Source organism: Artemia sp. Qi Xiang Cuo, chromosome 6, assembly GCF_049724085.1.
Source record: "Artemia sp. Qi Xiang Cuo chromosome 6, ASM4972408v1, whole genome shotgun sequence".
Classification (NCBI taxonomy): domain Eukaryota; kingdom Metazoa; phylum Arthropoda; class Branchiopoda; order Anostraca; family Artemiidae; genus Artemia; species Artemia sp. Qi Xiang Cuo.
Genome location: NC_142799.1, coordinates 68,152,489 through 68,440,846, shown reverse-complemented (window position 1 = coordinate 68,440,846; position 288,358 = coordinate 68,152,489). Strand labels below are relative to the sequence as shown.

Sequence of the window (288,358 nt, the reverse complement as noted above, 5' to 3'; positions counted from 1 at the left end):
TAAGAGTTGGAATATATCAGTAATGTATTCTTGTCGTTTACCTTTTAACTGTTACATTCTGAAGATGTTTCAAAGTTCATTTTTTTTTCATTGAACTGTAAGAGTTGGAATATTTCAGTACTGTTTTCTAGTGGTTTACCTTGTCACTGTTACATTCTCTTGATGCTTCAAAGTTCATTTTGGATTTTTTTTTCATTGAACTGCAAGAGTTTGATTATTTCAGTAGTGTCTTAGCGTGCTTTACCATGTCACTGTTACATTCTAAAGATGTTTCAGAGTTCATTTTGGATTTTTTTTTCGTTGAAATGTTGATCTAGGTTCACTTAGAGTGGCGCGCCACTCTAAGTGAACCTGGATCAACCCAACTTTTTGGATATCTCTCTCACTTTGACTGTGTGTTTGAACCAACTCTTGCATTGCAACGAAAGAAATGCAAAATGAACTTTGAAACATCAAGAGAATGTAACTGTGACAAGGTAAACCACGACAAGACACTACTGAAATATTCCAACTCTTACACTTCAATGAAAAAAAAAAGAACTTTGAAACATCAAGAGAATAAAACAGTGACAAGGTAAACCATGACAAAACACCACTGAAGTATTCCAACTCTTACATTTCAATGAAAAACATCCAAAACGAACTTTAAAACATCGTAAGAATGTAACAGAGGCAAGGTAAACCACGACAAAACGCTACTGAAATATTCCAACTCTTACATTTCAAAGAAAAAAAAATCCAACATGAACATTAAAACATTACGAGAATGTAACAGTGACAAGGTAAACCATGACAAAACACTACTGAAATATTCCAACTCTTAGATTTCAGTGAAAAAAAGCCCAAAATGAACTTTGAAACATCATCAGAATGTAACAGTGACAAGGTGAAACACAACAAAACACTACTGAAATATTCCAACTCTTACATTTCAACGAAAAAAGATCAAAATGAACTTTGAAAAATCAAGAGAATATAACATTGACAAGGTAAACCATGACAACATACTACTGAAATATTCCAACTCTTACATTTCAACGAAAAAAAATCCTAAATGAACTTTGAAATATCAATAGAATGTAACAGTGACAAGGTAAATCACGACAAACACTAACGAAATATTCCAACTTACATTTCAACAAAAAAAATCCAAAATGAACTTTGAAACATCAAGAGAATGTAACTGTGACAAGGAAAATCACGGCAAAACACTACTGAAGTATTCCAACTCTTACATTGCAACGAAAAAAAACAAAATGAACTTTGAAACATCAAGAGAATGTAACAGTGACAAGGTGAATCACGACAAAACACTACTGAAATATTCCAACTCTTACATTTCAAGAAAAAAAAATCCAAAATGAACTTAGAAACATCTAGAGAATGTAACAGTGACAAGGTAAACCCCGAAAAAACACTACTGAAATATTCCAACTCTTACATTTGAACGGAAAAATAAATTCAAAATGAACTTTGAAACATCTTCAGAATGTAAGAATGACAAGGTAAACCACGACAGAATACTACTGAAATATTCCAACTCTTACATTAAAAAAAATTAACTTTGAAACATTAAGAGAATGTAACAGTGACAATGTAAACCACGACAAAACAGTACTGAAATATTTCAACTCTTACATTTCAATGAACAAAATCCAAAATGAACTTTGAAACATCAAGAGAATGCAGCAGTGACATGGTTAACCACGACAAAACACTACTGAAATATTCTAACTCTTACAGTTCAACGAAAAAAGAATCCAAAATGAACTTTGAAACATCAAGAGAATGTACCAGTCACAAGGTAAACCACGACGAAACACTACTGAAATGTTAGAACTCTTACATTTCAATGTAAAAAAAAATAATCAAAAATGAACTTTGAAACATCAAGATAATGTAACAGTGACAAGGTAAACCACAACAAAATACTACTGAAATATTCCAACTCTTACATTTCAACGAAAAAAAAATCCAAAATGAACTCTGAAACATCTTCAGACTGTAGCAGTGATATGGTAAAGCACACTAAACACTACTGAGATAATCAAAGTCTTACATTTCAATGAAAAAATCCAAAATGAACTTTGAAGCATCAAGAGAATGTAACAGTGACAAGGTAAAACACTAGAAAACAGTACTGAAATATTCCAACTCTTACAGTTCAATGAAAAAAAAAATCGAAAATCAACTTTGAAACATCTTCAGAATGTAGCAGTGACAAGGTAAACCACAACAAAACACTACTGATATATTCCAACTCTTACATTGCAAGGGGGAAAAAAATCTAAAATGAACTTTGAAACATCAAGAGAATGTAACGGTGAATAGGTAAACCACGACAAAACACTTCCGAAATATTTCAACTCTTACATTTCAACGAATGAAGTCCAAAATAAACTTTGAAACATCAAGAGAATGTAATAGTGAGAAGGTTATCCACGACAAAACACTACTGAAATATTCCAACTCTTACATTTCAACGAAAAAAAATCCGAAATGAACTTTGAAACATCTTCAGAATGTAACAGTGAGATGGTAAAGCACGACAAAGCACTACTGAAATATTCTAACTCTTGCATTTGAACGAAAAAAATCCAAAATGAACTTTGAAACATCAATAGAATGTAACAGTGACATTTCTAACTCTTACATTTCAACAAAAAAAAAATCTAAAATGAACTTTGAAATACTAAGAGAATGTAACAGTTACAAGGTAAACCACGATAAAACACTACTGAAATATTCCAACTCTTACATTTCAACAAATGTAACAGTGACAAGGTAAACCCCGACAAACCACTACTGAAATATTCCAATTCTTACATTTCAACAAAAAAAAATCTAAAATGAACTTTGAAGCATCAAGAGAATGTAACAGTGACAAGATAAATCACGACAAAACACTGCTGAAATATTTCAATTCTTGCATTTCAACGAAAAAAAATCCAAATGAACATCGAAACAAGAAGAGAATGTTACAGTAACAAGGTAAGCCATGACAAAACACTACTGAAATAATCCAACTCTTAAATTTCAACAAAAAAAAAATCCAAAATGAACTTTGAAGCATCAAGAGAATGTAACAGTGACAAGGTAAACAAGGTTACCCCCCAATGTCAAGATTGACATAAAGTTGCAACTAGCCCCATCGAATTTCATTTTGAGAAAAACACTTCCTGCAGCACCCGATGCAAATTTCCTTATCACATCAGCAATTCTTCATGTCCAAAAGCAACAGGTTATGAGCTCTGCTACATTGGCAGTGGAAAATCTAAAAGCCAATGGTATCAACATTAAACTTCTTATCCCCCATAACATCACTATTCCACGTCACATTGCCACTGGCTCTTGTATTTATACTGATTCATCATTTATCAATGGAGGAATCCCATCAAAACTCGCTTTGGCCTTTATGAAGAGTGCCAGTGTCGTTGGATCCTGGACTGCATCCCAACATGATTTCAATTTTTTTGGTCTATCTAGCCTTCTGTGTAAAGTGAATGGTATTCAACTGTACACTCTATAATTTGATAAAAAATTCTATAGAACTCTGCATGAGTTGACCATGCAATCCCTAGATCATGACTCCCTACTATTTGAAAATGGAATAACCGATTCAATGTTTTCAAAAATTCATGGTGTAATTGTTTTGGACATGTCGGGGACCCAGGATATGAGCATAGTACGAACAGGGAATGTACGTTTAGAGTGCACATTTGCCAATGCTTTGACTGAGAGTATCACGCTAATATCATTGAGTGAATTTGAAACCTATTGGGAAATCACACCCGACGGCAGTGTTCTACTAGAGCTAGCACCATGAACACAAGCCAAATAATCAGCGTATTTAGTAGGGATCCATACATGTCCTATTGCATACCGTCGGACTTCATTGAAAAAATTTCAAGTGTTAACAATACCCTAATCATTGTTAATAGCAGTCCATCGACTTTGAAGACAGGCCATTGGCTATGCATCTTTCAAACCGTGAAGAATATTGAATTTTTTGATCCTCTGGGCCTTTCATATACATTCTACACTCCACACATCACCAACTTTATTGATAGCAGTGGGAAAACTATTATTCAAAATCAAAGGAGAGTACAGGATTTAATGACTAAGACATGCGGCTTTCATGCACTACTCTTTTTCATGTTCAGATGTCGTGGCTATACCTACAAGCAGTTTCTCAACATTTACGTTGATTTTCCTCGATTGAACGACTTTCTAGTCGAAAATATACTTACAAGCGTGTTTAATATTGATTTTAGTGCCCTACGAATAAAATATTCTAAAAATGTATGTGAAATTGTTTATTAATAAAAATAATGTATATACATGATAAAAAACGACTTTTCCACTCTTTAGATTTCATCTTCTACTACGTATAGGTACTTGTCGAGAACAACTAATGCAGGTAGATTATCTGAATTCACGGTATACTGATCCTGATGTGCTGCAATGTCAGGGTCACATTTTCTACAGTAGAGTGTAACTTAACACTTATCATATCTTTTTGTATAGTCAATGATACTATTCTCATTCATTTTGTAGAATTCGCATGTTTCAATTTGCTTATTTGAAGCAATGTCAAAACAGTGTCCTCAAGTGACAAATCACATTCCGTCACAGCCAAATAAAAATCAGTGGGCTTATAATCATGGTAGCCATTGTCTTCACAACGATAATTTAGAAACCAAATTCTTTTGTTATTCCAACAGTTGAATCGCTGAACTGGCTCCTCCTCCCAGAACAGTCTAAAGCCACGACGATACCAATGTCCTAGCAATAAACTAAAATCACGCTTAGGATTCTTTCCAATCATACCAGGATATGTATTCTGCCACTGATTACATTTATCATAGTGGCCATTCGAGCATAGGTGCCCTCTAGGATGAGAGTCACACACCCCTTCAAGACAGGAATTACAACCTTTAATTTGTACAGCATATCCTCTATGCAATTTATAAGGGTTGCATAATCTGCACTTTTCATCATACTCATCAATCATTGTACAATTCTCACATGATGACCAACTGCCCAGTGTGTACATGCATAGTGGACATGTATAGAACTTTTTTTTCATGTGTTGACACTCTCATCGCCAAAATGAAACTGAACTACCATCAACAAATTCAGTGGGATAGAGCGATATAGAGGAGTAAATAATCCTTGAACACCGTCTTTCTCATGAAAAAGGTCTAAAATTCTTAGCTAGTGTTTAACAGCATATCCACCATATCATTTTGCTGTGTCGTGATTAATACGTCAATAAATTGTGTAAATGCCTTTGGACCACAACGTAAAAGCTTTATGAAACAGTCTAATGACGGAGAATCAGTTTTTATTATATCGACAAGTATTCCCTGAGAAAATATCTTCCTTTGAATAGATAACTCTAGAAAGAAAATAGAAAGAAAAAATCTTTGAATAGAAATAGAAAGAAATAGAAAGAAAAACATCTTCGATTTAGAAACAGTTTTATTGAGCATAATTACAAGAACAATAGTCACTGATTCAATTTCTTTTCGGCAATATATTTCACTGGTGCATCTAATGCTGCCGGAAATCTATTTATATGCACAATGTTCAGTTTCGCATGAAAACATAATATCTCCTCCATTTTAAATATGCTTAATGATATCCCATATCTAGCAAACATATCGTCCCATTCAAGGCTTAGTCTACATCCTCGTGTTATTTCCACAGCCAACTTTGGTACTCTCGCCCTTGTATCATTGCTGCTACTTGCTCCACCATCAACCTCCAATAGTGTAAATGTTCCACTCATTTTGTTTACTAATATCGTCTCAAATAAACTATTCTCTAGATTCAATTCTCTTACTAATATGAACTACAATGAAAATCACTTCTTTTATTTGAATCCAATTACTAATCAATTTACCGTATATGGAGTACCGTTAGTAGAAACATCTCTGATTGGCCTTAGTCTTAGTCTACCTCCTCGTGTTATTTCCACAGCCACGTTTGGTACTCTCGCCCTTGTATCATTGCAGCTACCTGCTCCACCATCAACCTCCAATATTCTAAATTTTCCACTTATTTTCTTTACTAATATCGTCTCAAATAAACTATTCTCTGAATTCAATTCTCTTACTAATATGAACTACAATGAAAATCACTCCTTTTATTTGAATCTAATTACTAATCAAGTTATCGTATATGGAGTAGCGTTAGTAGAAACATCTCTGATTGGCTCCAAAAAATGGGTGTTGCCTCAGAAACCAGTCTTGTCAGGCATGTACCGTCTGTATCAATAGATGACTGTCCATGGTAAGTCATATTACGCAATCCCTCGTCAGATCAATAGGTGACTGCCCGTGGTAAGCCATGTTCATCCCACTGTAAGTCCCGCGCCTTTAGGATAATTACTATGAATGCCTTTGAAACCAACTCAAGACTTTGAAATCTGCTTGTGATTCCTAAAAACATCTAATAATAACATTTCACTTCTAACTACTGATTTGTATGCATGTATTAAAATACATTAACTAAAAATTACATTCTTTAAAATTTAGTGTTACAAAGGTGATGCTAAGTTTTGCGTTCAAGAGAAATCTGACTTGTCTACCCCAGAAGAAATCGAATGTCGCTTATGTTTATACTTGTTTAAATGTTCTCCGGAGCACTTGCATCTCGGTCCGGCTTTGTATAGTGGTTGAGAAAGGGAATGATCATACTGTATTATATTTATATACAGTGGTTTTGACGCTAGCATTTACCCTCCACTTCGTCTGATTAGATCTGGTAGTCCCTCCTGAAAGATGCCTTAACGACAAAGATTACGGTTTCCCTTCTACTGCTACTACATCTAACAACCAGTGTTGCGATGGTGGGTGCAATTGTACCAGATTCAGTGCATTTCCTTCCAACCCGTACATCTGTACAATTTAGTCTGTAAGTCGGAAATTCAGTACAATTTTGTCGCACTGGTACAAATTCAGTACATTTCCTCCAAAATTTAGCGATTTTTCAATAGCCAGGACTAGGACTCTTGCCGTTCCTTTTCGTAAAACTAATAATGTCACGCGACGGGTCTCTCTTTTGTTTTGCGATCTGGAGGAACTTGGGTTGAATTCCTTAAGATAGGGTTGAGATTGGTTCAAGTCTCTAACAAAGGCATTAGCACATGCTTCAATCTGAGTACCCCTCCTCCCACAAGGACTGTATCTGGGACAAATCACCAAAAGAACTAGGACAATTACTCTGACTTCCCACCAAGCTTTATTAGATCTGGCAACACATTCTGATACGTATTGTAATGGCAAGTATTTAGGAGTCCCCCTCCCCCCATACACAAGACGAAAATGTGTAGAGGCCCCCAAAAACATAGATCCAGCAATTAGTTTCACTTCTGACTCAATTTGGCAGAGAAATGACGATTTCTTCTACTGAGGCTTCTACTGAGGGGAGCCTGAGGCTTCAAATCCTGTTATTTTACGCCCATGTTTCTACACTTTTCATGGGAAGTTCCTTGGATCAGTGTTAAGAGTAGAAACTCGCCTGTCAATCCTCATTCATTTGGAGAAATACATTTTGACCAAGTAAGTAATATGGGTACTGCAGGGTGAAAACTCCTCTCTCATCGCAGAAATGGTGCATTATAAGAAAATATTAACTTTAGTAATCAAGGGAAGAGCTGAACTCGTAAAGAGGAGATGGTTATGAGGGACATTAGCCCATTATACGTAGCTTAGCTTTCCATAATGCCAAAAACGAAGGGATTTTTTTGCAAGAGTAAACTAATCCTATTACTAGGCCTACTAACACCTCACTGCGGGATCAATTCGTCTGAGGAAAAAATCTGAGCACATTCCTTCTCCATCCCATTCTACTCAAAGCCTCCCTCTTTACACCATCCCAAGAAGTTCCCATTTCCTTAAACCCTTCTTACGACCCCTTCCTACTCCATTCTGGGACAACCGGCTTTTCATTTGGCTCTAGATGGATGGCCAAAAACGATAATCTTTGACAATCTGTCATGTTTCATCTGAAAAACATATCTCACCCATTTCAATTTTTCTCCCAATATAGCGCTAAAAAGCAAGATACAACCATGTTTTGTGTACGCCTTGCTGTTTGAAATAATTAGTCAAATGTGTACCAAAAACTATCCATAGACAATTCCTGTGGAAGAATATCAATAAAACATAAAGCAGACACAATTATCCTACTTGTAGAGCTTTTGTAACTAGAGTGCTGTTGTAGAGCTACTACAAGACATAAATAGCAGCTGCTTGTAATAGCTAAATACACCTCATACATAAGCAAGGAAGAGGACTAAATAGTTTTGACTGAAAAGCCCATAATTGCTAAAAGAAAAAGATTATTTTATATTAATATTATATATAGGTACTGCTTATTCTTTTCATTTATTCTAAACAGTTGAATTTTGTCGTTCAAATATTTTTAAAGGAAATCAGTAAATAAAACACAATTAAAACTTACTTTACTTATTGCAGTTTAAAATACTACAAAGGAAATTTTCATCAAAGTTTATCCTAAAGTGGAGCTTCAGTCTAAAGTTGGATGGGTCACCAAGCCCCTCATTAATTAGATAAATCCTGCGTATTTTCAGTTTTAAAGCCTATTTTCAATTTGATTTCAAATGCTCGTTTTTTCTGGTGTATTAAAGAAGCCACATGTTTGTATAACAATCCAACGAGTCTGAGCCTGTATCTGCTAATAAAAAGTAAACTTGATCAGTCTAAGATTCACCCAGTTAAGTCTAGAAGGTAAAAACATGGTAAATTTGTATTATAATTAATTTAGGAGACAAACCGGGTAATAAGATTTAATTTTTTTAACAAGTTTTCAAATGCAATTAAAGAACAAAATAAAAAACTAAAGGAACAGAAACGATTTATACAAGAGGGAGGGCAAATGTCCTAACTCCCTGCTTTTTCCAATGAAATATGGCAATCACTTTACTCTGTAAGCTTTAGAGTGCAGCACATGCGGCCAGATGAAAATTACAAGAGTCTTTTTTAACCAGTTACCTTTCTCAAACTTTGTAACTAAATATTTTACTGTTTAAAGCAAGTCCTAATAAATACCTTCTATTCCTCTTAAGGCATTATGATCAAAGAAAGATGCATTTTTTTTCATATTCCTCTTGTGTTAAAACCGAATAAAAGGAGACTATGAGCATCCAGGTTGTCAAAAGAGCATATTTGCAATACCGTAAGAATGGCTGAGTGTATTAAAATTGTAACTTTCAGGGAGGTTGAACCAAATCAAAATACACTATTTGCATCCAGATTGTTGGAAAATCATATCTGTTATAACTCAGAAGTGTCTAAGTGTATTAAGTTGAAACTGTCAGGGGATGTTGGTACTAAATCAAAAGACACTATGTGCATCCAGGTTGTCAAAAAGACAACCTGGATCTTCTGCCCTTTGCATTTTGCTTCTGAAGGAAATAACTTACATGGAAGACAGCAGACTCACTTTGGCTTTCAGAGGAGGAGGATAGCTCTGGTCCCCTACCTGAGTGCATGCCTAATCTAAATACAAGCTGTATATCTATCAATTTAACATTGTTGCACCATTTCTTGTTTGAAATTTGGTTGTCAAATAGTATCACCTTAGCACTGTGAAGATCTGAAGACTGTATAGCCATGCATTTATTCTAGGGGGAACACTATTTTGAGTGGAGATGAATTTGGAAAACACAAAAATTGACAAAGTACATTAAATATTAACACATTTCTAAAATAACTTGAGATTTAACATCACTTGGGTAGGCGACAAGGAACTATATTGGCTCGACAGACAGGCAATCTAAATGTACACCTTAAATTCCCTTTGTCTGGTATGGACTGCAAATTTAGCGTTGCTAGGAATTAATGCTGGGAACAGGTTCGATGCAATGTTCTGGGTTGCTGTAATCCATTTCAGCTCTGGTTTGTTTTAATGGAAAGCAGTGTTGCAATGCTAACAGTAATACTTATCACCTATGCAAATGGATACCAAGTACTTTAATTTTTCTGAAATGGTCCATAAGTTTGACATATAATTTTTAAATAAGGTTTTATATATTTGAACATAAATAGGGTAAAAGCACCTGTGATTCGACAGTGGAATATTGGAACCACTGTCAAAATTTTCCATCAAAACAGAATAACTCTGCTTAGTCGTGACTTGGAATAACCTTTTTAGAAGACTTCATTGAATTTTGACAATGTAAAATGTGGGAAATGTATCCGATACACATAAATCAGAAAAGAATACCCAATTCAAACAGTTTCCTGCTTTTAACACAAAATGAATTTCTAATAATTTTTTAGCTAAATTATGTTCAAACTGTACTTATTTGGTTACTTTTTGGCAAAAATAAAAAAGTTGGGATCAGAACCAATGCATCAAGATACATCCGACCTTCTCTAAAATGTAGTTATGTTGGTTTTTTCTTGATAAAATTAAGTTAAAATGGCAGCTAATATTATATTGACAAAATTATGTTCCAAGTGTCGAAAATTTTTGTCTGATGAGGTGGAATACCAGACCGATTGAAACTGTTCCTTCAGCCGAATTAAAATGTAGATATTGGCTTCTATTATGACATTCATTTCTTTTGAGAATATCTTGCAGTAACCTTGTCAAAATTTTCGACAGACAGCAACAGGCCCTCTCGAAATATAGGTGACTCAGTCAAAACTTCACTGAATATGTGAGCAGTGAAGATGTTAAAAGTAGAATAGCCAAGGCTCAGGGTGCTTTTTTCACAGTTTAAAAAAGTTTGGAAGAACAGGAAGATAAGTCTGCAAAAATTGCTTACGAGTTGTTCTGGGTACCCAGCTGACAGACCGTATTTCAAACAGTAGGATGTACGAAAAATGTGGTTCAATCCCGCTTTCTAGGGCTATAATAAAAGAAAGGTTGAGGTGGCTAGGGCACGTTGTGTGGTTGAAGGAAGACATACTGTCAAAGATTGTCCTTTTCGGCCAAACGTCTAGGGCTAAACGGAAAGCAGGTCGTCCTCGTCTGGGGTGGGAGGACGTCATAAATAAAGATTTAAAGGAAATGGGAACTTTCTGGGAGGATGTAAAAAGGGTGGCTTTGAATAAATTAGGATGGAGAAGGAGCGCGCGTATCTGTGTTGGTCTCAGGTGTCTTGGTGCTACGGTGACTTGTTAGTAGTAGTAACAGATTTTGACGATTATTATTTGTAATAATATTTCACATGAAAAAACATTAGAAAAAAGTTTTTTTTTAATCGTAGTTTTACCGATTTACCGCTAGATTTTTTCCATCATCTGAGGAACTGCTGCTAGGCCCCATGCTACGTTCGTATTTTTAACCATTCGACTTGGTTGATCACAACACCCTAATTCATTTAACACTGAATAAATTTGAAGTGGGCCCTCTCTTAGTAAATTTTATTCATGTTTTCTTTCAAATAGATCCCAAGCAGTAAAATACAAAATATTCTCTCTGAACCCTTCCCTAATTAGCGTGGAATTCCTATCGCACCCAATCCCACCCAAAATTCTAATGAAACATGTTAAACTCCTCGGCGTCACAAACTTCTAATAATCTTAAGTAGGACATGCATATTTCAAGAATTCTAGACTTTCCAGAGAAAGGATAGTCAAAACTAAAATCGTTTGAAGTAGATTAAACTGGTAGATTAACTATGGAATGGCCAAATATTGACAACACTTTAACTGTGAACAACAAAGAAATCTTTGCTCAACCATTAAAGCTGAGAGAAAGTTGGCCATTACAGATAACATTTATAAAGAGACCTATACCACACTAATGTACCACACATTATATTATGGAGACCAAGGTCACACAATAACACTCCATATGATTATTCAATTTCGTCCCTATGCTTGGGACAATTTTTTTCAGTTTTTTGCTTCCACAATCTGAATAGTATTTTATACATTACACATTTAAAAAAGTTGAAGAGAAACAAAGAAATAAAGTAAAAAAGAATATTTATGTCAAATCCACGAGGATCTGCCAACAAGTATTCCCCATGTATTTTGACACGTGTCAAATTGGGTTCCGACTTACGTCGAAAACAGGTAACTTTTTTGTTCTGTCGAATTTGTTGGTGAAAACGCTCCAATTTAAGAAAATCAGAGTTTTGTACCCTTTTCTGATAAAACTTGAAAATTCTAATCATACAACTAGTTTTTCAAGTAACCTCTCTGCAAAAACTTAATACAATGAAGAACAACAATAAATGCAGAAGCATACTGTCATACCCTTAGAAAGCTATGCAGTTTGATATAAAAAGAAAAAGAAACTTGGCGTGCTGACAAAGGGAATAGTCCTTCTTCATGACAATGCAAGGCCTCACATTGCAGGTCAAACCCACGATTTGTTAGAAAGTTTTGACCATCCACCCAACAGTCCTGATCTTGTGTCGAGTGATTACCACCCATTTCTGCACCTCAAGCAACACCTCAGTGGCAACCATTACAATGATAATGACGATGTAAAAACGGCAGTAAATTCTTCATTACTAATGTAGGCGGCAAGTTTTTATGAAAAGGTTACTTTTAAATTAGTTGAGAGGGATGATAAGTGTTTGAACAAACTTCACAACTATGCCGTTAAATAGAGTAAAGTATGTACTTTCTGAAAATAAACTTTCTTTTTTTCTATTGTTGTGTACTTATCTTCAAACAGATTTTACTTAAGACACCCCATGTATTAATCTTTGGTAGTTAATCTCTTCTATTTTGCTTAAAATTAACAACCAAAACATCCCCAGTTTTACACTAGCCAGCTTTATCAATCAGTTACTTCAAAATGCTAAAGTGTTAATAGGAAAAAAATAGTATCCATTGTTTCTGGCTGGCTAAATTATTGAAATTTTCTTTATAGTCTTATGCCTGATTGATAATAGTAGATATTCTGTCAGTATTAACATCTAATTTCAGCAGTTTTATCGGTACTGTTGCATTATCCGGACACCACTATATACTGTAACAAGGAAACCAATCACAAAACCCGTCAAACAGGCTATTTGCAAGTGACCGGTATAGATAAATGATTGCAAAGCCGTGGTTTCACAATGAGTTACAATATTTAAATGATTGTTTTTTGGAGTTTAGGGGGGAAAGGTACCTAGGTTAGATTAGGTTACAAATTTAATATATGCTATGCTTTACCCCTCCCCCCCTCTAATGTGCAAATATATAGCCCAAATTTGTTTCTAAACTATAATATATTCATCCTATTTTATTTCACTAGCATTAACCAAACTTGACTTCTTTTGTTGTGTCTGCATAATGCACCAGTACCATTTTATCATTTTATTTATGTTATTCCTGATTTAGAAAATGTTTTTACCTGATTACGTTAATTTTACCTGATTTAGAAAATGTTTTTACCTGATATGTTTTTACCTGATTTAGAAAATGAGTTGATAAAATTGCTGCATTTACCAACAGAGAATAAGATTGGTACAGCAAGTCGATATTTAAGTGGCTATCATGTCAGTAATTTCTTCTTATTAATTAAAAAAAATATTCTGAAAGAGAAGCTTTTCAAAGAAAAGTAAAGAGCCATATTAAAACCAAAGCCAAGCATAAAAAGTCATGTAATAATCCAAACCTTAAGTAACTAGAAATTTCTCTAAATGAAACTCAGAGAGGAAAGAAAATAGCAAAATTAAATCAAAAAAGGTGTAAAAACGAGGATTTTGTCAGCCAGTGTAAAACCATGAAGAAGAAGAAATAAGCAAATATTTCGACAAGGACCTCCGCCAAGTCGTCCTCAGTGCCAAACAAAAGAGAAAAAAAAACGAAAATCTAACCTTTTGAAGTTTACCCGACAAAGACAGAACAGAACAGGGTGTCTGTTCCGAAATAAAACAATACAAAATAATACTTCAGATGAATTGAAAGAACTAACTAAAATAAACTAGTTTTTAACATGTAATGATTTTAATTCCAAGAAATTTCACCAATTCAAGTTTTTAATTACCTGGTATTTTTGATGTGTCAATGTTGTCATTGTAAAAGATTGTTTTATATATATATAATTGATTTTCAGAAAAGTGAATAGCACAATAACATTTAGAAAGTTTAGTTTGGCAGCAACTCTACTCCTCTTTTTAGTAATTTCTGTTAGTTTGTAGTCTAACTTGATTTTTTTTTATTTCTGCTTGTTTTATTTATTTATATACATATTAATTCAATGTATAATGTAAATATTTGTTTTAATTTATGTTCATTTTGGGTTTTCATTTATTCATTAACAGTAATTTCTGGTTGTGTAAAGTTTGAATTATTCCATTATTATTATAAAAGGGGATCTACACATTGGATTTGACTGTATTTAATATAACTAATGTATAATAGCAGGGGTCAACCGCAATGATGCTCCCAAAAAAAGTGACTTCAGGTATTTCACAACTAAAAAAAATAAGAACCAAGAGACACACAGAGCATATGTAGATGAACTACACAAGTCCCAGTTACTACCTTATGATCGTCAATTGTCTTCTAAAAGCCCATGAGGTTATGGAAAAGAAGGCTGGAAGTCTTATTTTTTCTTCAATTAATTAAGAAAACTTTTTCCACAAAATAAGTTCTTCAAAGAAAAGTAAAGAACTTCATTAGACAAAAAAAATGAGCAAAAATAAAATCAAATAATCTCCCAAGCGTGAGGCCAGAACATAATTTGCACTTTACTGAAAAAAAAATAATATTTTTACTTTTATAACTTTAATAAATCAAATAATATTAACATTTTGATTACTAAATATCAGTATATGTATATTAAACTGACAATACACATTGGCTTTTTTTGAGTTGGGTGCAAATTTCATTATAATCTTGAGAAGGGAAGGAGGTTTTGAACCCAATTCATGTTAATTTCTGCTTCTTTTGAGTTTGACTCGGTTGTTTGTTGTAATTTCTGTTCGGTTTGGGTTTCATTTATTTATCGATACTGATTTGTGGTAGTCTCACGCTTGGTAGGTTATTTGATTTTACTTTTGCTCATTTTTTGCTTAATGGAGCTATGTACTTTCAATTGAAAAAACGTATTTTGCGGAAAAAGTTTTTTAAATTAATATTTTTCTGTTTTATATTGGCATAAACTTTTCGGGGAAAAGTAAAAAAATAATTTAAATTTTTTCGTTTTTTAAGACCTTATAGTTTGGCTTGCTATTTGTATGCTGGAGAACATTTTTCAGAAATTTTTAACAACATGAAACCTTTTAAAAATCTAGACACAAATAGTAGTGTTTAATTTAGTTTCATACCCCCTCTAGTTGACCTGAAACGGAAAACATGATACAATTCACAAAAAAATCTGTTTACTTTCTTTGATAGCTTAGATACACTTACGCTATTTTGATTTGGTTAAATTTTATGAGCAGAAGAAGCCACGTAAGTTTGAACATAATGCCCTCGGTCGTACTTTGGATACTGCTGAGATGCCTTATTGGGAATTAGCATTAACACTGTGCATTTTGATTTAATCTTATGGTAACATTTAGTTTTTAAACATAAAGTCAAATGGGAGGATGGGCGTGGGAGGGGGATTAGTTTACCTCCAAAAACTTTTTAAAATTAAAAACGGCATCAGCCCTTTCTATTTTCAATCGAATGAGCCCTTTTCATTCAAAGTTCCTACGACAACTCCTTTGATGCAAAGTGCCCTGGTCTAAACAACGGCACCAACAAAAAAATAATACATAATACTTACATCGATCTTTACTATAAAAATGTCAAGCCTTCCAATCACTTTCGACTATTAAAAAGGGCACTAGGCCTTTTGATTTCCAATTGAATGAGTCCTTTTTGAGTTTCTACGACAACAATTCCTATAAACACCTTATATGCCCGCAGGGCATAAATTACAACCCTTGACAGAAGGGCTGTGAGGGTGGTTGTCATCCTTGAAGACACAATTTTCAGAACTTTCAACTACGTTAAACAAAATGGCTATCTCAAAATTTTGATTGGATGTGTCTGGGAAAATATTGGGCGTGCAAGGGACGTTAGTCTTTCTCCAATCCCTTTCAACTATTAAAAAAGGCACTAGCCCTTTCAATTTCCAATCAAATGAGCCCTTTTGAAGTTTCTATGACAACGCTTTCAATAAAAACTATATATGCCCCCAGGGGATAACTTACAACCCTCGCCCTGAGGGCTGGGGGGGTCATCCTCAAAGACCTAATTTCCAGAACTTTTCACTATGTTGAACAAAATGGCTATATGAAAATATTGATTTGATGGGTTTGGGGGAATAGTGGGCATGAGGAGGGGCGGGGGGGGGGGGTAGTTACCCTCCAAACAATTTCAACCATTAAAAAGGGCACTAGCCCTCTCAATTTCAAAAAAAACAATCATTAAAAACCTTATATGCCCCCAGGGCATAACTTTCAACCTTTGCCCTGGGGACTCTGGGGGGTTTGTCATCCTTAAATAGATAATTTCCAGAACTTTCAACTACGTTGAAAAAAATGACTATCTCTAAACTTTGATTTAATGTGTTTGGGAAAATGGTTGGCATGAGAGGGGGGTTAATTACTCTCCACTCACTTTCGACTATTAAAAAGGGCAATTTTAATTTCCAATCAAATGAGCCCCTTTTTAAATGTCTACAACAACATTCTACAAAAACCTTATATGTCCCCAAGGTATAACTTAAAGCCCTTACCCTGATGGCTTTCATGGGGTTTTCACTCTGAAATACCTTACTTCCTGAACTTTCGTCTACCTTAAACAAAATAGCTACCTCAAAAGTTTTATTGCATGTGTTTGGGGGAATGGTGGGGGGGAGAGGGGGATAAGTTGCCGTCCAACACTTTCGACTATTGAAAGGGAACTAGCCCTTTCAATTTTTAATTGAAAGACCCCTTTTTGATGTTTTTAAAACATCACTTTCTATAAAAACCTTACCGGCTCCCAGGGCATAACTTACCACTCTTGCCCTGAGGGTTTTATTTTTTCTGGGGGGGGGGATGGGTTGAGACCTAATTTCCAGAACTTTCAAATACGTTGAACAAAATGGCTATCTAAAAATTTTGATTGGATGTGTTCGGGGAAAAGCCGGGCGTGAGAGGGGATGTTAGTGGCCTTCAAATCACTTTTGACTATTAAAAAGGGCACTAGCCCTTTCAATTTCCAATCGAATGAGCCCTTTTTCGAGTTCCTACAACCAAAATTTCAATCAAAACTCATATAGCCCCGGGGTATTACTTATAACGCTTGTCCTGAAGATTTTAGGTATATTCTCCTGCTCAACGGTATAATTTCCTGAAATATAAACTGTGTGAAACAAAATGGTTGTCTCAAAATTTTGATTGGATATGTTTGGGGAAATAGTGGGCATGGAAGGGATGTTACTTGCCTTCTAAAAAGGGCACAAGCCACTCCAATTTCCAATTGAATGAGCCCTTTACAAAGTTTCTATGACAACTTCTTCAATACGAAGTGCACTGCTCTAAAGGAAACAAAATAATAAATGATACAGTGTGCCAATTTGCTCTTATATGCCCTCAGGGCATAACTTAAAACCCTTGCCCTAAGGGTTGTGGGGGAGAATCCTCCTCAAAAACTTATTTTCTATCTGGAAATCAACTAGGCTGAACAAAATGGCTATCTCAAAATTTTGATTAGATGTGTTTTGAGGAATGATGGGCATGGGGGGGGGGCTAGTTGCCCTCCAATCACTTTTGACTGTTAAAAAGGGCACTAGCCCTTTGAATTTCCAATTGAATAAGCCTTTTTTGAAGTTTCTTTGACAAGGCCTTCTATAAAATCTTATATGCCCCCAGGGCATAACTTAAAACCCTTGCCCTGAGGGTTGTGGGCACAGTTTATAGAATTAGCAGTATGATCATACCCTATCTCACCCATTATAAAAACCCGGACCAAGGTGCGAGTGCTCCAAAGAACGTTTTTGCAGATAGAAACATAAGCGGCATTAGATCTTTTCATGGGTAGACAAGTCAGATTTCTCTTGGACACGAAACAAGTGGAAACCCACTATTACGCATAATGCACTTTGTAACCATTTCTCATTGATTGACAGAAACAGACTAACCCGCTAATGCAGAAAGAAGTGGGAGGAGCTTTTTGTTTGTACCAAGAATGAAGACCGGAAATGATCTGCAATAAACTTACTGGATAATTCTATAAACTGTGGTTGTGGGGGAGTGTCCTCTTCAAAAACATATTTTCTATCTGGAAATCAACTATGCTGAACAAAATGGCTATCTCAAAATTTTATTGGATGTGTTTGGGGGAATGATGGGCGTGGGAGGCGGCTAGTTACCCTTCAATTACTTTTGACTATTAAAAATTGCACTAGCCACTCCAATTTCCAATCGAATGAGCCCTTTTCGAAGTTTCTACGACAACTCCTTCAATACGAAGTGCCTGCGTATGGAGAAAGAAAAAAAAATAATACATTGTGCCCACATTGTTCTTTACTTAGGCAGCGCTATCACGCTGCCTATGATTAGTTTATTTGCTCATACAAAAAGGGAACTTTAAATGAAAGCTAAACTCTGATTGAAGTACACAGAACAAACAACCCTAGTAAAGCAGAACAATTGACTATTTACAAAGAGAAATATCATGTACAATTGGCATCTGGGAGCAAGTGTAACAAATCACTGATAGAATTAAACTCAATATAATTAGCATCATTACTTCTTTGGCTTTTTTAAAAGGCAATCAACCAGTTCTGATTTCCTCTTCAAAACAAGTAGTTCCATAGATTTAGCATCATCTGCCCTTTCCCTTTCTTTGGAACAAGCTTTTAGTGCTACTTCAGCACGATTTGAGCTAGACCAATATTCAAAAAGTCCTTCTCCTCAACTCCTTTCTTCAGATATTCTCCTGTTTCTTTCAGAAGAGTTTCACCAATTTCTTTTGTCTATAAAAAAATTTCTGACCCACACTCAATTATTTTCTGCCTCCTCTAGGCCAGGTTCTGGACTGCAGGTTTAGCATCTTTCTTTTCAGCTTCAAAATTTTCTTTTTCCAATTTATCCTGTTTTAGTACTATAAGGTAAAGTTCATAGCTTGCTCTGGCTTATCTTGCCAGACACAACAGCTTCTTTGTGATCAGCATAAGTTTGGGTCTGTTTTCATAGTTGCACCAAGCATCAGCAATAAAAGCTTTAGTGTTTAGTGTCCACTCCTCTCTATGGGCTTACCTGCAAGTCATCAACTGAACCTAACAGCAAAATAGTTGCTCTGCATCTGCACTTTCAAGGCAGAACAAAAGAGCTGCTTTAACTACTCAATCCAAGGCCTGATATTTCAAATCACCATCTGGTGCCTTTAGTTTAAGGATCTTTTGCCAATAGCTATCAATTTGTGTATGTCTGTAGGTGAAGACACAGGTTCCAGATGTAATAAGTCATTCTTCCTAAGCTTTCTCTATGTTCATTTCAAAAGAAGTTCTCTTGCAATGTAGAAAACATCACTGCAACCCATTGGCTGGGAGTCTGGCTTGGGTAGGCTGAAGCAGGTAAGCCTTTGGAAAAACTTGTTGTTTACAGGACATTTTGCCAGAAAATACTGTACAGCATCTTTGATGTTCTTACCAACTCCTAAAAAAAAATTCCTATCTTTCTGAGTCACTTTAAAAGATGCAAGGACTGTCAGGATCTGCTTATTACACAAAGGATACTCTAGATATACTTCTGCAGAACTACTTACACTTTAAACTCCATGGCAAGGTGAAGGTTGTCATTATTGGCATGTCCAATATGTCTAAGAAGTGCTATAGCTCAATATTCAGCACATGAGTTAATTGTTCTTGTGGTTGAAATACTCCAGTGACTTTACTGAAGGTTTTTGCAGAACTTACAACAAACTTGATTTCAGCTTTCATTGTTGGTTTTCTTAGTCAATTGACAATTTTCAAATACTTTGGATTTGAAATAAGGTACTCTAAGCTCTTTTTCTATAGCACAAATTCCAGATAATATTCAATCAGAGTAGGCTATTGCCTGGTCAAGCACTTTGCAGTTTCTTCTTTGGTAAGCAAGATAATGAAGACATGCTTTATGGACTTGTGTTGTGGAGCCTTAACTCTTAGCCAGTACTGGCTAAGATCATCACAACAAGCAGACTATTCAAAAATGATAATTATAAAAAGAAATTATCATCTCAGAACATCCTCTCTGAGTTCCTGTAGTCCTTTTTGGAATGCATTATGCACTGCATGGATGTTGCAGGTACCAATATTTCAGACTTTTTGAATACTTCTTTTTCTTTTCTGAGTAAACAATAGACCAAACTGGACAATTGCTCACAAGCATCAACAGTCTTTCAAGTGGAAGTCCTTCATCTTCTATACACTGGAAGATCTTCTAACTCAGATCCTCACTAGCAGCATGTCCCAGATAACAATTTATAATATCTCAAGTAATAGCTAGTTTTTTCTCCTTTGATCAGTACCAGACTCTTATTTGGAGCTCTTTCACCCCAGCATGGTTTATGGTCTCATCATGTACCAGTACAAAGTCAGCTGTCTGAATATGTTAAATCAAAAGTTCCCTAAAATAAGAAGAAATTGCCTCTGTCAACAAGTGCACAATTTTTTTGGCATTTAACAAGAAGCATTCCAGGAAGCACCCGCAAATATAGTTTGAAAAACATTGACAAAACCATCAAACAAAGATGCAGTAAAAGAATTGGCTATTCAAGACCCATTTTATTTCTACCTTCAAAGCTGCATTGCTTGCAGAACATCTCAAGCCTTCTTCTCTGGTAAAGCATTCCCAGCTTGTGACTTGTTTTTGATTGAAGTTAATCTGGTGAACCTGAGTTGACATGGGTTTAACATAGTAGAAGCATTCATCTTGTTCTCCTTTTTGGCTGCATGTTGAAGAAGAGCTTGAAACCCTTTTTGGTAGCCAAGTGTCTCTTTGCATTTTGCAGTAAAATGAACTGCCACCATAACTACTCTTGGCACACTACTCTTGCACTATGTATCCAGTCCTTTCTTCCCTACCAAACCAGTTTCCCAAAAATGTTTGTCTTACCCCTCACTTGAAATTTGAAAAGAGCAGGTGTTAGAATGGATTTAGAAAGCCTTCTCACTAACTCATAAATTTATGCAAACAAGTATAAACTCATAAAGCCAATGAACAACACTTATTTCTTCTTATGTTTTGATGCCCCCTAAACTTTTGGGTCTTAGTTTGTATTGTCTACAGGCAACAGCTAAACATAAAAAGAGAAGCAAATACTGGAAATTTAACTTAAGAATCTTAGCCACAATGTCCATCTTCTAAGCAGCCAATTTGGGTGGATGTTCAGTGAACAAAGGCCTATGTGCAGCTATGAGAGGATTATTTATCAAGAGTGAACTTACCTTTTCTAGGAACTTGAATTGTTTTTCTAGGAATCTTAAATTAGTTCACTAAATTGCTGAAAAAAAGAGCTCAAAACATGAACAAAAACTGACTTTAGTGACAAATTTAGTGAAGAAGTGACATGTCTCAATAAGTGATTTTAGTGACTGCAGCTGATCCCTACAATTGCTGTTCACTTTAAAACCAAGGTTTAGGGCAGTTTTTACAATAAACTTTTGATTTAACAGCAGTCTGCACATAATATACTCAAAAGAATGCTCCTGGGAGAATGTTGAAAATATTACATAGAATAACTTAAGACACTATTCTCAACATTATTTAAATCCTTACAAGCCATTACTTAGCCTAGCAAATTTATGAACCCTAAAAAGCTTTTTGAGCCCTATATGTGCTGTTGGTTAGATCTATTTCAGAGGGTTTTATTAATTTTACAGCAAAAAGTTTAAGCAAGTTCATGAAAAGTCAGTCCTCTTAGGTGGAAGGAGGGGTGGGGGGAAATACTTCAGAAGATCTTCCCAGAGCGTAGGCTAGTTTAGGCCCCAAAAACACTCCTGAAAGGTTAATTAGAGCTAAACTAGTTTAAACAAAAGTGATGCTAACAGAGGTATATAAGCTGAATCTATACTAAGGTTAAAAGGTATTATCTTTGAGAGTCTATAAGCAGCTTTAAAACGAATTTGTATACTGTGAATTTGTATTGTGAATGAATTTATACTAAGGTTAAAAGGTATTATCTTTAAGAGTCTATAAACAGCTTGAAAATGAATTTGCAACAAAACAATTTTTATCTTTAGAAAGTGCATAAAAAATGTATCAAGTAGTATGATAATTTAATTTTTAGGCCATTTATGTGACCTGCTCAGTATTTAGCCAACCTAAAATCTACTGAAATGAAAAAAATTGCAATTTAAAAAACTAAAGCCAATAAAAAAGAGATATAAGCCTAGAATTGAAAATTTAAGAAAGAAACATTCTTACTTCAGAAAGCAATTCTTTCTTCATAATAGGGTAAAAAACCAGTATCCAATTGAGTAAAATTATGTAAGACTAAAACCCTTACATTTTGTTACCAAAGAGGAATTGAGAAGAATTGTATATATCAGAGAAAAGCTAATAATCTAAGCTATATATTAATATGGTTTTTATTAAAATTATTTAAGATTAAACACTTGAAATTATTAGTTTATTGACTTACCAACAATGACCTCTTTTTGGAAATACCAATTATCCTATTTTGTTGTATATATCCTTTTAATGTTTCCGTTTTATTCACATATTAACAGAAAGCTGATTTTCTTCTGATTCTAAAAATGTAACTTTTATTGTTTGATGTTTATTCTAACAATCAAAAATATTAAATGTAATTTTTTTGTTTGAATTGCTTGTCAAAACAGAGACCACATATTTAATTTAAGCTGACAAATTATTTCTGAAAATTTGACTAAGAAGGCAGGGTTCTTGTTACTGTCCTCACATTGTATCATGCTGTGGTAAAATAGGGGCAGTGCAAAAACCCATTAATATTTTTCTGGAATGCCAAAGAAATGTGGTCTTTCCCAAAAAGAAAAAAAATTTTGTTGTACTTCATTTAAGCAAAAGATCTATTTTGCAAGGTTTCACTTTTATAACACACAGATTTTTAAAGGTCAGGACCCCCTAGAGGGAGAAGGAGTTGAGGTAGGTACTTCAAAATACCTTCCTGGGACATACTTTAGCCTATAGACTCATCCTTGAAAATTTCATTGGTAAATTTTTTGTTATTCATATTATTGACTTATGAATTAAGTAAACATACCACTCAATGCCTTTTTTATTTGAATTTATTTTTTAAACCCATCATAAATACAGAAATTGATGGAAAAAAAACAACAGAAAAGAGAGAGAGAAAAAAAAAATATACAATTAATGGTACAGACAAAGCAAATACACATACACATCAATCAAAGTGACAAGAGTAGAGGTAGCCAAGGATGGCTGATACCCTCCAACTTAGCACAATACTTATCAAGCAACTGATTAACTGCAGAAAATGGATCAGTTACTGCATATTGCCGGATCAGGTATGAATTACTGGTTCTCAATGGAACTTGCAGCAAAAACTTCAAATATCTGAAGAAAATTCCAAATGTAATAATCATTTTTGTAGGAAATGAATTTTACCCCCACCCCTATATATACCAATTCAGGGTATATATTTGCACATCAGGGGGGGTGGGTGAAAAATTTAAACTTACATTTACATAAGAAATCAAATTTACCCCCACCCCCCTAATGTGCAAATATATACCCTGAATTGGTCGGCTATATTCCAAAACTAGCTAAAGTAGAATCTTACCAGTCTTTGAAGCAATTCTGCTATACTTTATCTCAAACCCCCCATATGGCTTAACTCAAATTGTAGGCTACATTGTCATGTGTTTTTCTGTTTCTTAATTTTGTTAGTGCTGACTCAATTAAGAGTAGGCCTACACATGTTCAAACAAGAGAGTTTCATGGCAAATGCATGGAAACTTTAAAAATTTTCCTTCTCAAAAGCCTCAATTCTAGGCTTATACCAAAAAATGGATCAAAAACTGAAAATTAAGGTAGCCTATGCCTCTTGTGCTGTTTATATAGTTCAGATGGATATCTGTTGAGCATACAATCTTCTAGGCACTAGAAATAAGAGAAGGGTTGACCTCATATCTTGAGAATACTTTCCCAGGGTATATTTTTGGCCCTGTATTCATTCCTGAAAGTTTTATTCACCTAACTTCCCCACTTTTCAAGATAAAAAGAAGGTCCTTGACATAAAATTGTTTTGCTAAAAAAAATATATGAGTAAAATTTTATGGGAATCAGAAGGTTCAACTAAGGTGAAAGTCAATCCACTTGCCATTAGCTAAGTACAAAATTCCCTACATTCAATGCCAAATTTTTCTATGAGTTCTTCATTGAAAATACACCAGCGTTGTGTAAAGTCTGCAGAAACAGTATTTTAATCAAAAAAGCGAAATATACAAAATCGTATAATAACTAACATTTGTTTAATAATGATGTCAATGATGCTACCAAGACTGATTGAACTAACGTTAAAACCTGAGCTAACAGAGCTACAGTTATTTTCTAGCACAAATATCAAATTATCACAAACAATGAATGCAACAAAAACATAAATAACATATAAAAAACATATCTTACAAAGTGAACCCAAGATCTTGCGGTAGGTGATGCTTTGTCATCACCCATGTCTGTCATAAGTGGAGTTCAACAAGGCAAGCTTTCTTGGGCCGATACTCTTCTGCGTTCTTATTAATTATTGGCCACGTGTTGTTAGGAATTCAACCTTAAAAATATTCGCAGATGATGTGAAAGTTTACAGGTCAGTCATGAATGAATATATCATTTCTTTACTTCAAGGGGATTTGGTTGATCTTCACCGGTGGTTTACAGCGCACTCTATGTTCCTTAACGAAACCAATTGCAACGCTGTGCACTATTTCCGTATACTCCTTAAACATTACAATTACTTCGTTAATGGTAAATTAATTTCAAGCGTCGAGTATGTTCGAGACCGTGGGGTTTGTTTTGCTTGGAGCCTCAAATTTGATAAACATGCATCGGATATCACCTATAAGGCAAGTAACCAATTATTACGTCTAAAGCGCATATTTTCTACTTTTAATCTTCGTTCATTGATTTTACTTTATGTATCTATTGTACGTCCAATACTTGAGTATTACTCATCAGAATGGTATCCCCTTATTAAGAGAGGTAGAGAAAGAGTTGAGAAAGTACAACGTAGAGCCACCAGAATCATACCTTATCTGAGACATTTACCATGCCACCAGAATATGAAGAGACTACATTTGCCTAGTCTTCAGTTCCAACATCATAGAGCTGGCCTAATAAATACATTCTGCATTGTTAAGATAATTGATAATATCACTCCAACTCACTGCTTCACTTTTACAGAATACAGTAGTACCCACCAACACTAAAGCAAAATATACCCACCATGTTCACAGGAAAGAATAGGCTAAAACTCTCTATCTAGCAGAGTGTGGAAGACTTCGAACGCACTTCCATCAGAAACAGTCGTGACTATTACGGTCCAGTCTTTCCAAAGTAATTATTGTTGCTGATTTTATTGTTGCGTTTTTTTATTGTTGCGGATCCTGATTGATCAATATCATCCTCTTCACGAGTTGAAAAAGCATCTTTCCCCGAAATTCCCTTAGCTATGTGTTAATCTTGTCGAGTGTTTCTATGAGAAATCTTAGGTTTATAAGAAGGCACATATGAGCAAAAAAAACAAAAAACTTAATAGATTACAAAACGTATGAGAATATATGGAGAGATAAATAAGAGTGGTCAAATAAGAATATATTAGGAACATTAAAAAAAATATTATGGGTTGTAACAAAACTGTTTTTCTAGAGACAGGCTACATCATTGCTTATATTAATTGCAACAAGTCTTCAATCTTTTATTATTTATTTTTAAATTTTTTTACACAGAGAAACCTGATATGGAAGAGGAGATCTTATAAACTTTGGAAGGGGCTTGTTCGATTTGAAATTGGAAGTTCTAGTGCCGTTTTTAAGAATAAAAATGATCAGAGGGAAACTAGCCTCCTTCCTCCAGTTCTTTTTTTTCAAAAGCATCTGATCAAAATTTCGAGTTAGATGTTTTTCAAAATAGTCCAAAAATCATATAACACTGCCTCCGTGATTAATACTAACTCCCAGAGCCTGAGGGTAAGGATTGTAAGTTGCGCCCCGGGAGCATACAAGATTTTGATGAACAAGAGGTCGAAGAAACTTTGGAAGAAGCTTATTTGGTTGAAAATTGAAAGTTCCAGTTTTAATTGTTGGCAATATATACCGGTCTCCTAGTGGGTCTGTTCCCTCTTTCCTTCAGATTCTTGATGAGGTTTTGGAAGCAATCCAACAACATTCATGTGAACTTGTCATTATGGGCGACATTAATATTAATTTATATCATTAAAAGTCTTACTCTTCCTTGGATTTTCTCTCAGCTATGCTTGCTTGTGGCACATTACCTTCAGCATGCATTCCAACTCACACAACTGATACTACTTGATAATATTTTTTCATTGTTGAAATTGGTGCAAAATTTTGTATTGATGAGTTTAAGACCATTTACCTGTTTTTCCGTTATTGATTTTTCTGACTCCTTACCTTGGAAGCTCCAGCAAACTCGTTTTTCGTCTTTAAAATTTAATGATCAGGAGTTGGCTCTTCTTAGATTGCGGTTGGCAGATCATTTATGGGGTATTTTTGAAAATGAATGTGATGTAGATTCACTTTTTAATTCTTTTTATGACTCTTTGAAAGAAATTATATTGGATACTTGTTATGCATTCCAGCTGAATCCGGGATCAAAGAGAACAACTTCTTTGAATTCTTGGATGACTCCTGGGCTCCTTAGGAGCTAGAGGAAACAAATAACCATTCGAAGGCTTACAGGTCCTTTAAGCCATCTTCACGTGTTTATCGGCCTAAAATTCTTTAAGCTTATAGACGAGTTTACAATTCGCTTTGCCGGAAGGCCAAATCGTCATTTTATGATAATCAATTCTATGCGTGCGGTAAAGACATTAAGAAAACAAGGCAAGTAGTCAATTCTGTTATCAGGCCATCTTCTCGGCCCCCATCAAGTGTTTTGATTGATGGTAAAATCGTAGACGGTGAACTGAAAGTGCAAGATGCACTTGTTTTGCTAATATCGGGGAAGCCACAACCTCTTCTGTAAATCCTTCTTCTCTAAATGATTTTAGGTCTTATCTTTGACCTTCCTGTAATTATTCAGTGGCTTTGGAGCCTATCTATGAAGTTGAAAGAGCCAGAATTTTTAATGGTTTAAAGGGCTCTTCATCTTCAGGCCCAAAGCGTATTTCTACTAAGGTTGCCAAGTTCATTCTTCCTGTCATTGCTTCTGCTCTTACGAGACTTGTCAATATGTCTTTTGAAAAGGGTGTCTTCCCAAGTGCTTTAAAGCGTGCTCGTGTTATTATATTTTTAAAGGTGGATCACGGAGTGACCCTGCTAGTTATCGTCCTATATCTCTCTTATCAGTGTTTAGTAAATTTTTTGAAAAAGCCATGCTTTCTCGACTTCTCGATTTCCTTAATTCCTAACATTTTTTTTCATTATTCCCTGGTTTGGCTTTGCCCTCAGTTGAGTGCAAAGCACTCAGCTAAGCATGCATGTGTGATTCTTTTGAATTATATACATACATCTCTCGACTCTGGTCTAATACTTTCTGCTCTTTTTTTCGCTATACGAAAAGCATTTGATACAATAACACACAAGATTCTTCTTTGGAAACTATACCATATTGGAATCATAGGGAGTACCTATTCTTGGTTTCTATCATATTTATCTCTTCGAGTTATTTCGGTTGATCCTCTCTTTTCCAACCCGTCTGAAATAGAGTTTGGTGTTCCACAAGGATCTGTGATTGGGCCGATACTCTTTTTAATTTATGTTAATGACCTTATAAATGCTATTAAAAATCTAAAACCTACCACTTGCTGTCGTATTTGTCAACCTACAACTGTCACTAATTTTGACAAGATTTCGTCCTTCTCTGATATACTTATAGCTTTTGTGGATGACAGTACTCTTGGCACAGCCGGTAGAACCGAGTCCGATCTCCGTTCAAAGACGATTGCTCTTTTTGAAAGAGTTACCGAGTGGGTTGATGTTATTTTATCTTGCCTTAAATGTTATAAAGTCATGTTTTCTTATTTTCTCAAGAGTTTCAAGGGGTTGCTCTGATTTAAAGGAAATACATGTATCGAGAGGTTCCCTTAATAAGCCTAGGGATCGTTGCGTTCAGTTCCTAGGTGTCTTGCTTGATAGAAATCTCTCCTTCAAGTCTCATATTGACTACATTAAAATCAAAGTCTCCAGAAGCCTTGGGACCCTTAAAAAATTGAAACACATTTTTCTAGGGCCAATACTTAGACACCTATTCTACAGCCCCGTTCAGCCTTATGTTTCATGCTGTTCTATTATTTGGATGTTAACTTTTCCTTTATCACTGAATCCACTTACAAAACTATATGATAAAGCAGGTACTCTTATACAGGATACTAACTGTTCCCTACTTAAACCCTTGCTTGACTTGAGATCTCTCTATTTCTCTATTTATATCTCTCTCTTTATACCTGTCTTGTGCTTCTTTTAATTTGCTCAGGTTACATGACAAGCTTCCTGTTGCCCTACGTAACAATATTTTTTTTTCCGAGCAATCGACTTATTTTGTCCGCACTTCCAATACTTTACAAATACCTTATACTCCGTCAATACGGTCTGAGTTTAACCTCATGGTAGCTTTTAATATGATTTGGAACACTCTCTTGGAGTCTTATTTGTGTGGGTGGATTCATGTATTACTCCCTTGCCAAGGTTGGACTTTTTTTTGGGTGGGGGGTATATTGTTTGGTTTGGCGATGTGATTTTATTATTTAAAAAATGTTTGATGAATGTATTTGTTTATTTTTTTTTTCGTTTCGTTTCTCCCCTGTGTTTTCCTGGTCATAGAGCTTTACAGGGGAGAATACGTTGAAGTATTTGTTATTTTTATGTTTAATTTACCGTTAATTTTGGTATTCAGTGATATATTCCTTGTTTTGTCTGATTCAATAAATTCAATTCAATTCAAATTCAGTTCAAATCAAATGCATTCGAAAGAAATTTTGAGAAAGTCATTTTGTTCAAAATAGTAAAAAGATGATAAATAAAAGTTCAAATAAGGATAAAATCCTTTTAATAGACAGTGATGATGATAATAGTGATAGAAATTCACAAAAAATACCAGATATTTCAGTCACATATACAGTGACTGTTATCAGTATTAAAACTAAAATAACACAATTTAAAACAAAAGTGTATATACTAAATCAAATAACACTACATATTGTCTAAATCTCTAATTCTTTTCAAAGCAAAGGCGGAAGCTATTCTCTTTGACCTTCTTGTATTCGGTTCATTAGCGTTCAATGATATAACATTTGGACAAAGATCAACTACATTGGGGGAATTGAACTTTACTCTGTCAGATTTTAATAAATTATCATAGATAGAGTTCAGCCCAAATTCGCCTGTATCCCGATTCAAAGCAATATTCTTGAATCAGGTTTTCTTTATTTCAAGAGTTTCACGAAAATTTTGCTTTAAACCCCGATCCTTAGAAATCAAAGAGACATTCTTGAACAAAATAAAATGGTCTGGAAAATTAAAAATGTGTTCTGAAAGGGCTGAAGTAAAATCTTCAGACTTAGAATCTTGCTTTAAACCCGAAGAAATAGAATTTTTGTGTTGCAATAATCTCATTTCCAAACTCTGGTTAGTACGTCCCACATATGAGCTTCCGCAAGTACATGGGATCTGAAGTACCCCACTTTGTGAATTTCTATCACTGTTATCATCATCACTGTCTATTAAAAGGATTTTATCCCTATTTGAACTTTTATTTATCGTCATGGAAAGGCAGTGTGGTCTCCGAAATTATGTAGTAAAAAGATCAGACAACAAATACTGTGGGGTCCACACACCCCGTCAGAACCCAAGGAAAAGTATTGTAAGTTGTGCCCCGAGGGCAGATAAGGGAAAAGTTTTACTTTCACATAAGGGCTAACATACACTCACACTCACTTCTGATTAGAGATCAGAAGCTCTAGTGCCCAATGACATATTCAAAGTGACCAGTGCAACTTTGGCTATATAAAAGGAACAGAGGTAAATTAAAAAAAAAAACTTTCCGAAAAAGAATTTTCTCATCTTAAGTACAAAAAAAAAAAATATTTCTTCCCAAGGGCACTGTGGGAATAAAATGGATGATGTGAACTTCTACCCCCTAAAATATAAACTATAGTTAACTAAATACCTGACAATCAACAACAGACAGAAATTTATTTAAAAAGAAACTTTTTTAAAAGAATGTTTTTCAAAGAAAAGTCGAGGTCATATTTAACTTATGATCAATGAAAAAACTCAAAACAACTAGAAATTATTATTAAAGAATAATGGAAACGCTAAAACAAACTACTACTACTAACACTACTAACAACTCATTGCAGCACCAGGCCGCCTGAGGCCAAAAAAGCTATGCACGCTCCTCCTCCATCCCAATCTATTCAAAGCCTCCCTTTTTACACCCGCCCACGAAGTTCCCATTTCCTTTAAATCTTTCTTTATGACGTCCGCCCACCCCAAACGGGGACGATCTGCTTTCCGATCAGCCCTAGATGGTTGGCTGAAAAGAACAATCTTCGGCAATCTGTCATCCTTCATCCGCACAACATGCCCTAACCACCTCAACCTTTCTTTCATTATAGACCTAGAAAGCGGTATTGAACCACATTTTTCGTATAGCCTATTATTTGAAATTCGGTCAGTCAGCCGGGTACCCAGAACAATCCTTAAGCAATTCCTCTGGAAAACATTTAGCAAATCTTCATCCGCTTCTCGGAGCGTCCATGCTTCAGATCCATATTTGCCCACTGTCATCACTGTAGCTTCTAATATTCTAATCTTGGCTTGCAGACTTATCTTCCTATTCTTCCAGACTTTTTTTAACTGTGAAAAAAACCCCTGAGCCTTGGCTATTCTACTTTTAACATCTTCACTCCTCCCACCATCTTTACTAATAATACTACCAAGGTAAGTGAAGTTGCCCACCTGATCAATCTTTTCATTACCCAATGTCACCTTTTCATCTTCACTTATTCCTAGCCTTAGTGACTTAGTTCTTCCTAACATTAATTTTCAAACCAATACTAGCACCCTGAACTTGCAAAACCTCAAAAAACTTCATTCATTTTGCTCACACTTTCATCTAGGATGCTTAAATCATCAGCATAACCTAAGTCCAGGAAACTTTTTTCACCCCATTTGATTCCGTGGTCTCCTATTGCCTTTCCTGTGCTCCTTAAAACAAAGTCCATCAAAATAATCCATATAAAGGGGGATAGAACACAACCCTGCTTAACTCCTGATTTAATACAAAACCCGCTGCTAACCTCATTTCTTACCTTAACCGCAGCAGTGTTATTCTCATACATAGCACTAATCACTTTAATGTATTTGTCTGGTATATCATATAAGGATAAAATCTTTACTAAAGCTCTTCTATCAACTGAATCGAACGCTTGCTCATAATCTATAAAACTGAGGACCAAAGGTGTTTGAAAACTTAGGCACTTCTCAGTTATTAGCCTAAGAGTGAAAATTTGATCAACACATCCTCTACCTTTTCTAAAACCGCACTAATAAAATTATAGGCACTAATATGTATGAATAAATAAATCTTGAAGCGAGAAAAACTTAAATTAAGTATGCAAATGAAGCTTAAAATGAACAAAAATGAATACAAACAAGAGTTTGGCTAGTGCCCCTTTCCTTAATTGTAAAAGTATAAATCCTTCTGCATCATTGAAAACAAGCATAAAAATTACAGTGAAACAAAATCTTGAACTTTTGAGCTTTCAGTAATTGATTTCATTATTTATCAAATCATCAGGTTCATTTTATTTCTTCTTCCCAAGGACTGATGAAGACAAATAAAGTCTTCAAACGAATTGTGTTACAAATAATTTCTTTTTCCTTTATTACAAGATAGAAAATAAAATGAAACTGAAATAAGATGTTGACCGTTAGAGCTTTCAGCAAATAATATCATTATATATCAAATAATCAGTTTAATTTTTTTCAGTTCTTTCCAAGACTGTTCTAGGCACAAACAGGTTTCAGTAAAGTGCAATTGACGCAGTAGACTTTAGACTTCTACAGTTACGGAAGCGGGCAGCAGCCAAACCCTCGTTGATACTAACTTTTGTTCGTTTTAAACTTGATTTACATATTCAATCTAAACTCTACTCGTTTTAAGATTGATCTAATCATCTATATTAGTAACTGGTGTATGTTTGTTTGTTATGATAGTTTATTTAATTTCTATTTGTTTTGGGTTTCATGCATTCTTTGAAAGCAATTTTTGGTCGTTTTGAGTTTCAATTATTATAGAAATTTATTTGTGCTAACCTACGGTGAATATGGCCTCGACTTTTCTTTAAAAAATTTGTTTTTCGGAAAGTTTTTTTTATTTAAGACATACAAAATCTACACTTACATGGGTAATTAGCATGGAATCAAACAGTCCGTGGTAACGAACTGTAATTAAAGAGCGACCCGGCTCAATAGTAACCGAAACTCTAAAAAGCAGAATTTTGATACCAATAAATACATCAAAAGAATAAGATTTTAATGCTGATTTCAAATATATAAGTTTCATCAAGTTTAATATTGCCCATCAAAACTTAAAACGAACAATAAATATTACATATATGATTGGGTTCGCTCCCTAGTCAATACCTTGCTCTTTAAGCCAAAGATTTTTTGAACTATTTATTCTGATTAACGGCCTTTGTGATTAAGCGGCCATTCTTACAGAATTGGAACAAAATTCGAACTTATGCGTAAAGAGCGAAGTATTCAGTAGGGAGCGATCCACCTAATATACCTATTAAAAATATATGAATATAGAAGTTCGTTACGTATGTTAGTTCGTAAGTGACGTATATTTATTACTACTAAAAACGTTCGTAAATAAAATTAAACAACCTTTGAGAAAGCCATTTAACCAAATAAAAGTAAAATTAATATGCAAATATTGTTTTAATTATTGATCTAAGGTGAGCCAAAATTAAAACCTGCATGAATTCAAAAACGTTTAAAAATTAAATAAAAAAAAAAAACAAGTTTGTTTAACTGAAAGTAAAGAGTGACATTAAACCTTAAAACAAACAGCAATTATTTCGTATATGAAAGGGGCTGTCCCCTCCTCAACATCTCGCTCTTTACGCTAACGTTTGACTCTTTCTCACAAGTCAATTTTTCTTAAACAATAAAAAACTTTAGCGTTAAGAGCGAGCCATTCATGAGGGGACAGCCCCTTTCTTATACGAAATACTTTCTGTTCGTTTTAAGTTTTAATGTCGCTCCTTACTTTCAGTTAAAAAAACTTGTTTTTTTTTTTATTTAATATAGAGTAGGATCAAAGCTAATCTTCGAAAGGATAACCAATAAAGCGTCTCCCGTTCTTTTTCCCAGATATTGAGGAAAGTCTACAGAAGTTTTTTGACATCCTAACATCTATAAGAGATAACTCTATAGTTTACCGTTTTCTGCTCAAGATTTAGAGAGAGTGAGTGCCACCTATTGCCTTTACAAGGTTTTTCAGATACTCTGTAGATCCCTAAAGCATGTGATATTACCTTCCGAAAAAAGTTTATCCTCTGTTTCTCTGCCTTTAACTTACGTATCTAATCCTTCTCTTTTCTCGGGTAAATTTCTCAGCCCCCAGATAAAATCGAAACTATTTTATCAATAAAAATTCATTATTTCGATTACTATTGTTATTTTATTATTAGCATGTTTTAACCACTCAAAAGATATTAAGAGATACTTGGTGCTTGTCAACTCTAGCTTTAACGTCTTGATGTCGATCTGGAAGAACAAGAATCTGTCAACACTGCTAAAAACAAGTCTCTTCAACACACTGGTTATCCCCATTGCCATTTACGCTTGTGTATCATGGACCCTCAAAACAGATGACCAACGTCGCCTAGCCGCATTCGGAACAAAGTCACTTTGCTGTATTGTGGGCATTACGTACCTGGACAGTATCTCTGAATTTGAAAGCCTCAAGATCAAACACACCATACTTGACAAATAATACTGCAACAACTGAGGTGGTTAGGCCACATCCAGCGTATGGAAAAGTCCCGTCTTCCGACAATAGTCTTCCCTGGTCGCGTGCATGTAACTCGCCCCAGAGGTCGACTCCCGAAGAGATGGAAAGATAACTTCTCTACACTCAACCTGCCGCAACTTCTACGTCTGACTGAAGATAGATGCTCATACAGACGCCACATAAATAACATAGTGAATGAAGAGGCTCCAAACAAACTTCGAGGATGGATGGGACTTAAGTCAAAAGTAAGCCATGTTTTCATAAAAATATTTTTCATATTTTTATAATGATCACAATTAATCTTATAATACATATACACTCATTAGTATATTTGTATAATTGGTATATTATGAGCATTAAGATAGAATTATTTCAAATTGCAGACCATATTCTATCTCCCAAATGTTTCATAAATCCTAGGAAAAGTGGTTAGTCAGAGCCAGTCCTCTTATATTTGCAATCCTAAATCCTAAGCTGATGTTCTGCTTTTGTCTCTCCTTCAGCATGGTCTTTGCTCTTCCTCTTTGACCTTGCAAGCTGTTACAGACAGCACTGAATTTGTATATGATGGTTTCACTAAGGTTTACTTGTTCTTTCTTTCTTAACATCCTTCGACATTAGTGACAACAGGATTGTCTGAATAAATGGCCATTTTTTTAGGTTCAGGGATACTATCTTAACAATGACTCCAAGGATAGAATAGAATAGAATTTATTTACGCTGAAAGCCCTTAATCCATGGCAAAAAACATGAACAAAGAGCCATTACAAAGAAATTGCAAGAATCCTAGAGAACCTTAGTGCATTACACCTAAAATTTTAGACCTGAAAACCTCTTTAACTACTTGGATCTTTTTAATACCCCTAAGTTGACTTCTTAATACCACATTACAACATGCCTTACCTTTTTCGATCCTACTTTCTATATGGCTACTAAATAAATTTCCCTTCACCTTTAACTTAACACCTAAATATGAACATTCCTCCACTAATCTAACCCTTCTACCCTTAAAACTAAGTTTAGCATCCTTGTCAAGTTTACCACATTTACGGAATACCAACACTACGGTTTTATCCACATTAAGTTCTAACTTTTTCCTATCCAAATAATGACCTAAAATATCTAGTAGTTTCTGAAGGTTCCTTTGTGAATCGCAAACCAAAACAATAGCATCTGCGAACAGCATCATGCAAATGGAAACAATATCTAAACTCACCATCGGCGCCTCCTTCTTTTCCATAAACGCCACTACATAATTTATAAACAGGGTGAATAAACAAGGAGACAATGTACAACTCTGTTTAACACCTTTATGTCCTCTAACTACCCTTGAAACTTGTCTACCAACTCCTACAACTACTTTAGTAAACCTATACATTTGAACTAAAACTAACACAAATGGGATCGGGAGACCTATCTCTAACAAACTTTCCATTAATAGAAACCTACAATCATTATCAAAAGCTCCTTTAATATCTATAAATGTCGTGTAAAACCTTTCTTCTTTAGCACTGGTATATTTATTAACTAAAGCCTGCAGACTAAATATATGATCAGTCGTCCCAAAGCCTTCTCTAAAACCCGCCTGAACCTTATCCAAAACAACGCTACTTTCTAGCCACCTCCTTAGTCTAAAGTCTAACACCTTACATAATAGCTTGGATAAACTATTCCCTAAATATATTTCTCGATAATTATTATGACGAGACATATCCCCCTTCTTAAATAATGGTATCATAACTGACAAACTCCACTCTTCAGGCCACTTACACGAACTTATCAAAACTGAAAATAAGCTAATCAGAATTGTAGCAAAATATGATTTTCCCCACTTCCAAATTTTCATCGTGGTCCGATCTATCCCTAGTGTAGACCCCCTCCCCCTTCATAGACTTCAGGGCTTTACCAATCTCCTCATTCGTAGTTGGTGAGATAAGTTTCTAATCGTTATCTCTGAGTGGGTAGAACGCGTGTTGGCTTAAACTCTTTCATAAATCCTCTAGTCCACCATCCTTAGTGTTATCCAGTGATTCAAGGTATTCGGGCCAGGTATCAGCTCCCAGTATTTGCTCTGTAGTAGAAGGGTTAATAGATCTTCGTACTAGTTTTCAGAATTGTTTTTGTTCCTTTTTTAAAAAAAAATTCTCAATTTCGAAGTTCCTGACCTTATCTTAATCCCTTTTCTTACTTCGAAGTTTCTGTTTGTATTCCCTCCGCTTCTGTCAATATACCAGAAGAGCAGATTCCTCGTTATTCTTTTTCAGCTTTCTTAGTGCTTCCACCACTTTTTGTCCTGCATAATCATCATAAAAATATATATTTTCCTTTTTATTTTTTGTTACACCTCTATTTGCTAAACTATAAGTCTCTAATCTCTCTATTATCAGGCATAATTGTCCTGAGCCTTTATCCGCTTGGCCATTCTCTATGATTCTTGTGTTTCCTCCAAATTACTCCCAACTACACTCTGTCCTAGGCATTTAACCACCTTATCCTCCAAATTTTATCTACCTCAATTTTTTCTTAATGAAATTAAATCTATTACTATCAGAAATATTACCGTCATTCCTATTTATAGTCCTTTCAACCCATATGTCCGCTACAATAGGCTGATGGTCAGACCCCACAACTCCTAGAACTCCAAAGTCCCCACATGCTGACCAAAGACATACATCAACTAAAATATAATCAATAACGCTGGGACTTCCAACCCCAAAACACATGAAATTCCCTCTTACTTTATCTTTTCCCATCTCCCATATAAAATTACTAACTTCTCAAATCCACAAAAATCTAAAAGTTTAGTTCCCCAATTATTTTTCCTCCGCGACCGGTCCTTACTTGTCCCTTTTCCATACATCTTCAAATCTCCTTGAATATTCTTATCATTCATCATACCATCATTCTCTTTTTCCGTCTGCAAAGGATCAATCCACTTCTCCAAAATCTCGCTTGTGTATGCATTGAAGTCACCAAAAAATATACACTTGTAATCTTTATACAACCTCTTATACTTAAACGTCTCTGAATACAACATGTCCCACATATCCTCCTGCCAACTATAACTATTTGATTCTGGAGGGATATGCACAGCACAAATCATAAACTCAACTATTCCTATAATAGTCATAGGCAGCGCAATAGCACTGCCTAAGTAAAGAACGATGTTGGCCCAATGTATTATTTTTTTCCGTATCCTGGCACTTCGCATCGAAGGAGTTGTCGTAGAAACTTCGAAAAGGGCTAATTCGAATGGAAATTGGAGTGGTTAGTGCCCTTTTTAATAGTCAAAAGTGATTGGAGGGCAACTAGCCCCCCCCCCTCCTACGCCCATCATTCGCCCAAACCCATCCAATCAAAATTTTGAGATAGCCATTTTGTTCAGGATAGTTGATTTCCAGATAGAAAATATGTTTTTGAGGACGATACTCCCCTACAACCCTCGGGGCAAGGGTTTTATGTTATGCCCTGAGTGCATATCAGAATGATGTTGGCAAAATGCATTATTTATTATTTTTTTCCTTTAGAGCAGGGCACTTCGTATCGAAGAAGTTGTCTTAGAAACTTCAAAAAGGGCTCATTCTATTGGAAATTGGAGTTGCTTGTGCCCTTTTTAATAGTCGAAAGTAATTGGAAGGCAACAAACACCCCTTCTAAGCTCACCATTTCCCGAAACACATCCAATCAAAACTTTGAGATAGCCATTTTGTTCGGCATAGTGTATTTCCCGAAAGAAATTATGTTTTTGAGGAGGACACTCCCCCCCACCACGGCCTTCAGGGCAAGGGTTGTAAGTTATGCCTTGGGGGGATATAAGGTTTTTATAGAAGGTGTTGTCGTAGAAACTTCAAAAAAGGCTCATTCGATTGGAAATTCAAAAGGCTAGTGCCCTTTTGAATAGTCAAAAGTTATTGGAGGGCTACTACCCTCCCCCCCCCCCGACACCCATTATTCCCCCAAACACATTCAATCAAAATTTTGATATAGCCATTTTATTCAGTGTAGTTGATTTCCAGATAGAAAATATATTTTTGAGGAGGACACTCCCCCACAACCCTCGCGGCAAGGGTTTTCAGTTATGCCCTGAGGGCATATAAGAGCGATATTGGCACAATGTATTAGTTATTATTTTTTTCCCCTTAGAGCAGGGCACTTCGTATCGAAGAAGTTGCCGTAGAAACTTCGAAAAGGCTCATTCAATTGGAAATTGGAGTGGCTTGTACCCTTTTAATAGCCGAAAGTGACTGGAAGGTAACTAACACCCCTTCCACGCCATTATTTCCCGAGACACATCCAATCAAAACTTTGAGATAAACATTTTGTTCAGCGTAGTTGATTTCCAGATAGAAATTATGTTTTTGAAGACGAAACTCCCCCACAGTCTTTAGGGCTAGGTTTATATGCCCTGGGGGCATATAAGGTTCTTATAGAAGGCGTTGTCGTAGAAACTTAAAAAAAAATCATTCGATTGGAAATTCAAAGGGCTAGTGCCCTTTTTAATAGTCGAATGGGATTGGAGGGCAGCTAGAGTAGAAATGACCCTATAACTCGTGACGGGAGTCCATATATGGGCATAGCCTCCCTAGGGAGAACACGTGGTTAATTGAAGCGATTGGGAATTTGGAACACCTGTGCTGTCAGTCATTAATCAAATTGTTTCCGGGCAAAGTTTAATAATGTCTGACAGGTACTGTCAATCATTAATCAAATTGTTTCCAGGCGAAGTTTAATAATGTCTGACAGGTGATGTCATGATTGATTGATTGACATTAAAGGGTAATTAATTTGTTGTTTCTAAAGATAATTGATTCACGAGAGGGGAATTAATTTGTTGTTTCTAAAGAGAACTGTCTCCGAGCGAATGTTTCGATCATAGCAATGAAGAGATTGATTTACGAAAGGGTTTCCAAATAATTTGAAATGTGTCAGCGCAGAGATGCCAAAACAAAAGGAACACGCTGAAATTACGTTTAGGGATTATTTGGGCGAAACCGTTTTAACTATTTTAGGGAATTATTTCGGCGAAACAGATAGAGACATTTTAAAAGATGATTTTAGAAGAGAATTTAAGGGTGAAACTCTGTGGTCGTTATAATACACAAGTTGTATTTTAACAGTGTCGTGAGGTCCCCTACCCCAATCCCAAAGGGTTCCAATCCCCCTACCCCAACCCCAAAGGGTTCCAATCCCCTTACCCCAACCCCGAAGGAAGCCCCCGGTCTTCAAAGGTCCCCCAAGCTCCCAAAGGGCCCCCGGATCCCCAAACACCCTCCCCAGGCCCCCAAAGGCCCTCCCCCCGGTCCTCAAAGGTCCCCAAGGCTCCAAAAGGGCCCCCGGATCCCCAAAGGCCCTCTCCGGGCCCCCAAAGGCCCTCCCCCAGCCCCCAAAGGCCCTCACCAGGTCCCCAAAGGACCACCCGGCCCTAAAGCCCCCCCCCCAGACCCCCAAACGACCCCCAGCCCCCCAAAGGCCCCTGTGGCCCCATTTTTTAATACATTTTTTGGCTTTATTATATCTTTTCAGAACAAGTTATTTTCTTAATGTCCATCCTAAACCCATTTTACTAGTTGAAGTACCCATACTTTTCACCCACAACTTTACTTTACAGCTTTTTGAATGCTCCAACACCAAGCAATACTTTTCAAAGCCATTTCAGAACAAGTTCTTTTCTTAATGTCCTTCCTAAACCCATTTTACAAATTGAAGTACCCATCCTTTACACCCACAAGTTTACTATACGGATTTTTGAATACTCCAACATCAAGCAATACTTTTCAAAGGCATTTCAGAACAAGTTCTTTTCTTAATATCCCTCCTAAACCCATTTTACAAGTTAAAGTACCCGTTCATTTCACCCACAACATTACTTTACAGCTCTTGAAGGCCACAACACCAAGCAATACTTTTCAAAAGGCATTTCAGAACAAGTTAGTTTCTTAATGTCCCTTCTAAACCTATTTTACAAGTTGAAGTACCCATCCTTCTCACCCACAACTTTACTTTACATCTTTTGAATGCACCAACACCAAGCAATACTTTTCAAATGGCATTTCAGAACCAGTTCCTCTCTTAATGTCCCTCCTAAACTCATTTTACAAGTTGAAGTTCCCATCCTTTTCACCCACAACTTTACTTTACAGCTTTTTGAATGCCCCAACTCCAAGCAATACTTTTAAAAAGGCATTTCAGAACAAGTTATTTTCTTAATGTCCCTTCTAAACCTATTTTCCAACTTGAAGTTCCCACCCTTTTCACCCACAACTTTACTTTACAGCTTTTGAATGCCCCAACACCAAGAAATACTTTTCAAAAGGCATTTCAGAGCAACTTATTTTCTTAATGTCCCTTCTAAACCCATTTTACAAGTTGAAGTACTCATCCTTTTCGCGTACGTAGGCTAACCTAACCTAACTTAACCTAACCTAACATAACTTAGTCTAGCCTAACCTAACCTAACTTAAACATGGAGACCCGGTTAGCTAGCTAACCTAACCTACCTAACCTGCCTTAACCTAGCCTAATCTAACCTAACTTAATCTAGTCTAACCTAACTTAATCTAGTCTAATCTAATCTAACCTACCCAGACACGCCGGAAAATCCCCCCCGGTCAACTTTGTATTTCTCTCTCACTATGCATGCTTGTTGTAGATTTTTTATTTTCTTTGAAAAAAACTAGGATTGAACTATAACTTTTTTATTTTCTCTAAGAAAATTCAGAAAAGAACTTTAAATTTCTTTGTGTCTTTTTGAAATTAAGAACTGAAGTGGAAGATTTTTATTTTTCTCTGGAGAAATTAGAATTGAACTGTAAGTTCTTTAATATAATTCAGACTTGAGTTAACTTTTTATGATCAATGTTAATCTTTTTCTATCTTCTATGAAAAATTTAGAACAGTAATTTAAAATTTTTCCATCTCTTTGAGAAAAATCTGAACTGAAGTGGAAAATTTTTATTTTTCTTGAAAAATAGAATTGATCTGTAGCTTATTTCTTCTCATATGGATAGTTAGGAAAAGAACTTGAACTTTTCTTCACATCAATGAGAAAATTAGCTCCTTATCTTCGTAGAGAAATATTCACGATCAATGTGTAACTTTTTCTATCTTCTACAAAAAATTTGGAGGAGAATTTAAAATTTATGTCTTTGGGGAAACATCTGAACTGAAGTGGAACCTTTTTATATTATTAGGAAAAATAGAATTGATCAAAAACTAATTTATTTTTCATTGAGAAAATTTAGAAGAGAGCTTGAACTTTTCTTCACTTCATTGAGAAATTTCAAATAGAACTTTAAATATCCTTTTGTCTTTATGAAATTAAGAACTGAAATGGAAAATTTTTATTTTCTTTGGAGAAATTAGAATTGAACTGTAAGTTCTTTAATAAAATTCAGAAGATAACTTGAACCTTCCATCTTCTATGAAAAAATTTGGAACAGTATTTTAAATTTTTTCATATATTTGAGAAAAATGTGAGCTGATGGGTAAACTTGCATGATATTGTCGCGTGCAAAAAAAAAAAATCTGAACTGAAGTGGAAACTTGCATGATATTGTGGTGTGCACAAAAGTTGTAAAGAAAAGTTGTGGTGAAAAGGATAGGTACCTCAACTTGTAAAATGGGTTTAGGAGGAACATTAAAAAAAGAACTTGTTCTGAATTGCCTTTTGAAAAGTATTGCTTGGTGTTGTGGGCATTTAAAAAGCTGTGAAGTATAGTTCTGGGTGAAAAAGTTGGGTACTTCAACTTGTAAAATGGGTTTAGGAGTGACATTAAGAAAAAAGTTGTAAAGTAAAGTTGTGGGGAAAAAGATGGGTACTTCAACTTGTAAAATGGATTTAGGAGGGACATTAAGAAAGGAACTTGTTCTAAATTGTCTTTTGAAAAGTATTGCTAGGTGTTGGGGCATTAAAAAAGCTGTAAAGTAAAGTTGTGGGTGAAAAGGATGGGTACTTCAACTTGTAAAATTGGCTTAGGAAGGACATTAAGAAAAGAACTTGTCCTGAAATGCCTTTGAAAAGTATTGCTTGATGTTTGGGTGTGGAAAAAAGTCGTAAAGTAAAGTCGTGGGGGAAAAGATAAGTACTTCAACTTGTAAAATGGGTTTAGGAGGGACATTAGCAAAGGAACTTACTCTGAAATGTCTTTTGAAAAGTATTGCTTGATCTTGAGGTGTGCAAAAAGTCGTAAAATAAAGTTGTGATGAAAAAGATAACTACTTCAACTTTCAAACTATTTTTTTGAAGGAAATTAAGAAAAAAATTGTTATTAAAATATGTAATAGAGCCCTTTAAAAAGTATTGATTGATGTTTGAGTGCTGAAAAAAGTCGTAAACTAAAGTTGGGGCGAAAAAGACGGGTACTTCAAGTTGGAAAATGGGTTTAGAAGGGACATTAAGAAAGGATATTGCTCTGATATGCCTTTTGAAAGGTATATTTTGGTGTTGCGGTATCCAAAAAGCTGTAAAGTAAAGTTGTGGGTGAAATGGATGGATGCCTCAACTTGTAAAATGGTTTTAGGAGGGACATTAAGAAAAGATGTTGCTCTGAAATGCCTTTTGAAAAGTATTTCTTGGTGTTGAGGTATCCAAAAAGCTGTAAAGTAAAGTTGTGAGTGAAAAGGATGGGTACTTCAAGTTGGAGAATGGGTTTAGAAGTGACATTAAAAAAGAAGTTGCTCTGAAATGCCTTTGAAAGGTATCGCTTGGTGTTGGAGCATTCAAAAAGCTGTAAAGTAAAGTTGTGGGTGAAAAGGACTGGATGCTTCAACCTGGAAAATGGGTTTAGAAAGGACATGAAGAAGGAACTTGCTCTGAAATGTCTTTTGAAAGGTATTTCTTGATGTTGAGGTATCCAAAAAGCTGTAAAGTAAAGTTGTGGGTGAAAAGGAAGGATGCTTCAAGTTGGAAAATGTGTTTAGAATGAACATTAAGAAGAGATGTTGCTCTGAAATGTCTTTTGAAAGGTATTTCTTGGTGTTGAGGTATCCAAAAAGCTGTAAAGTAAAGTTGTGGGTGAAAAGGAAGGATGCTTCAAGTTGGAAAATGTGTTTAGAATGAACATTAAGAAGAGATGTTGCTCTGAAATGTCATTTGAAAGGTATTTCTTGGTGTTGAGGTATCCAAAAAGCTGTAAAGTAAAGTTGTGGGTGAAAAGGAAGGATGCTTCAACCTATAAAATGGGTTTAGAAAGGACATGAAGAAGGAACTTGCTCTGAAATGTCTTTTGAAAAGTATTTCTTGTTGTTGAGGTATCCAAAAAGCTGTAAAGTATAGTTGTGGGTGAAAAGGTTGGGAACTTCAACATGTAAAATGGGTTTAGGAAAGACATTAAGAAAATAACTTGTTCTGAAATGCCTTTTGAAAAGTATTGCTTGGTGTTGTGGGCATTCGAAAAGCTGTGAAGTATAGTTCTGTGTGAAAAAGTTGGGTACTTAAACTTGTAAAATGGGTTTAGGAGGGACATTAAGAAAAGAACTTGTTCTGAAATGCCCTTTGAAAAGTATTGCCTGGTGTTGGAGCATTAAAAAAGCTGTAAAGTAAAATTTTAGGTGAAAAGGATGAGTACTTCAATTTGTAAAATGGGTTTAGGACGGTCACTGAGAAAAGAACTTGTTCTGAAATGTCTTTGAAAAGTATTGTTTGATGTTGGAGCATTCAAAGAGCTGTAGAATAAAGTTGTGGATGAAAAGGATGGTTACTTCAACTTGTAAAATGTGTTTACAATGGAAATTATGAAAAGAACTTGTTCTTAAATGTCTTTGAAAAGTATTGCATGATATTGGCGCATTCAAAAGCTGTAAAGTAAAGTTGTGGGTGAAAAGGATGGATGCCTCAACTTGTAAAATGGGTCTAGGAGGGATTTTAAGAAAGGAACTTGATCTGAAATGCCTTTTGAAAGGTATTTCTTGGTGTTGAGGTATCCAAAAAGCTGTAAAGTAAAGTTGTGGGTGAAAAAGATGGATGCTTCATGTTGGAATAGGGGTTTAGAAGTGACATTAAGAAAAGAACTTGCTCTAAAATGATTTTTGAATTGTATTTCTTTGTGTTAAGGCATTCAAAAAGATGTAAAGTAAAATTGTGAGTGAAAATGATGGATGCTTCAACTTGTAAAATTGGTTTAGGAGGGACATTAAGAAAGGAACTTGCTCTGAAATGCCCTTTGAAAAGTATTGCCTGGTGTTGAGATATCCAAAAAGCTGTAAAGTAAAGTTGTGGGTGAAAAGGACGGGTACTTCAAGTTGGAAAATGGGTTTAGAAGGGAGTTTAAGAAAGGAACTTGCTCTGAAATGCCTTTTGACCTATATTTGGTGTTGAGGCATCCAAAAAGCCATAAAGTAGAGTTGTGGGATAACAGCACGTGTTCTTAATCATGGAAAGTGGGCCTAGAAGGGAAATTAAGAAAAGAACGTGATCTGAAATGGCTTTTGAAAGATATTTCTTTGGGTTGGGACATCCAAAATGATTTGAAGTACAGTCTTAGTTGAAAAGAAATGATGTTTAAACTTGTAAAATGGGCTTAGAAGGGACATTAAGAAAGGAACTTGCTCTGAAATGTCTTTTGAAAAGTATTTCTTGGTGTTGAGATATCCAAAAAGCTGTAAAGTAAAGTTGTGGGGGAAAAGGATGGGTACTTCAACTTGTAAAATTGGTTTAAGAATGACATTAAGAAAAAAACTTGTTCTGAAATGTCTTTTGAAAAGTATTTCTTGGTGTTTTGGTATGCAAAAGACTGTAAAGTAAAGTTGTGTGTGAAAAAGATAAGTGCTTCAAGTTGGAAAATAGGTTTAGAAGGGACATTGAGAAAATAGCTTGTTCTGAAATGCCCTTTGAAAAGTATTGCTTGGTGTTGGGGCATTCAAAAAGCTGTAAAGTAAAGTTGTGGGTGAAAAGTACGGGTACTTCAACTTTTAGAATGGGTTTAGGAGGGAAATTAAGAAAAGAACTTGTTGTGAAGTGCATTGAAAAGTATTGCTTGGTTTTGTGGCCTTCAAGAGCTGTAAAGTAATGTTGTGTGTGAAAAGGATGGGTACTTCAACTTGTAAAATGGGTTTAGGAGGGATATTAAGAAAGGAACTGGTTCTGAAATGCCCTTTGAAAAGTATTGCTAGGTGTTGGGGCATTCAAAACCTGTAATGTAAAGTGGTTTGTGTAGATGAGGGGTATTTCAACTTTTAAAATAGGCTAAGGAGTGACATTAAGAAAAGAACTTGTTTTGAAATGTCATTTGTAAAGTATTGCTTGGTGTTGGAGCATTCAAAAATTGTAAAGTAAAATTGTGGGAGAGAAGGATGGGTACTTCAAGTTGGAAAATAGGTTTAAGAGGGATATTAAGAAAAGAACTTGTTCTGACATACCTTTTGAAAAGTATTGCTTGGTATTGTGGCCTTCAATAGCAGTAAAGTAATGTTGTGGTTGAAAAGTATGGGTACTTCAACTTGTAAAATGGGTTTGGGAGGGACATTAAGAAAAGAACTGGTTCTGAAATGCCTTTTGAAAAGTATTTCTTTGTGTTGGGGCATTCAAAAGCTGTAAAGTAAAGTTGTGGGTGAGAAGGATGGGTACTTCAAGCTGGAAAATAGGTTTAGAAGGGACATTAAGAAAATAACTTGTTCTGAAATGCCTTTTGAAAAGTATTGCTTGGAGTTGGGGCATTCAAAAAGCTGTAAAGTAAAGTTGCGGGTGAAAAGGATGGGAACTTCAACTTGTAAAATGACTCTAGGAGGTACATTAAGAGAGGAACTGGTTCTGAAATGCTATTTGAAAAATATTGCTTGGTGTTGAAGCATTCAAAAGCTGTAAAGTAAAGTTGTGGGTGAGAAGGATGGGTACTTCAACTTGTAAAATAGGTTTAGAAGGGACATTAAGAAACTAACTTGTTCTGAAATGCCTTTTGAAAAGTATTGCTTGGTGTTGTGGCCTTCAAGAGCTGTAAAGTAATGTTGTGGGTGAAATGGATGGGTACTTCAACTTGTAAAATGGGCTTAGGAGGGATATTAAGACAAGAACTGGTTCTAAAACGCCTTTGAAAAGTATTGCATGGTGCTTGAGTATTCAAAAAACAGTATAGTAAAGTCGTGGGTGTAAAGGATTGGTACTTCAAGTTATAAAATGGGTTTAGGATGGACATTAAGAAAAGAAATTGTTCTGAAATGACTTTGAAAAGTATTGCTTGGTGTTGGAGCTTTCAAAAATCAGTATAGTAAAGTTGTGGGTGAAAGGGATGGGTACTTCAACTTGTAAAATGGGTTTAGGATGGACATTAAGAAAATAACTTGTTCTGAAAAGATATAATAAAGCCATAAAAAGTATTAAAAAATGGGGCCTCAGGGGCCTTTGGAGTGCTGGGGGTCTGTTGGGGGTCTGGGGAGGGTCTTTAGGGCCGGGTGGTCCTTTTGGGACCTGGTGAGGGCCTTTGGGGGCTGGGGGAGGGCCTTTGGGGGTCCGGGGGCCCTTTGGGAGCCTGGGGGACCTTTGAGGACCGGGGGGGCCTTTGGGGACCCGGGGAGGGCGTTTGGGGATCCGGGGGCCCTTTGGGAGCTTGGGGGACCTTTGAGGACCGGGGCTTCCTTCGGGGTTGGGGTAGGGGGATTGGAACCCTTTGGGGTTGGGGTAGGGGGATCGGAACCCTTTGGGGTTGGGGTAGGGGACCTCACGACACTGTTAAAATACAACTTGTGTATTATAACGACCACAGAGTTTCACCCTTAAATTCTCTTCGAAAATCATCTTTTAAAATGTCTCTAACTGTTTCGCCGAAATAATTCCCTAAAATGGTTAAATCGGTTTCGCCCAAATCATCCCTAAACATAATTTCAGCGTGTTCCTTTTGTTTTGGCATCTCTGCGCTGACACATTTCAAATTATTTGGAAACCCTTACGTGAATCAATCTCTTCATTGCTAAGATCGAAACATTCGCTCGGAGACAGTTCTCTTTAGAAACAACAAATTAATTCCCCTCTCTTGAATCAATTCTCTTTAGAAACAACAAATTAATTCCCCTTTAATGTCAATCAATCAATCATGACATCACCTGTCAGACATTATTAAACTTCGCCTGGAAACAATTTGATCAATGATTGACAGTACCTGTCAGACATTATTGAACTTTGCCCGGAAACAATTTGATTAATGACTGACAGCACAGGTGTTCCAAATTCCCAATCGCTTTAATTAACCACGTGTTCTCCCTAGGGAGGCTATGCCCATATTTGATGGTAAAAAAAGTTGTAGGTGGCAGCAGGGGTGAGTCCTGGGAGTCGGACCCCCCTTCTACTAGCTAGCCCCCCCCCCCCGCCCATCATTCCCCAAAACACATCCAATCAAAATTTTGAGATAGCCATTTTGTTCAGCGTAGTGATTTCCAGATAGAAAATAGGTTTTTGAGGAGGACACTTGCATACAACCCTCGGGGCAAGGGTTTTAAGTTATGCCCTGAGGGCATATAAGAACGATATTGGCCCAATGTATTAGTTATTATTTTGTTCCTTTAAACCAAGGCACATCGTATCGAAAAAGTTTTCGTAGAAACTTTGAAAAGGGCTCATTCAATCGAAAATTGGAGTGGCTTATGCCCTTTTTAATAATCGAAAGTGATTGGAAGACAACTAACACCCTTTCCACGCTCATCATTTCCCGAAACACATCCAATCAAAATTTTGAGATAGCCATTTTGTTCAGCGTAGTTGATTTCTACATAGGAATTATGTTTTTGAGGATGGCACTCTCCTACAGCCTCCAGGGCAAGGGTTGTAAGTTATGCCCTGGGGGCATATAAGGTTTTTATAAAAGGCGTTGTCGTAGAAACATAAAAAATGGCTCATTCGATTGGAAATTGAAATGGCCAGTGTCCTTTTTAATAGTCGAAAATGATTGGAAGGCAACTAACACCCCTTTCACGCCCAACATATCCCTAAAAACACCCAATCAAAATTTTGAGATATCCATTTTGTTCCACGCAGTTTAAAGTTCAGGAAATTATACCTTTGATTAGATTACTCCCCCCACAGTCTTCAGGGCAAGGGTTATAAGTTATGCCCTGGGGTTATATAAGTTTTTATTGAAATCTTTGTCGTAGAAACTTGAAGAAGGGCTCATTTGATTGGAAATTCAAAGGTCTAGTGCCCTTTTTAATAGTCTCGAAAGTGATTTGTGGGCAGCTAACCCACTTCTCACGCCCACCTTTTCCCCAAACACATCCAATCAAAATTTAATAGATAGCCATTTTATTCAACGTAGTTGAAAGTTTTAGAAATTAGGTCTCTAAGGAAGACAACCCCTCCACCCCCACAGCATTCAGGGCAAGGGTAGTAAGTTATGTCCTGGGGATATATTAGGTTTTTTATAGAAAGCGATAATGTAGAAACTTCAAAAAGGGCTCATTCGATTGGAAATTGAAAGGGCTAGTGCCCTTTTAATAGTCGAAAGTGATTGAAGGGCAACTAACCCCCATCTCACGCCCACCATTTCCCCAAACACAGCCAATCAAAATTTTGAGATATCCATTTCGTTCAACGTAGTTGAAAGTTCTGGAAATTAGGTCTTTTAGGATGATTACCCCATCAGAGCCCTCAAGGCAAGGGTTATAAGTTATGCCCTGGGGGCATATAAGGTTTATATAGAAAGTTGTTGTAGAAATTTCAAAGCTCATTTGATTGGAAATTGAAATTGCCCTTTTTAATGGTCTATTTGTTCAACGTAGCCATTTTGTTCAACGTAGTTGACAGTTCTGGAAATTATGTATTTATGGATGACATAACCCCCAGAGCCCCCAGGGCAAATTTTGTATGCTATGCCCCGGGGGCATATAAGGTTCTTATATAGTTGTCGTAAAAACTTCAAAAGGTGCTCATTCAATTAGAAATTGAGAGGGCTAGTGCCCTTTTTAATAGTTGAAAGTGATTGTAGGGTAACTAACCCCCTCCGCCTCACGCCCACCATTCCCCCAAACACATCCAATCCAAATTTTCAGATAGCCATTTTGTTCAACGTTGCAGAAAGTTCTGGAAATTTGGTCTTTGAGGATGAAACCCCCCCCCCCAGCCCTCAGGGCAAGGGTTGTAAGTTTTCCCCTGGGGGCAAATAAAGTTTTTATTGAAAGCGTTGGCGTAGACACTTCAAAAGGGCTTCGAAAGATCTAGAAACTTCAAAATATCTAGCGCCTTTTTTAATATTTGAAAGTGATTGGAGAGCGACTAACGCCCCTCTCACGCCCATCATTATCGCAGACACATCCAATCAAAATTTTTAGATAGCCATTTTATTTAACGTAGCTGAAAGTTTTGGAAATTAGGTCTTAGAGAATGACAACCACCCTAACAGCCCTTAGGGTAAAGGTTGTAATTTATGCCCTGGGGGCCTATAAGGTGTTTATAGAAAGCGTTGTCGTAGAAACTCAAAAATAATTCATTCGATTGGAAATCTAAAGGCCTATTGCCCTTTTTAATAGTTGAAATTGATTGGAAGGCCTGACATTTATATAGTAAAGATCGATGTGGGTATAATGTATTATTTTTTTGTTGCTGTTGTTGTTTAGACCAGGGCACTTTGTAATGAAGGTGTTGTCGTATGAACTTCGAAAAGGGCTCATTTGATTGAAAATAGAAAGGGCTGATGCCCTTTTTAATAGTCGAAATTGATTGGAGTGAACCTCATCTCGCGACCCAGCCCCACCAACCCTTTGCCAATTATTTTTAAAAAAAAATGTTGCCATAAGATTAAAACAAAATGCACTGTGTAATTGCTAATTCCCAATAAGGCATCTCAGCAGTATCCCAAGAACGACTTAGGGTATTATGTTCATACTTTCGGGGCTGCTTCTGCTCTTAAAATTTTACCAAATCAAAATAGTGTAAGTGTATCCAAGCTATTGAAGAAAGTAAACCGATTTTTTTGCGATTGGTATCAAGTTTTCCATTTCAGGTCAACTAGAGGAGGTATGAAACTAAATTAAACACTACTATTTTGTCGAGATTTTTAAAAGGGTGTATGTTGTTAAAAATCGCTGAAAATTTTTCTCCAGCATACAAATAGCAGGCCAAACTATAAATTCTTAAAGAAACGAAAAGATTTAAAGTTTTATTTTCTTTTTCCCTGAAAAGACTATGTCAATATAAACCGAACAGAAATTAATTAAAAAAACTTTTTCCACAAAATAAGTTTTTCAGAGGAAATTAAAGAACTCCATTAAACAAAAAATGAGCAAAGATAAAATCAAATAATCTACCAATCGTGAAACTACCACAAATCAGCATCGATAAATAAATGAAACCCAAAACGAACAGAAATTATAATAGATAACCGAGTCAAACTCAAAACGAGCAGGAATTAACATAAGTTGGGCTCAAAACCCCTATGCCTTCCCAAGGCCAGAACCTAATTTGCACTTTACTGAAAAAAAATGCAAATGAATGTGCATTGCCAGTTTAATATACATATACTGATGTTTAGTAATCAAAATGTAAGTATTATTTGATTTATTAAAGTTATAAAACTAAAAACATTTAGCTTTACCGCTATTTATATCTGTAAATTAGTCTGCATCTATTTCTTTGCATCTTAATAGACTAGTGGATATGCAACATGGGAAGAGTAACTAACAACATTAATACTTCTATATCCACTACCTATTGTCTTTTGTTGAAAAGCAGCCCATCATGAAGTCTTATTCGGTAATTTCAGTACAAGTCATAATTTTCAAACACAGTTGAACTCACGAAAAATTCGTATCACACTCGCTGTACGTGAAAATCGCTTGAAGGGATGTTGTCTTGAAGAAAAAAAAAACAGTTATTGGAAAGGAGCAATTTCGTTATTATGACTACAAGTCGGATGGAGTGGTTTCGGCTTTAAAATTGAAATATAGCACAGCTGCATCTTAACACTTGCAATATTTATACAACCTCTTATACTTAAACGCCTCTCAATACAAAATTTCCCACGTATCCTCCTGCCAACTATAACTACTTGATCCTGGAGGGATATACACCGCACAAATAACAAACTTAACAATTCCTATAATAATCTTCAACCAAATCACATTCTCTGATTGCGATTTTAACCTATCACATGCACTAAGTATATTTTTCATAATCAACAATGTAACACCACCATAAATTCGATTATTCTTACTTGTCTTTCTTGAAACATGGAAACATAATACACCTTTTATAAATACTGATACATTCTGCCATGTCTCAACTAAGCTGATAACATCATAACTGCTAGCCTAAACAAATCATTCATTTTATATTGACTATTTTTAGCACTGAGATTACCCTCAAAATGTCCAACAGAGACTTCGATCAACAAAATACCGTCTAAGATCAGGGCCGCAGTCTCTAAACTGCTGCACATGACGGCCGCCCGTCCGCCCCCTGTCATCATAACCCCCAAGAATACAAACTCTCCTGTCATCTCTTCAAATATTTTGTCGAATATATGCTGCCCTAGGTTGAATTTCCTGGTCATTTGGACTCACCACCATCTCACAGCGTCTTTTCATTGTGGTTTTAGGTTTGATAGTGGAATCTGATTACTGGGATGATATTAGTAGGGAGGCCATAACGAATACAGAACGAGATGGCTGCTGCCATCTATAATTGAGTCTAACGCTGTACGTACATACTTTATTCAAGGATTGTTGATCCACGAAGGGGGACAGATTTCTGAGAAATTGATTACATAATCGACTAGGACAAGAGGGGAACTAGATTTCTGAGAAATTGATTTGCATAATCGGCGAGGAATTATTGATCCATAAAAGGGGAATTAAGAAACATTATGGCTTCTTTGATCTTTAGGTCTGAGGGTGAATGGTCTTGAATGGTGAATGATAAATGGTCTTTAGTGACAGAGATAAGTTGATATTCTATTTTTAAATATGGCTTCTCAGGTCCTTAGGCTTAGCGATAAATTAATATTCTATCGAAGCCTTGATAGAGTAACCAAGAAAACCTTAGAGATGAAGAGATTAACGAGGGAATTATTTCCTTGGAATTTCAAATGTGAAAGCGCAGGGATGCCAAAACAAAAGGAACACTCAGAAATTACGTTTAGGGATTCTTTGGGCGAAACCGTTTGAGACATTTTAGAAGATGATTTAGGCGAAACAGTTTGAGACATTTTAGAATATGATTTGGGCGAAACAGTTTGAGATATTTTAGAAGACGATTTCAGAAGATGATTTAGAAGATGATTTGGGGTGAAACTCTGTGGTCGTTATAATACACAAGCTCCATTTGAACAGTGTTGTGAGGTCCCCTTCCAAACCCCAGAGGACCCCCATCCCTCCAGGCCCCCAAAGGCTCCGGACCCCCAAAGGCCCCCCGGGCCCCCAAAGAGCCCCCCTCCCCATTTTTTAAAAATACTTTTTTGTACACTTGAGACACAAAAGGGCCCCCACATTTCAAAAGGCTTTATTTTATCTTTTCAGAACAAGTTCCTTTCTTAATACCCCTCTTAAACCCATTTTAAAAGTTGAAGTACTCATCCTTTTCACCCACAACTTTACTTTACAGCTTTTTGAATGCCACGACACCAGACAATACTTTTCAAAGGCTTTATTATATCTTTTCAGAGCAAGTCCTTTTCTTAATGTCCCCCCTAAACCAAATTTACAACTTGAAGTACTCATTCTTTTCACCCACAGCTCTACTTTATGGCTTTTTGAATACCCAACACCAAGCAATACTTTCAAAAGGCTTTTTTATATCTTTTCATAACAAGTTCTTTTCTTAATGCCCCCCCCTAAACCAATTTTACAACTGGAAGTAGTCATCCTTTTCACCCACAACTTTACTTTATGGCTTTTTGAATACCCAAACACCAAGCAATACTTTCAAAAGGCTTTTTATACCTTTTCAGAACAAGTTCTTTTCTTAATGCCCCCCCCCCAAACCAATTTTACAACTTGAAGTACTCATATCCTTTTCACCCACAACTCTACATAATGGCTTTTTGAATACCCCAACACCAAGCAATACTTTCAAAAGGCTTTTTTATATCTTTTCAGAACAAGTTCTTTTCTTAATACTCCCCCCTAAACCAATTTTACAACTTGAAGTACTCATCCTTTTCACCCACAACTCTACTTTATGGCTTTTTGAATACCCCAACACCATTCAATAATTTCAAAAGGCTTTTTTATATCTTTTCAGAACAAAAAACAAATATTATTATTAAAATCACATGCATTTTAAATTTGTGCATCAAAGCAACAACATTCTTGTTTAATACCACCAAATGTTTACTGAACACACACAATTTTCTCTTAGAAATAATATTTTACATCAGTGATAACACGTTTTCAGTTCGAACTAGCAAGTTTTCTGACAAAGATACCAATTTTTTTTTTAGAAGTAACATTTTTTTTGTCTGTGATAACAACTTCTCTGTCAGAAGTAGCAAGATTTGAGTAGCACTAACAAACCTTCTCATCAAAGTAACAACCTTCTTCTTTAATACCACCAAATGTTTACTGAACACAGACACAGTTTTATATTTGAAATAACATTTTTCATCAGTGATAACACTTTTTCTGTTCGAACTAGCAAGTTTTCTGACAAAGATACAAAATTTTTTTTAGAAGTAACAATTGTTTGATTGTGCTAACAACTTTTCTGTCAGAAGTAGCAAGTTTTGCTTAACACTAACAAACCTTCTCATCTAAGAAACAACATTTTACCTTAAAACTAACATACTTTTACTGAACACACACAATTTTCTCTTAGAAATAATATTTTTCATCAGTAATAACACATTTTCTGTTCAAACTAGCAAGTTTTTTACCAAAGATACCAAATTTTTTCTTAGAAGTAACAATTTCTTCATTGTGATAACAACGTTTCTGTCAGAAGTAGCAAGTTTTGCTTAACACTACCAAATTTTCTCATTAAAGTAACAACATTTTACCTTAAAACTAACATACTTTTACTAAACACACACAAATTTCTCTTAGAAATGATATTTTTCATTAGTGATAACAAATTTTCTGCTCGAACTAGCAAGTTTTCTGTCAAAGTATTTTTTTGATTGTGATAACAACTTTCCTGTCAGAAGTAGCAAGTTTTGCTTAAAACTAACAAACCTTCTCATCAAAGTAACAACATTTTACCTTGAAACTGATATACTTTTACTGAACACACACAATTTTATCTTAGAAATAATATTTTTTTATCAGTGATAACACATTTTCAGTTCGAACTAGCAAGTTTTCTACCAAAGATACAAAATTGTTTTTAGAAGCAACATTTTTTTGGTTGTGATAACAAGTTTTCTGTCAGAAGTAGCAAGTTTTGCTTAACACTAACAAACCTTCTCATCAAAGTAATAAGATTTTACCGTAAAACTAACAAAGTTTTACTGAACACACACAAATATCTCTTGGAAATAATATTTTTCAACAGTGATAACACCTTTTCTGTTCGAACTATCAAGTTATCTACCAAAGATACCAAATTTTTTCTTAGAAGTAACTTTTCTCTGATTATGATAACAACTTTTCTGTCAGAAGTAGCAAGTTTTGAGTAACACTAACAAATTTTTTCATCAAAGTAACAACATTCTTCCTTAATACTACCAAACGTTTACTTAACACTAACAGATTTTCTATTCGAATCATCAACTTTACCTTAATACTAACATAATATTACATAAAACAAACAAATTTCTCTTAGAAATAATATTTTTCATCAGTGATAACAAATTTTCTGCTAGAACTAACAAGTTTTCTATCAAAGATACCAAAATTTTTTCTCAGAAGTAGCAATTTTTTGATTGTGATAACAACTTTTCTTTCAAAAGTAGCAAGTTTCCTTTCACACTAACAAATTTTCTCTTCGAAGTAACAACTTTTTCCTCAATACTAACAAACTTTTACTTAAAACTATCAAATTTTTCTACGAAGTAACAATTTTTTCGTTTATGATAACACGTTTACTGTCAAAAGTACCAAGTTAACAACTTTTTCGTCTATGATGATAAGTTTTCTGTCAAAGATACCATTTTTTTCTTAAAGTAACACTAACAAATTTTCTCATCGAAGTAACAATTTTTCGTCAGTGATAACAAGTTTTCTGCAAGAAGTAGCAAGTGTTCTGTAAGAATTAACAAGTTTTTTGTAAGAAGTAGCAAGTTTTATGTCAAAGATACCAAATAATTCTAAGAACAAGCAAATCTTTGTCTATGACAGTAAGTTTTCTGTCAAAGATACGAAAATTTTGTTAGAAGTAAGAAAAAAAAACTTTCTATTTGAAGTAACAATTTTTACGACACTTATACCAAGTTTTCTGTTAGAAGTATCAAGTTTTCTGTCAAAGATGCCAAATTTTTCTTAGAAGTAACGAATTCTTCGTTTATGATGACAAGTTTTCTGTCAGAAGTAGCAAGTTTTTTTTAACACTAAAAAATGTTCTTCTTGAAGTATCAACTTTTACCTTAATACCACCAAACTTTTACTTGACGCTATCAAATTTCTATTAGAAATAACAATTTTTTATCAGGGACAATAAGTTTTCTATAAATAGGAGCTAATTGTCTGCCAAAGATACCAACTTTTTCATAGAAGTAACAACTTTTTTGTTTATGATCAAAAGTAGCAAGTTTTCTGCCAAAGAGACGAGATTTTTCTTAGAAGTAACAATTTCTTCGTTTATGAAAACAAGTTTTCTGTCAGAAGAATCAAGTTTTCCTTAACACTAAAAAATATTCTTCTCGAAGTAACAACTCTTTCCTCAATGCCAGCAAACTTCTACTTAAAACTATCAAATTTCTCTTAGAAGAAAAAATTTTTCATCTGTGATAATAAGTTTTCTATAAAAAGTAGCAAGTTTTCTACCAAAAAGACCAATTTTTTCTCAGAAGTAACAACTTTTTCGTTTATGATAACAAGTTTTCTGTCAGAAGTATCAAGTTTTCCTTCACTATAACAATTTTACTCTTCGAATTAACAACTTTTTCCTCAATACCAACAAACTTCTACTTAAAACTATCAAATATCTCTTAGAAGTAAAAACTTTTTCGTCGGTGATAACAAGTTTTTTGTAAGAAGTATCAAGTTTCCTGTCAAAGATAACAAATTTTTCTTAGAAATAACAATTTCTTCGTGTATGATAACAAGTTTTCTGTTAGAAGTAACAATTTTTCCTTAACACTAAAAAATTTTCTCCTCGAAGTAACAATTTTACCTTAATACTAACAAACTTCTACTTAAAACTATCAAATATCTCTTAGAAGTAACAATTTTTTCGTCAGTGCTAACAAGTTTTCTGTAAGAAGTAGCAATTTTTCTACCAAAGATACCAGATTTTTCTTAGAAGTAACAATTTTTTTCGTTTATGATAACAAGTTCTCTGTCAGTAGTAGCAAGTTTTCCTTAACAATAACAAATTTTCTCTTCGAAGTAACAACTTTTTCATTAATACTAACAAACTTTTACTTCAAACTATCAAATTTTTCTTAGAAGTATAATTTTTTTCCGTTCATGATAAAAATTTTTCTGTCAAAAGTAGAAAGTTTTCCTTAACAATAAAGCGCGCGTAACCTAGCCTAAATTAACCTTAAAAAATGAATAAAACCCAACTTTATAAGAAAAATTTGTTATTTTTACTGGACAAGTTTCTAGTTTTTAGCATAAATCATGTTAACTGTGACTACAAATTGTCAGTTTTAAAATAAAATTTGTTATTTTTGACGGATAAGTTGGAGTTATTAAAAAATTCTTACTGTTAAGAAAATACTTGTTATTTCTAGGAGAAATTTAATGTAAAGTAAAATTTTGTCAGTATTAAGGAAGAATGTTGTTACTTCAATGAGAGAATTTGTTAGTGTTAAGGAAAACTTGCTACTTCTGAAAAAAACATTGTTATCGCAGTTAAAAAATTGTTACTTCTAAGAAATATTTTGGTATCTTTGGCAGAAAACTTGCTACTTTTTACAGAAAACGTGTTATCACTGACGAAAAAATTGTTACTTCTAAGAGAAATTTGATAGTGTTAAGAAATTTTTTTTTAGTATTAATGTAAAAGTTGTTACTTCCAGGAGAAAATTTTTTTGTGTTAAGGAAAAATTGGTACTTCTAACAGAAAACTTGTTATCATAAACGAAGAAATTGTTATTTCTAAGAAAAATTTGGTATCTTTGACATGGAACTTACTACATCTTACGGAAAAAATTATCACTGACGAAAAAATTATTACTTCTAAGAGATATTTGATAGTTTTTAATAGAAAACTTGTTATCTCTGACGAAAAATTGTTACTTCTAAGAGAAATTTGATAGATGTAACTAAAACTGTTAGTGTTGAGGAAAAAATTGTTATTTTGATGAGAAAATTTTTTATTGTTAAGGAAAACTACCTACTTTTGACAGAAAACTTTTTATCATGAACGGAAAAAATTATACTTCAAAAATATTTTTTATAGTTTTAAGTAAAAGTTTGATGGTATTGAGAAAAAAGTTGTTACTTCGAAGAGAAAATTTGTTAGTGTTAAGAAAAACTTGCTACTTCTGACAGAAAACTTGTTATCATAAACGAAAAACAATGTTACTTCTAAGAAAAAACCTGGTATCTTTGATAGATAACTTGCTACTTTTAACAGAAAATTTGTTATCACTGACCAAAAATTGTTACTTCTAAGAGAAACTTAATAGCGCTAAGTAGAAGTTTGTTTGTATTGAAGAAAAAGTCGCTACTTCGATGAATAAATTTTTTAGTGTTAAGGAAAAATTGTTACATCTAACAGAAAACCTGTTATCATAAACGAAGAAATTGTTATTTCTAAGAAAAATTTGGTATCTTTGACAGGGTACTTGATACTTCTTACAGAAAATTTGTTATCACTGACGAAAAAATTATTACTTATAAGAGATATTTGATAGTTTTAAGTAGAAGTTTGTTGGTATTGAGGAAAAAATTGTTACTTCAAAGAGAAAATTTGTTATAGTGAAGGAAAATTTGATACTTCTGACAGAAAACTTGTTATCATAAACGAAAAAGTTGTTACTTCTAAGAAAAAAATGGTCTCTTTGGTAGAAAACTTGCTACTTTTTATAGAAAACTTATTATCACAGATGAAAAATTGTTACTTCTAAGAGATATTTGATAGTTTTAAGTAGAAGTTTACTGGCATTGAGAAAGAGTTGTTACCTCGAGAAGAACATTTTTTAGTGGTAAGGAAAACTTGATTCTTCTAACAGAAGACTTGTTATCATAAACGAAAAAGTTGTTACTTCTAAGAAAAAATTGGTATCTTTGGCAGAAAACTTGCTACTTTTTATAGAAAACTTATTATCCCTGATAAAAAATTGTTACTTCTATGAGAAATTTGATAGCGTTAAGTAAAAGTTTGTTAGTATTAAGGTAAAAGTTGCTACTTCGAGAACAACATTTTTTAGTGGTAAAAAAAACTTGCTACTATTGACTGAAAAATTGTTTTCATGAAAGGAAAAATTGTTACTTCTAAGAAAAATTTGGTCTTTTTGGCAGAAAACTTGCTACTTTTGACAGAAAACTTGTTATCACTGTCGAAAAATTGTTAATTCGATGAGAAAATTTGTTAGTGTTACTTCTAAGTAAAATATGGTATCTTTGACAGAAAAATTATTATCATAGACAAAAAAGTTGTTACTTCTAAGAATAATTTGGTATCTTTGACATAAAACTTGCTACTTCTTACAGAAGACTTGCTACTTCTTACAGAAAACTTGTTATCACTACGAAAAATTGTTACTTCGATTAGAGAATTTGTTAGTGCTACTTCAAGAAAAATATGGTATCTTTGACAGAAAACTTATTATCATAGACGAAAAAGTTGTTAACTTGCTACTTTTAACAGTATATTTGTTATTATAAACAAAAATTGTTAGTTCTGAGAAAAAATTTTACATCTGTGACAGATAACTTGTTAGTTCTAGCAGAAAATTTGTTATCACTGATGAAAAATATTATTTTGAAGAGAAATTTGTGTGTGTTCAGTAAAAATATGTTAGTATTAAGGAAGAATGTTGTTACTTTGATGAGAAGGTTTGTTAGTGTTAATCCAAACTTGCTACTTCTGACCGAAAAGTTGTTATCAAAATAAAAAAAAATTGTTACTTCTGCGAAAAAATTTGATATTTTTGACAGAAAACTTGTTAGTTCCAACAGAAAACGTGTTATCACTGACGAAAAATAGTATTTCTAAGAGATTTATTATTATTATTAGTATTAAGGTAAAGTTGACGATTCGAAAAGAAAATCTGTTAGTGTTAAGTAAAAGTTTGGTAGTATTAAGGAAGAATGTTGTTACTTTGATGAGAAAAGTTGTTAGTGTTAATCAAAACTTGCTAATTCTGACAGAAAAGTTGTTATCACAATCAAAGAAAAGTTACTTCTACGATCAAATTTGGTATCTTTGGTAGATAACTTGCTAGTTCGAACAGAAAACTTGTTATCACCGACAAAAAATATTATTTCTAAGAGAAATTTGTGTGTGTTCAGTAAAAGTTTGTTAGTTTTTAGGTAAAATGTTGTTACTTTGATGAGAAGGTTTGTTAGTGCTAAGCAAAACTTGATACTTCTGACAGAAAACTTGTTATCACAAACAAAAAATGTTACTTCTAAAAAAAAATTGGTATCTTTGGTAGAAAACTTGCTAGTTCGAACTGAAAACGTGTTTTCACTGATAAAAATATTATTTCTAAGATAAAATTGTGTGTGTTTAGTAAAACAATGTTAGTTTTGAGGTAAAATGTTGTTACTTTGATGAGAAGGTTTGTTAGTGTTAAGCAAAACTCGCTACTTCTGACAGAAAAATTGTTATCGCAATCAAAAAATTTTTACTTCTAAGAAAAATTTGGTTTCTTTGGTAGAAAACTTACTATTTTAGGCAGAAAAGGTGTTATCATGGACGAAAAATATTATTTGTAAGAGAAATGTGTGTGTGTTCAGTAAAAGTATGTTAGTTTTAAGGTAGAATGTTGTTACTTTAATGAGAAATTTTTTTAGTGTTATGAAAAACTTGCTACTTCTGACAGAAAAGTTGTTATCACAATCAAAAAATTGTTACTTCTAAGAAAAAATTTGGTATCTTTGGTAGTAAACTTGCTAGTTCGAACAGAAAACGTGTTAGCAATGATGAAAAATAGTATTTCTAAGAGAAAATTGTATGTGTTCAGTAAAAGTATGTTAGTTTTAAGGTAAAATGTTGTTACTTTGATGAGAAGGTTTGTTAGTGTTAATCAAAACTTGCTACTTCTGACAGAAAAGTTGTTATCACAATAAAAAAAATTTACTTCTAAAAAAAAATTTGGTATCTTTGACAAAAAACTTGTTAGTTCTAGCAGAAAATTTGTTATCACTGATGAAAAATATTATTTCGAAGAGAAATTTGTGTGTGTTCAGTAAAAGTATGTTAGTATTAAGGAAGAATGCTGTTACTTTGATGAGAAGGTTTGTTAATGTTAATCAAAACTTGCTACTTTTGACAGAAAAGTTGTTATCACAGACAAAAAATGTTACTTTTAAAAAAAATTTGGTATCTTTGTCAGAGAACTTGTTAGTTCGAACAGAAAACGTGTCATCACTGATGAAAAATATTATTTCTAAGAGAAATTTGTTTGTTTTATGTAAGAGTATGTTAGTATTAAGGTAAAGTTGATGATTCGAATAGAAAATCTGTTAGTGTTAAGTAAACGTTTGGTAGTATTAAGGAGGAATGTTGTTACTTTAATGAGAAAATTTGTTAGTGTTAATCAAAACTTGCTAATTCTGACAGAAAAGTTGTTATCACAATCAAAGAAGTTACTTCTAAGAAAAAATTTGGTATCTTTGGTAGAAAACTTGCTAGTTCGAACAGAAAACTTGTTATCACTGACGAAAAATATTATTTCTAAGAGAAAATTGTGTGTGTTCAGTAAAAGTTTGTTAGTTTTAAGGTAAAATGTTGTTACTTTGATGAGAAGGTTTGTTAGTGTTAATCAAAACTTGCTACTTCTGACAGAAAAGTTGTTATCACAATCATAAAATTGTTACTTCTGAGAAAAAATTTGGTATCTTTGACAGAAAACTTGTTAGTTCGAACAGAAAACCTGTTATCTCTGACGAAAAATATTATTTCTAAGAGAAATTTGTGTGTTTTATGTAAGAATATGTTAGTATTAAGGTAAAGTTGATGATTCGAATAGAAAATCTGTTAGTGTTAAGTAAACGTTTGGTAGTATTAAGGAAGATTGTTGTTACTTTGAAGAGAAAATTTTTTAGTGTTAAGCAAAACTTGCTACTTGTGACAGAAAAGTTGTTATCACAATCAAAGAAAAGTTACTTCTAAGATAAAATTTGATATCTTTGGTAGATAACTTGATAGTTCGAACAGAAAAGGTCTTATCACTGAAGAAAAATATTATTTCTAAGAGAAATTTGTGTTTGTTCAGTATAAGTTTGTTAGTTTTAAGGTAAAATATTGTTACTTTGATGAGAAGGTTTGTTAGTGTTAAGCAAAACTTGCTACTTCTGACATAAAACTTGTTATCACAAACAAAAAAATTTTACTTCAAAAAATTGTTATCTTTGGTAGAAAACTTGCTAGTTCGAACTGAAAACGTGTTATCACTGATAAAAATATTATTTCTAAGATAAAATTGTGTGTGTTTAGTAAAATAATGTTAGTTTTGAGGTAAAATGTTGTTACTTTGATGAGAAGGTTTGTTAGTGTTAAGCAAAACTTGCTACTTCTGACAGAAAAATTGTTATCGCAATAAAAAAATTGTTACTTCTAAGAAAAATTTGGTTTCTTTGGTAGAAAACTTGCTATTTCAAGCAGAAAAGTTGTTATCACTGACGAAAAATATTATTTGTAAGAGAAATTTGTGTGTGTTCAGTAAAAGTATGTTAGTTTTAAGGTAGAATGTTGTTACTTTAATGAGAAAATTTTTTAGTGTTAAGAAAAACTTACTACTTCTGACAGAAAAGTTGTTATCACAATCAAAAAATTGTTACTTCTAAGAAAAAATTTGGTATCTTTGGTAGTAAACTTGCTAGTTCGAACAGAAAACGTGTTAGCACTGATGAAAAATAGTATTTCTAAGAGAAAATTGTATGTGTTCGGTAAAAGTATGTTAGTTTTAAGGTAAAATGTTGTTACTTTGATGAGAAGGTTTGTTAGTGTTAATCAAAACTTGCTACTTCTGACAGAAAAGTTGTTATCACAATAAAAAAATGTTACTTCTAAAAAAAAATTTGGTATCTTTGACAAAAAACTTGTTAGTTCTAGCAGAAAATTTGTTATCACTGATGAAAAATATTATTTCGAAGAGAAATTTGTGTGTGTTCAGTAAAAGTATGTTAGTATTAAGGAAGAATGCTGTTACTTTGATGAGAAGGTTTGTTAATGTTAATCAAAACTTGCTACTTTTGACAGAAAAGTTGTTATCACAGACAAAAAATTTTACTTCTAAAAAAAATTTGGTATTTTTGTCAGAGAACTTGTTAGTTCGAACAAAAAACGTGTCATCACTGATGAGAAATATTTTTTCTAAGAGAAATTTGTTTGTTTTATGTAAGAGTATGTTAGTATTAAGGTAAAGTTGATGATTCGAATAGAAAATCTGTTAGTGTTAAGTAAACGTTTGGTAGTATTAAGGAAGAATGTTGTTACTTTAATGAGAAAATTTGTTAGTGTTAATCAAAACTTGCTAATTCTGACAGAAAAGTTGTTATCACAATCAAAGAAGTTACTTCTAAGAAAAAATTTGGTATCTATGGTAGAAAACTTGCTACTTCGAACAGAAAACGTGTTCTCACTGATGAAAAATATTATTTCTAAGAGAAATTTGTGTGTGTTCAGTCAAAGTTTGTTAGTTTTAAGGTAAAATGTTGTTGCTTTGATGAGAAGGTTTGTTACTGTTAATCAAAACTTGCTACTTCTGAAAGAAAAGTTGTTATCACAATCAAAAATTGTTACTTCTAAGAAAAAATTTGGTATCTTTGACAGAAAACTTGTTAGTTCGAACAGAAAACGTGTTATCACTGACGAAAAATATTATTTCTAAGAGAAATTTGTGTGTTTTATGTAAGAATATGTTAGTATTAAGGTAAAGTTGATGATTCGAATAGAAAATCTGTTAGTGTTAAGTAAACGTTTGGTAGTATTAAGGAAGAATGTTGTTACTTTGATGAGAAAATTTGTTAGTGTTAAGCAAAACTTGCTACTTGTGACAGAAAAGTTGTTATCACAATCAAAGAAAAGTTACTTCTAAGATAAAATTTGATATCTTTGGTAGAAAACTTGATAGTTCGAACAGAAAAGGTCTTATCACTGAAGAAAAATATTATTTCTAAGAGAAATTTGTGTTTGTTCAGTATAAGTTTGTTAGTTTTAAGGTAAAATATTGTTACTTTGATGAGAAGTTTTGTTAGTGTTAAGCAAAACTTGCTACTTCTGACATAAAACTTGTTATCACAAACAAAAAAATGTTACTTCTAAAAAAAATTGGTATCTTTGGTAGAAAACTCGCTAGTTCGAACTGAAAACGTGTTATCACTAATGAAAAATATTATTTCTAAGAGAAAATTGTGTGTGTTCAGTAAAAGTATGTTAGTTTTAAGGTAAAATGTTGTTACTTTGATGAGAAGGTTTGTTAGTGTTAAGCAAAACTTGCTACTTTTGACAGAAAAGTTGTTATCGCAATAAAAAAATTGTTACTTCTAAGAAAAATTTGATATCTTTGACCGAAGACTTGCTAGTTCGAGCAGAAAATTTTTTTATCACTGATGAAAAATATTATTTCTAAGAGAAATTTGTGTGTGTTCAGTAAAAGTATGTTATTTTTAAGGTAAAATGTTGTTAATATAATGAGTAAATTTGTTAGTGTTAAGCAAAACTTGTTACTTCTCACAGAAAAGTTGTTATCACAATCAAAAAATCGTTACTTCTAAGAAAAAACTTGGTATCTTTGGTTGAAAACTTGCTAGTTTGAACAGAAAACGTGTTATCACTGATGAGAAATATTATTTCTAAGAGAAAATTGTGTGTGTTGAGTAAAAGTATGTTAATTTTAAGGTAAAATGTTGTTACTTTCATGAGAAGGTTTGTTAGTGTTAAGCAAAACTTGCTACTTCTGACAGAAAAGTTGTTATCACAATAAAAAAATTGTTTCTTCTAAAAAAAAGTTTGGTATCTTTGTCAGAAAACTTTCTAGTTCGAACAGAAAAAGTGTTATCACTGATGAAAAATTTTATTTCGAATAGAAAATTGTGTGTGTTTTCAGTAAACATTTGGTGGTATTAAAGAAGAATGTTGTTACTTTGAAGAGAAGGTTTGTTAGTGTTAATCAAAACTTGCTACTTCTGACAGAGAAGTTGTTATCACAGACAAAAAAATGTTACTTCAAAAAAAAACATTTGGTAGCTTTGTCAGAAAACTTGCTAGTTTGAACTGAAAACGTGTTATCACTGAGGAAAAATATTCAAAAAGAAAATTGTGTGTGTTCAGTAAACATTTGGTGGTATTAAAGAAGAATGTTGTTACTTTGATGCACGCATTTAAAATACAAGTGATTTTATTAATAATATTTGATTTTTGTTCTGAAAAGATATAAAAAAGCCTTTTGAAAGTATTGCATGGTGTTGTGGTATTCAAAAAGCCATAAAGTAGAGTTGTAGGTGAAAATGATGAGTACTTCAAGTTGTAAAATTGGTTTAGGGAGGCATTAAGAAAAGAACTTGTTCTGAAAAGATATAAAAAAGCCTTTTGAAAGTATTGCTTGTTGTAAGGGTATTTAAAATGCCATAAAGTAGAGTTTTGGGTGAAAAGGATGAGTACTTCAAGTTGTAAAATTAGTTTAGGGGGGGGCATTAAGAAAAGAACTTGTTCTGAAAAGATATAAAAATCCTTTTGAAAGAATTGCTTGGTGTTGGGGTATTCAAAAAGCCATAAAGTAGAGTTGTGGGTGAAAAGGATGAGTACTTCAAGTTGTAAAATTGGTTTAGGGGGGGGGGCATTAAGAAAAGAACTTGTTCTGAAAAGATATAAAAAGCCTTTTGAAAGTATTGTTTGGTGTTGGGTATTCAAAAAGCCATAAAGTAGAGTTGTGGGTGAAAAGAATGAGTACTTCAAGTTTTAAAATTAGTTCAGGCGGGATATTAAGAAAAGAACTTGCTCTGAAAAGATATAATAAAGCCTTTGAAAAGTATTGCTTGGTGTCGGGGTGTTCAAAAAGCTGTAAAGTAAAGTTGTGGGTGAAAAGGATGAGTACTTCAACTTGTAAAATGGGTTTAAGAGGGGTATTAAAAAAGGAATTTCTTATGAAAAGATATAATAAAGCCTTTAGAAATATGGGGGCCCTTCTGTGTCTCAAGTGCACAAAAAAAGTATTCAAAAAATGGGGAGGGGGCTCTTTGGCGGTCCGGGGGGCCTTTGGGGGCTCGGGGGGCCTTTGGGGGCCCGGGTTGCCTTTGGGAGCCCGGGGATGGGGGCCCTCTGGGGTTGGCTAGGGGACCTTACAATACTTTTCAAATGGAACTTGTGTATTATAACGACTACAGAGTTTCACCCCAAATCATCTTCTAAATCATCTTCTAAAATCATTATCTAAAATGTCTCAAACTGTTTCGCCCGAATCTTCTTCTAAAATGTCTCAAACTGTTTCGCCTAAATCATCTTCTAAAATGTCTCAAACGATTTCGCCCAAATAATCCCTAAACGTAATTTCTGCGTGTTCCTTTTGTTTTGGCTTCCTTGCGCTGTCAGATTTGAAATTCCCAGGAAAAAATTCCCGCGTTAATCTCTTCATCTGTAAGGTGTTCTTAGTTACTCTATTAAGGCTTCGATAGAATTATAATTTGTCGCTAAGCGTAAAGACCTGAGAAGCCATATTTAAAAATAGAATATCAATTTATCTCTGTCACTAAAGACCATTTATCCCTCAGACCTAAAGATCAAAGAAGCCATAATGTTGTTTAATTCCCCTTTCGTGGATCAATAATTCCCCGCCAATTATGCAAATCAATTTCTCAGAAATCTAGTTCCCCTCTTGTCCTAGTCAATTATGTAATCAATTTCTCAGAAATCTGGTCCCCTTCGTGGATGAATAATCCTTGAATAAATTATGTTCGTACAGTGTTAGACTCAATTATAGATGGCAGCAGCCATCTCGTTCCGTATACGTTATGGCCTCCCTACTGATATTGATTCATTTCTTTCTCTATCCACTATATACTAACATCACTTCTACTCTCTTCCAAATTCCCTGACTCATGGACTATACCTTCCTTAATCTTTTTATTTCTTTCACTTCGTAGTTTATATTATCGTACACAAGTAAAAGTTTCACACCCCTCAACTTAACGTTTGACTAACCTTCTTCTTTCGCTTGTATCATAACTGGTATAAGCTTCCCTCGGGCGAGCCGTATACAAGCTGAATAATCGGGAGCTACAGTAAGGTCATATCTTTGAAAATTCTGAAATGAATTCAGGATCGCGAATTTGAGATCGATAGATTGAAATCTGATCACAACAGGTTGGACACTTTTTGTGATGGTAAGCGAAATGCGTCAATAATATCGTGTTCGGTTAAATTTAAATGGGGCACCACACGGGTAAAACTCATAATAATACCTTCATTTATATATCTTCCTCTTACAGTCGGAGAAAACTTATGTAAGATTACATTGCACCTCTTCTGCTGTTATTCGATTATTTCCATTCTTGCTATGCTAGACGCTAGTTCCCTACTAGTGCTCTTGATTCGTCTTGCATTAACGTCTACTGCAGAACGAACTTCACTAATTTGACCAGAAAGACTAGTCGCCAGACTTTGGAAATCTTTCAATAAATTTCCAAACTTTGAGAGACTTTGAGATGGGATTAAGAGATTTTAACTTTTCGTCCACACTTTCCAATTTCGCCAATATTAATTGGGTTGCATCTAATTGATCGTTCATAATTCTATTTTGGATAGCCTACTAAAATTGCAAAGGCCTACCTTAGAATGTGCCAGCCATATTCTCCGGCACTAGAGTTATCAAATGGGTCCTGTGATTTAGATAAATCAATGCTCAGCACATGGCGTGTTAACACAAGTGGTGATATGAAGTGACCAATCCCTCACAATTAAATCCACTGGATTTTTTTTTGCGAAAAGTTAATTGTCCAATCTAACACAGTCCAAAGGTAATCAGATTAGGCTCAAAAACTTGTTCTTTATAGTATTAAATAAAAAAAAAACAAGTTTTTAAAACTGAAATTAAGGAGCGACATTAAAACTTAAAACGAACAGAAATTATTCAGTATATGAAAGGGGCTGTCCCCTCCTCAACACCTCACTCTTTACGCTAAAGTTTGACTTTCTCATGACTCTATTTTTTTTTAAACAATGAAAAACTTTAGCGTAAAGAGCGAGGCGTTGAGAAGACAGCCCCTTTCATATACGGAATAATTTCTGTTCGTTTTAAGCTTTAATGTCGCTTCTTACTTTCAGTTTAAAAGACTTGTTTTTTGTATTTAATTTCTGATCGTTTTTTAGTTAATGCAGCTTTTATTTTGGCTTTTATTTTAAATCTGGCGCCCCCTTCATAGCAATGTCCCTTCCCCCATGAACACTTCCTCCGTGAAAAGATTCTCCCACATAACCCCAGACCCCCCCCACCCTCCACTACCAGAAAAAATTCCCCCTGAAAACGTCTGTATACTTCCCAATTTCCCAAAGGTTTTCTGATACGCTGAATATGATGGTGTGATTTTCATTAAGGTTCTATAACTTTTAGGGGGTCTTTCCCCCTTTTTTCGAAAATCAGCCAAATTTTCTCAGGCGCGTAACTTTTGATGGTTAAGATTAAACTTGATGAAACTTATATATTTGAAATCAGAATTAAAATCTGATTCGTTTGATGTATCTATTGGTATCAAAATTCCTTTTTTTAGAGTTTCGGTTACCATTGAGCCGGGTCGGTCCTTACTTACAGTTCGTTACCCCGAACTGTTTGAAAGAGACTAAACTCATACTGTACTGATATTAAATAAAAAAAAACAAGTTTTTTAAACTGAAAGTAAGGAGCGATATTAAAACTTAAAACGAACATAAATTATTCCGTATATGAAAGGGACTGTCCCCTCCTCAACGCGTCGCTCTTTACGCTAATAGTTTTTTATTGTTTTAAAAACAAAGTTGTGAGACAGAGTCAAACTTTAGCGTAAAGAGCGAGGCGTTGAGGAGGGGACAGTCCCTTTCATATACGGAATAATTTCTGTTCGTTTTAAGTTTTAATGTCGCTCCTTACTTTCAGTTTAAAAAACTTGTTTTTTTTATTTAATTTTTGAACGTTTTTGAATAAATGCAGGTTTTAATCTTGGCTCACCGTACATGAATAATTAAAACAAAATTTTCATATTAATTTACTTTTATTTAATTAAATGGCCTTCTCGAAACTTGTTTAATTTTGTTGACGAACGTTTTTATTAGTAATTAATTATTATTATTATTATTTATTTATAACCCGTCGTTACAAAAACACAAGACAGAGTACAATAAAGATAAAGAAAAAAAAAAGAAAAAATAAAAGGGACAAATAATACATCAACGGATACAAACGAGAAAAACACTAAACTGACAAGAAATAAGAAACAATTCTACACTTAACTACTGCTTGAGTAAACTATGCCAGGGGTCGTTACCAATTTTACTGTTAAAACGGGAAATCTAATTTTCAATTATGAGAGTGGGATCTGCCAGTTTATACCTATTAATGAGGTATGTGTTACGTGTCCAGGGGGGGAGTCTTAAAAGGTACTTAGCATATTTAAAAAATATTGCTCGAATTTTCTGTTTCGCAGTGCATGGAAATGTTCGCCAAAAAGGGCTCAGGTATAAAAAATGGGGCAATGCTAGTGCAGTATACAGCCGAGCAAGGATAAACCGGTTGAAGCTGAACTTCATTGCAACCAATCTGCTGTATGCAAAACCGGTACGCTTTTCGAGATGCTGAATTAATAGCTGTCGTGTGTGTCTCAGCGTTTTACCAATCGGTAGTCCAAGATAAATGATGTGATCTGCTGGCTTAATACTTGTCTGTCCAAGGTCTATGGTAGGCGGGACTTGGTTTTCGGGCCAATTAAACAGTAATACCTCTGATTTTGCAGCGTTAAATTCTAGGCCTATCGCAGCATATTGCTTTTGAAAAATAGCAAAATTGCATTCAATGCCACCAATATTCCGGCTCATATTTAAAATATCGTCAGCATAACAAAGAAGAGAAAGGTCAATACCATCCAGAACACACGTTATTTGGTAATTTTCCTGTGCTGAAAGAACACTGTTATTAAAAGCCGGGGCAGAAGTAGGAGCACCTTGCCGGGCGCCTTTCCGTACTGGGACGGTTGGGTAAATTTCCCTTATATTCTTCTCAGGTGAAACAACTTTTATTTGTGCCTGGAGGTTTTCATACATGTCCTTTAATGGCATTATGACATCTCGTTGGACGCCTCTCTTTCCCATTTCTAGAAAAATTTGGTCGTGGATAAGGGAATCAAACGTACGCTTGACATCATGAATACCGATCGTGATCGACTCGCCTGAGCTTTCAGCGTCAATAAGGACAGAAGCCACGACGCTTAGCGCATGGCCACAACCAAGACCAGCTTGAAAGCCAAATTGGGAGGGTGGTGCACAACATTTCTCATTTATTTCTTTAATTATAAGTAGCTCAAAAATTTTTCAAAAAGTTGTTGATATAGTAATGGGTCGAAAAGACGTACATTCTTCCAGGGGTTTCCCTTTTTTGGCACAGGGGTAAGGGACCCTATGCAAAAATTACTGGGAACCACACCTTGCACAAAAATCATCTGAAAAAGCAGGGCAAGGTGCTGAATGAGCATTGAAGATGGGTTTTTTAAATGAAGAGCAGAAATTCCATCAGCACCACATGACTTTTTCTTTTTAATGCGACGGAGCACGTTCTGAACCTCGGATACCGACACAGTAACATCAGAACGGTCGGTGCTTGATAGGAAATTATGCAGCTCTGCCTTGTATTTTGCGCTAAGAGTCGGACAGGGGGATTTAAATTCTTGTTCGTAATAAGTTCTCCAAGATTCAAGGGAAATTGAAGATGCAGCAAAATTCGGCTTTCTTTTGGAAAGAGTCTTCCATATAAGGTCAGGATTTCGTAGAGCATCTTCAGAAGACTTAGCAATTACATTAGACCGGTGGAGAGCCAATTGTTTTCCAAACTTTCTTTTTGTAAGGAGTCTAACGGCATTTACAACCCCAATTCTCGGCCGTCCACACTCCTTCCAAACAGAAAGCCAAAATTTTGCCTGGTTGCATGCATTAACTAGGCCAGCATTTTGCGACCAACCTGAAACTTGCGTACCGGTCTTAATTTTCATTATGGGAACAGCAGCTTCCTCAGCTGAGCGAAGAGCGTGTGTAATTTGGGCAGCATATATATCAAGTTCAAGTCGGGCCTCTTTCGGTTCAATTTGTCGTGACTGGATCAGAAGGTTAAATGGGGTTTTAATTTTAGCTAAAATTTCATCCGAAACTTGCATGTAAACCGACGTATTAACATGATTCCAATCCCGTATTTGTGTCCATTTTTTGTAGTTTTTGCTGCGTTATTTTGGTGTGGATGCTCAGATTGTGTAGCGGGAGGTGTGATTTGCAGTTCTATTGAAAAATGGTCAGAAGTAAAAGTGGTGCCAGACACCCGTACTGAAGTAGTGAGTAGGTCTTTAGAGCAAATAACATGGTCTAAATTAGAAGTACTTCCTGTGTTGTGTATGTATGTAAAATTTTGGTTTTTTTCTAAAATGGTAAATGTATCATCTAGGAGACCATGTACCATACTTTCACGATCACCAGTAAAATGCGCGTTAGTTTCAGTAAATTCAGCACTCATAGGACAGTTAAAATCACCTAATATTACACAAGGCAATCTTTCTAATCGGATTTTGCTGAGACATTCAGCTAATTTACGTAAACTTTGCGCAAATTCGGAATGAGATGCGTCATCACGATAGTCGGTTGGCATGTATACGTCCACAACAACAAAATTACACACTTGAACCGCTAGAATATTTTGCGTTGAAAAAAACAACTTTGATTCAACATCGTTACTAATATACGTCACGAGATCCCCGGAGGGCCTTCCTAGGTCCTTTTTTCTGACAGCAGGCACAACATACATGTTATTAGCACGGAAAATGTCCAGTTGACCTACAGAAATAGGAAGAGCAAAGTGCTCTTGGATACACACAATTTGATTGCTTTTTAGCATTTCACAAACTATTGGGTGCCTTTCTGCGAAATTCCCATTCATATTCCAAGATAAAATGTTCATTGAGTAGCACGGGCAAGCCTATTAGCTTTTGAGTCTGCGTTTGCAATTTATTTGCCGAGCAACGGACGCTGTAGCAAGAATGTCCACTAGTGTTGCAGCTTATGCAAAAAAGTGGTTGTTTACAGGGATTGAGACGATCAGATGTATGTTCTACGGATCCACATCTGGAACATTTGGGCTGATTGGTGCACTCGGATGCTAAATGACCGACTGTATGACACGAGTAGCATCGTCTTGGAGTGAACACGAATACTTCGGCGGGTAGTTTTTCGTAGTGCACTTTTATGGAGTTGCGGACGAAGATTTCGAGCTCGTGTCGTGACTCAAAATAAACTTTGAACGCGCGAGAGGATCCACATTGCATAACTTTTGTAGCACGGGGGATAAGTTCGTGCAATGACTGCTCATTCAGGTCTTCAGGGACGCGCTTGAGTACACCAATATAGCTCGGTGAGCGTACGGACGCAGTAGCACCACATTTATCACTTTTCAGTGTTGAGGCAATTGTATCAGCAGTCTTCTTAGATTTCACCACTAGTTTCCAGTCACCCTTCAGTTTAAGAAGCTCACTTATTTCCTCGCTGTTCAGACAGACCTTGTCAATAATTTCCTTTCGCGCACTAGGTGTATTTAAGCTGTCAGGTAAGTTTTTGAGGACAACAGCGTAACTGGGCGGGAGGGGGAGCTCCTCCGCGGGTTCGCTAGGTTTCCAAGTCAGTGGCCGATTTTGTGCCATTTCGTATAGTCCATCGACCTTACGCTTGATTTCGTTGAGCCGACAGATAGCTGTCGCTGAGGTGGATTCCCCGACAGTAGGAACAGAGCATGGCGTTAGGATCACACAGGTAGGAATCAGCTTTTTATCGCAAGTTGCAGCATGGTTAAACCATCTGCACATATATATTACGTTCTCATCCTCCTTCTTACTATGCTTAATCAGCCAGGTCTCGTTTTTTAGCTCCTTATGCAGTACAGCTTTAGCTTCAATAATGTACTCAAGAGTGAAAAAACTCAGGGCAGTTGCCGTGATCACTTCTATTTTCAGTCCATCATTCATGACACGTGTTAAAAAGTTCAGTAACGGATTGATAATAAGCTTTTCATCTTTGTCGCTTTTCTCAGACATTGCAATCGGATGCCAAAGAATAGTCCAAAAATCAGTCCGTGGGCGTGCTAATAAGTGAGGGAAGCGTAGTTTCTTGCTACCTGATCCCCGCAGTTTAAGAGAGTAACACTCCCGGTAGGTACAACGGCCCTTGCGACAAGACACTCCCCTCTTCTGCTCGCTTATTGGTAAAATTTAATTATAAATGATACTATAGATGGCGCGCCAATTTACTCAAGAAAAAGATGGCGCTGGTAAGAAGGCCTAAAGAAAAAGCCCTATTCCAATTGTTCAAGTTTTTACAAACACTACTTAGCAGATAATCTATCATTAGAGGGTAAACAACAATAGGAAGTAAACTTCAAAATAATTTAGACACTTTTTCCAGATAACAACAAGGAAGCAAACTCATCCATAATAGCATTGAAATACTATAGATGGCACTTGATGTTTTTGATATACGTAACTTACGAATTAACTTACGTAACGAACTTCTATATTCATATTTTTTTAATACGTTTATTAGGGGGTTCGCCCCATAGTCAATACATTGCTCTTTAAGCGAAAGTTCGAATTTTGTTCCAATTCTTTAAAAATGACCGCTTAATCACAAAGGCCGGTAATTAGAATAAATAGCTCTTATGAAAGTACTAAAAAATCTTTGGCTTAAAGAGCGAGGCATTACCTACGGGGTGAACCCAATTATATATGTAATATTTTCTGTTCGTTTAAAGTTTCGATGTTGCTGCTTTTGCAGTTGAAATACTTGTTTTTTTTATATTAAATTTCTGATCTTTTTTTAAATAATGCTGGGAAGTCCGGCGTCCCCTTCATAGCAATGCCCCTTCCCCCCGGAAAACTTCCTTCATGGAAAGATCCTCCCACATAACCCTGACCCCCCCCCCACTACCAGGAAAAATCTCCCCTGAAAACGTCTGTATACTTCCAAATAACCAATACTATATATTAACATTGGGTAAAGTTCATAACTTTCAGCCCTCCTCAGTAGAGTAAGAGGTACCATTTTGCTTGGTTTATGTTCCTTCCTGTACTATTTGCTTGGTTTACGTTCCTTGGCACCTTTCCAGAGCATGTACTTATGGATTTGCTTGGTTTAGGTTCCTTCCTATGCTATTCTAGGAGCTTATGTTCCTTGGCGTCTTTCCAGAGCATGTACTTATGGATTCTAGCCGAGTATGTTCCTTACTGTGCTATTAGAATGGCTTATGTTCCCTCCCTTGCAATTTTAAGGGCTTATGTTCCCTCCCATGCTATTCTAGGAGCTGATATTCCTTACTATGCTATTACAAGGCTTATGTTACTTCCAGTGATATTAAAAGGGCTTATGTTCACTCCCATTCTATTATCAATGCTTATGTTCCATCCCATGCTATTATATGTGCTTATTTTCCTTTCTATGCTATTACAAGGCTTATGTTCCCTCCCACGCTATTTTAAGGGCTTATGTTCACTCCCATGCTATTCTAGTTGCTTATGTTCCTTCATATGATATTACAAGGATTATGTTCACTCCCATGATATTTAAAGGGCTTATGTTCCCTCCCATGCTATTTTAGGAGCTTATGTTCCTTCCTATGCTATTACAAGGCTTATGTTCCCTCCCATGCTCTTTTAAGGGCTTATGTTCCCTCCCATGCTATTCTAGGAGCTTATGTTCCTTCCTATGCTTTTAAAAGGGCTTATGTTCCCTCCCATGCTGTTTTAAGGGCTTATGTTCCCTTCCATGCTATTCTATGTTCACTCCCATGTTATTCTAAGGGGCTTATGTTCCCTTCCTTGCTATTATATGTTCCCTCCCATGATATTTTAAGGGCTTATGTTCCCTTCCATGCTATTCTATGTTCCCTCCCATGTTGTTCTAAGGGTTTATGTTCCCGTCCATGCTATTCTATGTTCCTTTCATTGTTATTCTATGGGACCTCTACACGTGATCAAACACGTCATGAAACTACGTGTTATTTGCTTATGTCCTGTTAATACCATTCCAAACGAGTGGGGATTTCCCGCCTGTTCCTAAACATTGCAAAAAAAGGGATTAAACTGATTAACAGTTAAGGTAACCCTGAAGGGGGTGTTAACTCAGGTAATTTGTAATAAATTTGAAACAACATCAGTCTATGAAAATGGCTAACGACGATAGAATGACATTGTGAGTTTACCAAGCTTTACCTCTCCGATGTGGTTTGTATAATACACAAGTGATGTTTGAACAGTATTGTCAATTTAAAATAGGGTGTAACGTTTTAGTATACTAAAAAGTGGATACTAAGAGAGAAGTAGATGGTAAGAAAAGAATTTTAATAATGAAATTCAGAAAAAAACTTAGAAATCCTTGCAAATCAAGTAGTAAGGTGTATGTGAGTACGAACCATCAAGGATCATAAGCACCAACGACTCTAACCAGCAGAGACATCAACTCCCCAATGGTTCCTTATCCCCAAACTCGAAGGGCGCCCCCTCCGTCCAACTTTTTGGCCCCCCCCCCTTTTTTTTTTTTTTTTTTTTTTTTACATGATATATTTTTTTCATTTTTTTTTTTACATGTCTTCGAATCAGATGAAACAAACTTAAATTACTGTTCTAGTTTTTCTCTACCAGTATTGCCTATAACTTAACATATTCAAATATTTTTTGATAACTTGATTGGTGAGAACTATTTCCGTAAAATCTGAGCTAATAAGGGTTTTTGACCTTAAACTCTAGTTTTTTGTAAGAAAATTATGGAAAATACATTTCTCTGGTTCAAATATGAAACTTCGGTCTATTTTTAGATCGAAAAATAAAACTATTTCAGTAAAATCTGAGCTAATAAGGGTTTTTGACCCTAAACTCTAGTTTTTTGTAAGAAAATTATGGAAAATACAATTTTCTGATTCAAATGTGAATCTTAATTCCATTTATGGATCGAAAAATAAAAGTATTTCCGTAAAATCTGAGCTAATTAGGGTTTTTGACCGTAAACAATTTTTTTTTGTAAGAAAATTTATGGAGAATACAATTTTCTGGTTCAAATTTGAAACTTAAGTCCAATTTTGGATCAAAAAAATAAACTATTTCTCTAAAATTTGAGCTAATAAGGGTTTTTGACCGTAAACTCTAGTTTTTGTAAGAAAATTATGGAAAATACAATTCGTTGGTTCAAATGTGAAACTTAAGCCCATATTTGGATCTAAAAATAAAACTATTTCCGTAAAATCTGAGCTAATAAGGGTTTTTGACCGTGAACTCTAGTTTTTTGTAAGAAAATTATGGAAAATACAATTCTCTGGCTAATATTTTAAACTTAAGTCCAGGTATGGATAAAAAAAAACTATTTCCGTAAAATACGAGCTAATAAGTGTTTTTGACACTAAACTCTAGTTTTTTTTAAGAAAATTATGGAAAATACAATTCGTTGGCTCAAATGTGAAACTTAAGTCCATTTATGAATAGAAAAATAAAACTATTTCCTTAAAATCTGAGCTAATTAGGGTTTTTGACCGTAAACTATATTTTTTTTGTAAGAAAATTATGGAAAATACAATTCTCTGGTTCAAATGTGAAACTTAAGTACATTTTTGGATATAAAAAAAATAAACTATTTCAGTAAAATCTGAGTTAATAAGGGTTTTTGACCGTAAACTCTAGTTTTTTGTAAGAAAATTATGGAAAATACAATTCTCTGGTTCAAATTTGAAACTTAAGTCCTTTTTTAGATCGAAAAATAAACACTTTCCGTAAAATCTGAGTTAATAAGGGTTTTTGACTGTAAACTCTAGCTCTTTGTAAGAAAATTATGAAAAATACAATTCGTTGGCTCATAGGTGAAACTTAAATCCATTTTTCGTTAAGTCTCAGAGTGAATAAATTCGTTATCAACATCCTTTGTCAGATACATCAAATAAAATTGACAAAAATCTAAATTCCAGAATGAATAAATGCTTTAACAACATCCTTTATCGGATATGTCGGATAAAATTGGCAAAATCTAAGTATCAGAGTGACTAAATTTTTTTTTATCAACGTCCATTGCCAGATACATAGAATAAAATTGATAAAATATAAGTGTTAGAGTGAATAAATTTTTTTATCAACAACCTTTGGCAAATACATCGGATAAAATTGAAAAAATCTAAATTTCAGAATGAATAAATTCATTATCAACATCCTTTGTCGGATATGTCGGATAAAATTGACAAAATCTAAGTATCAGAGTGAACATTTATTTTTAATAACATCCTTTTGCCAGATACATCAAATAAAATTGACAAAATATAAGTGTCAGAGTGAATAAATTTTTCTATTATCATCCTTTGTCAGATACATCAAATAAAATTGAAAAAATCTAAATTTCAGAATGAATAAATGCTTTACCAACATCCTTTATCAGATATGTCGGATAAAAATGACAATATCTAAGTACCAGAGTGACTAAAATTTTGTATCAACATTCTTTTCTCGGATACATAGGATAAAATTTACAGGATCAAAGTGTCGGTGTGAATAATTTTTTTTTTATCAACATCCTTTGTCAGATACATCAAATAAAATTAACAAAATCTAAATTTTAGAATGAGTAAATGCTTCAACAACATTCTTTATCGGGTATGACGGAAAAAATTGACAAAATCTAAGTATCAGAGTGATTAAAATTTTTTATCAACATCCTTTTATCGGATACATATGATAAAATTGACATAATCTAAGTGTCGATGTGAACAAATTTTTTTTATCAACACACTTTGTCAGATACATCAAATAAAATTGACAAAATCTAAAGTTCAGAATGAATAAATTAATTATCAACATCCTTTGTAAGATATGTCGGATAAAATTTACAAAATCTAAGTATCAGAGTGACTAAATTCTATATCAACATCCTTTTCTGGAATACATAGGATAAAATTGACAGAATCTAAGTGTCAGTGTGAATGATTTTCTTATCAACATCCTTTGTCAGATACATCAAATAAAATTGACAAAATCTAAATTTCAGAATGAATAAATTCATTATCAAAAACCTTTGTCGGATATGTCGGATAAAATTGAAAAAATATAAGTGTCAGAGTGAATTTTTTTTATCAACATCGATTGTCAGATACATCAAATAAAATTGACAAAATCTAAATTTTAGAATGAAAAAATGCTTTAACAACATCCTTTATCGGATATGTCGGATAAAATTGACAAAATTTAAGTATCAGAGTGACTAAATTCTATATCAACATCCTTTTCTCGGATACATAGGATAAAATTGACAAATTCTAAGTGTTGGAGTGAATAATTTTTTTTTATCAATATCCTTTGGCAAATACATCGGATAAAATTGACAAAATCTAAATTTCATAATGAATAAATTCATTATCAACATCCTTTGTCGGATAAGTCGGATAAAATTGACAAAATCTAAGTATCAAAGTTAATATTTTTTTATCAACATCCTTCATCGGATATGTCAGATAAAATTGACAAAATATAAGTGTCAGAGTGAATAAATTCTATATCAACATCCTTTTCTCGGATACATAGTATAAAATTGACAAAATCTGAATTTCAGAATGAATAAATTCATTATCAACATCCTTTGTCGGATATGTCGGATAAAATTGACAAAATCTAAATTTCAGAATGAATAAATGCTATAACAGTATCCTTTATCGGATATGTCGGATAAAATTGACAAAATCTAAGTATCAGAGTAACTATATTCAATATCAACATCCTTTTCTCAGACACATAGGATAAAATTGACAAATTCTAAGTGTCAGTGTGAATACATTTTTTTTATCAACATCCTTTGTCAGATACATCAAATAAAATTGACAAAATCTAAATTTCAGAATGAATAAATGCTTTAACAACCTCCTTTATCGGATATGACGGATAAAATTGACATAATCTAAGTATCAGAGTGACTAAATTCTATATCAACATCCTTTTCTCAGATACATAGGATGAAATTGACAAATTCTAAGTGTTAGAGTCAATAGATTTTTTTATCAACATCCTTTGGCAGATACATCGGATAAAATTGACAAAATCTAAATTTCAGAATGAATAAATTCATTATCAACATCCTTTGTCGGATATGTCGGGTAAAATTGACATAATCTAAATTTCAGAATAAATAAAGGCTTTAACAACATCCTTTATCGGATATGTTGGATAAAATAGACAAAATCTAAGTGACAGAGTGAATAAATTTTTTTTATCAACATCCTTTTCTCGGATACTTTTCGGATATGTCGGATAAAATTGACAAAATCTAAGTATCAAAGTGACTAAATTCTATATCAACATCCTTTTCTCAGATACATAGGATAAAATTGACAAATTCTAAGTGTTAGAGTGAATAAATTTTTTTATCAACATCCTTTGACAGATACATCGGATAAAATTGACAAAATATAAATTTCAGAATGAATAAATTCATTATCAACATCCTTTTTCGGATATGTCGGATAAAATTGACAAAATCTAAGTATCAGAGTGAATATTTTTTTAACAACATCCTTTGCCAGATAAATCGAATAAAATTGATAAAATATAAGTGCCAGAGTGAATAATTTTTTTTAATCAAAATCCTTTGTCAGATACATCAAATAAAATTGAAAAAATCTAAATTTCAGAATAAATAAATGCTTTAACAACATCCTTTATCGGATATGCCAGATAAAATTGACAAAATCTAAGTATCAGAGTGACTAAATTCTATATCAACAACCTTTTCTCGGATACATAGGATAAAATTGACAGAATCTAAGTGTTATAGGGAATAATTTTTTTTATCCACATCCTTTTCTTGGATACATAGGATAAAATTGACGAAATCTGAATTTCAGAATGAATAAATTCATTATCAACATCCTTTGTCGGATATGTCGGATAAAATTGACAAAATCTAAATTTCAGAATGAATAAATGCTATAACAATATCCTTTATCGGGTATGTCTGATAAAATTGACAAAATCTAAGTATCAGAGTGACTAAATTCTATATCAAAATCCATTTCTCGGATAAATAGGATAAAATTGACAAATTCTAAGTGTTAGAGTGAATAATTTTTTTTTTCAAAATCCTTTGCCAGATACATCGGATAAAACTGACAAAATCTAAGTATCAGACTGAATAAATTCATTATCAACATCCTTTGTCGGATATGTCGGATAAAATTGATAAAATCTAATTTTCAGAATGAATAAATGCTATAACAATATACCCATATCGGATATGTCGGATAAAATTGACAAAATCTAAGCATCAGAGTGAATAGTTTTTTTTATCAACAACCTTTGCCAGATACATCAAAAAAAATTGACAGAATCTAAGTGTCAAAGTGAATAAATTTTTTTTTATCAACATTCCTTGTCAGAAACATCAAATGAAAATTGACAAAATTTAAATATCAGAATGAATAAATGCTTTAACAACATCCTTCATCGGATTTGTTGGTTAAAATTAACAAAATCTAAGTATCAGAGAGATTAAATTCTACATCAACATCCTTTTCTCGGATACATAGATTAAAATTAACAAAATCTAAGTTTTAGAGTAAATATTTTTTTTTATCAACATCCTTTTGCCAGTTATATCGGATAAAATTGACAAAATTTAAGTGTCAAAAGGAATAAATTCATTATCAACATCCTTTGTCGGATATGTCGGATTAAATTAATAAAATCTAAGTATCAGAGTGATTAAATTCCATATCAATATCATTTTCTTGGATACATGGGATAAAATTGAAAAAATCTAAGAATCAGAGTAAATAAATGCTGTATCAACATCCTTTAAATGCATTATCAACATCATTTGTCGGCTATATCGGATAAAATTGACAAGAAAGACAAGGAGCGTACACCACGACGGCGCATACATAGTGAGAGAGACTTGCAAAGTCGACATAGCTTTATTTCATTTTTTATGGTTAATTTAGACGAGGTTAAGTGCGCGCACGTAACCGTTAATCTCTCTGATACTTAGATTTTGTCAATTTTAACCAACGTATCCGATGAAGGATGTTGTTAAAGCATTTATTCATTCTGATATTTAAATTTTGTCAATTTTTATTCGATGCATCCGACAAAGGATGTTGATAAAAAAAAATTTATTCACTTTGACACTTAGATTCTGTCATTTTTATTCGATGTATCTGGCAAAGGATGTTGATAAAAAAAACTATTCACTCTGATGCTTAGATTTTGTCAATTTTATCCGACATATCCGATATGGGTATATTGTTATAGCATTTATTCATTCTGAAAATTAGATTTTATCAATTTTATCCGACATATCCGACAAAGAATGTTGATAATGAATTTATTCACTCTGATACTTAGATTTTGTCAGTTTAATCCGATGTATCTGGCAAAGGATTTTGAAAAAAAAATTATTCACTCTAACACTTAGAATTTGTCAATTTTATCCTAAATATCCGAGAAAAGGATGTTGATATAGAATTTAGTCACTCTGATTCTTAGATTTTGTCAATTTTATCCGACATACCCGATAAAGGATATTGTTACAGCATTTATTCATTCTGAAATTTAGATTTTGTCAATTTTATCCGACATATCCGACAAAGGATGTTGATAATGAATTTATTCATTCTGAAATTCAGATTTCGTCAATTTTATCCTATGTATCCGAGAAAAGGATGTTGATAAAAAAAATATTCCCTATAACACTTAGATTCTGTCAATTTTATCCTATATATCCGAGAAAAGGATGTTGATATAGAATTTAGTCACTCTGATACTTAGATTTTGTCAATTTTATCTGGCATATCTGATAAAGGATGATGTTAAAGCATTTATTTATTCTGAAGTTTAAATTTTTTCAATTTTATTTGATATATTTGGCAAAGGATGTTGATAAAAAAAAATATTCACTCTGACACTTCTATTTTATCAATTTCATTCTATGTATCTGGCTAAGGATGTTGGTAAAAAAAATATTCACTCTGATACTTAGATTTTGTTAATTTTATCTGAAATATCCGACAAAGGATATTGATAATGAATTTATTCATTCTGAAATTTATATTTTGTCAATTTTATCCGATGTATCTGCCAAAGGATGTTGATAAAAAAAAATTATTCACTCTAACACTTAGATTTTGTCAATTTTATCCTATGTATCTGAGAAAAGGATGTTGATATAGAATTTAGTCACTTTGATACTTAGATTTTGTCAATTTTATCCGGCATATCCGATAAGTATCCGAGAAAAGGATGTTGATAAAAAAAAATTATTCACTCTGTCACTTAGATTTTGTCTATTTTATCCTACATATCCGATAAAGGATGTTGTTAAAGCATTTATTTATATTGAAATTTAGATTTTGTAAATTTTATTTGATGTATCTGACCAAGGATGTTGATAATAAAAAAAGATTATTAACTCTGGCACTTATATTTTATCAATTTTATTCGATGTATCTGGCAAATGATATTGTTATAGCATTTATTCATTCTGAAATTTAGATTTTGTCAATTTTATCCGACATATCCGATAAAGGATGTTGGTAATGAATTTATTTATTCTGAAATTTAGATTTTGTCAATTTTATCCGAGGTATCTGCCAAAGGAAGTTGATAAAAAAAAATTATTCACTCTGACACTTAGATTTTGTCAATTTTATCCGACATATCCGATAAAGGATGCTTTTAAAGCCTTTATTTATTCTGAAATTTAGATTATGTCAATTTTATCCGACATATCCGACAAAGGATGTTGATAATGAATTTATTCATTCTTAAATTTAGATTTTGTCAATTTTATCCGATGTATCTGCCAAAGGATGTTGATAAGAAAAATTATTCACTCTAACACTTAGAATTTGTCAATTTTATCCTATGTATCTGAGAAAAGGATGTTGATATAGAATTTAGTCACTCTTATACTTAGATTATGTCAATTTTATCCGTCATATCCGATAAAGGATGTTGTTAAAGCATTTATTCATTCTGAAATTTAGCTTTTGTCAATTTTATTTGATGTATCTGACAAAGGATGGTGATAAAAAAAAATTATTCACTCTGACACTTATATTTTGTCAATTTTATCTGACATATCCGATAAAGGATGTTGATAATGAATTTATTCACTCTGAGATTTAGATTTTTTCAATTTTATTTGATGTATCTGACAAAGGATGTTGATAAAAAAAATGTATTCACACTGACACTTAGAATTTGTCAATTTTATCCTATGTGTCTGAGAAAAGAATATTGATATAGAATTTAGTCACTCTGATACTTAGATTTTGTCAATTTTATCCGACATATCCGATAAAGGATATTGTTATAGCATTTATTCATTTTGAAATTTAGATTTTTTCAATTTTATCCGATATATCAGACAAAGGATGTTGATAATGAATTTATTCATTCTGAAATTCAGATTTTGTCAATTTTATCCTATGTATCCAAGAAAAAGATGTTGATATAGAATTAATTCACTCTGACACTTATATTTTGTCAATTTTATCCGACATATCCGACGAAGGATGTTGATAAAAAATATTCACTCTGATACTTAGATTTTGTCAATTTTATCCGACTTATCCGACAAAGGATGTTGATAATGAATTTATTCATTATGAAATTTAGATTTTGTCAATTTTATCCGATGTATTTGCCAAAGGATATTGATAAAAAAAATTTATTCACTCTAACACTTAGAATTTGTCAATTTTATCCTATGTATCCGAGAAAAGGATGTTGATATAGAATTTAGTCACTCTGATACTTAGATTTTGTCAATTTTATCCGACATATCCGATAAAGGATGTTGTTGAAGCATTTATTCATTCTGAAATTTAGATTTTGTCAATTTTATTTGATGTATCTGACAAAGGATGTTGATAAAAAAAAATTTATTCACACCGACACTTAGATCCTGTCAATTTTATCCTATGTATTTTTCATAAGCATTTTTTCATTCTAAAATTTAGATTTTGTCAATTTTATTTGATGTATCTGACAATCGATGCTGATAAAAAAATTCACTCTGACACTTATATTTTATCAATTTTATCCGACATATCTGACAAAGGATTTTGATAATGAATTTATTCATTCTAAAATTTAGATTTTGTCAATTTTATTTGATGTATCTGACAAAAAATGTTGATAAAAAAAATTTATTTACACAGACACTTAGTTTCTGTCAATTTTATCCTATATAATCCAGAAAAGGATGTTGATATAGAATTTAGTCACTCTGATACTTAGATTTTGCCAATTTTATCCGATATATACTACAAAGGATGTTGATAATGAATTTATTCATTATTAAATTTATATTTTTTAAATTTTATTTGATGTATCTGACAAAGGGTGTTGATAAAAAAAATCTATTCACACTGACACTTAGATTCTGTAAATTTTATCCTATGTATTTGATAAAAGGATGTTTATAAAAAAATTTAGTCACTCTGATACTTAGATTTTGTCAATTTTTTCCGTCATATCCGATAAAGAATTTTTTTGAAGTATTTATTCATTCTAAAATTTAGATTTTGTCAATTTTATTTGATGTATCTGACAAAGGATGTTGATAAAAAAATTTATTCACACCGACACTTAGATCCTGTCAATTTTATCCTATGTATACCAGAAAAGGATGTTGATAAAAATTTTTTGTCACTCTGGTACTTAGATTTTGTCAATTTTATCCGAAATATCCGATAAAGGATGTTGTTGAAGCCTTTATTCGTTCTGAATTTTAGATTTTTTAAATTTTATTTGATGTATCTGAAAATGGATGTTAATAGAAATATTTATTCACTCTGACACTTCTATTTTGTCGATTTTATTCGATGTATCTGGCAAAGGATGTTGTTAAAAAAAATATTCACGGTGATATTAAGGTTTTGTCATTTTTATATGACATATCCGATAAAGGATGTTGATAATGAATTTATTCATTCTGAAATTTAGATTTTTTCAATTTTATCCGATGTATTTGCCAAAGGATGTTGATAAAAAAAAATTATTCAACTCAAACACTTATATTTTATCAATTTTATTCGATGTATCTGGCAAAGAATGTTGCTAAAAAAAAGATTTATTCACTCTGATACTTAGATTTTGTCAATTTTATCCGACATATCCAATAAAGGATGTTGTTAAAGCGTTTTTTCGTTCTGAAATTTAGATTTTTGTCAATTTTATTTGATGTATCTGACAAAGGATGTTGATAACGAATTTATTCACTCTGAGACTTAACGAAAAATGGATTTAAGTTTCACCTATGAGCCAACGAATTGTATTTTTCATAATTTTCTTACAAAGAGCTAGAGTTTACAGTCAAAAACCCTTATTAACTCAGATTTTACGGAAATAGTTTATTTTTCGATCCATAAATGGACTTAAGTTTCAACTATGAAACAGAGAATTGTATTTTCTATAATTTTCTTCCAAAGAATAAGAGTTTACGGTCAAAAACCACTTTTAACTCAGATTTTGCGGAGATAGTTTATTTTTTCGATCCAATAAGGGACTTAAGTTTCACATTTGAACCAAAGAAGTTTACTTTCCATAATTTTCTTACAAAAAAAATAGAGTTTACGGTCAAAAACCCTTATTAGCTCAGATTTTACGGAAATAGTTTTATTTTTCGATCCATAAATGGACTTAAGTTTCACCTTTGAGCCAACGAATTGTATTTTCCATAGTTTTCTTACAAAAAAAAATAGTTTACAGTCAAAAACCCTTATTAGCTCAGATTTTACGGAAATAGTTTTATTTTTAGATCCAAAAATGGACTTAAGTTTCACATTTGAGCCAGAGAATTGTATTTTTTATAATTTTCTTACAGAAATAGTTTTTTTTATCCAAAAATGGACTTAAGTTTCACATTTGAGCCAGAGAATTGTATTTTCCATAATTTTCTTGCAAAAAAATATAGTCTACGGTCAAAAACCCTAATTAGCTCAGATTTTACGGAAATAGTTTTATTTTTCGATTCATAAATGGACTTAAGTTTCACACTTGAGCCAAAGAATTGTATTTTTTATAATTTTCTTACAAAAAACTAGAGTTTACGGTCAAAAACCCTTATTAGCTCAGATTTTACAGAAATAGTTTATATTTTCGATCCAAAAATGGACTTAAGTTTCACATTTGAACCAGAGAATTGTATTTTCCATAATTTTCTTACAAAAAAAAATTGTTTACGTTCAAAAACCCTTATTAGATCAGATTTTACGGAAATACTTTTATGTTTCGATCCATAAATGGAATTAAGTTTCACATTTGAACCAGGGAATGGTATTTTCCATAATTTTATTACAAAAAACTAGAGTTTACGGTCAAAAACCCTTATTAGCTCAGATTTTTCGGAAATAGTTCTCACCAATCAAGTTATCAAAAGATATTTGAATATGTTAAGTTATAGGCAATACTGGTTTAGAAAAACTAGAATAGTAATTTAAGTTTGTTTCATCTGATTCGAAGACATGTAATAAAAAAAGTTGAAAAAAATATATCATGTTAGAAAAAAAAAAAGGGGGGGGGGGGCCAAAAAGTTGGAGGGAGGGGGCCCCCTTCCAGTTTGGGGATAAGGGACCTCTGGGGAGTTATATCTCTGCTGGTTAGAGTCGTTGGTGCTTATGATCCTTGATGGTTCGTACTCACATACACCTTACTACTTGATTTGCACGGATTTCTAAGGTTTTTTCTGAATTTCACTATTAAAATTCTTTTCTTACCATCTACATCTCTCTTAGTATCAACTTTTTAGTATACTAAAACGTTAGACCCTATTTTAAATTGACAATACTGTTCAAACATCACTTGTGTATTATACAGACCACATCGGAGAGGTAAAGCTATGTCAAATCACAATTTCATTCTATCGTCGTTAGCCATTTTCATAGACTGATGTTGTTTCAAATTTATAACAAATTAACTGAGTTAACAACCCCTTCGGGGTTACCTTAACTGTTAATCAGTTTAATCCTTTTTTTGCAATGTTTAGGAACAGGCGGGGAATCCCCACTCGTTTGGAATGGTACCAACAGGACATAAGCAAATAGCACGTACTTTCATGACGTGTTTAATCACGTGTAGAGGTCCCATAGAATAACAATGGAAGGAACATAGAATAGCATGGAAGGGGACATAGAACAACATGGGGGGGGGAACATAGAATAGCAAGGAAGGGAACATAAGCCCTTAAAATAGCATGGGAAGGAACATAGACTAGCATGGACGGGAACATAGAATAACATGGGAGGGAACATAGAATAGCATGGTAGGGAATATAAACCCTTAGAATAACATGGGAGGGAACATAAGCATTGTAATAGCATAGGAAGGAACATACGCTCCTAAAATAGCATGGGAGGGAACATAAGCCTTTAAAATAGTATGGGAGGGAACATAAGCCTTGTAATGGCATATGAAGGAACATAAGCTCCTAGAATAGCATGGGAGTGAACATAAGCCTTTAAAATAGCATGGGAGTGAACATAAGCATGGTAATAGCATTGGAAGCAACTTAAGCTCCTATAATAGCATGGAATGGAACATAAGCCCTTAAAATAGCATGGGAGGGAATATAAGCCTTGTAATAGCATAGGAAGGAACATATGCTCCTAAAATAGCATGGGAGGGAACATAAGCCCTTAAAATAGCATGGGAGGGAACATAAGCCCTTTTAATAGCACAGAAAGGAACATAAGCCTTGTAATAGCATAGGAAGGAACATAAGCACCTAGAATAGCATGGGAGGGAACATAAGCCCTTAAAATAGCATGGGAGGGAACATAAGCCCTTGTAATAGCATAGGAAGGAACATAGTCGGCTAGAATCCATAAGTACATGCTCTGGAAAGACGCCAAGGAACATAAGCTCCTAGAATAGCATAGGAAGGAACCTAAACCAAGCAAATCCATAAGTACATGCTCTGGAAAGGTGCCAAGGAACGTAAACCAAGCAAATAGTACAGGAAGGAACATAAACCAAGCAAAATGGCACCTCTTACTCTACTCTCCTCCCGGGAACTTCGGGGGATTAAGTTATCCTAAAAGACATACTTATAATATTTTCGAACATGCTGAACAAAATGGCTATCTAAAAATTTTGATCAGGTGACTTTGGGAAAACAATGAGCGTGGGAGGGGGCCTAGTTGCCCTCCATTTTTTTGTCACTTAAAAAGGGCACTAGAAATTTTAATTTCCATTCCAATGAGCCCTCCCACGATATTCTAGGACCACTGGGTCGATATGATCACCCCTGGGGAAAAAAAAATAAAATAAACACGCACCCGTGATCTTTCTTTTGGCAAAAAATGCAAAATTCCACATTTTTTCAGATAGGAGCTTGAAACCTCTACAGTAGGGTTCTCTGATACGCGGAATATGATGGTGTGATTTTCATTCAGGTTCTATAACTTTTAGGGGTCTTTCCCCTTTTTTCAAAAATCAGCCAAATTTTCTCAGGCGCGTAACTTTTGATGGGTAGAATTAAACTTGATGAACTTATATATTTGAAATCAGCATCAAAATCCAATTCTTTTGATGTATCTATTTGTATCAAAATACCGTTTTCTAGAGTTTTGGTTACCATTGAGCCGGGTCGCAATAACCAATACTATATGTTAACATTGGGTAAAGTTCTTAACTTTTAGCCCTCCTCCTGGGGGCTTCGAGGGATTAAGTCATCCTAAAAGACATAGTTATAATATTTTCAACCATGCTGAACAAAATGACTGTCTCAAAATTTTGATCAGATGACTTTGGGAAAAAAATGAGCGTGGGAGGGGGCCTAGTTGCCCTCCATTTTTTTTGGTCACTTAAAAAGGGCACTAGAAGTTTTAATTTTGGTTCCAATGAGCCCTCCGACGATATTCCAGGACCACTGGATTGATACGATCACCCCTAGGAAAAAAAAACAAAAAAAAACAAAAAAACAAATAAACAAGCATCCGTGATCTTTCTTCTGGCAAAAAATGGAAAATTCCACATTTTTGTAGATAGGAGCTTGAAACCTCTACACTAGGGTTCTCTGTATATGCGGAATATGATGTTGTGAATGTTCATCAACGTACTACAACTTTTAGGGGGTATTTCCCCCTTTTTTCGAAAATCAGCCAAATTTTCTCAGGCGCGTAACTTTTTATAAGTAAGATTAATCTTTATAAAGCTTATATATGTGAAATCAGAAATAAAATCTGATTCTTTTGATGTATCTATTGGTATCAAAATTCCTTTTTTTAGAGTTTCGGTTACCATTGAGCCGGGTCGCTCCTTACTTACAGTTCGTTACCACGAACTGTTTGATACTGATATAATAACGTACAGCTATCGTTCTCAAATTCTGCCCACGTCAAGACTATGCCTTTAGCTTATTGCTTTTTAATATGTTTTTATGACTTGCGGAGTCAGTTGCTAGAGGAGAGTAAAAACTAAGTTGCTAGAGGAAAGTAAATAGTGGAGGAAATTTTCGAATAAGAAAAGCAGAAATAAATTAAAACTTTAAACTCAACGTCCTAGCGCTTCAGTCAATATGACAGAGCAAAGAAAATGAAGTGATTTCACGAATTTAATTGCTATTTTACGAAAAATTAAAAGATGACATTGTTCTTATTTTATTGTGCTTCTGAATTCTCCCTAAGAACTTATAAGATTTACAAAATTAGCATCTTACCTAGTGGCCCGACCAATATGGATCTTTGGGGTCTGATATCAACATATCGGTAGCGTACCGATTTGGTACCGATACAATTTGCCGATAAATTTACCCTCCGAAATAAAACCTTACCTAAAATTTAACCCCCCCTCCCATTCTCTGCCAATATTCATATTCATGTTTCCTTCCTGGTCTATTACACACCAAAGAACAGTTTCAATAATTCACTGTGAATTCCAAAATTAGGCCACTTACAAAAATTTATTAAATTTTTATACTTTTTGTGTTCAACAGTATCTGAGCAACCAAACGAAATGGCAGATATTTACAGAAATAACAAATAAGAAGAATTGAATCAAAGAAGCCGGTTTAGTTATATAAACACGAATACGTAAAAATCTGACAGGAAGAAGCAGGGGCGGATCCAGGATTTTTTTTAGGGGGGAGGGGCGCAAAATAGGTTGATCCGATAAAAAAAAATTTAGAGGGGGGGGGGGCACAAAATAGGTTGATCCGATAAACTTGCGTTAGGAGCAAGTTTAATTAATGCATTCTTGGGTTAATTAAGTACATTACACTACTTTAGACTACGCTAGGGGGGGCACCCTCCGCCACCCCCTGGATCCGCCACTGTGAAGAAGCGTAAGGTATTTTTTGAAATTGATGATTCAAAATCCAAATTTCATTAGTGGGACTTTGAATTTCTTATTATTTACATGTTAAAGTGAAAACTATACTTTACATTTATGTGATATGGTCTCTTACTACTTAATCCATGCTTAGGTATACTGAATGCTTAGGTACACCTTAAGTTTTACGTTTGGAGGAGATATCTATGGAGTGTGTCGACAAAATCGTCCAGTATGCCGACAAATGTGGACAAACTAGCTAAATTTCCAATATAAATTTCCCAATGTGTTGACACGCGGTTGGGACAGCTTGGAATTCCCTCTCTCCGCCTCAAAAAACTCCCTAATCTCATTTGTTGTGCCCCTGACTATATATCATGGTTTTAACCAATTTAATCTTGGATCTTTCACCCACGCAAGTGAACATTTATTTTACAAAAATGTATGATTTATGAGTATGATTTAATCTATTATTTTTATCTGTTTTGATAGAGGATGCACGTTTTAGAAGTTACCATACATTTAGAACATTGCTGCAACAGATTTTTATTGACAACTATTGGCAACAAATATAATTTGACTTCATTTGACTCACCTGTGCTGCTCTCCACCATGGTCATACGTAGCTCGGGGTTCCACCCCAAAGGACTGATCAAGCGAAAATTACCTCATAAAATTTGATGCCATCTTCTGGACAAATTGCGCAAAAAAAAAATCGTTTGATAACCGATATTTTTTTTCCTAATAACCGATAATGACACTGACCCTCGTATCAGCCCGATAACATCGGCCAGACCATATATCGGTCAGGCCCTAATCTTTACAACGATACATTCCAAAATTTGAATGTTTTTCTTATCACTTTATTTCAAGTTTTCTGTAATGTTTGTGAATGGTTGCAAAAAATATTAAATTTTAGAAACAATATGTAGGAGTGATTTGTGCGAACGATATCCCAAATCGTGAAAAAAAGAAGCTTTTAGAATCACAAGTACATCAGAAAAATTATCTTTTTGTAGTTGATCTATGCTCGTATACGTAAAATTCATTAAGTTAAAAGTTGTCCACATCATCAGTAACGAACCTGAACATTTTGTCCACTTTTCAACGATGGGGGAAAATACCCACAAAAAAAAGTGCGGTGTAAATGCAAATTACGCTGTCAGACTCACCATAGCAGAAAATCATTTTAAATGTATCAAGTCTTTATATAAAAAAAAAGGCAAGATTTGTTTTTTTTCGAGATGGCTGGTCACCGCTGCGCTCTTTCCCCAAGGGGCCGACATTTAAAGTTATGGAGTTAATTTGACTTTCTGAGAGAAGTCTTGTAAAATAATTTTTCTTATAATATTTTCACTGCAAAATATTGGTGTGCAAATATACTCAATTGACAACATAGATAGATATACTGTCTTTTTCTTTATGTCTACCCAACTCCCAAAGTAAAAATTCATGGTCCAACTGGTATCTCAATATTCCCTGAAAGCTTAGGATCGATCCCCAGCTTTGCTCTCAACATATTGCTCACTTACTATTTTGATGCCCGGGTAGTTAAACTGTCTTTTAATTTAAATCCCTACTTTACCGCGAATTGATTCTAAGCCCATCTAGGGATAAAATGACCAACAAAAAACAACTTAACCGCATTGGGGACACAATTTTTTTGTCCGTTATATCCCCGTCCCCCCCCCCCCTCCAAAAAAAATAAACATAGAGTGTGGTATCTCCCGTTCTATCTTACTAACACTTCGTTCACGAAGTATCCTCCCAGTCATTCACAAGGTATTACAGATATACCATTTTCATATTCTTAATAGATTTTTTTGTATACCTTTACGCCCTCCCCCGAGTAATAAGTTTAGATCCATGCAGCACCCAAACACCACTTTAAAGCTTCAAAGCAGTACCTCAAGCTTTACATCAGTAGTATAGCTATGGGCACTACTAGCGTGCCCAACATGGGGTGAATGGTTCATTAAAATTGGTCTTAGTAGCCCTTCAAAGTTTCCATAACTACTAATGTGCCTAATACGGGGGGGGCGAGGGTACTTTTATACAAAATTGGTCTTAGTAGCCCATCAAAGTCACAAGGCTTTCTGTGAGACCACTAGGGGAAGTGTTTCCAATCGATTGTCAGTGAGTGATCTTGACAGAATAGATATAAGGATGAATACTTGCAAAACTTTTTTGGACGCTGTTTAATGAATAAGAAACTTTAAAATCCAATTTTATGACCTTGACAGGAGCACAGTAGTTACAAATGTTTATCGATTATTTGCACAGATGTCACCAAATAATTTTTTATGCGAGATGAACATTTATGTCACTATTATTATTTTATTGCAAATATTGGGACCTGATGAAAACTATCTGCGAAACTAATCCTTTGAAGCAAATAATGAAAGGCTTCAAAGAGATAACAGGGAATGCAATTCCTTGCCCATGTCATTCAATATTTCGTTGATCATCATGGTCCGTGGTACCCCTTAGCCTGAGACCTTCATGCTCCTGCCTCTCATTCTCGGCCCATTGCCCTCCTTGAGCCGTCCTGTTCGAGCCTCTCCTAAAATTTTCCTCGGACGAACAAATGCTACATTTCTCTGGTCATCACTTCTGCAAAATGAATATCCAAGGAAAACAGATCTGTTTGGATAAACAGCATGGGTACTAGCTTTTTCTAGTGGATATCCCTGCAAAATCGATGTGCAACATGGGAAGAGTAAGTAACAGTCATTAATACTCCTATATCCACTACCTATTGTCTGTTGTTGAAAAGCAGCCCATCATGAAGTCTTCTTCGGTAATTTCATTACAAATTATAATTTTCACACACAGTTTAACTCACGAAAAATTCGTATCCAACTCGCTCTACGTGAAAATCACTTGAAAGGATGTTGTCTTGAAGAAAAAAACAGTTATTGGAAAGGAGCAATTTCGTTATTATGACTACAAGTCGGATGGAGTGGTTTTGGCTTTAAAATTGAAATATAGCACAGCTGCTTGTTTAGCAGCAAACTACAACTATATAGGGCTGATTCAACAGGGAAAATGTTGTTTTGTTCACCAGAACAAACCTACGGGCCAAGTCGTGGTGGGTGCTCAGTAACACCAGAGATCTACTCTAATAAATCAACCACATCTCTTGGTGACATCAGAGAAGTAGGATCGATACCAAGTTTGCAAAAACTAAATTAATGACTTGAGTACAGAGAGTGTCAGACTTCATTTGCAAATGTGGTTCCACCGTTGGCGTGAAAAATTATTTGACACCACAAATCTTTATGTGAAAAGCCTGTTTCATTGCACTAAGGAAACCCTTGCAAAATTTTACCGCTAACTTGTCTTGAGCGTTAATGGGTCAAGGTGAATATTGAACAGACTGAAAGGTACTAAATGTTTACTACCCTTACTGCTACAATTACTACTAATAACACTTTTAAGAATTAGGGTACAAAAAAAAGAGATTTTCAGAAAATATTGGGGGCATGTCAAATTAAATTAAAACTGTCAAATGACTATATAAGAACGGCTTAGAGTATTAGGTTGAAACTTTCTGAGCATGCTGAGAGGCAGGTTGAGCTAATAACATGCACTATCAGCATACTATTATTACTACTAGTAATAGTACAACAACTGCTGATAGTACTAATATTACTAACGATAATGGTGCTAGTCTGGAAGTTCCAGGGATTGCTGGGCTAAATCAAAACACACTATGTGCATACATGTAATGAGCAGAACATATCAGAAATATCTTAAAAACATCATAAAATTTTAAATTTAAACTATCAGGGTATGAGGATGGGTAATTGTCCTGGAACGAAAAGGCACAAATATGAGCACCATACCTGCTTACTACTAATACTACTACTACAACTAACGCTAATCCTGATATTCCCACTATTATTTCAGCTCGTGTTTAGGGTATAAAGGGTATACCCTATACACGAGAATAGGATATAAAGAAAAAAAAATCATAGAAAGTTTTCCTTAACGCTTTGGGATCACTCTGGTTGCTGCTACTATTGAGCCCGCTACGAAGGCCATGCATATTCCCAGCAGGTGGTTTGAAGAAAGAGTATCCATACTTTCTTTTTTCTTCTTCAACTCGATAAATATTTCTTCTATTTCCTGAAATTGCAACAAAAAATAAAACAATTAGTGTTAAAATGAAATGGCATGTAACTACTACTACTAACAACAACTCACCGCAGCACCAAGCCACCAGCGGCCAACACAGCTACGCACGCTCCTCCTCCATCCCAAATGGCATATAACTTCTAGTTAAAGCCCTATTTAAATTGGTTTTTGGACGTATTAACTAAAAAAAACAAGCTTTTTTAACTGAAAGTAGGGAGCGACATTAAAACTTAAAACGAATAGAAATTATTCCGTATATGAAAGGGGCTGTCTCCTCCTCAACGCCTCGCTCTTTACGCTAAAGTTTTTTATTGTTATGAAAAATAAAGTTGTGAGACAGAGTCAAAATTTAGCGTAAAGAGCGAGGCGTTGAGGAGAGGACAGTCCCTTTCATATAGGGAATAATTTCTGCTCGTTTTAAGTTTTAATGTCGCTCCTTACTTTCAGTTAAAAAAACTTGTTTTTTTAGTTAGTTTTTGAACGTTTTTGAATTAATGCAGCTTTAATTTTGGCTCACCGGACATGAATAATTAAAACCAAATTCGTATATTAATTTTCCTTTTTTTGGCTAATTGGCTTTCTCGACATTATGTTCTGACGTAACTTACGAAATAACTTACGTAACGAATTTCTATATTCGTATGTTTGTATGAAGTATATTAGGTAGTTCGCTCCCTAGTCAATACCTCGCTCTTTACGCTAAAGTATGAATTTTGTTCGAATCACAAACCCCTGAATCACAAAGGCCTGTTAATTGTAATAGATAGATCTTTTGAGAGTACTAAAAAAAACTTTACCGTATAGAGTGAGGTATTGACTAGGGGGCGAACCCTCTCATATACGTAATAATTTCTGTTCGTTTTAAGTTTTAATGTTGCTCCTTACTTTCAGTTGAAAAAAACTTTTTTTTAATTAATTTCTGATTGTTTTTTAAATAATGCTGGGAAATCCGGTGCCCCCTTCATGGACATGTCCCTTCCCACAAGGAAATATCCTCCATGGAAAGATCCTCCCCCGTAACCCCTACTCCAAACCCAACCCCCATTAGAATAAAAATTCCTCCTGAAAACGCCTCTATACTTCCCAATAACCAATGCTATATGTAAACCACAGTTTATATAATTAGCAGTAAGTTTACCGCAGATAATTTCTGGCTCTTCATTCTCGGTGCGAACAAAAAGCTCCTCCCACTTATTTGTGTATTTATTGATTAGTGTGTATGCGTCAATCAATGAGAAATGGTTAGAAAGTACATTATTCGTAATTGCGAAAGCAGAAAAAAACTTGGTGAGCCGGCCAAGTTGTTTGCAACTTTCCCATCTCACAGGTATGACTTAAGACTTATGCTTACCATGCATGTTTTTGGCCGATTTTAAATAGATCGCGTACCGTCTTCAAGTTTCAACGAAAGGTAAAAATTTTGGTATTATTCGATAGCTGAGATTTGACTTTATAAATTCACTGCATTACTTTTTTTTTAAATTTGCTTCAGTTTTTTTTTAAAGAAAAATATTTTTTTTTAAATATGGAATTTTGCGACTAAGCTGAAGCTACTATTTCAACCGAAATGACAAGGTTTGTATACCATATTGTTCATTAGCTTCAGATCTATTTATTCGCCGTGCCAGATTTTTAAAATTGCTTTGAATTTACTGTACAAAATAATGTAAACTTGCTTGAAAAAGCATTAATTGTTACCGCTAGATGGACTCTACTTCGCTATTTCTCATTCAAAGAAATAAAGGCGGATCCGTCATGAAGGGTGAATGTAATGCCTTTAGAGTAGGTGGTTATGGGTGGTTTAACAAAATGCAGTTTTGCCTTACAGTTACGGTCTGACAAAAAGACAAGGCAAAGTTCTTGACTAGACTACTTTGGAATATTCTTCTCTGTAATTTATGGGACTCAGTGATTTAAACAGTTTCATCACGGGAAATAAAAACAGAAGAAGAAAATAAAGCAAACCTCAAGACAATTCTAAAAGTATCTAATTTTGGATGTCCCATTCGATGTATTTGGTTACAGTAAAATGGAAATTATGTCTTTGGATATTGTTTTGTTCAAAGTTGTTTAACAAATCCGATTATAATTTATTTATATACGTTTCATTAATTTATCTATGTGAATTTATTACCAATCCACAAGAAAAGTAATGAAAACGTAGCATGGAAACGATAGAATCTTCTTAATTCATTTATTTTCAAATTATACCGAATCACGGGCGATCTTTTGAAAGTTAGCTTGCAAAAAAATAAATATACTTATACATTTGCCATTCAAGCTTTTTCCAGTATAATAATCACTACTGTTAAAATGGGATCTAATGCCTAGACTGGCTATAGTCCCAGTTGAGAAACTAACTTTGTAGATATTGTTTGTTTGATATTTTTTCCACTTATTTCTCATCAACAGTTTGTTCGTAATGTCAAACCAACAAAAGTGAAATAAATAAAATATTGTCACATTCTTGACCTGATGAAACAATTTCCGCTAAAATTTCAATATAATTACTAGATTAGTATATTAGGTACTTGCGTGTTATAGCGACCACACTTTGCTCTTGATCTGTAATGAAATCGATTCTCTGTCTTCACTCGAAGATAATCAGCTTAGCCTGAGCGAGAGAAACTACTTTGGGCGTATATTTTAATTAAATATTTAATATATAGAGGCGGCTAATCTAATTATTAAATATAATGTGTTCTGGCCGTCCTGCTTCCCATAATTCTGTGTTGTATTTTCCATAATTTTTTTTTTTTTACTAAAGTATAATATTTTCATTAACATTTTGGTATATTTCAAAATGATTAACCTAACTTCACTTCTTTGGTGTGGTCGCTATAACATGTAAGCACCAAATATTATTTGAATATATTCCAATGTAGCCTATGTGGGTAACAATGGAAGGAAGCATGAAACTCTGATTAATAGAAAATTACTGCAAATATGAATTAATAATTACCTTGTTCCATTTTTTTTTTTTTTTGTATATCCTAGAATTATACCGGCAACCATCTCAGGGTTGGTGGATTGCTAAAAAAAAGCTTCCATATTATTTGGAAAAATACAGTTTGTAGTACTACTGTTATTTTATTAAGATGTTTCTATGAGATTTGATCAACAACACTGACAGCAGCCCCCCCCACTCCATCACAAAGTCGTTCCTGGGGTTGGCGATTCGGGGAAAAATTTATTACAGCACCCCTCCCGACTCAATATAAGCGAAAAAAGCTAAATCAAAATCAGATCAAACTAATGTTTGCTCTGTTACTATGGTACTTGTGTCTTATAGCCACCACACTTAAGAAGTGAAGATGGGCTAGTCATAATGAAATGTACCAAAATAAGATGTAAATATAATAGTTTAGTAACAAAATTATGGAGACTACAACAATTAATTATGGGAGGGGGGCGCCCAGACCGCATTACATAAAATACGACCTAAATTAACAAAAAAAACAACTAAATATTTAATTAAAATATAGCTACAATGGCGTTTCCCACCGAGCTGAAGCTAATATTGTCAAACAGTTCGTAGTAACAAACTGCAAGTGTGGAGCGACCCAGATCAATAGTAACTGAAACTCGGAAAAACGGAATTTTGACACCAATAGATACATCAAAACAATAAGATTTTAATGCTGATTTCAAATATATAAGTTTCATCAAGTTTAGTCCAACACATCAAAAGTCACGGGCCTCATAAAATTTCCCTCGTTTTCGAAAACGGGGAGAAGCACCCCAAGGAAGTTATAGAACCTTAATGGAAGTCCCACCATCAGATGCAGCGTATCCAAAAAACCTACCTAATAGGTTTGAAGCTCCTACCTGCAAAAACGTGGACTTTTGCACTTTTTGCAATAAGAAAGATCACGGATGCGTGTTTGTTTTTTGTTTCTTTTCCCCGTGGGTGATCGTTCCGACCCAGTGGTCCTAGAATATCGTGGAAGGGCTCATTGAAACGAAAATTAAAAGTTCTAGTGCCCTTTTCATGTGACCAAAAGAAATGGAGGGCAACTAGGCCCCCTCGGACGCTCATTTTTTCCCATGGTCACCCAATCAAAATTTTGAGACAGCCATTTTGTTCCGCATGGTCAAAAATATAGTACCTATGTCTTTTAGGATAACTTAATCCCCCAAAGTTCCTGGGGGAGGGCTGAAAGTTATCAACTTTACCCATTGTTTACATATAGTATTGTTTATTGGGAAATATACAGATGTTTTCAGGGGGATTTTTTTCTGGTAGTGGGGGGGATCGGGGGTTATGTGGGAGGATCTTTCCATGGGGTAAAGGAAATTGCTATGAAGGGGGTGCTGGATTTTACAGCATTGTTTAAAAAAACAATCAGAAATTAAGTTTAAAAAGAAGTTTTTCAACTGAAAATAAGGAGCAACAGAAAGTTACCTAGTATCACAGCTGGACAATCTGATAACTCAAATTTTTTTTTTATACTAGATTATTATTGGTCTTAAGTATCTAGTATGGACTTTCGATTCCAACCCCTTTAATAGCCAGTGCCGTCCTTTGGGGGTGGCAAGTGGTGCTACCGCACCGGGCCTCGCGCTGACAGGGCCAAATATGTTATGAATTACAATCACATGAGTGATTTTGTGACTTCATGAGGGGACTCACAGAAAAAACCGTGGAATGTACGACTTGAGTTCCCAAATTTGCGCTCCCCCTTTATATTAAGCAGGGCCAACGATTTTAAAACTGTCAAAACCCCCGTTTGTTAGACACCTTTTTGGCCCTAAACCACAACAGTCTTGCTGAACCCTAGGAATCACATTGTTACCGGTCCCGCTGGAGGTTATATTATTATTGCTCCCGCTATATTACGACCATAACGTCAGGCCCCGCGTAGTGCCGACTGCACAAGGCCTTGCGCACCAGTAAGGCCGCGTCTCCCAATACCCCAGTTGTATATCTGATTTCAGTGAACTTTATTAAAAAAAATGAGTGATTTTGTAGAAACAAATCTTTAAGTTTGAATCCTGTTTAAATCTTCTACATGTTATCCTTCAGTCTAGTATCAGGTTATTTGATAATGCTATCGGAATCGAGTCAGACTTCAAATTTAAATTTATTTAGCTTTTGTATTTAGTTCTGAAAATGCTGAGTTTAGTGACTGCGATTCCCATAGCTTTACGACACAATTTTACACATTATATTATCAATTTTTGATACTTTTTTAAAGGTAATTTTTTAATCCCCCTCTCTCTTTCTCTCTCTCTCCCATAGAGAGGCTAGATACCTTGGGTCTAACAATAATATTACTGTCTACGCTTAGTGTCTCCAAAGGGGGTAATCTTGTGTGGAAACTTCTCAACGTTAGGAATCATTTTATGTTTTTTCTTCTGAAATATGATTTAGAAGCTAAAATTACAAAAAACCACGGTAATTGTATATTATATAAAACACACTCGAGAATTGAAATTTGGTGACTGCTTGAAATAAAACAAAGTATGATGAAAATACAATGCTTTAGTAACAAAACATAACAAAACCTAACCTAACAAAACCTAACCTAACCAAAATACCAACTAAATATTAAACTAAAATAACAGCTATTATTTGGTTTCTCAACAAGCCGAAGGTTATTGTCTGGTATAGACAGCGTGAAAAACCGGGTAATCGCAACACAAGTTCTCGAGTGTGTTTTATATTTTAGACAAGTACCAAAACCATATATAATTGACTAGGGCGCATTCAAGATTGTTGTTTGGGGGGCTGAAATAGTTTTTGGAGGAGGGGAGTTACAAAAAACTTTCAAATTGATTTTGTAAAAATTGTTGTTACATTTTTGCGAGTAAGCCAAAACAAATTGGCCGAAGGAGGGGTAAAAACCCGGTAAATCTCCCCACTTGGATGCGGCCTCGATCATTAATAAAACTTCGCTTTTTAGTCAACAAACGTGACTTTGATGCAGCCCTGGCATAAAATGTCGCAATATCGTCTATGCTTGTCTCCTTAGGAAGTAAACAAGTTTTTACGATACAAAGGTGGATTTTGCCTTTTCAAAAATAATTTCAGATTGAAAAAAAATATTCTGCCACTGAAATACGTGTGGTCAATCCCTCTTTACCACATTGCTTGGGATCAGTACTTCTAAATCTAGATATTAGGTTTCTGCTTCTGAAATACGAGTTTGACGCTAAAATAAAGAAAAACCACATACGATTTACAATGGTGCATCCAGGATTGTTGTTAGGGGGGGGGGGGTGAGAGTATTTTTCGGGGGGGGGGGAGGAGTGACAAAAAAATGAGTATATAAAATTTTTGTTACTTTTTTGCGAGTAGGACAAAAATTTAATGGGGGCAGAGATTCAAACGCTGTAATTCCCCCCGCTTGGATACGGCCTTGGTCATTAATGAAATTCGGCTTTTTTGTTGACAAACGTGACTTTGATGCGTCCCATGCATAACATGTCGCAATATCGTCTATGCTTGTCTTCTTATGAAGTTAACAAGTTTTTACGATACAAAGGTGATTTTTGCATTTTCGAAAATGATTTGAGATGAATAAAAAAATTCTCCCACTGAAACGACATGCGGTCAATCCCTCTTTGACACATTGTTTGAGGTCAGCACTTCTAAATCTAGATATTTCTAAAAAGCAATAATCTGTTTCTGGCGTACTGGTACGAATGTTACAACAAATACTTTTTTTTTGCAATAAGAAACCTATCACCCCCAAAAAAGCTAGTCAACAATATGGTACAAGCTTAACTGACGGAAAAAACAACCTAGTGGTTAATGACTTAAAAATAGCATTACAAATTTCAATTACTTTTGTTCTGGTATGTGTTTAAATAAAATATTTCATTTTACAATCGGAAAAGATTTTCGAATTGCGTAAAAATGTTTTCTTCGGTTAAAAACTCGAGAGAGAAAAAAAGCGTTATTAATTTTCTGTTATAGCAGCCCGACTCAAGAAGTAAAGCTAGGCAATTCCTAAAAAAAAAAAAAACGGGATGAAAATATAATTCTTTAGAAACACATTTGGCTATATGTTTACACACTAGGGGGTGGGGTTAAGATATAGCGGGTCTGCATGCAAAATATATTACCTGCAATTACTCTGCATATTATGAAATAAGACTTGTTTTCTAATTTCAAATTATCCAAATACTTTAGCCCCCCCCCTAATATGCAAATATATAGCCCATATTACATAACTCTCATTTATTCTATCACCTGACACTTTTTTTTTCATTGAGTATAAGCTAATTGTCTTTTAATACAGACACAAGAATAACCGGGTATAGGTTTGTTCTCGAATTTTACACAGCGTAATTCTTGAGTGGGATCAAGCTTTATTTAAATTAAACCCATTTTTATCTTCTTCATTTTTGTAAATTAAAAGGCAGTGTGGTCTAAGAAATAATTTTCTTTCTTTAGAAAGAAATTTTTTGATCACCCCGGAGATGGCTAGCCTACTCGAGTCAACTATATCGCGCAAGAATCTGCGACGGGGAAAAACTGGTAATTTGATTTTAAAATAAGCATTTCATATTTACAGCTAAACAAGTAAAAAATACCAGGCACTAGAAACTCCTGATCCTTCATTTCTTTCTTTTTTTCAATCTTACTTCAAAATATACCTTATCCAAAAGTCGCCGGCTCTTATATCGTAGTCAAATCTCAGCTAATATTTCGTACTTTGGCGAAATGTCAAGTCTAGACGTTAAACGAGAATGAATTTCATTGGTTGGCATGGGTTCGCCCTATATCTTACTTTTGACCAATAAACTGTACCGGGTGAAACCTATAGAACATGATCAAAGTTGCAAATAGCGCCACCATAGCGGAAAAATATGAATGGGCCCGAATCCAAACGTAAACGTTAATTTATATACAAATTATGACAATCTATTATTTTTATACAGTGGACTCAACTGATTAGCCTATGTAGGATTTTATAAAAAGGGGGGCGGGGGTTGATAAAATTTGTGAAAACAAGGAGTTTTTTCTTCTTCTAATAACTGGTGGAATAGACGTGATGGTTTCAGAGGTGGATCCAGGATTTCCTAGGGGGGGCCCAAAATAGGTTGATCCGATAAACTTACATTAGGAGCAAGTTTAATTATGGCAAACTTGCGTTAATTAGGTAAATTACACTACTTTAGACTAATTTAGGAGGTACCCCTCACCCCCCTCTTGATCCACCACTGAATGGTTTATCATTTTTTTTCACGTCGTGATATTTATTTTCTCAGATTTTAGTTGCTGTGATACTTGAAAAGGCTAGTTACCTGTTTTGGCGGAGAGCCCAGATAAGACTAGTTTCGTTTTCAATCAATGTTTTCGTATGAAATGGGCAGACCTTTCCTAAACTTTAAACAATAAACACCTCTGTTTGAAAATCTTTGCACTTTGTGAATTTAGATAGCGATAAGGGTTCTTGATTGAGACCAATTTTAGGACTTGGGTTCTAATTATTGGTTGCTGTGGTAAAAGTTGCCACAATAGCCCTATCCCAGAAAATACCAAACGTCTGTTAAAAAGTGTTTTCGTAAAATTCTTAGGGAATTTTAAGAAAATTGAAGGACATCACACATTTTAGTGGCAGTTCCAAAATTTTACGGGGCTTTACACTAGAAAAGCTCCTATTATAGAATATTCTTCCAGTTTGTTTACCAGAAAATAAATAAAATGCATTTCTTACTGCTGAGTCTGTATAATCTTAGACCTTTTACGGCACAATTTCCAAAATATTTCTAAAACTTTTTTCTAACGGGGAACTATAAGAAATAATACATTTTTAGCTATACATTTCAAAGATTTCAGCCGCTAAATTGTAGGTTTGATTTTCCAGGGCAACAGAATGGCCACTTTTTTCGTAAAGTTTTCGCAGTATATATATATATATATATATATATATATATATATATATATATATATATATATATATATATATATATATATATATATATATATATCGGCGCATACAAACAGCTTCTCTAATTTAATCTGGCATCAGCGGTCCAGTGTATATTACACTGGAACACGTATTTTGGCAGAAACTTTCTCAAAATACCCTTGAAACCAACTTGAGACTTCGAAACCTATTTTTAATTCCTAAAAACATCTAATAATAACATTGCACTACTAATTACCGATTTTCATGTATGTATTGGAATATTTTAATTCAAAATTATTTTCTTCAAAATTAGTGTTCCAACGTTGAAGCCAAGTTTCGCGTTCAAGAGAGATCTGACTGGTCTACCCGTGAAAAGATCTAATGTCGCTTATGTTTATGCGTTCTCTGAAGCACTCGCACCTCTGTCCGGGTTTTTATAATGGGTGAAATAGGGAAAGATCATACTACTAATTATATAAACTGTGATGTAAACATTGGGCAAAGTTTATAACTTGCAGCCCTTCCCCCAGGGAACGGTGGGGGATTAAGTCATCCTCAAAGACATATTAGTTATATTTTCTACTATGCTGAACAAAGTGGCTATCCCAAAATTTTGATTGGGTGACTTCGGGAAAAAAATGAGCGTGGGAGCGGGCCAAGTTGCCCTCCTATATTTTGGTCACTTAAAAAGGGCACTAGAACTTTTAATTTCCGTTCGAATGAACCCTTTCACGATATTTTAGGACTACTGGATCGATACGATCAACCCAGGGAATGAAAAAAAAAAAAAAAAAAAAAAAAAACGCATCCGTGATCTTTCTTCTGGTAAAAATATAAAATGCCACATTTTTGTAGATAGGAGCTTAAAACCTCTATAGTAGGGTTCTATGATACGCTGAGCCTGATGGTGTGATTTTAATTAAAGTTCTATGACTCTTAGGGGCTGTTTCCCCCTTTTTTTTTCGAAAATAAGGCAAATTTTCTCAGGCGCATAACTTTTGATGGGTAGGACTAAACTTGATGAAACTTATATATTTGATATAAGCAATAAAATCTATTTCTTTTTATATATCTATTGGTATCAAAATTCCGTTTTCTGAAGTTTCGGTTACCATTGAGTTGGGTCGCTCCTTACTTACAGTTCGTTACCACGAACTGTTTGAAATATATTTTCCTAGTGGACAAAATTTGAGAACGACAGTTGTACCTAATTATATCAGTATATCAGTACAGTTTGATTTTAGTCTCTGTACTATAAAGAACAAGTTTTTGAGCCGTGTTAGATTGGACAATTAACTTTTCGCAAAAAAATCCAGCGGATTTAATTGTGATGGATTACTCACTCCATATCAACACTTGTGTTAAAACACTATGTGCTGAGCATTGATTTGTCTAAATCAGGACCCGTTTGACAACTCTAGTGCCGGAGCATATGGCTGGCACATTCTAAGCGAGGTATTGACTAGGGAGCGGACCCAATCATATACGTAATATATTTTGTTCGTTTTGAGTTTTGATCAGTAGGACTAAACTTGATGAAACTTATATATTTAAAATCAGCAAAAAAATCTGATTCTTCTGATGTATCTATTGGTATCAATGTTCTGTTTTTCGGAGTTTCGGTTACTATTGAGCTGGGTCGCTCCTTACTTACAGTTCGTTACCACGAACTGTTTGAAACATGAATATTCTAACAGCACTTGTAACAAAAAAGCCGGAAACAGTTTTTTTTCTGCCTACAAATTCAAAAGGAGAGGAAAACGTGGTAGACAAGGTCCTGTCTAAATTAGTGTGTTGGCTGACCTTAATCTGCAAATACTGGGTAATTAGCAATACTACTTTAGTGCCTTTTCATTTACTACAAAAATGCAAATATTTTTAAGACGGTGAAACTTGTAGTAGGACAATGAAAAAAAATTATATAAAAATAATTAAGTCCACATTTGGATTATAAAAGTCCATTTCACATCTCTGTTTGAATTAGTCAATTTCACGTTTGGAAGCGTAATGTTTCTGGCTTCCGGAAGTAAAACTGGGTATTCACAATTATTTTGTATGAAAAAGTTTTTCTATTGTCCTATTAAAAAAACGGTTTTAGTACGTTTTCATTTCAATTGTAATTATGCATATGCTTTCCCTCATTATTCATGTTCCTTTATTAATACTTTATAGAATCCGAAAAAGATTCAATCTTCAACCATTAAAGGTTCCTTCACATTGAATTTCGGCTTTCCGTTCTCCCCTTCACACTGAACTCCGTAAGCCTTCCGTAAGACTCATAACCCTCCGTAAGACCTTACGTTAACGTATCCGTAAGTCAAAACGCAATGCTAGAGGTCTGACGGAAGAAGTTCAAAATATTTCAACTTCTTACGTTTACGTTTGAGCAAAATGGAACTTAAGGTTCCTTCACATTGAAACGTAAGAAATTACGTTATGTCGTTAAGTTACGTTACGTCTCTTAAGTTATGGAGCCCTTTTCACACTATTACGTCCACTTTCACATACAAACCCATAAGCCTCTACATAAAAATCCATAATTTCGTCACTATCAGCAGCAGCGGTTTTTTTTGAACTAGCAATATGTGGAACGGTGAAGACTCAAGCAGCTCTGATGATGAAATTTTGATGCTTTCTGCAGCTCTTTTGTGTGTAAAAGGAAAAAGCCCAAAGAAGAAAAAGAAAAGAGACTATTGGGTGAGACCTATTTTTACATCTGAAAACAGAGATGCATTTGGACAGTTGAACCTTCTACAAGACATGATTCTGTGTGATGATGAAGAAAAGTTTTTTAATTTTACCCGTTTTTCAAGAAGTGAATACCTTGACATATTTGAGCAAGTCAAAGATAAAATTCGGAAGCAGGATACAAACTTTCGAAGAGCTATTTCTCCTGAAGTCAAGCTGGCACTAACTTTGAGGTACCTGGCAACAGGAGCCTCCATGACTTCATTGCATTACGACTTCCGTCTGGGACTCTCTACAGTTAGTGGAATTCTAAGTGAAACTTTAAAGGCTGTTTTTGATAGTCTGTCACCAACTTACCTGCAACCACCCTCAAAAAGTCAAATGGAAAAAATTGCAGACGATTTTCTGAAGAAATACAAAATGCCAAATTGTGTAGGTGCAATAGATGGGAAGCACATAAGGATGCAGTGTCCAAACAAAGGTGGATCTCTGGACTTCAACTACAAAGGTTTCCATAGCCTTGTACTACTGGCTGTCTGTGATGCCAGTTATAAATTCAGCTTTACTGATGTAGGCGCCTATGGCAGTGAAAGCGATGGTGGCATATTTGCAAGATCAGATTTGGGAAAAGCCATTGAAAACGGAAGCATACAGTTTCCTGCAAACAAATTGCTACCAGGCTCAGATATAGCTTTTCCCCACTTCTTGATTGGTGATGAAGCGTTTTCACTGAAACCATACATAATGAGAGCATATCCTGGCAAAAAACTGAATGATCAACAGAGGATATTTAATTATCGATTAAACTCGGTCAGGAGGATAATAGAAAACAGTTTTGGGCTTCTATCACAAAGATTTCGCATATTTAGAACAGAGATAATAGCCCAGAGAGAAAAAGTTTGTCAAATTGTGCAGACAGCAATCTGCCTTCACAATTTCCTTATTGTCAATAGAGGTGTCACTCCTGAAGGTAGCTCTTCAGCATCATCTGATGGCTTGGGAGATAACCGCCTGGCCACTAGCAACCACAGCTCAAGACCTACCCGAAACCTACGAGACAAGTTGGCAGACTATTTCATGACTGAAGCTGGTTCAGTGAGAGGACAAATGCAGAGGGCATTTCAAGGCTCATTTTGATTAGTCCCGATATTTTACTTTTTTTTTCCTTTAATTAATTTTGTAAACTGTTTATGGATGACTGCAACAAAGAATTAAAGCAAAGAATAATCTCAGAAAGGTTATTAACATTATTTCAATCTCGTTTACAAAAATATATATGAAAAAGGTAACTTCAATTACAAAAGAAGCTCATTCTGTATGCAATGTATTTTTCTTTCTATAATTCCTGATGATACTCAGAATCTCAAGTTGACAGTCCAGTTTGTCTTCCTGCGCCACTTGCTTGAAATGGGGTAAGATCGACTGAAGGAACATGAAATCTGGATCTGAAGTGGGACCACTTGTGTCATCTTTCTTTCTCTTTGAAGAAATTTTTTCAACAAGGTAGTTCTTCAGGGTTTCCTCTAGCTCACTGCTGTCTTCCTTCACTTTAGAAGAAGTACTGACTCCTGATCTCTTTCTCTTAACATGATGAACAGGACCAGGTGATACTGTGAATTCCTTTGGTAGGTTCTCCTCTTTCGACAAGTTAGCAGACCCTGGATCGCAACTTTCCTGTAATAAATCTTCTGGGGAATAAATAATGAAAGTACGTTCAATCTCTTTATCAGATTCTATTTCGGTAACTTCTCCTTGAGTATCACTTGAAGCATATGGCTGGATCTCGTCAGTATAATCAGTCATCATTGGCTTAGGTTGATTAACATTGCTGAAGGTTTTTCTATTTCTAGGCACAATCACATCTTTCAAAAAATCCATCGCAATCAGCATTTTTACCTCTCCCGGCTTTATGTCGACATCTGCTAGACCAGATCCACTTGGGGGTTTCAAGTTTTTCTTGATCCTAGAATATCTTTCCCGAAGGCAGGTCCATCTTTTCATCAGGTCCTCAACTGCAATGAAAGAAATATCTGTAAAACAAGTAACAATTCAAACAATGCAGAGGTGTCATTTGCTGAAACCTTGGGAGGGACCAGGACCTGGAGCTTAGCCCTCCTATTTTTGGCCGCGAAGCGGCAGCAATTATAAAAATAGATCACTAAAAAGTGTATTATTCCTACATTTGCCTCTTAGACACCTATTTTAGAGAAGCAAATAACTTATAACAAATATCGTGCCGTGAGGTGTCTGAGTTTTCAAAAGTTCAGTATTAGGAAGTATCATTTTGTCTATTTTCTAATAAATGAACTGGATAAATCGCCTCCCCCTATAATCCTTCTTTAATAGTAATGTTAAATTTAAAACTGAGATCGATTTGGATTTTGTTGTAGTTAAATTGATTTTTCCACAAAAGTTGAGGGAAAACAATCTACTAATTGCTTACTGGGGTTATAGGCTAATAGACTTATTAAATAAACAGCAATAGGAAGCATCTTGCAATGAAAGACAACTTGGCCAGTTAGAGTGCTATGTAAAGTTTAATCCAATGGCAAAGGCCAGTTAGAGTGCTATGTAAAGTTTAGATATAACCACTAATCTTCTAGGAGCTATGGATACAATCTGGATTTGCAATTTGAAAAGCTTTGGCATAGGCTACTAAGTTTATTTATTGCAAAACATTGATCTCCATGTTGATCTACTAAACTTAAAACTTGTCATTTATAGCATCATAAAGAAGTACAGAGCTACTCATTGTCTAAGCATGTTATTACTTTAGGGGCTTGAATTTATGCCACTGATGTTAATACCTATTTGTATTCAGAGTTGCATTATATTATAGTACAATATTGAAATCAGTGGTCACTTACAGAAGTTTAAAAAAATCAATCAAATGGCAGCAATTTACTCTATCTTGAAAAGCCAGGGAGATAAAAGTGGCATTTTCGCATGCAGGTTTGCTTATAAGGTATTTTTGCTCTAGTATCCAATGGTAAAAAGACAAAATCCAAAGACTGAGGGCAAATCTGTGATTTCCATCACAGCTGAAAAAAAACTTTGGTAAAGGTGCAGTGTAGCTCCCCCTGATAAAAACAGCTTATTTCTAAGGGTATATTATTCAATCAATTGGGTTGTAAAGTTGCACAGATAGCAGCAAACATCCAGTAGAAGCAGAATGCACACAACAGACTTCTTACTGTATATTGCAGTTCTTTTTGTAGGGCCTCTGCACCCTATACTACAGGGGGAGCTACACTGCACCATTACCACCATAATAACTTTGGTAAAGGTGCAGTGTAGCTCCCCCTGATAAAAACAGCTTATTTCTAAGGTTATATTATTCAATCAATTGGGTTGTAAAGTTGCACAGATTGCAGCAAACATCCAGTAGAAGCAGAATGCAAACAACAGACTTCTTACTTTGTATTGCAGTTCTATTTGTAGGGCCTCTGCACCCTATACTACAGGGGGAGCTACACTGCACCTTTACCACCATAATAACTTTGGTAAAGGTGGAGTGTTGCTCCCCCGGATAAAAAAAGCATATTTATAAGGGTATATTATTAAATCAATTGGGTTGTAAAGTTGCACAGATTGCAGCAAACATCCAGTAGAAGCAGAATGCAAACAACAGACTTCTTACTGTATATTGCAGTTATATTTGTAGGGCCTCTGCACCCTATACTACAGGGGGAGATACACTGCACCTTTACCACCATAATAACTTTGGTAAAGGTGCAGTGTAGCTCCCCCTGATAAAAACAGCTTATTTCTAAGGGTATATTATTCAATCAATTGGGTTGTAAAGTTGCACAGATTGCAGCAAACATCCAGTAGAAGCAGAATGCAAACAACACACTTCTTACTGTATATTGCAGTTCTATTTGTAGGGCCTCTGCACCCTATACTACAGGGGGAGCTACACTGCACCTTTACCACCATAATAACTGTGAGCTATGATGGAATCACCTTCCAAGGCTCTTTTACTAGGCTTTAAAGGTACAAAGAGTACTAGCCTATGTAGATACTGAAACAAAGGAAATGAAAGGAAAACGAACATTATGTAGGTGGCAACCAGTCATAAAACTGGGGTTTCTACCTCCCCCAAAAGCATTTCTTAAACCAGTTTTGCCTATGAAAAGTAGCAAAGAAACTTACCAAGAAAAGTTCTTCCACATTCTTTGTTGATTTTCTCAACAAATGAAGACCAAGCGTTTAGCTTCTTTGCAGAGTCCTTATAGTCCATCTGCTTTTTATCGTACAAAAAAGGAAGTTGTTTGACAAAATCAATTATTTTTTCATCAAGGGAGTCCATTTATCCCACAAAGCTTGAAACTTTTGCGTAACGTAACGTAAAAATAGAGCCCGACTCTATTTTCTATGTTCGTTATGCTATGTAAAAAATCCTACGTTACGTCGAACGTAAGAGAACATAACGACCAAAACATAACGTAACTTCTTGATGTGAAAGGTTACATAAGACGCATAAGGCAGTGTGAAAGGCATGACGTAGCAATGTGAAAGCACCTTTAGATGAAAAAATATTTGAGTTTGCAGAAGCTAGAAAAGGTTATATAGCTCAAAGGACCCTGTTTTCAAGGACAAGCAATTTAAACTAAATTCTTTGGAAAGTCTGAGCCAAGTTTTTCATCAGCAGGAAAGAAAGTAGTAAGTATGGACTGTCTCGATTTGTGGGCCTAGGCTAGGATAGGCTATACTTTGATAAATATTGCTAGTTTTTATTTAATTTTTTTGGGTTTGAGGTTAAAATAAAACCTTTTGTGGTACAGTTAATCATTTAAAATGATATTTAGGAGATTAGTTTTGTAACTTAACTCAGGATTTAAAATGTTCTTTATGAGGTTGAAGCAAGAATAAATTTAGATTAGGATCTAACCTACTTTGGTACATTTAAATGGATAGTTTGATCTAGTTTCTCAACATCCTCTATAAAAAAAGATTTAGGATCATTGAGAAAAAATAAAGACTTTAAGTTAATTTCTTTGGCAATGTAGAAGTTTTATATAGGCTATCTTAGGGATATATCCAGGAACATTAGGGAAGATAAGGTGCACTGTCAGAAACACATGTGATACAGGAAAAGAGCATAAAACAAGAAATCTAATGGTATATTTTTAACTTTATTAAGCAATTTTCTCCTACAAAGCTGCTGATCTGTAATGCTACCTTGTATTGTAATGCCATTCCCCATGATTGGGTTCACTATGGGCTATTTAAGGCTATTTGTTTTTTCTCAAAATGATAAAACTGTACAATATAACCCAAGTTTTTATTGGAAATAAGTACAAAAATATTAAAATCATCATTGATCTGCAAACTTCTGTTTATAAAATAGGCAATAGGCTATATATTTTAAATTATTTTTTTACACCAACACTTTATTTACATTTCCAACATGTAAAAATTATATTTATGGAATTCACAATAGACAGCGTATTCACAGTGGGCTACAGCAATATTTCCTGTGGTGTTGAAATATATTTGTATGGATTTATTGACACAGATAGATATATCAACAACCAAACATTACTAAGAATTTAAATCAAGGATAAAACCATTTAGTAAAAAGAATTGAATGACATAGTTGGAAATAATATTTGGCCATTATATCTATGTAATGTGTGATCTTTAAGAACTTTGTCAGAAAGGAAGGAAAAATGTCATAGGAAAATATAAACTTTGAAATAAAGAAAGAAAAGAGAACAGTAAACAATATGTCCTCATTTCCCAAACACCTGTATGTGGATATTGTTTTCAAGTAAAAGTTGATTTTGACTAACTTTTGTTGCACTCATAGAAACCTTAAAATTTGATAAAAACACAACAAATTGTATTGTATTTTAAAGCTTCAAATCAGGACACTGAATATGCATGGTTTTTTTGGCACATCACCAACATGTTTTAAGTGACACTCAACTTTGATAAGCAAATGGAAATACAGTTGAGACTATTGAGTATTTATGCATTGAGCTATTATATTAGTAAAGAAATGATATTAATTCAGTTAGTACCCTAACAAGTGTTGTATAATTGGGTGTAGGCAAAGCCCTTGTTTCAATAAATTTGATTTAAGGCACAGTAAATTTTACTTCTTTTCTAAGTGATCCTTGACTTTCTGTGGTCCAAAAATTCTTTTTTTGTTGCTCCATAGAATTAATTAGCTATGAAGTTTGTGCTATTGAGGAGAAAAATTAACTAAATCTCCACAATATATTTTATGAATAAGCTACAATAAAAATCGGGCTATAAAATGAGTATGTTTAAAGTTTTAAACCTGCAAAATTTAGTCATCATTGTGGTTTTTTCTAGTTAATGATACTATGAAAAGATGGGGGAGCTTGAGAACCTGAGAGACCACTATGTCCATCTAAAGAAAAAAGGATATCTACAAACGAATCTGGTGCAAATGTAAGCTTAAAGACAGAAGACCAAAAGTTTGTACAAACAATGAACTTACTTTCTGAACATATAATTGAAAGGAACCATAAGACAAAAGGGAACACTGTTCAAGATGAGAATATATCAGTGGACATTTATTCAGAGTGTGCAGGGGGTGCCAACAATATAACTATGCTGAAGTGAATGATGCTGATTTTATTACCCTTAGTGAAAAAACTCTCATTAACAATCCAACAGATATCCAAAGTTCCCAAGCTTCTAGTAGGCAACAAATAAATGCATCAACAAGTCAAAATAAAACTCATAATAGAACAAAGACAGGGTCTAGAGATCAAAAAGACCTGAACGAACAGCAAGCAATTATGACAAAAAAAAACAGCAATGACCAGCATGATCTGGAGTGGTACTTTCTGCAATCACTGTTATCTAATCTGAATAAAGAACCGGATGACTCAAAATTAGAGTTGCAGATGGACATCATGAAGGCAATTTAAAAATACTTTACCCATTCAGTGTATTTTTAGTTTTATATACGAACTTAATAAAGCTTTTTTTTTCTCTCTTTAAGGTAAGCATTAAAATATATGAAAAAAATGTCTACAAAAAATAAATATTCCAGAAATATGAATAATTAATAATAATAACACTAGTACCAGAGTAAAAACATGATATAAGAAAATACTTTTGACATTTCTATGGCTTTGTTTTGAAATGTAGTAACTGGTTATAGATTTCTTTGAAAAAAATCTATTAGCCATAATTAGTTGTCAAAATTCTATGGGATATGGTGAAAAACAATGCAAAGAGACGCTTTTTAACATAAAGCTTTTAAAAATGTGTAAGAAGACATGCCTGCCATGAAACTGAAACCAAAGAAAAAAAATAAACAGATTTAGAGAAATTTGGAAACTGCCATGCAGTGTCCTTTCCCTTTGCCAGTGTTCGCTACAAAAGGTTAAAAAAAGCCTGAAGCCCCTCTAAAATGGCGTCAGATCAAAATGAAAAGTATACTGCTGGAGTCAGTATGGTCAAAAACCTAGAAAAAGGAAATTACAGCCCCCTTCCTTACACAACAAGGAAAACCAATTTTTTGCATGGGTAGCGCTGAAAATTGACGATGCAGTGTGAAGGGAAGACTTTCGATGTGAAGGAACATAAACGTAAGACCCGTAACATGAAAAGTAACAACCTTAGGACTAAACGTAACGTAAAGTCTTACGTTTTCAATGTGAAGGAACTTTTTTACCATTGTTCAAACAACTTCAGATCATGAAACGAGTGAAATTCTCAACAATATTCTTATCTCTCCCTACAGGATGTAATTGAGAATTTTCTTCACGTATTAGATGCAGTTATCTCTAGGGTACATAAACTTTTTTAGACGAACACTTTACAAATAAAATTAATATTGATAATCTTCAATTTATTTTACGTAAATGGAACACAACAGAGCGTGGGGGATTAGCAATTATTGCAACAAATATTTTCAAAAATTGAAAAAGAGATAAATACCGAAACAGTTATTGAAAGCTGTATTGTTTAATGTTCTATGTCCATTAATGATAAACTAGTAATTGTTGTAGCTTATCGACCTCCATCATTAAGTAAGTTATATATCCTAAACAAACAATACAGTATATTAAGTCTACTATCGTATATCCAAATGCCGTTTATGGTTATTGATGACTTCAACCTGGATTTAATGAAGAGACTTCCATCTACCTAGCAAAGAGTTGATAGGCATTTTTCTCATTTCTTAGACTGTAATCTATCATACAGTGTAAACCCTAAATGTCTTATTCCGACTCGAGTATCTAATTCCTGTTCTTCTCTTACTGACAACATTTTTGCACTTGATCTATGTGAAGCCACTTCCTTGGTTATGGAGAGTTCATCTCACAGTTCATAAAAGATTTTATAAGATATTAAATGAAAAGTTTCATCTTTTTGTCCATATAAACTTGGTATCAAAAAAGACCTTTACCCGAAAATTAATGGATAAGCCCCTCAAAAATAGAATAGAGGAGCGTAAGTTAAAATCAAACAGCTTGTGGTAACGAACTGTAAGCAAGGAGTGACCCGGCTCAATAGTACCCGAAACCCTAAAAAATGGAATTTTGAAACCAATAGATGCATCAAAAAAATCAAATTTTCATGGTGATTTCAAATATATAAGTTTCATCTAGTTTAGTCTTACCCATCAAAAGTTAGGCGCCCGAGAAATTTTTCTTTATTTTCGAAAAAAGGAGAAAACAATCTCTGGGAGTCATAGAACTCTAATGAAAATCACATCATCATATTAAGCGTATTAGGGAACCGTACTATAGTAGTTTCTAGCTCCTATCTACAAAAATTTGGAATTTTGTATTTTTTGCCAGGAGAAAGATCACGGATGCGTGTTTATTTTTTTTTTCACAGGGGTGATCGTGTCGACCTGGTGGTCCTAGGAAGGGCTTATTCGAACGGAATTTAGAAGTTCTAGCACTCTTTTTAAGTGACCAAAAAATGGAGGGCAACTAAACCCCCTCCCACGCTCATTTTTTCCCAAAGTCACCCGATCAAAATTTTGAGATAGCCTTTTTGTTCAGCATGGTCAAAAAATACAATAGCTATGTTTTTGAGGATGAATTAATCCCCCAAAATCCCCGGGGAAGGTCTGAAAGTTATTAACTTGCCCAATGTTTACATAAGTAAAAGGGGTCTTGCTACACTAAACTAACAAGAGGGCGCCCTTAACACACTAAACTAAGAAGATGACACCCAATCAGAGGACTAGAATCCGTGTACGAACAGGCCTAAAATACTAAACTAACAAGATCATTAACCTCCAAATCCCATAGCTAGAAATACGACCAGGACATGTGACATCATCAGATAAGGAAATTTCACCTCGTGAACATTCTTATCAGGGAGATAGAGATTCTGACGGGGCAAGATTGCTGATTGACACAACTTCTCCATGAGACATGTTTATAAATTTGGAAGGTTTCATGGGAATTTAAAATGTATCTGTGTACACTTACCAGAACATAGGAAACGCCAGAGATTAATTAACATTTTCGGGGATTTGAAAGTAGAAACGAAAGAGGTATGACATCTCAAGGAATGATAACTCTATTAAGAGATACATATTATTTTTTATTTTGGTGGTTCTCGACTGTGTTCTGTATAATACACAAGTACCATTTAAGCAGTATTGTCAATGTAAAATATGCTTTAACATTCTAGGATATAAACCAAAGTTGATACTAATGAAGATGTAGTTGTCAAGAAAAGAAAAGAGATTAAGAAGCATCCGTAAATCCTTAGAAATCAACTAGTGAGACGATTATGAGTATGAAACATCAAGGACTGCAACCACCAACGACCTCGACCTCCAAGTTCCCCTCTCCCCAACCTCCAAAGGGCCCCCCACTCCAATGTTTTGGGGCCGATCCCCCCATTTTTGTATGTTTTTTGAAGTTTATTTTTTTAACATGATAATTTTATTTCAACTTTTTTTAAATGTGTTAGAATGACATAAAACATACTTAAAGCATAAAAAATTTACTTTTAAGCTAGATTTCTTAACGTATGTAGATTTGTGTTGTCTGAAATCTAAAAATTGGGGTGCAAGGTTTACTATTTTGCACTTTTCTGACCTAGGTTAACCTTTCGTGGATGTGTGTTGCATGAAACTCATGATTTGGGATGTATAGTTTGCTATTTCAGACTTTTCTGAGCTAGATTTCCTAACCTTTTGTAGGTGTATAATGTATTACAGGTAACTACTTGGCTAAAAAAAATAAATAAATAAATGTCCGGTTTTATTAATAATATTTGATTTTCTAATAAAGTTGCGTTTTATTTTCCAGAAATAAGAACAACCATGTTTAAAATACATCTGATTATATTAATAATATTTGATTTCTTTTAATAATTGGGTACATTTTTGCATATTTTTAAATAAAGTTAGGTTTTAGTTTTCAGAAATATGAACATCCCAGTTTAAAATACATCTGATTTTATCAATAACATTTTCTTAGCTAGGTTTCTTAACCTTTCGTAGATGTGTGTTGCATTAAACTCATGATTTGGGATGTTTAGTTTGCTATTTTGGATTTTTCTGAGCTAGATTTCCTAGCCTTTCGTAGGTGTATGTTTGGTTTTATTAATAATATTTGATTTTCTAACAAAGTGGGTTTTAATTTTCAGAAATAAGAACACCCATGTTTAAAATACATCTATTTTTTTAATATTATTTGATTTCTTTTAATAATTGGGTACATTTTTGCATATTTTTTTAATAAAGTCGGGTTTTTTTTTCAGAAAAATGAAAATTCCAGTTTAAAATACATCTGATATTATTAATAGAATTTTCGTAGCTAGGTTTCTTAACCTTTCGTGGATGTGTGTTGCATGAAACTCATGATTTGAGATGTTTAGTTTGCTATTTTAGACTTTTCTGAGCTACATTTCCTAACTTTTCGTAGGTGTATGTCGGGTTTTATTAATAATATTTGATTTTCTAAAAAAGCTGGGTTTTAATTTTCATAAATAACAACATCCATGTTGAAAATACATCTGATTTTACTAATGACATTTGATTTCTTTTAATAATTAGGTAATCTTGATTAGAAAATCAAATATTATTAATAAAACAGGAAATACACCTACGAAATGTTAGAAAACCTAGCTCAGAAAAGTTCAAAATAGTAAACAAGACGACCCCAATCGTGAGTTTCATGCATCACACATCTACGAAAGGTTAAGAAACCTAGCTAAGAATATATTATTAATAAAATCGGATGTATTTGAAACTGGGATGTTCATATTTCTGAAAACTATAACCCAACTTTATTTAAAAAATATGCAAAACTGTACCCAATTATTAAAAGAAATCCAATATTATTAATAAACCCAGACATAGACCTAAAAAAGGTTAGGAAATCTAGCTCAGAAAATTTTATTAATAAAACCAGTTATATTTTAAACGTGAATGTACATATTTTTGAAAACTAAAACCCAACTTTATTCAAAAAGTATGCAAAAATGTACCCAAATAATTAAAAGAAAACAAATATTATTAATAAAATCAGATGTATTTTAAAGATGGATGTTCTTATTTCTGAAAATTAACATCCAACTTGATTATAAAATCAAATATTATTAATAAAACCAGACAAAAACCTACAAAAGGTTAGGAAATCTAGCTCAGAAAAGTCCAAAATAGCAAACTAGACATCCCAAATCATGAGTTTCATGCAACGCACATCTACGAATGGTTAAGAAACCTAGCTAAGAAAATGTTACTAGTAAAATCAGATGTATTTTAAACTGGGATGTTGATATTTCTGAAAACTAAAACCAAACTTTATTAAAAAATATGCATAAGTGTACCCAATTATTAAAGGAAATCAAATATTATTAATAAAATCAGATAAATTTTATGCATGGATGTTCTTATTTCTGAAAATTAAAACCCAACTTTATTAGAAAATCAAATATTATTAATAAAACCAGACATAAACATACGAAAGGCTAAATAACCTTGCTAAGGAAATGTTATTAATAAAATCAGATGTATTTTAAACTGGGATGTTCATATTTCTGAAAACTAAAACCCAACTTTATTTTTAAAAAATATGCAAAAATTTACCCAATTATTAAAGGAAATCAAATATTATTAATAAAATCAGATGTATTTTAAACATGGATGTTCTTATTCCTGAAAATTAAAACCCAACTTTATTAGGAAATCAAATATTATTAATAAAACCAGACATACACATACGAAAGGTTAAGAAACCTAGCTAAGAAAATGTTATTGATGAAATCAGATGTATTTTAAACTGGGATGTTCATATTTCTGAAAACTAAAACCCAACTCTATTAAAAAAAAATGCAAAAATGTACCCGATTATTAAAGGAAGTTACATATTATTAATAAAATCAGATGTATTTTAAACATGGATGTTCTTATTTCTGAAAATTAAAAACCAACTTTATTAGAAAATCAAATATTATTAATAAAACCAGACATACTCCTACGAAAGGTTAAGAAACCTGGCTAAGAAAATGTTATTAATAAAACCAGATGTATTTTAAACTGGGAGGTTCATATTTCTGAAAACTAAAACCCAACTTTATTAAATAAATATGCAAAAATATATCCAATTATTAAAGGAAATCAAATATTATTAATAAAATCAGATGTTTTTCAAACATGGATGTTCTTATTTCCGAAAATTAAAACCCAACTTTATTAAAAAATCAAATATTATTAATAAAAGCAGACATACACCTACGAAAGGTTAAGAAACCTAACTAAAAAATTTTTTTTAATAAAATCAGACGTATTTAAAACTAGGATGTTCATATTTCTGAAAACTATAACACAACTTTATTAAAAAAGTATGCAAAAATGTAACCAATTATAAAAAGAAATAAAATATTATAAATAAAATTAGATGTATTTTAAACATGGATGTTCTTATTTCTGAAAATTAAAACCCAATTTTATTAGAAAATCAAATTTTATTAATAAAACCAGACATACCCCTCCGAAAGGTTAGGGAATCCAGCTCAGAGAAGTCCAAAATAGCAAACTAGTCATCCCAAATCATAAGTTTCATGCAACATACATCTGCGAAAGGTTAAGAAACCTAGCTAAGAAAATTTTATTAATAAAATCAGATGTATTTTAAACTGGGATGTTCATATTTCTGAAAACTAAAACCCAGCTTTATTAAAAAAATATGCAAAAATGTACCCAATTATTGAAAGAAATCAAATATTATTAATAAAATCAGATGTATTTTAAAACATGGACGTTCTTATTTCTGAAATTTAAAACCTAACTTTATTAGAAAATCAAATACTATTGATAAAATAAGACGTACACCTACGTAAGGTTAGGAAATCTAGCTCAGAAAAGTTCAAAATAGAAAACTAGACATCCCATATCATGAGTTTCATGCAACACACATCCACGAAAGGTTAAGAAACCTAGCTAAGAAAATGTTATTAATAAAATCAGATGTATTTTAAACTGGGATGTTTATATTCCTGAAAACTAAAACCCTACTTTATTAAAAAAATACACTAAAATGTACCCAATTATTAAAGAGAAATTAAATGTTAATAATAAAATCAGATGTGTTTTAAACATGGATGTTCTTATTTCTGAAAATTAAAACCCAACTTTATTAGAAAATCAAATATTATTAATAAAACCAGACATACACCTACGAAAGGTTACGAAATCTAGCTCAGAAAAGCCCAAAATAGCAAACTATAAATCCCAAATCATGAGTTTCATGCAACAAACATCCACGAAAGGTTAGGAAATCTAGCTAAGAAAAGTCTAAAATAGTAAACCAAACATCTCAAATCATAGATTTCAGCCAACACACACCTACGACAAGCTAAGAAACCTAGGTCAGAAAAGTGCGAAATAGTAAACCAAGCACCCCAAATCATAGGTTTCAGACAACACACATCTACATACGTTAAGAAATCTAACTTAAAAGTGAATTTTTTATGCTTTAAGTATGTTTTATGTCATTCTAAGACATGTAAAAAAAAGTTCAAAAAGCATAAAAAATGGGGGGATGGGCCCCAAAAAGTCGGAGTTGGGGGCCCTTTGTAGGTTGGGGAGAGGGAACCTTGGAGGTTGAGGTCCTTGGGGGTTGCAGTCCTTGATGGTTCATACTCATAATCATTTCACTAGTTGATTTCTAAGGATTTCTAAGGATTATTCTGAATTTCTTTATTAAAATTCTTTCCTTAGCATCTACATCTTTATTAGTATCAACCTTTCAGTATACTAGAATGTTAAAGCATATTTTATATTGACAACGCTGCTTAAATGGTACTTGTGTATCATACAGACCACAGTTGAAAACCACCAAAATAAAAATAATATGTATCTCTTAATAGAGTTAGTATTCCCTAAGATATCTTACCTTTTTCGTTTCTACTTTCAAATCCCCGAAAATGTTAATTAATCTCTGGCGTTTCCTATGTTCTGGTAAGTGGGTACAGATACATTTTAAATTCCCATGAAACCTTCCAAATTTATAAACATGTCTCATGGAGAAGTTGTGTCAAACAGATATCTTGTCCCGTCAGTATTTTTGACCCTCTGATAAGAATGTTCACGAGGTGAAATCTCCTTATCTGATGATGTCACATGTCTTGGTCATATTTCTAGCTATTTGATTTGGAGGTCAATGATCCTGTTAGTTTAGTATTGTAGGCCTTTTCGAACACGGATTCTAGTCCTCTGATTGGGTCTCATCTTGCTGGTTTAGTATGTTAAGGGCACCCTCTTGTTAGTTTAGTGTAGCAAGACCCCCTCTACTTACATATTGCATTGGTTATTGGGAAGTATACAGAAGTTTTCAGTGGGGATTTTATCTGGTAGTTGGGGGGGGGGGGCATGTATCGGGGGTTACGTGGGAGGATCTTTCCATTGAAGAAGTTTTCATGGGGGACAGAACATTGCTATGGACGGAACGCTGGATTTCCCAGCATTATTAAAAAAATGATCAGAAATTAAGTAAAAAAAACGATTTTTTCAATGGAAAGTAAGGAGGAACATTGAAACTTAAAACCAACAGAAATTATTACGTATATGATTGGATTCACCCCCCTAATAATTACCTCGCTCTTTACGCTAAAGTTTATTTTTTGTACTTTCATCAGAGATATTTATTCTAATTAACGGCATTTGTGATTATGGGATCATTCTTAAAGAAGTTGAAAAAAATTTGAACTGTAGCTTAAACAGCAAGGTATTGACTAGGGGGAGAATCTCCTCATATACGTAACAGAAATTTACGAATAAAGAAGATCGCTACGTAAGTTAATTCGTAAGTTAAGTCAGATCAAAATATTGAGAAAGCCATTTAACCAAAAAAAGCAAAATTGATATGCAAATTAATATGCAAATTTCGCTTTTATTATTTATATATGGTTAGGCCAAATCAAAACCTGCATTAATTTAAAAACGTTCAAAAATTAAATAAATTTTTTTTTAACAGAAAGTAAGGAGCGACATTAAAATTAAAACGAACAGATATTATTCTGTATATAAAAGGGGCTGTCCCCTCCTCAACGCAGTTTGACTTAAGTAGTGGGAGGGGTTGACATCCGGAAGGGACTCCTTATTTGGGAGAAAATTGGAGTCCATCCTGAGCATCTAAAGAAAGGAATCGACCTACAAGAAGCGTCAAAATGCAATTGTCAGATTACAGATACTAATACAAGAGAATTAGATGTAAAAATAGTCTGTGATGCTGGGTGAACATTAACATATTTCTTCAGAAATTTGACACAAGATTCTCGCGTGCAAATGGATATCACAAAGAATAATTATTTAAGGAGAGGAAGGGTTGAAATATTAATTGTTTATCAACTAATGGATAAATCTCAGGGAATGGTAACTCCATTAAGATATACACACTATTTTTTATTTTGGAGGGATGTCTTGAGAATAATTATTTAAATTTCCGAATATATTTAACGCGGGATTTTAAATGCATAAGTTTGGTCGGTATAATACACAAGCAGCAAATGAGGAGAGTAGTTAATATAAAATATTGTACAGTATTGAGAATATACATAAAGTCGAAATTAATAAAGCCGTATACATTTTTAGGCAATGATAAGACAGCCATTAGTCGTTCAACCTCCAAGGGCCCCAAAACAACCCCCCCCCCCCAAACTTTTTAGCCCTTACCCCATTTTTTTCATATTTTTGTTTAAGTTTATTTTTTTACTTTTTTTAACTTTTATTTCTTATAATTTTTTAAACATAGAAATATGTTGGTCGTGACATTTACTATTAGAAAAATAGTGTTTGTAGTAGCACTTTTATTTTTTTGGACTGAATTTTTTTTTTACTTGGAAAACTATGCATTTTTTTATTTATTTATTTTTATTGATGTGAGTACTTTTGAATACCTTTGAATACTTTTGAATACTTTTCAAACGACATTATTCTATCATTTCACTCATAGGGCTGTCAAAAAATCAATTAGAATAGATATTACTTTATTACTTTTCACTTAATGCATACCACAATACTACCCAATACTTTTCAGAAGACATTATTCTATCACCCCCTTCAAAGGGCTATCATGTAATCACTTAGAATAGATATTACTTTATTAATTTCGAATTTTTGCAAACCCCCAATACTAAGCAATACTTTTCAAAACACATTATATTCTATCATTTCACTCATAGGGCGGTCATATCATCACTTAGAATAAATATTATTTTAATAATTTCAACTTTATGCATACCCAATACTTTTCAAAAGATATTGTTCTATCATTTCCCTCATAGGGCTGTCATATCATCTCTTAGATAAAATATTACTTCATTAATTTCGACATTATGCATACCTCAATAATAAGCAATACTTTTCAAAAGACATTATTCTAATATTTCCCTCATAATGCTGTCATATCATCACAGATAAGATGTTACTTTTATTAGTTTTGACTTTATGCATACCCCAAACTAAGAAATACTTTTCAAAAGCCATTATTCTTTCATTTCCCTCATAAGGGTGTAATATCATCACTTAGAATAGATAATCCTTTACTATTTCTGACTTTATACATACCATAATACTAACTAATACTTTTCAAGGATATCATTCTATCATTCCCATCATAGGGCTGACATTTCATCACTTAGAATAGATATTACTTTATTAATTTTGACTTTATGCATATCTCAATACTAAGCAATACTTTCTAAAGACATTATTCTATCAATTCCCTCTTAGGGTTGTCATATCATCACTTGGAATTGATATTAATTTATTAATTTTGACATTATACATACCTCAACACTAAACAATATTTTTCAAAAGACATTATTTTATCATTTCACTCATAGGGCTAATATGTCATCACTTAAAATAGACATTACTTTATTAATTTTGCCTTTATGGGGTGTCATGAATTATTTTGTCAGCGTTATATTCTGTTGATCTTTCAAAAAGCATTTTTGAATTTATTTATTGAAACATATGACTTTGGAATATTTTGTTAGTGTTGTGTCGTGGTTTATCTTGTCAGTGTTACATTCTGTTGATGTTTCAAAGTGTATTTTGGAGTTTTTTCGTTGAAATGTTTGACTCGGAATATTATTGTATTGCTGTGTCGTTGTTTATCTTGTCAGTGTTACATTCTTTTTATGTTTCAAAGTGCATTTTGAAATATCTTCTTTAAAACAGCTGACTTGGAATATTTTTGTAGTGTTGTGTTGTGGTTTATCTTGTTATTGTTATATTTTGTTGATGTTTTTAAGTATATTAATATTTTTGTAGTCTTGTGAAGTCGATTATCTTGTCAGTGTTTTAAAGTGGATTTTGGAATTTTTTCCTTGAGATGTATGACTTGGAATATTTTTTTTAGTGCAGTGTCATGGTTTATCCTGTCAGTGTTACATTCTTTTGATATTTCAAAGTGCATTTGGAATTTTTCTTTTGAAATGTATGACTTGGAATATTTTTTTAGTGTTGTGTCGTGGTTTATCTTGTCAGTGTTACATTCTGTTGATGTTTCAAAGTGCATTTTGGAATTTTTCATTGAAACGTATAACTTGAAATATTTTTGTAGTGTTGTGTCGTGGTTTATCTTGTCAGTGTTACATTTTGTTGATGTTTCAAAGTGTATTTTGGAAAAAAAAACTTTCGTTGGAACGTATGACTTGGAGTATTTTTATAGTGTTTTGGTTTGTCTTGTCAGTCTTGAATTCTGTTAATGTTTAAATGTGTATTTTGAGATTTTTTCGTTGAAACTTATGACTTGGATTTTTTTTTGTGTTGTGGTTTATCTTCTCAGTATCACATTCTGTTGATATTTCAAAGTGCATTTGGGAATATTTTCATTGAAACGTATGACTTGGATTATTTTTAAAGTTTTGTGTTGTGGTTTATCTTGACAGTATTACATTCGTTTATTGTTACAAAGGGCATTTTTGAATTTTTCTGTTGAAACATATGACATAGAAATATGTTTGTACTGTTATATCGTGGTTTATCTTGTCAATTATTGGAGGTGTAACGTACGGGGGTCACCACGTATTGATGCAAAAATGGCACAAAAAGTTGCTAAGCCACTTACTCGAGGGGGAGAACCCTTTGTCGGCCCAAAGTAGTGGGATTCCCGCGGTTACTCCAACGGTTCCGTGTCTATTAATGTCATCGAATGGTCCCAGAGGCCACTTTAAGGCTAAGGATTACCGGTAATATTTCTAACTATCTCTTTAGGCTCGACCTAGGCTAAAAGTCAAAGCTTATACAGTATAAAAATCTTACTGTAATCAAGACACGCTATAAAAAGGAACTGACGAAAATGGTCAACTTGCACAACTGATAAGATAAACCACAACACAACACTACAAACATATTCCAAGTTATACGTTTCAACAAAACAATTCCGAATTGCACTTTGAAACATCAACAAAATGTAACACGGACAAGATAAATCACGACAAAACAATGAAAAAATATTCCAGGTCATACATTTCAACAACAAAAATTCTAAAATGCACTTTGAAACATCAACAGAATGTAAAACAGACAAGATAAACCACGACACAACACTACAAAAATATTCCAAGTCATACGTTTCAATGAAAAAATTCCAAAATACACTTTGAAACATCAACAGAATGTAACATTGACAAGATAAAACACGACATGACCCTTCAAAAAATTCAAAGTCTTAATTTTCAACGAAAATATTTCAAAGTGTACTTTGAAACATCAACAGAGTGTAACACTGACAATATAAACAACAACATAACTCTATATAAAAAAAATCAAGTCATATGTTTCAACGAAAATAATCAAGAGTGAACTTTGAAACATCAACAGAATGTAACATTGACAAGATAAACCACAATATAACAGTACAAAAAAATTTCTAAGTCATATGTTTCAACAAAAAAATTCCAAAATGCACTTTGAAACAATAATAGAAGGTAGGATTGTCAAGATAAACCACGAAATAACACTACAAAAATATTCCAAGGCATACGTTTCAAGGACAAAATTACAAAATACACTTTGAAACATTAACAGAATGTAAAACTGACAAGATAAACCACAACACAACACTTTAAAAATAATCCAAGTTAAATGTTTCAATGAAAAAATTCCAAAATGCACTTTGAAACATCAACAGAATGTAAAACTGATACGATAAACCACAACGGAATATTATAAAAAAATTCAAGTCATACATTTCAACGAAAAAAAAAATTCAAAAATACAATTTGAAACATAAACAGAATGTAAAAATGATAAGATAAACCCCAACACAATATTAAAAAAATATTCCAAGTCATACGTTTCAACGAAATTAATCCAGAGTACACTTTGAAACATCAACATAATTTAATATTGACAAGTTAAACCACGATAAAACAGTACAGAAATATTTCCAAGTCATATTTTTCAACGAAAAAAATCCAAAATGCACTTTGAAACAACAATAGAATGTAACATTGTGAATATAAACCACGACATAATGTTACAAAATTATTTCAAGTCGTACGTTTCAAGGAGAAAACTCCAAAATGCACTTTGAAATATTAACAGAATGTACCACTAACAAGATAAAACACAACACAATCCTCTAAAAATCATCCAAGTCATAGGTTTCAATGAAAATATTCCATAATGGGCTTTGAAACATAAACAGAATGTAACACTGACAAGTTAAACCACAACACAATACTAAAAAATAATACATTTCAACGAAAAAAAAATTTTAAAATGCCTTTTGAAACATTAACAAAATGTAACACTGATAAGAAAAACCTAAGCTAAGACCTAAAACCTAAGCTTTTCTGATAAGAAAATTCTAAGCTAAGACTCTAAACTAAAACTCTGAATTAAAACTAAACTACAGCTCTAAACTGAAACTCTTAACAAAAACTAAACTACAAGTCTAAATTGAAACTCTTAACTAAAACTAAACTAAACTATAACTCTAACTAAAACTCTAAGCTAGCACTCTACACTAGAAATCTATAATCTAAACTAAAACTAAACTATGCTATAACTCTAACTAAAACTCCAAACTTCAAACTAAAACTCTTAACTAAACTATAACTCTAAACTAAAACTCTTAACTAAAACTAAACTAAAACTAAAACTCTAACTAAAACTCTAAGCTAAGACTCTAAACTAAAACTCTAATCTAAAACCCTAAACTAAAACTCTTAACTAAAACTAAACTAAACTATATCTCAAAATAAAACTCTTAGCTAAGACTCCTAACTAAAAATCTAAATTAAAACTCTTATCTAACACTAAACAACAACTCTAAACTAAAACTGTTAACTAAAACTAAACAAAACTATAACTCTAACTAAAAATCTAAGCTAAGATTCTAAGCTAATACTCTAAACTCTAAACTAAAACTCTTAACTAAAACTAAACTATTACTCTAAACTAAAACTTTTAACTAAAACTAAAGTAAACTATAGGTTTAAATAAACTTTAAACTAGAACTTTTAACTAAACTAAAACTCTAACTAAAACTAAACTAAACAGTAACTCTAACTAAAATTCTAAGCTAAAACCCTATACTAAAACTCAAACTCTAAACTAAAGCTCTTATCTAAAACTAAACTACAGCTCTAAACTAAAACTGTTAACTGAAAGTAAACTAAACTATAACTCTAACTAAAACTCTAAGCTAAGACTCTAAACTAATACTCTAAACTCTAAACTAAAACTTTTAACTAAAACTAAACTACAAGCATAAACTAAAACTCATAACTAAAACTAAACTAAACTATAATTCTAACTAAAACTCTAAGCTAACACTCTAAATTAAAACTCTAGACTCTAAACTAAAACTAAAATAAACTATAACTCTAACTAAAACTCTAAACTCGAAACTAAAACTCTTATCTAAAACTAAAACAACAACTCTAAACTAAAATTCTTAACTAAAACTAAACTAAACTATAACTCTAACTAAAAATCTATGCAAAGACTTTAAACTAAAACTCTGAATTGAAAAAAAACTAAACTATAACTCTAACTAAAACTTTAAGCTAAGACTTGAAACTAAAACTCCGATATTTAAAGTAAAACTCTTAACTGAAACTAAACTAAACTATAACTCTAACTAAAACCCTAAACTAAAACTCTAAACTAAAACTAAAAACTGTAAACAAAAAATCTTAACTAAAACTAAACTAGATATCTAAACTAAAGATCCTAACTAAAACTGAACTAAACTATAACTCTAACTAAAACTCTAAGCTAAGGCTCTAAACTAAAACTTTTACCTGCAACTAAACTAAACTATAACTATAACTAAAACTCTAAGCTAAGACTCTAAACTAAAACTCTAAACTCTAAACTAAAACTCTTAACTAAACTACAACTTTAAACTAAACTATAACTAAACTAAACTATAACTCTAACTAAAACTCTAAGCTAAGACTCTAAAGTAAATTCTAAACGAAAACTCTTAACTAAAATCAAACTACAACTCTAAACTAAAACATTTAGCTGAAATTAAACTAAACTATAACTCTAACTAAAACTCTAAGTTATGACTCTAAGCTAATGCTCTAAACTCGAAACTAAAACTCTGAACTAAAACTAAACTATAAGTCTAAACTAAAACTAAACTAAATTATAACTCTAGCTAACACTCTAAGCTAAAACTCTAAACTAAAAATCAAAACTAAAACTCTTAACTAAAACGACACTACAACTCTTAAGTAAAACTAAACTAAACTATAAACTCTAACTAAAACTCTAAGATAAGACTCTAAGCTAAAACTTTAAACTATAAACTAAAACTCTTAACTAAAACTAAACTACAACTCTAAACTAAAACTCTTAACTGAAACTAAACTAAACTATAAGTGTAACTAAAAACTCTAAGCTACGACTCTAGGCTAAACTAAACTAAACTTTAGGTGCAACTAATAACTCTAAGCCAAGACTCTAGGCTAAAACTCTAGGCTAAAACTCTTAACTAAAACTAAAATAAACTATAACTCTAAAGTAAAACTCTTAACTGAAATTAAACTAGAATATAATCGTAGCTAAAAACTCTGAGCAAAGACTCTAAGCTGAAAATTTAAGCTAAAAATTGTGAGCGAAACTAAACTAAACTATAACTCTAAACTAAAACTCTTAACGGAAACTAAGCTGTAATATAGGTGTAACCAAGACCTCTAAGCCAAGACTCTAAGCTAAAACTCGTAGCTGAAACTTAACTAAACAATAACTCTAAACTAAAACTCGTAACTGAAACGAAACTAAACTATAAGTGTAACTAAAAACTCTATGCTAAGACTCTAAGTTACAACTCCTAACTAAAACTAAACTAAACTATAACTCTAAACTAAAACTAAACTATGACTCTAACTAAAACTCCAAGCTAGGACTCTAGGCTAAAACTCTAAACTCTAAACTAAAACTCTTAACTAAAACTAAATTATGACTCTAACTAAAATTCCAAGCTAGGACTCTAAACTAAAACTCTAAACTAAGACTCTAAACTTAAACTTTAAACGCTAAACTAAAATCTTAACTAAACTACAACTCTAAACTAAACTATAACTATACTAAACTATAACTCTAACTAAAACTCTAAGCTAAGACTCTAAACTAAAACTCTAAACTCTAAAATAAAACTCTTAACTAAAACTAAACTACAACTCTAAACTAAACTAAAACTAAACTAAGCTATAACTCTAACTAAATATCTTAGCTAAGACTCTAAAGTAAAACTCTAAACTAAAACTCTTAACTAAAACTAAACTACGACTCTAAACTAAAACTCTTTACTGAAACTAAACTAAACTATAACTGTAACTAAAACTCTAAGCTATGACTCTAAGCTAATACTATAAACTATAAACTAAAACTCTTAACTAAAACCAAACTATAAGTCCAAACTAAAACTATTGACTAAAACTAAACTAGATTATAACTCTAACTGAAACTCTAGGCTAAAACTCTAAACTAAAACTCTTAACTAAAACTAAACTACAACTCTTAAATAAACTAAACTATAAACTCTAACTAAAACTCTAAGATAAGACTCTGAGCTAAAGCTCTAAACCCTAAACTAAAACTCTTAACTAAACTATAAGTCTCAACTAAAACTATTGACTAAAACTAAACTAGATTATAACTCTAACTGAAACTCTAACTAAAACTCTAAACTAAAACTCTAAACTAAAACTCTAAACTAAAACTCTTAATTACAACTAAACTAAACTCTAACTCTAAAATAAAACTCTTAACTTAAACTAAATTAAAATATAAGTGTAACTAAAACTCTAAACTAACGATATATGGTAAAACTCTAAGCTAAAACGTTTAACTAAAACTAAACCAAACTATAACTCTAAACTAAAACTCTTAACTGAAACTAAACTAAACTATAAGTGTAACTAAAAACTCTTAGCTAAGACTCTAGGCTAAATTTCCAAGCTAAAACTCCTAACTAAAACTAAAGTAAACTATAACTCTAAACTAAAACTCTTAACTGAAACTAAACTAAACTATAAGTGTAACTAAAACCTCTAAGCTGAGACTCGAGGTTAAAACTGTAAGCTAAAACTCTCAACTAAAACTAAACTAAACTAAAACTCTAAACTAAAACTCTTAACTGAAACTAAACTGAACTATAAGTGTAACTAAAAATTTCTAAGCTAAGACTCTAAGCTAAAACTCTTAACTAAAACTAAACTAAACTATAACTCTAACATAAAACTCTTAACTGAAACTAAAATAAACTACAAGCGTACCCAAAACCGCTAAGCTAAGACTCTAGGCTAAAACTCTAAGCTAAAACTCTTAACTAAAACTAAAATAAGCTATAAATCTAACTAAAACTCTAAACTAAAACTCTACACTAAAACTATAAACTCTAAACTAAAACTCTTAACTAAAACTAAACTAGAGATCTAAGCTAAAGCTCCTAACTAAAACTAAACTAAACTATAACTGTGACTAAAACTCTAAGCGAAGACTCTAAACTAAAACTAAATTCTGAACTAAAACTAAACTATAACTATAACTAAAACTCTAAGCTAAGACTCTAAACTAAAACTCAAAACTCTAAACTAAAACTCTTAACTAAAACTAAACTATAGCTCTAACTAAAACTTCAAGCTATGACTCTAAACTAAAACTCTAAGCTAAGACTCTAAACTGAAACTCTAAATTCTAAACTAAAACTCTTAACTAAACTACAACTCTAAACTAAACTATAACTAAACTAAACTATAACTCTAACTAAAACTCTAAGCTAAGACTCTAAACTATAAAAAAAGTTGAAAAAAAATTTCATGTTAAAAAAAAATAAAAAAAAGTTGAATAATTTTTAAGTCCAGAAAAAAATTTAGTTAAAAAACAGTGCTACTACAAACAATATTTTTCTAATAGTAAGAGTCACGACTAAGATTTCTACAACCTTCTCATTTTGAATTTAGAAAATATTAAATGTGATTTTTTTATGTTTTAAGTATGTTACATGTCATTCTAAGAGATGTACAAAAAAAGTTGAAAAAAAATGTAAAAAAAGGTCACTACAAATATTATTTTTCTAATAGTAAAAGTCGCGACACACATATCTATATCATTCCCATTTTGAAGTTGGAACACATTAAATGTGATTTTTTTATATTTTAAATATGTTTCATGTCATTTTAAGAGATGTAAAAAAATTTTTTAAAAAAGAACTGTCAAAAAACTGTCAAAAAAAGTTGGGGGGGGGGAGGGGGAGGTTGGTGGGAGGGAGGAGTGGGAAGGGTTAGAGGGAGGGTGGAGGGATAGGGTTGAGTGATAGGGGTAGGACTTGGGGCCCGAGTATCAGAAGAAATTGTCTGTCTAGTATGCATCTCATATCATCGTGGTATGCATATTCTCGCGATGATGCCATAAAACTGCCCCGAAACAGGTCACTTAACACCTATCAAAAATCCAATTGATAAATCGAATGTGCTTGAACTTGTTCCAGTTCAATGAAATGAACTTGTTACGATATTGTGACGCTTAACATCAGTTGGGCAACGTCCCAGAAACAATACATTGGATGTATTTCTAAAATCATAATATGTTCAATGGCTTGTTCGTTCAGTCGATTAACGTGTAGTTCTTTTACCTTAGGATATCACGGGTCTCATGTTCGGTTTCTATATCAACCACAAATTTCATAAAAATCAATGGGAAGATACTTAGAATGTAAAAAAACGCATCATTGGAAAGGAAAAATATCATAATTAGAGTACAATAAAATGACATCAATAAAAAAACTATTAAAATAAAAAATCCATATATCCATACAATAAAACATCCATACAAAAAAAACATTAAATAAAACACCAACCATACTGCCCCGTTGGAATGCAAGAGGAAAGCCCCGTTGGAATGATGATTGAAAAAATCATATATCCATACAATAAAACATCCATACAAAAAAAAAACATTAAATGAAACACCAACCATATAACAATACCAGGAAAAAAAACCATCAATGCATTAAAACAGCCATGACTTTTAACAGAAAACATGATATTTAACACGAAATGTATTGTTTCGTGAACAGCAGGAATTTTCATAGTATGCTTATTCTAATCACAAAATAAAAAATACAACTAAAAATATGACTTTTTAAGGCATGGTGATTTCTATCTGTCTGATACTTTAGATTAACACAGTAATGGCCCACCTGCCCGCTCTTCTATCATTATAGCTACAGTAATGCCCTATTACCCCTCTCTCTATCATTGTAGCTACACTACTTTTAGCCAAACTTTATCAAGCGAATGCTGGGTGTTGCCCTAATCTAAGTAAAGCACTCATTGGACATAGCGTTTTTATTGGAGTCAACTGTAAAATCAAACCACCAAAAAACTTCACTTTAATCCTGAGTTTCTAAGGGAAAAATTGACCAATCTTGCCAGACAAAGTATTCCCCTCCGCTCCTAAACCCAAGTGCCATTCCTTTTGTAGACATTTCTAACAATGCAGGTAAATGGAGTAAAACACTACAAAATGTGCTCAAAACACCCTCCCTTTCCAGACAGAGCATTATCAAAACGCATCCGTTCTAATATACAGCCTCGTTGCCCTAAATAAATCTCTTATACCACAGTCTACCTAAAATTTTAAAACTGTACATTAAAATAGGTAAGTTTTTTCCTATTATAAAACACCAAATAATACAAACCTTTTCAAGTTTCAGCCTATATTTTTCGGAAAATTCAGCATCTCCCATCTTCCTTGCATTCGTAAAAAGTTTCATAGCACTGTCCTTATGTTTCAGATGCTCCCTCTCAAGAAAATCCGAAGACCTAAGGGCCCCAAGAGTGCTATAAGTTAAACTGTGCAGAAGTGAATCTAACGGATTGGAAATGGCCTCAGATGAAGGAATAAGGGTTGCACATAAGTTCTTCATTTCATTGTTGTACAAATTCCTCGCATCTTCTGCAGCACTAAGATTATTAGCCTCCGCAGTTGCTTCGAAGATGGTCTTTGGATCAGGGAGTTCACCCTCTCTGTAAATCTTCATATAAGATTTGAAATAGTGAAAAACGTCTTTGGTACATATTCTCACGCCACTAATTTCTTTCACTACTATGTTCGATGGAGTGAGAAGGGTTTCCATTAAGCTGTCTAGTTGCTCTTTAAAGTCTCGCTCAATTTCTGAAAAAAAAGAGATTAGGGAATAAAAAAAAAAAAAATTAATTCGTTTTTACGGCGTTACACAGTTGTTATATAGAGAATGAAGAGATTGTTCAAAATGAATCACCTATAAGAAAAAAACGAAGAAGAAAAGAGTACAAACAAACAGAAGAGAAAACAAACTTTAGAGCTGAAAACAAACATCAATTATAAATTCCTTAACAGTACAAAAACAGGAAGTAATAGGCAAATCATCAGACTTTTGTTTGGTCAGAATTATCAATAGACTATATTTGTTGCATTCATTTAAATCTTTAGGGAAACTAAAATTGAATTCTGCTGTGGGGTGCCTCTGCCTTCTCAGCTTTTGTGCAGTGTTCACTGATACGCTTGCATATATACGAATCTGTGTATAAAAAAAAAAAATCTTGTTAGCCAGCAGTCCCTCCACTTTCCATAATCCCAGAATGACAACGGTAGAATGGAGCCATACAACAATTTGTATTTCCTTTACAACATAGGGGTATCAGTAAAACTTGAAACGATAATCTTTTTTTCTTTTTGTACATAAAACCTGAACTTAAAATTTATTTAAGTGATCTAAGAAAATAAAAAATAGGTAATTATCAAGATGTTATATATATCATCTTCTAGTAAGCTTTCAGTGAATGCAAAGTTAAATTTTATTATGAAGTGCCTTCCCTTCTTAGCTTTCATTTATTTTAAATTAAAACCTGAAATATATACGAATTTACATAGCGAAAAGAAATGTGGGTAACCACTTATCTAGATTTCTCAAATGTAGAATGTAGCAACACATTTGCTGCATTTGTGTCATTTGAAACACAAGGGTTCCTGTAGTTCTTGAAGCAGAAAAATTTTTAATTGTTATTTTTTTTTGAATGGAAATAGGTAGATAAGACAATGTTTACCTATATATGCGGGTTCCCCTTGGACCCACTACTCCTATAATTAGAAAAATCAGCATTGCCGACCCCATTATAGCTGTGGAAAAGCAAATTCGTGCTTACAATTCCCTTTTAATGAAGTTGAACCATCCTTGGTCGTCAGTAGCCTAATGGTCCAATATTTAAGATGTATTTGTTGTGTTTCTTATGGGATCGTTTTCGCACTTAGTGTAATTGTTTGCAATTTTAAACTGATTGATGAATTAGCCTCTTTTCGTACGAGTCTAATATAAGTGACGCTGGTTATTCTCAATCTTAGTAACAATTTTCTCTGATATTATATAGCGTATTTTACTACTAATTTAGCTGTTTATTAATTATCCATTCTTTTAAGCATTTTGTTTTAAGTAAAGATCTAAACAAATTTGTGATTTAATAATTTGCTTATTTCTGATAGTTATGCATATTGGAGTAAATGAATCATTTGTTGAAAGTGATCTGATTTCAAGACCAAAGGACGAAAGTGTCATTTAATTTGTTTTACCGTTTCTTGTCATATTTAGACTAGTTAATATGATTATCTACTGTATATCTTTAATTCACTGATGATTAATTGTTGTTTCTTTTTTTTACCGGTTGTTGCTTGATGCAATGATGCTCATATTGCTTATTTTTGTTAAGTATTTGGGAGTTTAAAAACAAAAACATATCAAGTACCTGCAGTGCAGTGTATAATTGAGTTTTTCGTTCTCGTCTTTGTAATTTGTTCTAAGAGCTGATTTAGATCTTAGCTCCAGCTTTTGTCACTAAGAACCGTCATGTATAACTGCTAAGTTTGTGTGTATTTCTTCTTTTTTTTCGTTTATTGCTCCGTCTTTCCATTTTTTTTTTGTATGATTGGTTTTCCAATATATAATAATAATTATAATAATAATAATATTAATAAATAACAATAATGATAGTAATTATAAAAAGATTAGATCTATTATAATCTAGCATGTTTTCAGTGAAACCTTGATTAAACTTCACCATTGCGAACTTCCTTGTTCTTTGCTTGGGTGCGTTTTCACTTTTACACATCATCTGTCCACCGAAATAAAATTTCAGTAACTCTGTGCCCCCTTCGCTCATTCCACTCTGGATCTAAATCTTTAAAATAGAGCAGCACAGATACTCTTCATTTGCTATTTCCATTCATTTTTTAATTTCTTGTTTCAAGAGTCATTTAGCTACCACTAAATTATCACGGCCAATTTACGTATATAGAACGGTAAACATATATTAATATATGGTAGGTATATATAATATATACCTATACCTAAGATATACCTATAATAATATATAAAACGGCAAAACAAAAATAAATTAGTCTACCTGTAAGTTTTCCACTGAAATGGGGGTCTCTTGCTGCCTTCAGCCCAGGATGAGGCATCAAAAAGCACTCGATACTTGTAAACCAGGCCTTTATATGCTCACGTAGAGCATATTGCTGTGACGTCTGCTTTTCGGACACTTCAAGCCATCGGTTTATATTTTTCTTTCCTCCATCAATTCCATAAGAGGATTCGTAAGGATAACTCCAGTCCCTTACAAGAAATAAAAGCTTCTGGAAAGGCTTTTCCCCAGTGTCTTCCAGAGCTATTCTGCCGTACTCAGTGAACAACTGGAAGAAATGCAAATTCTGAAAATTTTAAAAAAGTAAAAAATATTGTAAGAGGGACCAAGATTTACCTAAAAAAAATTTTAGGAGTCCTTATTGTACTTATCAGAGTTTCATATCTGATCCAAACTCTTTGGAGGGAAAGGTCCCTAGGTTCTTTTAATCTGAAAATCCATAAAAAGGGGTTAATGGATCTCAATAAATTTTAGTGAGAGGTAAAATTAATTACCCAAGAGGGCTTTCTAAGCATATCTGTGCAATCCATCCACTGCAGGAAGGGCGAAGAGCTCTGACATTGATGGGTTACGGACAGCTTCAAGCAAAGATGGTCAGATATCCACCGAATTTTGCGTCCTATTTATTCCTTTTCGGGATCCAGAGCCTATCTGAAGGTTCATATATTTTTGTAATAACAAATTCTAGGGGAAAATACATTATTTTAAGTAAACTTAGCAGAAAATATCAGCTAGTTGTATTTTTTTTTGGGGGGGGGAGTTCGTACACACTCCAATTGATGTGAATTGGAGAGGTTCCCTAAATTCTTGATATTTAGACATTTACCAGAAAAGGTTGTCAAATCTTGACAAAACTTAGTGGGATGTGAGAGCCATTAAACTAACTACAATTTTCAGAGATCATGATCCAAACTAACCTTTGCAGGGAAGGGAAACGGGAAGGCCATTAAACTTTTCTCAACAAACGTCTAACAGAATTGGTTATTGGACCTCGAGAAAAATTAAAAGGAAGTAAATGTAAGTGTCCTAGTTGTACAAATCTGACTTATGTGGGGAAGAGTCCCTAAATTCTTGTCATCATGAAATCTCACAGAATAATTTTGGTACCTGGACAGCCTATATGGAGTGAAGATGTTTCTAAAAATCTGTCAACAGGACATTTGCCAAAAGAAGTTCGGATCTTAACAAAAGTTAATGGGAGGCAATACCTAGTGGGGTAATCTGCTACTTATTGGTTAGGAACCATTCTGATCTTTCAAGGGAAGAGGTCACAAAATCATCACTATAAGGACATATAGCAAAATAGGTTGTTGGATTACAGCCAGATTTGTCGGAAGTAAGATGCGTGTGATAGTTGTGTTGGTTTTAGGTCCTTAACGATTTTTAATTATGTAGAGGGAGGAGGTTTCTAAGATCTAGTAGTTAGGGTACGTCCCCAAAGAGGCAATCATCATTTTATCTAAGTGAAAGTTGATCAGAAATGAAACCAAATGTATTAGTTGTTTCTTTTGGAGGTTATGTCTCTGTTTGTGTTCAAGACCGGCACAGCGAGAGTCAAAGCGGTGCGGGTAGGAATGGACATCAACCGTGTGCCTACCATCTTGGTGGTTTTTCCACAATACATGAAGGCATTGGATAAGTAGTAGGTACTGGCATCAGTCAGACACCGTATTTTCGGCCCATACTTGGCTGGATTCGAAGGGATGTACATTTAGAACACACAATGACCCCTGAAGGAAGCGAGCATTTCGTTGATTGTCAAATACTCAGACGGGGAGGAGTTCCTGCTGCATTCTGTAATCTAATCCCTTTCTAGAAAAGTAAGACTTCCTAGAAAAGTAAGGAATAAAGTAAATTAAGGAAGTCTTCTTCAAAGACCTCCTAGTATAGTAAGAAATGAAAGGGTAAGTAAAAGGCAAAGGAAGGTGAAAATATTACTTCTTGGCAAGAAACACTTTTGGAACAGCAGAAATTCTAGATTTACTACTAAAATGGTTGCAAGACCTAGATGGACAGATGGACTAGATGGACAGAGAAGCTCGACTGACTCACCGAAGTCTTTCCGTAGGGTGTTTGAAGATTACACGTAACCACGAGGGCGTAGCCCCAAGGGCTACGCCCTCGTGGCGTAGCCCCTTCTCGTCACTAACCCTTAACTGGTCGGGTGGGGTAAGAAATGACCCCACATACTTTTATTTTTCAGATTACTCGATAACCCCTGGGGCTACGCCCTCGTGGTTACGTGTAATCTTCAAACACCCTACGGAAAGACTTTCGTGAGTCAGTCGAGCTTCTCTGTCCATCTAGAAAGGAGGTTAGAGGGTCTGGGGGTAGTTTTTTTTACCCCACCCGACCACTTATGTAACAAAAAACTGGAAACTGTTAGGGTAAAATATTTTGAAAAACGGTTGTTAGACAGTCTGAATGGCTAATATTCGATAGGAAGATTATAGTTGCACTACTTCCATCATTTATTTGTACCAATACAGAAGGTCTTGCAACCATTTTAGTAGTAAATCTAGAATTTCTGCTGTTCCAAAAGTTTTTCTTGCCAAGAAGTTGAATATTTTCACCTTCCTTTGCCTTTTACTTACCCTTTCATTTCTTACTATACTAGGAGGTCTTTGAAGAAGACTTCCTTAATTTACTTTATTCCTTACTTTTCTAGGAAGTCTTACTTTTCTAGAAAGGGATTAGATTACAGAATACAGCAGGAACTCCTCCCCGTCTGAGTATTTGACAATCAACGAAATGCTCGCTTCCTTCAGGGGTCATTGTGTGTTCTAAATGTACATCCCTTCGAATCCAGCCAAGTATGGGCCGAAAATACGGTGTCTGACTGATGCCAGTACCTACTACTTATCCAATGCCTTCATATATTGTGGAAAAACCACCAAGATGGTAGGCACACAGTCGATGTCCATTCCTACCCGCACCGCTTTGACTCTCGCTGTGCCGGTCTTGAACACAAACAGAAACATAACCTCGGACAACTGGTACTCCTCGATTGAGTTGGTTAACGAGCTGAACAGACAAAATACTACCTACGTTAGAACTCTCAAGAAGAACAAGCATGATCTCTCAGTAGCGTTTCTTCCGCAGAGGGATAGTGAGCCTGGTTCCTAAATCTTTGTCTTTGCACAGCAGAAGACTATCGTATCGAATGTGCCTAAGAAGAGCAAAGCAGTAGCTCTGATCTCTTCAATGCACAACACAAACACGATAGATACAAACTCAGAAAAGCCGGATATTGTCGAATTTTACAACGCAAATAAATCTGGCATTGACAGTTTAGATACAAATATGTCATCTACACCACCAGTCGTCGCTGTCAGAGCCGGCCACTTGCAATCTACTTTGTAATGCTTGATATTGCAGGCATAGGCACAGGAGTAATTGTCAACACGACAAGAAGTCCAAAAAAGGTGATCCAGCGTCTAAAAGTCCTAAGACAGTTGGGAGTATCTCTTGCAAAGCCTCATTTGATGGTTAGAGTAACCAGCAACTCCCTTCCTCGAGAACTTCGAAAGTTGTTGTCCAATGCTGTTAGAATCAAGTCTACAGGGAGTTCAGACGCTGAGCTTTAACATTCTGGCTGCAAAATTTAGCGCTTCAGTCTCTGTCCTCGTTCAGCTGACCGGAAGATGATTAGGTTCTGCAGCATCTGCAAAAAAGGGTGCTGCAAGGACCCCCTTAACAAAGTTTGCCCAGAATGTATCTAGATGATTAATTTTTATGTTAAACATATTGTATTTGATTGTATTTGCTTAAAGCTGAATTACAATTTCCTATATGAAATGGTTTTTAGTTACAAGCGTTTTTAGTTATGGGGTGAATATTGACCCCCCCCCCCCAACCAGTTACGCTACAAAAAAAAACAAAAAAAAAACACACCTGACCAGTTAAGGGCTAATATATCTACCGGAAACCCTCAGCCTTTATTAATTATTTTGCAATTTTATAGTTTTTGCAATGCTAGTAGCATTAATAGTTAATGTTGAACAAATTCTCACAAATTAATACACACATGTCAAAATTGGTATAGTAAAAACTAGTAATATCTATACAAACTAAACTTACCTGTAGATGTTGGAGGTCGTCTTCCTGTGTGTTCTGTGACACATTAAACACTTGGATGGAGCTTATCATCGTGCTCAATGCAAAAATAGTTGCACAATCTTTAACAGTACTCTCCTGGTCAAACAACCCTTGGGTATCCATCAGTAATACAGCTACCTAGAAAAAAAAGTTAAGTTTTAAATATTTTTAGTAATTGTGCAGCAAGATTCCCTCTTTAAAGGAAACACTGAAATAACAAAAAAAAAAAAAGTATATACCATTCAATTACCCATTTAAACCTATTTCGGAACATAATCTTTGATTCTGCCACAATTATATTCACTCCTAACAATTATAATCACTCCTCACATTAATGGGGCTAGATATAACCCAGTTCTATATACTAAATTTTACAATAGTATTCGATTACACGAATCAAAACTAATAATCAATTTATCAAATTTAAAATAATAGTTAGTAGCTTTCATTCCCTAGCATATCTCCTAAAATATTGGGAATTGAATACTGAAAAGAGACTATAAAAAGGTTTGCATATTAAAAATAATATTCAAAGAGTACATAAGCACAAATGTAATTAACCTACATATGTAACGTATGTTTCTGTGTAGCCTATATATTATAAATCTGCATATATGACAATATAATTACCGAGTACACATGCAAAAATCATATGTATCTTCAGAGTTATTTTCAAGTGAATCTAGGAATGCTGTTAGTTCTCAATCACAGCCCTGGCTTGTGTTCAAGTTTGTGAATTACTTCTTTTAAATAAGTATATACTTTTCCAGGGATAAAAAAGTACCAACACCGAGGCTTTATCCGTGGGAGAGGGTAACAGATTTGCCCCCTTCCCTGCTTGAAATTTCGTGCGACTCTTAAACGAGTAAAAAAAATCGTATATTAACAAATTTGTGTTTTGTAAAGCTTGTTTTATAAACTTACTCTTCACGAAAAAAATTATCTCCCTTATCAAACAAAAGCTTGGATATGACCTTGCCATCACCTTAATTTCTAGTTTGCCATAGCAAGCCACATTTTTCATATATAATTATTATTATCTTGATTGAAGTACTGGAAAAACTGAAGTTTGTGGAAATTTGTATTGAGTGAAGGTTAATGGAATGTCTCGCGTTTACAATAGTTTTACTTATAATTCACTGAGAAATGACATGATGAACCCCACCAATATAAAATTTATAAACAAAGGTACACCCTTAAATCCAAATTAAATTATAAATAGATTACAGGAATTGGTCCTTCTATATCATAACTGGATTAATAAACTATTGCCATGAAGGGCCTTGAAGCAGAGAAAGCACTGCCGGTAGGGACTGTAAAGTCCAATGCCTTAGTCTTATTTTATTACCCAGAAACTTTCACAACTTCTTCATCCTCATAAAACTTATATCAATTAAAAATTTTGCATTTCCTCCTCATACACCAGCCCAAGAAAATTTCCACCCTCAGATCATTTTGTTCCTTAAAAAACAAAGTGTATCATCCTACCCGTCTCCATACATTGGGAAAAAGCAAAGACCTGTCAAGGACTTTTCCCTTTCCATTTACTTTTTCTATTCACCAAGTGATATGCCATCATGCCTTGGGTATCCATTAGCTTAACAGGCATCTTGAAACAAAAATAATATCCGCTTATCAAAAAAATATTCATAGTGAATCAAACATTTATATATATATATATATATATATATATATATATATATATATATATATATATATATATATATATATATATATATATATACATATAAGTGAATAAATCAAAATGTATTCCTATATAAGTTATTCCCTTTCTGACCAGATTTTACTTTTCTAAGAAAAAACAGTCATTATCTTACTGACAGGTTCTTGGGTACAGTTTGGATCCATGACCATGTCTTTTTTGGCCGAAACCCAAGGCCAAGTGGGTTTTTTCACAGTAAAAAAATATAAACAAGATTAGAAGACTAGTCTGCGAACAAGAATTAGAATATTTGAAGCCATGGTAATGACAGCAGTCAAGTATAATTCTGCAGCGTGGGTGCTAGAAGAAACGAAAGAATATTTGCTCAATATTTTCCAGGAGAATCGATCTAAAGATAGTTTTAGGTTGTCATTTGACCTATTGCATGTCAAACTGTATATTTCCTGAATTTCCTCTTGTACATGTTTTATTTCATAACCATTTTCATTACGGGGTCTTATGGTTTTACCGTAAAAGCAGTTTCGATTTATAAAACTTAATATTGGAAACCATCTTTTTTTTATCGTACTTAAACATATTGTATTTGACATTCCATTTATAGCTATAAACTTCATGACGTTATTCATCTAGCAACAAGAAAGCTGCTTCGAAAATAACACCAGTTGAGGAATGTTTCAGTTCAATATATTCTGTGTCAATCACAACAGACATTATTATATCTGAATAAAGGGTTTAATTAAATAAATATGTAACGTTTCTGCCACTCTAGCAAATATAACACACTCTTAGAACAATTCATTTTCACTTAAAAAAAAAATAAGATGCAAGTCTTTATCCTTCCAATGTGTCAAAATTACTGATTTAATCCATACAATAAACTACGTAGTGTCAATAACTATCATAGAGTACCATTCGGACGGTCTTGCAGTGTCTATGTGCAAGCATAGAGTACAAATGATGTATATACATAAATTTAAAAATATGTGAGGGAAATGATAGAATAATGACGTTTGAAAAGTATTGCTTAGTATTTGGGGATATATATAAAGTCAAAATTAATAAAATAATGTCCATTCTAAGTGATCATATGACATCCCTATGAGAGAAACAAAATAGTAATGTCTTTTTAAGACTATTGCTTAGTGTTAGGGTGTGCTTTGGCTTTTGTATAAGTTCTGTTAACCTATCTCAGCTTCTAATATATCCCCTGTCAGTCTGCTAGCACTGTCTATCTCTATGAAGATTCTTTTTCTTACATCTCAGAATTTTTAATAAACATTCTAAACGTTTGACTTGCTAGCGTACCCGAAATATAATGGAAACAAAACAAAATAATGCATATAATAGTTTTATTGAAATAATGAAATGTAGAATATTAACATAAAAATATATTAAATACATTTGTTATACATTATTAATATCATTGAACAACTTTGGACATTCTGAATCTGTTCCATAGAATAATTCATCATGTTCTCTCTTGATATTAAAGTTACTCTCTTCTTTTAGTTCATAACCAGTAGAAAAATAATTAATCAATTTTGAGACATACACAATTTTTACAGGGGTGTCACCTACAGGTTCAATATGTGTTGCATTTTTGATATTATTGGGTTCATTGACTATATGATCAATAGTAGCAACAATGTTCACATGCGCTTTATTTTACGTCAATTCATTTTTATATTCATTAGTAATATCGTCTGGCGATGTCCTTTTTGTTTTGCCTGTGGTATTTTTGTCTATTGTTAAATTATTTTTCTTTAGGAAATAGTGATGATACGTAGACATAATATGGTTTATAATGTTGTTAGAAGAGTATGCATGTCTTATTTTTAACTTCTGTTGAATACTAATACCAGAAAGATGGCTATAGGATCTATCAAAAGGTAACGTATTACCAGAAGCATAAGCAATAAGTTGCCCCTCATCGTCAACTACTATTTTTATGTTGGCATTCTCTTTGAGCGGTATCATCTCCGGATATCTCACTCTCGTATATCCACTATTACCAATGTTGAATGCTTTGGTACTCCAAAGAAATCTAAACTCTCACTATCATTACAAATCTTGCATGAACTTCTAATAACTTTGCCACTTGTAACTGTTTCACAGATCAAATACTTCTCTTTTTCATCATTCAACGCAACGATAATTTTATCATGTGTACACACTTTCCTCAAATAATTCATTTTGACTTTTTAAATATGATGCAGGTGTTTATCCTTCCAATATGTGAAAATTAAGGATTTAATACATGCAATAAACCAGGTAATGTCGATAACCTACCATAGAGTACCACTGGGACATGCGCGTAGGGTTTATGAGCAGCCATAGAGTACACTTGATAAATCCATATTAATAAAAGAATAATTTTCCAAGTCCAAGAAAATCCAAGTCAGAAAAAGAAAAAAAGAATAGTGCTACTACTTCTGAATTTTCTCCAAAGAAGAGAAAACTACTTCCAGCCTTCAAACTATTCCTATGAAAAATGATTCAAAGTACCCAGGAAAGGGAAATTAAAATATGAATGTTAAAACCAGTTAAGTAGAAACTAACAACACAATTCAAATATTAAAAAATTAGAAAGAATCAGGATGTCAATCTTTAGTGAAAGTAGCTGTCCTCTGAAGCTTTCCTTGTTTCTACCTTTAAACTATTCCCATGCAGAATGAATCATAGTACCAAGGACAATTAAATTAAAATATGATTGTATGAGCCGGTTAAGTAGAAACTAACAAAAACATTCCAATATTAAAAAATTAAGAAAAATCTGGAAGTCAATCTTTAATGAAAGAAGCTTTCTTCCAAACCTTTCCTTCTTTCTTCCTTTCAAACTACTCCTATGCAGAACTCTTCAAAGTACCAAGGAGAGTGAAATTAAATATTTTTTTTTGAACCCGTTAGGTAGAAACTAACAACACAATTCAAATATTAAAATTAGAAAGAATCAGGATGTCTATCTTAGTGAAAGTAGCTGTCCTCTGAAGCTTTCTTTCTTTCTACTCTAAAACTATTCCTATGCAGAATGATTCAAAGTAGCAAGGACAGTGTAATTAAAATAACATTGTATGTGCTGGTCAAGTAGAAAATAACAAAAACATTCAAATATTAAAAAAATAAGAAAAATCAGGAATAAAATAAGCTTTCTTCTAAAACTTTCCTTCTTTCTGCCTTCAAACTATTCCTATGCAGAATGATTCAAAGTACCAATGACAGTGAAATTAAAATATGATTGTTTTAACCAGTTAAGTAGAAACTAACAGCACAATTCAAATATTAAAAAATTAGAAAGAATCAGAATGCCAATCCTTAGTGAATATAGCTGTCCTCTGAAGCTATCCTTCTTTCTACCTTCAAACTATTCCTATGCAGAATGATTCAAATTACCAGTGACAGTAAAATTAAAATGTCATTGTACAAGCTGGTTAAGTAGAAACTAACAATCATTCAGGCTACTTTGAATGATTCAAAGTACTAAGGACAGTGAAATTAAAATATGATTTTTATAATCAGTTAAGTAGAAACTAACAACATAATTCAAATATTAAAAAATTAGAAATAATCAGGATGTCAATCTTTAGTGAAAGTAGCTGTCCTCTGGCCTTTCTACCTCAAAACTCTTCCTATGCAGAATGATTCAAAGTAGGCTACTAAAGACAGTGAAATTAAAATATGATTGTTTGAACCGGTTAAGTAGAAACTATCAACACAATTCAAATATTAGATTTTCTTGATTAATCATTTCTCTGATTGGCCTCAGGTGGCTTTAGGTTATAGCAAGTTGTTAGTAGTAGTTCTGTTTTCGTGTTCTTATAAGTTATTTGTGCTATACCTTAAACATTTTCAGATATTTTCTTGATAAAACGTACCATTGTTTCCCTCAGGTGGCTTAGAAGTGCAGTGAGTTGTTAGTAGTAGTTGTATTTTCACCCTTTTTTTGTAAGGCATTCATACTATACTTTAAACATTTTTAGATATTTTCTTGATAAAACGTATCGTTATTGAGCTCAGGTCATTTCATGTTACAACGAGTTGTTAATAGTAGTTTTTATTTACATGTGTTTTGCAAGCCATTTGTACTATACCTTAAACATTTTCAGATATTTTCTTGATAAAACGTGTGGGTTGTTAGGAGTAGTAATAGTATTTCAAGAGTAATAGTAATTTTAGAGTAAATATTTTCAGAGTAAAAATTGCGTATGAATCAAACCATTTATAAACCATTTATTCTATACCTTAAATATTTTCAGATATTTACATGATAAAACATAGCTGTATTGGCCTCAGGTGGCCTTATGTTGCAGCGAGTTGTTAGTAGTAGAAGTATTTTCATGGATTTTCCATTCTATTCCTGCTATGATCTATGAATTTTCTAATATTTTCTTGATAAAACGCACTTTTGTTAACCTCAGGTGACTTAGTAGTGCAGTATGTTGTTATTACTTGTAGTATTATCATGCTTTTTGCAAGCCATTCATATTATACCTTAAACATTTTCAGATATTTTCTTGATAAAACGTAGCTGTATTGACCTCCAGTGTCCTTATGTTTCTGCGAGTTATTAATAGTAGTTTTTATTTTCATCTTTTTTGCGAGTCATTTGTACTAACACTTAAACATTTTCAGATATTTTCTTGATAAAAACGAGTGGGTTGTTAGTCGCAGTAATAGTATTTTCATGTTTTTTTAAGCAATTTATTCAATACCTTAGATATTTTCAGAGTAAAAATTGTGTTCGACTCAAACTGGGATAATTATTATTCTACTGGTTATGAACTAAGAGAAGAGAATAACTAGTATCAAGAGCAAAAATGATGAATTATTTTATGGAACAGATTCAAAATGGCCAAAGTTGCTCAATGATTTTAATAATGGGTAATAATGTATGTAACATATTTTTATGTTTACATTATACATTACTTTGTTATATATCCATTATTTTTAGAATACGCCAGCAATTCAAACGTTTAAAATATTTATTAAAAAGTCAGAGAAGTAGGAAAAGGAATTTTTGCACATAGATACTTCAAATAGATTCATAAGTCTGTTAAAAGATGACTGAGTATCAAAAATTAATAAAAAAAAAGTACTTTTGTATAGGACAAATTCTACTACACGGGTAATGAAAGTAGGCAAAAACATAAAAGCTTTGAAAAACTTTTAACACTAAAAATAAACAAACACATCTTGGCTCTACATTAGAGTTTTCATTTTATTTAAAGTTTAAACACAATATTGACCAAAAGAAATTTTTCAGAGTAAAAATTGTGCATGACTCAAAATGGGATACTGGTTATTCTACTGGTTATGAACTAAGAGAAGAGAATAACTGTAATATCAGGAGAGAACATGATGAATTACTTTTTGGAACAGGTTCAAAATGACCAAAGTTACTCAATGATATTAATAATACATAATAATGTATGTAAAGAAACTTTCTCAAGCTATTAAAAAAGATTTTTTTTTACTGATTTCAATTCGAAATTAAGATCATTTATTTAATCGGATATACAATGCCGACCTAAAAAAATCCATTCCAGTCTCATTTCCTTTTTTTAACCAAAGCAAAAAGTAGAATTTGCGAGAAATAAACTAGTCTAGGCATAAGGCCAAGGGAGCACTAGAAATGTATAAAATTCAACTAAGCATTCCATTCTCCCTATAATAGGCAATAGCTTTCACACTCGAGCTATAAAAACGTCCGCCATTGCCAGCTTTATACACAGGTATCTCAAGCTTTTAAAAAATATGCTATTATTCATCTAAAGAGCGGATGAATAGGTTCCTAGGACAGGTCTCATCTCCCCCTTTCCAAGAAAGCAAAAGAGTAGAATTGGTGAGGAATACACTAGGTGTAGATATAAAGGTTTTATTCTACAGCTTGCAAGATATAAACCCTGGCGATCACTAGCCTAGGATTACATTTTATCCTAATCGTATTAAAAATGGTTCCTCCCTTCTCCGTAAGGTTTATTGCGTCAGTCTTGCAGAGAATCTTAGTTGGAAATAGCAACCTGGTTGTTCACACATGTTTTTTTGTTCAGACCACAAGCGGCATATTTAATTGAATGTAAAATCCCGACCTCAAAATATCCATCCAGTCTCACTCCCGTTTTCCAAGAAAAGCAGAAGGTAGAATTTGAGGGGAATAGACTAGGTAAATGAAACTAAGAGAGGAAAGAAATAACAAAATGAAAAATAAAATAAAAAAGGTGAAAAAAAGAGGATTTTGTCAACCAGTGGCGAAACAGGAAGAAGAAGAAATAAGCAAATATTTCGACAAGGACCTCCGCTGAGTCGTCCTCAGTGCTAAAAAAAAAGAAAGAAAAGAAAAAGAAACCAACGAAAATCGAACCTTTAGAAGTTTACCTCACAAAGCCAGAACAAAAAATTAATAAGAACCAGGTTGGAATCAATGAAAAAGGAATCTACCAAGATGATTGAGCAAATAATTCTTTGTTTTGCTACAGCCTTAGCTGGCCTACAAACTCGTTCATCATTTGATGTGCAAATAGGTTTTCTCAAAATATACCAGGCGAAAGTATTGGCTGTAGCAAAAGAAAGGATTATTGCTCAATCTTCTTGGTAGATTCCTTTTTCATTGATTTCGACCTGGTTCTTATTTAGTTTTTGTTCTGGCGTTGTGAGGTAAACTTCGAAAGGTTCGATTTTCGTTGGTTTCTTTTTCTTTTCTTTCTTCTTATTGTTTAGTACTGAGGATGACTCGGCGGAGGTCCTTGTCGAAATATTTGCTTATTTCTCCTTCTTCCTGTTTCGCAGCTGACTGACAAAATCCTCGTTTTTTCACCTTTTTTATTTTATTTTTCATTTTGTAATTTCTTTCCTCTCTTAGTTTCTTTTGTCATGTATAGCCAATGTGGCCTTAGAATATATTTAATAAACTAGGCGTGGAAAAAAATGTTTTATTACACAGCTGGCAAGATATAAATCCGGGCGATCACGCCTAAAATTATGTTAACCTAATCGTCTTAAAAATGGTTCATTTCTTTCCGGAAATCAAAAGGTTTATTGCGTCAATTTTCTTGACAATGCACATTTTCCATAGGGTTACAGAAATAGTGAAATTAACTGATACATTTTCACAGATGTGTAATGCAGTTATACAATGAATCTCACTCAATCTTACTCAATCTCTCTTAATTCCTCTTAATCTCTCTCAATCTCTCTCAATCTCAATCAACAAAAAATTATTGTTACGAGCTTTATGAGATTTATCTCACACTAACTTTTACATTTTCTATGTGCACGTAAGAATCTAATTCCATTCCTTTGGCTCAGTGACATAATTATTTTTCTGTCAGATAGAATTGTGTAACTTGATTTTCATAATTAGCCTATTGTGTAAATTTAGGCTAAAATTTCCTAGAAGTATAGGTCTGACGTCACTCCCGTTCGTATTTATTATGCTTAGAAACATCTCTGAGTGACCTAGAAATGGGCATGGTCTTGTTCCATTAGAAATAGTACCTCTCTTACTACTAGCGTAAACTTGAGTGAGTTGCCCATAATACACAAGTAACAAAAAGTCCTTCCCCCTACAGAAAAAAAAAAAAACTCAGATAAAACTCTCAAATTTGGAAAGCCTTCTTTTCCTTGGGAGGAGGGGGGGGGGGGGGTATTTACCTACGGAGGGTATTTACCGGAGGGTAAAGTATTTGGACAGTTTGAAGTCAGAATGCAGTTCTTTCTAGGTATATGGCCACTAAGAAATTACAGAAGAATAGCGAGGTATTTGGAAATTTTGCTAACAAAAAAAAGACCAGCATAAAGTAAATGTAATGTTTCATTTAAGTGTTTTTTTCCAAGCGTTAAATGGTTTTTTTTCAATGACCGTTTTTCAAAGTATGAAGTACTATTATTAGGTTAATGCAGTGTTTCGTTTAAGTGTTTTATGATAATCGCTGATCAAAGTTTATGTTATTTGTGCCTTTCATTTATGTTATTTTACTGTGTTCATGGCCGTATATTTGGCTTTAAAATACACTTTTTCATCTATCTATCTAATATTCTGAAAAATTGTACCAAACACATTTTGCATCTAAGCGAACATAAATGATTCCTTATATGAAAGGGGCTGTCCCCTCCTCAACGCCTTGCTCTTTACGCTAAAGTTTTTATTGTTTTATCAAATAGAGTTGTGAGAAAGACTCAAACAATAACGTAAAGAGCAAGGCGTTGAGGAGAGGACAGCCCCTTTCATATACGGAATAATTTCGGTTCGTTTTAAGTTTTAACGTTGCTCCTTTCTTTCAGTTAAAAAACTTGTTTTTTGTTTTATTTAATTTTAGAACGTTTTTGAATTAATGCAGGTTTTCATTTTGGCTCACCATTCATGAATAATTAAAATGAAATTTGCATACTAATTTTACTTCTATTTGGTTAAATGGCCTTCTCGAAAGTTGTTTAATTTTATTTACGAACGTTTTTATTAGTAATGAGTATACGAGTAGTGATGCATTAACGATAAAGAGCGCATAGTCCCCCAACCATACAAGCGCACAGTGCTCCCTTACTATGTCAATGAAAGAGAGCGCAAAGTACTCCCTTACTATGTCAATGAAAAAGAGCGCACAGTACTCAATTATAGTGTCAATTAAAGCTAAAAAACAGGTAGGAAATTACTGTATCAATTAAAGGTACATGACAGATAGGACACTACTGTGTTAATCTAAGGTCACAGACAGATAGAAATCACCATGCCTAAGAAATCATATCTTTGGTTGTTTTTATGCTGTAATTAGAATCAGCATACCATGAAAACTCGTGCTGTTCACGAAACAATGTTTTTTGTATTAAATTTCATGTTTCTGATAGAGTCATGGCTGTTCACATAGCATGCATACATCGATGGTTGTTTTCATGGTATGGTTCAATGAAGTTAATGGCTATGAAATTTTGTCTGTTAAGCAATATTTTAGGCGTGTTTTTTATATGTTTGACCTTGAACATGGGTATAAAACCTCTGACGATGAGTTATTTTCTCAGTTCAGAAAACAATCTTTAGAAATCCTTGGAAATCAAGTAGTGAGGGGATTATGAGTATGAACCATCAAGGACCGTAAACACCATTGACCCTAACCACCAAGGACCTCAACCTCAGAAGCCTCCCCAGCTAAAACTTAGCTAAAACTCTAAGTTAAGACTCTAAACTAAAACTCTAAACTAAAACTCTTAACTAAAACTAAACTAAACTAAAACTAAACTAAACAATAAGTGTAACAATAAACTCTAAGCTAAGACTCTAGGCTAAAACTCTAAGCTAAAACTCTTAACTAAAACTAGACTAAACTATAAATCTAAAATAAAACTCTTAACTGAAACTAAACTAAACTATAAGTGTAAGTAAAAACTCTAAGCTAAGACTCTAGGCTAAAACTCTAAGATAAAACTGTTAACTAAAACTAAACTAAACTATAACTCTGAACTAAAACTCTTAACTGAAACTAAAATAAACTATAAGTGTAACTAAAAACACAAACCTTTGAGTCTAGGCTAAAACTCTAACCTAAATCTATTAAATAAAACTAAGATGTAACTCTAAACTAAAACTCTTAACTGAATCAAGAACAAACTATTAGTGTAACTAAAAAACTCTAAGCTAAGACTCTAGACTAAAACTCTAAGCTAAAACTCTTAACTAAAACTAAACTAAACTATAACTCTTAACTGAAACTCTTAACTGAAACTAAACTAAACTATAATTGTAGCTAAAAACTCTAAGCAAAGATTATAGGCTTAAACTCTAAGCTAAAACTCTTAACTAAAACTAAACTAAACGATGACTCTAAACTAAAACTCTTAACTGAAACTAAACTAAACTGTAAATGTAACTAAAAACTCTAAGCTAAGACTCTAGGCTAAAACTCTAAACTAGAACTCTCAATTAAATCTAAACTAAACTATAACTCTAAACTAAAACTCTTAACTGAAACTAAACTAAACTATAAGTGTAACTAAAAAAGTCTAAACTAAAAGTCTAGGCTAAAACTCTAAGCTAAAGCTCTTAACTAAAACTAAACTATAACTCTAAACTAAGACTCTTAACTAAAAACAAACTAAATTATAATTGTAACTAAAAACTCTAGGCTAAGACTCTGGCTACAACTTTAAGCTAAAGCTCTTAACTAAAACTAAACTAAACGATAACTCTAAACTAAAACTCTTAACTGAAACTAAACTAAACTATAAGTGTAACTAAAAACACCAAGCTAAGACTCTACGCTAAAGCTTTTAACTAAAACTAAACTAAACTATAAGTGTAACTAAAAACTCTAAGCTAAGACTCTAAGCTAAAACTCTAGACTCTAAACTACAACTAAACTAAATTATAACTCTAAACTAAAACTCTTAATTTAAACTAAACTAAACTATAAGTGTAACTAAAAACTTTAAGCTAAGACTCTAGTCTAAAACTCTTAACTAAAACTAAACTATACTATAACTCTAAACTAAAACTCTTAAGTGAAACTAAACTAAAATATAAGTGTAACTAAAAACTCTAAGCTATGCCTCTAGGCTAAAAGTCTAAGCTAAAACTCTTAATTAAAACTAAAATAAACTATAACTATAAACTAAAACTATTAGCTGAAACTAAACTAAACTATAAGTGTGACTAAAAACTAGTAGCCATGACTCTATAATAAATTTCAAAACAAAAACTCTTAACTAAAACTAAACCAAACTATAACTCTTAAATAAAACTCTTAACTGAAACTAAACTAAACTATAAGTTTAACTAAAAACTCTAAGCTAAGACTCTAGGCTAAAACTCTAAGCTAAAGCTCTTAAATAAAACTAAACTATAACTCTAAACTAAGATTCTTAACTAAAAACAAACTAAAGTATAATTGTAACTAAAAACTCTAGGCTAAGACTCTAGGCTACAACTTTAAGCTAAAACTCTTAACTAAAATTAAACTAAACTATAACTCTAAACTAAAACTCTTAACTGAAACTAAACTAAACTATAAGTGTAATTAAAAACTCTAAGCTAAGACTCTAGGCTAAAGCTCTAAGATATATCTCTTAAATAAAACTAAACTAAACTATAACTCTAAAATAAAACTCTTAACTGAAACTAAACTATAAGTGTAACTAAAAACTCTAGGCTAAGACTCTAGGCTAAAACTCTAAGCTAAAACTCTTAACTAAAACTAAACTAAACTACAACTCTAAACTAAAACTTTTAACTAAAACTAAACTACAGTTCTAAACTAAAATTCCTAACTAAAACTAAACTAGAACTCTAACTAAAACTCTAAGCTAAGACTCTAGACTAAAACTCATCCTCCTTCCTACTAACTAAAGTCCAAAGAAAAATTTTGTCCAATAAAAAAAAGTACTACTACAAACAATATTTTTCTAATAGTAAAAGTCACGAGTAAGATTTCTATATCATTCTCATTTTGAATTTGGTAAATATTAAATGTGATTTTCTTATGTTTTAAGTATGTTTCATGTCATTCTAAGAGATGATAAAAAAAAGTTGAAAAATACCATGAAAACAAAAAAATATTGTTGAGGGGGTATTTTTTTTTGGGGGGGGGGAGGGGGCCAAAAGTAGGGAAGGGTGCCCCTTGGAGGTTAGGGGTATGGGGAGGCTTCTAAAGTTTCGGTCCTTGGTGGTTAGGGTCAATGGTGCTTACGGTCCTTGATGGTTCATACTCATAATCACCTCACTACTTGATTTCCAAGGATTTCTAAGGATTATTTTTTGAGCTGAGAAAATAACTCACCGTCAGAGTTTTTATATCCGTGTTCAAGGTTAAACATACAAAAATATGCCTAAAATACTGCTTAACAGACAGAATTTCATAGCCATTAACTTCATTCAACCATACCATGAAAACAACCAACGATGTATGCATGGTATTTGAACAGCCATGACTCTATCAGAAACATGAAATTTAATACAAAAATCATTGTTTCGTGAGCAGCACGAATTTTTATGGTTTGCTGATTCTAATTACAACATAAAAACAACCAAAGATATGATTTTTTAGGCGTGGTGATATCTATCTTTCTGCTACTTTAGATTAACAGAGTAATGTCCTATCTGTCTTGTACCTTTAATTGATGCAGTAATTTCCTTCCTGTCTTGTACCTTTAAGTGACACTATAATGGAGTACTGTGCGCTCTCTTTCATTGACATAGTAAGGGAGTACTGTGCGCTCTCTTTCGTTGACATAGTAAGGGAGTACTGTGCGCTTGTATCGTGGGGGGACTTTGCGCTCTCTTTTATTGACATAATAAGGGAGTACTGTGCACTGGTATGGTTGGGGGACTGTGCGCTCTCTATCGTTAATACATCACTACTCGTATACTCATTACTGCTAAAAACGTTCGTAAATAAAATTAAACAACTTTAGAGAAAGCCATTTAACCAAATAAAAGTAAAATTAGTATGCAAATTTTGTTTTAATTATTCATGTATGGCGAGCCAAAATCAAAACCTGCATTAATTCAAAAACCTTCAAAAATTAGATAAAAACACAAGTTTTTTAACTGAAAGTAAGGAGCAACGTTAAAACTTAAAACGAACCAAAATTATTCCGTATATGAAAGGGCCTGTCCCCTCCTCAACGCCTTGCTCTTTACGGTATAGTTTGACTCTTTGTCACAACTCTATTTTATAAACAATAAAAACTTTAGCGTAAAGAGCAAGGCGTTGAGGAGGGGACAGCCCCTTTCATATACAGAATAATTTCTGTTGGTTTAGATGCAAAATATGTTTGGTACAATTTTTCAGAACATTAGATAGATGAATAAGTGTATTTAAAAACCTAATATATGGCCATGAACACAGTGAAATAACATAAATGAAAGGCACAAATAACATAAACTTTGATCATCGATCATCATAAAACACTTAAACGAAATACTACATTAAACTAATAATAGTACTTAATACTTTGAAAAACGGTCATTGAAAAAAAATCATTTAACACTTGGAAAAACACAGAAATGAAATATTACATTTACTTTATGCTGGTATTTTTTTTGTTTTAGTTAACAAAATTTTCAAATACCTCGCAATTCTTCTGTAATTTTTTAGTGGCCATATACCTAGAAAGAGTTGCATTCTGACTTCAAACTGTCCAAATACTTTACCCACCGGTAAATACCCCCTGTCGGTAAATATCCCCCCCAAGGTAAGAAGGCTTTCCAAATTTGAGAATCTTATCTGAGTTTATTTTTTTTATTTCCTTAGGGAGAAGGAGTTTTTGGTACTTGTATATTATGGGCAACTCACTCAAGTTTACGCTAGTAGTAAGAAAGGTATTATTTCTAATGGAACAAGACCATACCCGTTTCTAGGCCACTCAGAGATGTTTCTAAGCATAATGAATACGAACGGGAGTGACTTCAGACCTATACTTCTAGGAAATTTTAGCCTAGATTTACACGATAGGCATATGATGAAAATCTCGTTACACAGTTCTATCTGACGGAAAAATCAATGAAAAAGGAATCTACCAAGATGATTGAGCAATAATCCTTTGTTTTGCTTCAGCTAATACTGTCGCCTGGTATATTTTGAGAGAACCTATTTGCACATCAAATGATGAACGAGTTTGTAAGCCAGCTAAGGCTGTAGCAAAACAAAGAATTATTTACTCAATCATCTTGGTAGATTCCTTTTTCATTGAGTCCAACCTGGTTCTTGTTTAGTTTTTGTTCTGGCGTTGTAAGGTAAACTTTGAAAGGTTCGATTTTCGTTGGTTTCTTTTTCTTTTCTGTTTTTTGGCACATTTTCTTGATGTCATGACATCCAAATGCACCTTAAATTAGAATTGGTGCCTTTGTAAAAGTAGATTTTTTTTTGTTGGACCTTTAACTTTTGTCTCGGCTTGTCTTTTGTCTTTATGAAAGACATATCGCCGAGCCTTTGTTTCTTTCAATTGTTCAGGTGGTGGGACAAAAACTTCTTTTTCTATCAACGATTTATCTAGTCCAGGTTTTTGATTTTCAAAGGTATTGAAGGCATCGAAGACCACCTTTATTTCTTTTAATTGTTCAGGTGGTGGGACTAAAACTTCTTCTTTTGCCTTGGCTTGTCTTTTTGTCATTCTGAACGACGTATCGCTGAAAATTTTGTTTTCTTTCAGTTGTTCAGGTGGTGGAACAAAAACCTTTTTCTTCCAACGATTTATCCAGTCCATATTTTTGATTTTCAAATGTATGGTAGGTATTGAAGACCTTATCCATGTCAAAATCCAAAACCTAATCATCATCGCTATCATTTTCAATTTGTTTTGTTTGTTTTACTTCGGCTTATCTTTCGTCATTATGAAATACATATTGCCAAACCTTTTTTTTCACAAAGGTATGATAGGCATTAATGACCTTAACCATGTCAAAATCCCAAACCCAATCATCATCACTATAATTTTCAATTTTGTCACGTTTTGATTCTCTCTGTCCAGGTTGATTTCCATTTATTCGCTCAAATGTACGGTGTCGCTTGTCTTCTAACCGCGTGTGATTTTGCTCTTCATTTTCATTTTTGACTTGCTCACATGCTCGTTGTCGCATGTCTTCTAACCGTGTGTCTTTGTTTTTCATTTTCATATTTGACATGCCACTGCTGTTTTTCCAACCGTGTATATATTTGTTCTTCATTTTCATTCTTGATTTGCTCACATGCTTGGTGTTGCGTGTGGTCTAACTGTGTGTGTCTTTGCTCTTCATTCTTATTTTTACACACAGCGCCACTTTTCTTCTAACCGCGTGTGTCTGCTCTTCATTTTCATTTTTAACACGCTCTGATTGTCGTTTTTGCATATATTCTAACCAACCGTGTCTCTGCTCTTCATTTTCAATTTTGAAACGTATTTAGATTTTGACTGTAGTATACTGCATTACACATCAGTGAAAATGTACCAGTTGATTTCGCTATTTCTGTAACCCTATGGAAAATTTGCAGTGTCAACAAAATTGACGCAATACACCTTTTGATTTGCGGAAAGCGATGAACCATTTTTAAGACGATTAGATTAACATAATTCTAGGCGTGATCGCCCGGATTTATATCTTGCCAGCTGAGTAATAAAACATTTTTTTCCAAACCTAGTTTATTAAATACATTATAAGACCACACTGGCTATACATGACAAAAGAAACTAAGAGAGGAAGGAAAACATCTGAAAATTTTTAAGGTATAGTACAAATGACTTACAAAAAACACGAAAATAGAACTACTACTAACAACTCGCTGTATCATAAAGCCACCTGAGGCCAATCACAGATATGTTTTATCATGAAAATTTAATATTTGTACTGTGTTGTTAGTTTCTACTTAACCGGTTCAAACAATCATATTTTAATTTCACTGTTCTTAGTGCTTTGAAGTATATTGCATAGGAATAGTTTGAAGACAGAAAGAAGGAAATATTTTGAAGAAAGCTTCTTTCATTAAAGATTGGTTTCATGATGTTTCTTAATTTTTGTTAGTTTCTACTTAACCAGCTCATACAATCATATTTTAGTTTCACTGTAGTTGGTAATTTGAATCATCCTGCATAGGAATAGTTTGAAGGTAGAATGAATGAAAGCTTCAGAGGACAGCTACTTTCACTAAAGATTGACATTCTGATTCTTTCTAATATTTAACTGACTCAAACAATCTTATTTTAATTTTACTGTCCTTGGTACATTGAGTTATTCTGCATAGGGATAGTTTGAAGATAGAAAGAAGGAATGGTTAAGAGGAAATCTGCTTTCACTAATGATTGACATCCTGATTCTTTCTAGTTTTTAAATATTTGAATTGTGTTATTAATTTCTACTTAACCGGTTCAAGCAATCATATTTTAATTTTACTGTCCTTCTTACTTTGAATCATTCTGCATAGAAATAGTTTGCAGACTGAAAGAAAGAAAGGTTTTGAAGAAACTTCTTTCATTAAAGATTGGCTTCATGATTTTTCTTAATTTTTGTTAGTTTCTACTTAACCAGCTCATACAATCCTATTTTAATTGAGGTAGTGAAAAGATGTCACCTCTCACTTTGCTCCTTGTGTTTGAGAAATTTATTTCAAGTTTCAAAAAATAATGTTACTTCATGTTTCAAACGGTATCCTAGAGCTAAACATGATGTATAAGTCGTAGATGGAAATGGAAAATAAGCTAAAACATGTTTATTGCTTAAAAAATATATTCAACAAACAAAAAATATATGGAAAAATATACATATTTACATATTAAAAAAAAGGAATTAACCCATTGATAGAAGGAGCAGGAGTTTAGATCTTTGGATATCTGATGCATTTTTCCGTGTCAGGTATCTTTTCAGGTACCCATTGAGCAAAATATCTAACTTCATCTTTCAGATCATGAACTGAATGCAGGTATTATTCACATTTGAAGTCTTCTAAGTTGAATAATGGTATGTCTTTATCACATTTTCCTAGTAAGAGCTTATCAGTCGGCACGTTTCTCTTAACATAAAGAGCTTGCACACTGAAAAAACTGTATATTTCCTGAAATTCCTCTTGTACATGTTTTTTTTTCATAATCATTTTCATTACGTGGTCTTATGGGTTTACCGTAACAGCCGTTTCGATTTATAAAATTTAATGTTGGACACCATGTTTTTTTTATACTTAAACATATTGTATTTGATGTTCCATTTATAGCTATAAACTTCACGGCGTTGTTCATCTAGCAACAAGAAAGCCGCTTCGAAAATAACACCAGTTGAGGAATGTTTCAGTCCAATATATTCTGAGTCAATCACACCAAACTTTATTATATCTGAATAAAGGGTTTAATTAAATAAATATATAACGTTTCTGCCACTTTAGAAAATATAATACACTCTTAGAATAATTTATTTTCACTTAAAAAAAAAAAGATGCAGGTGTTTATACTTCCAAGGTGTGAAAATTACTGATTTAATCTATACAATAGACTACGTAGTGTCGATAACTAGCCATAGAGTACCATTCGGACGGTCTTGCAGTGTCTATGTGCAAGCATAGAGTACAAATGACGTATATGCATAAATTTAAAAATATATGAGGAAAATGATAGAAGAATGTCGTTTGAAAGGTGTTGCTTATTATTGGGGATATGTATAAATTCAAAATTAATAAAATAATGCCCATCCTAAGTGATGATGTGACATCCCTGGGTAAAATAACCCACACGTTTTATCAAGAAAACATCTGAAAATGTTCATTGTATAGTATAAATGGCTAGCAAAACACATGACAATAGAACTACTACTAACAACTCACTGTAATATAAAGACACCTGAGGTCAATAAAGATACGTTTTATCAAGAAAATATCTAAACATGTTTAAAGTATAGTATGAATGCCTTACAAAAAAAGGGTGAAAATACAACTACTACTAACAACTCACTGCACTTCTAAGCCACCTGAGGGAAACAAAGGTGCGATTCATCAAGAAAATATCTGAAAATGTTTAAGGTATAGTTCAAATAACTTATAAAACACAAAAATAGAACTACTATTAATAACTTGCTGTAACATGAAGCCACCTGATGTCAATCAGAGATATGTTTTATCAAAAAAATTTAAATTTGAATTGTGTTGTTAGTTTCTACTTAACCGGTTCAAACTATCATATTTTAATTATACTGTCTTTAGTACTTTGAATCATTCTGCATAGGAATAGTTTGAAGGTAGAAAGAAGGAGCGGTTCAGAGGACAGCTACTTTCACTAAAGATTGACATCCTGATTCTTCTTAATTTTTTAATATTTGAATTTTTTTGTTAGCTTCTACTTAACCAGTTATAACAATCATATTTTAATTTCACTGTCCTTAGTACTTTGAAGCATTCAAAGTGATTTGAATGATTGTTAGTTTCGACTTAACCAGCTTATACAATCATATTTTAATTTCACTGTCATTGCTACTTTGAATCATTCTGCATAGGAATAGTTTGAAGGTAGAAAGAAGGAAAGCTTCAGAGGACAGCTATATTCACTAAAGATTGGCATTCTGATTCTTTCTAATTTTTTAATATTTTAATTGTGTTGTTAGTTTCTACTTAACTGGTTCAAACAATCATATTTTAATTTTACTATCCTTCTTACTTTGAATCATTTTGCATAGGAATAGTTGGAAGGCAGAAAGAAGAAAAGGTTTGGAAGAAAGCTTATTTTATTAAAGATTGGTTTCCTGATTTTTCTTAATTTTTTAATATTTGAATGTTTTTGTTAGTTTCAACTTGACGAGCACACACATTGTTATTTTAATTTTACTGTCCTTGATGCTTTGAATCATTCTGCATAGGAATAGTTTGAGGCTAGAAAGAAAGAAAGCTTCAGAGGACAGCTACTTTCACTTAAGATCGACATCCTGATTCTTTCTAATTTTAATATTTGAATTGTGTTGTTGGTTTCTACTTAACGGGTTCAAAAAACTATATTTTAATTTCACTCTCCTTGGTACTTTGAATAATTCTGCATAGGAATAGTTTGAACAGAGAAAGAAGGAAAGGTTTGGAAGAAAGCTTCTTTCATTAAAGATTGACTTCCAGATTTTTCTTAATTTTTTAATATTGGAATGTTTTTGTTAGTTTCTACTTAACCGGCTCATACAATAATTTTTTAATTTAATTGTCCTTAGTACTATGATTCATTTTGCATGGGAATAGTTTAAAGGTAGAAAAAAGGAAAGCTTCCGAGGACAGCTACTTTCACTAAAGATTGTCATCTGGATTTTTTCTAATTTTTTAATATTTGAATTGTGTTGTTAGTTTCTACTTAACTGGTTCTAACAATCATATTTTAATTTACCTTTCCTGGGTACTTTGAATCATTTTGCATAGGAATAGTTTGAAGGCTGTAAGTAGTTTTCTCTTCTTTGAGGAAAATTCAGAAGTAGTAGCACTATTCTTTTTTTCTTTTTCTGACTTGGATTTTCTTGGACTTGGAAAATTATTCTTTTATTAATGCGGATTTATCAAGTGCACTCTTTGGCTGCTCATAAACCCTACGCGCATGTCCCAGTGGTACTCTATGGTAGGTTATCGACATTACCTGGTTTATTGCATGTATTAAATCCTTAATTTTCACATATTGGAAGGATAAACACCTGCATCATATTTAAAAAGTGAAAATGAATTATTCGAGAAAAGTGTGTACGCATTCTTAAGTCACCGTTGCATTCATCGATGAAAAAGAGAAGTATTTGATCTGTGAAAAAGTTAAAAGTGGCTACGCTATCGAAAATGTGTGCATGCGTTGTCAGGACAGCGAGAGTTTAGATTTCTTTGGAGTACCAAAAGCATTCTACAATGGTGATGGTGGATATACGAGAGTGAGATATCCAAAGATGATAATGCTCAAAGAGAATGCCAACATAATAATAACAGTTGACGATGCGGGGCAACTTCTTGCTTATGGTTCTGGTAATACGTTACCTATCGATAGATCCTATAGCCATCTTTCTGGTATTAGTATTCAACAGAAGGTAAAAAGAAGACAGGCATGCTCTTCTAGCATTATTATAAACCATATCATGTCTACTTGCCAGAATTGTTATCTGTGTAAAAATAATGTGACAATAGACAGTGATATCACAGGTCAAATAAAAAGGACATTGGCAGACGATATTACTAATGAATATAAAAATGAATTGACGTAAAATAAAGTGCATGTGAACATTGTTGCTACTATTGATCGTATAGTCAATGAACCTAATAATATCAAAGATGCAACACATATTGAACCTGCAGGTGACACCCCTGTAAAAATTGTGTATGACTCAAAATGAATTAATGATTATTCTACTGGTTATGAACTAAAAGAAAAGAGTAACTTTAGTATCAAGAGAGAACACGATGAATTATTCTATGGAACAGATTCAAAACTTTCGAAATTGGTCAATTATATTAACAATGTATAATAATGTATGTAATAGATTTTTATGTTAATATTCTACATTTCATTATTTCAATAAAAATATTTTATGCATTACATTTTTATATTTCATTTTGTTAGGGTACGCTAGCAAGTCAAACGTTTAGAATGTTTATTAAAAATTCTGAGATGTAAGAAGAGGAATTTTCAGAGATAAAGATACTTCTAGTAGACTGATAGGGGATATATTATAAGCTGAGATAGGTTAAAAGAACTTATACAAAAGTCAGAGCATATCCCAATACTAAGCAATAGTTTTAAAAAGAAATTATTATACGTTTTCCCTTATATGGGATATCACTTTGTAACTTAGGATAGGCATTACTTTATTTATTTTGACTTTATGTAGATCTCCAGTACTAAGCAACACCTTTCAAACGACATTATTTTATCATATCCCTCCTATATTTGTAAATTTATGCACATACGTCGTTTGTGCTCTTTGCTTGCACATAGACACTACAAGACTGTCTGAATGGTACTCTATGGCTAGTTATTGAAACTACGTAGTTTATTGTATGGATTAAATCAGTAATTTTGACACATTGGAAGGATAAAGACTTGCATCTTATTTTTTTTTTAAGTGAAAATGAATTGTTCTAAGAGTGTGTTATATTTTCTAGAGTGGCAGAAACGTTACATATTTATTTAATTAAACCCTTTATTCAGCTATAATAATGTCTGTTGTGATTGATACAGAATATATTGAACTGAAATATTCCTCGACTGGTGTTGTTTTTGATGTAGATGTCTTGTTGCTACATAAACAACTCCGTGAAATTTATAGCTATAAATAGAACGTAAAATGGTTTAATACCACATGCTTAAGTACGATAAAAAAGATAGTATCCAACATTCAATTTTATACATCGACACAGCTGTTACGGTAAACCCATAAGACCACGTAATGAAAATGATTATGAAAAAAAAACATGTACAAGAGGAATTTCAGGAAATATACAGTTTTTTCAGTGTGCAAGCTGTTTATGACAAGGGAAATGTGCCGACTGATAAGCTCTTACTAGGTAAATATGATAAAGGTATCCAATTATTCCAGTTAGAAGACTTCAAATGTGAATAATACCTGCATTCAGTTCATGATCTGGAAGATGAAGTTAGATATTTTGCTCAATGGGTACCTGAAAAGATACCTGACACGGAAAAATGCATCAGATATCCAAAGATCTAAACTCCTGCTCCTTCTATCAATGGGTTAATTTCTTTTTTTTAATATGTAAATATGTATATTTTTCCATATATTTTTTGTTTGTTGAATATATTTTTTAAGCACTAAACATGTTTTAGCTTACTTTCCATCTCCTTCTATGATTTATATATCATGTTTAGCTCTAGGATACCGTTTGAAATATGAAGTAACATTATTTTTGAAAATTGAAATAAATTTCTCAAACACAAGGGGCAGAGTGATAGGTGACATCTTTTCACTACCTCAATTAAAATAGGATTGTATGAGCTGGTTAAGTAGAAACTAACAAAAATTAAGAAAAATCATGAAGCCAATCTTTAATGAAAGAAGTTTCTTCAAAACCTTTCTTTCTTTCAGTCTGCAAACTATTTCTATGCAGAATGATTCAAAGTAAGAAGGACAGTAAAATTAAAATATGATTGCTTGAACCGGTTAAGTAGAAATTAATAACACAATTCAAATATTTAAAAACTAGAAAGAATCAGGATGTCAATCTTTAGTGAAAGTAGCTGTCCTCTGAACCATTCCTTCTTTCTACCTTCAAACTATTCCTATGCAGAATAATTCAAAGTAACAAGGACAATGAAACTAAAATATGATTGTTTGAGTCAGTTAAGTATTAGAAAGAAGACATACCATTATTCAACTTAGAAGACTTCAAATGTGAATAATACCTGCATTCAGTTCATGATCTGGAAGATGAAGTTAGATTTTTGCTCAATGGGTACCTGAAAAGATACCTAACATGGAAAAATGCATCAGATATCCAAATATCTAAACTCCTGCTCCTTCTATCAAATGGGTTAATTCCTTTTTTTTAATATGTTAATATGTATATTTTTCCAAATATTTGTTGTTTGTTGAATATATTTTTTAGGCACTAAACATGTTTTAGCTTCTTTTCCATCTCCTTCTACGACTTATATATCATGATTAGCTCTAGGATACCGTTTTAAAAATGAAGTAACATTTTTTTTGAATATTGAAATAAATTTCTCAAACACAAGGAGCAAAGTAAGAGGTGACATGTTTCCACTACCTCAATTAAAATAGTATTGTATGAGCTGGTTAAGTAGAAACTAACAAAAATTAAGAAAAATCCTGAAACCAATCTTTAATGAAAGAAGTTTCTTCAAAACCTTTCTTTCTTTCAGTCTGCAAACTATTTCTATGCAGAATGATTCAAAGTAAGAAGGACAGTAAAATTAAAATATGATTGTTTGAACCGGTTAAGTAGAAATTAATAACACAATTCAAATATTAAAACACTAGAAAGAATCAGGATGTCAATCTTTAGTGAAAATAGCTGTCCTCTGAACCATTCATTCTTTCTACCTTCAAACTATTCCTATGCAGAATAATTCAAAGTAACAAGGACAGTGAAACTGAAATATGATTGTTTGAATCAGTAAGTATTAAAAAGAATCAGAATGTCAATCTTTAGTGAAAGTAGCTGTCCTCTGAAGATTTCATTCATTCTACCTTCAAACTATTCCTATGCAGGATGATTCAAAGTACCAAAGTACCAAAAAAACAAAAACAGTGAAACTAAAATATGATTGTAAAAGCTGGTTAAGTAGAAACTAACAAAAATTAAGAAACTTTAATGAAATCTTTTTCATTAACCAATCTTTAATGAAAGAAGCTTTCTTCCAAATCTTTCCTTCTTTCTGTCTTCAAACTATTCCTATGCAATAAGCTTCAAAGGACTAAGAACAGTGAAATTAAAATATGATTGTTTGAACCGGTTAAGTAGAAACTAACAACACAGTACAAATATTAAATTTTCTTGATAAAACGTATCTCTGATTGGCCTCAGGTGGCTTTATGTTACAGCGAGTTGTTAGTAGTAGTTCTATTTTCGTGATTTTTGTAAGTCATCTGTACTATACCTTAAAACTTTTCAGATATTTTCATTCCTCTATTAGTTTCTTTTGTCATGTATAGCCAGTGTGGTCTTATAATGTATTTAATAAACTAGGTTTGGAAAAAAATGTTTTATTACTCAGCTGGCAAGATATAAATCCGGGCGATCACGCCTAGAATTATGTTAATCTAATCGTCTTAAAAATTGTTCATCTCTTTCCGCAAATCAAAAGGTGTATTGCGTCAATTTTGTTGACAATGTACATTTTCCATAGGGTTACAGAAATACCGAAATCAACTGATACATTTTCACAGATGTGTAATGCAGTATAATACAGTCAAAATCTAAATACGTTTCAAAATTGAAAATGAAGAGTAGAGACACGGTTGGTTAGAATATATGCAAAAACGACAATCAGAGCGTGTTAAAAATGAAAATGAAGAGCAAAGACACACGCGGTTAGAAGAAAAGTGGCGCTGTGTGTAAAAATAAGAATGAAGAGCAAAGACACACACAGTTAGACCACACGCAACACCGAGCATGTGAGCAAATCAAGAATGAAAATGAAGAACAAATATACACACGGTTTGAAGAACAGCGGCGGCATGTCAAAAATTAAAACGAAGAGCAAAGACATACGGTTAGAAGACATGCGACACCGAGCATGTGAGCAAGTCAAAAATGAAAATGAAGAGCAAAATCACACGCGGTTAGAAGACAAGCGACACCGTACATTTGAGCGAATAAATGGAAATCAACCTGGACAGAGAGAATCAAAACGTGACAAAATTGAAAATGATAGTGATGATGTTTGGGTTTGGGATTTTGATATGGTTAAGGTCATTAATGCCTATCATACCTTTGTGAAAAAAAAGGTTTGGCAATATGTATTTCATAATGACGAAAGATAAGCCGAAGTAAAACAAACAAAACAAATTGAAAATGATTGAGATGATGATTGGTTTTTGGATTTTGACATGGATAAGGTCTTCAATACCTACCATACATTTGAAAATCAAAAATATGGACTGGATAAATCGTTGGAAGAAAAAGGTTTTTGTTCCACCACCTGAACAACTGAAAGAAAACAAAATGTTCAGCGATACGTCGTTGATAATGACAAAAAGACAAGCCAAGGCAAAAGAAGAAGTTTTTGTCCCACCACCTGAACAATTAGAAGAAACAAAGGTGGTCGTCGATGCCTTCCATGCCTTTGAAAATCAAAAACCTTGACTAGATAAATCGTTGAAAGAAAAAGAAGTTCTTGTCCCATCACCTGAACAATTGAAAGAAACAAAGGCTCGGCAATATGTCTTTCATAATGGCAAAAGACAAGGCGAGACAAAAGTTAAAGGTCCAATAAAAAAAAATGTACTTTTACAAAGGCACCACTTCTAATTTAAGGTGCATTTGGATTTCATGACATCAAGAAAATGCTCAAATTATCTGCGTTTAGAAGACAAGTGACAGTGAGAATCTATATATAGAAGCCTACTGCTTGCCGAGTGCGGGGGCCCGGCAGGTGAAGTCATCGTGCTCCCAGTACTATATATGGCATCAGATAAGCATTTTCTTATATGATGTCAAGCATAGCATACATAAAATTGTTGAATTTCGAACGCAACAGTTATTTATATAATATAATATCTGCGAAGCCGCCGGTGACTTCGCAGCCGGGCCCCGGTACTTGGCACGTGGAAGGCTTCTATATATAGATTCTCACTATCACTTGTCTTCTTACTGCATACAATTTGAGCATTTTCTTGACGTCATGACATCTAAATGAGCCTTAAATTAGAAGCGGTCTCAAAAGTATGGTAGGAATTGATGACCATATCCATGTCAAAATCCAAAACCCAATCAACATCGCTATCATTTTCAATTTGTTTGATTCGTTACATCTCGACTTATGTTTCGTCATTATGAAATACGTAATTCCCATTTCTACCGCCGTAAATCCGTTGCAGCCCATCTGGTTAGAGAAAGGAAAAAGAAGGTGCTTTGGCTACACAAGAGTTCAGGTTTTAAATTATAAATATATGAAAAAGAAACTTTTACCTCTCCCTCTGGGGTCTTAATCATGAAAATTTCCGACCAGACAATAATTCCAGTCGTTTCACGTTCACATCCTCCACGCCACTTGAATCCTGTTAGGGGAGCATCTTCCGGGTCTAGCCATCTTTTGCATCCCTATAAATATATAAAAAAACAAATATATAAAGGTATAGAAATTCATTAAATTACTTGATTAGAGTAGAAGTGACCCTAAAGCCCCGACCCCTCACCCCTGCTGCCACCTACAACTTTTTTTAACACCATATATGAGCACGAGAACCACGTGGTTTATGTTTTTTGTCAATGAGAATGAAAAAACAGGAATTTTGTCACATTTATGGATGTTTTCTTGGATGGTTATGTGTGTTGGTCGATTTATTTGATGTTTTTCATGGATTTTTAATGGTTTTTGTCAGTGAGAATTTGAAAAACAGGAACTTTGTCACATTTATGGATGTCAACAGCAATTCAGGTCTGTTTTATGGTTTTCTCAGTGAGAACGAAAAAACAGGAATTTTCTCACTTGGATTTACAAAATCGTTACGGGAAATTATTGATTCACGAGGGGGGAATTAAGAAACAAACATGGCTTCTTTGATCTTTAGGTGAACCTAGCCTGTAAACTTGATTTACATAATCGCTAGGGGTAATTATTGATTCACGAGTGGGGGAATTAATAATAATAATAATAATTTATTTTTAACCCGCTAAATTAACAAAAGCGGAGTATAGATATAAGAAAGAACAAAAAATGCATACAAAGCGACTAAATACACAGTAATACACAATAAAACACTAAATACGCAGTAAAAGCACAGCAAATACACAGTAAAAGCACGAAATTAAAGACGGAGGCGGACAAACCCATGATGAGCTGGGAGAGCCTTCACTGTCTGGGGGATTATGTCACCAAGCCCAACAAGCTTTTCAATTATATCTGGAAGCCCAAAAACTGAGACCGGTTTACAGTTCCATTACCACCGGGGAAAATAAATTAGAAAATTTTAAATTTTTTTTTTTTTGCTCAAAAAAATTTACGGACGTGTTTTTTTTTTTTTTTATCTAAATATTTTACCAAGAAAATTTCCCCGTTCCTCTTCTCTAAAAATTTCATATTATCATATCTGATCAAGAGTACTCACAAGAGGCCTTGGGTCCCTCCTTAAATCTATAAATGAATCCTAAAGGCTCCTTGCTATTTTATATATATTCTAAATTATTTGATTGTTCTGTTGCCTTTCTACCACCCCCCCAGCCCCTAAGGGCTCATTTTAACAAATGTGAACCATCTAAAACACATTCTTAACATTTTCATCTGATATACATTACAGTAACAACAAAAACAGAACACAACATAGAGAAATATTAACAGAGACAACATCATATTCAACATCCTAGACAACAACATAAACAAAAGACATATATAAACTAATAAAAGAAACAAAAGACATAGATAAAGACATAGGATGCCTTTATGGAGCAAATATGACCTTAAATGGGTAAAATATGACTTTCCTTCTTGTTGTCCATTATTTGAATCCAAATAATAATAATAATAATTTATTTTTAACCCGCTAAGGTAACAAAAGCGGAGTATAAATAAAAGAAAAGAAAAAATACATACAAATCGACTAAATACACAGTAAAGACACTAAATCAGTGAAGGAGGCGTACAAACCCATGATGAGCTGGGAGAGCCTTCACTGTCTGGGGGAGTTTGTCAGCAAGCTCAACTAGCTTTTCAGTTATATCTGGAAGCCCAAAAACTGAAACAAGGTTACGGTTCCGGTACCATGGAGGCAAATACAGTAGAAAACGCGAGAACCGAAAATAATAAGAACGTAATGACCGGGTATTTTTTCGCCCAAGAATGGGATAAACACCAGAAAGGAACAAAATTGAATTAAGAAACATTATGGTTTCTTTAATCTTTAGGCCTGAGGGATTTATTTATTATTGTTGTTTTGGACAAGTGCATGCTAGGGATGAATGTCAAGGTGTCCTGGAATAGGAAACCGGAAGTACATGCATCCTTCTCAGCCAATCAGCGAGTCGGTTACATCCCCCTTCTCAGCCAATCAGAGGACTGGTTACATATGATTCCCCTGTTACATAACAATTCACCCTTGAGATTTCGTATATAACGGGCATGCAATGTGATTAAATTATCAGAAAGTTCCAGAACACAATGGATAGAACACATGAAATTATTGATGAACTTGAAGCCTTGGCCGCCACAATTAGCAATGTAAGTTCTGTTTTTATTTTTTATTTTCAAAATAAAATTGTTTTCCGTGGTCACCCTCTACTATATTTGGGTAAAACCCCCCCCCTATAAAAACGTCCCTATATGATGTTTATACTCGATAAAAAGTGTAAAATACGCTCTTTTTTCGTTACGTAAACCCCATCCTTCCTTCCCCCTCTGTTTACGACCTTAATTCTAGCAAAAAGAAATAATTTTCTTTCGTTAAATTTATGCAATTTTAAGTGTCTATATCCTAGCTAAAAGCGATCATTGACTTCCGTCACTGTTGTTATTAACCTAACCTGGTTTTGATATAATGCTCTCCGCGAGGTTAAAATTAGCTGTCACCCCTTTTCGTATGTGTTTCCGAACGCAGCATCCACAGTCAAAAGGAACTGTTTCACCGTCAAAATTAAATAAATAAAATATTTTCTTTTACCCTCAACACCTACCCCCCCCCCGCACTGTGTTACAACAAAACACTCTCAAAAATAAATAATTATCACTTCGTTAAATTTATGCAATTTTAAGTGTTATATATCCTAGCTAAAAGCGACCATTGACTTACGTCACTGTTGTTATTAACCCGCTCTGGTTTGACACAAGGCTCTCCGGCGCGAGGCCTATAATTAGCTCTGACCCTTTTTCCTATGTGTTTACGAACGCAGCAGCCAAAGTCAAAAGGAACTGTTTCTCCGTCAAAATTAAAACACTTTGAGGCAATTGTAATAATTAGGCGCAGACGCAATGTGCTATTTTGGAGAAGAGAAACAGATTATTTTCAAGCTTTCTTTCGATAAAGTTTCTTTTATATTCCCGGGAGGGGAGCGTGAATCCAGGATTTTTTGCTGGGGAGGGGGTTAGCACTTTTAATAGTGATAAAATAGAAAAGATAATTGTTTCTTACCTTAATTGCTTCTTCACCATTTAGTGATTTTAGCTATAACATTTGAATAAAAAGTAGTAAGATATGGCTTTCGCTTGAATAAAACACATGATTAACTCAATGAGAGGGTAGACTTAGGGTGGGTTAATTTTCCTAAATTTAGGGGGAGAGAATATGGGTTTTTTGCTTTACTAAATACAATACTTTTCTAAACAAAATCGTTGTTAATAACTTTCTTTCTGTAAAAAAGGGGAAAGTTATTTAAACACTAATTTTGTCTCTTCTTTTTAAGGAAAATTTTGAAGAATGACAATTGCCAACACCAGCTAAGAAAGCGAGGGTTAATAATGCGGGCCATGCGAAGGCTACTGTCCGGCAATATGGTAGCTGGCCGAAGCCTCCAAAACAAGTGCAATCATCTGTACAAGAATGTAACGCCACCGGCCCGTCCACCTTTCATCATACGTTGCCTGGTCATTCAAGAGCCGCCCCACTAATGCAAGGTCGGGAAGTGGCCATCCAACATGCACTATCTGGTCCTTCCGATGCTCAAGTGCAGCTGGGGTATGCAAATGTAAGTAATTTTATCATACGTTTCATATAGAAATATCTCTCAATTTCTTCCAACTTTTATATTCCTTTTCTACATGAAACATATTCGAACACTGTGTAAAAGTATATCTCAGCGGGACTATTGAAAGATTTTTTCCCTTCAATGGAAATATAATGTTCTCCCTTTTTAATCACGGCAAGTGCTTGCAGTCACCCTTTGGATAAATTAGATTAGTGAAGCCAAAAGAGGCAGTATATTCTGATCATAGTAAGGTTTGATAATATCTATTGCGATATAAACGAATGGTTCGCCTTGCCTCTACAAATATTATTAAAAAAAACTTTATATCTGAATGAGTTGTCTATTATGACAGAAGATGGCTATCCTTTTCAAATCATGTTTTTTTTTCCTAAGCAGATAAAGAGTATTAGTATGAAATTTTATTTGGATGAATTGTTTTAACAAAATAAAAACCTACTCTTTTTTTATTTATATTTTAAATATATTATTTTAAGGTGGGGCCAGTGCGGAGGCCAGGACGGGCCCCGGGCAGCAATGCAGGACGCGCCCCCGGGACGTACCGCGAGGCCCGGCTCTAGGGGGGGGGTTTAAGCGTGGAAATGGGGACGAGGTGGAGGTGTTTGAACAAATTAAAAATGTCAATTCTATGTAAAGTGACGTGTTAGATTTCAAATATAATATATTAATTTTGAAATTTGAACTTTAAGACTGTAAATATATGAGGGGAACATTAAATTAACCAAGATCTACGATGTGCATAATGCTACTACTACTACTACTAAATACGTTTTAAAAAAAATAAGTCAATAATACTCCAAATTTTTTAAAAATAGTATGGGGTGACTTGAACACTTTGAAAATAAGCAATTTTTCATTTATAGGTTGGCCTGGTCCCAAACTCATCATTTCCCCCCTGCATGTCAGGCGGAAACGGAGAGGACGTGGCGATTGAGATCTACGACCATGAAACATTTACCATCAATGAATAGCATGCTAATTCCCTTGAAATACCCTTTAACATGGATGTCCTTGTAAGTAATTGTTTTTTAGTATTGATAATATCGCATTTGTCCAGGGTCATTTAGATAATTAAAATTCAGACTAATCATTGTTTAGTCCAAATACTCTGTTGCTGTTTGATGTTTTTGTCGGTGGATTGATGTGACATTAGTTCCCCAAATAGTAACTTAGCAGTTCAAACCTTCCATCGAAGGCCTGGGAGTACTCTCGACATAGATTTGCCAACTGGGAAGGAAGGCGACCTCTCCAAGAGGGGGAGGGGGGTCAAACTCTCCACGATTGTCAGTTGACTACCCCAATATTACATAATCTATTTGTTTACACTGCGATGATTGGTGATCCTTTTAATACACTTATGGGAGGAAAATTTGTTTTTGACCCTATAGAGATTGTACATGCATATGTAGATAAAATTTTTGCACTTCTGGAGAATCAAATTCAGTTGTGGGGAGGTATGGATTTAATTCAGTTCTCGATTGTTTTAAAAGTGTTTTATTTAAATGAGGGAAAAAGTGAGGTTTACTATCATTTTGTACATTCCAAGATGCGTTTGGTTTATTCAAATTTAGAAAATTTTGAGGGTGTTTTCATAGATTGGGTGGATCAAATTATATCACATCTCGAGAACTATAACGAAAACGGTAGTGGATCTCTAGTTCTTTTTTTTAAAAATTTAAGTCTAAATATATGTAAATTAAAGAAATAGTTTATTTTAAGATGTGGGACAGGTGGGGGGTATGAAAGGGATACAGTTTTAAATTATAATCCAGATCTAGAAGGTTTTCAAGGTGTCCAGCGGATTTGTTTTGAAACAGATCAAAAGTGTTTCCGATATGCTTTCCTCATATCAGCATTTCTGCCTCTAGCAGATGACGCTACCAAGAAGAATTTAGACAAGTGGGCTGTACATCGAAAGGAAGGGTCCGATTTCCCAGTTGTAGATTTTTATTGCCTAGAAGGAAAATACCAAGTAAGACATAGAGACATTGACATGTTTGTAAGTGCGAAGGTCAATATAACGAGTTACATTATCAGGCTACTATCTGTCAATTACTTTGGTGCCGGGACCCGTTCTAAGAAGTTGTATGTAGTTTTTACACTACGGGGTCCCTCTAATTAGTGTGATAAAAACGGGGGGTTGGTTTCATACTAGCCGACTCTAGAAAAGAACGTACTTTGTCATTTTAACCATATCACTGACAGCAGTAGAGTTCTGGGGGAGGGTATGAAAAGGGGGACTCGTTTCTACTGTCCAACATGCCTCTCTAGATTTTGGACTGAACTAAAGTTGCGAAATCACATGAAGCATTGTAGACGACACGGATATCAGACAGTGGAAACGGTTTCAGGGGATAGGGCCATTCTACGCTTTAAAAATTTTCAAAACACCTTTCTCCAGTGCAACAAAATATCTTTGGATTGTGAAGCGAAGCTGGTGGAGATGAATGATCCCCAATCTCCAAACCGAGTCAAAGAACATCAGGCTATTGCAGTGTCCTACGCCCACGCGCAAAGAGATAATTCTAAACCATGCGATTGTTAGAAATAGTTGAAACAATGTAGGAGGAGGAGTGCAAGGTCAAGGAAGTGATTAAACTGATTGGCAAGCCTAATGGTGCTATTTATCGTTTGAGAAATACCCATTATCCAATGGTGTTGTCTGCAGAGGATCGTCTCGAGATTAAAAAAAAAAACATAGGGTGGGTTGTTACGGGGTAGTGGGCAGCGGGGGAGACAGGGGCTAAAGGGAAAAGAGGGGGGAGAGGATCCTGTAGAGACACTAACTATTTTTGGCATGTCAAATCTTTTGAGGGCCGTCCTGTTAGGGGGGCTGCGCATCACTCGTGTAACTTAAATGTTAGCCAGCAGTTTTTTATCCCTGATTTTATTCATAATTCCAATTATGACTTAAAATTTATTTTACCGGCACTGGCACGTATGCAGAGGGAGGGAGGGGGAGTAGATTGTCCATGGGTAAATAGTTCATTTATCTACAACATTATTCACAAATCGGCTGAGAAGTTGTTGCTTCTCGAGCTGAATTGGCAGGCTGTGTATAATGGGCATATGTGCTGGAATAAAATCTGTTTTGTATATTCTTTTATTTTTTTTCCCAAGGTATGGAGTTAATTAATTCATGTGCAAAAAAGCGACAATTTTGATAGCTTTCCCTTGCTTGAACAGCACTTTCAAGACAGTGAAATGTATGACCCGTTGACCTGCAAAGGTATATACGCATACGATTATTACTGTTCTGGCGCTCGCTTAAGCGAGGTGAAACTACCTCCAATTGAAGCTTTTTACAATTCACTGACCAACAGTGAATGCACTGCCGAGGAGTGCGAGTTTGCTAAGAAGGTGTGGTCTAAGGGGGATTGTAAAAATGGGTGGGATTATTGTAGACTGTACTTGGCCAGTGACGTTCTAACTCTGTTGGATATAGTCTGTAAGAACACAGACCAGATCTATTCAGAGTTCGGGTTATATATAGGCTATTATTTTTCTACACCCCATTTTGTTATGTATTTAATTTTAAAATTTTGCAGGGTGTAATTTGGCATAAACACCTACATTTATAAGCACCTTTTTTTAGAGGTTAAATTGTGGTTTGGGTTTGTTTTTCATGGGGACCGTGTCTTATCAACCGATCCGAGTGGACAATGCACCGGTGCAAAGTCAAATGCAGTGTTTTTGGAAATGAACTCGTTGCACCCCTCGGCAATGTCACACTACTCTTTGCCATGTGGGAACTATCAATGGCTTGAGAATCCTTGTGAGTTCCCCGACATTACGATCGTCGAGGACAATGGGCCACAAGGATGGTTCTTTGAAGTTGACGGTCACATTCCGCTGGCGCTTCACGACTCAGTCAAAGATTTTGTCTTTCCCTGTATCAATCGGCCCGTGAGCAGGGACTCTCTAAGCCCCTACAATCATTCATTTGTTGAGGATATGGGGAGGCACTGGACTCCCTCCAAACAGAAAATGATTGCTGATTTGGACCCTATGTATACTTTAGTTGTTCACCATGTGCTTTTGCACTGTTTGGTGAGCATTGGTTTCATTATCACCAAAATACACAGGGTCCTTCATTTAAATCAGCGACCCTATTTAAAAACGTTTATCGACACCTTTGTCGATAAACGCTCTAAGGCAAATTCAAAGGTGGAGAAGGAAATGTACAAGCTCATCCTAAATTCAGCGTTTGGCAAAATGTGTGAAAGCGTTCGTAATAGATCTCGCTGTGACGTCGTGACTGACCCTCTAGAGTGTGCACGAATTATTGCCGACCCCAATTTTACATCGTTCACGAGCATAGAGACTGGCATGGTTCTTCTACACAGAAAAAAATGAAATGTGGTACTGAACAAGAATAGAGCAGGCGGTAGTTCAGTACTGGAAATTTAAAGAAAGCTCATGTTGTCGTTCTTCTACCATGTGTGCAAGATGAACTGGCCACGGGAGGGGGAGGCTAAAGCTTGTTACGGTGGTAAAGATTCGCGGCTGTTAAAGGTAAATTGGAGTGAAGTGAGGTTATTGGATGATGTGAAACTGGGGGAACATATTAGCTAGTGAATGTATTTCACCAACTAGAATCCATTTCTATACCGCAAGTTGGTGAGATGTCAAGCCTCCCACCAATTGTGAGTATTAACATAAGAGATGAGGAGCGATTTTATATCCAGGAGGGTGGCTCTAGGTCCCGTAGTTCATTGTGTTGAAACACCTAGTGGTGAAAACAAGAAGGCGTGTCAAGGGGTGCTTAAACATTTTCTAAAGAGCAATGTTAACATGAATGTGTACAGAGAGTGTGTAGAAAGTAGCATAGTGCCAAGAGCACAAGTGCTTGCAATGCGCGCTCTACAGTAAAGAAATTTTACTTTGAGAGTGGAGAGGAATGCAATGTCATGTATATCTGACAAAGTCTATGTGCTCGAGAATGGTGTGACAGTCCTACCCCATGGTCACTATCGGATTTTAGATCAAGTTGAATGAATTGACTATCGTTATCAACTTGGCTTGCATAAAACATCCTAACCTGAACTAACCACTCAACGATTCATAAATTAACCTAACCAACTAATCTAACCCAAGCACTAACCACCACCACCACCAATAACCCAGAGCAGTGACGACAACTCTTGTAGATTTTCACCCCCACGGCTCCCGGGGGGGGGGTCCCTTCCCGCGGCCGCCCAGGGGGGGGGGGGTCCCGCCCGTGGCCGGCCCGGGGGGTGGGGGGACCCCACTTTTAAATTCATAATGTTCAACTGTGCTAGTTCAATTTCCAAGTGTTTTTTCAAGTGTTGTTTTCAAGTGTTTTTTTTTTGTTTTTTGTACAGAAATGTGATTAATTTTAAAAAAATGTCTTTAAAATATTTTTCAAATAAAATTTTTTCACAGAAAAGGGTTTTTAAAAAGGACAAAACTTTCTTATTTGTTACAAAAGTGTTCTTTTTTATTTAGGCGTTATCATTGCCGCCGAGAATTTCATGTTTAACAAATATAGTATTTATTCTGACCATCGGAGAAATTTCGTCAATTGCTCTTATTGATAAAGTGTTATTATTTTTATCGCTGTGCAGTTCATGTTGACTGCAAATATTTGTTTTCATGCAGTGTCGAAATAAATGCTGCCATGAAATATTGTTTTTTTTGTTGTTCTTGAATAGATAGATCTATGGGGAAAAATTGCTACTTATTCATTGAGCACGTATGATTTACAGTTAGTTGCAGTCCGACTGTTATCCCCAACAGCATGTATCAATTTAAAACACCCTTCAGATCGTTTCTGTGTGGGCCCTTAATGTCGGGGAAAACAAAGCATTTAACAAGAATAATTCAAAATTGTGATAAAATATTTTTGTAGAAGCTGAAAAAAATCTACTATTGCTATACTATTTGGCAGAAGTCCTATGATAAAATAAAAGGTATTGACACAACCATACCAATACAGTTCATGGGGAGGATTGATGTTTTCAATAGGATTGAATCGAACTCGTGGCTGATTATTGACGATCTGGCTGAATCCATTGAACAGTTCTCACCGGAAATACTGCAACTGTTCATCGTTTGCTCCCATCATGAACACATTTCCATTACTCTGGTTCTACACAATCTGTTTCATCAGAGCAAATGTATGCGAGCCCTTGCATTGAATTTCACCGTCTATATTATCTATCGAGTTGTTCATGATTCTAGCTCGCTCATAACTCTCAAGAAGCAGACATACCCCGGTGCACCGAAATTTCTGTTGTCAGCGTAAACTCAGGTGACTAACAAGCCCTACGGTTACATTTTTCTCGATTTTAATCAGAGCACGCCCGAGGATCTACGTGTAGTCACCGACATTTTCAAAAATGAAATTACAGTATATCTTCCGGTGAACAGTAGACAAGACTATTAGTCGCCATTATGAAACTGAAGAAACTACATGAACAACGGCATCTGTTTTCCGTTTTAAGCACTTCAAAACCGTTGCTTAGGAAGGCTATACTCAAACATGGTGTTGACAATGATTTCATTAATCTACTATCTGAACTTTTTTTAAATTTAACTGAGGGCAATGTCCAACTGGCAGAAGGTGTTAGACAACAGACAAAGTAACATCGTTCCACTGTACGCGCCTGGGCTTTTAAAAACAAGGTAAAAAATTTAAAAGAACACGACTCCTTCAAGCAGGCGGTAGCTTTTTCACACTTTTACTGCCGATAATTGCAGGACTTGTAAACATTTTTCTCTTGAGAGAGAATGGCTGAACCCTATAAATTGACACCATTTGAACTTGTACTCTCGCCTGTCAAAACTTTTGAAGACAATATAAGCAAATTCCTTGACAATGAGAATATTGCCGATGACAAAAAACTGCTTTTACTTCAAGATGCATTGCGACGTGTGAACAAACATAAACCATCTCATGAGAGACCCGTCACTGATCCCCCTAAACAGGAAACATCTCCTCAAGATTCTGCAGCAGCACTGCAATCAAAGGAGAAGGAATTGAATTCGATTGTATTAAAAATTAGAAACCTATTGCCATTCACCTATCGAGAACAGAGTAAAAGAGTATTATCATATCTTATGCTGTAAACTGACAATAAATTTCAAGTCGATAACACAGGGAAACGAATTATAATTAAGTGGAAGAATTATAATCTAGTTGATGTAATTTGCGATATGGAGATGAATCGTAAAGGACTTTTATCCTTTGACGATAATCTATACACCTTTCTGTGTGTATCAAACTTTCCCAAAAGTCTTATTGGCAATAAGCAAATTCTAAAGAAACTAAGAGAATATAGTCCTTCAACAACGCCAACACCATTTAAAAAAGAAGAAGATTCAATATTTGAAGATACTATCAGCAGCAATGATTTTACAACACCTGTGGCTGCTAGTCAAAAGCGAAGACGAATTGATTCGCCCACCAGTGTGCAAATGGGGAGTGGACATTGCACGACGTGTCGACGTTCGACATGATTGAAGTTCTGAAAAGTGTCTATGAAAATAGTGGCGAAGCGGAGAGTTTAAGTTACCCCAAAATACTTTCCAAGGCTGTCTCCGGCACCACCACATTGAAAAATGCAAAATAGTATCTAGAGAATGAACCAAGTTACAGGTTGCATAGAAATCACAGACTTCGCAGCAAACAATATCGACAAACTAAAGCCTTTTCCCCTCTACATATAATGCAAATGGATCTTTTAACTCTAGACACACTTCAGCAGCGTCACAATCTGTCCTACAAATATATTTTGGTGGCAATCAGTATCTTTAGTCGATTCGCCTACACCAGTCCACTGCGATCAAAGAGAGGTGTTGAAGTTGCTCGGACAATTGAAAGGATTCTAGAACAGGATTCATATAGAAAAATTCAATTAGATCATGGCAGTGAATTCGTTAATCCATATGCGCAAAAAGTTCTTTTGAAATATAATACAATACTTTATCATAGTCACAACCCGATAAAGGCACTATTGGCTGAACAATTAATAAGAATGCTTCGTCTATTAATTTCCAGATGTTGTACCCTGAAAAATACATCTGCTTTTATTCATGATTTAGATAAAATCATGAGGATATACAACCATCTACCCTATCGATCTCTGTCAAACTCAAGCCATCTGGATGTTCACTACAATGAAAATACATTTGATACTTTTCTAAAGCAATACTCCAATGGTGAAAAAGAGAAAAAAAAGAAGAAATTCAATGTTGGTGATACTGTTCGAATTAATAGAACCACCAATATTTTTGAAAAAGGAAATTATTTATGGAGCACTGAACTTTTTAAAGTGTCCAAAATCCTGGACACCGAGCCCACGACATATCGACTGCAAGACACAAAAGATGACGAGATTCTCGGCAGTTTTTATGAATATGAACTGCAAAAATTTAGAAACACTAGTGAAATTTATCAAATTGAGAAGATATTAAAGAGTCGTACATACCATCACAAGAGACAGTTGCTTGGTCGCTGGCTAGGATACCACTCAGATTTTGATTCTTGGGTCAGTGCTGAAGATATTGACAATACCCAATGATTTTTAATTGACTTTAATGTCCAATGTTTCTGATCCTCTCTACAACGACTTGAATAGAACAAGTGATTACTGGACAAAATTCTCCCCCGCCATTAAATTCGGGGACAACGGAAAGCATGAAGTGTCTCTTGTCGATTGTATTTTGAAAAATATTTTCGACATTCTGAGAAAAGAACGTAAATCCGAAATAAAAATTAGACCCTATGAGGGGCCACCACCACCAACTGGTGATCAAGAACAAATGCAAAAAATCAATTGGACGGATTAACCATATATTGAATTACCCTACGAGGAACTCACCTGTATGAATGATTTATGTCGTACTATCAATAAAAGAATTTCCGCTCGTAAAAAGGGAGCTTTTCATTTCAACTATTCGAAAGAGGAGTGCAAGATCAACATTAATTCACCCATTCCCGTAGAAAAGTCTATTCTCAATGATCACCTAAAGTATGTTCGTGGTTTTAATCTACATATAGTCAACTGTAAAAGTGATGGAAACACTAATATCAATATTGAAGACTATCTACCTGACCTCTTCACAGAAACCTGTATCTTTTTCTATGTTACATTTGTGGAAACATCTAAGGTTGGTAATTCAAATGTTCGCCTCCTACGAGCTCTTGAACGAAAAACCACTCAAGAACATATTCAGCACTACAATATAAAGCATCTTCAGTATATTCCCGTAAACACTTCCTATTTGGAACTCTGTCAGTTAACACTAAGAACCGAATTGGGTGATCCCATTGCAATTTCAAAAGGTTTGGCTGTGATTACATGCCATTTTCGACCCATCTTTCAAAAGCAAGATGTCTAATAAAAAAGTGGTATTCACTTGTCCAGATATTGACTGCTATGTTAATACTCTTGGCCCGAGACAACAGGGCAATGGAATGGACTACTACAAAGGACACTCGTCAATGTCTGGCTACGGTCTTGGCAGTTGGTTTGCTAATCTGTTTCGCTCTTCACTGCCACTGGCTAGAAAATATCTTGTATTGACTGCGATAGATTTTGTATTTTCTACACTATACAATTGGGGCTCTGTCAAGGATTTACGAAAAAGTGTTTCGGAAAATCTTAGATCTAGTGCGCGAACCCTTGTCGAGAGATTAAAACAAAATGGTAAAGGCTTAAAAAGGTCAAGAAACAATGCATCCCTCATCAGTCTCCACTGAGGTCGGAAACGAAAGACATCACCACTCTTGTCAAAGAAAAGAAGGAAAAAGCAAACAAGTTCTGTAAATAGAAGTCCCAGTAAGAATAGAATTATTTGATAGAAACTATATTTCTTCGCATAAGTTGTCCTACCTACCACAAAAGAATTCCCGGCCTTCAACCTTCAATAAGGATTCTCAACAACCTCATTGAATCTATTCAATGCTGAAAATGTTGACGTGAGTGTCAAGCATGGATACTATGAACAATTTTATCCACAACAACCCTTCTCCGATAATATCCACTTTCAAATTTATTCCAATGAAGACTACTTTATGGACATGTCTTAAACATTTATAGATTTGAAAATGAAAGTCCGGAAAACTGATAATACAATGCCAATTCGGGCCGATGGAATATCCTATGAAAATTGTATACTACATAATTTATTTCGTCAAATGAGTTTCTACATCAATGGTACACTGGTAAGCACAAGCAATAATCTCTCCAACTATACAAGCTAAATGCAATTCATTCTGATGACAAACAAGTAATGCTAGTATTTTAGAGGCACCTCCAATGTATATGAATTTGTTGATAATACTGATAGTAAATAAGCAATTATAAATGATAAAAATATTTAATAACATAATGTTGGAAAAATGTATATTGAAATATTTATTGGACCCCAAGGGAAATCATCCAATGTTCAAGCGGATTTCAAACTGTCACTAGTACCCTCCAATTATATTTAGAGGCAATAACCTGCTGGCACTCCCGTTGTAAGTCTCATCCTCACTTTAACACTACTAAATGTCCGTACACGACAAGTCATGAGTTCTGTTGCTTTGGCTGTGGAAAAACTGAGAGCCAATGGAAATAATATTAAACTACTTGTTCCTCATACAATCACCAATCAGCGTCATATTGCAATGGGGTCACGCACCTTCACCGATTCATCCTTTATCAATGGTGAAATTCCGTCAAAACTTGCGTTGGACTTTGTAAAAAGCGCCATTTCAATAGGATCATGGACTGAATTTCCACATAAATTCGAGATGTTTGGACATTCATCTTTTGTATGCAAAGTAAACGGTATCCCACTCTACAATCTATCTTTTGATAAATCCTATAGAATATTGTACGAGTTGACCATTCAAACCCTAGATCATGATTCTCAACGATTTTAAAATGGTATAACAGAAGACATTCGTGCTAAAACACATGGTGTCATAGTACTGGAGGTATCGGGCACCCGGGATATGAGTGTGGTACTTAATGGGAGTCTGCGTGTAGAGTGTACATTTACCAACCCATTAGCTGAGAGTATTGCATAAACCTCACTCAATCAATATGAAATATATTGCGCAATCACTCCCGAAGGCAGTGTTCTACTAGACTTGGCGCCATGAACACCAGTCAAATAGTCAATGTATTTAATATGGACCCCTACATTTCCCAGTACAAATCCTATTGTCTACCCTCGGACTATCTTGGAAAAATTCAAAGTGTCAACAATACCTTGATTATTGTTAATAGCAGTCTGTCGACTGTGCTGACGGGTCATTGGCATGATTGAATTTTTTGATCCTCTTGGTCTACCCTATACATTCTACACGCCTCACATCAGCAACTATATTGAGAGCAGTAAGAAAACTATTATTCAAAATCGAAAAAGGATTCAGGATCTAACGAATAAAAGTTGTGGCTTCCACACACTACTATATTTTGTGTTCCATTGCTGTGGCTATACTTACAAGCAGTTTCTCCACATTGATGTTGTCAATCAAGATCTGAATGACTTTCTAGTGGAAAATATCTTCTCAGACCTATGTGCTATTGATTTCAGTGCCCTAAGATTAAAGTTCATAAAAAATGTTTGTGAATTTGTTTATTAATAAAATACGCATATATATATATATAAAACAATTTCTTTAAATCTTCATTTTAGATTTCTTCATCTTCGATGTATAGGCAACTGTCGTCAACCAATAATGCCGGTAAATCATTTGGATTCACTGTATATTGATCTTGATTGACTGCAAAGTCAGGGTCACATTTTCTACAGTAAAATGTAACTTCACTTTTGTCATATCTCTTTGTATAGTCAATGATACTATTTGCATTCATATTATGAAATTCACGAGTTTCAATCTGTCTATTTGAAGCAATATCACATACAATGTTTTCAAATGACGAATCACATTCGTTCACCAACAAATAAAAATCAGTGGTCTTATAATAATTATTGTTAGTGTCGTCAAAACTATGAAGTGGAAGATAAAGTGTTATTATACCCCAGCCTTTTAATCTTAAGCCATACTCTTTTTCCATGGAAAATCCAACCCCGCAACAATACCAATCTCGCATATATAAACTGAACTTGCGTTTAGAATTCTTTCCGATGATAGCGGGGTAAGTAGTCTCCCACTGATCACATTTATCGTAGGTAAAATTGGAACATAGGTGTCCTCTAGGGTGTGAGTTGTGTACCTCTTCAAGACACGAATTAAATTTGTTAACGGGTACCGCATTGTCTCAGGGTACTGTACATGTTTTTCAGGTTTTACACCTTTCACTCTTGCCTGCAATATTTGAGCCAGGCTCAAATTGATTCCAACTGTCGCGAGAATCCCTGAACAAGAGGCTTATATAGAACTTTATGTTTTACTATATCAAATCTCTCTCACATCTACTATTTGACTGATTATCCCCGCTCCCTAAGTTCAAGTTGGAGGAATGGGGAGGGGAGTAGCTCTGTGACGTTACCTCTTTCGAATGATGGGGGGAGCCATCTACATTGAATCCATTGGCAATATTTTCAAAAGTATATCCACACTATGATTCTGCTTTGTTTCAATTAATATATCGATAAAATGACAATAAGCATTTGAATAAAATTTTAAAAGTTTTATACAATAGTCCAATGGGGGAGAATCACTCCTCATTATATTGTCAAGTGTTCCCCGACAAGAGAATATCCTGCGTTTAAGAGATAACTCGAGAAAATCGTCATCCAAAATCAAATGATTTTGCATAAACACTAGATTTGATCTAATTCTCTCTTTCTCAAATTTATTCATTTTTTCAGTCCTTTCACTCCGACTGCTGACTCAAGACTGACCCTGATTCGTTAGCCCTAACCAGAAAAGAATGGGAACATTTTCGATTTCGAAAGATTTTTATTGAATAATTAGAACAATAACAACATCAATTATATAGAGCATGTACACTTAACGATAGTGTTTATTGTCTTCAATATGTTTCACCAATGCGCTTAAAGCACATTGAAGTCTATTCACATGTGCTATATGAACTTGAGCGGCGAAACATAATTGATCCTCCATTTTGAATTTGCTCATGGATATCACATATCTTGCATATACTGCATCCCATTCCAGACAAAGCCGTGATCCTTTCGTGATTTCCACCGCAATGTTTGATGCTCTCGCACCATTATCATCAACTCCACTATCAATTTCTAATAGAGTAAACATTCCACTCATCGCCATCAACACAAATATATATCCAAATGAGTAGAGTCAAACTGTTCTTCTTCTTCTCACTCCTTTGAATTCTATTCACATACTAATAAAACTATAGCAAAAATACTTTCCTTATATTCCCACCGCCGCTACTATGTAAACAAAGCCCTCTGATTGGCTGAGAAGGACACATGCGATCTAACTGTTTTCCGGGACCCCCACAACATATGGCTTGAACAACAACATCAAATACTATTTCTGAATCATCCATAAAACAGACATGAAAAACATTAAATAAATCGAACAACTCACATAACCACCCATGAAAACAGACATAAATGTGAGAAAGTTCCTATTTTTCAAATTCTCACTGACAAAAACCATAAAACATCCATAATTTGATGTTGACATCCGAGAAAAACATCAAATAAATCGAACAACACACATAACCATCCAAGAAAACAACCATAAATGTGAGAAAATTCATGTTTTTCCATGTGAGAAAATTCCTGTTTTTTCATTCTCACTGAGAAAACCATAAAACAGACATGAATTGCTGTTGACATCCATAAATGTGACAAAGTTCCTGTTTTTCAAATTCTCACTGACAAAAACCATTAAACATCCATGAAAAACATCAAATAAATCGACCAACACACATAACCATCCAAGAAAACATAAATAAATGTGACAAAATTCCTGTTTTTTCATTCTCATTGACAAAAACCATAAACCACGTGGTTCTCGTGCTCATATATGGTGTTAAAAAAAGTTGTAGGTGGCAGCAGGGGTGAGGGGTGGGGGCTTTAGGGTCACTTCTACTGATTAGTTCTTGAAGATTGTTCCATCAAGCTAGGCCGCTCATTCCGTCAAAAAGATGTTCAGCAGATGAATAAAGACTAATAATTGAACTTGTAAAGGACAAATAAAGTCCGAATTGACTAACCTCAAAAAGAACCAAGATGTCGTTTCCTTTTTGATTGAAAAAATTCTAAATTAATTCTTAACTTATTGGGCCCCTCTACCCTCACCCTGTCCCATTCTGCACCCACTGACAATACATTTAACCTTTAACGCATAATAATCATGGGATTAGTTAGGGAAAATTTCAATTCAACACACAACCGTGGGAGCACAGACTTTATTTCCCACCAAGGGTTAAGAACACAGAAAGGACCCCATCCTTCGTTTCTCAGAAATATAAATTTAATAAAGATGCAGAGTGAAGCTAAACATTCTGTAAATACATTTATTGAATAAGTAGATAAACCCCTGGTTGCTGTTTCATCAAAGTAAGCCACCGATACGTTCAAACAATTGTTGAACATATGAATAGAGCCTAGCCAAAAGACTAGCGATAAATAGGGCAAAATCACAAACCTCAACAAGAAAGAAAAAACTTTTTTCAATTCTGCTAAAGAACTGCTAAATTAATTTTTAAGTTTTAGACTCATCTTGAGAGTTTACGACTCTGCTGCTACTGACAAATCATCGCCAGCACTTACGCAGTTTCCCTCTTTTCCAGATGGTTCTCCTGGGAAGTTTTTCGTCCTTTAAATTTTTTCCTATGGCTCCTTTTCATTTGAAAAGATCCAGTAAGTCATCTTTCGTATTCGTGCCATCTGAGTCACAAAAAAAACACTTTATTGGCAACCTTTCACTCATAGTAAATACCTAGCCATCCCTAACCATTACCATTACCATTACCAAATAACCAAACAATACCTAACCATTACTGAAACTCTTTACCCCACTGCAGTCGTGGTTAAGAATTAAAAACAGCAACGCAGAGACAGAAAAAAATAGAGGTCAGATTATTCTAAATTTTTCGTTCATATTTAGCCATTAGCCCAGAGTCACGTTAACTTTTAGAATGGAAGGGCTAAATGAATAGAAAATATTTGTCAGCTTTTGGCTAATTTTGGCTAATAAAAAAACAAGTTTTTTAACTGGAAGTAAGGAACAACGTTAAAACATAAAACGAACAGAAATTATTCCGTATATGAAAGGGGCTGTCCCCTCCTCAACGCCTCGCTCTTTACGCTCAAGTTTTACTTTCTCACAACTCTTTTGTTTTAACAATAAAAAAACCTTAGCGTAAAGAGTGAGGCGTTGAGGAGGGGACAGCCTCTACAGTAGGGTTCTCTTATACGCTGAATATGATGGTGTGATTTTCATTAAGGTTCTATAACTTTTAGGGGGTGTTTTCCCCCTTTTCTTGAAAATCAGCTGAATTTTCTCAGGCGCGTAGCTTTTGATGGATAAGACTAAATTTGACGAAACTTATATATTTGAAATCAGCATTAGAATCTGATTCTTTTGATGTATCTATTGGTATCAAAATTAGAGTTTCGCTCCGTTTTTAGAGTTTCGGTTACCATTGAGCCGGATCGCTCCTTACTTACAGTTCGTTACCACGAACTGTTTGATATTCTCTTTTTCTGCTTCAATGCCTTGGGTACTGGTTGAAGAAAATGGATGAGAAGTTTTTCATTGAAGTTATGCAATGTTTTTTGCAATGTAGAAGGATGGGGTTGCGTTAGACTTTTTATTCAAGAAAAAAAAACAAGAAAAGTTTTGTTTGAAAATCCTTTCTGCCCTCCCCCTAGTCGGAGCCCGTGTCAATGTGCTTTTAAACTGACTTTCTAAATCCCTTTTGGATGTGACTCAATAGACTCAAAACTTTTAATAAATTTTTTGATCCACACAACTAATCATATTATAGGCAGTGCAATATCGCTGCCCAAGTAGAGAGCGATGTGGTCACAATGTCTTATCTATATTTTTTTTCTGACCAAAGCACGTTGCATAGAAGTTGTCGTAGAAACGTCGAAAGAAGCTCATTCAGTTGGAAACTGAAAGTTATGGTGCCCTTTTTAACAGTCAAAAGTGGTTTGAGAACAATCATTTAAGGCCGTATCCAGGGCTCGGAGGGGGTTAGGGGGCTTAAGCTCTCCCCTGAAATATTTGTCTGATTCGTAAAAACGTAACAAAAACAAATATTAACAATGATGCGTTGTTCATGTGTTTTGAAAGTTTTTCGTCAACCCTATCCCCGACAAAATTCTTTTGTTAACCCTCTTCCTCCCCCCCCCCCAAAAAAATATGTTGTACTCCTCAACACCCCCCCCCCCCCAGCCCTCTCCAAAAACAAAAATTGGATACAGCCCTGCAACCAGCCCCCTCCGGACGCCCTTCATTTCTCAAAACATATCCAATTAAAATTCTAAAATAGCCATTTTGTTTAGCATAGTTGAAAGATCCAATAGCTATGTCTTTGGGAATAACAATCCCCAGAGCCCTCAGAGCAAGGGCTATAAGTTATACTAGTTTCTTATAGCTCACATATAAGTTTTTTGATGAAAGGGGTGGTCGTATAAACTTCAGTGGAGGATCGTTTAATTAGAAATGAAAAGTTCTAGTTTCCTTGTAAGAGTTAAAAACGATTAGAGGGCAACTATCCCCCCTCTTGACGCCCTCTTTTTCAGAAACGTATCTGATCGAAATTGTGAGATTGCCGTTTTGTTCAAAATAGATAAAGATCATATAAATATGTCTCCAGGGCTAACACAATCCCCAGAACCTAGGGGCAGAAGTACATAGAGTCAAAAGTACATAGAGGGCAACCTACCCCTGTCCATGCACGTCATTTTCCAAAACCTATCGAATAAAACTTTCGAGACGGCTATTGAGTTCAGCATTGTTGCAAAATCCAGTACTTAAATCTTGAGTTATGGCAGCCCACCACAACCCTCAGAGCAAAGGTTGTAAGTTAGTGAATCCGTTCCTTGTTTACTAATAGTGTGTGTTACTGAGGAACGTGGGCATGTTTGACCTTTACTTTCTAAACAGGCAAAGGCAATTCAAGTGAACCTTTCAGAGAGGGGGGTGTTCAACTAAATCAAAACACTTCATGTCAAAAGGGTGTAGCTCTGGAGTGACCGAGTATATTAATTTTGAACTTTCACCAAATGATAAAGAAGGTGATTAAAGGGACCAATAAAATAGTATTTACAGAATATTACTGCTACTACTACTACAACTACTGCTATTGCTACCACTACTACTACAACTATTTTTTACTAACACTGCTACCACTAAGACTGCAGCTTTTGTAGTGAGCCCTAACAAGACTGGGGATATTGAAATATCTTTGGAAACGTTGAGGGAAACGTTGAACTAAAGCAAAAAATATTATATGCAATTAGATCTCTGATAACGTCGTGTCAGCGATATTTTGGAACGGCTTATCATAGGCAGCGCAAAAGCGCTGCCTAAGTAAAGAACGATATTGGCACAATGTATTATTTATTTTTCCATACCAGGGCACTTCGTATAGAGGGAGTTGTCGTAGAAACTCTGAAAAGGGCTTATTCGGTTGTAAATAGGAACGGCTAGTGCCCTTTTTAATAGTCGAAAGTGATTGGAAGGAAACAAGCACCCCTTCTACGCCCACCATTTCCCCAAGCACATCCAATCAAATTTTTGAGATAGGCATTTTGTTCAGTGTAGTTGATTTCCAGATAGAAATTATATTTTTAAGGAGGACACTCTCCAACAGCCCTATGGGCAAGGATTATAAATTATACCCTGGGAGCATATAAGGTTTTTATTGAAAGCGTTGACATAGAAACTTCAAAAAGGGCTCATTCGATTGGAAATTCAAAGGGCCAGTGCCCTTTTTAATAGTCGAAAGCGATTGGAGGGCAACTAACCCCCCTCTCACGCCCACCTTTCCCCCAAAAACATCCAATTAAAATTTTGAGATAGCCATTTTGTTCTACGTAATTGAAAGTTCTGGAAACTAGGTCTTTGAGGATGACAATCCCCCCATAGCCCTGAGAGCAAGGATTGTAAGTTATGCCCTGGGAGCATATAAGGTTTTTATAGAAAGCGTTGTCGCATAAACTTCAAAAAGGGCTCATTCGATTGGGAATTGAAATGGCTAGTGCCCTTTTTAATATTTGAAAATGATTGGAGTGCAACTAACACCCCTTCCACGCCCACCATTTTCCCAAACATATCCAGTCAAAATTTTGAGATAGCCATCTTGTTCAACGTAGTTGAAAGGTCCGGAAATTATATCTTTGAGCAGGACACTCCCCCCACAATCTTCAGGGCAAGGCTTGTAAGTTATGCCCTGGGGGCATATAAGATTTTTATAGAAAGTGTTCTCGTAAAAACTTGAAAAAGTATTCATTCGATTGGAAATTCAAAGGGCTACTGCCCTTTTTAATAGTTGAAAGTAATTTGAGGGCAAATAACAGTAGGGAAGCCGTAACGACTCCCACAAAAACACCGTGCTGCCATTTATAATTGAGTCTAACACCGACAAGCTATAATTTAGTCAAGGATTATTGATCCACGAAGGGGGACAGATTTCTGCGAAATTGATTACATAATCGACCGGGACAAGAGGGGAACTGAATTTCTGAGAAATTGATTTGCATAATCGGCGGTGAATTATTGATTCTAACGGAAGGGGAATTAAGAAACATAATGGCTTCTTTGATCTTTATGTCTGAGGGATAAATGGTCTTTAGTGACAAAGATGAATTGATATTCTTTTTTTAAATATGGCTTCTCAGATCTTTAGGCTTAGTGATAAATTAATATTCTATCGAAGCCTTAATAGAGTAACCAAGAACACCTTAGAGATGAAGAGATTAACGCGGGAATTTTTTCCTGGGAATTTCAAATGTGACAGCGCAGGGATGCCAAAACAAAGGAACACGCAGAAATTACGTTTAGGGGATTATTTGGGCGAAAAAGATTGAGAAATTTAAGGGGATTATTTGGGCGGAACAGATTGAAACATTTTAGAGGATGATTTGGGCGAAACAGTTTGAGACATTTTAGAGTATGATTTGGGGTGAAACTCTGCGGTCGCTATAATACACAAGTTCCATTTGAACAGTGTTGTAAGGTCCCCTACCCCAACCCCAAAGGGCCCCCCGGTGCCCCTAAAAGGCGTCCAGCGCCCCAAAGCCCCCCCGGAACCTCCAAATGGCCCCCCGATACCCCAAAGGGCCCCCTGGCGCCCCCAAAGGCCCCTCCGGGGCCCCCTAAGAGCCCCCTCCCCATTTTTTAATACTTTTTTTGTGCACTTGAGACACAGAAGGCCCCCACATTTCAAAAGGCTGTATTATATCTTTTCATAACAATTTCTTTTCTTAATATCCCTCCTAAACCCATTTTAAAAGTTGAAGTACTCATCCTTTTCACCCACAACTCTACTTTACGACTTTTTGCATAGCCCAACGCCAAGCAATACTTTTCAAAAGGCTTTATTATATCTTTTCGGAACATGTTCTCTACGCAACGTCCTTCCTAAACCAATTTTACAAGTTGAAGTACTCATCATTTTCTCACACAACTTTACATTATGGCTTTTTGCATAACCCCACATCAACCTATACTTTTAAAAAGACTTTATTATATCTTTCAGAACAAGGTCTTTTTTTGATGTCCCTCCTACACCAGTCTTACAACTTGATATATTCATCCTTCTCATCAAAAACTTTACTTTATGACTTTTTGCATAGCCCAACATCAAGCAACACTTTTCAAAAGGTATTTTAAATTTTTTTAGAAAAAAGTTCTTTATGTAATGTCCTTCCTAAACCAATTTTACAACTTGAAGTACTCATTCTTTTCACCACAACATTACTTTACGACTTTTTACGTACCCCAACATCAAGCAATACTTTTCATAATGCTTTATTTTACCTTTTCAGAACAAGTTCTTTACGTAATGTCCCTCCTAAACCAATTTTACAAGTTGAAGTACTCATCCTTTTCACCCACAACATTACTTTACGACTTTTTGCACACCCCAACACCAAGCAATACTTTTCAAAAGGCTTAATTATATCTTTTCAGAACAAGTTCTTTACGTAATTTCCATCCTAAACCAATTTTACAAGTTGAAGTACTCATCCTTTTCACCCACAACTTTACTTTACGAATTTTTGCATACCCCAGCACCAAGCAATACTTTTCAACTACTACTACTACTACTAACAACTCATCGCAGCACCAAGCCGCCTGAGGCCAACACAGCTACGCACGCTCCTCCTCCACCCCAATCTATTCAAAGCCTCCCTTTTTACACCCGTCAACGAAGTTCTCATTTCCTTTAAATATTTCTTTATGACGTCCTCCCACCCCAGACGGGGACGACCTGCTTTCCGTTTAGCCCTAGATGGTTGGCCGAAAAGAACAATCTTCGGCAATCTGTCATCCTTCATCCACACAACATGCCCTAACCACCTCAACCTTTCTTTCATTATAGACCTAGAAAGCGGTATTGAACCACATTTTTCGTATAGCGTATTGTTCGAAATACGGTCAGTCAGCCGGGTACCCAGAGCAATCCTTAAGCAATTTCTCTGGAAAACATCTAGCAAATCTTCATCCGCTTTTCAGAGCGTCCATGCTTCATAGCCATATTTGACCACTGTCATCACTGTAGCTTCTAATATTCTAATCTTGGTTTGCAGACTTATCTTCCTATAGTTTCAGACTTTTTTAACTGTGAAAAAACACCCTGAGCCTTAGCTATTCTACATTTAATATCTTCACTGCTTCCACCATCTTTGCTAATAATACTGCCAAGGGAGGTGAAGCTATCCAACTCATTGATCTTTTCATTACCCAACGTCATTTTTTCATGTTCACTTATTCCTTGCCTTAGTAACTTAGTCTTCTTAACATTAATTTTCAAACCAATATCAGCACCCCGAACTCGCAAAACCTCTAAAACTTCATTCATTTTGCTCACACTTTCATCTAGGATGCTTAAATCATCAGCATAATCCAAGTCCAGGAGACTTTTTCCTCCCCATTTGATTCCGTGGTCTCCCATTGCCTTTCCTGTGCTCCTTCAAACAAAGTCCATCAAAATAATCCATATCAAGGGGGATAGAACACAACCCTGCTTAACTCCTGATTTAATACAACACCAGCTGCGAACCTCATTTCCTACCTTAACCGCTGCAGTGTTATTCTCGTACATAGCACTAATCACTTTAATGTATTTGTCTGGTATACCATACAAGGATAAAACCTTTACTAAAGCTCCTCTATCAACAGAATCGAACGCTTGCTCATAATCTATAAAACTGAGGACCAAAGGTGTTTGAAAACTTAGGCACTTCTCAATTATTAGCCTAAGAGTGAAAATTTGGTCAACACATCCTCTACCTTTTCTAAAACCGCACTGCTCTTCTCCTAAAACTTTGTCTACGGCATCTCTGAGTCTAAAAAGTATCATATTACTAAGCAATTTCCTACCTACAGAGACAAGACTAATGCCTCGATAATTACCACACTCACTTTTGTCACCTTTCTTATAAAGTGGCTTATTTAAGGTTTTCCTAAAATCTTTAGGTACTTCCCCTTTTTCAAAAATCATATTCATAATCTTCAATAACTTATTTCTAACCTCAGAGCCACCATATTTAAGAAACTCATTTACCACCCTATCAGCATCTGGAGCCTTATTATTCTTTAATCCTTTTAGTACTGTTGCTAATTCCTCCTCACAAAACAAATCTTCCTTCACATCCAAGGTATCACAAACTACTTCATTTTCCTCTATATTTTTTCCTGCAACTCTATCTCGGTTAAGCAAGTTCTCAAAATGTTCGGCCCATCTCGCTTTAGCTTTTTCCTTATCGCTAATTGCCGCCCCATTCCTATCTTCAACTGGGACAAGTCCGGATTGACTACTACCTCTCAATTTGTTAACGTGCCAGTACAATATTTTACTATTATGCCGTCTAGCTGCATCTTCTAAATCCTCGGCAATTTTATCCATGGCCTCCACTTCACACCTCCGTAGTTCATATTTCAATGCTTTCTCCACTTTCTTTACATTTCTTTTGTTTTCATACGATCTATCACTCAGATAATTCTTGTACAAGTCCCTTCTCCTTTCTATTAAACATAAAGCTTTTTCACTAATATTCTTAGCTGCAGTTCTAGCTTTCTTCCCTAAAACACCTTCAGCAACTTCACAAATTATTTTTCTAAAATTATTCCAACCATCTTCCACAAAATCAAATTTTAAACTCTCAAGTTTAGTATTCAACTGTTCCTGGAAAGTTTCTCTCAAATTCTCATCCTGGAGTCTACTAACATCATAATTTCCCGGGAGGTAATTACCCTTCCGATATTTCAGCTTTAAATTAACCCTTGACACTACTAGATGGTGATCTTTACTTTTAACATCTATAACAGCACTCCTATATACCCTAGTATCTTGTTTTGATTCTGCCAGTCTTTGGTTTACTATAACATAATCAATAAGGTTTGCTGTCTTACCATCACGTGAATACCATGTTAACTTATGAGCCATTTTATGACCAAACACTGTATTGGTTATAACTAGATTGTTATACCTACAAAATTCTGTATCCATTTCAATTCTGCAAAAGTCTGTATCCATAACTGTTTTCTTTTCCTACACCAAGTTTACCTAAGCTGGAATACCATCTATCCTTATTTCTACCAACCTGGGCGTTAAAATCTCCCAGTAATAATATCATATTTCTATCTGGGATCTTGTCTTTTTGCTCCTGTAAATGTAAGTAAAATTCTTCTGAGTCACTAGCATCTCCGTCAGTTGGTTCTACAGGGGCTTATACTACTATAACTAATACCCTGAACTTTTTAGTCATAAAATGAGCAATTAGTTTTCTATTATTAATACCTTCCCAGCCTAAACAAGACTTAGCAGCTTCCTTATTCATCATCAGCCCTACTCCCTGTCTATGTACCCCATCCTTCCTGCCTGAGTAAACAAATTCTATATCACCTAATTTCATGCTTCCTACCCCTGGGATATGAGTTTCTGAGATTCCTAATAAATCCAGTTCGAATCGTCTGAATTCGTCAGTCAAAATGTCGATAAGATAGTCGTTTTTTAATGTCGTGATATTCCAAGCTTCAATTTTCATGTTCTTTAAATCATTGAAATTATTTTCGCCTCAGGAAAAGCAATGATCTTGGATACCAGTGCAGACGGGGATCACATATCTTCTCAAGTCTACACCGAAGTGCTTAAGACGGTTTAGAACCGGACAGTAAGAAGTCCCTGGGACCTCCATGAATGGAGGTTTTGAGCAATCCTGGGCCCATCTTGGTTACAACATGGTTTACAGAACTTGGCGAGGCTCTTCTATCAACAAGAGTAGAAATCCTTCACAGACGATTTCAAGCATATTACTTCTGACTCATTATACATTCACGACTAAGAATATTATGCTACTACGGGGAGGCAACCCGTAATAGATAAATTAGCTAGGAAAAGGTTTTTCAGCCCAAAGACGCCCATCAAAACATACCAATCCCAGAAGAATTGTCCATTAGTCAGAATCCCTTGCAAATGCTGTGTCGTTTACTAGGCTATAATGTGCTCGAGGGGCGCCACTCCTCAAGTGGGAATAGAGTTGACCGCAAGGTCCCCAGTCTTGCAGGTACCCCGAAAAGGTCGCGGCAGCCCTTTGCAGAGGCCGTTGTCCATAGATCTGGATCTTATTCCCTGCCACAGTTGTCCTCCTATAGAAGATCCTCCCGCGATGGTGTTCTGCATCACCATGCAATTTAACCCATTACTGGGAGAAAGTTTGCAACTCATGGAACTTGTGGACAAACCAGTGGGCCCTTTTGAGTGTACATTTGAGGGGCCTTCTTCCTCCTCCACCTTTATTTACGGCCCCGGGTGAGGGTGCCCCAGATTCTATTATGGACCCCCTGGGACAAGGTCCCCCCTTGGTCCGTGCTTCCTATGGGGGTACCCTACATATCTGTAGAGCGTTCCCCTATCGCCACCTGGGGGCACGCTGAATGGCCTGGGGGAGGCCAGATAAACGGATCGCTTTTGTTTGGCAAAGGCCATAACTCAGTGACATATTTAACCTACTACTTATAAATATACATAACTCACTGACTAGGCCTATATAAGTTATATACAGAAATATATAACTCAGTGACTTATTTAACCTACTACTTATAAATATGTGTAACTCACTGACTAGGCCTATATAAGTTATATACAGAAATTTATATCTCAGTGACATATTTAGCCTACTACTTATAAATATGTGTAACTCACTGACTAGGCCTGTATAAGTTAAATACAGAAATAAACCAATTTTACAAGTTGAAGTACTCATCTTTTTCACCACAACTTTACCTTACGACTTTTTGCATAGCCCAACACCAAGCAATACTTTTCAAAAGGCTTTATTATATCTTTTCAGAACAAATTCTCTACATAGTGTCCATCATAAGCCAATTTTACAACTTGAAGTACTCATCCTTTTCACCCACAACTTTACTTTATAGCTTTTGAATACCCAACACCAAGAAATACTTTCAAAGTACTTTTTTGTATCTTTTCAGAACAAGTTCCTTTCCTATTGCACCTCCTAAACCAATTTTACAACTTGAAGTACTCATCCTTTTCACCCAAAACTTTACTTTATGGCTTTTTGAATACCCCAACACTGAATTCTCTTAAAGAAGAGAAAAAAAGTTAGCTCAATTCTGAAATTTACCAATGAAAATGAAAAAATTCTTCCACTACAATTCTTAAATTCTCAAAGACATAAAAAATTTAAAGTTCTGTTCTAAATTGTCCCGTAGAAGATAGGAAAGGTTATACTATGATTGTGATTATTTTCCGTGAAGATAAAAAGTTTCACTTTAATTCTAAATTTTCTTAAATTCAGTTCCGATTTTTCTCAAAGAGATGAAAAAATTTAAAGTTTTGTTTCAAATTTTTCATAGAAGATAGAAAAAGTTATATTTTGATCGTGAATATTCACCATGAAGATAAAGAGCTCTACTTTAATTCTGAGTTTTCTCGAAGAAGTGCAAAATGTTCAAGTTCTCTTCTGAATTTTCTTAAAGAAGAGAAAAAAGTTAGATCAATTCTGAATTTTACCAATGAAAATGAAAAAAAAGTTTCCATTTTAGTTCTTAATTCTAAATTTTCTTAAATTCACTTCCGATTTTTCTAAATGAGATGAAAAAATGTAAAGTTCTGTTCCAAATTTTCATTAAAGATAGAAAAAGTTATACTTTGATCGTGAATATTCGCCATGAAGATAAGGAGCTCCACTTTATTCTGAGTTTTTTCGAAGAAGTTCAAAATGTTCAAGTTCCCTTCTGAATTTTCTTAAAGAAGAGAAAAAAAGTTAGCTCAATTCTTAAATTTACCAATGAAAATGAAAAAGCTTCCACTTCAGTTCTCCTCAGCCACTTCACTTAGCGTGGCGCGTCACGCTGTGAACTTAAATGAACCTAACGTGAATGCAGTTACTTGAAAAGGGGTGGTATTGTAGGTTGGCTGCAGGTGCCCGGGTGAAGGAAAAATCAGTTGAGCTGCCATCTATACCTTAATTTAAATGGATGGTAGCCCTTGCTTTAGTAACAAAAATGAACCTAGCTTTTTGCATGATAAATTGTTCATCTCTTTGAGAGAAACCAGAACTGAAGTGGAATTTTTTTATTTTCTTGGAAAAATTAGAAGAGAACTTGAACATCTTGCGCATCATTGAGAAAATTTGGAAGTAAAGTGGAACTTTTTATCTTCATGGTGAATATTCACGATCAAAGTATAACTTTTTTCTATTTTCTACGAAAAATTTGTAATAGAATTTTAAATTTTTTCATCTCTTTGAGAAAAATCGGAACTGAATTTAAGAAAATTTAGAATTAAAGTGAAACTTTTTATCTTCATGGAAAATAATCATAATCATAGTATAACTTTTCTTATCTTCTACGAAAAAATTTAGAACTGAAATTTAAATTTTCTAAGTCTTTGAGAAGTTAAGAAAATTCTGAAGAGAACTTGAACATTTTGCACTTCTTTGAGAAAACTCAGAATTAAAGTGTGGCTCCTTTTCTTCATGGTGAATATTCACGATGAAAGTATAACTTTTTTCTATCTTCTAAGAAAAATTTCGAATAGAACTTTAAATTTTTATATCTTTGAGAAATTAAGAATTGAAATGGAAGCTTTTTTTCATTTTCATTGGTAAAATTCAGAATTGAGCTAACTTTTTTTCTCTTCTTTAAGAAAATTCAGAAGAACACTTGAACATTTTGCACTTCTTCGAGGAATCTCAGAATTAAAGTGAAGCTCCTTATCATCATGGCGAATATTCACGATCAAAGTATAACTTTTTCTATCTTCTATGAAAAATATGGAACTTAAATTAAAATTTTTCATCTCTTTGAGAAAAATAGGAACTGAATTTAAGAAAATTTAGAATTAAAGTGAAACTTTTTATCTTCATTGGAAAATAATCACAATCATAGTATAACTTTTCTATATTCTGCGGAAAAATTTAGAACAGAACTTTAAATTTTTTATGTCTTTGAGAAATTAAGAACTGAAATGGAAGCTTTTTTTCATTTTCATTAGTAAAATTCAGAATTGAGCTAACTTTTTTTCTCTTCTTTAAGAAAATTCTGAAGAGAAGTTGAAAATTTTGCACTTCTTCGAGAAAACTCAGAATTAAAGTGGAGCTCCTTATCTTTATGGCGAATATTCACGATTAAAGTAAAACTTTTTCTATCTTCTATGAAAAATGTGGAACAGAACTTTAAAGTTTTCATCTCCTTGCGAAAAATCGGAACTGAACTTAAGAAAATTTAGAATTAAAATGAAACTTTTTATCTTCATGGAAAATAATCACAGTCATAGTATAACTTTTCCTATCTTCTACGGAAAAATTTAGAACAGAACTTTAAATTTCTTATGTCTTTGAGAAATTAAGAAATGAAATGGAAACTTTTTTTTCATTTTAATTGGTAAAATTGCGAATTGAACTAACTTTTTTTCTCTTCTTTAAGAAAATCCAAATGAGAACTAGAACATTTTGCACTTCTTCGAGAAAACTCAGAATTAAAGTGGAGCTCCTTATCTTCACGGAAAATATTCACGATCATAGTATAACTTTTTCATCTCTTTGAGAAAAATCGGAACTGAATTTAAGAAAATTTAGAATTAAAGTGAAACTTTTTATCTTCATTGGAAAATAGTCACAATCATAGTATAACTTTTCCTATCTTCTACGGAAAAATTTAGAACAGAACTTTAAATTTTTTATGGCTGAAAAAATTAAGAACTAAAATGGAAGCTTTTTTCATTTTCATTGATAAACTTCAGAATTGAGCTAACTTTTTTCCTCTTCTTTAAGAAAATTCAGAAGAAAAGTTGAATATTTTGCACTTCTTCGAGAAAAATCAGAATTAAATAGGAGCTCCTTATCTTCATGGTAAATATTCACGATGAATGTATAACTTTTTCTATCTTCTATGAAAAATTTGGAACAGAACTTTAAATTTTTTCATCTATTTGAGAAAAATTGGAACTGAACTTAAGAAAATTTAAAATTAAAGTGAAACTTTTTATCTTCATGGAAAATAATCACAATCAGAGTATAACTTTTTCTATCTTCTACTGAAAAATTTAGAACAGAACTTTAAATTTTTCATCTCTTTGAGAAATTAAGAAATGTAGTGGAAGCTTTTTTTCATTTTCATTGGTAAATTTTTCATCTCTTTGAGAAAAATCAGAACTGAATTTAAGAAAATTTAGAATTAAAGTGAAACTTTTTATCTTCATTGGAAAATAATCACAATCATAGTATAACTTTTCCTATCTTTTATGGAAAATTTTAGAACAGAACTTTAAATTTTTTATGTGTTTGAGAGATTAAGAACTGAAATGGAAGCTTTTTTTCATTTTCATTGGTAAAATTCAGAATTGAGCTAACTTTTTTTCTCTTATTTAAGAAAATTCAGAAGAGAAGTTGAATATTTTGCACTTCTTCGAGAAAACTCAGAATAAAGTGGAGCTCCATATCTTCAAGGCGAATATTCGTGATCAATGTATATCCTTTTCTATCTTCTATGAAAAATTTGGAAAAGAACTTTAAATTTTATCATCTATTTGAGAAAAATCGGAACGGAATTTAAGAAAATTTAGAATTAAAGTGATACTTTTTGTCCTCATGGAAAATAAGCACGTTCATAGTATAACTTTTACTATCTTCTACGAAAAAAAATAGAACAGAACTTTAAATTTTTTATTTCTTTGAGGAATTAAGAACTGAAATGGAAGCTTTTTTTCATTTTCATTGGTAAATTTCAGAATTTAGCTAACTTTTTTTCTCTTCTTTAAGAAAATTCAGAAGAGCACTTGAACATTTTGAACTTCTTCGAGAAAACTCAGAATTAAAGTTGAGCTCCTTATCTTCATGGCGAATATTCACGATAAAAGTATAACTTTTTCTATCTTCTATAAAAAATTTGGAACAGAACTTTAAATTTTTTCAACTCATTGAGAAAAATCGGAACTGAATTTAAGAAAATTTAAAATTAAAGTGAAATTTTTTATTTTCATGCAAAATAATCACAATCATAGTATTGAAATGGAAGCTTTTTTTCATTTTCATTGGTAAATTTCAGAATTGAGCTAACTCTTTCTCTTCTTTAAGAAAATTCGGAAGAGAACTTGAACATTTTGCACTTCTTCGAGAAAACTCAGAATTAAAGTGAAGCTCCTTATCTTCATGGCAAGTATTCACGATCAAAGTATAACTTTTTCTATCTTCTATGAAAAATTTGGAACATAACTTAAAATTTTTTCATCTCTTTGAGAAAAATCGGAACTGAATTTAAGAAAATTTAGAATTAAAGTAAAACTTCTATCTTCATGGAAAATAATCACAATCATAGTATAACTTTTCCTATCTTCTACGGGAAAATTTAGAACAGAACTTTAAATTTTTTATGTCTTTGAGAAATTAAGAACTGAAATGGAAGCTATTTTCATTTTTATTGGTAAATTTCAGAATTGATCTAACTTTTTTCCTCTTCTTTAAGAAAATTCAGAAGAGAACTTGAACATTTTGCACTTCTTCGAGAAAACTCAGAATTAAAGTGGAGCTCCTTTTCTTCTTCGTGAATATTCACGATCGAAGTATAACTTTTTTCTATCTTCTACGAAAAATTTGGAACAGAACTTAGAATTAATTTAGAAAATTTAGAATTAAAATGAAACTTTTTATCTTCATGGAAAATAATCACATTCATAGTGTAACTTTTCCTATCTTCTACGGAAAAATTTAGAACAGAACTTTAAATTTTTTATGTCTTTGAGAAATTAAGAACTGAAATGGAAGCTTTTTTTTCATTTTTATTGGTAAAATTCAGAATTGATTCAACTTTTTTTCTCTTCTATGAGAAAATTCAGAAGAGAACTTGAACATTTTGCACTTCTTCGAGAAAACTCAGAATTAAAGTGGAGTTCCTTATCTTCATGGTGAAGATTCACGATCAAAGTATAACTTTTTTATCTTCTTTGAAAAATTTGGAACATAACTTTAAATTTTCATCTCTTTGAGAAAAATCGGAACTGAATTAAAGAAAATTTAGAATAAAAGTGAAACTTTTTATCTTCATTGAAAATATTCACAATCATAGTATAACGTTTCCTATCTTCTACGGAAAAATTTAGAATAGAACTTTAAATTTTTTATGTCTTTGAGAAATTAAGAACTGAAAAGGAAGCTTTTTTTTCATTTTCATTGGTAAAATTTAGAATTGAGCTAACTTTTTTTATCTTTTTTGAGAAAATTCAGAAGAAAAGTTGAACATTTTGCACTTCTTTGAAAAAACACTGAATTAAAGTGGAGCTCCTCGTCTTCATGATGAATATTCATAATCAAAGTATAACTTTTTAAATCTTCTATGAAAAATTTGGAGCAGAACTTTAAATTTTTTCATCTCTTTGAGAAAAATCAGAACTGAATTTAAGAAAATTTAGAATTAAAGTGAAACTTTTTATCTTCATGGAAAATAATCACAATCATAGTATAACTTTTCCTATCTTATACGGAAAAATTTAGAACAGAACTTTAAATTTTTTATGTCTTTGAGAAATTCAGAACTGAAATGGAAGCTTTTTTTCATTTTCATTGGTAAAATTCAGAATTGATCTAACTTTTTTCTCTCCTCTAAGAAAATTCAGAAGAGAACTTGAACATTTTGCACTTCTTCGAGAAAACTCATAATTAAAGTGGAGCTCCTTATCTTGATGGCGAATATTCACGATCAAAGTATAACTTTTTCTATCTTCTATGAAAAATTTGGAACAGAACTTTAAATTTTTTCATCTCTTTGAGAAAAATCGGAACTGAATTTAAGAAAATTTAGAATTAAGGTGAAACTTTTTATCTTCATGAAAAATAATCACAATCATAGTACAGCTTTTCCTATCTTCTACGGAAAAGTTCAGAACAGAACTTTAAATTGTTTTTGTCTTTGAGAAATTAAGTACTGAAAAGGAAGCTTTATTTCATTTTCATCGGTAAATTTCAGAATTGAGCTAACTTTTTTCTCTTCTTTAAGAAAATTCAGTGTTGGGGTATTCAAAAAGCCATAAAATAAAGTTTTGGGTTAAGAGGATGAGTACTTCAAGTTGTAAAATTAGTTTAGGAGGGACAATAGGAAAGGAACTTGTTCTGAAAAGATACAAAAAAGCCTTTTGAAAGTATTGCTTGGTGTTGGGTATTCAAAAGCTATAAAGTAAAGTTGTGGATGAAAAGGATGAGTATTTCAAGTTGTAAAATTGGCTTTTGATGGACATTATGTAGAGAACTTGTTCTGGAAAGATATAATAAAGCCTTTTGAAAAGTATTGCTTGATGTTGGGCTATACAAAAAGTCGTAAGGTAAAGTTGTGGGTGAAAAGTATGAGTACTTCAACTTGTAAAATTGGTTTATTAGGGACATTACGTAAAGAACTTGTTCTTAAAAGATATAATAAAGCCTTTTGAAAAGTATTGCTTGGTGTTGGGGTATGCAAAAAGTCGTAAAGTAAAGTTGTGGGTGAAAAGAATAAGTACTTCAACTAGTAAAATTGGTTTAGGAGGGACATTACGTAAAGAACTTGTTCTGAACAGATATAATAAAGCCTTTTGAAAAGTATTGCTTGGTGTTGGGGTGTAAAAAAGTCGTAAAGTAAAGTTGTGGGTGAAAAAGATGAGTACTTCAACTTGTAAAATTGGTTTAGGAAGGACATTAAGAAAAGAAATTGTTCTGAAAAGATATAATAAAGCCTTTTGAAAAGTATTGCTTGATGTTGGGGTATGTAAAAAGTCGTAAAGTAGTTTTGTGGTGAAAAGGATGAGTACTTCAAGTCATAAATTGGTTTAGGAAGGAGATTACGTAAAGAACTTTTTTCTGAAAAGATATAATAAAGCCTTTTGAAGAGTATTGCTTGATGTTGGGCTATTTAACAAGTTGTAAAGTAAAGTTTTGGGGGCAAAGGATGAGTACTTCAAGTTGCAAAATTGGTTTAGGAAGGACATCACGTAAAGAACTTGTTCTGAAAGATATAATAAAGCCTTTTAAAAAGTATTGCTTGATGTTTGGGTATGCAAAAAGCAAAGGTAAAGTTGTATGTGAAAAAGATGAGTACTTCAACTTGTAAAATTGGTTTAGGAAGGACATTACGTAAAGAAATTGTTCTGAAAAGATATAATAAAGCCTTTTGAAAAGTATTGCTTGGTGTATGGGTATTAAAAAAGCCGTAAAGTAAAGATGTGGGTGAAACAGTTGAGTACTTCAACTTTTAAAATGGGTTTAGGAGGGATATTAAGAAAAGAACTTGTTCTGAAAATATATAATAAAGCCTTTTGAAATGTGGGGGCCCTTCTGTGTCTCAAGTGCACAAAAAAATATTAAAAATGGGGAGGGGGGCTCTTTGGGGGCCCGGGGGGGAAGTGCTTTGGGGGCGCCGGAGGGCCCTTTGGGGCACTAGGGGGCCCTTTGGGGGCACCTTGACCCTTTTGGGGCGCCGGGGGCCCTTTAGGGGCACCGGGGGCCCTTTGGGGTTGGGGTAGGGGACATTACAAAACTATTCAAATCGAACTTGTGTATTATAACGACCACAGAGTTTCACCCCAAATCATCTTCTAAAATGTCTCAAACTGTTTCGCCTAAATCATCTTCTAAAATGTCTCAAACTGTTTCGCCCAAATAATCCCTAAACGTAATTTCTGCGTGTTCCTTTTGTTTTGGCATCCCTGCGCTGTCACATTTGAAATCCCCAGGAAAAAATTCCCGCGTTAATCTCTTCATCTCTAAAGTGTTCTTGGTTACTCTATTAAGGCTTCGATTGAATATTAATTTATCGCTAAGCCTAAAGACCTGAGAAGCCATATTTAAAAATTAGAATATCAATTTATTTCTGTCACTAAAGACCGTTTATCACTCAAACCTAAAGATCAAAGAAGCCATAATGTTTCTTAATTCCCCTTTATGGATCAATAATTCCCCTCCGATTATGCAAATCAATTTCTCAGAAATTCTCTCCCCTAGTTGGATCAATAACATTGTCTATGTGGTTAGGTCCCGTTAGACCCAACTAAAGATGGCAGCACGGTTTACTCGTGGGAGTAATACCTAGCTACCTACTAATAACCTCCCTCTCTCGCCCACCATTTCCCCAAACACATGCAATCAAAATTTTGGAATATCCATTTTGTTCAATGTAGTTGAAAGTTTTGGAAATTAGGTCTTTGAGGATGATAACCCCCTTAGAGCCCTTAGGGCATGGGCTGTAAGTTATGCCGAGGGGGCATATACGGTTTTATAGAAAGTGTTAGTAGAACCCCCTTATTGACTCCCACGAGTACACGTGTGCTGCCATCTACAATTAAGTCTAACGCTGACGGGACATAATTTATGTATGTTTTTATGGTTTTTGTCACTGAGAATAAAAAAAACAGGATTTTTCTCACCTTGATGTATTTTCATGGTTTATTAATGTCTAATGGGGTCAAGGTCGATTTATTTGTTGTTGTTTGGCCAGGTGTAATGACAAGAGGGGTGAAGTTTGCACATGCACATTGACGGTGGGGAGAGATGTATTGATCTAGGACTCGAAGGGGAAGTGAATTTCCGAGAAATTGATTGCGTAATCGAAGGGGGAATGTTTTGATCCAGGACTCGACTAGGACAAGTACAAACAGTACATAATTTATGCATGTTTTTATTGTTTTTGTCACTGAGAATAAAAAAACAGGTTTTTTCTCACTTTCATGTATTTTCATGGTTTATTAATGTCTAATGGTGTCAAGGTCGATTGATTTGTTGTTGTTGTTTGGCCAAGTGTAATGACACGAGGGGTGATTTATATAATCAGTGTGGAATGTATTGATTTAGGGGAAGTGAATTTCCGAGAAATTGATTGCGTAATCGGTGGGGAGAGGACTTCCAAGAAATTGATTGCGTAATCAACTAGCACAAGTGAATTTCCGAAAAATTAATTGCCTAATCGAAGGGGTAGGCTTTACAAGAAATTGATTGCGTAATTGACTAGGACAATTGGATTTCTGAGAAATTGATTTACATAATCGGTGGGGGAATTTTATTGATTCGATAACTGGAAACATGATCACGTGTCTCCTTCTAAACCAATCAGAGGGCCGGAAATATTAGCGGGAGAGGATTGCAGAGAACATAAGGAAAGGATTTTTACTCAGGGTGTCTTTTAACAGTTAAAAAAAGTCTGGAAGAATAGCAAGATAAGTCTGCAAACCAAGATTAGAATATTAGAAGCTACAGTGATGACAGTGGTCAAATATGGCTCTGAAACGTGGACGCTCCGAAAAGCGGATGAAGATTTGCTAGATGTTTTCCAGAGAAATAACTTAAGGATTGTTCTGGGTACCCGGCTGACTGACCGCATTTCAAACAATAGGCTATACGAAAAATGTGGTTCAATACCGCTCTCTAGGTCTATAATGAAAGAAAGGTTGAGGTGGTTAGGGCATGTTGTGTGGATGAAGGATGACAGATTGCCGAAGATTGTTCTTTTCGGCCAACCATCAAGGGGGAAACGGAAAGCAGGTCGCCCCCGTCTGGGGTGGGAGGACGTCATAAAGAAAGATTTAAAGGAAATGGGAACTTCGTGGGTGGCTGTAAAAATGGAGGCTTTGAATAGATTGGGGTGGAGGAGGAGTGTGCGTAGCTGTGTTGGCCTCAGACGGCTTGGTGCTGCGGTGAGTTGTTAGTAGTAGTAGATTTTTACTTCGGTTTTTATTAGTCTGTGAATAGAATTCACTAAGTTTTTAGTTGGCAGTGTGATAACATGAGTGAACAAGTTGAGTTAGAAATATCCTTTTATTGCAACTGTTCTATTTGTAAAGGACATTTTCATGATTTTGAACATTCTCATGAACCTACTGCATGTTTAGACAGCATAGAGGCAGAGATAGATGAGAAGAATCTGGAGGAAATGAGAAGATGAATATGTTCTAAGAGAAGAGAAAAAGTGGCCTTTTAAGAGACAACATAAGATGTAATTCCACGGAGAGGATTTTAAACAATGAAAACCGCGGTGGAAGAGTTGTCATATATGATTTAACGATAGATCTAATTATTTATATGTATAATGAGTTTTATATTGTAATCATACAATAAATTTGTTTGTATTATTTTAATTTTCTCATACTAGATATATATAGAGTAAGGATACCATCAGAGACTTCTGTGCATGAATAGTTCAGTTTGATTAGACCACTCTATAGAGTATTATCAGTCCACAGCCAAGTTTTCTATCAAAGATAACAAAAAATAATTCATTCTTCTAATCTTTATTCTTTCAAAATATCAATATTTACAATGGTTTTTAAATAAACAATGCCCGGTTAAATTATCTGAATATCATCGTCACCATCCTCCACTATCATTATATCTACCAGAGGGGGTGGTATACATTCAATCTCAACCTCCGGTTCATCATTTACCGTTATATTATTCAAAGGGGGCATCTCCTGAAATGAATCTTCACGTACTCTTATAGGAAGACGATTAGCAGACAACCGCTCATCATCTTCAATACACATTCTTCCAGAAGGCCCCCTCCTCACTAGATCATCTCATGTGTATGATAATCCTAGTGATGTATAATGGATTTCCATTACTTCATCACTATCATCAGACATATAGTAGATTTCCTTTACTTCATCACTATCATCTATGCTTGTATTACACAAAAGAAGCTACTCTTCAAGCGTGAGGTCCCACTCGCTCCATACATCCTAAAAAGATTGAGAACACTATGATCAAAAAACTAGAGTTTACGGTCAAAAACCTGTATTAGTTCAGATTTTACGGAAAGTTTCACATTTGAGCCAGGGAAATGTATTTTCCATAATTTTCTTACAACAAACTAGAGGTTACGGTCAAAACCTTATTAGTTCAGATTTTACGGAAATAATTTATTTTCGAACCAAAACTGGATTTTTTTTTCTAACCAAAGTTTCACATTTGGGCCAGGGAAATGCATTTTATATAATTTTCTTAAAAAAACTAGAGTTTACGGTCAAAAACCTTTATTAGTTCAGATTTTACAGAAATAGTTTATTTTCGAACCAAAACTGGATTTTTTTTCTAACCAAAGTTTCACATTTGGGCCAAAGAAATGTATTTTCCATAATTTTCTTACAAAAAACTAGATTTTACGGTCAAATCCTTGATTAGTTCAAATTTTACGGGAATAGTTTATTTTCGAACCAAAACAGGATTTTTTTCTAACCAAAAATTCACATTTGGGCCAGAGAAATGTATTTTCCATAATTTTCTTACAAAAAACTAGTGTTTACGGTCAAAAACCTTTATTAGTTCAGATTTTACGGAAAATTTCACATTTGAGCCAGGGAAATGTTTTTTCCATAATTTTCTTACAACAAACTAGAGGTTACGGTCCAAACCTTTATTAGTTCAGATTTTACGGAAATAGTTTATTTTCGAACCAAAACTGGATTTTTTTTCTAACCAAAGTTTCACATTTGGGCCAGAGAAATGCATTTTATATAATTTTCTTAAAAAAACTAGAGTTTACGGTCAAAAACCATCATTAGTTCAGATTTTACAGAAATAGTTTATTTTTGAAACAAAACTGGACTTTTCTTCTAACCAAAGTTTCTCATTTGGTCCAAAGAAAAGTATTTTCCATAAATGTATTACAAAAAACAAGAGTTTACGGTCAAAACCTTGATTAGTTCAAATTTTACGGGAATAGTTTATTTTCGAACCAAAACAGGATTTTTTTCTAACCAAAAATTCACATTTGGGCCAGAGAAATGTATTTTCCATAATTTTCTTACAAAAAATAGAGTTTAGGGTCAAAACCTTTATTAGTTCAGATTTTACGGGAATAGTTTATTTTCGAACCAAAACTGGATTTTTTTCTAACCGAAGTTTCACATTTGGGCCAGAGAAATGTATTTTCCATAATTTTCTTACAAAAAACTAGATTTTACGGTCAAAAACCTTTATTAGCTCAGATTTTACAGAAATAGTTTATTTTCGAACCAAAACTGGACTTTTTTTCTAACCAAAGTTTCACATTTGAGTCAAAGAAATGTATTTTCCATAATTTTCTTACAAAAAACTAGAGTTTACAGTCAAAACCTTTATTAGTTCAGATTTTAAGGAAATAGTTAATTTTTTTCACCAAAACTAGATTTTATTTTTCTAACCAAAGTTTCACATTTGGGCCAGAGAAGTGTATTTTCCATAATTTTCTTACAAAAAACTAGAGTTTACGGTCAAAACCTTTATTAGTTCAGATTTTACGGAAACAGTTTATTTTCAAATCAAAACTGGATTTTTTTTCTAACCATAGTTTCACAGTTAGGCCAGAGAAATGTATTTTCCGTAATTTTCTTACAAAAAACTAGAGTTTACGGTCAAAAACCTTTATTAGTTCAGATCAGAGAAATGTGTTTTCCATAATTTTCTTACAAAAAACTAGAGTTTACGGTCAAAAACCTTTATTAGTTTAGATTTTACGGAAATAGTTTATTTTTCGAACCAAAACACACACACTCACACAAAACACTCAACAAAAGCACACACACACAAACAAACACACACAAAAAAAGACACACACAAAAACAAATACACAAAGAAACAAACACACACACACACACACACACACACACACACACACACACACACACACACACACACACACACACACACACACACACACACACACACACACACACACACACACACACACACACACACACACACACACACACACACACACACACACACACACACACACACACACACACACACACACACACACACACACACACACACACACACACACACACACACACACACACACACACACACACACACACACACACACACACACACACACACACACACACACACACACACACACACACACACACACACACACACACACACACACACACACACACACACACACACACACACACACACACACACACACACACACACACACACACACACACACACACACACACACACACACACACACACACACACACACACACACACACACACACACACACACACACACACAAATAAACACACATACATAGACAGACACACTCACATACAGAAATAAAAATACATACAAACACAGACACACACAAACACACATACACAAACAATCGAACACAAACACAAACACACACTAACAAAAAAACAAAAAAACAAAAACACATACAAAAACACAAAAAAAAAAAAAATAACACCCAAACACACACAACAAAACAAAAACAAAGAAACAAAAAAAAAAAAAAAAAAAAACACACAAAAACAAACAAACCCAAACGCAACAACAACAAAAAAAACAAACGCACAAACACAAACAAAAACACACACACAAAAACAAACACAAAAACACAAAAAAAGAAATACAATCACACAAACAAAAACACACACACACACGAGAGAGAGAGAGAGAGAGAGAGAGAGAGAGAGAGGGGGGGGGTATTTATCAACATGTATTATAATCTTTCGCAATGACTTGATGCTGTTGGTGATCTAAAAATACAAATACCCACTTAAAGCGATGAAAAACAAATGATAAACGGAGTTTTTTGGTCGTAATGATCACCAAATTAAACAAGTGAGAGGCAAACAAGGTTAAAATAATTGGCCCCGAGCGACCTTGTTTGTCTTTCACTTTTTTTCAATTTGGTAATCGTTACGACCAAAAATCTCCATCTACATGTGGAGATACTTTTCACTAAAAACAGAATTCCATTTTTTTCCGAATATTTTTAAGACATATAAGCTTATGTAAGTTTCCAGTTCAAAACTAAAGGGCACTGTCTTCCAGGAATCTTTGGTTTCCGATATAGAATGTGTGTGTGTTTCGTTTTTGTGTGTGTTTTTTTGTGTGTTTTGTGCGCATGTATTGTGTGTACGTGTGTGTTGTATTTTTGTGTGTTTATGTGTTTTTGTATGTGTGTGTGTGTGTGTGTTTGTGCGTTTTTGTTTTTGTGTGTATTTGTGTTTGTGTGTGTGAGTTTTCTGTGTCTGTTTTTGTGTGTGTTTGTTCTTGTGTGCATGTGTGTGTGTGTTTTCGTGTGTGTGTGTTTTTTTTTGTGTGTATTTCTGTGTTTTTGCTTTTTGTGTTTGTTTTTGTGTGTGTGTGTGTTTTTGTTTGTGTGTTTTTTTGAGTGTTTTTGTGTGGGTGTGTGTGTGTGTGTGTGTGTGTGTGTGTGTGTGTGTGTGTGTGCTTGTGTGTGTGTGTGTGTGTGTGTGTGTTTTTTTCTCTGTGTGTGTGTGTGTGTGTGTTTGTGTGTGTTTTTGTTTGTGTGTGTTTTTGCGTGTGTGTGTTTTTGTGTGTGTGTGTGTGTGCGTGTATTTTTTGTGTGTATTTGTGTGTGTGTGTTTTTTTGTGTCTGTTTTTATGTGTGTTTGTTTTTGTGTGTGTGCTTTTGTTTGTGTGAGTGTGTGTGTTTTGGTTCGAAAAATAAACTATTTCCTTAAAATCTAAACTAATAAAGGTTTTTGACCGTAAACTCTAGTTTTTTATAAAAAAAATTATGAAAAATATATTTCTCTTATCTGAACTAATAAAGGTTTTTGACCGTAAACTCTAGGTTTTGTAAGAAAATTATGGAAAATACATTTCTCTGGCCTAAATGTTAAACTTTGGTTATAAAAAAAAATCCAGTTTTGATTTGAATATAAAGTGTTTCCGTAAAATCTGAACTAATAAAGGTTTTGACCGTAAACTCTAGTTTTTTTGTAAGAAAATTATGGAAAATACATTTCTCTGGCCCAAATGTGAAACTTTGGTTAGAAAAAAAAATCACTTTTACTTCTAAAATAAACTATTCCCGTAAAATCTGAACTAATAAAGGTTTTGACCGTTAATTCTAGTTTTTGTAAGAAAATTATGGAAAATACATTTCTTTGACTCAAATGTGAAACTTTGGTTAGAAATAAAAGTCCAGTTTTGGTTCGAAAATAAAGTATTTCTGTAAAATCTGAACTAATAAAGGTTTTTGACCGTAAAATCTAGTTTTTTGTAAGAAAATTATGGAAAATACATTTCTCTGGTCCAAATGTGAAACTTTGGTTAGAAAAAAAATCCAGTTTTGATTCGAAAATAAACTATTTCCGTAAAATCAGAACTAATAAAGGTTTTGACCGTAAACTCTAGTTTTTTGTAAGAAAATTATGGAAAATATATTTCTCTGGCCCAAATGTGAAACTTTGGTTAGAAAAAAAATCCTGTATTGGTTCGAAAATAAACTATTCCCGTAAAATTTGAACTAATAAAGGTTTTGACCGTAAACTCTAGTTTTTTGTAAGAAAATTATGGAAGATACATTTCTTTGACTCAAATGTGAAATTTTGGTTAGAAAAAAAAGTCCAGTTTTGGCTCGAAAATAAACTATGTTTGTAAAATCTGAACTAATAAAGGTTTTTGACCGTAAAATCTAGTTTTTTGTAAGAAAATTATGGAAAATATATTTCTCTGGCCCAAATTTGAAACTTTGGTTAGAAAAAAAAAATCCAGTTTTGGTTCGAAAATAAACTATTTCCGTAAAATCTGAACTAATAAAGGTTTGGACCGTAAACTCTAGTTTTTTCTAAGAAAATTAGGGAAAATATATTTCTCTGGCTCAAATGTGAAACTTTCCGTAAAATCTGAACTAATAAAGGTTTTTGACCGTAAACTCTAGTGTTTTGATCATAGTGTTCTCAATCTTTTTAGGATGTATGGAGCGAGTGGGACCTCACACTTGAGGAGGAGCTTCTTTTGTGTAATACAAGCATAGATTATATTGATGAAGTAAAGGAAATCCACTATATGTCTGATGATAGTGATGAAGTAATGGAAATACATTATACATCACTAGGATTATCATACACATAAGATGATCTAGTGAGGAGGGGACCTTCTGAAAGAATGTGTATTGAAGACGATGAGCAGCTGTCTGCTCATCGTCTTCCTATAAGAGAACTTGAAGATTTATTTTAAGAAATGCCCCCTTTGAACAATATAACGGTAAATGATGAACCGGAGGTTGAGATTGAATGTATACCACCCCCTCTGGTAGTAGAATGATAGTGAAGGATGGTGACGATGATATTCAGATAATTGAACCGGACATTGTTTATTTAAACAGCATTGTAAATATTGATATTTCAAAAGAATAAAAATTAGAAGAATGAATTATTTTTTTTTATCTTTGATAGAGAACTTGGCTGTGGACTGATAATACTCTATGAAGTGATCTAATCAAACTGAACTATTCATGCACAGAAGTCTCTGATGGTATCCTTACTCTATATATATCTAGTATGAGAAAATTAGAATAATACGAACAAATTTATTGTATGATTACAATATAAAACTCATTATACATATCAATAATTAGATCTATCGTTAAATCATATATGACAACTCTTCCACCGCGGTTTTCGTTGTTTAAAATCCTTTCCGTAGAATGACATCTTATGTTGTCTCTTAAAGGGCCACTTTTTCTCTTCTCTTAGAACATATTCATCATAATATTCAGAGTTATAGCTTGCTTTATACACATTTATCATTGGGTTTTCACTGCTGTCTTTTACACTATAGAGAAAGCCCTCTTTTCCCAGTCTCTTCTTTTGATCTTCTTTATCTGTCATATTAAACCTTCTTTTCTGTGAGCTTACTTGCAATCGGTATAAATTTCTTTCCATATCACATATAATTTTTCTTCTCATTTCCTCCAGATTCTTCTCATCTATCTCTGCCTCTATGCTGTCTAAACATGCAGTAGGTTCATGAAAATGTTCAAAATCATGAAAATGTCCTTTACAAATAGAACAGTTGCAATATAAGGAAATTTCTAACTCAACTTGTTCACTCATGTTATCACACTGCTAACTAAAAACTTAGTGAATTCTATTCACAGACTAATAAAAACTATAGGAAAAATCCTTTCCTTATATTCTCTGCAATCCTCTCCCGGTAATATGTCCGACCCTCTGATTGGTTTAGAAGGAGACATGTGATCCTGTTTCCCGTTATCGAATCGATAAAATTCCCCCACCGATTATGTAAATCAAGTTCTCAGAAATTCACTTGTCCCAGTCGATTACGCAATCAATTTTTTCGGAAATCCACTTCCCCTTCGATTACGCAATCAATTTCTCGGAAATTCACTTGTCCTAGTCGATTACACAATCAATTTCTTGGAAGTCCTCTCCCCACCGATTACGTAATCAATTTCTCGGAAATTCACTTCCCCTAGATCAATACATTCCACACTGATTATGTAAATCACCCCTCGTGTCATTACACTTGGCCAAACAACAACAACAAATCAATCCACCTTGACCCCATTAGACATTAATAAACCATGAAAATACATCAAAGTGAGAAAAATCCTGTTTTTTTTATTCTCAGTGACAAAAACCATAAAAACATGCATAAATTATGTATTGTTTGTACTTGTCATAGTCGAGTCCTGGATCAAAACATTCCCCCTTCGATTACGCAATCAATTTCTCGGAAATTCACTTCCCCTTCGAGTCCTAGATCAATACATCTCTCCCCACCGTCAATGTGCATGTGCAAACTTCACCCCTCTTGTCATTACACCTGGCCAAACAACAACAAATAAATCGACCTTGACCCCATTAGACATTAATAAACCATGAAAATACATCAAAGTAAGAAAAATCCTGTTTTTTATTCTCAGTGACAAAAACCATAAAAACATACATAAATTATGTCCCGTCAGCGTTAGACTTAATTGTAGATGGCAGCACATGTGTACTCGTGGGAGTCAATAAGGGAGTTCTACTAGCGTTGTCGTAGAAACTTCAACAAAAGCTCATTTGATTGGAAATTCAAAGGGCTAGTGCCCTTTTTATTTGTCGAAAGTGATTGGAGAGTAACTAGCCCCCCTCTCACGCCCACAATTTCCCCAAACACATCCAATCAAAATTTTGAGATAGTCATTTTGTTCAACGTAGTTTAAAATTCTGGAAATTATGTCTTTGAGGATGACAAACCACCCACACCCCTCAAGGCAAGGGTTGTAAGTTATGCCATGGGGGCATATAATGATTTCATAGAAAGTGTTTTCGTAGAAACTTCAAAAAGGGCTCATTCGATCGGAAATTGAAAAAAATAGCGCCCCGTTTTAATAGTCAAAAGTGATTGGAGGGCAAGTAACCCCCCCCCCCCCCTCACGCCCACCATTTCCCAAAACACATCCAATCAAAATTTTGAGGTAACCATTTTGTTTGAAGTAGTTGAAAGTTCTGGAATTTAGGTCTTTGAGGATGAAAATCCCCTCAAAGCCCTCAGGGCAAGGGTTGTAAGCTATGCCCTGGAGGCATATAAGGTTTTTATAGAAAGCGTTACTGTAGAAACTTCAAAAACGGCTCATTCGATTGGAAATTGAAAGGGCTAGTGCCCTTTTTAATAGTCGGAAGTGATTGGAGGGAAAAGACCCCCCCCCCTCATGCCCACCTTTTCCCCAAGCACATCCAATTAAAATTTGGAGATAGCAATTTTGTTCAACGTAGTTGAAAGTTCTGGGAATTAGGTCTTTGAGCATGACAATCCCCACCCTAGCCCTTAGGGCAGGGGTTGTAAGTTATGCCCTGGGAGCATATAAGGTTTTCTAGAAAGCATTGTCTGGAAATTGAAAGGGCTAGTGCCTTTTAATAGTCGAAAGTGATTGGAAGGCTTGAAATTTTTATAGTAAAGAGCGATGTGTGTACAATGTATCATTTTTTTTTGTTTAGACAAGGGTAATTTGTATCGAAGGAGTTGTCGTAGAAACTTCGAAAAGGGCTCATTCGATTGATAAAAAGAAAGGGCTAGTGCTCTTTTTAATAGTTGAAAGTGATTGGAGGGAAACTGATCCCCCTCCCACGCCCATCTTCTCATTTGCCCATTATGTTTACGAACTAAATGTTGCCTCTGCTCTTAAAATTCAACCAAATGAAAATAGCGTAAGTGTATCCAAGCTATCAAAGAAAGTAAACTGATTTTTTTGGCTAATGGTATCAAGTTTTTTTCAGGTCAACTAGAGGAGGTATGCAACTAAATTTAACACTTCTATTTGTGTCCAGCTTTTTAAAAGGGTGTAAGTTGTGAAAAATTGCTGAAAACTTTTCTCTAGCATAAAAAAAGAAGGCCGAACTATAAAGTCTTACAAAAAAACAAAAAGATTTAAACTATTATTTTCTTTTTCCCTGAAAAATTCCTAACATTATAAAATTAACAAAAATTAATTAAATTTTTTTTACAAATGAATGTGCATTGTCAGTTTAATATACATATACTGATATTTATTAGTCAAAATGTTAATATTATTTGATTAATTAAATTTGTAAAAGTAAAAACATTTATATTTTATTCAGTAAAGTGCAAATTATGTTCTGGCCTTGGGAAAGCATAGGGGTTTTGAGCCCTATTCATGTTAATTTCTGCTCTTTTTTAGTTTCACTCGTTTATTTATTGTAATTAATTAAATAAAACTTTCAAAAATAAGTTTTTCAAAGAAAATTAAAGGCCATTTTAAACTTTAGCTCAACAGATACAAATATCTTTGAAAATTCAAACTCAAAACGACCAGAAATTACTATTAAAGAATAAATGAAACCCAAAATGAACAGAAATTAAATAAGCAATCATAGCAAAAACATAAAACAAGTAATAATATAAATGAGTAAACAGATCTTAAAGCGAGTAATATTTACATTGAATATGAATATCAAGCTTAAAATGAAAAAAAATATTTTCCTATTGAAGTATAAATAAAACTTAAAACGAACAGAAATTAAATGAACAATCAATGCAAACAAACATACAATAGATATTAATGTTAATTAATCACAAAGGCCGTTTAATTAGAATAGATAGCTCTTTTTAAAGCACTAAAAAAACTGTAGCGTAAAGAGCGAGCTATTGACTTGGGGGAGAACCCCCTCACATACGTTATAATTTCTGTTCGTTTTAAGTTCTAGTGTTCCTTCTTACTTTTCAGTTGAAAAAAACTTGTTTTTTTTATTTAATTTCTGATTGTTTTTTAAATAATGCTGTGAAAGCTGGTACTCCCTGACTAGAAAGGTCCCCTATCCACAAGAAACATGTTTCACGGAAAGATTCGTCAGTGCTAATCCTTTCTCTAGCCCCCCCCCCCTCCAGAAAAAATTCTTCTTGATAATGTATGTGTACGTCCCAATCACCATAAAATAATGCTGGAAAGTCCGGTACCCCCTTTATAGCCATTTCCCTTCCCCCAGGAAAACTTCCTTCAGGGAAAGATCCTCCAACATAACCCCCGACCTACCCTTCCCTCCCTCTACCAGAAAAAAACCCTCCTGAAAACTTCTGTATACTTCCCAATAACCAATACTATATGTTAACATTGGGTAAAATTCATAACTTTTAGCCCTCCCCCTGGGGACTTCGGGGGATTAAGTCATCCTAAAAGACATGTTTATCATATTTTCGACCATGTTGAACAAAATGGCTATCTCAAAATTTTGATCGGGTGACTTTGGGAAAAAATGAGCGTGGGAGGGGGCCTAGTTGCCCTTCATTTTTCTTGGTCACTTGAAAAGGGCACTAAAACTTCGAATGTCTGCTCCAATGAGCCCTCCCACAATCTTCTAGGACCACTGGATCGATACGATCACCCCTGGGGAAAAAAAACAAAAAAAGAGTAAACAACAAATACACACGCATCCGTGATCTTTCTTCTGGCAAAAAATGCGAAATTCCACATTTTTGTAGATAGGAGCTTGAAACCTCTACAGTACGGTTCTCTGATACGCTGAATATGATGGTGTGATTTTCATTAAGGTTCTATAACTTTTGGAGGGTCTTTCCCCCTTTTTTCGAAAATCAGCCAAATTTTCTCAGGCGCGTAACTTTTGATGGGTAGAACTAAACTTGATGAAAGTTATATATTTGAAATCAGCATTGAAATCTGATTCTTTTGATGTATCTATTGGTATCAAAAACCCGTTTTCTTGAGTTTCGGTTACCATTGAGCCGGGTCGCTCCTTACTTACAGTTCGTTACCACGAACTGTTTGATTATTTTCGTGTCTTTTGAAAAAAAGACATTTTCAAAAGACAGATTATTTTCACTTGTAATTCTTTCTCTGTGGCTGCTCAATTGTGCATGTGAGGGGGGAGACCTCCGCCCACCACTGTTTACGCTAAGGTTTCGGTTTTTATCTCAAGGCTTAAAAATGAACGCAATGCGATAAAAGGATAACTCAAAATAACATATATAGAATAATATATGCACATAACACGGAGCATTTAATCAAAATTGCATATTATGAGTTGACGCTCACCCAAATCATGGGCCAGGGGGCTCACCATTCCACAATCTATGAAAGCAATCCTGCAATAACTAAAAATATAAAGTATTTTTGAGTATTTTGACGTCTTTGACAACTCAAACGGTCCAACATTCTACAGCCAAAAGAGTCTCTCTAATCTCCTAAATCGAGAACGGAGGAGATAAGTGAAGTTCTGCCCCGTATTGGATGAGTCTCCATCCTCCTCCTCCCCCTCTCCTACTGTCTACACTAAAGTTGTCTTCTTTATGCCAACTACGCTGCCCCCACTCCAAAGACTTTAATAAGGTAAAGTTTTGTATGGAAAGAACACATAGTAAATCTATTATAGAATACATAAGATTACAGCCATACTTAAAATAAGGATAAAATACATACTTTGTGATAAATGCTAAATTATTGTGGCACAAAAAATCCGAAAAATAGTCTAATCAAAACGATCCTGTTCTTTCTGCATCAAAAATGGAATAACCTAGCTACTGTTTTTAGAAGCTATTATTTCGATCCATTCATTGTTGCGTGAAAAAATCAGGTTTGATTTTTCAGAGGCATGTAATTAAGCTGTCTTTAGCAAGAGCCATAAGGCTTCAATGTTTTATTATTATTAATTAAAGAAAACCTTACATAAAAATAAGTTTTCTAAGAAGAGTAAAGATCCATATTGAACTCAGGACCAGCAGAAATTAATTCCTATTATAGTTAAAACTCACAAACACCAGAAATTACTTTTAAAGAATAAACAAAACCCCGAACGAACAGAAATTAAAATTAACTATCTTACAAACATAAAGATAAGCGGTGCAAATATAAATAAATGAATAAATCTTATATAGCTTCAATATTTTTTATTATTTTCTCCAAAGAGCCGCTTTATATGCAAGGGTTAAAAATACCATTTTGTTAAAAATAGTCGAATGGTTAAGTAACAAAACTCTAGCATCGACAAAGCCCCCAGGGCCCGGGACAGAAAGGGATTCTCGTATAAACTTCAGAGAGGTCTAAAGTAATGCACTAAAGTAACGCACCCCCCTAACGTAGTCTAAAGTAATGTAATTTACTTAATTAACGCAAGATTGCGTTAATTCAACTTGCTATTTTTTCAATCCATACATTGTTGTCAATCGCTGTCCACAAGTTATGCAAGCTGTCTATTGTTCATATATAAGGTTTTTATCAAAGAGGTAATCGTATAGACTTTGAAAAAAACCTCATTCGATTTAAATTGAAAGTTTTAGATCCGTTTTTTAAAGTCAAGAATAATTTGACAGTAAGCAACTCCCCCCCATGCCATAAAAACCTGAGACTTTTTGCGATAAAAAACGATCAAAAATTAATTAAAAGAAAACTTTCCGAAAAATAAGTTTTTCAAAGAAAAGTAAAGACCATTTTAAACTTCAGTTCAGCAGATACAAATACCTTTTAAAATTCAAACTAAAAACGACCAGAAATTAATATTAAAGAATAAATGAAACCCAAAACGAACAGAAATTAAATAGATAATCATAGCAAAAAACGTACAACAAGTAACAATATAAATTAATAAATATATTTTAAACTGAGTAATGCTTAGGTTTAATTCGAAAATTTAGGTTAAAACGAGAAAAAATATAGTTTGCAATTTAAGCATAAATTAAACCTAAAACGAACAAAAATTGGAAAAAAAATCAATGCAAACAAACATACAATATATATTAATGTAGATTTATAAATGAATCTTAAATAGAGTGAAACTTAAATTTAAAATGAAAATCAAGTTTGTATCAAATAAAAATAACTACAAACAAGAGTTTGGGTATCGCCTCACTGCAGAAGCCTAAAACCTACTGCGTCATTGGTGCTTTACTGAAAACGAATTATATTACAAATGTATTCTTTTGTATTGTCCTTAATATTGAAGATAAATATTAAAATTGCAGTAAAATTTTGAACTGATGAGGTTTTAGCAATTAATACCATTATACATAAAATATTCAGTTTAATTTATTAGTTCCTTCCAAGATTGGTCAAGACAAATATAGTTTCACTACAAACAACCTTTGGATACTGCCCCTTCTTTAACTGTAAAAACCAAAAGCCTTCCGCGTCATTGGCGCTTCACTGAAAACGAATTACTCGTATATTACAAATTTATTCTTTTCCGGTTCTTACAGCATTGAAAATGAAAATAAAAATTACAGTGAAAAAAAAATTCCTGAACTAATGGATCTTTCAACAATTAATATCATTATAAATCTAAAATTCAATTTGATTTTGTTTATACTTTCCAAGACTGTTCAAGACTCGTATAGTTTTCAGTAAGGCGCCAATGACGCAGTAGGTTTTAGGCTTCTGCAGTCAGATGATACCCAAACTCTTGTTTGTAGTTATTTTTATTCGATTCAAACTTCATTTGCATATTCAATTTAAGTTTCACTTGTTTTAAGGTTTACTTATTCATTTACATTAATATATATTGTATGTTTGTTCGCATTGATTGTTTATTTAATTTCTGTTCGTTTTAAGTTTCATTTATGCTTTAATAGCAAGCTAATTCTTTTTGTTTTAAGCTTGATTTTCATATTCAATCTAAGCATTACTCGCTTTAAGATCTATTTATTCATTTATATTATTACTTGTTGCATGTTTTTTGTTTTGATTGTTTATTTAATTTCTGTTCGTTTTGGGTTTCTTTTATTCTTTAATAGTAATTTCTGGTCGTTTTGAGTTTGAATTTTAACAGGTATTTGTATCTCCTGAGCTTAAGTTTAAAATGGCCTTTACTTTTCTTTGAAAAACTTATTTTTCGGAAAGTTTTTTTAATTAATAAATAATAAAACATTGAAGCCGTATGGCCTTTACTATAGGCAACGCTACAGCGTTGCCTCTGATTTCTGTTTGTCTTGGGTTCCATTTATTTATTGAGGCTGATTTGCGGTAGTTTCACGCTTGGTAGATTATTTGATTTTATTTTTGTTCATTTTTGGTTCAATGGAGTTCTTTACTTTTCTTTGAAAAATATAATTGTGGAATTCTTTTTTTAATTAATCGTATGAAAATGAAACTTGTATAACATCGTGAGAGGGATGTTCATTTGTCCAACATGGCAACAGGGCAACATGTACATGCTACTACTGTTATTAATACTGCTGTTGCTACTGTTAATACTACTGCTAGTACTATCCTTCTACGGCTACTACATCTCCTAGAACTACCACTACTACTATAGCTTTAGTACAATTAAGGCTTTGTACATGAAGGTGAAAATTTGAGTGAATACTTTGCAGAAAACTGAACTAAATCAAAAGATTGTCAAATGGGTACATTTCATCAACGGATTTGGGTATCGAATAAAACTTTCAGAGAATGGTTAAAGGGGAAGATCAATTGACCCAAAGGTAATATGTTTACACTATTACTATATTGTTAAAGATCAACATTTACTCCAACAATAACAACTACTACAACTACTATTACTACTACTACTGCTAGTACTTCTACTACTACCTCTGCTACTACTTCTACTACTACTGCTACGACGACTACTGCTACTACTATTTCAGTTACTCCGTCTATTGCAAGTACTTGTAAGGACAAGAACATTAAGATGAAGTTTCAGAAAATAAAGAAATATAATTTTTATCAAAAGGACATATGGGCAATTCCATTGCAACTGCTAATTTTATTATGTTGAAACTTCCAGGACTGATGAGAGGGGTGACATATATTACTTCTACTGTGTTTACTATTACAAGCATGTCTAAGGGTATGAGGGTATCGTTTTTAGGTGATATTGAGGGGATAAGGTGAACTAAATGACAACAAGACCGTCTGTATACAGATCGTCAAAAAGGTATATTAAATATATCTTGAGAACAGTTTAGCTGGTGAAGTTAAGACTTACAAGGCTACTTAAGGGGGGTGTTGAACTAACCAAAACACTGCTTCTACTCATAGTACAACTATTAGTGCTACTAGTATTATTACTACTAATGCTACTACTACTACTACTACCACTACTACTACTACTAATACTACTACTACTACTATTACTACTACTACTACTACTACTACTACTACTACTACTATTACTATTACTACAACTATTACTACTGCTACTACTACTACTGCTACTACTACTACTACTACTGCTGTTGGTACTACTACTACTACTGCTGCTATTACTACTACTACTACAAGTACTACTACTACTACTACTACTACTACTACTACTACTACTACTACTACTACTACTCTTGATGCTACTATTAATTCTGCTACTAATATTACTATTACTAGTAGCCTACTACTACTCCTTTTAAAGCTATAGTTATTACTAATGACTCAACTGCTACTACTATCACTACTGCCCCTTCTGGAAATACTACTACTGCTACTAAAGCTAAGGGTATTGAGACAGAAACTTTGGGGAATCTTGAAACTACACTGAACTAAGTCAAAACACAATAAGCCTATACAAGTTGCCCAGAGGACAAATAAGCAATGGTTCGGGAGTTATTGGCAGTAAATTTAAATTTTAAAAAGTGTTTTGAAGGGAATAGAGTGTGTTTGGCTTTGAAACAACCAAAGGCACTAAGTGTTTAATGCTACTAATGTAACTAATTCTACTACACAAGAAGTGATGGGTTTTGAGCAACTAATGCAACCTCTTTATTTGGGCACTAAAGCAACCCTTACCACAGATGGACCACCTTTTGGACACTCTAGGTTGTTTATACTAAAGACAGGATTAAACAGGATCTCTAGTATTTAATGTTTCTCTTTTCTTATATGTGTTTTTGTTTACAGGTTGCGACATGGGTTTTATATTAAATTGCCCAACTTAATACCTGGTTTCAAAAAGATTGAATGGTATCATGATGGATGCTGGAACTGCCTGTCCTGAGCTGAATTCGGACGCTCCTAACCTCAAGGAAGCACGGTCGAGGTTCAAAAACCACGCCAAACTGATTTTCAATGGTCCTATGAGCGGAAAAAGTGCAATGTGCTTATCTCCTCATCTGGCTTGGGGAGAAGGGAAGAGACATTTTCAGTACTTGGACGCTCGCAGAAGCAGAAAAAGACAAAATCGAAACCTACCTGACAAAGTTTGACGAACATTTTAATCCAAAAGCAAATGTTATCTTTTCTCGCTATGTCTTTCACAAGCGTGACTAGTTGGACGGAGAGACGATTGAACAGTATGTGACTCAGTTAAAGATCCTGCTGCGTGACTGTGCATACCCAGTGACAATCAGTGATGAAATGGTGCGAGATAGACTTTTCTTTGGAACTAAATCTGAAAATATACGAGAAAATCTTCTGCACTCAGGGACAACTTAAAACAATGTTGGGAGGACCCACTAACCACAGCATACCAATAAAGCAAGAAATCGATGCCATCAGGAGAAACTCAAGACGCCATGACAGGCAGATGCAGTCAAGGCCTGTAAATTCAGAGTGCTATTTTTGTGGGGACAAATAAATCCCAAGTCATAATCGCCCGACCAAAGGCAAAGTTAGCAGCAAATGTGGGAAATTCAACCACCTTGCCCGTGTTTGTCGTAGTGCTACAAAAAGCATAAACAACATCGAATCCGAAGGCAGCAACACAGGCAATGATGAACTGTTCATCCATGAAGTTCTGACGAATGACAGTGACAATCAGAAATACGCTAATGTGTGTCTCCAGAACCAGCTCCAAGTGCTTTTCAAAATCAAGACAGGAGCTCAAGCAAGTCACTATCACTCGACAGCATGCAGTAAAACTCACACCAGATGCCAAGATTCAACCCACAAACCACATCCTTACAAATTTCTGTGGACAAAAGATTCCAATCCTGGGAACAATTCAAATCCGATGTTCCTACAAGGGCAGTAAAGAACAATCCACAGGCTTCTATGTTGTCGAGACAGCCTCCACACTAATACTTGGATTTGCTGCAAGCCAAAAGATGAATCTAGTCAATTTGATCCTCACTGTGCAAGATGAACAAGACAAATTCAATGAATTGTTTGAAGAATTCAATGATTTGTTTTGAGGGGTTGGAAAGCTAGAAGAAGAATGCAAAATACAGCTAAAAGAAGAAGCACATCCCTCTATCCAGCCCGTAAAGATCCAATCGCATTTCAAAAAGGAACTCAGTAGAATAGAATTTCTGGGAATTATAGAAAAAGTGACCGAGCCCACGGAGTGAGTAAACTCTGCAGTAGTGGTGCAAAAAGCGGATGGTACACTTCGAGTGTGTATCAACCCCCACGATTTAAACAAGGCCATAAAACGACCTCACCACTCCATGCCCACATTTGAAGAAGCCGTTCAGAAACACACTGGTGCTACATCATTCTCGAAGCTTGATGCAAGGCATGGGTACTGGTCACTGTGCCTTGAAACCCAAATCAGCCGAACTCACCATATTCAACACGCCATATGGCCGTTATCAGTTCAAAAGAATGCCTTTCGGTCTAGTCTCGGCACAGGACGAGTTTCAGAGGCGGATGGAAGAGGCCTTCGAAGCACTTGAAAGATTTTCAGTCATTGTAGATGATATAATCGTATCAGGAACATCTGATGCTGAGCACTACGAAAACTCCATAAACACCCTCATTCGAGCCAGAGAAAAAGGTATTAAATTCAATAAAGACAAGTGCATCCTAAAGGCCACTGCAGTCACATGTTTCGGTCACATATTGTCTGACAAAGGAATACACCCTGAACCGAACAAGATACGAGCCATCCGAGAAATGCCTTCCCCAACTAGTCAAGAGCATCTACAAACGCTCCTAGGTATGATGAATTATCTGTCTCGCTACATACCCAACTTATCCAGCCTGAACGATCCTCTTTGACCACAAGGCAACCAAGAACTGCTTGACAGGACGCCGACACATGAAACCACTCTCCAGAAGATTAAAGATTCCATTTGCCAAAACGTGGCATTCTTTGAGCCTGCTGAACAGTCCGTCGAGTTGCAAGTTGACGCTTCAATGTCCGGTTTGGGAGTGGCGCTGATTCAGAAGTCCTCAGTAGTATCATTCGCATCTAAATCACTGACTGATACCGGGAAGAAATACTCCCAAATTGAGAAGGAGCTCTACGCGATAGTGTTTGGCTGTCGCCATTCCCATCAAATCCTGTATGGACGTCCATTTACCATCATCACCGATCACAAGCCCTTAGAAACACTCCTAAAAAGACCCATCAGCAAATCATCCACAAGGTTACAAAGGATGCTCCTCCAGATCCAGCCGTACGACTGCAACATACAATTCCGAACAGGCAAAGACATTCCCCTAGCTGACGCTCTCTCCCGCTTACACATCGATACAGAAGACCAGGAAATGCAGACCAACCTCGAATGCTACGTCCACTCAGTGAGGAGATTACTTCCAATCAGCAGTGAAAAGCTTTCACAGTTAAAACAAGAAACCTAACTTGATCCTGAGCTTCCCTCCGTGCGGGAATGCGTTGAAAACAGCTGGCCAGCAGCAAGGAGCCAGGTTCCAGCAGCAGCAGCAGCAGCAGCAGCCGAATTCTGGTTCGTCAGAGACCAACTAACTGTGGTAGAAGACATCATAATGAAAGATGATCGGTTGGTCATACCACGAACAATGCAGAAATCAATCTTGACCAATCTCCACGCCTCACACCTCGGCATGGATAAAACAAAGCAAAGAGCCCGCTCTATGGTATACTGGCCTGGCATGAACCGTTCTGTCGAGGAATTCATCAAAAAATGTGACGCTATCTATACCTACCAAAGACCAAACCCAAAATAGCCACTTCTGCAGCATGAGATCCCTTCCTACACGTGGGAACACGTGGGAGTCCACCTCTTCTAAGAGAACAACGAGTTTCACATGGTAACAGTCGACTACTACAGTAGATTCATTGAAATCGACTATCTGGGCCTAACCGCACTATCCGTCCATCTAATAGATTGCCTGAAGTGATGAGATTACTTCCAATCAGCAGTGAAAAGTGTTCACAGTTAAAATAAGAAACTTAACTTAATCCCGAGCTTCCCGCCGTGCGGGAATGCGTTGAAAACAGCTGGCCAGGAGTCAGGTTCCAGCAGCAGCAGCAGCAGCAGAATTCTGGTTTGTCAGAGACCAACTAACTGTGGTAGAAGACATCATAATGAAAGATGATCGGTTGGTCATACCACGGACCCTGCAGAAATCAATCTTGACCAATCTCCATGCCTCACACCTCGGCACGGATAAAACAAAGCAAAGAGCCCTCTCCATAGTGTACTGGCCTGGCATGAACCGTTCTGTCGAGGACTTCATCAAAAAATGTGACGCTATCTATACCTACCAAAGACCAAACCCAAAATAGCCACTTCTGCAGCATGAGATCCCTTCCTACACGTGGGAACACGTGGGAGTCCACCTCTTCTACAAGAACAAGGAGTTTCACATGGTAACAGTTGACTACTGCAGTAGATTCATCGAAATCGACTATCTGGGCCTAACCGCACTATCCGTCCATCTAATAGATTGCCTGAAGTGCCACTTTGCGAGACATGGCATTCCATGCCTTATGACAACAGATAATGGACTCCAATTTAGCGCCGAAATATTTAAGAAATTTGGAGAGGACTGGGGAATAAGTATACTGACTTTCTAGCCTATACCACCCACAGTCGACAGGCCTCGCAGAAAGAGCTGTCGGAATCGCAAAAGCCCTAATTAAGAAAACTCGCAAGTCTAAAGAAGAATTGCTGCTTGGCTTGCTCGAATTTAGGAATACGCCGATAGACGGCCTGGCGTCTCCAGCTCAGCTTCTTATGAGTAGGAATCTGAGGTCTACCTTACCATGCACCGTTGAGTACCTCAGACCAAGAATCATCCCCTACATGGAATTCCAGTGCTCCAGAGAACAAAGAAAGAGCAAACCAGAAATTCTATTATGACAGTCGCACCAAAACCCAAAATGAATTGCAAGTCGGCCAGTCTGTGAGACTCCAGGTTGAAAACGGTACTTGGGAAAAGGCGACTGTTATCAAGAAGTCAGATCAACCAAGGTCATATACAATCGAAACGCCGAGCAAGAAAAGATATCGCCGCAACAGGTGGCATTTACGAGAGACTATTGAAGATTGTACCACTCTGTCTAGTCCAATAGACACGAGAGCAGAAAGACAAGAAAGCCAGCCCCCGTATGACTCTCTCTTACCACTCCGCAGCAAGTGAACTCACCTGAACCAATACAACGTCATGTCCCACCAATGGAGCCAGAAGATGTACCAACCGTCGTCCAGGTCCAAGAGGCTAGAAACACGACAGAACAACAGCCCGTCCCAAGCAGCAGAAGTGGACGACAAGTCAAGCCACCCTTAAAACTCGACTTCTGAGTACATTGTTCATTTTTGTGAAATATTGTCACTGGGTTTCGACCTAATGGAATTTATTGTTAAATTCCAAGGAATTTTTTGACTTTTTTGGAAAGTTTCTTTTTTTGGAAGGGTGCCAAAAGATAATAGGTTGTGATATTGATAAAAATGTGGTATTATCAAAATCAAGAGAAAGGCACAGAGAGTGAGAGAAACAAAAACAAATACAAACACACAGATTCATACATAAAAAAAGAAAAAAGACAGACACTGGGACAAGCAAACACCTATCCAGACACAGGCAAAGAGAATTAGAGAGACAAAAATACATACAACCACATAGATCCAGACATACAAAAAGATAAGACAGACACTGGGACAAGCAAACACCCACCCAGACAAACAGGCACAGAGATTGAGAGACAAAAACAAATACAAACGCTCAGATTCAGACATACCAACAGGCAAAGACAGACTTTGGGATAAGCAAACACTCACCCAAACATACAGGAACAGAGACTGAGAGAGACAAAAACACATACAAACACACAGATTCCGTCATTCAAACAGACAAAGACAAACACTGAGACAAAACAAAGAACCGCCCAGACACAAAGGCACAGAGATTGAGAGAGACAACAACACATAAAAAACACAGATTCACACATACAAACAGAGAAAGACTGACACTGGGACAAGCAAAAAGCCAACCCACAGACACACAGGCAGAGAGGGTAGGATAAAAATCACATAAAATACACAGATTCAAACATACAAACAAAGACAGACACTGGGACAGGCAAACGCCAACCCAAAAACACAGGAGCAGAGAGTAAGAGATACAAAAACACTTACAAAGACACAAATTTGGACATACAAACAGACAAAAGCCAACACTTAGTCAGGAACAGAGAGTGAGAGAGATGAAAAAATACAAACACTCAGATTCAAACATACAAACAGAGAAACACAGACACTGGGACAAGCAAATACCCACACAGACACATAGGCACAGAGAATTAGAGAGACAGACACACATATAAACATACAGATTGCGACATTCAAACAAAGACAAACACTGGGACAAAATAAACAACTGCCCAGACGCACAGGCACAGAGAGGGAGAGAGACAAAAGCACATGCAAACACACAGATTCAGACATAAAAACAGACAAAGACAGACACTTGAACACGAAAACAGCCACCCAGACACAAAAGCATAGAGATTAAGAGAGACCAAAACAAAACAAAAACACACAGATTTGCATATACAAACAGACAAAGACAGACACTGGGAAAAGCAAACACACGCCCAGAGACACAGGCAGAGAGAGTGAGAGAGACAAAAACACATAAAAACACACAGATTTCGATGTTCAAACACAGCAAGACAAACACTGGGACAAAGAACCAACCACCCTGACGCACAGACACAGAGAGTGAGAGAGACAAAAGCATATGTAACACACAGATTCAGACATAAGAACAGACAAAGACAGACACTGACACAAGCAAACAGCCACCCAGACACACAGGCATAGAGAGTAATAGAGAACTATTAATAAATAGAAATAAGTAATAGAGAATTGTCCAAATAAGATGTTCCATCTGTGGTATAGGCTAGCTTTAGATCCCAAATAAGGAGTTAGAATTATTAGCTGAAGACCCATTACTACTTACGCAAGCTAAGAGTATTAATGTGAAACTTTCAAGGAATATTTAGCGGATACTGAACTAAATCAAAACGAGCTACTAGCATGTAAATTGTCAAAAGGTCGAAGCGATATCTCAGGAACGGCTCACATTATTAAGTTTGAACTTTCAGGTTAAGTTGTGGTGAATTTCGAAATACCCAGAAGGCACTATACGTGTAATATTAATACTACTATTACGATTGCTGCTGCCCATTATCTTTCAAAAATAAATCAAAAGGCATTGTGTATTTATTGGCTGCCAATAAGAAATCTCAGGAATATCCGAAGAACGGCTGAGGATGTTAAGTTAAGACTTTCAGGCTACTACTATTTCTCTTTCTTCTCTTTCAATTTAAACAAATCAAGTTTATTAAGAGCGTAAGTGTATCCATGTTTTACAAGAAAATAGATAAATTTTTGAAATGGCATTAGGTTTTATTTTCCAGATAATCTTGAGGAGGTACAAAACTGAATTAAACAATACCATTTTGGTCCAAATTTAACAGACCTAACTGGGTATATTCGTCTTTTTAGAGGACTCACGCAAGGTTTTTTTAAGTCCTACTATGTTTAACATTCTAACGACCACTTGGACAATTAATGGTTGGATTTATAGTGACCTTTGTGGTTTTAGTTTAATATGCTATACAGATGAGGATTGATATGCTATGCAGACTAGGACAATTAATGGTTAGATTTGTAATGACCTTTGTGGTTTTAGTTTTTTATGCTATGCAGATGATGCCCTGCTTATCACTTCGAGTCTTTCTACTTAACAGGCGAACCCTAATTCTTTTATTTCTGGTTATAAAATCCTAGTGCTTGATGTTAATGCTTCTAAGACTGAGTTTCTTGCTAATAATGCTTGAGGTAAAGCTATATCTTCTCTATCTGTTATTGTAGCAGGTAAATCTATTATAGAGTCTTCATCACTGAAATTCCTTGGCCTCGTTTATGATCCAAATAAGTGTAGTACTCCAAGGAATCCCTGATTCAGCAGAAAAAAAATGAATTTTGTGTCAATTTATCTAGCATAAACAAAAAGGTCTGGAATTCCTTTCCAGATTCAATTCGGGAAGCAGAAAGTGTGCCACAATTTATAAACTGGTTAAAGAAGCATCTCTTTGTGGGCAATTGTTGAGTGTGGGACTGGATTGCGAGAGAGGACAATTTAAGCATGTCTGTTTTTTTCTGTCAATAGTATTTTTTTTTTTATTTATTGTTCTTTAGTTATTATTATCATTTCTTTTTTGTTCTTTGTTTGTGTTTATTTCAGTGATGTTTATTTTGTGTGTTTACTTTGGTTGGTTGTGTAATTTAGTAATTGTGTGCTGGTTGCGCTTTTCAAGCATATTTGTGCTTTGTTTATAACCGGTCGTCAAGCTGGCATGAATTATATTTAATAAAGATGTTGAATGTTGAATGTGAAATCTATCATAGCTGTTTCAACTATCACAAATTGGTTAAGTTACTCAATACAAGAAGAAAAAAACATGCCTGTCTTTTCAGGTATCGCAGCATGAAATTCAAAAGAAATGACTTCCCTTTTCTGAATGCTCCAGCAACGGAAATGATTGCAATAGGTTTGTCTCTACAATACTCCTGACTGAGTATATTAGCCAAAGCTTCTTCATCCAGGCTAAATGTATGATCTTCGTTAGCTCTAACAATTTGAACTGCATGTCCTTCAGTAGGTGCATCTTTAACTTCTTCCATTTTTAATGCCTCTTCAATAACACCCTGTCAAGACAATTTTCATCAATAACTTGATGCAAAAAGTGCCTTTAAACGCAAAGAAAGGTTGATAAACACAATCTAATAAATTGATAAATAAGAGGGGGCTTCCTTTATAAGACTGGTCCACTGGACAATCTCTACCTGACATCCTGGGATTATCTGGCTTAAAAAACCATCTAGATTGGTCACGAGTTTGAGCAGATTTGTCAAGAGCCTTAATAATGGAAAAAAATATTCATTTTACTAACGTCATATTTATTAGCACATTTTGAGAGCATATATGTGTATATTTTGTCGCAAGAGTGGTTGTATCGTTTAAATCTCTGTGACGCAGGCAAAATTACATAAGGAACATAGCTTAGTCTAAAATATAGAAGTGTATTAAGTCTTTTTGCATAGGAATTCGCCAATTTGTAATACTTAGAGGACAAAGCCGTAAACCAACAATTGCTAAACTGAACAAAATTGACTATCAGATAAGATAAGATCAAAAAGGGAATCTGAGAAATGTAAATTCACTATGGGTAAAAATTAATAGCCTAGACCATCAATGGGACAAGAACAATTCAAGCAGCAAGGACAAAGGGCATTGAAGAAATATCTGAAGCATTGATAAAAAAAAAACAATAAAGAGCAGAAAAATTTACTGGTTTCGTAACATGTAATAATTGTAACGGGTCAAAAACGAAAGTGTAGAACAAACAGTGTGGTTAAAAGACAGTAGTGAAAATAAGAAGTCAAAAACAAAAGTGAAAAAAGAAATATACAGTTACAAGACATGTGATAATGAGGATCAGAACGAATCAAAACTGAAATTGGTGAACAAAGAAGACATTTTAAGCAGTTTCCTAACACCTAAAGGAAAAAGCATAAATTAGCGATTGCTCAAAATGAACAAACTGGACCAGCAAATGTAAAAACGAAAGTGAAGAACAAGAAAATATGTAGTCACAAGATATACAATAACGAGGACCAGAACACAAAAAGTGAAAATGAACAACAAAGAAATATGTGGATGGAAGAAATATGACAGGAAGGACAAAGTAATCAGCGGTTCGAAAATAAGTGGCAGTTAGAATTACAAACGAGTATCACAATGTGTCAAAATGAAAGTGAAAAACAAAGAATTTTGTGGTTAGTGCACACAAAAAAGCAAGTATAAGAACGTGTCAAAAATGAAAGTGAAGAAAAAATATTCTGCTGTTAGAAGATAAGAGACAGCAAGAATCAGAAGAAGTAAAAATGACAGTGAAGAAGACAAAAATAATAAGTTAGAAGAACATTGTTATCACAATCTTCAACGCCAACAAACTGTGGAACAAAACCCTGTATAATATAATAAAACTTCAATAAACTAAAAAAGTTTTAATGATAAGGGGCACAAACAAATCGGATACTTGAACTAATTTTTGCTTTAGTTTTGCTCAACGTAAGGATCGAGTCATCAATAGTCATAACGTTTCAGCTTCAAGGTAGACAAATTATCACAAAATAAATTTTGCAGCACATCCATCACATAATTCTGAAGGTGGTTTTGGACCGCCTTCATATAGCCAATTGAACTTTTTAAACCTTGATTAAGCTGTTGAAAAACGTCTTGCAAATCCTTTAAATTGTGCAAACTGTCGTAACCTAATGAATCTATTGGAAGGAATGTTGCGAGGCACAAACAACGTATCCAAAAGGATACATGGAAATGCCAGAAGTAGTGGGTGATGCAAATCAACCTGCTGAATCACAAGGACAAAAGCCTTGGTTAGAAGACAAGTAACAATCAAAATCAATCATATAAAAGTGTGTAACTTAGCCATGCCTGGCACCAGCGTTAAAACCACAGGTCTCCCACTCTTATACTATCATGTATGTTTTATCCACAGTTTCTAAGCAAAAAAAAAAAAATATAGCTATAGCTGGGACACCTCTATAATTGGGACCTATATATATATATATATATATATATATATATATATATATATATATATATATATATATATATATATATATATCCTAAATACTATGTACGATTTGTTGCATTAATCAACTTATTTTTCTATTTTGAATTTACGAAGAATTTATGAAAATTTATCTGATTGAATAAATGCCCCAGTTTAGCCCATCATTATACCCCAGTTATGGAGGTTACCGGGATAACTGGGACAAAATTACTTACTCTAGAGTTTTGCCAGTTTAAAAAAGGTAACAGTGCTAAAAATCAATACAAATTACCGGAGAAACTATAATGTTTAGGCTAACGGTTGGTCTTTGAAGCGTTTGGATAGCTTCATCAGGACTCCAGCCTTACCCAAAGAAGATTTTTTGTCCCAGTTATGGCCTGTCACCCCTACTTAGAACTCCACAGATAGTTACAAAGCTACTTTGTTGCAACATTCACGCCGTGACTGTAGGATATACTACTACTTTGTCTAAGGCTTGGACTTATTATCAATAGCTCAGCTAGTTTACTTTTCTTTGGGAGATATTGAAGTGTCATTTTAGATATTTTATTTTTTTTAGATATTCAAATCAAACAAAAATAATGTCTGGAAAAATAATATCTTCAGTTTTGTTTGTGCTTCAAAAGGAGGAAATTCCTTCCATTCAAATAGTCGTTGCCACTCTGTTTTAGCTTTAACTGATTTGATCTTAAAAATAGCTCTCTATTGTGCCATATTCTTATATCATACACTTGAATATGAATTTGTTTTTTCTCCAAATTTTTCCCAATCACTAAGATTCAGAACTGTATACTGTTAAGCAAATCTGTAAATGAACTTACCAAAAGTTTAATAATAGTTCTCACTTTGTTCGAAAAACAATACTCAACTAATTTGATTTATGTTTTAAAATTTTCATGTAATTTTTTACAATATTTATCAACAATAGCTAATGTTTATTTAGTAACAAGTGACTTTTAAAGGGTCAACAGATAAGATAAAAACAACTATGCAAGAAAGTTAAAAAATTACATACAGATATGACTTTTTTTATATAAATTTTTCAATGTTTATCTAGACATTATCTAATGCTTAGTTGATAGTATGTACATTTTTGAAGGTTTTACTGATCTTAAATTTGTCATCATTTATACAAGAAATAATATAAAAAGAGAGTTTTATTGGTCATATCGTTCACCAAACTGTGTCTATGCGTGTGTGCAGTATGTCGTTTAGGGGTGAGGGGGGGATGAGGGGGTTGGGGGTAGCCACCCCCCATAATTTGGAGAAAAAAACATTAAGTAACTTTAAAACTATTACTAGCTTTAAGTGTCAACTTCGTTCTTTTATTTGAGCAGATGATTAATTTTAAGCATTTCATCCTCGTTTTTAATATAGAAAACTCGAAAAACAAAGGTCCATTACACTTCCTAATATGTCCAACATTAATATTTATACAAATATGCCGCCATTGAAACCTTATCGTTAAGTAAATAGGAGAGCCTAGTTAATGATGAAATTGGGAAAATGTACACCGCGTTTGTTGCGGTCAAAATTTCCCCTGATAGTTAAAGGTTTTTTACTTCCTAAAACCGATCAGTTCAAGATGAGATTTGTTCTTTTTAAAACTTTCGGAAATGGGTATGAATATGGCTTCTACATCTGCAAATAGGACAGAAATGGAATCACTGAAAAACAAGAGATCATTGAAAACAAGAAAATTTTTATTGAAAAACATGAAAAAGAAATCATTAAAAAGAAAATAAGACTAAGTGGTTTTGTTTTAATGATGTTCGTACTGTAGCCAGGTAGTTCAAATCGGTTGTAGCTTAGTTGTAGAAGAGTAGAGATGACCCTAAAGGTCCCGTACGAACCACGTGGTTTATGGTCTAAATAAGGGCATAGCCTCCCTAGGGAGAATGATTGCGTAATGGGGTCAATGACCTCTTTTTCCAAGGTCGATTTATTTGATGTTTCTATGTGTAATAGCTCCGGGACGAAGGTTGCACATGCGCATTGAATTCTAACGGGAGCAATGTTATTGATCTAGGACTCGAGGGGGAAGTGAATTTCCGAGAAATTGATTGCATAATCGAGGGGGAAGTGAATTTCCGAGAAATTGATTGCATAATCGAAGGGGAAATTATTGATTCACGAAGGGGAAATTAAGAAACAAACATGGCTTCTTTAATCTGTGATTTACATAATCGCCAGGGGAAATTATTGATTCACGAAGGGGGGAATTATGAAACAAACATGGCTTCAGTGTGGTTTGGTTAGCTTAACCTGAGAAATTGATTTACATAATCGGTAGGGAAAATTGTTGATTCACGAAGAGGGAATTAAGAAACATTAAGGCTTCTTTAATCTGTGATTTACATAATCGCTAGGGGAAATTATTGATTCACGATGGTGGAATTAAGAAACAAACATGGCTTCATTGTTGTTTGGCTAGCTTAACCTGAGAAATTGATTTACATAATCGGCGGGGAAATTGTTGATTCACGAAGAGGGAATTAAGAAACATTAAGGCTTCTTTAATCTTTAAGCCTGAGGGATTTATTTATTATTGTTGTTTTTGGACAAGTGCATGCCATAAACCACGTGGTGCTGTCACGAGTCAGAACACCTGTGCTGTCGACCTCAATTCACCTATCGTGAATCAATAATTCCCCTTAGAAACAACAAATTAATTTCCCTTTCTTGACAGATCAATCAATCAATGACATCATCTGTCAGACTTTAAAAATTTTCGCCTAGAAACATTTCTCCAGGAATAGATCCAGGTCATTAATGTCTTTGCCTCGGGAACAGTTCTACTGGTCGAACTCCAAAGGATATTAATAACCAAAAGCCATGGAAACAATTAGGCAAGAAACATCTTAGCGATGAATTGTTTTAGCGTGCGAGAAGGTTTCCTATTAATTTGAAATGCGTTAGCACAGAGATGCCAATAACAAAGGAACACGCTGAATTTGCGTTTAGGGATTATTTGGGCGAAACTGTTTTAGACAGGTAATGGAACTATTTCGGCGAAACAGATAGAGACATTTTAAAAGAATATTTTTGAAGAGATTTTAGAAGAGAATTTAATGGTGAAACTCTGTGGTCGTTATAATACACAAGTTTCATTTGAACAGTGTTGTGAGGTCCTCTAACCCAACCCCAAAGGGTTCCAATCCTCATACCCCAACCCCGAAGGAAGCCCCCGGTCCTCAAAGGTCCACCGGGCTCCCAAAGGCCCTCTACCGGTCCCCAAATGTCCCCCAGGCCCCCAACTGCCCCCCCGGACACTCAAAGGTCCTCCAAGCTCCCAAAGGGCCACCGACACCCCCAAAGGCCCACCCCAGACCCTCAACGGCCATCCCCGGGCCCCCCAAAGGCCCATCGAGCTCCCAAAGGACCAACGGGGTCCCAAAGGCCATCCACCGGTCCCCAAATGTCACCCAGACACCCAAAGGCCCTCCCTGTGCCCCAAAGGCCCTCCCTGTGCCCCAAAGGCCCTCCCCCGACCCCCTCCTCCTCCTCCCACCTCCTCCTCCTCCCACCTCCTCCTCCTCCTCCTCCTCCTCCTCCTCCCACCTCCTCCTCCTCCTCCTCCTCCTCCTCCTCCTCCCACCTCCTTCCTCCTCCTCCTCCCTCCTCCTTCTACCTGCTCCTCCCCCCCCCCCATTCCCTCATCATTTTTCATACTTTTTTGTGCATTGAGACACAGAACGACCCCCTGCCCCCGGCCCCTCCCCCTCCAAAGGTCTGATTTTTTCAAAGTTCATTTTGAATTTCTTTCATTGAAATGCAAGAGTTGGAATATTTCAGTAGTGTTTGGTTGTGGTTTACCTTGTCACAGTTACATTTTCTTGATTTTTCAAAGTTCATTTTGAATTTCTTTCGTTGAAATGCAAGAGTTGGAATATTTCAGTAGTGTGATGTTGTAGTTTACCATGTCACAGTTACATTCCCTTAATTTTTCAAAGTTCATTTTGAATTTCTTTCGTTGAAATGCAAGAGTTGGAATATTTCACTAGTGTGATGTTGTAGTTTACCCTGTCACAGTTACATTCCATTAATTTTTGATAGTCCATTTTGAATTTCTTTCGTTGAAATGCAAGAGTTGGAATATTTCAGTAGTGTTTGGTTGGTGTTTACCTTGTCACAGTTACATTTTCTTGATTTTTAAAAGTTCATTTTGAATTTCTTTCGTTTAAATGCAAGAGTTGGAATATTTCACTAGTGTGATGTTGTAGTTTACCCTGTCACAGTTACATTACCTTAATTTTTCATAGTTAATTTTTAATTTCTTTATTTGAAATGCAAGAGTTGGAATATTTCAGTAGTGTGATGTTGTAGTTTACCCTGTCACAGTTACATTCCCTTAATTTTTGATAGTTCATTTTGAATTTCTTTCGTTGAAATGCAAGAGTTGGAATATTTCAGTAGTGTTTGGTTGCGGTTTACCTTGTCACAGTTACATTTTCTTGATTTTTCAAAGTTCATTTTGAATTTCTTTCATTGAAATGCAAGAGTTGGAATATTTCAGTAGTGTTTTGTAGTGGTTTACCTTGTCACAGTTACATTTTCTAGATTTTTCAAAGTTCATTTTGAATTTCTTTCGTTGAAATGCAAGAGTTGGAATATTTCAGTAGTGTTTGGTTGCGGTTTACCTTGTCACAGTTACATTCCCTTAATTTTTCAAAGTTCATTTTGAATTTATTTCGATGAAATTCAAGAGTTGGAATATTTCACTAGTGTTTGGTTGGGGTTTAACATGTCACAGTTACATTCCCTTAATTTTTCAAAGTTCATTTTGAATTTCTTTCGTTGAAATGCAAGAGTTGGAATATTTCACTAGTGTTTGGTTGCGGTTTACCTGGTCACAGTTACATTCTCTTAATTTTTCAAAGTTCATTTTGAATTTCTCTCATTGAAATGCAAGAGTTGGAATATTTCAGTAGTGTTTGGTCGTGGTTTACCTTGTCACAATTACATTCCCTTAATTTTTCAAAGTTCATTTGAATTTCTTTCATTGAAAAGCAAGAGTTGGAATATTTCAGTAGTGTTTGGTTGCGGTTTAACTTGTCACAGTTACATTACCTTAATTTTTAAAAGTTAATTTTTAATTTCTTTCGTTTAAATGCAAGAGTTGGAATATTTCACTAGTGTTTGGTTGCGGTTCACCTTGTCACAGTTACATTTTCTTGATTTTTCAAAGTTCATTTTGAATTTCTTACATTGAAATGCAAGAGTTGGAATATTTCAGTAGTGTTTGGTCGTGGTTTACATTGTCACAATTACATTCCCTTAATTTTTCAAAGTTCATTTGAATTTCTTTCGTTGAAATGCAAGAGTTGGAATATTTCACTAGTGTTTGGTTGCGGTTTACCTTGTCACAGTTACGTTCCCTTAATTTTTCAAAGTTCATTTTGAATTTCTTTCGTTGAAATGCAAGAGTTGGAATATTTCACTAGTGTTTGGTTGTGGTTTACCATGTCACAGTTACATTTTCATGATTTTTCAAAGTTTATTTTGAATTTCTTTCATTGAAATGCAAGAGTTGGAATATTTCACTAGTGTTTGGTTGTGGTTTACCATGTCACAGTTACATTTTCCTGATTTTTCAAAGTTTATTTTGAATTTCTTTCATTGAAATGCAAGAGTTGGAATATTTCAGTAGTGTTTGGTTGTGGTTTACCTTGTCACAGTTACATTTTCTTGATTTTTCAAAGTTCATTTTGAATTTCTTTCATTGAAATGCAAGAGTTGGAATATTTCAGTAGTGTGATGTTGTGGTTTACCTTTGTCACAGTTACATTTTCTTGATTTTTCAAAGTTCATTTTTAATTTCTTTAATTGAATTGAAAGAGTTGGAATATTTCACTAGTTTTTGGTTGTGTTTTACCTAGTCACAGATAAATTTTCTTGATTCTTCAAAGTTATTTTTTAATTTCATTCGTTGAAATGCAAGAGTTGGAATATTTCAGTAGTGTTTGGTTGTGGTTTACCTTGTCATAGCTACATTTTCTTGATTTTTCAAAGTTCATTTTGAATTTCTTTCGTTGAAATGCAAGAGTTGGAATATTTCAGTAGTGTTTGCTTGTGGGTTACCTTGTCACAGTTACATTTTATTGATTTTTCAAAGTTCATTTGAATTTCTTTCGTTGAAATGCAAGAGTTGGAATATTTCAGTAGTGTTTGCTTGTGGGTTACCTTGTCACAGTTACATTTTCTTGATTTTCAAATTTAATTTTGAATTTCTTTCGTTGAAATACAAGAGTTGGAATATTTCAGAAGTGTTTTGGTGTGGTTTCCATTGTCACAGTTACATTTTCTTGATTTTTCAAAGTTCATTTTGAATTTCTTTCGTTGAAATGCAAGAGTTGGAATATTTCAGTACGCTTGTCACAGTTACATTTTCTCGATTTTTCAAATTCATTTTGAATTTCTATCGTTGAAATGCAAGAGTTGGAATATTTCAGTAGTGTTTGGTTCAGTAGCCTACGTACGCGCGCGTACGTAGGCTAACCTAGCCTAACCTAACTTAACCTAACCTGGCATAATCTAACCAAACCTAACCTAATCATACACCTAACTTTTCTCATGTCTCTCACCTAACATAAGCTAATCTCAGTGAAGCGAACGTAGGCTAACCTAACCTAGTCTAATCTAACCAAACTGAATCTAGTCTAACCTAACCATACTCACCGGAAAAGGTTAGGTTAACTTATCATGAGCACTCATGATAAGCACATGTGTGTACATGTGTATACATGTGTGTACATGTGACAAGGTAAACCACAACCATACACTAGTGAAATATTCCAACTCTTGCATTTCAACGAAAGAAATTCAAAACTGATATTTGAAATATCAAGAAATTGTAAATGTGACAAGGTAAACCACAACCAAACACTACTGAAATATTCAAACTCTTGCATTTCAAAGAAAGAAAATCAAAATGAAGTTTGAAAAATCAAGAAAATGTAACTGTGACACTGTAAACGAAAACCAAACACTACTGAAATATTCCAACTCTTGAATTTCAACTATATAAATTCAAAATGACTTTGAAAAATCTAGAATATGTAACTGTGACAAGGTAAACCATAACAAAACACTACTGAAATATTCCAACTCTTGCATTTCAAAGAAAGAAATTCAAAATGAACTTTGAAAAATCAAGAAAATGTAACTGTGACAAGGTAAACCATAACCAAACACTACTGAAATATTCCATCTCCTGCTTTTCAACGAAAGAAATTCAAATGAGCTTAGAAAAATCAAGAAAATGAAAATGTGACAAGGTAAACCATAAGCAAACACTACTGAAATATTCCAACTCTTGCTTTTCAACGAAATAAATTCAAAATGAACTTTGAAAAATCAAGAAAATGTAACTGTGACAAGGTAAACCAAGACCAAACACTACTGAATTAGTTCAACTCTTGCATTTCAATGAAAGAAATTCAAAATGAACTTTGAAAAATCAAGAAAATGTAACTGTGACATGGTAAATCACGACCAAACACTTCTGAAATAATCCAACTCTTGCATTTCAACGAAAGAAATTCAAAATGAAATTTGAAAAATCAAGAGAATGTAACTGTGACAAGGTAAACCATAAACAGACACTTCTGAAATAATCAAATTCTTGCATTTCAACGAAAGAAATTCAAAATGAACTTTGAAAAAAACAAGAAAATGTAAATTTGACAAGTTAAACAAAAACCATACACTACTGAAATATTCAAACTCTTGAATTTAAACGAAATAAATTAAAATGAACTTTGAAAAAATCAAGAAAATGTAACTGTGACAAGGTAAACCACAAGTAAACACTACTGAAATATTCCAACTCTTGCTTTTCAACGAAAGAAATTCAAAATGAACTTTGAAAAATCAAGAAAATGTAACTTTGACAAGTTAAACCACAACCAAACACTACTGAAATAGTCCAACTCTTGCATTTCAACGAAAGAAATTCAAAATGAACTTTGAAAAATCAAGAAAATGTAACTTTGACAAGTTAAACCACAACCAAACTCTACTGAAATATTCCAACTCTTGCATTTCAACGATAGAAATTCAAAATGAACTTTGAAAAATCAAGAAAATGTAACTGTGACAAGTTAAACCATAAACACACGCTACTGAAATATTCCAACTATTGCATTTCAACGAAAGTAATTACAAACAAAATGATAAAAATCATTAATAGGTAACAGTGAAAATTTAAAAAAAGACAACACACAACTGAAATAGTCCAACTCTTTCATTACTACTACGGAAATTAAAATTAATTTTTGACAATAATGAAATTGTAACTTTGACAATGTAAAAACTAACAAAACACAACAGAAACATTCCAACTCTTGAATTTCAACGAAAGAAATTCAAAATGAACTTTGAAAAATCAAGAAAATGTAACTGTGACAAGGTAAACCACATCAAAACACTACTGAAATATTCCAACTCTTGCATTTCAATGAAAGAAATTCAAAATGAACTTTGAAAAATCAGGAAAATGTAACTGTGACATGGTAAACCACAAACAAACACTACTGAAATATTCCAACTCTTGCATTTCAACGTAAGAAATTCAAAATAAACTTTGAAAAATCAATAAAATTTAAATGTGACAAGTTAAACCAAAACCAAACTCTACTGAAATATTACAACTCTTTCATTTCAACGAAAGAAATTCAAAATGAACATTGAAAAATCAAGAAAATGTAACTGTGACAAGGTATATCATAACCATACACTACTGAAATATTCCAACTCTTGCATTTCAATGAAAGAAATTCAAAATGAACTTTGAAAAATCAAGAAAATGTAACTGTGACAAGTTAAACCAAAACCAAACACTACTTAAATATTCCAACTCTTTCATTACAATGAAATAAATTAAAAATCAAAATTGAAAAATCAAGAAAATGTAACTGTGACAAGTTAAACCACAATCAAACACTAGTGAAATATTCCAACTCTTGCATTTCAACGAAAGAAATTCAAAATGAACTTTGAAAAATCAAGAAAATGTAAGTGTGACAAAGGTAAACCACAACCAAACACTACTTAAATATTCTAACTCTTGCATTTCAACGAAAGAAATTCAAATGAACTTTAAAAAATAACTACAATTTAACTTTGACAATGTAAACCACGACCAAACACTACTGAAATATTACAACTCTTGCATTTCAAACAAAGAACTTCTAAATGATCATTGAAAAATCAAGAAAATGTAACTGTGACAAGGTAAACCACGACCAAACACTACTGAAATAGTCCAACTCTTGCATTTCAACGAAAGAAATTCAAAATGAACTTTTAAAAATCACGAAAATGTAACTGTGACAAGGTAAACCACGACCAAACACTACTGAAATATTCCAACTCTTGCATTTCAACTAAAGAAATTCAAAATGAACTTTGAAAAATCAAGAAAATGTAACTGTGACAGGGTAAACGACAAAAACACACTACTGAAATATTCCAACTCTTCCATTTCAACGAAAGAAATTCAAAATGAAATTTGAAAAATCAAGAAAATGTAACTGTGACAATGTAAACCACACCCAAACACTACTGAAAAAGTACAACACTGGCATTTCAACTAAATAAATTCAAAATGAACTTTGAAAATCATGAAAATGTAACTGTGACAAGGTAACCCACAAGCAAACACTACTGAAATATTCCAACTCTTGCATTTCAACTAAAGAAATTCAAAAGTAATTTTAAAAATCAACAAAAATTAACTGATACATGGTAAACCAACATAAAAAACTAATTAAATATTCCAACTAGTTCATTTCAACTAATTAAATTCAAATAAACTTTGAAAAATCATGAAAATGTAGCTATGACACGTTCAATAACAACAAAACACTACTGAAATATTCCAACTCTTGCTTTTCAAAGAAAGAAATTCAAAAAGAACTTTAAAAAATCAAGAAAATGTAACTGTGACAAGGTAAACCACGACCAAACACTACTGAAATATTCCAACTCTTGCATTTCAAAGAAAGAAATTCAAAATGAACTTTGAAAAATCAAGAAAATGTAACTGTGACAAAGGTAAACAACAACATCACACTACTGAAATATTCCAACTCTTGCATTTCAATGAAAGAAATTCAAAATGAACTTTGAAAAATCAAGAAAATGTAAGTGTGACAAGGTAAACCACAACCAAACACTACTGAAATATTCCAACTCTTGCATTTCAATGAAAGAAATTCAAAATAAACTTTGAAAAATCAGGAAAATGTAACTGTGACATGGTAAACCACAACCAAACACTAGTGAAATATTCCAACTCTTGCATTTCAAAGAAAGAAATTCAAAATAAACTTTGAAAAATCAGGAAAATGTAACTGTGACATGGTAAACCACAACCAAACACTAGTGAAATATTCCAACTCTTGCATTTCAACGAAAGAAATTCAAAATGAACTTTGAAAAATTAAGGGAACGTAACTGTGACAAGGTAAACCGCAACCAAACACTACTGAAATATTCCAACTCTTGCATTTCAACGAAAGAAATTCAAATGAACTTTGAAAAATTAAGGGAATGTAACTGTGACAAGGTAAACCACGACCAAACACTACTGAAATATTCCAACTCTTGCATTTCAAGGAAAGAAATTCAAATGAACTTTGAAAAATCAAGAAAATGTAACTGTGACAAGGTGAACCGCAACCAAACACTAGTGAAATATTCCAACTCTTGCATTTCAACGAAAGAAATTCAAAATGAACTTTGAAAAATTAAGGGAATGTTACTGTGACAAGGTAAACCACAACCAAACACTTCTGAAATATTCCAACTCTTGAATTTCAACGAAATAAATTCAAATGAACTTTGAAAAATTAAGTGAATGTAACTGTGACAAGGTAAACCACGATCAAACACTACTGAAATATTCCAACTCTTGCATTTCAATGAAAGAAATTCAAAATGAACTTTGAAAAATCAAGAAAATGTAACTGTGACAAGGTGAACCGCAACCAAACACTACTGAAATATTCCAACTCTTGCATTTCAACGAAAGAAATTCAAAATGAACTTTGATAAATCAATTGAATGTAGCTATGACAAGTTAAACCGCAACCAAACACTACTGAAATATTTCAACTCTTGAATTTAATTGAAAGAAATTCAAATTGAAAGTTTAATAATTAAGGAACTGTAACTGCGTCATGGTGAAATGCAAATAAACACTAGTGAAATATACCAACTCTTGCATTTCAACGAAAGAAATTCAAAAAGAACTTTGAAAAATCAGGAACATGTAACTGTGACAAGGTCAACCACAACCAAACACTACTGAAATATTCCAACTCTTGCATTTCAATGAAAGAAATTCAAAATGAACTTTGAAAAATCAAGAAAATGTAACTCTGACAAGGTAAACCGCAACCAAACACTACTGAAATATTCCAACTCTTGCATTTCAACGAAAGAAATTCGAAATGAACTATCAAAAATTAAGGGAATGTAACTGTGACAGGGTAAACTACAACATCACACTAGTGAAATATTCCAACTCTTGCATTTCAACGAAAGAAATTCAAAATGAACTTTGAAAAATTAAGGGAATGTAACTGTGACATGGTAAACTCCAACATCACACTAGTGAAATATTCCAACTCTTGCATTTCAACGAAAGAAATTCAAAATGAACTTTGAAAAATCAAGAAAATGTAACTGTGACAAGGTAAACCACAACCAAACACTACTGAAATATTCCAACTCTTGCATTTCAATGAAAGAAATTCAAAATGAACTTTGAAAAAATCAGACCTTTGGAGGGGGAGGGGCCGGGGGCAGGGGGTCGTTCTGTGTCTCAATGCACAAAAAAGTATGAAAAATGATGAGGGAATGGGGGGGGGGAGGAGGAGGTAGAAGGAGGAGGGAGGAGGAGGAGGAAGGAGGTGGGAGGAGGAGGAGGAGGAGGGAGGAGGAGGAGGAGGAGGAGGTGGGAGGAGGAGGAGGAGGAGGAAAAGGAGGTGGTAGGAGGAGGAGGTGGGAGGAGGAGGAGGGGGGTCGGGGGAGGGCCTTTGGGGCACAGGGAGGGCCTTTGGGGCACAGGGAGGGCCTTTGGGTGTCTGGGTGACATTTGGGGACCGGTGGATGGCCTTTGGGACCCCGTTGGTCCTTTGGGAGCTCGATGGGCCTTTGGGGGGCCCGGGGATGGCCGTTGAGGGTCTGGGGTGGGCCTTTGGGGGTGTCGGTGGCCCTTTGGGAGCTTGGGGGACCTTTGAGTGTCCCGGGGGGGCAGTTGGGGGCCTGGTGGACCGGGGGAGCCCGGGGGATTGTCTGGGGGCGCCCGTGGGCCCGGGGAGCCCGGGGGGGATTCCTTCGGGGTTGGGGTAGGAGGATTGGAACCCTGTGGGGTTGGGGTCGGGGACCTCACAAGACTGTTCAAATGGAACTTGTGTATTATAACGACCACAGAGTTTCACCATTAAATTCTCTTCTAAAATCTCTTCAAAAATATTCTTTTAAAATGTCTCTATCTGTTTCGCCGAAATAGTTCCATTACCTGTCTAAAACGGTTTCGCCCAAATAATCCCTAAACGCAAATTCAGCGTGTTCCTTTGTTATTGGCATCTCTGTGCTAACGCGTTTCAAATTAATAGGAAACCTTCTCGCACGCTAAAACAATTCATCGCTAAGATGTTTCTTGCCTAATTGTTTCCATGGCTTTTGGTTATTAATATCCTTTGGAGTTCGACCAGTAAAACTGTTCCCGAGGCAAAGACATTAATGACCTGGATCTATTCCTGGAGAAATGTTTCTAGGCGAAAATTTTTAAAGTCTGACAGATGATGTCATTGATTGATTGATCTGTCAAGAAAGGGAAATTAATTTGTTGTTTCTAAGGGGAATTATTGATTCACGATAGGTGAATTGAGGTCGACAGCACAGGTGTTCTGACTCGTGACAGCACCACGTGGTTTATGGCATGCACTTGTCCAAAAACAACAATAATAAATAAATCCCTCAGGCCTAAAGATTAAAGAAGCCTTAATGTTTCTTAATTCCCTCTTCGTGAATCAACAATTTCCCCGCCGATTATGTAAATCAATTTCTCAGGTTAAGCTAACCAAACAACAATGAAGCCATGTTTGTTTCTTAATTCCCCCATCGTGAATCAATAATGTCCCCTAGCGATTATGTAAATCACAGATTAAAGAAGCCTTAATGTTTCTTAATTCCCTCTTCGTGAATCAATAATTTCCCCTAGCGATTATGTAAATCAATTTCTCAGGTTAAGCTAACCAGACAACAATGAAGCCATGTATGTTTCTTTATTTCCCCCGTCGTGAATCAATACTGTCTCCGAACGATTAGGTAAATCACAGATTATAGAGGACATGTTTGTTTCATAATTTCACATTCGTGAATCAATAACTTGCACTTCTATTATGCAATCAAGTTATCTGACATCCATGTCCCCTTCGATTATGCTCTCAAGTTCTCGGACCTTCACTTCAACCTCTAGTCCTAGATCAATAACATTGCTCCCGTTAGAACTCAATGCGCAGGTGCAACCTTCGTCCCGGAGCTATTACACATAGAAACATCAAATAAATCGACCTTGGAAAAAAGAGGTCATTGACCCCATTACGCAATCATTCTCCCTAGGGAGGCTATGCCCTTATTTGGACCATAAACCACGTGGTTCGTACGGGACCTTTAGGGTCATCTCTACTTAGAAGTTAGTAGGGCGTTTGGGTTGGAGAACCAGCTCCAGGAATAATTTAATTATTTTAATTGTTTACTTCCAGTATTCAAATCAAAACTCCAATGCAGCTCAAAATTCTCTTCTTTGTAATTGAACCACATAATAAGTACTGATAACGTCCTATTCCTCGCCTTTTCGATTCACGTACTAACCCATAAATGTAGAACTACCTCAATGTACAATACCAAGCTGACTTCTCACTATTTTCGCTTTTCTAAATATTTCTTTTAACCAGCTCTAAAAAAAGAGTTGACATAAATTCACCGAGGATAATTAAAGTTATTTGTCGCATTTCACGCATCGCCAGCGCTACTCGTGTGACATTTTGTGTCTGCATCTGCATGCTGTACGAAATGTCTATTGCAAGTAGGATTAAGCAAATCCGAACAATATATAAAAGCGACTCGTCTCAATTACCGATTGAATTAGAGTTTCGTCTCAGTAACTTATTAAATAAAAAAAAAACAAGTTTTTTAAACTGAAAATAAGGAGCGACATTAAAACTTAAAACGAACAGAAATTATTCCGCATATGAAAAGGGCTGTCCCCTCCGCAACGCCTCGCTCTTTACGCTAAAGTTTTTTATTGTTTTAAAAAATAAATTTATGAGACAGAGTCAAACTGTAGCGTAAATAGCCAGGCGTTGAGGAGGGGATAGCCCCTTTCATATATGGAATAATTTCTGTTCGTTTTAAGTTTTAACGTCACTCCTTACTTTCAGTTTAAAAAACTTGTATTTTTTATTTAATTTCTGATCGTTTTTTAGTTAATGCAGCTTTTATTTTGGCTCACCGTCATTGAATAAGTAAACAAAATTTGCATAAAAATTTTACTCTTCTTTTGCTAAAAGGCTGTCTCTAAATTTGGTTCTGACGTAATTTATAAATTAACTTACGTAACGAACTTCTATATCCGTATATTTTTCTTCTGGCAAAATTATAAAGTTGCAGATTTTTGCAGATATGAGCTTGAAACCTATGTAATAGGGTTTTCTGATACGCTGAATCTGACGGTGTGATTTTCATTAAAATTCTTTCACTTTTAGGGGATATTTCCCCCTCTTTAAAAAATCGGGTAAATTTTCTGAGGCTCGTAGCCTTTGATGAGTAATACTAAACTTAATAAAATTTATATATTTAGAATCAGCGTTATAAGCCAATTCTTTTGATACATTTATTGACATCAAAATTCCGTTTTTAAAAGTTTCGATTACTATTGAGCCGTATCGCTTGTTTTTTTTCATTGTTTTCTTTTATTACGTATATGTTATTACGCATACGAGGGGGCTCTCCCCTTAGTCAATACCACGCTCTTTACGTTAAAAGTTAAAAAAAAATTTAATTCACAAACCCCTGAATCACGAAGGCCGTTTAATTAGAATAGATAGCTCTTTTGAAAGCACTAAAAAAAACTGTAGCGTAAAAAGTAAGGTATTGACTTGGGGGAGTACCCCCTCATAAACTTAATAATTTTTCTGTTCGTTTTAAGTTCTAATGTTGCTTCTTACTTTCAGTTGAAAAAACTTGTTTTTTTAAAATTTAATTTATGATTGTTTTTTAAATAATGCTTGGAAATCCGGCGCCCCCTTCATAGAAATGTCCCTTACCCCAAAGAAATATCCTCCACAGAAAGATTCTCCTGAGTAACCCACTCCTACAGCCCACCCCCCCCCCCCCACCAGAAAAAAATCCTTCCTGAAAATGTCTGTATACTTCCCAATAACCAATACAATATGTAAGCAATAGTAGTAACCAAGGTACTATTTTGCTTGCGTATATAGCAATTTCTATGTTATTCTGAGCCTTATATACACCTTTTCAAAGAGATTCAGAGCTCCCTCACATTGCGTTATACTATGTTCCATCATGTACTAGTTAGGGCTTTGCATAACGTGTTATGAAGGACAAGTTGTTCTGACGCAATTTACATAGAAGATATTTCTAATTCATGTATTTTTTGATAACTTCATAGGTGATTTGAATAAAAGGAATTCAAATATTTTGCCTATGAAATAGAAGCTAACTCAATTTGCGAAAGAGGTATTCCATTTGCACAACTCTGATCTGATTGAATCATCGCCCGACAATGAGATGTAATTGCTGCTAAGCCTTTTTTTATTGCGAGAGGGTTACCAAATTTACATCTTAGTGTTAACAGACAGAGTTCCAAATACGAACATTTTGAAAAGCAGACAAAAAAATCGGACGCTATAATCATAATTATTTGATTAACATTTAAAAAGGAGTAATGAGATACATGATCTGTATAATACTCAATTGATGTTTGAGAAGTATTGCCAATTCAAAATAGGATCTAACGTTCCCTTCGTTCCCCCATTTCTGAGGGCAGGGAGGGGAGGGGTCAATTTTGGAGGCCCGAAGGAGTTGTTAACTCAGGTAATTTGTTATAAATTTGAAAAATGCCTAACGACGAATCGGAAATGTTTGATTAACATTTGCAGAAAAAAGGAGTAATGGGATTTGCGAATTGGAGGAGATGGGGTGGTTATGTACTGTATAATACACAAGTGATGTTTTGGACAGTATTGTCAATTTAAAATAGTTTTAGAAATACAAAAATTTAACAAGAAATGGTTGAAAAGTGTTTTGAAGGAGATGGGTTGCATGGAGGGTTGAGTTGCACGATGGGTTCAGTTAAAGGGAGTACAGTTACATGGAGGTTTAGTTAAATAGGGATCGAGTTGCTTGAGGGTTCAGTAGCACGAGGGCTCAGTAGCACGGGGGTTCAGTTGTACAGGGTTTCGGTTATACAGGGGTTCAGTTACAAGGGGGGAGGGCTCAGTTGCATGGGGGTTCAGTTACATGCGGATTCAGTTACATGGGGATTAGTTAAATGCGGTTGAGTTGCATAGTCTCATTGGAAAAAATTGGAGGTCATACTTAAACAGTTCTATTAAGAGCTATTTTTATGGAAATGGTTCATTTTTGAATTGAAACTATGCTTTTCTAAGTGAAGATACGCATTTGAATCAGAAAATGTGAAAATGTACACAATTGAAACAGAGAAGTGTGTTTTGACGATATTTTCTATAATTTCGTCTGAAAAATAGGAGTTCACGCTTAAAAAGTTCTATTAAGAGCTATTTTTATGGAAATGGCTCATTTTTGAATCAAAACCACACTTTTCTAATTGAAAATATACATTATAATCAGAGAATCGTGTATTGAATACATTTTCTATAATTTCGTCTGAAAAATGGTTCACGCTTAAAAAGCTCTATTAAGAGCTATTTTTATGGAAATGGTTCATGTCTTTAGCAAAGTTAGCCATAGCTAGTTGAAACTCTGCATAAGTATCTTCATTTTTAGCCTAATTGCGTAGGTACTAAAGGAACATTGAACATTTTTTCTGATTTTGTGTGTTTTCGTAAGAAAATAGCTGGTCATTAGCAAACTTAGCCATAGCTAGTTGAAACTCTGCATAAATATCTTCATTTTTAGCATAATTGCGTAGGTACTAAAGGAACATTTAACATTTTTTCTGATTTTGTGTTTTTTCGCAAGAAAATAGCTTGACTTTAGCAAACTTAGCCATAGCTAGTTGAAACTCTGCATAAATATCTTCATTTTTAGCCTAATTGCGTAGGTACTAAAGGAACATTGAACATTTTGTCTGATTTTGGGTGTTTTCGCACGAAAATAGCTGGTCTTTAGCAAACATAGCCATAGCTAGTTGAAACTCTACATAAATATCTTCATTTTTTAGCCTAAGAGCTTAGGTACTAAATGAACATTGAAAATTTTTTCAGATGTTGTATGATTTCGCAATACAATGGCTTGTTGTTAGCGAACATAGCCTTAGTTAGCTTGAACTCTACATATGTATCTTAATTTTTAACCTAATTGAGTTGGTACGAAAACTACAGTCAACATTTTTCCTGAGTTTGCGTTTTTTCGAAAGAAAATAACTTTTCTTTAGGAAATTTAGCCATAGCTAGTTGAAACTCTGCATAAATATCTTCATTTTTAGCCTAATTGCGAAGGTACTAAAGGAACATTGAACATTTGTTCTGATTTTGTGTGTTTTTTGCAAGAAAATAGCTGCTCTTTAGGAAAATTAGCCATAGATTGTTGAAACTGCACACAAATACCTTAATTATTAGCCTAATTGCGTAGCTACTAGAGGAGAAATGAAATTGTGTTTATGGTTTTGTGTGTTTTCGCAATAAACTAGATGTTATATATACAACTTAGCTAAAGCTAGTTGAAACTCTGCATAAATATCTTAATTTTTAGCCTAATTGCGTAGGTACTAAAGGAACATTGAACATTTTTTCTGATTTTGTGTGTTTTCGCAAGAAAATAGCTGGTCTTTAGAAAACTTAGCCATAGCTAGTTGAAAATCTGCATAAACATCTTCATTTTTAGCCTAATTGCGTAGCTACTAAAGGAACATTTTTGTTGTATCTATTGGTATCAATATTCCGTTTTTTAGAGTTTCGGTTACTATTGAGCCTTACGTGCCTGAAATCATGAATTAGAATATTTAATTAGCTGTTTGGGTTTTCAAACATAGTTTTTTAGATGTTCATGGGTATTAGGTTCCTGGAGGGTTTTATGACTCCTCCCTCCAATGAATTCAGATGGTTTTAGGACTCATCCCCCTAGCCATAACTCCATTCAACCTTGAGCGAAGATATAAAAGTTTGATTAAGTATTTTTCTACTTAACAACTACATTAATAACTTCCAAGATGATGGGACTGTATGAAACAGAATTTATCAGTTACCGAGAGTTCAATAACTCCTCCCCGCTATGACTTTCAGGGGTTTTATGACTCGTCCACCCAATGAATTCGGATGATTTTAGGACTCATCCCCCTAGCCATAACTCCATTCAAGCTTGAGCGAAGATATAAAAGTTTGATGAAGTATTTTTCTACTTAACAAATACATTAATAACTTCCAAGATGATAGGGCAGTATGACACTGAATTTATCAGTTTGAAAAAATCATCTTGTGGTGTTATATTTGAATGTGCATTTTTATTAATGTCTATGGAACTCGAAGAAATTGACTGTTATCATTGGAAAGTGAACTATAACATGTTTAAGTATGATAAAAGCTTGTGGAGTACTACATTACGTTATATAAACAGACTGGGATTCTATGATAGAGTGATTACACCACTTAATAATACTGGTCAGGAACTTAGAAATGTTCAGGAGGAAGTCAGTGAAATTTGCAGCTTTTTCGGGGTTGAAGCACTCTACGTAAAAGGTAATGTACCTACAGATAAAGTTTTAATTCAAAAGTGTGACCCTATGATCACACTTTTCAATCTAGAAGAGTTTAAGTGTCCTAAATTTGAAGGGGGTTATCACCGTCCTGAAGACGAGGTTAGGTTCTTCGCGCAGTGGATACCTAAGGACATACCTGATCGTGATAAATACATAAGACATGGTAAAAAAAACTATTCTATATCATAGGATCATAGTTTCTGGATGTTTAAGTGTGAACTCTAAGTACTATTTTTATGTAAATATGTGGTGTTCTTTTTTTCTCAAAAAAAATATGTTAATACCTTTAAGCAATAAATATCTTTAATCTTAACCCGTCTTTATTCTTTAGAATAGTTTTATTCATTTCATTAAATTATGAAGAAATTGTAAGTAAGTAACAATAGCTTTCTTGAATTCGCTTCCTGGACACAATACAGATATTTACTTCAAGAAAACATAATTAAATCACAAGTAAGTAATAAAATCTTTATTGTTTTCACGTATTGGATACACAATACTGAAATTTCATTGAAGACATTATGGAAGACTCATAAATTGGTAGCAAACTCACTCTTAAGGTCACCTCTTGTATACACAATGCAGAAATTTCATTTAAGAAATTATCATAATTATAAGTAAGTAGCCAATTATTTCTTGAATTTACCTCCTAGATAAATAAAAAAGACATTTCATTCAAGAAATTATGACGAAATTAAAAGTAAGCAATAAACTCTTTCTTGAATTTACCTCATGGATACACAATGCAGAAACTTCATTTAAGAAATTATCAGAAATTGTAAGTAAGTAGCAAATTCTTTCTTGAATTCGCCTCTTGGATAAATAAAAAAGAAATTTAATTCAAGAAATTATGACAAAATTCTAAGTAAGTAGCAAATTCTTTCCTGAATTCACCTGCTGGATAAACAAAAAAAAATATTTCGTTCAAGAAATTATGACAAAATTCCAAGTAAGTAACAAACTCTTTATTGTTTTCATGACTTAGATACACGTTGTAGAAATTTAATTCAAGAAATTATGAAATAATTCTCAGTAAGTAACAATTTCTTTCTTGAAGTTAACTCTTGGATACACAATACGGAAATTTCATTTAAGAAATTATGAAAAAAATTGTAAGCAAGTAACAAACTCTTTCTTGAAGGCACCTCTTGGATACACAATGCAGAAACTTCATTTAAGAAACTATGAAAAAATTGTAAGTAAGTAACAAATTCTTTCTTGAAGTCACCTCTTGGATACACAATACAGAAATTTCATTAAAGAAATTATGAAAAAATTCTAAGTAAGTAGCAAATTCTTTCTTGAGTTCACCTGCTGGATAAACAAAAAGACATTTCGTTCAAGAAATTATGACAAAATTCTAAGTAAGTAACAAACTATTAATTGTTTTCAAGACTTAGATATACGATGTAGAAATTTAATTCAAGAAATTATGAAGAAATTCTCAGTAAGTAACAATTTCTTTCTTGAAGTCAACTCTTGGATACACAATACGGAAATTTCATTCAAGAAATTATGAAAATATTTGTAAGTAAGTAACAAACTCTTTTTTGATTTCACCTCTTGGATATACAGTACAGATACTTCATTCAAGAAATTATGAAAAAATCGCAAGTAAGTAACTTTTTTTTTTCTCTTTATCACAAACAATTTTCAATTAGCTACACGATATAGAAATTTAATTCAAGAAATTATGAGAAAATTCTCAGTAAGTAATAATTTATTTCTTGAAGTCAACTCTTGGATACACAATATGGAAATTTCATTCAAGAATTTCATGAGTTAGATATACGATGTAGAAATTTAATTCAAGAAATTATCAAAAAATTCTCAGTAAGTAACAATTTCTTTCTTGAAGTCAACTCTTGGATACACAATACGGAAATTTCATTTAAGAAATTATGAAAAAATTGTAAGCAAGTAACAAACTCTTTCCTGAAGTCACCTCTTGGATACACAATGCAGAAACTTCATTTAAGAAACTATGAAAAAATTGTAAGTAAGTAACAAATTCTTTCTTGTTGTCACATCTTGGATACACAATACAGAAATTTCATTAAAGAAATTATAAAAAAATTGTAAGTAAGTAGCAAATTCTTTCTTGAATTCACCTGCTGGATAAACAAAAAGACATTTCGTTCAAGAAATTATGACAAAATTCTAAGTAAGTAACAAACTCTTAATTGTTTTCACGACTTAGATATATGACGTAGAAATTTGATTCAAGAAATTATGAAGAAATTCTCAGTAAGTAACAATTTCTTTCTTGAAGTCAACTCTTGGATACACAATACGGAAATTTCATTCAAGAAATTATGAAAATATTTGTAAGTAAGTAACAAACTCTTTTTTTTGATTTCACCTCTTGGATATACAATACAGATACTTCATTCAAGAAATTATGAAAAAATCGCAAGTAAGTAACTTTTTTTTTTCTTTATCACAAACAATTTTCAAATAGCTACACGATGTATAAATTTAATTAAATAAATTATTAAAAAATTCTCAGTAAGTAACAATTTCTTTCTTGAAGTCAACTCTTGGATACACAATACGGAAATTTCATTCAAGAAATTATGAAAATATTTGTAAGTAAGTAACAAGCTCTTTATTGATTTCACCTCTTGAATATACAGTACAGATACTTCATTCAAGAAACGTGATTAAACACGTTTTGAAACTACATGCTATTTGCTTGCCTTTTCCTTGGCACCTTTCCAAATGAGCGGGGATTATTTCACCCCTTGGATATACAGTACAGATAACTAATTAAAGTAATTATGAAAAAATCGCAAGTAAGTAACTTTTTTTTTCTTTTTCTCTTTATCACAAGCAATTTTCACTTAGCTACACTATGTAGAAATTTAATTCATGAAATTATGAAAAAATTCTCAGTAAGTAACAATTTCTTTCTTGAAGTCTACTCTTGGATACACAATAAGGAAATTTAATTCAAGAAATTATGAAAATATTTGTAAGTAAGTAGCAAGCTCTTTATTGATTTCACCTCTTGAATATACAGTACAGATACTTCATTCAAGAAACGCGATTAAAAACGTTTTGAAACTACATGCTATTTGCTTGCCTTTCCTTGGCACCTTTCAAAATGAGCGGGGATTCCCCACCGGTTCCTACACATTGCAAAAAAGTGAGCAGTACGAAAACTCCACGTTTTCAACCAGACTGGTTTTTTAGCTAAATCTTTGGAAACAGTCTCTATTTCTGACCGTTTAAGTTTTGATGTTAGTATTGTCAGTCAAAGGCTATGACCTTGAGAAAAGAGCTTGAGAAAATTGCCTGATTATCGAAAAATGGGGGAAACATCCTCCAAAAGTCGACAGGAAGGCTCCCCTCCAGCGCTTTCTCGGATATTTTGAATAAAATATGCAAAGTCGACATAGCTTTATTTCATTTTCTTAAGGTTAATTTAGACGAGGTTACGTGCGCGCACGTAACTTCGTCTACATTAACCTTAAAAAAATGAAATAAAGATATGTCGACTTTGCATATTTTATTCAACATATCCGAGAAAGCGCTGGTGGGGAGCATTCCTGTCGACTTTTGGAGGATGTTTCCCCCATTTTTCTATAATCAGGCAATTTTCTCTAGCTCTTTTCTCAAGGTCATAGCTTTTGACTGACAACACTAACATGAAAACTTAAAGGGTCAGAAATAGAGGCTGTTTCCAAAGATTTAGCTAAAAAAACAGTCTGGTTGAAAGAGTGGAGTTTTCGTTCCGCTCATTTTTTTGCAATGTGTAAGAGCCGGTGGTGAATCCCCGCTCATTTGGAAAGGTGCCAAGGAAAGGCAAGCAAATAGCATGTAGTTTCAAAACGTGTTTAATCGCGTTTCTTGAATGAAGTATCTGTACTGTAAATTCAAGAGGTGAAATCAATAAAGAGCTTGTTACTTACTTACAAATATTTTCATAATTTCTTGAATGAAATTTCCGTATTGTGTATCCAAGAGTAGACTTCAAAAAAGAAATTGTTTCTTATGGAGAATTTTTTCATAATTTCTTGAATTAAATTTCTACATAATGTAGCTAAGTGAAAATTGCTTTTGATAAAGAGAAAAAGAAAAAAAAAGTTACTTACTTGCGATTTTTTCATAATTTCTTGAATGAGGTATCTGTACTGTATATCCAAGAGGTGAAATAATCCCCGCTCATTTGGAAAGGTGCCAAGGAAAAGGCAAGCAAATAGCATGTAGTTTCAAAACGTGTTTAATTACGTTTCTTGAATGAAGTATCTGTACTGTATATTCAAGAGGTGAAATCAATAAAGAGCTTGTTACTTACTTACAAATATTTTCATAATTTCTTGAATGAAATTTCCGTATTGTGTATCCAAGAGTTGACTTCAAGAAAGAAATTGTTACTTACTGAGAATTTTTTCATAATTTCTTGAATTAAATTTCTACATCGTGTAGCTAAGTGAAAATTGTTTGTGATAAAGAGAAAAAAAAGTTACTTACTTGCGATTTTTTCATAATTTCTTGAATGAATTATCTGTACTGTATATCCAATAGGTGAAATAAAAAAAAGAGTTTGTTACTTACTTACAAATATTTTCATAATTTCTTGAATGAAATTTCCGTATTGTGTATCCAAGAGTTGACTTCAAGAAAGAAATTGTTACTTACTGAGAATTTCTTCATAATTTCTTGAATTAAATTTCTACATCGTATATCTAAGTCGTGAAAACAATTAAGAGTTTGTTACTTACTTAGAATTTTATCATAATTTCTTGAACGAAATGTCTTTTCGTTTATCCAGCAGGTGAATTCAAGAAAGAATTTGCTACTTACTTACAATTTTTTCATAGTTTCTTTAATGAAATTTCTGTATTGTGTATCCAAGAGGTGATTTCAAGAAAGAATTTTTTACTTACTTACAATTTTTTCATAGTTTCTTAAATGAAGTTTCTGCATTGTGTATCCAAGAGGTGACTTCAGGAAAGAGTTTGTTAATTGCTTACAATTTTTTCATAATTTCTTAAATGAAATTTCCGTATTGTGTATCCAAGAGTTGACTTCGAGAAAGAAATTGTTACTTACTGAGAATTTTTTCATAATTTCTTGAATTAAATTTCTACATCGTGTATCTAAGTCATGAAATTCTTGAATGAAATTTCAATATTGTGTATCCAAGAGTTGACTTCAAGAAAGAAATTGTTAATTACTGAGAATTTTCTCATAATTTCTTGAATTAAATTTCTATATCGTGTAGCTAAGTGAAAATTGTTTGTGATAAAGAGAAAAAAAGTTACTTACTTGCGATTTTTTCATAATTTCTTGAATGAAGTATCTGTACTGTATATCCAAGAGGTGAAATCAAAAAAGAGTTTGTTACTTACTTACAAATATTTTCATAATTTCTTGAATGATATTTCCGTATTGTGTATCCAAGAGTTGACTTCAAGAAAGAAATTGTTACTTACTGAGAACTTCATCATAATTTCTTGAATTAAATTTCTACATCGTATATCTAAGTCGTGAAAACAATTAAGAATTTGCTACTTACTTACAATTTTTTCATAATTTCTTGAACGAAATGTCTTTTTGTTTATCCAGCAGGTGAATTCAAGAAAGAATTTGCTACTTACTTACAATTTTTTCATAATTTCTTTAATGAAATTTATGTATTGTGTATCCAAGAGGTGACTTCAAGAAAGAATTTGTTACTTACTTACAATTTTTTCATAGTTTCTTAAATGAAGTTTCTGCATTGTGTATCCAAGAGGTGCCTTCAGGAAAGAGTTTGTTACTTGCTTACAATTTTTTTCATAATTTCTTAAATGAAATTTCCGTATTGTGTATCCAAGAGTTAACTTCAAGAAAGAAATTGTTTCTTACTGAGAATTTTTTTCATAATTTCTTGAATTAAATTTCTACATCGTGTATCTAAGTCATGAAAACAATAAAGAGTTTGTTACTTACTTGGAATTTTGTCATAATTTCTTGAACGAAATGTTTTTTTTGTTTATCCAGCAGGTGAATTCAAGAAAGAATTTGCTACTTACTTAGAATTTTGTCATAATTTCTTGAATGAACTGTCCTTTTTATTTACCCAAGAGGCGAATTCAAGAAAGAATTTACTACTTACTTACAATTTTTGATAATTTCTTAAATGAAGTTTCTGCATTTTGTATCCAAGAGGTAACTTCAATAAAGAGTTTGTTTCTTACTTACAATTTTGTCATAATTTCTTGAATGAAATGTCTTTTTTATTTATCTAGGAGGCGAATTCAAGAAAGAATTTGCTACTTACTTACAATTTTGATAATTTCTTAAATGAATTTTCTGCATTGTGTATACAAGAGGTGACCTCAAGAATGAGTGTGTTACCTATTTACAATTCCTTCATAATTTCTTGAATGAAATTTTAGTATTGTGTATCCAATAGGGGAAAACAATAAAGAGTTTATTACTTACTTGCGATTTTATTATGATTTCTTGAATTAAATATCTGTATTGTGTCCAGGAAGCGAATTCAAGAAAGCTATTATTACTTACTTACAATTTCTTCATAATTTAATGAAATGAATAAAACTATTCTAAAGAATAAAGACGGGTTAAGCTTAAAGATATTTATTGCTTAAACGTATTAACATATTTTTTTGAGAAAAAAAACAAAAAAACACCATAAATTTAAATAAAAATAGTACTTAGATTTCACACTTAAACATCCAGAAACGATGATCCCATGATATAGAATAGTTTTTTTTACCATGTCTTATGGATTTATCACGATCAGGTATGTCCTTAGGTATCCACTGCGCGAAGAACCTAACCTCGTCTTCAGGACGGTGATAACTCCCTTCAAATTTAGGACACTTAAACTCTTCCAGATTGAAAAGTGGAATCCTAAGGTCACACTTTTGAATTAAAACTTTATCTGTAGGTACATTACCCTTTACGTAGAGTGCTTCAACCCCGAAAAAGCTGCAAATTTCACTGACTTCCTCCTGAACATTTCTCAGTTCCTGACCAGTATTATTAAGTGGTGTAATCACTCTATCATAGAATCCCAGTCTGTTTATATAACGTAATGTAGTACTCCAAAAGCTTTTATCATACTCAAACATGTTATAGTTCACTATCCAATGATAACAGTCAATTTCTTCGAGTTCCATAGACAATAATAAAAATGCACATTCAAATATAACACCACAAGATGATTTTTTCAAACTGATAAATTCTGTGTCATACAGCCCTATCATCTTGGAAGTTATTAATATAGTTGTTAAGTAGAAAAATACTTCATCAAACTTTTATATCTTCGCTCAAGGTTGAATGGAGTTATGGCTAGGGGGATGAGTCCTAAAACCATCTGAATTCATTGTGTGGAGGAGTCATAAAACCCTTGGAAGTCATTGCGGGGATGAGTCATTGAACTCTCGGTAAATGATAAATTCTGTGTCATACAGTCCCATCATCTTGGAACTTATTAATGTAGTTGTTAAGTAGAAAAATACTTCATCAAACTTTTATATCTTCGCTCAAGGTTGAATGGAGTTATGGCTAGGGGGATGAGTCCTAAAACCATCTGAATTCATTGGAGGGAGGAGTCATAAAACCCTCCAGGAACCTAATACCCATGAACATCTAAAAAATTATGTCTGAAAACCCAAACAGCTAATTAAATATTCTAATTCATGATTTCAGGCACGTAAGGCTCAATAGTAACCGAAACTCTAAAAAACAGAATATTGATACCAATAGATACAACAAAAATGTTCTTTTAGTAGCTACGCAATTAGGCTAAAAATGAAAATGTTTATGCAGAGTTTCAACTAGCTATGGCTAAGTTTGCGAAACCCCAGCTATTTCCTTGCAAAAACACATAAAATCAGAAAAAATGTTCAATGTTCCTTTAGTACCTACGCAATTAGGCTAAAAATTAAGATATTTATGCAGAGTTTCAACTAGCTATGGGTACGTTTGCTAAAGACCAGCTATTTTCTTGCGAAAACACACAAAATCAGAAAAAAATTTTCAATGTTACTTTAGTAGCTACGCAATTAGGCTAAAAATTAAGATATTTATGCGGAGTTTCAACTAGCTATGGCTAAGTTTGCTAAAGACCAGCTATTTTCTTGCAAAAAAACACACAAAATCAGAAAAAATGTTCAATGTTCCCTTAGTACCTTCGCAATTAGGCTAAAAATGAAGATATTTATGCAGAGTTTCAACTAGCTATGGCAAAGTTTGCTAAAGACCAGCTATTTTCTTGCGAAAACACACAAAATCAGAAAAAAATTTTCAGTGTTCCTTTAGTACCTACGCAATTAGGCTAAAAATGAAGATATTTATGTAGAGTTTCAACTAGCTATGGCTAAGTTTGCTAAAGACCAGCTATTTTCTTGCGAAAAAACACAAAATTATAAAAAATGTTCAATGTTCCTTTTGAACCTATTAAATTAGTCTAAAAATTAAGATATTTATGTAGAGTTTCAACTAGCTATGGCTAAGTTTGCTAATGACCAGCTATTTTCTTGCGAAAACACACAAAATCAGAAAAAATGTTCAATGTTCCTTTAGTACCTACGCAATTAGGCTAAAAATGGAGATACTTATGCAGAGTTTCAACTATCTATGGCTGACTTTGCTTAAGACATGAACCATTTCCATAAAAATAGCTGTTAATAGAACTTTTTAAGCGTGAACTCCTATTTTTCAGACGAAATTATAGAAAATATCTTCAATACATGATTCTCTGATTATAATGTATATTTTCAATCAGAAAAGCGTGGTTTTGGTTCAAAAATGAACCATTTCCATAAAAATAGCTCTTAATAGAACTTTTTAAGCGTGAACTCCTATTTTTCAGACTAAATTATAGAAAATATCGTCAAAACACACTTCTCTGTTTCAATTGTGTACATTTTCACATTTTCTGACTAAATTGTTTATATTCAGTCAGAAAACCATAGCTTCAATTCAAAAATGAACCATTTCAATAAAAATAGATCTTAAAAGAACTGTTTAAGTATGACCTCCAATTTTTTCCAATGAGACTATGCAACTCAATCGCATTTAACTAATCCTCCTGTAACTGAATCCACATGTAACTGACCACCTATGCAACTGAGCCCTCCCCCATGTAACTGAACCCCTGTATAACGTAAACCCCGTACAACTGAACCCCCGTGCTACTGAACCCTCAAGCAACTCGATCCCCATTTGACTAAACCTCCATGTAACTGTACTCCCTTTAACTGAACCCATCGTGCAACACAACCCTCCACGCAACCCATCTCCCTCAAAACACTTTTCAACCATTTCTTGTTAAATTGTTTTTATTTCTAAAACTATTTTAAATTGACAATAACCTCAAAAACATCACTTATGTATTATACAGTACATAACCACCCCATCTTTTCCAATTCTTTAATCCCATTACTCCTTTTTTTTGCAAATGTTAATCAAACATTTCCGATTCGTCGTTAGGCATTTTTCAAATATAGAACAAATGACCTGATTTAACAACTCCTTCGGACCTCCAAAATTAACCCCTCCCCTCCCAGCCCTCAGAAATGGGGGAACGAAGGGCCCCTTAGATCTTATTTTAATTGACAATACTTATCAAAAATAACTTGTGTATTATACAGATCATGTATCTCATTACCCCTTTTTAAAGGTTAATCAAATAATTCTGATTTTAGTGTCCGATTTTTTTGTCTGCTTTTCAAAATGTTCGTATTTGAACTCTGTCAGTTAACACTAAGATGTAAATTGGGTAACCCTCTCGCAATAACAAAAGGCTTAGCAGTGATTACATCTCATTGTCGGGCGATGATTCAATCAGATCAGAGTTGTGCAAATGGAATACTCTTTTCGCAAATTGAGTTAGCTTCTATTTCATAGGCAAAATATTTGAATTCCTTTTATTCAAATCAACTATCAAGTTATAAAAAAATATATGAACTAGAAATATCTTCTATGTAAATTGCGTCAGGAAAATTTGTCCTTCATAACACGTTGTGCAAAGCCCTAGCTAGTACACGATGGAACATACTATAACACAATCTGAGGAAGCTCTGAATCTCTTTGAAAAGGTGAATACAAGGCTCAGAATAACATAGAAATTGCTATATACGCAAGCAAAATAGTACCTTGGTTACTACTAGCAATGGACAAAGTTCATAACTTGCAGCCCTTCCCCTGGGAACTGTAGGGGATCAAGTCATCCTAAAAGACATATTCAATTAGATTTTTGACTATACTGAACAAAATGGCTATCTCAAAATTTTAATTGGGTGACTTTGAGAAAAAAATGAGCGTGGGAGGGGGCCTAGTTGCCCTCCATTTTTTTGGTCACTTAAAAATGGCACTGGAACTTTTAATTTCCGTTCTAATGATCCCTCCAACAATATTCTAGGACCACTGGGTCAATACGATTACCCATGGGGAAAAGAAAAAAAAAACAAATAAACACGCATCCGTGATCTTTCTTCTGTCAAAAAATCGAAAATTCCACATTTTTGTAGATAGGAGCTTGAAACCTCTACAGTATGGTTCTCTGATACGCTGAATATGATGGTGTGATTTTCATTAAGATTCTATAGTTTTTAGGGGGTCCTTCCTCCTTTTTTCGAAAATCAGCCAAATTTTCTCAGGCGCGTAACTTTTGATGGGTAAGATGAAACTTGATGAAACTAATATATTTGAAATTAGAATTAAAGTTTGATTCTTTTGATGTATCTATTGGTATCAAAATTCCGTTTTTTAGAGTTTCGGTTACCATTGAGCCGGGTCGCTCCTTACTTACAGTCCGTAACCACAAACTGTTTGAAACTCTAAAAAACAGAATTTTAATATCACTAGATACATCAAAAGAATTGGGTTTTTATGCTGATTTTAAATACTTAAGTTTTATCAACTTTAGTCCTACTCATCAAAAGTTGCGAGCCTTGAAAAACTTGCCCTATTTTCGAAACAAGGGGAAAATACCCTCCAAAAGTCATAAAATCTTAATGAAAATCACAGTCAGTTTCAGTGTATCGGAGAACCTTGTTGTAGAGGTTTCAAGCTCCTATCTGCAAAAATGTGGAATTTGTTGTTTTTTTCCAGAAGAAAGATCACGGATGCGTGTTTATTTGTTGTTTTTTTTGTATTTTCTTTTCCCCAGGGGTGATCGTATCGACCCAGTGGTCTTAGAATGTCGCGAGAGGGCTCATTTAAACGGAAATTAAAAGTTCTAGAGTCTTTTTTAATTAAAAAAAATTTAAATAGAATCACTTTTTACAAAAAAGCTACATTTTGATGTCTTTTCATACTGCAGTCTTTTCACAGATATTTGATTGTTTTAAAAATCAAAAAGTTCGTGGTAACGAACTGTATAGTAAGAGCGACTTTTCTTAATAGTAACCGAAACTTTAAAAAACGGAATTTTGTTATCAATAGATGTTAAAGATGGTTTTTCGTGCTACAGATGGTTTAAATATTACAGTGAAAACATTGCATCAAAAGAATCAAATTTTTATGCTGATTACAGGAAGGTCTGAAGTCTATCTCTCAGTAACTGAAGGAACAGGGAAAAGAAAAAGTAGTTCGTGGTATATATGACGTTATACGACGTTACTTTTGATTTTAAATAAACCCGTACAGCTAAAGCTAAAAGCATGAGAAATCTCTCAGGCAATGTTTCAAAAAGTTTGTGGTAACGAACTGTAAAGTAAAAGTAACTCGTCTCAATAGTAACCGAAACTCTAAAAAACGGAATTTTAATATCAATAGATGTTAAATATGGTTTTTCGTGCTACAGATGGTTTAAATATTACAGTGAAAACATTGCTTCTTTTCAACTAAAGTAAGGAGCAACATCCAAAATTAAAACAGAACAGAGATTATTATATATATGATTGGGTTCACCCCCTAGTCATTACCTTGCTCTTTACGCAAAAGTTTTTTTGCACTTTCATCAGAGCTATTTATTCTAATTAATGGTCTTTGTGATTGAGGGGTTATCAAGCAGTTCGTGGTAACGAACTGTAAGTAACGAGCGACCCGGCTCAATAGTAACCGAAACTCTAAAAACGGAATTTTGATACCAATGGTTACATCAAAAGAATCAAATTTTTATGTTGGTTTCAAATATACAAGTTTCATTAAGTTTAGTCTTACCCATCAAAAGTTATGCGCCTGAGAAAATTAGCCTTATTTTCGAAGAAAAGAGGATAACAACCCCTAAAAGTTATAGAACTATAATGAAAATCACACCATCAGATTCAGTATATCAGAGAACCCTACTATAGAAGTTTCAAACTCCTATCTGCAAAAATGTGGAATTTTGTATTTTTTGCCAGAAGAAAGATCACGGATGCGTGTTTATTTTTATTATTTTTTTTCCCAAGGGTGATCGTATCGATCCAGTAGTCCTAGAGGATCGTGAGAGGTCTCATTCGAATGAAAATTAAAAGTTCTAGTGCACTTTTTTAAGTGACCAAAAAATTGCAGGGCAACTTGGCCCCCTCCCACGCTCATTTTTTCCCGAAGTCACCCAATCAAAATTTTAAGATAGCCATTTTGTTCAGTAGAGTCAAAAATCTAATTAAAATGTCTTTGAGGATGACTTAATCCCCCACAGTTCCCGGGAGAAGGGCTGCAAGTTATAAACTTTGCCCGTTGTTTACATATAGTATTGGTTATTGGGAAGTATACAGGTGTTTTCAGGAGGAATTTTTTTCTAGTGTGGAGTCAGGGTCGGAGTAGGGGTTACGGATGAGGATATTTACATGGAGGATATTTCCTTGGGGGAAGGATTTCCATAAAGGGGGTGCCAGATTTCCCAGCATTATTTAAAAAACGATAAGAAATTTAAAAAAACAAGTTTTTTTCAACTGAAAATAAGGAACGACATTAAAACTTAAAACGGATAAAAATTGTTACTTATATGAGAGGGTTCGCCCCCTAGTCAATACCTCGCTCTTTACACTAAAGTTTTTTAGTGCTTTCAAAAGAGCTATCTAATCTAATTAACCGGCCTTTGTGATTCAGGGGTTTGTGATTCAAACAAAATTCGAACTTTAGCGTAAAGAGCTTGGTATTGAGTAGGGAGCAAACTCCCTAATATACGTAATAAAAACATACGAATATAGGAATTCGTTACGTAAGTTAATTCGTAAGTTACGTCAGAACAAAATTTCGAGAAAGCCAAATAGCCAAAAAAAAAAAATTAATATGCGAATTCGTTTTAAATATTCATGTACGGTGAGCCAAAATCAAAGCCGCATTAATTCAAAAACGCTCAGAAATTAACTAAAAAGAAGTTTTTTTAACTGAAAGTAAGGAGCGACATTAAAAATTAAAACGAACAGAAATTATTCCGTATATGAAAAGGGCTGTCCCCTCCTCAGCGCCTCGCTCTTTACGCTAAAGTTTGACTCTGTCTCACAACTTCATTTTTTAAAACAATAAAAAACTTTAGCGTAAAGAGCGATGTGTTGAGAAGGTGACAGCCCCTTTCATATACGGAATAATTTCTATTCGTTTTAAGTTTGAATGTCGCTCCTTAGTTTCAGTTAAAAAAAACTTTTTTTTTTTTAGTTAATTCGTAAAGAATCGGAACAAAATTTTAACTTTAGCGTAAAGAGTGAGGTATTGACTAAGGGGCCCCTAATATACGTAATAAAAATATACGAATATATAAGTTCGTTACGTAAGTTAATTCGTGAGTTATGTCAGAGCAAAATTTCAAAAAAGCCATTTAGCCGAAAAAAGTAAAATTAATATACAAATTTCGTATCAATTATTCATATAGGTTGAGCCAAAGTCAAAGCTGCATTAATTCAAAAACGTTCAGAAATTAAATAAAAAAACGTGCTTTTTTAACTGAGAGTAAAGAGCGACATTAAAACTTAAAACGAACAGAAATTATTCCGTATATGAAAGGGACTGTCCCCTCCTCTGCGCCTCACTCGTTAGGCAAATGTTTGACTCTGTCTCACAACTTTATTTTTTTTAGACAATAAAAAATGTTTGCGTGAAGAGCGAGGCATTGGGGAGGGGACTGTCCCTTTCATATACGAAATAGTTTCTGTTCGTTGTAAGTTTTAATGTCGCTCCTTACTTTCAGTTGAAAAAACTTGCTTTTTTTTATTTATTTTTTTGCCAAAGAATGATCATGGATAAGAACAATAACAGGTGAAAAACAGGGAATTTACTTAAGACAATGAAATTTGTCTAGACTTTAGAAATATTTAGCCTCCATATCAAAGAGCCTTCCATAGAACTTCGCATATAAATTAAATAAAACTTACAATAGATTTTTAAAACTGAAATTGAACAATTAAAACAGTCTTAGGTTTGTTGTATTTATGATGGAAAAGGAGTTTGGTCTTCGTCATTATTTAAAGATCATGGATGTGTGTTGTTTTTTTTTCGCAGGGATGATCATATAGGACTCTCGATTTAAGATCGGGAGAGGGCTCATTCAAAAATATTAGAAGTTTTCCGCAGGAAAGGGGGAAACCAGCCCCCTTTCCATGCCCCTTTTTTCCCAAAGACATCCAAATGTCTTTTGGAAATACTGGAAGAAAGAATGCTAACGATTGAGCTAAAGATATCTAGATTATAAAAGTGATGGTTCATATGAATTGTTCAAAAAACAGCGCAATTTAGTGAAAAAATTATGTTGCAAAGCCGTGGCCGAATATTATGATAAAAAGCTTTTACGCTAAGGCTTTAATGCTAAGGTATATGTAGGGCTGGCTGTGCACAAACCTCTCGTGGTGGCCCTGTTTTCACTAAGATATTACATATGGTTTTTCGTGCTTGGCGAGTTTGCATGCGAAGCCGGTTTTATTTAGTCCCCCGGAAAATCTACCTTCCTCTACTCTGTCAACTTAACTCATCAGCTAGTTAAAATTTCGTACCCAGCCTTACTATGATCACACTTGTGGATAGAATTAAAACTTTTCTACAACACCGATAGTGAATTTTGTTCGTAACTTAACCAATTAAACTTTGAGAAATTTTTGAAATTAGAGAAGATAGAAGAATGAAACAGCAGTTTTTCTATTTAAGAGATGGATCTGGAAAACGGTACAAAGACACAGCATTAGCAGGCAATTACTGGGGACATATTATAATTCATGAATGCTTCCCAAACTAGTGAGGTGTGTAGAATGTATACGGTAGGCCAAGCGGATCAAAAAAATCTATATTGCTTCTTGTTTGAAAGATACATAATCAATTTCCCGTCTTTTCCTTTAATGGACTGCTATTAACAATAATAATGGTATTGTCAATATGTTGAATATGCTCCAGGAAATCTGAAGGTATCCAACAGGATTTATGTTTGGAAATGTAAGGGGCTCATATTGAATACACTGAGTATTGTCAACATGTTGAATATGGTCCAGGAAATATGAAGGTATGCAATAGTATTTATATTCGGACATTTACGGGGTCCATATTGAATACACTGAGTATTTGATTCGTGTTCATGGCACCAGGTCTAATAAAACAATGCCGTCAGGGTAATTTCTCAAGAAGTTTCAAATTGATTTAGCGAGATTAGTGCAATACTTTCTTCCAATGGCTTACGAAAGGTACACTTTAACCGCACATTACCTGTTAAGATAATACTCATATCTTGAGTACCGGACACATCCAAAACAATAATACCATGAGTTTACGCAAACATTTCTTTAGTTATACCATTTTCGAATAATTGAGAATCTTGATGTGGGGATTGCATTGTCAATTCAGACAGGGTCCTGTAGGAATTATCAAAGAATACATTGTAGAGCGGGATTTCATTTACTTTACATACAAGCGATAAAAGTCCAAACAGTTCAAACTTATGCGGGGAATCTGTCCATGACCCAACAGCGCTATCACTTTTGCAAACGCTAATGCCAATTTTGAAGGAATTTTGCCATTGATATATGACGAATCGGTTTAGGTACGCGTACCTGTAGCAATATGGCGCTGATCTGTGATTGTATGAGGCAAGAGCAATTTGATATTATTTCCAGCAGCTCTTAATTTTTCGATTGCCAAAGTAATAGAATTCATAACTTGATATTTTCGTACATGGAGTATTTTGGACGTGAGAGAGACTGTTACATCGGGTGCAGCGTTCAGTACTTTTCGCATAATATAATTGGATGGTGCGAGTTGTAGTTTTATATCATTCTTTACATTAGGAAGGAGCCATTGAGGTATATTAAACATCTCATGATTTAGTTTCCCAATTAAATGTAAATCTTTAGTTGTTGCATCTCTAAGAATACGAGTGACGTCAGTATTTGTTTTATATTCATAACCCAGTGCTTGTCCCCTCAACAGCTTAGAAGACATTGGAGTTGTACCATGAGTAAAATGTGATATATTTAAAATACAAAAATAAAGTTCCTTCTTTCTAAAGATAATTCCGACTTCCTCTAATTAAGTTTAAATCTAGTTTCAAAGAAGAAAAGTTCTTAATCAGAAAAAAGAGAAATTGCATTTTAGCCTCAACGACGCTAGACGGTTTTGAATTTCGCTAAGATATTCCGCAATAAAAAACTACTAAATACAATGTTTCGCAGGAAGGCTAAGTTGTAAGAGAGTGTGAACGTTGAAATCATCGAAATATTTAAAACAAAATCATTGTAAAAATAGCGCACATAATGCAGTGATTTTGTGAACACAATTGAACAATAGCGGCCCCCCTTCAAAGGAGTTTGGCCGATTGGGAGTCAGCTCGTACATCACAGGAAAAAAATTATGTTTTATAGTGTTGTAAAAGTGCTTTTTTTGTGCATTTGTAGATGAGGTTTAGAAAATGATTATTTCGGCGTTCAAGCATTGGAATTCAGTCATTATTGTTATCTCAGTCACCATTGTTGCCAGTTTAAGTGAACCACTGCTGTACACCTAATATGTAAGTCCAAATAAAACTATATCTTTTTTACTTGTGTTTATTTTATTTTATATATCTGTATCTAGTCGCACGACAGATAATTAGTTCGCATACCTCCAAGGTAGGGCTCCCAGGGATCTGATTTCTACATAACATTAGAGGTAATTGATTTCGAGATAACTCAAGGTAAAGAGGTTACATTTAAATAGTTACACATTTTATTTTCTCTCACAGATTGAGGGTTGCACGCTCATAAATTTACTTTCTCCCTATTGCTGTGGCGCAATCATAAACTTAATTTTCTCATTATTTTTATAGCTTATCTAGCCTATTAAGTAGCTTAAGAAAAATCACCCCGGAAGAACTGGCGCGATCGGTACACAGCTTTAAATCATAATATTACCTATGGCACAAGTCCTTAGCGCTTTAAGTGGCGCTATCGGAGAACATATAAGGTGTAAGTTCACAGCCTTAAAGCATAATATTACATTTGACGCGGTCAATCTTTATTACCACAATTAACAACAGTCATAAATTTTTATCGCTGCATATAGTGCAGTCGGAAATTGGAGGAAAACAGGCGAACTAATTAGGCTATAAACTTTGTAATTTAAATTTAATTATAGGAGAGATACAGACATATAAAAAAGTGATTAGGCCTATAACCGCTAAGCTATTACAGGAAAACCATTTAAAATATCTTATAGGAGATAATAGCCTCCCCCAAAATAGTTTATGGGAAAAATAAATTTATTTTGAGTAAATTCAAAAGCAAAAATGTCAGAAAAATTAAGCGAACTATTAATGGCGCAAAAGTTGGTCGCGAAAAATGTAGAAATAGCTAAATCTATTCCACAATACAATGGACAATCAGATATCGATGAATTTAATATCCAATTGGCCCAGTTTGTAGAATTAACAAAAAAAGAACTAGAAACGTTAGTCGACATGCTTCTATTAAGACTAAAAGGCCAGGCCTTAACCTTTCTAAAGCAAATTAAACATACTATAGGTGATGAAGCCAGCTTGCCAATAGATACGGTGGACAAATTGTTAACGGCATTTAAAGATAGATTTATCGAAACCAGTTCCACAAATAAATTAAAACACGGAATGGTATGCTTTGATCATTCACAAAACATAAGAGAATATATTGATTATATACGGATTTCAGTGGAAGCAAAATACGGAAAAGGTTCAGGAGACCTGAATGAAAGTCTCACTTAATAACATTTTGCAAGGACTACTCCCAAAACTAAATAGGATGGTAATGTTCAAAAATATTCCTAAGCCATAGGCTGCAGCTCAGGAGTCAGAACGATTGATTGAACTTGATACGATGGTGGCAAATCACAGTAAAACGAAAATAAATAGCCTAGGCGAATCAAACACAAGCCTGACCTTCAAGGGCGATCAGGCGTCTCCCAACTTCCTTACAATGGATAACTCCCCAGTTCCACAAAGAAATAGAACACAAGAACACGCTAGGCTGAAAACAGTACGTTTTCAGCCCATCAAACAATTTAGTTATGAAAACAACCCTACAATAATAAGATGCTATATTTGTAATCGACATGGGCACATCGCGAAAGAGTGCCGTTATGTCCCCAATCGCAAACCAAGAATTGCTGTCGGTAGCACGCAAAATTATGGCAACCATTTGTTCGGAAGAAAAAATTTTAGCACCAGTGGTGCATTAGGCTATAGCCAGGGAAGATTGCGGCAATCAGTACCTTATAACGCGTACCAACCAAATTTGTACAAGCCTCCCCCCAATAGACAAATTAATTACCGATTTGAAAACCCGAATACTCGCCAAAGCCAATATAATGCGAGAATGGTATATAGGAATATCGAAAATTCGCCGACGGGAAATACAAATTTTTCAAGCCGACGGCAAATAGTTAATTGGCCGACAGGAAATGAAAATTTTTCACGCCAATGGCATTGGCAGTCAGCGCCAGCACCCGGCACTGCCACAGCTAAGGACTCCACGAACCTCTCCGAATATATATTGCAGGAACCGACGAATGAAATAAATCCTCAGGGAAACGCGTCAGGCCCCTCAGAAGAATAAATTGGACCCAGAGGGTGCCCAGAACATTTAATAAGTCCAAAAAAATAGTAGTACCGTCTTGTAGTGATAGTAATAACAAGTTACCTAAATTTAATGATTTGTGTGTAGCAAATATTTACTTTAAAGCCTTAATAGACTCTGGTGCTACGACGAACATCATAAACTCATGCGTATTTAATATGTTACCTCCGCATATTAGGCGACAAAGAAATTTTGATAATCCCAATTTAACTAGCGTGACAGGGCATAAATTGGATGCAAGAGGTTCAATTAGCTTAAACATAAAAACGGATAATATAATCTTTCCGACAAATTTTATAATATGCGATAACTTTCCGTATGAAGCCATTATCAGCGCAAATTTTTTAAGGTCTAATAGAGTACTTTTAGACGTAGCGAACGAAAGGCTTGTCTACCCGGCTAGGGTAGGGGAAGGAATTTTTACCTTAAGAAATTGAAACAGAGGTTGCGAAGACAACGTAACAGTAAATAAAGTTTCTAGCGGTACAATGTCGCAATCTTTTGAACCTCATGTCTCACAAGAAGGACATGGCATAATCAGAAATTTGTTCAATTATTGTGAGAGACATTGCCGAAATGAAGAAAATTTAAATAATAAGTGGATTGAATCTGCGAAAATAAAAATAGGAGATATGCGACAGCATAGATCAAACGAAATTAAGAAAATAGCGGAATTATGGAAAAACATAGTAAAACCCAATGTGACGCCGCAAGATGCCGCAATGACGCAGCATAGCGCCAGTATGAATCTAATAGACAATAATAGTGAAGAGAAATTGTACGGATTCGCGATACGTAAAACAAAGATCCCTCCCAAAACGATTCGAAGAATTCAAATATCACAGATGATTGAACCAGTGAATAGCAAATCCAAAATATGGTTCGCGATCCCGTCAGATGAAATTCCTGAACATCTGTAATGCAAAGAACAGATTATGTCTTACGACAAAAGAGAAGGTTTTATTTGGGTAACTAATAACCACGAAAATGATACAATTACAATAAAAAAGAGGACGTGTTTTTTTTCAAATCCAAGTTTTATCGGAGAACGATTTAGATAGGTAGAAAAATTCCAAAAGAAACCTAGTAAATGGCATTAAAACCCCTAATAACAAATACTCTCTAACTAAATCACAATTCTTAAACAAATTTAATATGGATCATATTACAGACTTAGATCTTAAGAAAAAATTATGCGAATTATTATGGAATTTTAAAGATGTATTTTCAGCTTCTGAAGATGACATCGGAGTGATACCATTTTATGAACATTCAATTTTAACGACTGGTGATCATGTAGCGAAACAACCATATCGTGTGCCGTATAAGCACAAAGAGTGGTTAAAAACAAAATTCAAGAATTAGAAAAAGATGAAATTATACGTCCAAGTATAAGTCCGTATGCTGCACCAATGATCTTGTTACCAAAAAAGAATGGTGACCTTAGACTTGTAGTAGATTATAGAGCCCTTAACAAACAAGTAGTTAGCGATAAATTTCCTTTACCAAGAATAGATGAAATTCTTCACTCAATTTCAAGCAAAACCAAAATTTTTACTTCTTTGGACCTTACCCAAGGCTACCACCAAGTGAAAATAGCCGAAAAAGATGTCCATAAAACTACATTTTCTACGGCTGAATGCGGTTCATACGAATATTTAAGAGTAGGTTTTGGACTTAAGACAAGTTCAAGCGCACTATGTAGACCATTATTGCATCTATTAAGAGGACTAAAATATATCATTCATTTTGTTGATGATGTCATATGCGTGGGAGAAACCGCTGAACAGCACTTAGCAACATTAGCTAAGGTGTTCAAGAAATTCAGACAGGGCAATTTAAAATGCCGGCCTGAAAAAGTAAATTTATTTCAACTTAAAATTAAATTGTTAGGAGTAGTGGCGACGCAAGGAGAGATATCTCCAGACCCTGATAAAATAAAATTTTTTGAAAACCTCAAACCCCCAAGAACTATGGAAGGATTAAGAAGAAGTTTAGGTCTTACTGGCTACTTTAGAAAATTCGTGCGCAATTACGCCCAAATTGCGAAACCCCTCACGGAATTAACTAAAGAGGACTCCAAAAATGTTATCTGGTTCCAGGAAGCTCAAATTTCCCTAGACCGTCTCAAAAAGGCACTCACTTCTGAACCAATATTATCGCTGCCTGATTTCAAAAACGGACAATTTTTAGTCACAACCGATGCTAGTTCAAAGGGCATTGGCGCTAATTTTTCGCAAATAATCCCGGTAGAAAACCCTAATCCTCTAGAGGGAACGCCTAAACAAAAAAAAAATAGAAAAAATTTAATGCTATTCGAGTAGAACCTTATCAAAAGGCGAAAGTAGTTATTCCGCCACAAACTTAGAATTATTATCTATAATTCACCACTTAGACAAATTTAAACACTATTTAATCAGTAGAAAATTTATTCTACGATCAGACCATAAAAGCTTGCAGTACCTGCGCACATTCAAAAACCCCACGGGAATTCTAGCTAGATGGATTATGAAAACCCAAGACCTAGATTACGAATTTGAACATTTAAAAGGTAAACAAAATGCAGCTTGTGACTTTTTTAGTAGATACCAAGAAATTATTCCGTCGGAAACTGAGGAAAATGAAGTTAACGCTATCAATGCTAAAAGCAAACATAAATGTAAGAAAAACAAAGACAAAAACACAGTTAAGGAAAATAAGGGTAACCATTGTCCCCTGTCTTTAGAAAATATAAGAACAAATAAAAAAAAGGACGAAATGTGTGTAGCACTTATTAATTATTTTGTGAATGATGATGCGTTACCAGATAAATTCAAAACTCTTAGAAAAGAGATAGATAATTTTTACTATGATCTTGATGAAGAAATACTGTGTAGAATCGTGACCGCTGAGGCAAATAGAAATCAAACATCAATAATACATGTATTACCCCAAAACTTAATAACACCTGCATTCGAATATTTTCCTTCAGACATAGGCGGACATTTAGGAGTAACGAAAACTTTCCATAAATTAAAACAATATTTTTACGTGCCGTCGGGAATAACAAAACTTAAAGAATTTGTAAGTACATGCGAAGCGTGTAACTTAAGAAAAAAAACCCCAAGCTTATCCTAATCCTCCAATGGGAAGAGTCCCGGTAGCGAGATTCCCCTTCGATATTGTCTCATTTGATTTATAAGGAACCAGCGGAGGCTTACCTTTATCCAACAGAGGCCACACATGTATTCTTTCAGTTATAGACCATTTTTCTGTTGTTTTACTTCTGCAAAAGCATGAAAGAGTCAAGGCGCTTACGCCACAAGTAAGGCGTTAGCGAAATTATTTTTACAATTTGGCATTCCAAATAAAGTTTTAAGTGACAACGGAAGCAATTTTGTTTCAAACGTAACAAAAGACTTAATGAGCTTTCTTAACATAGAGAAATTGGTGACTTCTCCACATCACCCACAAGCTAGTGGTAAAATAGAAAATAGGCATAAAATATTTTCGAACATATTAAGCATTTATACAAAAGACAACAGGAACGATTGGGATCAATTCTAACCTTATTTAACTAACGTAATCAATACTGCTTATGCAGAAACAACTAGAGACAATCCATTTTATTTACTTTTTGGTCGTGATTTTAGAATCCCCTATGACGAGATTATTGAATTCCGGCAATATTACAATAACTCAGAGGATTATAAACAAGAATTCATAAATAGGATGAGGAAAACTTTTAAGATAGTTAGGCAAAAGTTGGAAAAATGTAAAATAAACCAAGAGCTAAGAAACCAACCCAAAGTCAAGGGGAGCAAGATTTTAAGATAGGAGATTGCGTCTACCTAAGGAAGGAGGCAAAGACGGAAGGCAAAACACTTTCCAACAAATATTGTGGGTCATACAGAATAGTCAAAAGGTACGATAACGATTATACTTTTAAAATGGAGAACCCTGATAGTGGAAGAACTTACAAGGCGCATGTTAGCCGAATAAAAAGAGCCAAATTTCAAGAAAGATGGGTATCACGTCCCTCGTCTACCGATTCGTCAGAACCAGAAAATGAGCCCCCTAAATCAAGATTGACAGAGCTAAACCCATTTAATTTCAAGCAAGACCTATTTCGAGGATGAGAGTGATGTAAACAACTTTGAAAAATTTCCTACTATGAAAAATCTAGTTATTACCAAGAAAAAATCCCTAACAGCAGTAAGAGTAAATACGCCAAAAGGTCCATAAAGTTCATCATCAGAGAGCACTGGAAAACTAGGTTATACGATAACTCCGAAAAACCAATTTTTCCCTGATAGAATTTCGACCCCTTGTCCCCCCAAAAGATTTCCAGACGATATGGTTTCCCCTGCAACACCAATAGAAAAGCCCCTGTCATTGCAGGAGGAATTGAACAGAGCGGTAGAAAATCCGGGTATTATTGTAAAGAAAACTCCTCCCAAAGATTCAACTAAAACAAATCTGCGAGAAGCTATGGATTTAATAAATTTCCCAATAAAAAAGAGTGAAAGTACATTGTCTAAGAATAAAACTCCCAAGCATGACCAGAAAGGACAATATCATGATATAACTGTGTCCAAGGTCAAGCCTAAACAATTGACTTCATGGAGGAAAATACTAGTGCAAAGAATGCCCCATCCCCCTGAAGACATGACATTTAAACAGTGGAGGAACCCTGCAAAAACTCTTGATTCCTCTCAAAGCTCTCAAGAATCTTTCAAATCTCCCGAGTTGAATACTCAAAGCGAGAACTTAGAGAATAAACCTTCTACTTCCAGAGGAGTAGAAATTTACGAATAAAGGGCAGGTGATACCTCAAAAAGTGCCACCTCTAAAAGTTCTAATGTGGATTCGTCGGAAACCAGTTCCGAAGAGTCTGGCGGAGAATTATGGATTATTCTCAGCCAATTTCTGGTGGAACACACTACTGACCGTATGCTTCATGTTCGCGATTTCCCTGAATATGAAAATCTTACTGACTTTTAATTATGGAAAAATCCTGAGACTAAGAAGGCAAAACCCAAAAGAAGAACACGGAGAAACGGCTGAAATGCAGAAGTTAAACCCGGAAACCCATAAAGACGTCTAAGCCAAGAAATAGGGAATACATTAGAAAATAAGTGGGCTTAGAGGTCTGCATTTGTCCTTGCTATGTCTAGTTTCCTCATTGTAAGTGTAATTAACGTTCAACTGTGTGGTTATGACGCTGTAACATGCGTTTCTTAAACAGCACGGACGTGCGTGAACAATGAAGGTATGAAATATGTTGTAAACTGAGACCTTAAACTTAACAATGTAGGGTAACTTATATTTAAAGGATTGTTTTTAACCTAAGGGAGGATTCAATAAGTGTTAAAGACATAAATAAGTCTTGTATCATTATTTCATCTCTCAAAAGCAGTTTGAACATATCTATATTTTAGATTTTCCTGTGGGAAATATGCGTATTTGAAACCACCAGGATAATAATGTCGTTTTATCAAAACCAATGTTTATGTAGTATTATCATTGTATCTTTTTATATTGTCTTGTAGGGTAACATTCACCCCAAAATGCACCTAATCGTATTGATTATTATGTATTAAGACTACTTGATTTTAAAGAACGTGTGATTCTGCCTCGTTATTTTTATTACAGGAAGTGGATTGACATATTGGAAATCGATCATTACAATGAGTTGTGCAGTGCAGATACAACCTAGTAGCATATATTTTCATCATACCTCAACCAACGAAGAGTATTCACCATAGACTCCAGGCAATTATCATCCCAGCTTCGTCTACGAAAATTAAAGTTACCTTTGATCGTTCTTTCCTCGACCACGAACCATATTACGTATCAGGTAGCATTACATTTGAATCTCAGTATCCAGTGAATTATCGAACTATATAATCACATAAATCCTAAGAACCCCATTGACCAGTACAAGATATAAGTACCTAAATATCACCCATGATAATCCTTATGGACCCATGAACCATTTGACTGTATAGTTGTGATATTTGATGATCCCAAAAATTATTTATGTGTCGCAGATTCACGCATCGAATCCCTTTCGACCATCTTTCGGAATCCATCCTATCACCTCTATCAAATGCAAAAATTTAATATCTCTGTTATCCCATAAATATTACGAGATAATTACTGAAAAATGGACTTGGAAATCAACTATTGAATTACAGAAACTAAAATTAACCCCCGTGACTAACATCTCAGTGACAATACACCCCTCCCACAAGTTAAAAGACAATATCTTGAAGGAGTCACTATAGTTTGATTTCGACCTATTCCAAATACAAACACCAATTCCCCTGTGATTGACCAAGGAATCACCGAAAAAGTTAATAGACGCAAGCCAGGCACGAACAATTTTATAAGAGAACTATAATCTCTAAGTGCACGAATGAACAATTTTATACGAGGATTACATTATCCATGTGCTTTAAAATATCCCAAAAATTATATGCTGAGAGAAAAATGAGCGCAATCCCAGTGTTCAACCCCTTAATGATAAGGCACCCTATGAACTATCAAAAAGCAGGTGAGAATAAAATCTGATAGCATATCTCCACACCTGTAGTTGGAAGTATCATTTCCCATTTGAAAATTAGAAAAAGCTTGTCATGTGAACATAATCATGCTCGAACTGTTCCATGAAGAAACTATATTGTAAGTGCTTTAAAAATTTTGCCAAGACAAAAAGAGTGAAGGACAATAATTTACAACAGGCGGCTTGAGTACGCTAAGAGACACGAAGGTGATGAAATAGGTGTGAATTTACATATGTTACATCTTAATAACTTCGAAAACTCAAAAATTCCAATATCCTATCATTAATGTTACGTAGCAAACATCCCCAGTGAAAGTGTTCTAATGTTACCAGTGAACATGGTAAGCCCAATATTATATGTTTTAAACCATTCTTATATGTAGTGTTAGATGTCCATATAGAGTTATTTATAGCGTTTTCGTACTATTCATTTAATGTAGTGTAGATAGGAAGCAGTGTGCCCTATATTCAGCAAAATAAAAAAAACTTGTAAGAGGTGAATTCTCAAAAAAAAGCTTATGTAAAGGTTGAATAGCCCCAACCTCGTTGAAAACTTAAAAGTCATCAGTGTTAGATGTAGAAAAAAAAATTTTTAGTAGAGTAGCTAGGCTAGAACCATAAATAATCTTAGTCCGGTAGATGAATTTTAGATAGGGATGTATAATAAAATAAGAAAAGTAATAGAGCAAATTTTTAGCACTCCTCATTAAGCTAAAATAAAAATATAAAATAATACAATGTCAATCAAAATTACGTAGAATAAATAGTTAATAAATAGCAAATATTTCAAAAGCCCAAGGGCAAGCAAGTCTTAATGACGGGACGTCATTAAATAATGGGAAGGGTAATATGTACCCTGAGTAAAATGTGATACATTTAAAATACAAAAAATAAAGTTCCTTCTTTCTAAAGATAATTCAAACTTCCTCTGATTAAGTTCAAATCTAGTTTCAAAGAAGAGAAGTTCTTAATCAGCAAAAAGAGAAATTGCATTTTAGCCTCAACGACGCTAGACGGTTTTGAATTTCGCTAAGATATTCCGCAATAAAAAACTACTAAATACAATGTTTCGCAGGAAGGCTAAGTTGTAAGAGAGTGTGAACGTTGAAATCATCGAAATATTTAAAAAAAATCATTGGATAGATAGTTCGCATAATGTAGTGAGTTTGCGAACATAATTACAAAATAGCGGCCCCCTCCACAGGAGTTGGGCCAATTGTGAGTTAGCTCTTAGAGCGCAGGACAAAGACTATGTTTTATAGTGTTTTAAAAGTGCTTTTTTTGGGCATTCGTAGATCAGGATGAGTATATCAGAATTATTCCAGCGCTCCGGCATTGGAATTCAGTCATTATTGTTATCTCAGTCACCATTGTCATCAATTTAAGTGCACCACTGCTGTACACCTAATATAAAAATGACAACAAATACATTTACTTTCTACTCGTGTTTATTTTATTCTACGTGTTTTCATCTAGTCATACGGAAAGAAATTAGATCATATGCCACCAAGGTGCTTCTCTCAAAAATCTGATTTCTATATAACATTAGAGGTAATTGATTTTCAGATACTCAAGGTAAAGAGGTTACATTTGAAGAGTTAAACATTTTATTTTCTCTCAAAGATTGAGGGTGGCGCGGTCATAAATTTACTTTACTCCCCATTGCTGTGGCGCGATCATAAACTTAATTTTCTGACTATTTTTATATCTTGCCTAGCCTATTAAGTAGCTTAAGAAAAATCACCCCGGAAGAACTGGCGCGATCGGTACATCGCTTTAAATAAAAATATTACATATGGCACAGTCCTTAGCGCTATAAGTGGCGCTATCGGAGAACTTATAAGGTATGAGTTCACAGCCTTAAATCATAATATTACATTTGACGCGGTCAATCTTTATTACCACAATTAACGCCAGTCTAAAAATTTTTATCGCCACAGAGTCATCAACGTGAATTGTATATAACTTGCATAATTTGAAAGATTATTGCTCGTGCTCACCAATATTCCATTTATGTAGATGCTTATTTGTCGAAATAAATTATACAGTACACAATTTTCGTAGGATAACCCATCGACTGCACCTGGTTTTTATTGTAAGATTTCTTAACAATGACATTTAAGTCAATAAACGTCGAAATTAAATCATTGAAATAGTCTTCATTGGAATAAATTTAAAAATGAACATTTTCAAAGAGTGGTTGTTACGGGTAATATTGTTCATAGTGTCCATGTTTTACACTGACATCTACATTTTCTGCGTTGAAAATATTTAGAGATGAGGTGACTGAAGGGTGAGAATCTTTATGTGGTAGACGTGCCATTATTTCTAGGGAAAGAAATCCTTTTTGAATCTTTTTCTTTGATGCTATACGCTTCTGGGCTGAGTTGAGACTGATGAGTGATTAGGTCTTTCGCACCCTTTTTAAACCTTTTCCGCGTTGTTTCAATCACTCGCCAAGGGATCACGCGCTCGACCTGAGATTTTGTTAAACACTTTCTTGAATATACTTCCCAGAACCTCAATCATGTAATATAGAGGACGCAAAATCCGCTGCAACCGGTTCAATATAATTTTTAGCCAAGGGTAGTGCAGAACGAAACAGCTTAGCAAACCAACTGCCGAGATCGTACCCGGAAACTAACGAACAACCCCTATAATAGTCCATTCCATGTCCCGACTGCCTTGGTCCAAGAGTAGCAAAATAGCAATCAATATCAGGAAATACAAACTGAGTTCTATTAGCCATTTAACTGAATGGGTCGAACATGACATGCAAATACAGCCAAACCCTTAGTTATTGCTAGTAGTTCACCAAATTTGCTTCTTAATGTTAACTGGCTGAGCTCCAAATACAAAGTGTTTACTGGAACGTATTGAAGGTGCTTTATATTGTAGTGATGAATGCGGTCATTAGATAATTTTCGTTCAAGAACACTTAGGAGGGGGATATTGGTATTACCAACTCTTGATCTCTCTACAAGGGAAGCGTAAAGAAATATACAACTGTCCAAGAAGAAGGCGGGTGGATACTCTACGAAAATGATATGATTCATGCCACTAGCCCTTCTTGCACTTTTACCATGGATTATGCTATGTTTAAAACCAAGAACTTCTCTTAGATTATCGTTGAGATAAGGTAGAGGATGTCTCGACCAAATTTTCACTCTTAGGCTAATCATTGAGAAGTGCCTGAGTTTTGTCCTCAGTTTTATAGATTATGAGCAAGCGTTCGATTCTGTTGATAGAAGAGCTTTAGTAAAGGTTTTATCCTTGTATGGTATACCAGACGAATATATTAAAGTGATAAGTGCTAGATGCGAGAATAAAACTGCTGCGGTTAAGGTAGGAAATGAGGTTAGCAGCTGGTTTTGTATTAAATCAGTAGTTAAGCATTAAATCAGGAGTTGTGTTCTATCCCCCTTCATATGGATTATTTAAATGGACTCTGTTTTAAGGAGCACAGGAAAGCCAATGGGAGACCACGGAATCAAATGGGGAGGAAAAAGTCTCCTGGACTTGGATTATGCTGATGATTTAAGCATCCTTGAGGAAAGTGTAAGCAAAACGAATGAAGTTTTAGAGGTTTTGTGAGTTCAGGGTGCTAGAATTGGTAGAAAAATTAATGTTAGGAAGACTAAGTCACTAAGGCTAGGAATAAGTGAAGATGAAAAGGTGACGTTGGGTAATGAAAAGATTGATCAGGTGGGCAGCTTCACTTACTTTTGTAGTATTCTTATTAAAGATGGTGGGAGCAGTGAAGATGTTATAAGTAGAATAGCCAAGGCTCAGGGTGTTTTTTCACAGTTAAAAAAAGTCTGGAAGAATAGGAAAATACGTCTGCAAACAAAGCTTAGAATATTAGAAGCTACAGTGATGACAGTGGTCAAATATGGCTCTGAAGCATGGACGCTCCGAAAAGCGGATGAAGATATGCTAGATGTTTTCCAGAGAAATTGCTTAAGGATTTTTCTGGGTACCCGGCTGACTGACCGTATTTCAAACTATAGGCTATACGAAAAATGTGGTTCAATACCGCTTTCTAGGTCTATAATGAAAGAAAGGTTGAGGTGGCTAGGGCAAGTTGTGCGGATGAAGGATCACAGATTGCTGAAGATTGTTCTTTTCGGCCATCCGTCTAGGGCTAAATGGAAAGCAGGTCGTCCCCGTCTGGGGTGGGAGGACGTCATAAAGAAAGATTTAAAGGAAATGGGAACTTCGTGGGCTGGTGTAAAAAGGGAGGCTTTGAATAGATTGGGGGGGGGGAGGAGCGGGTGCAGCTGTGTTGGTCTCAGGTGGCTTGGTGCTGCGGTGAGTTGTTAGTAGTAGTAGTAGCCCCCCCTCAAGCCCTTTTTTCCCAAATGAATCTAATACAAATTTTGAGATAGCTATTTGGTTAAATTTAGTTCAATGATCATATAACAAAACTCCGGTGTCGAAACAACCCCCAGGGTCCGGAGGAATCTGTTGTAAGTTATGCCTTGGGGGCATATATGGTTCTTATGGAAGGGATGCTCGTATTAACTTCAAAGAGGGCTCATTTCATTGGAAATTAAAAGTTCTAGTTTACTTTTTAAGAGTCAAAAGAGATTGGAACTTTGATAAGTTCGAGAGAGCCATTTTTAACAATAGTTCAAAAACCATATACCAAAAACTTTCACGTCAACACAGCCCACCAGGGCCGAGGGCAGGCGTTGTAAGTTATGCCCTGGGGAATATATGGTTCATTATGAAAGGGATGCTCGTATAAACTTCAAAGAGGGCTCAATTGATTGGAAATTGAAAGTTCGAGTTCACTTTTTAATGGTCAAAAGAGATCTGAGGGCAACTAGCCCCCCCCCCCCACGCTTTTTTTTCGCATACCCATCTGATAAAAATTTTGAGATAGAATTTTTTTAAAATAGTTCAAAGTTCAGATAAGCAAGACTCCGGTGTCAATAAAACCCCCCAGGGCCCAGGGGAAGGTGTTCTAAGTTATGCCCTAAAGACATGTATGGTTCTTATGAAAGGGATGCTCGTATTAACTTCCTAGAGGGCTCATTCGATTGGAAATCGAAAGTTATAGTTCACTTTTTAAGAGTCAAGAGATTTTAGGGCAGCTAGCCCCACCCCACGCCCTTTTTCCCCATAACCCATCTGCTACAAATTTTGAAATAGCCAGTTTTAAAAAAAAAAATTCAAAAATTAGATAACAAAAATTTCGGTGTCAACACAAACCCCCAGGGCCCGGGGGTTAGGCGTTGTAAGGGTTGTCTTTGGGGCGTAAATGGTTTTTATGAAAGGGAGGCTCATATAAGCTTCAGAGAGGGCTCATTTGATTGGAAATTGAAAGCACTAGTTCACTTTTTAAGATTCAAAAGATATCCGAGGGTAACTAGCCCCCCACACACCCTTTTCCCCCCAAGCCCATCCAATAATTTTTTTAAAATAGCCATTTCATTTAAAATAGTTCAAAGGTCAGATAAGAAAAACTTCTGTGTCGACGCAACCCCCCAGGCCCCGGAAGAAGGCGTTGTAAGTAATGCTCAAGGGTCATATATAGTTCTTATGGAAGGGATGCTCGCAAAAACTTTGGAGAGGGCTCATTTGATTGGAAATTGAAAGTTCTTGTTCTTTTTTTAAGAGTCGAAAGAGATCGAAGGACAACTACCCCGCCCCCCTCTACGCCCTAAATGTATCAGATGAAAATTTTGAAATCGAGTTTTTATCAAAAATAGTTCAAATTTCAGATAAGAAAAATTCCGGTGTCGACACAGCCCCCCAGGACCTGGGGGTAGGCGTTGTAAGTTATGCCCTGGAGGCATATATGGTTGTTATGAAAGGGATGCTCGTATAAAACTCATAGAGGGCTCATTTGATTGGAAATTGTACTTCACTTTTTAAGAGTCAAAAGTGATCGGCGGGTAGCTAGCCTCCCCCCACACTCTATTTATTTTTTTTACCAGAGGCACTTCATATAGAAGGGGTCGTCATATAAACTTCAAGGGGGGCTCGCTCGATTGAAAATCGAGAGTTCTAGTGCCCTTTTTAAGAGTCAAAGGTGATCAGAGGGAAACTAGACCCCCCCAAGACCTTTTTCCTAAATATATCTGATAAAAATTGGAGGTAGCCATTTTGTTAAAAATAGTTCAACGGTCATATAACAAAACTCCCTTGTCGATGCAACCCCCCAGAGCCCAGGGAAGGCGTTGTAAGTATTGCTCTAGGGACATATATGGTTCTTATAGAAGGTATGCTCATAAAAACTTCGGAGAGGCTCATTTGATTGGAAATTGAAAGTTCTAGTTCACTTTTAAAGAATCAAAAGATATCAGAGGACAACTAGCCCCCCCCTCCATGCCTTTTTTCCTCAAACCCATCCGATGAAAAATTTGAGATAGCCATTTTTTTTTAAATAGTTAAAAGATCATATAATGAAAACTCCGTGGTGTTGACACAATCCCCCGAGGACCGGAGGCAGACGTTTTAAGTAGTTCTCTGGGGGCATATTTAGTTCTTATGGAAGGGTTTCTCGTATGAACTTCATAGAGGGCTCATATGATTGCAAATTAAAAGTTCTCGTCCAATTTTTAAGAGTCAAAAGACATCGGAGGGCAACTAGAAACCCCTCCCCCCCCGTCTCCATGGCCTATTTTCCTCAAACCCATCCGATTATAACTTTGAGAGAGTCATTTTGTTCAAAATGGTTCAAAGATCATATAATGAAAACTCCGAGGTCGACACAATCCTACAGAGCCCGGGGTAGGCGTTGTCAGTTATGCCTGGGGTGCATATATAGCTGTTTTGGAAGGGATGCTCGTATAAAGTTTAGAGAGGGCTCATTTGATTGTAAATTGAAAGTTCTAGTTCAGTTTTTAAGAGTCAAAAGAGATTTTAGGGTGACTATCCTCCCACACGCCAATTTACCCCCCAAATGCATCCTGTAAAAATTTTTAGATAGCTATTTTGTTAAAAATAGTTCAAAGGTAAGATAAAAAAAAACTTTGGTTTCGACACAACCACCCATAGCCTGGGGGCAGGCGTTGCGAGTCTTTACCTGGGCGTGGATATGGTTCTTATGGGAGGTATGCTCGCATAATCTTCAGAGAGGACTGATTTGAATGGAAATTGAAAGTTCTAGTTCAATTTTTAAAAGCAAAAAGAGATAAGAGGGCCCCTAGTCCCCCACCCCTCCACGTATGCCCATTTTCTCCCAAATCTATCCAATACAAATTTTGAGATGCCCATTTTTTTTTAAATAGTAAAAAGGTCAGATAACAAAAACTCCAGTGTCGAAACAGCCCCCAGGACCAGGGGGACAGGTATTGTAAGCTAGGTCCTGGGGCCGAATATGGTTCTTATGAAAGGAATGCTCGTATAAAATTCAGAGAGGGATCATTTGAAGGAAAATTAAAAGTTCTAGTTCATTTTCTCACAGTAAAAAGATCGGAGGGCAACTAGCTCCATCCACCCTCCCCGCCTGTGGGTTTATCGGATGGATAAACCCATCCGATAAAAATTTGAAGTGATCATTTTGTCAAAAATAGTTCAAACATCAGATTTTAAAACTCCGGAATCGACCCAACCCCCCAGGGACAGGCGTCTTAAGTTATACTCTAGAGGTAAATATGGTTCTTATACGAAAGGGATGCTCGTATAAACTTCAGAGAGGGCTCATTTGATTGAAAACAGAAAGTTCTAGTTCCCTTTTAAAGAGTCAACAGAAATCAAAGGGCAATTAGCCCCCAAGCCCTTTTTTCCCAAACGCATCCGATAAAAATTTTAAGATAGCCATTTTGTTAAAAATAGTTCAAACATCAGATAATAAAAATCCGAGGTTGACAGAAACCCATTTTTTACTTTGATATTGTTACATTGATACCAGTTTTGATACTTTGATGAATATTTGATTTTGTATAAAAATTTTTGATTTTGAAATAAGGAATTTTTAAAAACTTGAAACTTTTTGCAATCAAAAACGAAATAAAATTAATTTAAAAGAAATTTCTGAAAATTAAGTTTTTCAAAGTAAAGTAAAGGCTATTTTAAACTTAAGCTCAGCAGATACAAATACCTGTTAAAATTCAAACTCAAAACGACAAGAAATTAAATAAACAATCATAGTAAAAAACATACAACAAGTAATAATATAAATGAATAAATAGATCTTAAAGCGAGCAACACTTAGATTGAATATGAAAATCAAGCTTAAAACGAAAAAAAATATTTTGCTATTGAAGTATAAATGAAACTTAAAACGAACAGAAATCTTATAAAATTTCAATGCAAAGAAACATACAATAGATATTAACGTAAATGAATAAATAAATATTAAAACAAGTGAAACTTAAATTGAATATGCAAATCAAGCTTGAAACGAATAAAAATCGCTACAGACAAGAGTTTGGGTATCGCCTCCTTCTCTCACTGTAAGAGTCTAAAACCTACTGCGTCATCGGCGCTTTACTGAAAACTATATGCGTCTTGAACAGTTTTGGAAAGTGTAAACAACATCAAATTGAATGTTTGATATATAATGATCTTAATTGTTGAAAGATCCATCAGTTCAAGATTTTATTTCAGTGTTATTTTATTTTTATTTTCAATGCTGTAAGAACTGGAAAATAAAATATTTTTAATATAATTTGTTTTCAGTGAAGCGCCAATGACGCAGTAAGTTTTTGGTTTTTATTTACAGTTAAGGAATGGGGCAGTATCCAAGCTCTTGTTGGTAGTAAAACTATATTCGTTTTGAACAAATTTAGAAAGACCTAATAAATTAAACTGAATATTTGATTTATAATGATATTAATTGCAGAAAGATCATTAGTTCAAAATTTTACTATAATATCAATGTTGATTTTTTATATTAAGTACAAAAGAAAATATCCGTAATAAAATTGGTTTTCAGTAAAGCGCCAATGACTCACATCCAATGCGTGAGATCAAAACAAAAAGTACACCATCAGAACCGCTTTGTCCGAAACACATATAAAAAACTTTCTGTCCCTTGACTTGAACAGCAGTAGAACCACCTTATTGAATACTACGATTACACATGTGCTGCCATCTACAATTTAGTCTAACGCTGACGGGCTATAATTTATTCAAGGATTATCGATCGAGTCTAATGGATGGTGTCAAGGTCGATTTATTTGCTGTTGTTGGTCCAGGTGTAATGACACTGGGGGTGATTTGCATAATCGGTGGGGGAATGTATTGATCTAGGACTCAAGGAGGGAAGTAAATTTCTGAGAACTTGATTTACATAATCACTAGGGGGAATGTATTGATCCAGGGCTCAACTAGGACAAGTTAATTTCTAAGATCTTTATTTACATAATCGCTAGGGGGAATGTATTGATCCAGAACTCGACTAGGACAAGTGAATTTCCGAGAACTTGATTTACATAATCGCTGGGGGGAATGTTTTGATCTGATAACGGGAAACAGGATCACGTGTCTCCTTCTAAGCCAATCAGGGAGTCTGTTACATCTCCCTCTAAGCTTATCAGAGAGTCGGTTACATATGGTTTCCCATTACATCGCAATTCGCCCTTGAGATTTCGTATATAACGGACATGCGTTGTGATTAAATATTCAGGAAGTTCCAAGACACAATGGATATAACATTGGAATATATTGATGAGCTGGAGGCCTTGGCTACAGTGATTTACAATGTGAGTTCTGTTTAGTAAACTTTCATAGTTTATTTTCAAATAAAATCATTTTACATAGTAGCCCCTCCAGTAAATTCTAATTCAGGTAACCCCCCCCCCTCCACTCACGAAAAACACACCCCATTATATACTGTTTATACTCGCTAGAAAACTTAAAATATTTTCTTTTTTACCTTGTAAACCTAACCGCCCCCCTCTATGCCCCACTCAGTTTATGACTTTAATTCTTCCATTGGAAATAATTCTGTTTTTGATAAATTTATTCTTTCCGTAAGCCTATCTAAAAGTGAAAGTCAACTTCTGTCAACCCTTAGCTATTAATATACCGTTTCCATTTAAGCCGCCGCTAACTTGACTTAAACATTTCCGCAATGATTTAAACAGGTGATAATTAGCTGACACCGCACAATTGCACTTCCTGCTTGTTAATCCTTTACGTTAGTGACTTAACCAAACGGTTTCAATGAAAAAGGATTGTTTTTCCCATCGAATTAAAACAGTTTCAAGCAAAAGGAGATTGCGATAATTAAGCTAAGCCTACGCAACCTGTATGGAAGTAGAGAAACGAGTTATTTCCAAAATTATGGTCTAACAATATTTTTTTAGGACATTATCTAAAAAGGAAGGGGGAAGGGGCAATGCCTCAATTCTAACGCCTTCATTGTAAAGTGGAAATAAAGTGTTTCTTCGCGTGAAAAGTAAGGGGCCGGTATTTCTATGAAAAAGGTACATAATTTTATTATGTGTAAATTGAATAGTATTTGATTTCCAAGTATAGTATATTTCTCGTAATTTTTTACTTTTTGCTTTACTGAAAATGGGGGGGCGGGGACTTCTTTGCGATAAATGCTTTCTAGACAACATTATGGTTCGGGGGTTTGGGGGTTACTAATTTTCATTCTGTGAAAAAAGGGAAAAAATATTTCAATACTAAATTTTTTCTCTTCTGTAAGGCAAATTATGAAAAATGTGCACCTCCACCTGAAAAAAGAGCAAGAGAGGATGATGCTACTCCTTTAAGACCATCAGTTATCAAATACACTGGCCCATCAAACCCCCATATCGGCTATTCAAGACCGACACTGACTGCACAAGCCGCAGCCCAATCTACACAAGAACGTAATGCCGCCGGCCCGTCCACCCCCCATCATGCGTTGCCTTGGCCTTCAAGAGCTGCCACACCTACAAAAGGTCAGGAGGTTGCCCTCCAGCATGCTTTGCCAGGGCTTTCAGGCACTCAACTACAGCCAAAATATAGAAATGTAAGCATTTTTTACCTGTTTATAGAAATATCTAAACAAACCCATTTTTCATCACTGTAAAAGCTTGTGTCAGAGATATTAAAATGTTATTTTCTCTATAATCCCCATATCCAAACCACTTGTTTTAAATTTTTCTAGTCCTCCCTCCCTCAGAGATATCTAAATATAATGTAATTTTTTTTTGCTTGTCAAAGAAACCGCTCTTCTTTTAATCTTTCCTATTTTCTCTGCCCACTGTAGGCATATTCGCTATTTTTCAACCTTATAATAATATTTTTAGCTAATTTCTAGTTTACAAAGACCTCGGTTTTTTCAAAGCAGATAAAGAGTTTTAATATGAGTTATTTTTTGAGGAGTTGTTTGAACAAAATCAAAACCTTCAATATCATCTTTTAGATTGTATTAAGTTGGAACTTTCAGTATATATATAGAGTAGGGAACTAAATGCTACTAAGCGCCTTTTTAAATAATAATCAAATTTTTAATAATAGCGGTGATTTAGACACTTTGAAAATAAGCTATTTTTCTTTTATAGGTTGTTCTGATTCCTTATTCACAATCTCCCTCCTGCTCGTCAGTCGGAGAAGGAGCAGACGTGCCTGTGGAGTTTTGTGACAGTGAAATGTCACAGCAAGGCATCATTAATGAAATACCGTTTAATACTAACGATTTTTTAACTGATTATTTTAATGTTGATTATAGTACAGTTGAGCAGGGGGATTTACCTTTGCTAAGCCCAAACACCTTATAGCTTTTAGAAGATTTTACCCGGGAATTAACAGGGAACCCTCCCCCCACTGATAACATACTTCCACTTCAAACAACTGAAGTGGCTTCCCATAGCCCTATTATTAAAAAATGTGGGGGAGGGGGAGGTGATAATATACAAGAGGAGGGGGAGGAGGGGGGTAATATCCGATTTACAACATTTCCCGAGTTTCAACTCTCAAACACAATTTTAAATACGATAGTTGTTTACACTGCAACTTTTGGAGACCCTTTTAATTCACTTTTGGGTGGTCATTTTGTGTTTGACCCTGTAGAAATTGTTCGTGATTATGTAGGTAGAATTCTTGCACTGCTAGAGAACCAAATTCAGTTGTGGGGAGGAGGTAGGGATTCAATTAAGGTTTCTATTGTTATAAAGGTGTTTTATTTAAATGAGGGAAAAAATGAGGTTTATCATCATTATGTACACACCGAGATGCGACTGGTCTATCCAAATTGGGAGAATTTTGAGGGTGATTTTTCGGAGTGGATAGGTCATATTATTACGCATCTCGAGAATTATAACGAAAATGGGAGCGGGTCTGTAGTTCTTTATGTTGAAAATTTAAGGGTTAATATCTGTAAATTTAAAAAAAGATTTTATTTTAAGAGGGAAGCAGGTGGGGAAAGGGCAATAGTTTTAAAATATAATCCCAATCTAGTAGGATGTAAAGGTGTCCAGTGAATCCGTTTTGAAACGGATCAAAAATGTTTCAAGTAAGCTTTCCTCATATCAGCATTTCAGCCTCTAGCAGATGACGCTACCAAGATGAATTTAGATCACTGAGCTGTACATGGGAAGGAGGGGTCCGATTTTTACATTGTAGAATTTTCTTGTTTAGAGGGGAAATACCCAGTAACGCTCAGGTCTATTGATATTTTTGAAAGGGCCAATGCCCATTTAAATATCGGCAATACTGTGGTTCAATATGAAACTGAATTTGAAGATGGGGTTCGTTATAAAAAGAAGGGGGTGGTGTTCCCAGTAAGAGGCCCGTCGATTCAATTAGTGAAATGATGGGTTTGGTTGTTGTACACACCACCTAGTGACCCCAATTCAATTGGCCATTTCAACCCAATTACAGACATTAGTAGAGTTCTGGGGCAGGGTAAGAAAAGGGGGGTGTGTTTCTACTGTCCAACATGCCTGTATCGATTCCGTAGCGATGTAAAACTACGGGATCATATGAAGCATTGTAGACGGCATGGCTACCAGTCAGTGGAAACGGTTTCAGGGGATAGGGCTATTTTATGTTTTAAAAATTTTCAAAAGATCCTCCTCCAGAGCAATAAAATCTCTTTGGACTGTGAAGCGAAGCTAGTAGAAGTGAACGATCTTCGATTTCCGAACCGAATCAAAGGAAATCAAGCTATTGCAGTCTTATTTGCCCACGCGCAAAGAGACAGTTCTAACACTATGCAGTTGTTAGAAATAGTTGAAACATTGGATGAGGAAGAGTTTATGGTCAAGCCACTGACTAAATTAATTGGCACCGCTAATGGCGCTATTTCTCGTTTGAGAAATACGCATTACCCTATGGTGTTGTCTGCAGAGGATCGTCTCGCGATTAAAAATAAAAAAATATGTTGGGTTTGTAAGGGGGAGTTTGAAGAGGGGGAGTTTGTAAGGGGGAGTTTGAAGAAAGGGAAAGGGAAAAGAGGGGGGAAGGGGAAAGTCAGAGACCACAATCACTTGTGGCAGGAAATATCCTCGGGGGGTAGTAATTTTAGAGGGGTAGCCCATCAATCGTGTAACTTAAACGTTAGCCAGCAGTTTTTTATTCCAGTTTTTATTCATAATTCAAATTATGATTTAAAATTTATTTTACCGGCACTGGCACGTATGCACAGGGAGGGAGGGGAGTAGATAGTCCATGGGTAAATAATTCATTTACCTATATTATCATTCCCAAATCGGCCGAGAAGCTAGTATTTCTCGAGCTGATATGGCAGGTAGTAAATAATGGGCATACGTGCTGGAATAAAATCAGGTTTTTAGATTCTTATATTTTTTTCCCCAAGGCATTGAGTCAATTAATTCAAGTTCAGAAAAGCGACAATTTTGATAGTTTTCCTTTGCTTAAACAGCATTTTCCAGACAGTGAAAT

The 288,358-nt window shown here is 34.2% G+C and overlaps 3 protein-coding genes across 4 annotated transcripts in view; all 3 read right to left on the bottom strand.

Moving 5' to 3' along the window:
* Positions 1–24,274, bottom strand: part of LOC148951546 (atlastin-like) — a 121,688-nt gene extending 97,414 nt beyond the window's left edge. The window contains exon 1 of one of the 2 annotated variants that reach the window (XM_089091068.1): positions 24,219–24,274. In XM_089091068.1, coding sequence (XP_088947194.1) covers positions 24,219–24,221 — 3 coding nt within the window. In that variant the 5' untranslated portion in view covers positions 24,222–24,274. Of the gene's footprint in view, positions 1–22,538; positions 22,649–24,218 lie in introns of those variants that run through there. The other variant, XM_089091070.1, reaches the window with a different exon arrangement.
* A 69,233-nt stretch (positions 24,275–93,507) lies between these two features.
* Positions 93,508–231,027, bottom strand: LOC148951544 (atlastin-2-like). The gene is made up of 7 exons (XM_089091047.1): positions 230,889–231,027; positions 227,873–228,115; positions 165,724–165,855; positions 138,970–139,125; positions 134,869–135,157; positions 132,132–132,607; positions 93,508–93,925 (listed from the first exon to the last, which is right to left on the bottom strand). Exons 2-7 carry the CDS (start codon positions 228,089–228,091, stop codon positions 93,785–93,787), a joined length of 1,413 nt encoding a protein of 470 aa, XP_088947173.1. The 5' UTR covers positions 228,092–228,115; positions 230,889–231,027; the 3' UTR covers positions 93,508–93,784.
* LOC148951545 (uncharacterized) lies at positions 106,675–114,864 on the bottom strand. The gene is made up of 3 exons (XM_089090361.1): positions 114,729–114,864; positions 106,889–107,498; positions 106,675–106,684 (listed from the first exon to the last, which is right to left on the bottom strand). Exons 1-3 carry the CDS (start codon positions 114,862–114,864, stop codon positions 106,675–106,677), a joined length of 756 nt encoding a protein of 251 aa, XP_088946487.1.
* Positions 231,028–288,358: the final 57,331 nt, after the last annotated feature.

Coding starts and splice junctions, on each gene's coding strand:
- LOC148951545 (XM_089090361.1), bottom strand. CDS start 114,864: ATGGAGAAGTTGTGTCAATCAGCAATCTTGCCCCGTCAGAATCTCTAT. Junction 107,499..114,728: donor TCTAGCTATGGGATTTGGAG/GTTAATGATCTT, acceptor CTTTCATTGCAG/TTGAGGACCTGATGAAAAGA.
- LOC148951544 (XM_089091047.1), bottom strand. CDS start 228,091: ATGGAAGAAGTTAAAGATGCACCTACTGAAGGACATGCAGTTCAAATT. Junction 139,126..165,723: donor TTAAGACCCCAGAGGGAGAG/GTAAAAGTTTCT, acceptor TTTTTTTTCTAG/GTAGCTGTATTACTGATGGA. Junction 135,158..138,969: donor ACGACCTCCAACATCTACAG/GTAAGTTTAGTT, acceptor CATTTCTTCCAG/TTGTTCACTGAGTACGGCAG.